General features: G+C 43.3%; 5 protein-coding genes and 1 pseudogene across 11 annotated transcripts; 3 read left to right on the top strand and 3 right to left on the bottom strand.

The window, feature by feature from the left end:
• Positions 1-61,883: 61,883 nt before the first annotated feature.
• GP2 (glycoprotein 2) lies at positions 61,884-78,262 on the bottom strand. 2 transcript variants are annotated; one of them, XM_084773916.1, is made up of 11 exons: positions 77,514-78,262; positions 76,075-76,210; positions 73,379-73,828; positions 72,284-72,394; positions 71,572-71,783; positions 70,834-70,982; positions 69,328-69,573; positions 68,124-68,286; positions 66,470-66,554; positions 64,851-64,895; positions 61,884-62,358 (listed from the first exon to the last, which is right to left on the bottom strand). In XM_084773916.1, the coding sequence occupies exons 1-11, from the start codon at positions 77,601-77,603 to the stop codon at positions 62,300-62,302; spliced, it is 1,746 nt and encodes a 581-aa protein (XP_084630042.1). In that variant the 5' UTR covers positions 77,604-78,262; the 3' UTR covers positions 61,884-62,299. The 2 variants fall into 2 exon arrangements, with proteins under 2 accessions (XP_084630042.1, XP_084630041.1); XM_084773915.1 differs by lacking the exon at positions 77,514-78,262 and adding an exon at positions 77,469-77,489.
• A 2,775-nt stretch (positions 78,263-81,037) lies between these two features.
• Positions 81,038-99,588, bottom strand: UMOD (uromodulin). Its single transcript, XM_084773914.1, has 11 exons — positions 99,434-99,588; positions 97,568-97,700; positions 95,685-96,467; positions 95,490-95,597; positions 93,903-94,111; positions 92,952-93,100; positions 90,931-91,176; positions 87,045-87,207; positions 86,412-86,493; positions 83,087-83,128; positions 81,038-81,534 (listed from the first exon to the last, which is right to left on the bottom strand). Exons 2-11 carry the CDS (start codon positions 97,659-97,661, stop codon positions 81,473-81,475), a joined length of 1,938 nt encoding a protein of 645 aa, XP_084630040.1. The 5' UTR covers positions 97,662-97,700; positions 99,434-99,588; the 3' UTR covers positions 81,038-81,472.
• A 6,886-nt stretch (positions 99,589-106,474) lies between these two features.
• Positions 106,475-139,200, bottom strand: PDILT (protein disulfide isomerase like, testis expressed). Of its 2 annotated transcripts, XM_084771922.1 has the most exons (12): positions 138,974-139,200; positions 134,092-134,291; positions 129,757-129,963; positions 122,885-123,018; positions 121,572-121,709; positions 119,784-119,894; positions 119,577-119,702; positions 116,414-116,611; positions 115,049-115,169; positions 112,664-112,842; positions 111,193-111,282; positions 106,476-110,253 (listed from the first exon to the last, which is right to left on the bottom strand). In XM_084771922.1, the coding sequence occupies exons 2-12, from the start codon at positions 134,282-134,284 to the stop codon at positions 109,978-109,980; spliced, it is 1,773 nt and encodes a 590-aa protein (XP_084628048.1). In that variant the 5' UTR covers positions 134,285-134,291; positions 138,974-139,200; the 3' UTR covers positions 106,476-109,977. The 2 variants fall into 2 exon arrangements, with proteins under 2 accessions (XP_084628049.1, XP_084628048.1); XM_084771923.1 differs by lacking the exon at positions 129,757-129,963 and having other exon boundaries at positions 106,475-110,253.
• Positions 139,201-141,228: 2,028 nt separating this feature from the next.
• Positions 141,229-210,266, top strand: LOC311589052 (acyl-coenzyme A synthetase ACSM5, mitochondrial). Of its 3 annotated transcripts, none has more exons than XM_084767333.1 (14): positions 141,229-141,472; positions 143,477-143,686; positions 145,589-145,799; positions 148,878-149,085; positions 150,933-151,076; positions 151,447-151,600; positions 153,953-154,032; positions 155,433-155,556; positions 156,330-156,410; positions 156,534-156,635; positions 159,046-159,173; positions 159,254-159,353; positions 161,864-161,983; positions 162,351-163,764. In XM_084767333.1, exons 2-14 carry the CDS (start codon positions 143,486-143,488, stop codon positions 162,432-162,434), a joined length of 1,737 nt encoding a protein of 578 aa, XP_084623459.1. In that variant the 5' UTR covers positions 141,229-141,472; positions 143,477-143,485; the 3' UTR covers positions 162,435-163,764. The 3 variants fall into 3 exon arrangements, with proteins under 3 accessions (XP_084623459.1, XP_084623460.1, XP_084623461.1); XM_084767334.1 differs by lacking the exons at positions 141,229-141,472; positions 143,477-143,686; positions 145,589-145,799; ... (9 more) ...; positions 161,864-161,983; positions 162,351-163,764 and adding exons at positions 176,250-176,394; positions 178,121-178,305; positions 186,806-187,016; ... (9 more) ...; positions 205,083-205,202; positions 210,058-210,266; XM_084767335.1 differs by lacking the exons at positions 141,229-141,472; positions 143,477-143,686; positions 145,589-145,799; ... (9 more) ...; positions 161,864-161,983; positions 162,351-163,764 and adding exons at positions 176,251-176,394; positions 178,121-178,305; positions 186,806-187,016; ... (9 more) ...; positions 205,083-205,202; positions 210,058-210,266.
• LOC311589167 (small ribosomal subunit protein uS13-like) lies at positions 175,067-175,545 on the top strand (annotated as a pseudogene). Its single transcript has one exon. The product of its transcript is annotated as a small ribosomal subunit protein uS13-like (transcript).
• Positions 210,267-220,422: 10,156 nt separating the features above from the next.
• On the top strand, positions 220,423-267,607 carry ACSM1 (acyl-CoA synthetase medium chain family member 1). Of its 2 annotated transcripts, none has more exons than XM_084767365.1 (14): positions 220,423-220,445; positions 236,598-236,803; positions 240,432-240,642; positions 243,668-243,875; positions 245,243-245,383; positions 246,631-246,790; positions 257,429-257,508; positions 258,292-258,415; positions 260,707-260,787; positions 261,247-261,348; positions 263,915-264,042; positions 264,935-265,034; positions 266,202-266,321; positions 267,285-267,607. In XM_084767365.1, exons 2-14 carry the CDS (start codon positions 236,612-236,614, stop codon positions 267,369-267,371), a joined length of 1,734 nt encoding a protein of 577 aa, XP_084623491.1. In that variant the 5' UTR covers positions 220,423-220,445; positions 236,598-236,611; the 3' UTR covers positions 267,372-267,607. The 2 variants fall into 2 exon arrangements, with proteins under 2 accessions (XP_084623491.1, XP_084623490.1); XM_084767364.1 differs by lacking the exon at positions 220,423-220,445 and adding an exon at positions 233,437-233,622.
• The last annotated feature ends 910 nt before the right edge of the window (positions 267,608-268,517 follow it).

Genomic DNA, 268,517 nt, shown 5'->3' with positions numbered 1-268,517 from the left:
TTACACTTTTAATTTAAAGGGTACTTTCAAGGTCTGGGGTGAGAGGCTCCTCACAATCTCCCTCCCGCCCCCTGCATGCCTGCAAGCCCCCCCTCCACCCCCTCCAACCCCCACACCCAGCCCTCCACTCTGCCCCCCTGCCCACCACCCTGTGTGAATTGGATTTAAGTCCCTGCCGTCTAGACGATGGTAAACACAGAGAACAGAGAAGATCACTTCAGAAGATTTTTTCCCCCTGTTTGGCGGTGCCTCAGAATTCAAACGAAAGAGAGCATGAAGACAAAGCAAATGGGACTAGAGGCACGGATCGGTGGTGAGGAGCACTGCCGGCTCTTCCAAAGGACCTGGGTTGGATTCCCAACACACACACAGCAGCTCACAACTGTCTGTAACACCACAAGCAAGGGATCTGACACATTCATACCGACCGATGCACAGAAAAAAATTAAAATAAGGCCAGGCGGTGGGGGCTCATGCCAATAATCCCAGCACTCAGGAGGCAGAGGCAGTCGGATTGCTGTAAATGTTGGGACAGCCTGGTCTACAAAAGCAAATAAGTCCAGGACTGTCAAGGCTACACAGAGAAACCCTAATGTGAAAAACGAATCCCTTGCCCTCCCCCCAAAAAAAGAAATTAAAAAAATAATGAAATGAAGTAAAGGTACATAAAATGAAAGGAACCGTCTCAGAGGTCTGGTGTAGCACCTCGGTCTAAATTTTTTTGTTTCTTTTGCTTTTGTTTTCGTTTTATTCTTGAAGACAGCGTTTCTTTATGGAACCTTGGCTGTCCTGGACCCGCTGTGTAGATGAGGCTGGCCTCAAACTCACAACAATCCACCTCTCTCTGACTCCCGAGTGCTGGGATTAAAAAAAGGCATGTGCCACCACAGCCTGGCTACTCCTTTAATCCCAGCACTTGGGAGGCAGAGGCAGGCAGATCGCTGTGAGTTTAAGGCCAGCCTGGTCTACAAACGGAGCCCAGGAATGGACAGCCAACGGTACAACGAGAAACGCTGTCTCAGGGGTTGAGGGTGTGGGGGTGGTGGTAGTGGGAGACAGAAACAAAACAAAACAAAACACCAAAACTTGGCTGTCACACCAGCCCGGTGAAGAGGGAGAGCCCTACCCACCTCCTCCATTTCTGGTGCCAGTACTGGAAGTGCGGGGCCAATATTGCAGTTGCGATGGTATCATCCAGCGAGGACCACAGAGTTCAGATGACGGTGTGTTGTTCTCAAAAATTACACTCTTTTCTGTGTGACAGTGACTCAGCATTTAAACCAAAGAGAGCATTACCCAAAATGAAATGGAGCCGGGCAGTGGTGGCGCATGCATGCCTGTTGTCTCAGAACTTGGGAGGCAGAGGCAGGCATGAGCTCTAGGGCAGTCATAGCTGTTACACAGAGAAACCCTGTCTCGAAAAACCACAAAAAGAAATAAAAAGAAATGAAATAAAAGTAAAATATTGCTCAGGAGAGGTTAAAAGCACTGGATGCTCTTCGAAAGGTCCTGAGAGGCAAGCAGAATACTCCACACTTAATCCAGAAATCAATCTAAAACAGAAAGAGAGAAAAACAAAATGAAAGGCCCCAGCTGAGAGGGAGGTCTGGTGTGGCTCCTGGGTCTCATTTTTAAGGGAGCGAGATAGGCCTCAATGGAAATCTGGCGTGTTCCATGGGTAGATGGGGACCTCAAGGATCTAAACTAGAAATCGTTTGTTAAAGTGTACATATGTGATTCTTCTAAGACTTATATACACACCAGCGTGCATGCGAACACACACACATCTTTAAAGATAAATAACAAAACAACCGATTCTGCCTGTGTAACTGCCCTCATTGGAGCTTTTCTTGTTTCATCGTGTGTGTGTGTGTGTGTGTGTGTGTGTGTGTGTGTGTGTGTGTGCGCAGGCGCCTGCGCACGTGTTTTAAAAATTAATCCCCAACTGAGTGATCAGTCACAGTCTCTAGCTATGACCACCGGCTCTGACGTGCTGAGATTTTTATTGACCCCATTCTTCCTTCTTTCCTTCCTACCTATCTCACTCCCAGCACCCATTTCTTTCCTCTTCATGAAATGGACTTCTTCCTGATGTCATCTTAAGTCACTCAGTTCTAGGTAATGCTAGAGGGGACTAGGAAGGACCCCAAACCATTTCACATAAATAGTACCCTGAACGATAAGAACAGGCATCGGCTGCTCTGTCTTTTGGTCTCGTTGGTCTCCTGTTTATGTTGGAGCCTGTATGTGAACCCACACATTTCTTTCCCCTGCAAATTATATTCTAAAACAAATGACTGCTTGTAGTGGTCTTTTTGTTGTTGTTGTTGTTGTTGTTTGTTTGTTGGTTGGTTATTTATTTTATTTTCTTCTTCTTCTCTTTTTTATTGAAATGGTTGGTATACCTTCTAGATCAGGAGAGAGAGCCTCCTCACATAATTCTCTCTCTCCCCCCCCCTCTCGTGCTGGGTATAGAATCACAATGATTTTCTGGGCTGGTTATAGAGTAACTACTGCATTGCTAATAAATAGATTCAGTACTGACTGATGACTAATAAACATTAGAATGTAGCTGGCACTACCTAGACAAGGCTGGCTGACTCTGCTGTGATCAAATAAGTTAACTATGAGGATTGGTATCCATTTGTCTGTCTGTGTGTCTATTATCTATCTATCTATCTATCTATCTATCTATCTATCTACCTATCTATCTATCTATCTGTCTATCTATGTGTGTATGTATGTATGTATCTAACATCTATGTATTTATGTATTAGTATAGTACGGAGAATACACTAAATAAAGGACTAGTTTATCCTTTTAAATAGTTGAGTAAAGAATTACATATTTAGCCAGGATGGTGGCACACGCCTTAATCCTATCTATCTATCTATCTATCTATCTATCTATCTATCTATCTGTCTATCATCGATGTATTTACTTACTTACTTATCTACTTACACAGTGTTTAAATTATTTTGGAGACAGAGTCTCTCTATGTATTCCTGCCTGTCTTGAAAATCGCTGTGTATACTGACCTAGTTTGGAACTAGAACTTTTCTTGGGTTAAAGAAATTGTAGTTTTTTGTTTGTTTGTTTGTTTGTTTGTTTTCTTGCTTGCTTGCTTGCTTGTTTCCAGACAAGGTTTCTCATGTAGCCTTGCCAGTCCTGGACTTGCAAGTACAAGTGATTCTCTCATCTCTGTCTCCCAAGTGCTGGGATTAAAGGCAAAGGAAAATAAAACCAAAAACAAAGCCTGGCGTGGCATGGTGGTGCACGCCTTTAATCCCAGCACTTGCGAGGCAGAGGTAGGCAGATCGCTGTGAGGTTAAGGCCACCCTGGTCTACAAAGGGAGCCTAGGACTGGACAGCCAACGCTACACCGAGAAACCCTGTCTCGGGGTGGAGGGTGTGGGGGTGGTGGTAGTGGGAGACAGAAACAAAACAAAACAAAACACCAAAACTTGGCTGTCACAACCGCCAGGTGTAGAGGGAATGCACCGCCCACCTCTTCCATGGCCGGTGCCAGTACTGGAGGGGCAGGGCCAATATTGCCCTTGTAATGGTATCATCTATCGAGTACCACAGCGCCCGGATGATGGTGTGTTGTTCTCTTAAATTACACTCTTTTCTGTGTGACAGCGCCTCAGCATTTAAACCAAAGAGAGCATTACGCAAAATGAAATGTAGCCGGGTGGTGGTGGCCCATGCATGCCTGTTGTCTCAGAACTTGGGAGGCAGAGGCAGGCGTTGTCCCATCCAGCAGGACCAGTAATTACGGGGTCGCGAGGGGAGCCATACCTGAAAAGATGGGACGAGAAAGAAGGAGACGAGACCAAGTAGAATTCCTATCAAGGTCTGTTTATTGAATCAAAAGCAAAAGCTTATATGGAGTGGAAGCAGGAGCCAAGCAGTAGGGGGTCTGAGAATGCCTCCAGGTGATCTCAGCAGGAGAACATCCTGTGGTTCATCTTGAAACAATTCCTATCTTACTTTAGCTAACTATCTCTTGGAAAGTCCCGAGCCAACCTGGCTAAATAACATCTGCAGAGGTCGAAAGGAGGAGGTTATGCAGAGGTCGAAAGGAGGAAGTTATGCAGAGGCTGAAATGAGGAAGTTATGCAGAGGCTGAAATGAGGAAGTTTAGCTTTGGAATGGGGCATCAGAATTTTGCCTCAGCCAGTAGATTCTTTTAGCCTTGAATGACCCTGGGCTGGCTCCGGACATCTGCCCCTTCTTTATTAAATAGAAGCAGAGAGAGAGAGAGAGAGAGGGGAGTAGGGGCCTGACCCTCCTGAAGATGGGCGTTGCGTTAAGAGGTCACTGCATGGCCATTTTTTCAGGTCACACATGTCCCCAACCTCCCAGACGCGTTTGCGGAGGACAGGAAAAGGATAGTAACATCCTTTATGCGCGTCAGCCTGTATGCACTCAGGCGTGCTCCTCAGGAACCTACCGAGGTGTCTGGCATGGTTCCCTGCAGTGCTTAGCCTCGCACCCTCTCAAGCGAACAATCGACTCAAGCCCTTAGGTCTCAGCTTGTTGAAGTCAAGGCCACTTTTAGCCGCATTATCAAGGACGGCACAGTCTTCTGCCTCGGGGTCAGGTGGTTCGAGCCTGTGGTAATGAACTTCCACATGGGTGGGTCCCTGTATGGCAGAGTCTATTTGGCATTTGACAAAGTCAGTAATCTTTCTGAAAGCCCACAGTCCAAAAGATATTAGTAACAAGAACCCTATAAGAGGTCCCAGCAACGAAGGGAGGAGGGTAGTCAGAAGAGGGGAAGCAGAAAACCAGTTTTTATACAGGATTCAGCTCTATCTCGCTCCCGCTTGCGATTTTCTAGACTTTCTCTGACCTTCCTCATGCTATCTTCTACGATCCCAGTTTTATCGGTATAGAAACAGCATTCTTCTTTGAGTGCTGCGCATCATCCCCCTTGTTGTAAAAACAGCAAATCTAGCTCTCTCCTATTCTGCAGTACCACTTCTGCAAGGGGGGAAAGCGAATCCTTTAAAGCTGCCATAGCAACCTGTATTTCAGCAATATCCTTATCTATGGCTGCACTAAGCTGGTGATAGTTTTGATTGAGATCACTAAAGATGAAATGCCCGTCCCGGCTCCAACAGCCCCGAGCCCCAGTAAAACCGTGATGGTTGCGGCTGTAATGGGCTCGCGTTTGACTCTGGATGGTGTACCGGAGGAGTCCAGAAGTTGAGAAATTCATCTGTAGAATAAACTGTTAATCGAGGAAGTAGCTGAACAAGCACACAGTAATCATATTGTTGTAGGAAAGGCTGTACCACGATAAACGGGGTTAAGCCAGTGGAACATGCCAAATATGTATCATTTGGGGCTACCAGGTAGGTGGAGCCACCACTGACCTCAAGGGTCTGATTACACAGAGGAGAAATAAAGGAGGGTAAACGCATCCTGGGCCCCCTGATGCAGAGCCCCAGGCCTGAGACTTGGGCCAGGGTCATGCCTTCCCTGGCCTCTGGGTTCCAGCGAACCAGGGAGGAGTCGTTAGTAGCAGTAAGATTGTCAAGGATAGCAACACCCTCATAAAAGGGTGGGGAAGCATGATAACATAACCAACAATCATCTGCAAGGTTGGGACGAACAGCGTGCAGGGCAGACCAGGATTCATTAACCATGGTCAGGATAATATTAACAAAAGGTGAGGGGCCGGGAGGTACGGTGGGTTGAAACAGGGTGGTATGGGGTGTACCAGTGGCTGTTGGGTGGCGTGGATCAGACCGCAGGTTCTGTACGACCTGATTTGGGCCAATGGCCACCGGTTTTGAATTGGGAATGGTCTTGAGTAGTTTAATTTTAAAAGTAAGGCCAGGATCATATCCAATTGTATATAACCTAAGTCCCCACTCTAGGCCTCGATTCTCCCATGTGGCTTTCTTTCCTTTGTCAGTGAAGGTAATCACAAGGGGGTTGCACCAATTACTACAGTCACGTGTGCCAGAGGGGTCAACTGTCTCTGGGAGATCCTTTCTTTTAACAGTTATATAATCCCAAGAAGATGAAGGTTTCCAATAGGTATCTCCCGTAGTCTCACATCCCCAAGCGGCACAGTAAAAGTCACTAGAGAAGCCGCATTTGTGACCAAGGGAGCGATCTCTGTGTCCCCCGGGACACACATAAATGGGTTTTTCTCCCAAAAAGTACCTGGGCACTTGTCCATCACATCCTGCTTGGACACCCTCAGGCCGAAGATCCAGTGGCTTATCTTGGGGCATATAATAGGAGGGGGTTCCCCAGGCCTCGTTGGCTCCCAAGGCCAGCATACATAAGTCCACTTCCAAAGTAGGCCACGGTGTTTGATGAGTGATAGAGGAAGAGGAGTTAACGATGTCCCCTGCCCCAAATAAGGATAGGGTTGGGACCCTGCCACCGGGAGGTGAATGGATCTTTCCATAAGGCTTGAGCATAAGTCTGAGAGGTCGTAGCGTGCCATAAGTGATCCGCTGCTGATCTCTGATTTTTGTCTAGGGTAAGGAAATTTAAGACAAAAAGTGCATGGCACAGAAGGGTTTTGTTATTGCCCAATGTGGGGAAGAGTGTTCCCCCTGTACCTTGTAATTTCAGCAGCATATTTTTAAGCGTTTGGTGAGCTCGCTCGACAATTCCCTGTCCCTGCGGGTTGTAGGGAATGCCAGTAATATGTTTGATGTTTAATTGGGCACAAAATTGTTTAAAATTGGTGCTGGTATATCCAGGTCCATTGTCTGTTTTGATAGTTCTAGGCTGTCCCATGACAGAGAGGCAGGTCAGTACATGGTTGATGACATTTTTAGTGGCCTCTCCTGTTTGAAGGGAGGCGTAAAGAAAGCCACTATACGTATCAATGGTAACATGGACATATTTTTGTTTTCCAAAAGAGGCAACATGGGTAACGTCCATTTGCCACAATTCGCCTGGGACCAGTCCTCGAGGGTTGACCTCGAAGTGGGCTTCGGGGAGAAAAGTCAAACAACTCTTGCAATTATGAACTATCTGTCTAGCCTGTTCTCTGGTAATTTTGAACCGCAACCTAAGGGTGTGGGCATTAAGATGGTGGAGCTCGTGGGCCTGTTGGGTTTGGGAAATTAGATCAGAGGGATAATCTTGAACCTGAATAGACCTGACCATCTGGGTGGCGGCATCGACTAACCGGTTTCCCTCGGCAAGAGGTCCAGGGAGTCCAGAATGAGCCCTAATATGTCCAACAAAAAAGGGTTTGTTGCGCCGATGGATAAGGCTTTGTAATGCCGCAAATAATGGGGCAGCATTAGTGGTAGGTTTTATGTGAGGCACTGTTTCTAGCAAGGGGACCGAGCAGGCAATGTAGGCACTGTCGGTATATAGGTTAAAGGAATGGTCTGGGAGGGCTGTAAATACCTGTATTATAGCATATAACTCAACTAGCTGTGCCGAAAGAAAAGGGGAAGACACACGAGTGGTTACTCCATCAATGGAATAAGCTGCTATACCATTAGAAGATCCATCCGTAAAAACTAAACTAGCCTGGGAGATAGGGGACAATTTCGTCCTTTTAGGGAAAATAATAGGCATTTTGTAAAGGAATTGAAGCAACCTATCGGGGGGATAATGGTTATCGATTTTGCCTTGAAAATCTATGCAATTAATGGCCCAGATATCAGAATTGATAAATAGCCAATTAATCTGAGCTGGGGTATAGGGGAGGATCAAAATGTCGGGGTCTTTTCCAAAGGTTTTTCTCGATTGTAAGCGGCCATCCTTTATGAGCTAGGCCACCAGAGATGGGTAGGTGGCAAGAACCTTAGACGATTCCGAAGGGAGGTGTACCCAGTAAAGGGGGGCGCCCTGCCAAAACACCCCCGTGGGCGTAAAAGGGGTGGGAAGGACAATGAATTGTAAGAGTTTAGTAGGGTCAAAAAAGGAGATAGTTTGGTTGTTAATGGCAGACTCAACGCGAGCTAGGGCAGCCTGTAATTTAGGGGGTGTCAGAGGCCACTGGTCTACCCAGACAGGGGCATCACTTCTCCAAGAGATCTTATCTGCCTGGGGTGCAGGGGATACAGTGAAAAAACAATCCTTAAGTCTAATATAAGTTTAAAAACTTACATCTTTGTAAGAAACTTAGCTTATCAGCAGATCACACTCTGTGGAGATCAGGTTGAAATTTAAGAGTTCTGTCTCTGTTAATCTCCAAGTGTTAGGATTAAAGGTATGCACCACCATGCCCTGTCACAGAGATCTGCTTGTCTCTGTCTCCTGAGTGCTGGGATTAAAGGCATGTGCCACCGTGACTTGTTTAATTGTTTTATTCTAATTTTAGTAAAAAAAAATTTTTAAACATCTCAAACAAAAATTAATCAGGAAAACAAGAAAATTCTAAGTCCTAGGTAGTCAACTACATTCCTTAGCCTAGTTTAGAAATCTATCAGCCTCCTAGTTCCGCCTCTCCAACTAGCCACGTGTCTGTAGCCATCTCTGCTCTGTAGGAGTCAAGCCCACAGATAACTAGGAGCAGTGTCTGTAAAATTATCTGGCCCAAGGAAATAGTACCCCTGGACTTGTTTAGTCAGTTGGATCTAAGCTGGAAACTCTCAGCTGTAAATGTTTGTTTCCAAGGACAAAACTAGTTTATATCTCTTATTTGAGCACCTAAATTTTTTTAGAAATATTTCAAGTAAACATTAAGCAAATAAACAAGAAAATTATAAACACCTTGTAGCTAAGGAATTTGGAATTAACTCTATTTGCTAGACCAATTTGAAAAACTGTTAGTCACTTACAAGCAAAATAATTAAGCAAGAAAATTCTAAGTTTTAGGCAATAAACTCTATTTCTTAGACCGTGCTTTTTCAACTTGTCACATGTTTGCATCCATGCCTGTTCTGTAAGAGGCAAGCCCCACAGGCAGCCACTGTGTCTGGGTTCAGGCCCTGGATAGGGCAGGCCTGCTCCTGCCTCAGAGGCAATACTCTTACTGTCTCATAGGCTGTGTGTGCCATGTTGTGCTGCACTGTTTTAGAAAATTGGCCAGCGAGTAAAGCTTAGCCCTCTTTCAAGACATAGAAAAATGAAACAGTATTTAAAAAATTAAACAAATTTACAGACATAGACATAAAATTTGACATGACGATTATAAAGCAATACCCGAGTTCCCTGTGTCCTGAAGGACTGTTTGAATCTCTGTAAGAAAAGCTAATGCTTACAAGGGCTTTTTTAACTCTAACTCCTCTTTCCCTGAGAAAAATTTTAAGGTGGCGAATAAATTACGCCTCCTTTGAGAGACTTTAACCCATCTTATTGACAGAGATGAACACTTACCTAAGTGTGGAGAGGTCCTGTGAGCGGCAGGCCCGCACCCGAGACGATCGGAGGTACTTTTGACCTCGGCGAGATACTTGACCGCGGTGTTTCTGAATTATTTCCCATGAAGGGTCTCTGTCGTGGTAGAGGGCTCGTACCTCGTGGCCACGTTGGGCGCCACTTGTCCCGTCCAGCAGGACCAGTAATTACGGGGTCGCGAGGGGAGCCATACCTGAAAAGATGGGACGAGAAAGAAGGAGACGAGACCAAGTAGAATTCCTATCAAGGTCTGTTTATTGAATCAAAAGCAAAAGCTTATATGGGGTGGAAGCAGGAGCCAAGCAGTAGGGGGTCTGAGAATGCCTCCAGGTGATCTCAGCAGGGGAACATCCTGTGGTTCATCTTGAAACAATTCCTATCTTACTTTAGCTAACTATCTCTTGGAAAGTCCCGAGCCAACCTGGCTAAACAACATCTGCAGAGGTCAAAAGGAGGAGGTTATGCAGAGGTCGAAAGGAGGAGGTTATGCAGAGGCTGAAATGAGGAAGTTTAGCTTTGGAATGGGGCATCAGAATTTTGCCTCAGCCAGTAGATTCTTTTAGCCTTGAATGACCCTGGGCTGGCTCCGGACAAGGCGTGAGCTCCAGGGCAGTCAGAGCTGTTACAAAGAGAATCCCTGTCTCGAAATACCACAAAAATAAATAAAATGAAACGAAATAAAAGTAAAAATTGCCTCAGGAGGGGTTAAAAGCATGGCGGCTCTTCCATAGGTCGGAACTGAGGCCATGATTAAGAAGGATGGCCAGGGATATTCATATTGCACCGCTAGAGGTGAAATTCTTGGACTGGCGCAAGAAGGACCAGATCGAAAGCATTTGCCAAGAATGTTTTCATTAATCAAGAACAAAAGTCGGAGGTTCGAAGACGATCAGATACCTTTGTAGTTCCGACCATAAAAGATGCCGACTGGCGATGTGGCGGCGGTAGTCCCATGACCTGCCAGGCAGCTTCCGGGAAACCAAAGTCTTTGGGTTCCGGGGGGGAGTATGGTTGCAAAGCTGAAACTAAAAGGAATTGACAGAAGGGCACCACCAGGAGTGGAGCTTGCGGTTTAATTTGACTCAACACGGGAAACCTCACCCGGCCTGGACATGGAAAGGATTGACAGATTGATAGCTCTTTCTTGATTCCGTGGGTGGTGGTGCATGGCTGTTCTTAGTTGGTGGAGCGATTTTTCTGGTTAATTCTGATAACGAACGAGACTCTGGCATGCTAACTAGTTATGCGACCTCCGAGCGGTTGGGGTCCCCCAACTTCTAAGAGGGACAAGTGGTGTTCAGCCACCCGAGAATGAGCAATGACAGGTCTGTGATGCCCTTAGATGTCCGGGGCTGCACGCGCGCTACACTGACTGGCTCAGTGTGTGCCTACCCTAAGCTGGCAGGCGCGGGTAACCCGTTGAACCTTATTCGTGATGGGGATCGGGGATTGCAATTATTCCCCATGAACGAGGAATTCCCAGTAAGTGCGGGCCATAAGCTTGCGTTGATTAAGTCCCTGCCCTTTGTACACATTGCCCATTGCTACTACCGATTGGATGGTTTAGTGAGGCCCTCGGATCGGCCCTGCCGAGGTTGGCCCACGGCCCTGGCGGAGCGCTGAGAAGATGGTCAAACTTGACTATCTAGAGGAAGTAAAAGTCATAACAATGTTTCCGTAGGTGAACCTGCTGAAGAATCATTAACGAGAGGCACAGGTCGCCAGGCCATGTCCGTCTGTCTGTCTGTCTTTGTCACTCCTCGCCGGGAGGCGCCTGTCCCAGGTCGCATCACCTGCTGCTGTGTGCAGTAGGTCGGTTGATCGGTCCTCTGGGTTTTGAAAGAAGGAGGGAAGAGGAAAGAGGATGGTGAGGAGGTGGGGCGCATTGCCATCCATTGTGGGGCGGTAGCCCTTGCCGTTCCCGTCCCTCTCTCGTGCTCCTCTCCTGTCTCTTTGCTCCTTCCGCTTCTTCCCTGGGGTGACCGACACCGCCTGCTCACTGCCTGCCACGACCCATGGGCCGCCCCTCTTTCTCGTCCGGCTCGTCTCCACCCGTGGCGCTGGTGCACGTCTATGTCGTGGTTGTGGTGGGGGGCGCTGTCGCATCTCATCTGGCCGCCTAAGCCTCAACTCTGGCTTTACCATGCCCGGACTGTGTCGCGTGCGGTGGGCGATGGCCGCGATGGGTCCGGCATCCATCCCCTCCCGGACTTTCTGACTTCGCGTGTCCTCCCCGAACCTTTCCGGGTACCTGGCTGTCGCGATCCAGCGCACAGGTTTAAAGACCCCTGGGGAGGTCGCCTCTCCGTCCCCGGGATCGGGAGGGGGTCAGTGGGGCCTGTATGGAGTCGGCCTGTGGGTGTGAGGTCCTTCTCTCCCTCCCATGGCTCTCTCAGACTCTTGCCCTCTTTCCTCCTTCTGTGGGATTAGGACTGAACGCCTCTAAGTTAGAATCTCGCCCAGGCGGAACAATACGACAGCGCTGAAGTAGCCTCGGTTGGCCCCGGATAGCCGGGTCCCCAACCATCCCCGCCGTCTGTCCATTGTGGTCGCTGTCACGCGTGCACCCTTTTCCAGGGGCGTTGCCTCCGCCTACCGGCTGGCGGGATTCCCCGCCATGCGTCGGGACAGGGGTCCGGTGCAGAGAGCCATTCGTCCAGGGAAACGGGGTGGGGCCAGAAAGGGGGCCACCCTCTAGCCCATTATGTCAGCGCACTTTCGTGTGGAACCTGGCGCTAGACCAATCATAGATGACCTGCTTCTGGGTTGGGGTTTCTGAATTGCAGAGCAGCTCCTTCGCTGTATTCTATTGAAAGTCAGCCCTCGACACAAGGGTTTGTTTCGGCGGCCGGTCCACCGCTCTCTCGCTCCCCCCGACCCCCCCACCCCCCGTCTCCCGAATGACGGGTTCCAGTTTTTCCCCTCAGCACCTCCGGGAGAAAGCGCCACCCGGCCGCGTCGCCGCCGCCGCTTTTTCCCGCCTGCCCCTGCTCCGACCCTGGCCAAGCCTGGGTGTGAGGCAAAGGTGGTGGCAGCAGTGTGACCGCTGGCGGGGGGGGGGGGGGGGCAGGGTAGGCTTTTCCCGTTTTGCCTTGCTCGCGTCCTGACCCGCCTGGAGGTTGGGGATCACCCCGCCCTTCTCCCCAGAGACCGGGTAGACCAGTAGTCCCACGCGGGGAGTCGCACGCTCTCATTTGGGACACCTCAGGTCGACTAGATGTCCCTTCTGGACTCTTATTTTTTTATACATACATGTATACACAACTGATGCGAGTCCTATAACAATGAGGGTCGACCAGTTGTTCCTTTCAACGGATGCGAGTCCTAATCTAAAACAATGGAGTTCGACCAGTTGCCCTTCTGCCTAACCATGGAAGTTTGATGAAGTTTGGTTTGTTTGTTTGTTTCCCCATGACACTGGGGGGAGGGGGACCGGAGGGCTATTTATTTATTTATTTACTTACTTGTTTATTTATTTACTTGTATGCTTGTGTGTTTGTTTATTCATTCATTTGCCTATCTTTCTGTCCATTTATTTATTTATCTGTCTATTTGTTTATCTCTTTATCAAGCTAACTATTTGTTTATCTATCTATCTATCTATCTATCTATCTATCTATCTATCCTATGCTTGTCTATCTGCAGATATATATATGGGCAGGCCAGAAGAGGGCACCAGATATCTTTCTCCTCCTCCTCCTCCTCCACCTCCTCCTCCTCCTCCTCCTCCTGGAGCCATTTATTAATAAATATGTGGTTAATTACTCAGTCTGTGAAGATCGAACTTTCTTTCTTTCTTTCTTTCTTTCTTTCTATTTATCTGTCTATCTATCTATCTGCACCTGCAGGCCAGAAGAGGGCACCATAATCTTTCTCTACCTCCTCCAGGAGCTATTTTAATTATTTACTTATTCATTCATTCATTCATTCATTCACTCATTCATTTCTCTATGTTTATCTGCAGGCAAGAAGAAGACACCAGATCGCCTTGAAGAGAAGTCCAGTGTTTGCTCCAGATAGCAGACTACCATATTTTTCTGTTTTGTTCCAGGTCTGATCGCAGATGCGCGCTCCCACCCCTTTCTGTGTGTGCATGTGGGGGGGAAGGTGATGTCATTTGCTGGAGGTGGGGAAGAGAAACAGGGAGGAGACATTGGGAAGCATTGTGTTACCTAAAACTTTGTGTGTTAGATGCAGGTCTCTCACCCCTCCTCCACCTCTCTCTCTCTCTCTCTCTCTCTCTCTCTCTCTCTCTCTCTCTCTCTCTCCCCTTCCTGTCAGCATTTGTGGAATGGACACTTGCTTTATGGGTCCCAACTTGACAGCCGTTTTCTCTGCTTGCTTTCTTGCCTCCATGTAGGAGGGAGAGGCCAGAAGGAAGATTCTTCTTGGAGAAAAAAGCCAGCCCATCTGGAGCAACAGATGAAACTTCATCCTCACAGCATAAGAGGACATCCCTCCCCTCCTGACCCATAGCTGGTAATCTTCCTTCCTCCCAGCCCTCTTTCACTAACACTGACTCAATAAAATGAAGTGAATAAATGGATAAAGAATTAGTTTCCAGGTATTTATTTGTTTCTCAGCTTGTCTGGCTGTGCGTGCATCTATCTCTGGACTACTGGTACTCACGAGGAGTGTGTCAGAATACCTGGGACTCTTAACTGCTGAGACATGATTCTCCTGGTGCATGAGTTCAGTTTGCTTTCAGAGGGAATGTTTTAGAACTCGCCCCCTCAAGAAAAGGAAAACAACAACAACAACAACAACAACAACAACAAATCCCTTGCTCACTCCAGTTGAAGATCTGGTCTTTAATGTTTACTTAGAAAGAACCACCTCTGACTCCTCTAGTCTTCCTCTTGCAATGTAATCACACAATGTGAGGATAAAAATCAAAGGAAGGCTTTGCTTGACTCATTGTTTCTTTAAGAAGTAAAGAGGAACACCCACCCCACCCCCCAAACACACACACACACCTCTTTGCAGACTGGTTAGTGTCCACTTCTTCCCGAAGAAAAGTGATTTTTCCACCCTTTTAAAAGGGGTGGGGGTAGGCGGGTTCAAGACAGAGGTTTCCTCTTTGTGACAGCTCCTGGAAGTCACTCTGTAGACCAGGCTCACGGAGATCTACCTGCCTCTGCCTCCAGACTGAGTGCTGGCTAGACTTTCCACTCCCTTAAGGCACAAGATGTGTGGAGAGAGCTGCCCCATTTATAGCTCACATTTTGAGTGGGAGGGGGGATGGGAGGATCTTTACCAGTGGAGACCAAGATAGATTAAGTCCTCCTGGTGTTGAGAGAGTCCTGTTCCTGTTCCTGTTCCTGTTGGGTCGCATACCTATATTTTTGTTTCAGGCACACCAGCCACATCATCATTTCAGGGCTAGGGTTTGGTTTTTGTATTTTATTTTATTTCATGAATGAGAAACTCTTTGGCTCGGCTGCGCGCAACTGCCAGGCATGCCGAGGGCCATCTTGTTCAAGGAGCTCATTAGCCATGTGGGCTTTCTTGGAGGTGATCCTGTACTGTGATGCACCTCCAAAATTGCTTCCGACTTCTGAGAACAAGGCAGGCATGAAAGTGTCAGATAACCTTAGACCTGGAGTTAAAGACAGACAGGTGGGAGCTGCCATGTGGAAGCTGGGAATTGAGCAGACAGTGCTCTTAACCACTGAGCCATCTCTCTGCAGCCCCCGCCCATCTTTGTTTTTCTTTTTCTTTTTTCAGTTTCTTTTAACCAAGCACACTCCCGATGGAGGAATGTGTACAGTTGGCTTAGACACTCGCTACCTGAGGGTTTCAAGACTGACTGACTGTTTGTTCGATTAGGTTTGCGGAGGGTAGGGCTCTCAATTTAATCGATTTTTAATTTCCTACCATGCCTTCCAATCATAGTTTCCTATCCCCAAACTCATCATGGTCTATATACAACCCAGTGAGACTTCATTGTCCTCCTATGGCCCAGATGCATGGCAGGCCCTGCTTCTTGGTTTCCTTTGGTTTGGTTTGACACAGACAGACAGACAGACAGGCAGGCAGGCATGCTGGCTGGCTGGCCAGCTGGCCTCGAACTCACAGTGATCTGTCTGCCTCTACCTCCGGAGTGCTGGGAATTCAAGGAAGGCAGGCAGGCAGGCCGTGCTTTTTGAAAAGTTTGAAAATAAGGCACCACACATAAGAGCCATTTGGCTATTCTTTGAATACTGACACTTTTCTTAGGAACACAAAGTTTAACCCAAAGTACGCAGAAGGAATGGTATAACAACTTAGAATTGCTTACGTACAGAGAAAATACTTTCCTTTTCCTGGATTTTGGTTCCATTTTTCCCATTTATTTATTTATTTATTTATTTATTTATTTATTTTATTTTTGGATTTTTTTTGAGACAGGGTCTCTTTGTGTAGCCTTGGCTGCCCTGGACTCGTTTTGTAGACCAGGCTGGCCTCGAATTCACAACGATCCGCCTGCTTCTGCCTCCCGAGTGCTAGGATTAAAGGGGTGTGCTACCACACCCGGCCAGTTATTTCTTTTAGTCAAGATCTCTCTCTCTCTCTTCCCATACCCTCTCATGCTGGGTAGAGAATCACATTGATTTTCTGGGCTGGTTATAGAGTCACTGCTGCATTGCTAATAAATAGATTCAGTACTGACTGATGACTAATAAACATTAGAAGGTAGCTGGCACTACCTAGACCAGGCTGCCTGACTCTGCTGTGATCAAATGAGGGGACTATGAGGATTGGTATCCATTTGTCTGTCTGTGTGTCTATTATCTATCTATCTATCTATGTGTGTATGTATGTATGTATCTAACATCTATTTATTTATGTATTTGTATAGTACGGAGAATACACTAAATAAAGGACTAGTTTATCCTCTTTAAATAGTTGAGTAATGAATTAAATATTTAGCCAAGCATGGTGGCACACACCTTTAATCCTATCTATCTATCTATCTATCTATCTATCTATCTATCTATCTATCTATCATCGATGTATTTACTTACTTACTTATCTACTTACACAGTGTTTAAATTATTTTGGAGACAGAGTCTCTCTATGTATTCCTGTCTGTCTTGAAAATCGGTGTGTATACTGACCTAGTTTGGAACTGGAACTTTTCTTGGGTTAAAGAAATTTGGGTTCTTTCTTTCTTGCTTGCTTGCTTGCTTGCTTCTTTGTTTGTTTCCAGACAAGGTCTCTCATGTAGCCTTCCCTGTCCTGGACTTGCAAGTGCAAGTGATTCTCGCGCCCAGGTCTCCCAAGTGCTGGGATTAAAGGCAAAGGAAAACAAAACCAAAAACAAAGCCAGGCATGGCATAGTGGTGCACGCCTTTAATCCCAGCACACGGGAGGCAGAGGCAGGCAGATCGCTGTGAGTTTTAGGCCAGCCTGGTCTACAAAAGGAGCCAAGGAGTGGACAGCCAATGCTACACTGAGAAACCCTTTCTTGGGGTGGAGGGTGTGGGGGAGTTAGTAGTGGGAGACAGACAAAAAACAAAACAAAACACCAAAACTTGGCTTTTACAACCGCCAGGTGGAGAGGGAGAGCACCGCCCACCACCTCCATGGCCGGTGCCAGTACTGGAGGGTCGGGGCCAATATTGCCCTTGTGATGGTATCATCCAGCAAGCACCACAGCACCCGGATGATGCTGTGTTGTTCTCATAAATTACACTCTTTTCTGTGTGACAACGCCTCAGCATTTAAACCAAAGAGAGCATTACGCAAAATGAAATGGAGCTGGGCGGTGGTGGCGCATGCATGCCTGTTGTCTCAGAACTTGGGAGGCAGAGGCAGGTGTGAGCTCCAGGGCAGTCAGAGCTGTTACACAGAGAAACCCTGTCTCAAAAAACCAAAAAAGAAATAAAAAGAAACGAAATAAATATAAAAAATGCCTAAGGAGGTGTGAAAAGCACTGGCTGCTCTTCGAAAGGTCCTGAGAGGCAAGGAGAACACTCCACACTTAATCCAGAAATCAGTCTAAAACAAAAAAAGAGAAAAACAAAATGAAAGGCGCCAGCTGAGAGGGAGGTCTGGTGTGGCTCCTGTGGTCTTATTTTTAAGAGAGCGAGATAGGGCTCAATGGAAATCTGGTGTGTTCCATGGGTAGATGGGGACCTCGCAGATTTAAACTAGAAATGGTTTGTTAAAGTGTACATATGTGATTGTTCTAAGACTTATATACACCCCAGCGTGCATGCGAACACACACACATCTTTAAAGATAAATAACAAAACAAACGATTCTGTCTTTGTAACTGCACTCATTGGAGCTTTTCTTGTTTCATAGTGTGTGTGTGTGTGTGTGTGTGTGTGTGTGTGTGTGTGTGTGTGTGTGTGTGCCCAAGTGAGTGGGTGCGCACAGGTGTTAAAAATTAATCCTCAGCCGGGCGGTGGTGGCGCACACCTTTAATCCACCTTTAATCCCAGCACTTGGGAGATACACGTAGGGGGATCGCTGTGAGTTCGAGGCCAGCCTGGTCTACAAAGTGAGTCCAGGACAGCAAAGGCTACACAGAGAAAGCCTGTGTCAAAAAACCAAAAAAAAAATCCTCAGCTGAGTGATCAGTCACAGTGTCTAGCTATGATCACCACCACTGATGTGCTGAGATTGGTTTTTGACACCCTTCTTCCTTCTTTCATTCCTACCTATCTCACTCCCAGCACCCATTTCTTTATTCTTCCAGAAATGGACTGCTTCCTGATGTCACCTTAATTCATTCACTTCTAGGTCATGCTAGAGGGGAATAGGAAGGACCCCAAACCATTTCACATAAATAGTACCCTGAAGGATAAGAACAGGCATTGGCTGCTCTGTCTTTTGGTCTCGTTGTTCTCCTGTTTATGTTTGAGCCCGGATGTGAACCCACATATTTCTTTCCCCTGTAAATTAAATTCCAAAACAAACGACTGCTTGTAGTGGTTTTTGCTTTTGTTTTTGTTTTCGTTGTTGTTATTTGGTTATTTGTTTGTTTGTTTATTGGTTGGTTGGTTATTTCTTTTATTTTTTTCTTCTTCTTTTTATTGAAAGGGTATACTTTCTAGATCAGGAGAGTGAGCCTCTTCACACAATTCTCTCTCTCTCTCTCTCTCTCTCTCTCTCTCTCTCTCTCTCTCACACACACACACACACACACACACACACACACACACACACACACACGTGTGAATTGGATTTATGTCCCTGCCATCTAGAGGGATGGTAAACACAGAGATCACTTTTGAAGAATTTCTTTTCTGTGTGGCTGGGCCTTAGAATTTCAACAAAAGGAAACATGTCAGAGGTCTGCTGTTGTTCCTTAGTCTAATTTTGTTTGGTTTTGGTTTTGGTTTTGGTTTTTGGAGACAGGGTTACTCTATGTAGCCTTGGCTGTCCTGCACTCACTGTGTAGACCAAGCTGGCCTCAAATTCACAAAGATACATCTGCCTCTGCCTCCCGGTTGCTGGGATTAAAGAAAAGAGTGTGCCATCAATGTCTGGCTACTGAAAGATTCTGAACTATTTTGAACTAGGTTTTTTTTCCTGTCATTATTTTTATTTTAAAAGTTTATTTTCAGTTTAAAAATATGTCTTTATTTATTATTTTGTATACAGTGCTCTCTCTACCTGCTTGTACGCCTGCCTGTCAGAGGAAGACATTAGATCACATTATAGATGTGTGTGAGCCACTGTGTGCTCACTGGGAATGCAACTCAGGACCTCTGGAGGAGCAGTCAGTGCTCTTAACCTCTGAGCCACCTCTCCAGCTCTTATTTATTTATTTATTTATTTATTTATTTATTTATGTTGTTGCTGTTGTTTGTTTTGTTTTAAGACAGTGAGTTACAACCTTTATGTGGTTTGTCAGTTCATGGAGCAAGGGGGACTGTGCAGATCAGCAGAGGCTACCCTATCATTTGGCACATGCAAATTGGGTTAAAGTTCTGAAACCAGAACTTAAAGAAGCCAGCTGTGTGGTCCTGTATGTCTTTAATCCCATAGCTCTGAAGGTAGAGGCAGGTGAAACTCTGTGAGCTGGAGGCAGGCCTCATCTAGTTAGGGATTTCCAAGGTTACATAGGTATGGAGAATAGTTTATCGTTTCTAGGTAGTTGAGTAAAGAATTAAATACTTGTTCAAAAGAATTAAATATTTACCTTATAAGATAAATAAATGAACCGGGCGTGGTGGCGCACGCCTTTAATCCCAGCACTTGGGAGGCAGAGGCAGGCGAATCGCTGTGAGTTCAAGGCCAGCCTGGTCTACAAAGTGGGTCCAGGATGGCCAAGGCTACACAGAGAAAGCCTGTCTCGAAAAACCAATATATATATATATATATGGCCATATATATATGGCTACACAGAGAAACCCTGTCTCACAGAAAGCAAAGCAAACAAGCTTTGAGTTTTGGTTCCACATAGGTTGTTATTTCTTCATTTATCTAGCTAGCTAGCTAGTTACTTAGCTAGTTAGTTAATTTTGTTTTTCAGGCAAGTTTTGCTTGTAATAGCCATGACTGTCATGCAACTTTCTCTGTAGACCAGTATGGGCTGGAAACAGAGATTGTCCTGTATCTGGATTTGCAGTGTTGGAATTTTGTTTTGTTTTGTTTTGTTTCTGTGCAGCAGTCAAGGGTTTCTCTGTCTAGTAGTCCTGGCCATCTTGGAACTCACTCTGTAGAGCAGGCCGAACTCACACTGAGTGAGCGATTCACTGTCTTCTGCCTGCCAAATGTTGGAATTGTTTTGCTTTTTGGGTGGGAGGGGTTCGAGACAGGGTCTCTCTGTGTGGCCTTGGCTGCCCCAGACTCGCTCTGTAGACCAGGCTGGCCTGCCTGGAAGTCACAGCGCTTAGCCAGCCTGCTGCCCGACTCTGCCTCCCGAGTGCTGGGGTGAATGGAGGGCGGGCACGGGTGGGGGCCACCAAGCCCGGCTACATGTTGGATTTCTGTTTTGTTTTCTGTTTTCTGTGAAGTCAAGTGTCCCTCTGTGTAGTCGTGGCTGTCCTGGAAGTCACATGGTAGACCAAACTGGACACAGACTCAGAGGTTGACTTGCCCTCACCTCCCAAGGGCTGCAATTTTGTGTGTAGGTGTTTGCTTGTTTTCAGGGGTAGCGTTTCGATGCAACAGCCCTGGCTGTCGCGTAGCTTGCTCTGCAGACCAGGCTGCCATTTTGCTTTGGTTTGTCTTTTCTGTTCAGTGAAGGGCTTCACGTTTAGAGTCAGATTTGTTGCAGGCACGCAGGGGCATACCTAATATGCCGTGGCTTTCTCAGAACCCTCTCTGTATTGCAAGGCTCACCTCCGATTCGGAGCGACCCACCAGCCTCTGGCCCCCAAGTACCGGGATGGGAGCTGTGGGCCGCCCCAGACGGGCTCGAATTCTATCAATATCTGCTTGGGTTGAGTGAAAAAGGATCTGAAGTCAGTTCAAGGTCATCATCACTCCTCCCTCAGCCTTTGACCTTATGCCAGAAAGGGTGGGTGACTGAATTCTTATCTCTTGATTACCTTCCAGTGACACCTTAGTTTCTCCTTGGAGGTGGATAGGCCCCCATGTCCGATGTGGAAAGTCCGCCGTTTTCAAGTGTCACAGGGAAACGCTCATTTGGTTTTTGGTTCCCCCTCCCCCTTCCCCTTCCCCTTCCCCGACAGGGTTTCTCTGAGTAGTAGCCTTGGCTGTCCTGGAATCACATTGTAGACCAGTCTGGCCTCAAACTCACAGTGATCTGCCTGCCCCTCCCTGCCTCAGCAGTTAGTGCTGGGATTGAAGGTGTGTGCCACCACCACGCCCAGATGGTTTTTGTTTTGTTTTGTTTCATTTTAAGAGATGGTGCCAGTCTCTTTATGTAGCCTTTATTGTCTCAGAATTCACTGTGTTTTTTGTTTTGTTTTGTTTTTTCCTTTTTGAAGATTTCTTGACTCTTATGTATACAGTGCTCTGCCTGCATGTACACACACCGGCAGGCCAGAAGAAGGCATCAGATCACATTATAGATGGTTGTGAGCCACCATGCATGTTGTTGCTAGGCAGAACAGTGTCCTTAACCTCTGAGCCATCTCTCCAGCCCCAGCGTTCACTATTCACAGCATATCTGCCTCTCCCTGTCTCCCATCTGACATCCATAAAGTCCTATTGATAGCTGTTGCTGAGATACTTAATTCTTTCTTTCCTTCTTTCTTTCATCTTGTGTGGCCCCTGTTTTATCACACATGAATTATGTTCATACTTTTATTCATTCATTCATTCTTTCATTTTTTTGTACTCATCTCTATGGTTATTTATTTACTTATTTTTGTTGTTGTTTTTTCTGTTTTTTGAGACAGGGATTCGGCGTAGGCTTGGCTGTCCTGGACTCACTTTGTAAACTAGGCTGGCTTTAAACTCACAGTAATCTGCCTGACACTCCTGGGATAAAAGAAAGCCCTGCGCTGCCACCCCCTGGCTTTCAGTTATTTCTTTGAGTCAAGGTCTCTCCCTCTCCCTCTCCCTCTCTCTCTCCCTCACCCCCCTCTCTCTCTCTCGCTACCCCCGGCACTCCCACCGCACTGTATGCCTGTAGTGCTGAGTATAGTAGAATCATACTGTTTTTGTGGACTGGTTAGAGTCACTGCTGCATTACTAGTAAATAGAATCAGTACTGATGACTAATAAACATTGGTCTCCATTTGTCTGTCTGTGCCTCCACTATCTATCTATCTATCTATCTATCATCTTTGTATTTATGTATTAGTGCAGTATGGAGGCTACACTAAATAAAGGACTAGTTTATCCTTTATAAATAGCTCAGGAACGAATTAAATATTTAGCTTGTGTGGCCTCTGTTTTATCACGCGTGAATTATGTTCATGCTTATATGTATTTAATTTGTATATTTTTTATACAAAGATATTTGTATAAAATATCTTTTATACAAAAGATATTTGTTTGGCTGAGCATCAGTTGCACACGTCTTTAATCCCAGCACTCGGGAGGCAGAGGCAGGCGGATCACTGTGAGCTCCAGGCCAGCCTGGTCTATAAAGCGAGTCCAGCACAGCCAAGGCTACACAGAGAAACCCTGTCTCAAAAAACAAAACAAAACAAAAAAACCAAAAAAAAACAAAAAACAAAAAAAGAAATCAAATTGGCCCTAGTAGTTCATTGCTTTAATCCATGCACTGTGAAGACAGATCTCTGACTTCTAAGTCAGACCATGGTACACATAAGCATACAGGTGAGTGATCTCACACAGAAGAATCTTGAAGAATCAGACAAATCAGAAGGTAGTGACTGGTTGCATCAATGTATAGTCGGGAATTTTTTTCCTTTCCTTTCCTCTTTCTTTTTTCTTTTTCTTTTTGCGATTCTCTGTGTTGTAAGAGATTTCAGTGTTCATGGAACACAGAGGCAGGACAATGAGGGCCCGTCTAATGAGCTGCTTTCTCCCCCCTCCCCACCCACTCAACACTGACCCCCCGCCCCGCACCCCATGTATTTTTGTGCCCACAGTCTGAGATATTTAATTCTTTTTTCACCCTTTCTTCCCTCCCTCCTTCCTTCCTTCCTTCCTTCCTTTTTTCTTTTTTTTTTCCTTCTTTCTTTCTTCTGGGCTTGTGTGGCCCCTGTTTTATCACACACGAATAATGTTTGTAATTTTATTTATTTATTTATTTATTTATTTATTTATTTTTATTTTTTTATTTAATATCTCTTCGGTTGTTTCTTTTTTCTTTTTTCTTTTTTTTTTCTTTTTTGGTTTTGGTTTTTGGAGTCGGGGTTTCTCTGTGTAGCCTTGGCTGTCCTGGAATCACTTTGTAGACCAGCCTGTCCTTGAATTCACAGCAGTCCACATGCCTCTGCTTCCTGAGTGCTGGAATTAAAGAAAGGCATGGGCCACCACCGCTTGGCTTTCAGTAATTTCTTCAAGTCAAGATCTCTCTCTCTCTCTCTCTCTCTCTCTCTCTCTCTCTCTCTCTCTCTCGTGCTGGGTATAGAATCACACTGATTTTGTGGACTGGTTAAAGAGTCACTGTTGCATTACTAATACATAGAAGTCGTACTAATTGTTAATAAACATTCTAGCCTACACTACGTAGAACAGGCTGCCTGACTCTGCCATGATCAAATGAGGGAACTATGAGGATTGGTCTCCATTTGTTTGTCTGTGTGTCTGTAATCATCTATCTATATATCACCTATGTATTTGCTTGCTGGCTTGCTTGCTTGCTTGCTTACTTACTTATCTACTAAGTTATTTTGGAGACAGTGTCTCTCTACGTATTCCTGTCTGTCTTGGAAAATGTTGTGCATACTGACCTAGGTTGGAGCTAGACCTTTTCTTGGGGTTAAAGAAATTGTAGTTTTTTGTTTGCTTGTTTGTTTCCTGACAGGGTTTCTCATGTAGTCTTGGCTGTCCTGGACTTGCTATGGAGACTAGGCTGGCCTCCAACTCACAGCGATCCTCTTGGCTTCGCCTCCCAAGTGCTGGGATTAGAGGTGTGGTAGTCTTATTTCAGGTTTTAATTACAACTAATGTAATGAAAAATAAAGTGATCAGTTCCTTGCTGCTCTGCCTTAGGGTCTCCATGACCCTAAGGTTTTGTCTTTGGTTGTTGTTGTTGTTGTTGTTGTTGTTGCTGTTTTGTTTTTTTACTATTACCTCTCTCTCTCTCTCTCTCTCTCTCTCTCTCTCTCTGTAAATCCATATTTCATGTCTTCCCTTTTAAATGATTTCTTTATCTGTGTGTCTATTGTTGTTGTTGTTTAGTGTTTTTTGTTTCCTTTTGTTTGAGACAGGGCTTCTCTGTTGTAGACAAAGATCTGCTTGCCTCTTTTGCCTCTGCTTCCTGAGTGCTGGGGTTAATTACAACTAATAACATGAAAATTAAAATGATCAATTCATTGCTGCTCTGCCTGTTTTAGGCAAGGTCTCCCTGATCCCTAACCATACGGTTTTTGTAATTTTACTTTTGTTTTTTTTTCCTTTTTCTTTCTCTGTAAATCCATATTTCATTTCTCCTTATGTTCTTCTTATTGTTTTTACGAGCATCGGTTTGTTTTTGTTGTTGTTGCTGTTGTTCTTGTTTTTGGTTTGTTTTTCTGTCATTTCTGTTTTGATTTTGCATGCAAGTATGCCTGTGTGAGGCTGTCTGATTTCTCTGGAACTGCCCTGTTGGGGCAAGCCCCATGGATGGTTGTTCCACTGCCTTTACCTACGTTGGGGGGAGGAGTGGGAAGGGGAAGGGGAAGCCACGGCATTGGGTGCTTCCAAAGCCGTGGACTCCAGCCTCTTAATACTCCATGCACTTAATCCATGCATGCCTGTCATGTCAGCACCCAGCAGCTGGAAAGAGAAGATCATCTCTAGCACCATTGGACTGGTGCTTTAATTTGCTCTAACTCTGTATTTAGTCTGAGACCAGAAGTTGGGGCTGGGTGGGAACAGCGTTGGTGGCAACAGTAGACACAACCAAGAAGGGACCCCAAGTGGTGAAGTGTTTTCAAAAGGAGCCCCCCTCCCTGAAGCTGCCTTCCCTAACTGATTTGCCAATAACTGATTTGTCAGGCAGGTCACATTCGCTCTCCTTCACTTGGGCCTCCCTGTTAGAGAAGAAAAGATTCCCCTGTTTTCACAGCTCTCTGTTTATTCTACTTTCACTTTGTATGGCCTGAGCGGTTGGCCCGGTTAGGGTTTGCCTTAGCTACTCATCAGAGACTAAGGTTCAATCATAGTTTGTATGAACAATCATAAAGGATGAGGGTATCAGACCACATATGGTCATTTACACACACACACACACACACACACACACACACACAGAGAGAGAGAGAGAGAGAGAGAGAGAGAGAGAGAGAGAGAGAGAGAGAGCTACCTTATAAAATCAAATTGAATGGACAATAAAGTAACAGGGAATTTAAAACACACAGGCTTTCAATCCCAGCACTCTGGAAGCAGATGCAGGTAGATCTCTGTTAGTTCGAGCCCAGCCTGGTTTAAAAAGTCAGTCCAAGACAGCCAAGGCTACACAGAGAAAACTTGCCTCAAAATCAAAAACAAAAAAACCCAACCAACAAACTAAACCAGACAGGCTTGTTTGTGATGGGCATGGCTGTCTTTGACCTTTCCCTGTAGGCCAGTCTGGCCTGGAAACAGAGATTGGCCTGCTTTTGCCTTTCCCGTTTGATAATTTGGTTTTGTTTTGGTTTGGTTATGTGTTCAAGAATGGCCACTCACTGACCACTCTCAGACACCAGACTCATATGGATGGAAGTGTATGTGAACACTAGAGTGAAAAAAAAAACAAAACAAAAAACAAAAAAACAAAAACAAAAACAAAGCTGTGTGTGGTTGTGCAGGCCTTTAATCCCAGCATTTAGGAAGCAGAGGCAGGCAGGTGGATCTTTATAAGTTTAAGGTGGGCCCAGTCTACAGAGTGAGTCCAGGACAGGACAGCCAAGGCTACACAGAGAAGCCCTCTTTTGGGAAAACACACACACACACACACACACACACACACACACACACACACACACACACACGTGGAAAAAAAAGAAAGGACTTTGACTTGTAATAACGTGTGTCTGTCCTGGAGATCAGGGTGTAAAGAAGGTGAATATCCATAGGGCCTTATGAATTCTCATTGGAGGTCAGAAGGGAGACAGCCTTATGGACTGGTGAATTCAGGTACTAGTCTGGCCTAATTAGTGAATTCACAGGAACTATAATTGTTGCTAAGTCTGGCATTTTCAGGTTTCACAGGAAAACTCTCATTTGTTTGCTGTTTGTTTGGTTTTTCACAGACAGGGTCAGTCTCTTTATTTAGCCTTTATTGTCTCTGAATTCACTATTTAGGCCAGACTAGCTACCTGAATTCACAGTCTATCTGTCTCCCTCTGACTCCCAATGGACATTCATAAGGCCCTATGGATATCTCACCTTCTTTACACCCTGATCTCCAGACAGACACACGTTATTTTACACAAAGTTTCTCTCTCTCTCTTTCTCTCCTTCCCCCTTCATGCTCCCACCGTGTGTGTGTGTGTGTGTGTGTGTGTGTGTGTGTGTGAGTGTGTGTGTATGTGTGTGTGTGAAGGCTACACAAAGAAATTAGCTCTCAAAAAAGCCAAAACTAACTAAATAAGTCTGCCTGAGACACAGTAAAATTTCCAGACCTGTCAATTCTATTTGTGTTTTCTGTTGTAATTACTGAAAATAAAATGATCAGTTTCTCAATTCATGGCTACTCTGCCTTAGGGTCTCTCTAACCATATGTCTCTTTCTTTATCTTTTTGCCTGTTTGTAAGCCCACGTTTCATTGCTTATTCTTTATTAATGATTCAGTAAATTTTATGTGCATTTTTGGGTTGTTGTTTTATTTGTCCTGTTTTTTCCCATCCATGTCATTATTTTTATCTAAAAGCGAGCGCCACAGCGTCTGGATGATGGTGCATTTTTCTGATAAGTTATACTCCTTTCTGTGTGACAGCACCTCAGCGCTTAAACCAAAGAGAGCATTAAGAAACATAAAATGGCGGCTCAGGTCTTTACCCCCGGCGCTTGGGAGGAAGAGGCCGGTGGATCTCTGTGAGTTTCAGGACACCCAGAGCTGTTGCACAGAGAAACACTGTCTCGAAAAACCACAAACATAAAAAACAAAAATAACAAAAATAAAAATGCGTCAGGGTTGAAGAGCACTGGCTGCTCCTGGGAAGGTATAGCCTTCAGTTCCCATCAGCCACGGGGTGGCTCACAAACATTTATGAGGAGACCTGGCGCCATCTTTTGGCCCGCAGGTGGAGATGCAGGCAGAACACTGCACACTTAATGCAGAACTCAAAGAGAACAGAAAGAGAGAAAAACAAAATGAAACGACCCAGCTGAGGGGAGGTCTGGTGTTGCTCCTGTGGTCTCATTTTTACGACAGCGAGATAGGACTCAGTGGAAATGTGGTGTGTTCCGTGGGTAGATGGGCCCCTGTAGGATGTAAACTAGGTAATGGTTGGTTAGAGTTTAGATGTCAGATTCTTTTTTTTTTCTTTTTTGTCTTTTCGAGACAGGGTCTCTCTGTGTTAGCCTTGGATGTCCTGGACTTGCTTTGTAGACCAGTCTGGCTGACCCTGAAATTTTACATCGATCCACGTGCCTCTGCCTCCCGAGTGCTGGGATTAAACGCGTGCACCACCATACCATACCCGGCAGATGTGCCTGGGATTCTTTTAAGATTTTTTTATGTTTGTTCGTTTGTATTTTTTTGTTTTTCGAGACAGGGTTTCTCTGTGTAGCCTTGCCCATCCTGGACTCATTTTGTAGACCAGGCTGGACCTTGAACTCATAGCACCCCTTTCTTTCCTCTTCCAGAATGGACTGCTTCCTGATTTCAGGACTGCTTCCTGATTTCAGCTTAAGACAGTCACACTGCTAGGTCATGGTAGAGGGGACTAGGAAGGACTCCAACCCATCTCACATAAATAGTACCCTGAACGAAAAGAACAGGCATTGGTTGCTCTGCCTTTTGGTCTCTCCAGTCTCTTGTGTATGTTTGGGCTTGTATGCGAACCCACACATTTCTTTCTACCATAAATTATATTCCAAAACATATGTGTGTTAGTAGTAATGTTTTTTTTTACACTTTTAATTTAAAGGGTACTTTCAAGGTCTGGGTTGATAGGCTCCTCACAATCCCCCTCCCGCCCGCCGCGCGCCTGCATGCGCCCCCCTACCCCCCGCCCCCGGCCCTCCGCTCCACCCCCCTGCCCCGCACCTTATGTGAATTGGATTTAAGTCCCTGCAATCTAGAGGGATGGTAAACAGAGAGAACAGAGAAGATCACTACGGAAGATATTATTCCCCCTGTGTGGCGGTGCCTCAGAATTCAAATGAAAGAGAGCATGAAGACAAAGCAAATGGGACTAGAGAGATGGATCGGTGGTGAGGAGCACTGTCGGCTCCTCCAAAGGACCTGGGTTGGATTCCCAACACCCACACGGCAGCTCACAACTGTCTGTAACGCCACTAGCAAGGGATCTGACACATTCATATCCACTGATGCACAGAAAAAAATTAAAATAAGGCCAGGCGGTGGTGGCGCACGACAATAATCCCAGCACTCGGAAGGCAGAGGCAGTCGGATTGCCGTAAATGTTGGGACAGCCTGATCTACAAAAGCAAGTAAGTCCAGGACAGTCAAGGCTACACAGAGAAATCCTAACGTGAAAAACGAATCCCTTGCCCCCACCCAAAAAAAAGAAATAAAAAAATAATGAAATGAAATAAAGGTAAATAAAATGAAAGGAACCGTCTCAGAGGTCTGGTGTAGCCCCTCGGTCTAAACTTTTATGTTTCTTTTGGATTGGTTTTGGTTTTGGTTCCTGAAGACAGCGTTTCTTTATGGAACCTTGGCTGTCCTGGACCCGCTGTGTAGATGAGGCTGGCCTCAAACTCACAACAATCCACCTGTCTCTGCCTCCCGAGTGCTGGGATTTAAAAAAGGCATGTGCCACCACCGTCTAGCTATGCCTTTAATCCCAGCACTCTGGAGGCAGAGGCAGGCAGATCGCTGTGAGTTTAAGGCCAGCCTGGTCTACAAAGGGAGCCCAGGACTGGACAGCCAACGCGACACCGAGGAACCCTGTCTCGGGGAGGAGGGCGTGGGGGTGGTGGTAGTGGGAGACAGAAACAAAACAAAACAAAACTCTGAAACTTGGCTGTCACAACCGCCAGGTGGAGAGGGAGAGCACCGCCCACCTCCGCCATGGCCGGTGCCAGTACTGGAGGGGCGGGGCCAATATTGCCCTTGCGATGGTATCATCCAGCAAGCACCACAGCGCCCGGATGATGGTGTGTTCTTCTCATAAATTACACTCTTTTCTGTGTAACAGCGCCTCAGCATTTAAAACAAAGAGAGCATTACGCAAAATGAAATGGAGCCGGGCGGTGGTAGCACATGCATGCCTGTTGTCTCAGAACTTGGGAGGCAGAGGCAGGCATGAGCTCCAGGGCAGTCACAGCTGTTACACAGAGAAACCCTGTCTCGAAAAACCACAAAAAGAAGTAAAAAGAAACGAAATAAAAGTAAAAAATGCCTCAGGAGGGGTTAAAAGCACTGGCTGCTCTTCCAAAGGTCCTGAGAGGCAAGCAGAACACTCCACTCTTAATCCAGAAATCAGTCTGAAACAGAAAGAGAAAAAACAGAATGAAAGGCCCCAGCTGAGAGGGAGGTCTGGTGTGGCTCCTGTGGTCTCATTTTTAAGAGAGCGAGATAGGGCTCAATGGAAATCTGGCGTGTTCCATGGGTAGATGGGGACCTCGAGGATCTAAACTAGAAATGGTTTGTTAAAGTGTACATATGTGATTCTTCTAAGATTTATATATACACCCCAGCGTGCATGACAACACACACACATCTTTAAAGATAAATAACAAAACAACCGATTCTGTCTTTGTAACTGCACTCATTGGAGCTTTTCTTGTTTCATCATGTGTGTGTATGTGTGTGTGTTTGTGTGTGTGTGTGTGTGTGTGTGTGTGTGTGTGCGCGCGCGCACAAGTGTGCGAGCCCACGTGCACGGGTGTTAATAATTAATCCTCAGCTGTGTGATTAGTCACAGTCTCTAGCTATGACCGCCGCCTCTGACGTGCTGAGATTGTTTTTTGACCCCCTTCTTCCTTCTTTCCTTCCTAACTATCTCACTCCCAGCACCCATTTCTTTCCTCTTCAAGAAATGGACTGCTTCCTGATGTCACCTTAAGTCAATCACTTCTAGGTCATGCTAGAGGGGACTAGGAAGGACCCCAAACCATTTCACATAAATAGTACACTGAACAATAAGAACGGGCATCAGCTGCTCTGTCTTTTGTTCTCGTTGGTCTCCTGTTTATGATAGAGCCTGTATGTGAACCCACACATTTCTTTCCCCTGTAAATTATATTCCAAAACAAATGACTGCTTGTAGTGGTCTTTGTGGTTGTTGTTGTTATTTGTTTGTTGGTTGCTTGGTTATTTACTTTATGTTTTTCTTCTTCTCTTTTTTATTGAAAGGGTGGGTATACTTTCTATATCAGGAGAGAGAGCCTCCTCACACAGTTCTCTCTCTCTCTCTCTCTCTCTCTCTCTCTCTCTCTCTCTCTCTCTCTCTCTCTCTCCCCTTTCCCGCTGGGTATAGAATCACATTGATTTTCTGGGCTGGTTATAGAGTCACTGCTGCATTGGTAATAAATAGATTCAGTACTGACTGAAGACTAATAAACATTAGAAGGTAGCTGGCACTACCTAGACCAGGCTGCCTGAGTCTGCTGTGATCAAATGAGGGAACTATGAGGATTGGTATCCATTTGTCTGTCTGGGTGTCTATTATCTATCTATCTATCTATCTATCTATCTATCTATCTATCTACCTATCTACCAATCTATGTGTATATGTAGGTATGTATCTAACATCTATGTATTTATGTATTAGTATAGTACGAAGAATACACGAAATAAAGGACAAGTTTATCCTATTTAAATAGTTGAGTAAAGAATTAAATATTTAGCCAGGCATGGTGGCACACATCTTTAATCCTATCTATCTATCTATCTATCTATCTATCTATCTATCTATCGCTCTATCATCGATGTATTTACTTACTTACTTATCTACTTACACAGTGTTTAAATTATTTTGGAGACAGAGTCTTTCTATGTATTCCTGTCTGTCTTGAAAATCGCTGTGTATATTGACCTAGTTTGGAACTAGAACTTTTCTTGGGTTAAAGAAATTGTAGTTTTTTGTTTGTTTGCTTGCTTGCTTGCTTGCTTGCTTGTTTGTTTGTTTCCAGACAAGGTTTCTCATGTAGCCTTGCCTGTCCTGGACTTGCAAGTTCAAGTGATTCTCTGGCCTCTGTCTCCCAAGTGCTGGGAATAAAGGCAAAAAAAAATACAAACAAAAACAAAAACAAAAACAAAGCCAGGCATGGCATGGTGGTGCAGGCCTTGAATCCCAGCACTCTGGAGGCAGAGGCAGGCAGATCGCTGTGAGCTTAAGGCCAGCCTGGTCTACAAAGGGAGCCCAGGACTGGACAGCCAACGCTGCACAGAGAAACCCTGTCTCGGGGCAGAGGGTGTGGGGGTGGTGGTAGTGGGAGACAGAAACAAAACACAACAAAACCCCAAAACTAGGTTGTTACACCCGCCCGGTGGAGAGGGAGAGCACCGCCCACCTCCTCCATGGCTGGTGTCAGTACTGGAGGGATTGGGCCAATATTGCCCTTGCGATGGTATCATCCAGCGAGCACCACAGCGCCCGGATGATGGTGTGTTCTTCTCATAAATTACACTCTTTTCTGCGTGACAGCGCCTCAGCATTTAAACCAAAGAGAGCATTACGCAAAATGAAATGGAGCCGGGCGGTGGTGGCGCATGCATGCCTGTTGTCTCAGAACTTGGGAGGCAGAGGCAGGCGTGAGCTCCAGGGCAGTCAGAGTTGTTACACAGAGAAACCCTGTCTCAATAAACCACGAAAAGAAATAAAAAGAAACGAAATAAAAGTAAAAAATGCCTCAGGAGTGGTTAAAAGCACTGGCTGCTCTTCCAAAGGTCCACACTTAATCCAGAAATCAATCTAAAACAGAAAGAGAGAAAAACAAAATGAAAGGCCCCAGCTGAGCGGGGGGGGGGGGGGGGGGGTGTGTCTGGTGTGGCTCCTGTGGTCTCATTTTTAAGAGAGCGAGATAGGCCTCAATGGAAATCTGGCGTGTTCCATGGGTAGATGGGGACCTCAAGGATCTAAACTAGAAATGGTTTGTTAAAGTGTACATATGTGATTCTTCTAAGACTTATATACACCCCAGCGTGCATGCGAACACACACACATCTTTAAAGATAAATAACAAAACAACCGATTCTGTCTTTGTAACTGCTCTCATTGGAGCTTTTCTTATTTCATCGTGTGTGTGTGTGTGTGTGTGTGTGTGTGTGTGTGTGTGTGTGTGTGGGCGCGAGCGCAGGCGCCCGTCCCCACGGGCACGGGTGTTAAAAATTAATCCTCAGCTGAGTGATAAGTCACAGTCTCTAGCTATGACCGCCGCCTCTGACGTGCTGAAATTGGTTTGAGACCCCCTTCTTCCTTCTTTCCTTCCTACCTATCTCACTCCCAGCACCCATTTCTTTCCTCTTTAAGAAATGGGCTGCTTCCTGATGTCACCTTAAGTCAGTCACTTCTAAGTCATGCTAGAGGGGACTAGGAAGGACCCCAAACTATTTCACATAAATAGTACCCTGAACGATAAGAACAGGCATCGGCTGCTCTGTCTTTTGGTCTCGTTGGTCTCCTGTTTATGATAGAGCCTGTATGTGAACCCACACATTTCTTTCCCCTGTAAATTATATTCCAAAACAAATGACTGCTTGTAGTGGTCTTTTATTATTGTTGTTGTTGTTATTTGTTGGTTGGTTGGTTGGTTATTTATTTTATTTCTTTCTTCTCCTCTTTTTTATTGAAAGGGTGGGTATACATTCTATATCAGGAGAGAGAGCCTCCTCACACAGTTCTCTCTCTCTCTCTCTCTCTCTCTCTCTCTCTCTCTCTCTCTCTCTCTCTCTCTCTCTCTCCCTCTCCCCCTTCGTGTGGGGTATAGAATTACATTGATTTTCTGGGCTGGGTATAGAGTCACTGCTGCATTGCTAATAAATAGATTCAGTACTGACTGATGACTAATAAACATTAGAATGTAGCTGGCACTATCCAGACCAGGCAGCCTGACTCTGCTGTAATCAAATGATGAAACTATGAGGATTGGTTTCCATTTGTCTGTCTGTGTGTCTATTATCTCTCTATCTATATCTATCTATCTATCTATCTATCTATGTGTGTATGTATGTATCTAACATCTATGTATTTATGTATTAGTATAATACGGAGAATACACTAAATAAAGGACTAGTTTAATCTTTTAAAATATTTGAGTAAAGAATTAAATATTTAGCCAGGCATGGTGGCACACACCTTTAATCCTATCTATCTATCTATCTATCTATCTATCTATCTATCTATCTATCTCTCTATCATCGATGTATTTACTTACTTACTTATCTACTTACACAGTGTTTAAATTATTTTGGAGACAGAGTCTCTCTATGTATTCCTGTCTGTCTTGAAAATCGCTGTGTATACTGACCTAGTGTGGAACTAGAACTTTTCTTAGGTTAAAGAAATTGTAGTTTTTTGCTTGCTTGCTTGCTTGCTTGCTTGCTTGCTTGCTTGCTTGTTTGCTTCCAGACGAGGTTTCTCATGTAGCCTTGCCTGTCCTGGACTTGCAAGTGCAAGTGATTCTCTTGTCTCTGTCTCCCAAGTGCTGGGATTAAAGGCAAAGGAAAACAAAACCAAAAGCAAAGCCAGGCATACTCATAGCGATCTGCCTGCCTCTCCTGGGATAAAAGAAAGCCCTGCACCGCCACCCCCTGGCTTTCCTTTATTTCTTTGTGTCAAGGTCTCTCCCTCTCCCTCTCCCTCTCCCCCCCCCTCTCCCTAACCCCGGCACTCCCACCCCACTGTATGCCTGTAGTGCTGAGTATAGTAGAATCATACTGTGTTTGTGGACTGGTTAGAGTCACTGCTGCATTACTAATAAATAGAATCAGTACTGATGACTAATAAACATTGGTCTCCATTTGTCTGTCTGTGCCTCCCCTATCTATCTATCTATCTATCTATCTATCTATCTATCTATCATCTTTGTGTTTATGTATTAATGTAGTATGGAGGCTACACTAAATAAAGGACTAGTTTACCCTTTATAAATAGCTGAGTGATGAGTTAAATATTTAGCTTGTGTGGCCTCTGTTTTATCACGCGTGAATTATGTTCATGCTTATATGTATTTAATTTGTATATTTTTTAAAAAGATATTTGTTTGGCTGAGCATCAGTTGCACACGTCTTTAATCCCAGCACTCGGGAGGCAGAGGCAGGCGGATCGCTGGGCCAGCCTGGCAGGCAGGCGGATCTCTGTGAGTTCCAGGCCAGCCTGGTCACAAAGTGAGTCCAGGACAGCCAAAGCTACACAGAAAAACACCTCTTTTAAGAAACAAAACAAAGCAAAAAGACAGAGGAGGCTTCCATATTGGTGAGGTCAGACACCATGACGGTTGCCATGCACATGGGGCTTCATACTGATAATCTCTACTCATTTTAAACCAGCCCAGTCGCAAGTAAATATGTGAAAGTTACATTCTACTTTCTATTCTCATAGCAACTTAGTGGAGAGCTTTGAACAACACTGAGCTGTCCCTTCCCCCAAACTAAAGCTTTCAGTCGAAGAGGCCATTGTATGGGGCAGAACCCAAGACTCTCAATCCAGCCATGGCCTCCTAGCAATGCCTTATACCCAGAATCTCTTTTCTATGGGTAAGTGCATGGGCCTTGGGATTCAGGAAGACTGTGTTTGCTTTTGCACTCTGTGTTTTTCTTGCCAGGTCTGTGACCACACATGAATTGTGCTGCTGAATGATGGGTTTCCTCATTTACATATCTAGGATTGTCCTCATTTGTACATAGGAGACAGATCATCCCCAAGCCACCATTGGACTGTTGTTATCAGCCCTGCTTTATTTTGGAAGAATGATGTCTTGAGGTGAATTGATCAGCTCCTTGAAGAAGAATATGCATGCTTGATGGAAGATGTGCAAACAGCCACAAAGCAAAATTCTTCATTGATCTGCCCTCTCAGAACCCAGTGGAAAAGGGGTACTGGATTTAGCAGAGAAAATGGTCTCCAGCCTGATTCTGTTGCTAACTTAATATTTGATGCTGATGGTGTCTTTTCCCTTCTTCTACTGGTCCAGCAGATGATGGTCCTTGGTGGCACAACCTGGCCAGGGACCTGAAGCACATCAGCAGAAGCCAAAGGTAACCAGAATCTTGATCTGGAAGAGTTTTGGCTTTTTCCAACATTCTGTAGGTGCAAGCTGAGCTCTCCTCCCATGAGGGGTGCAGTAGGTAGCTTGTACAGAGATGAGAGAACTAGGTCCCCACCCCCAGAGGGTACACATGACTCAGTGATACAACACAAGCAACGGCACATGCAGATGCTCCAATGTCTCTCTTGCTTGTTGTAGTTACTTTACCAGTATAGCCTAATAATGTTTATTATTAGGCATATAATTATTGTTATGGCAGTATTTTCTAACCCGCTAGGAAACAATCAAATAGCTTTATATTTTAAAATAGCCTTAGTTAACATAGAGCAGGGCAGATATTAATCCCCTAAACTACTTCCCCTAGTGGGGCAGGTATGGGATACTTGTCCTAATCCCATGACATCTGGTTCCAATATTTCTATCAAGCTACCTTCCATCCATAATCCCAAATACTGGCTAATGTTCTTCATCCACACTGGCCATGTCTTCTCCTCCACCTAACCTATGTTAGCACAGCCTTCATATCGTCTCCTCTCTCCCATACTCTCTTCCTCTCAAGATCCTCCCTGTCTCCCCAAGCCCTGGAACTTTAGCCATGCCTATCCCATATGTCCTGCCCAGGTGTGATGGCCTTTTATTGGTCAAACAGGTTAGGCTCTTGGGCAAAGTAAAGGTGGGGCTGAGACAGCAAGCAGTAATTAGCATCAAAATACATCAGAACAACCTCCAACATCCATCATTACCCCACCTATGAAGGGACACTCTAGTTGCCCAGAAGCTCTGTGATTCTCATGCTGTGCTTCCCTGCTGGTTCCTATTCTCTACCCTTGAGCCTCTGGGCATGTTCCTTCCTTGTACAAGACCCTCTGCCTCCTTGACATATAGGTTCATTTCTGGTCTGTTAGGTGATTTAGTTCTGAAAATCTCCACCCCCATAAAGACTTCGTCAATGCTCCAGAACTAGGTTGGGGTCTGGTTTGGGTGCCGCATACCCCAGAATATTCTTAGTCCAATCCTTACTTTAAAGAATGGCAGCCTCCTGGTTCCTGTCTCTCTTTGACTCCTGACTCGAGATTTGTCAGAGCTGTGACTGCCCACTGCATGAAGAGTTAGGTTTTGAGAAATGGGCAGGACAACAAAAAAAGAGAATTTCAGACCAATTTCTCTTATGAACATTGATGCAAAAATACTCAACAAAATACTCACAAAGCGAATACAACAGCATATCAAAGACATCATTCACCATGACCAGGTAGGCTTCATTCCAGAAATGCAGGGATGGTTTAACACACGGAAATCCATCAATGTAATCCACCATATAAACAAACTGAAAGAGAAAAACCACATGATCATCTCTTTAGATGCAGAAAAAGCATTTGACAAAATCCAACACCCATTTATGTTTAAAGTTCTGGAGAGATCAGGAATACAAGGCACTTTTCTAAACACAATAAAGGCTATATACAGCAAACCAATAGCCAACATTAAATTAAATGGAGAGATACTCAAGGAAATTCCTCTAAAAATCGGGGACCAGACAAGGCTGCCCACTTTCCCCATATCTCTTCAATATAGTTCTTAAAGTTCTAGCCAAAGCAATAAGACATCAAAAGGAGATCAAGGTGATCCAACTGGGAAAGGAAGAAGTAAAATTATCCCTATTTGCAGATGATATGATAGTGTATATAAGTGACCCCCAAAATTCCACCAGAGAACTCCTACAGCTGATAAACACCTTCAGCAAACTGGCAGGATTCAAAATAAACTCAAAAAAGTCAGCTTTCCTATATACAAAGGACAAACAGGCAGAGGAAGAAATTAGAGAAATTAATCCCTTCACGATAGCCACAAGCAATATAAAATATCTAGGAATAACCCTAACCAAGCAAGTGAAGGATTTATTTGAAAAAAAAAACTTTAAACCTCTGAAGAAAGAGATTGAAAATGACATCAGAAGATGGCGGGATCTACCTTGTTCGTGGATCTGAAGAATCAACATAGCAAAAATGGCCATCTTACCAAAAGCAATTTACAGATTCAATGCAATCCTTATCAAAATACCTACAACATATTTTGAAGATATTGAAAGAACAATTCTCAACTTCATATGGAGAAACAAAAAGCCCAGAATAGCAAAAACAATCCTATACAATAAAAGATCCTCTGGAGGAATCTCCATACCTGATCTCAAGTTGTACTATAGAGCAATAGTAATTAAAACAGCATGGTACTGGCACAGCAATAGGCTAGTGGATCAATGGAATCGAACTGAAGACCCAGAGATGAATCCACACACATTTGTTCACTTGATTTTCGACAAAGAAGCCAAATCCATTCAATGGAAAAATGACAGCAACTTCAACAAATGGTGCTGGTCTAACTGGATGTCTACATGTAGAAAAATGCAATTAGACCCATATTTGTCACCATGCACAAAACTCAAGTCCAAGTGGATTAAAGACCTCAACCTAAAACCACAGACATTAACCCAGTTAGAGGAAAAAGTGGGGAAGAGTCTGAAACTCATAGGCACAGGAGACAACTTCCTGAACAGAACACCAACAGCCCAGGCCTTAACATCAACAATTAATAAATGGGACCTCATGAGGCTGAGAAGCTTCTGTAAGGCAGGTGACACTGTCAAGAGAACAAAGCAACAGCCTACAGACGGGGAAAAGATCTTCACCAACTCTTCATCTGACAAAGGTCTAATATCTAAAATATATAAAGAACTCAAGAAATTAAACACCACCAAACCAAATAACCCAATAGAGAAATGGGGTGCAGAACTAAACAGAGAATTCTCAACAGTGGAATATCAAATGGCTGAGAAACACTTAAAGAAATGCTCAACCTCCTTAGTCATCAGAGAAATGCAAATCAAAACGACACTGAGATTCCATCTTACACCCATCAGAATGACTAAGATCAATAACTCAACTGACACCTCATGCTGGCGAGGGTGTGGAGAAAGAGGAACACTCCTGCATTGCTGGTGGGAATGCAAACTAGTACAACCACTTTGGAAAGCTATCTGGTGCTTTCTCAGAAAAATGGGAATAGGGCTTCCTCAAGACCCAGCTATTCCACTCCTTGGAATATACCCAGAAGATACACTACCACACAACAGGGACATATGCTCAACCATGTTCATAGCTGCCTTATTCATAATAGCCAGTACATGGAAACAGCCTAAGTGTCCCTCAATAGAAGAATGGATAAAGAAACTGTGGTACATTTACACTATGGAATACTACTCAGCTATTAAAAACAAGGAATTTTCAAAATTTGTGGACAAATGGATTGAACTAGAAATTGTCATAATGAGTGAGTTCACACAGAAGCAAAAAGAGCTAAATGGTATATACTCACTTATATCGAGACACTAGTCCAAGGTGTACGTCCCCATGAAAATCTGTACCTACCAGGATAGTGGGTAAGAGGGGAGGACATCCTATTGAGACTTTAGGTGTGAGAAGCCTGGGAGAAAGAGGAAATAGAAGGATCCAGCAGGTCCTGGAAAACTACAGGCGAGTCTGGGCCCTGGGGTCCTCTGTAAACTATGGCAACAGCCAAGGAAAAAATAGGCAGTAAACCTCGAACCCCTACCCGGACTAGCCAATGGACATTCTCCACTGTTGAGTGGAGAAGGAGATCTAACTTTCACACAAACTCTGGTGCCCCATATTTGAACATGTCCCTTGGATGGAGATGCCTGGTGGCAGTCAGAGGAAAGATAATAGGTCACCAAGGAGAGACTGAATACCGTATGAGCATATACAGGGGGAGGAGGTCCTCCTCAGACACAGACATAGGGGAGGGGAGGGGAGTAGCGGGGAAGTGGGAGGAAGGGAGGAATGGGAGGATACATGGGATGGGCTAACAACTGAGATGTAATATGAATAAATTAATTAAAATTTTTTTTAAATTAAAAAAAAGAGAAATGGGCAGGAATAGATGAGAAGGCCAGAAATAGTGAGGGAGAATTCTTTCTGAGGGAGTACACATGTGCTTCAGTGTGTGCAGGCATGTATCAGTAAATATACTAGATTTTCATGGACAGGTGGCTGGTAATAAGCAAGATACAGGATGAAGTTGTCATTTGCCGCACAGACCCTTCAAGCCAATCTCCCTCTTATCTTAGTATTTGAGAGGTTCAGACTCCCCACCCAAAGACCAAGTCACAGAATTCAGAAGACCCCACAGCTACAAGCTTCTACACTCATTTCCCAAGAAGTCTCCTGTGCATCTACCTTCCAAAAGCTTTGTGTCCAGACATCCTTGGGGCTTTTCCTTTAGAGATGACTTGACAAACTCCTCTGCAAAGGACCAGATCATTTCCCACCCCCACCCCAAGTTCTGAAGCCATTACATTTTGGTAGTGACTACATAATGCTGTCTTTGTAATGAGAGTGCTACTAGAAATGAGGTATGGGCAAATGGATGTGGCTGGATCCCAGTAATGGCCTCCATAAGATGGGGAATTCTGCAGGACCGGGTTTGAGGACCAGAAAGCCTGATATGTGTGTGGTAGGGGACTCTCTTGTTCCCAACCAAATTTTCCTCTTTATTAAGCTTGACACCTCAGGTCATGGAATGGTTCTGTCTGTATTCAGGGTGGAAATTCCCAGCTCAGTTGCAGGTGTGTTTTCCAGTGACTCTACCTCTCAGCAAGTTGACAGTGAAGACGAACTGTCGTTTTAGGCTACCTGATCATGAGTCTCTAAAACTGAGCTAATAGAATCACTCTTCCTTTTGCATAAGCAAGCAATACAATGCACAGTGGATACACAGTCTTTTTCCCAGAGCAATATTGCCAAAACCCCTTACCCTTCAGCAACCCTTCCTCAGGGCTCAGAACCCCAGCCATAAGGGCCTAGTTCTCCTCTCTGCTCCCAACTGCCATCAGTCAATTCCCATAAGGGGTCATCAAGGCATCGCATGTCTCCAAGCCCATCACAACTTCAAGGCAGCCTTGGGTACCATTTTCTCAGCCAGAACCTCTATTACACCAAGTACATTCTAAACCATCTGCTCACCCAGCCAATCATTCTCTCTGTGTCTTTTTCCTTTGCAGAGGTGGGACCTCATCACAGGGACTGTTTATTCACTCCAATTGCTGAGACGCTCTGCATGCAGTCCAAATTGTTTGTTTGGTGGTTTGTTTCTTCAAATTGTGTGTTGTTAAGTTAGGACTTCAAGGATTGACTTTTAAAGGCACAGTAATACCCTGCGTCCAATACTGATTTCGTACTGCAAACTATTTCTAAGGACAGAGCTGCAGTGCACAGTTCATTTTCTCATGAAGAAGTGTGGCTGAGAGAGGCCATCCCTCAGGCTCCCACCTGGAGGTCAACCCCTCAGTAAGTGAAGGGTTTATAATCAGAGCTAAGTGGACCATTGGGAGCAATAACAATGTCTTTTTAAAATGATACCCAAGGCCACGCAAAGTCTGAGCTCCTTTGGTATAAACAAGACTTGAAATCAGAAGTCAGGGTTTCTCAAGATAAACTTGCCAAGATCTGAGCTGATGGGTGCAGGGGTCCAGGCTTCAGGACTTCCTCTATTGGAGATGGTGACACAGAGACAGGACTCTTGGCAGAGGCTAGGAAGCCCTCTTCCACCCTATGAATGAGTCCACTGGCTGCCAGCCCTTCACCTTTGGTCAGTGCCTTTCAGTCAACAAAGATGTGTCCCTCCTTCTCACAGTGTGTTGCCACGATCAGTTTTATCAAGCACACCTCACTCAAACCTTTGTTCAAGAAGAAACTTCTTCAGAGCCATTGGGTGAAAGTCAGGCTCAGTTCACAGTTTGAAGGCTGGACATTTTTACTGTCTCCCCATAGACAAGGTATCACAAAGCCGCAAACAGATTTCAAACACAGCCATAGTAAACTGGCCATGCACTTAGGACTTAGAGATGAACTTGGTGCTCAGAGTTTTATCCACGTTTTCCTTTACCAGTTTGGAGCATTTTCTTACCTCACTGGGAAACATCCAACTAAGGATGTAAAATCTCTCATATAGTGCCAGGCAGTGGTGGCATATGACTATAATCCCAGCACTTGGGAGGCCAAGGCAGGTGAATCTCTGAGTTTGAGGCTAGCCTGGTCTACATACTGAGTTCCAGGATAGCCAGACCTGCATAGAAAACCCTTATCTTGAAAAAACAAACAAACAATGACCCAAAAATTCTCTCATATACTTATCATATAACTTAGCAATTTCACTCCAAAGATCTCAGAACCCATATTCTCACCAATCAGTATATATGAAAACATCTAAGTAGCCCCAAATTGGAGATAATACAAATATCTATTAATTTATGAATGGACAGGCAAGTTGTGATATGTCCATATAATGGACTACTATCCAGCAAGGAAAAGGAACAATGGCTGCTAAAGCATGTAATAACGTGGATGTACCTACAAAGAGCATGACAGACCAGACATTGTGGTAGTAACCTCTAGGTAGAAAAGACAATATAATGTATGATCACTTTTTAAACTAAAACATTTAAGTGCAAACGTTACTATCAGGAATCTGATCAGAGGTCACTGAAGACTAGTGCCATGAGCAGGATGCACACCAGCTCAGAGAGAATGTCAGCAGGGAGAAATGTTGGACTTGACAGAATTTTTAAGCTGGACCATGGTGATGTTTGTACTGCTTTAAAAGTTACTAAAACTTGATAAAACTAAAAACATGTTTACATGTTTCACAGCATGATAATTATACTTCAAAAAAGAAATAAGAGAGATGAAACTGATCCTCTTGACTTCCTTCCCATTCCTAGCTGAGGATCTCTGGTAGTTAACAGCTTCAGGGAAAAGATAAGGTAATTTTCTTGAAGAGTACAGGCCCCGGTAGATCTACCACACCTAAAAATATATTAAGCAGCACTAATGGGGCTTTATGGGTTAAAAGATAAATGACACAAAGTCGAATGAGTATAATAAAATGAGGTGGATCTGGGAGAGGATGGGGAAGAGGATGAAAATGTTCAGGATACAATGCATAAGATTCTCAAAAAACTAATAGATATATTTAAGAAAAGACACCCAGGGACAGGAAAATAAAATACTCGCCTTTGCATTCTAGTTCCTTTATTTGGCACAGCTTTGAGAGCTGTTGACCTTGGGAGGCTCAGGTAGTTTTCCACCCCAGTATCCCTTATCTGTAAAAACAGGTTGATGTCATCTCACTCATGGAAAGGACACACTCTGCTCTTGCCTGGTGCCAGACTACCACCACTTCTTTGCAGTCTGTTCTCCCTGGCCTCAGTGGTGTGTGTTAGAATGCCTGAGAGCCAGTTCCCTGCCTGAGAAACATGGAATCTTAGTAGAAACATCATGAACCCTTTCAAATGCCAGGGTTGTCATTAGCCCTTTCTTGTTCACATATCATGTGATTTTCCCTATTGTCATCTGAGAAGGAAGTCCTTTCTGTACACTTTTTAATTTAATTTCACTATTTTATTTTATTTTATTTTATTATTTTATTTTATTTTTTGAGGATGACGCCAATACATGGGGTTTAAACAGCTAGCAAGAGGCTGGATCTGGAGCCAATCTCAGGGTGGCTTCTAATTCAGTTTCAAAGTAAAAACAAACTTCATTACTTTTTAAAAACCTCTATGCTGTATTCAGGACCAAGGAGATGAATGAGTAGGTAAAAGAACTTTCTGTACAAGCATGAGAATATGAGTTCAAATCCCAGCACCCATGTGAAAAGCTGCCATGACTTTGTGTGCATTGAAAGAGAAGTAGAGACAGGAAGGTCACTGGCCAGCCGGCCTAGCTAAACAGCAAGTTTTCATCTGGTTTAGTGAGATTTCCTGCCCTGAGAAAATATGGTAGGTGACAGAGGAAGAAAACAGAAATCTTTCCCTGGCCTCGACATACTCAATTATCTGCACATTCATCAACATGCACAACACACACACACACACACACACACACACACACACACACAAACACACACACACACACACACACACAAACACACACACACACACACACACACACACACACACACACACACCACATGTACACATGCAGCACCCATACTAAATTTATCAGCAAATTAAATCTATATTCATTTTCAAGTAAAAGCAGATAGCAGAGGTCTGATTCCATGGTGCTGTTAGCAGAGCTCATTGGCTTCTTGTTAGCAGCCCTGACCTCCAAGTTTCCTTCTTGCTCTTCTCAGGGCCAGTGCCCACCCACAGCTTCCTACACATTGCTCCAGGCTGGCAGCAGTTTCACCCTTCCTAGGACCTCTGGCACCTGTGTGTCATTCTGGCTGAAGAGCCTTTTCTCTACCCAGTCTACCGGCTTCCGGCTTTGCTGGGGGATTTTCTCCTTACTGACTACAAACTTTGTAGGAAGTTGGAAGCAACTGATGGGCTTTGTCCCTTGTTCCTCAGATGGGACTGTAGGAGGAAGTCTGTGGCCTTGAACTAGAGAATGAAGAAGCTTGCTTAAAACTGATGATGACATGCTCTCCAGGACCTGCTGGGGAACACAAACTGGATAATACTAGTAAAGTACCTAGTACCCAGTGGGACTCAAGTCTTTCTCTCATCTCTTCACGCTTACAAAAACCTTTCCCAGGTAAAGGCAGTTCACTCAGGTGTGACTGGTGACAACTTCCATTACTTACATAATGAGATCTTCTTTTAAATATATTCTTATTTTTAACACATGCAATGCCCATGGTAGCTCCTGTATTAATACTCTTTTAAGACATACTTTGCACAGGAAGAAATTATAAAGATCCATAACATATGCTTGCTATGAAAATTCATGCCTGGAATCCAAGCACTAAGGAGGCAGAGGCAGGGGGATAACCATGAATTTCAGTCCATAACAAGTTCAAGGACAATCAGGGCCACAAACAAAGGGCATATCTCAAAATGTCAAAACCAAAACAAAACAAGGTTCAAACACAAACAAATAAACCAATGAAATGTCTGGGTTAAAGAAAAGAGCACTCACATTCCCTTCCCCAAACCTCCAGCCTGCCGGCCAGTCACCTGTATAAAATATCAACATGCTGTCCTGCCTTACAGTACTTGTGTTTTATTAGCTCAAAGGAATGACCAGTGAGCGGAGGTTTGGTTGTTGAGGCAGGGAGAATCTTCATGGGATCTTTCCTGTGACCCTGTCTCCTAAGGCTGATGGACGACATCCTCGCTATGTCCCAAAGTGTTCCCCTCCAGCCAGAGGAAGCCTTTTTGCTGCACTTCTCCACTTCCACATGGAGGAGTCCTGGAAGCTGGGGGGGGGTTGGCCACACCCCCAATTTCTGTGTCACCTTTACCCCAGCACATCTTGCAGGCAGAACTAATTGTAGGTTGAAGACTTTTTGGTTGGGTTGGTGTTCCAATCCCTCCACTGGAAGTCTTGCCTTGTTACAGGAGATGGCTGGTTCAGGCTCTGTATACCTCATTACTAGAAGACTTAGCTAGGGTCACACTCAGATTCTTGGGAATTTCATTGCCCTAGGTTTCTACCTTGACCCAAAAGGGCCCTGAAATTCTAGTTGTCTCTCCCAGTACTCTCTCCCTTTATCATCCTCCCATGTGGTCCTTCCTGCAGTCCACTCACAAAGTCTCTTCCATTTCCCCTTCACTAGAAAATTCATGCACCCCTGCCCCAATCCCTCCTTGTTACTTGATGGATGGTAGCATGATCATCCTTTACTTTTTAACTAAGGACCTCACCCCTGACACTGCCTGGAGGTCCAGGAACCAGAGGCTGATAGCCCAGAGAACTAGGGTAAAACCAAACACACACAGTGATGTGGGGGTTCCTAATGATATTCTGCTAAATTCATAGACAGGAACCGCATATCATCATCATCAGAGAGGCTCCATCCAGCAACTGATGGAAACAAATACAGAGACCCATAGCCAAACTATGGAGAATGGAGAAGGGTCAAGGATACAACAAGAAAACCCACAGAATCAATTATTCTTGGCTCATAGGGGTCCACAAAACTGACAATCAGAAAGCCTGTATGGGTTTGGCCTAGGTCCTCTGCATTTATGTTATGGCTATGTAGCTTGTTTTTTGTTTGTTTGGGGTTTTGTTTGTTTGTTTGTTTGTTCATTTGTTTTGCAGAACTCTTTACAGTGAGATTTGGGGCTCTCTGATGCTTTTTTGCTTTTCGGAACCTTCTCTCCTACTGGGTTGCCTTACCCAGCCTTAATATGAGGGGAGGTACCCAGTTGTATTGCAACTTGACATGCTATGTTTGGTTGCTGTCCCAAGGAGGACTGCCCTTTTCTGAAGGGAAGGAGGATTGGGTGGAGGGGTGGTGTGGGAGACTGGGAGGGGAGGAAGAAAGAGAAACTGGTAAAGATGTAATATATGAGAAACTAAATTAAAACATTTTAAAAGAGAGAGAAGAGAGGTGATGCTTGGCTCCTATGATAGCAGCCTGGAGGAGGTTCCCAACCCTCAGGGTCTGCAGAACTGTTCTTCATCCCATCTCATTCAAGCCAAAGGGCCAGGAAGCAGAACTATCCAGTCTCAGACTTCTTGACTCTGGAGATAGGGTTGTAGTGCCTTAGGCTACAGATGACCCACACTGTGGCCCCAGAGGGCTCTAGGAATAACAGTTTCCTCTCCTCCATGCTGGCAATCCCCACTTCAGGGAGAGCAGAGGGGAGGGAGTTGTCAATGACTGAGCTCTCCATCCAAAGCATCAATCTACCTCTTGCTGTTGTCATAGCAACAGCTCTTCCACATAGGGAACTATCAGCTGGTCACCATTGGGCTCTCTTTACCTGCTAGCTCCCTACCCCCACAATCCCGGATGCCTGTCTTTCTGCTCCTGACAGATGTCCTATACTATCACTGTCCCCTTCTCCACCACTCCCTCTGATTTTCAGTCTTTTCCTTCTGCTCATTTCTTCCTTCACTCTGCCAGTCACCATTCTTCCAGGCCATGAGGCCCCAGGCCTGTGTGGTATCAGCATACTGGCTGTCTCCAAGACACCTTCAGAGATTCAGGGGATGGGGGAGGATGGGATCTCCATCTGAACTTGGCTACTCAAGTCATGCTGTTTTCCTTCTTTACAGCAAATTCATTTATTTCTTAACCTTAGGCCAAAGGCCCCTTGGAGAGAGGGCACAATGTCACTGAAGCAAGTTGCCAGAAAGAAGCTGGAAAGGGGGCAGCTCAGATCCTAAGGTCACATGGGCCTGGATCCTACTCTCTGAGATGCCACTGACTAGGTCTGTATTACCCTGCAAGCAAAGATTTCTGGGAACAGATTCTTCAGTTAAAATGTAAAATACAAAAATAGTACACACTTTTCTAGGTTGTGATGCGGGCAAAATAAGATGAGCTAGGATCTAGTGTCTCATGTGCATAATTCAGTCTTACGATGTGGCCACATGATTACCGCCAATTACAGACAAGGAAAGAGTAGTGTTCTTCGGGCATTTTTTTTATCACAGGAGGAGAACTATGGGGGGTTCTTGGACTTTAGTTCTATAGTTTCTTATTTTAGGACAATGGTAGTATGTCTGGCATACAGTAGGTCAATAAATATCATACCCTTTACTGATGGTCAGTTAATTAAATTATTACCATATGCCTAATTTTCTTCAGGGATTGGAATCATAATGATAAATCATATATCATTCTTTGCTCTTGAAAACCATAATTTTTTAATTTAAATCTCTCTCTCTCTCTCTCTCTCTCTCTCTCTCTCTCTCTCTCTCTCTCTCTCTCTCTCTCTCTCTCTCTCCCTGCATCCTTCCCCATTTCCCCAAGGTGAAAAGACAATCAGAAAAATCATCAGAGAATGTGGTGGTAGATGGGTAGATGGGCAGGTCACAGGTGACATGTGACACCTAAGGGAGTGGAAATAGATGTACAGGCAGGTAATATTATCTGCTCAGTGACACTTAGTCCCAGAGGAGGCAGTGGTCAGTTCTGTTAAAAAGAATTCACAAAGGACTTTGTGAAGTTATCAAGCCTTCTGCAGAGAAAAAAGGGACAACTGTTGGGAGAGGCATGTTGTGTAAGGGAAAGACAGAAAATATAGACCTAGAAGAGAAATGTTAGACCTGTGTGTGTGTGTGTGTGTGTGTGTGTGTGTGTGTGTGTGTGTGTGTGTACATGTGTCCCTGCTGTGGTTTTAAGTCAAGAGCTGTCTGTCCTGGCTCCACATTACAAAGGTCTCCAGAGATTTCTCTTTGATCTGTTTTGATATGAGTTCAGGGTTGCATCCCTAGAGATTCTTACTTACTTGGTCAAGTGGCTCAGCCATTGGTTTGTTTTATAAAGTCCTCGGTAATGCTCATATGGATCCCACATAATGCTCTGGGTTAGGTGTTTTAGTAGCACTAACTCATTTTATCTCCATGACAACTCAATGCCAAGGCTCAGGCTTACAGGTCACATAACAAGAAGTTATAATGTTGAAGCAAGATCTCTCTCTCTCTCTCTCTCTCTCTCTCTCTCTCTCTCTCTCTCTCTCTCTCTCTCTAAATATATATATATATATATATATATATATATATATATATATATGTCTCTCTGTGCATATGCATATATGTATGGATGTACATATGCATGGATGTCTGCCTGAATGTCTATTCAAACCAAGGTAGCAAAGAAGTAATTAATAGGCTGCTTACAGGTGACATGTACCATCCCAGGAAAAAGGCCAATGAACATGGAGAACTTGTTTTCAAATGCTAGCTGTGCCAATAAAATTATTACTGACTATAGCAGATATGGATCAAGTTGGCTACACATAATAGAAAATCCAAATGACATTGGCTTGTTGAAAATGTTTTTGGGGGTAGTGGCATAAAATGCAGATTTGGGTGGCACAGAAGTGGGTGATGCAGAAGTGATAGTAATTTTCTGATGTCATTGGTATTCCAGACTCTGAATTTGGCATCCTATTCTCTCTAACATCCATCATTGGCTTCTGTCATCCCCATTGCTTCAGGGACATAGAACGGCCACCACAGCTTTGGTCCTCAGGGTTGTAATCCAGAAGCATGAGGGGAAGGGGTGCAAATAGCCTACTCCCAAAGTCAGAGTATTTCTGAAGGAGACAGTCCAGAAGTTGCGTTAGCCAACTCCACTCTAGTCAGAGCTTAGTCATACATCCCTCCCTGCAAAGGACAAGGAAATGAGGTTTTGTTCATTTAATTTTTCTTTATTTTAGTGTTTAAAGTGTTTCATTTTTATGGCAATGCCTTGGGGTGCCCATGGGCATCAGATCCCTTGAATATAGAGTTACACGTGGTTGTGAGCTCTTAAGTCTAGGTGTTGAAAACTGAACTTGGATACTCTAAAAGAACATCAGGTACTTTTAACCACTGAGCCATCTCTCCAGCCCATTAATTTATTTTTTTAAACCTGGATCTATCACCACCAACAACAAAATATGGGTCCTGCTTTTAAGGATAAGGAAGAGAGTGGTAGCCAGGAGGCATTCAGGGGCCAGAGGCAGGCAAATCTTTTGAATCTGCAGAGCAAAGCGAGGGCAGGACAAACAGTGACACATAGAGAAACCCTGTGTCCCTCTCGAGAGGGGGGGAGGTGATTGATCAAGTAATCAGTTGTCTCTTCTACTCTCAAAAGTTATCTCTCCAAATAGAAAATAAATTGAATGCATTGATCCAAGACATCATCTCCAACTCACAGAGTATTGGGCTTCATGATTCTGTACCTGAAGAACATGACGATGTTTGTTCAGTCATTCATCCAACCACTTGGCAAAATGTGAGTACGAAATATCTCCTAAGTATCAAAGATACACTGATGAGCAAGACAGACATGTCCTGCTCTCTTGCCCTCTTGAAGCTTATGGATCAGCCAAGAAGATAACAAATTATGTAACAAATGTTCAACCAAGAGGAATAATGAGTGTGGATGATGTACAGATGGGCTATGAAGAAAATGAGAAGTACTAACTTAGATAGAAGTGGAAGGAAGAGGCATCCCGAAGAATTTACTTCTTTTTAAAATAAAGTACAAAGGAGAAAGGAGCCCACTATTTAAATTCAGAGTAATCACACTCTGGATAGTAAACATAAATTTAGACAGGTACCGAGGCAGGGGAGAGTTGGACTCATTCTAGAAAATGAAAGATGACTATTGTTCTTGAAGACCTTTAGCAAGGAGGAAGCTGACATGGACTAAGACTAAATACTCTAAAGAAGACACACATTGCAGGACTGTAGAAGCTTTGTTTTGAGAAGGAACTTGGATTTTATTATAAAAGTAATGGGAAGCCATTGGCAGGAATGGGGCATAGCTGGCATGGTGAGATATGAATCTTTAGACAGTTAGCTTGCATATTCACTTACCTATCCATTCATCCTCTTGTGTATCCTTACATTGTCCATTCACACACCTATCTATCTTCCTATTCATCCAACCATGTATCCTTTTAGCTACTCACCCATCCATTCCTTACCCACTTACACTATTATCTTTAACCTACTTACCCATGTATTCATCCCTTTTATCCTACCACTACTTCACATATTCATATACCTGTTCATCTGCCCATCAGTTCCCCTATGCATTTTCATAGAGCTGTCCATTTCCCCATCCATGTGTACAACCACCTATCCTTATACCTACCTATTTGTTCATTATCCAGCTAGCTACATAAGATCCACCCATTTCAACCATATATCTATTTAATTATCCACCAACCTATCAAGTTATACTTGTTAAATTTTAATCATCAGCTTAACACAAAATAATTTCACCAGAGAAGAGGGAACCTCAGTTGGAGAATTGCCTTCATGACTTGTGGACATGTCTGTGGTAAATTGTCTTGATTGATGTGGGCCTCAGTACTACGCAGGTGAGTCTGGGCTGCATAAGAAAGCAAGCTAAGACACCCAGAGGCAGCCAGCCAGCAAGCACTATTCTTTCATAGTTTCTGCTTCAGCCTCCTTTCTGGAGTTCCTGACTTGGTGTCCTTCAATGAAGGACTACAAGATGTAAGATGAAATAAACCCTTTCCTACTCCTTCCCATCCATCTATGCACCAATCAATCTACCCATCCTCTCAGAAAGCATTTATATAGTATCTTTAAGTGGCAGCTTCTATATTAGATGCTTGAGGAGAATCAGATAGTTCACTCTCTGTAAGAGTGTGCAAATTTCAGGGGTGAGAAGACATACAGGCATCATCTCAGTTCAGTGCAGAATAAAATAGCCATGAATTTTAAGAGGTATGGAGAATGACTTACCCATGGAGATTTGCTTGCTGGGTGCTGGTGGGAAGTGAAAAGCTAACAAGCCATCCATTTCTTTGTCTGCCAAGGGTGGGATCATGTTTGAGAGGAAGAGAAAAACAAAGGAAGTGACAGCCATGGAGTTTAGCTTGGGGACGGAAAAAGATACCAGGAAGTAGACACACAGACACACCCAGAATAGATGGAGCTCTCCCATGAACCTGTCCTCAAGGGTCACTTTGCATGAGTTTTAAGACTCCTTGGCAGCACATTGGTAACTTTGATCTGTATTCTAAGGACTGTCAGTGAGAGAAAGCTTTGCTGTTCCTGGTATGAAAACAAAAACAACAACAAAATGGTAGAATAGCTAGGGATTTGGAACCAGGCTCTCTCCAAACTCTGTCCAGCTATGAGATAATAATAGCTTGGGTACTTTAGGGCTAACATGGTGTATAATGCTGACCTTGAGTTATCCTAGGATTAAGGTAGCTGAAGCCCAAGTTCAATGACTTTTTTTTATCATATCAGACAAGAGAACTTGAGGGAACAAACTCAATTAAGGTAAAAAAGAAGTAATGGCTAACAGTATGGTACTGGACCTCATCTCCTGGAAGCAAGTCTTCATATTTTCTCCTTTCTTTTGATTCCATTAGTGTCTGGAAAACCATGTGTCCAGTCATGAAATTCACAGGAGAGGCGATGTCAATACATTTTCCTTGAACCCTTCTCAATACTTCAGATTATTTGGCTATAGTGGAAGTTTTGGTTTCTTTTAAAACTCAGTTGTATTATAGAAACAGGTTTCTTATGTAATCCCAAGTTTTGGATATGGAGATGCTTTTAGTTTGTCCATAGCTGATAATTGCTTCATGTGGCTCAGAGAGAGATATTGTTTTTGCCAGCTGAAGATAGTTTAATTCTGAGGACTTAGAGAGGGTATAAATATCAGAGCCCAGAGAGAGAAAAGAGGACACTTCAATGAATGCATCCAAAAATATGAGAGAGAGAGAGAGAGAGAGAGAGAGAGAGAGAGAGAGAGAGAGAGAGAGAGATGTTCCAAGAGAGAAAAAGACATTTTAGGGAGATGGTTGGAGGAGAAAGAAAGGCTCTGGTTCATTTGCTGTCTTCTAGACCACTGGATATCCTGAAGACTGAGCTTGGTATTGCCCCAAAGCACCCAGTGACCCTGTCCAGCCAGAAGTAGCTAAAGAGAACTCTGCTCCCTCTCCCCACTAACCATCTTTATCTCCTACCAAGTGTTGGGAGGTGGTGGAATGGAGGTAGAGGATTAAGAAACACAAATAAAATAGAGTTTTAAAAGCACCCACATTTGGCAGAGAGGTGCTGGGAAATGGACCAGCCACAGAACCCAGTACCTTACTCATGCTAAGTATAGACTGCATCTGAATGCCCCATCTGAAGCTCTTCTTAGAGCATCTTGACTCTTCTTCCAACAAATGAAAGGTATCCTTCTCTCTTGGGTATATTACCCAAAAGCAAAGCAATCAGGAGCTAGGGCTAAGGATAGATCCTTACTTTACAAAGAAAGGGAAGGTGGCTTCTGGGAATGATTGGAGGCAATGCTGCTGGTAAGCACACAGTGAGTTGGGGTTTGAAGTTAGGCCTGTCTAACTCAGATTCTTACCCAATAGAATTTGGAGCGGACTTGAAAGACAGACATTGAAGCAGATCATTTATAGGTAGATGAATAAGTAAGATTATAAAAACAAGTTCAGAGCTGTGGACTATAAAATGAGTGGTGTGGTAGACAGGAAATTATAGAGGTTTGTGAATTTGGAGGCCAGAACATCCTCAGGAGGGAAGTGATCAAGCCACGGATCCATTCTACATAGCATAGTATTGGGACCTAAAATGTTTCCAATAACCAAAAAAATAAAATGATTTCTCAAAGATCATGAAATAAAAAAGCCAGTCCATGCTTTGTCATGCCCCCAGCATTTAATGCCTTTCCCTGCTGGACTAGGAGGAAGAAGGTGAACATTTTGGCATTGGGGGCTTGGAAAAGGATGTATCAGTCTCAAGGTTGCAGCCCCCGGGAAGCTGTCCCACTGGGTGCTTAGCAACTCCTCCTCAGAGTGGAGAAGGGCCTAAGACTCATCACCACTCCCCCACACAGTAGCTGCTATGACCTTGATCAAGTCATGTCTCCTGTCTGGGTATCTGATTGCTCATCTGGAAAAATTAAGGTTTGGAAATAGATAGATTTTTGCAAATTCTTTCTGGCAATAGCTGTTGTAGAACTGGTACCAAGACTGCCCTCCTCTTGCAGTTGTGTTCTTGTAGTGCCCTCTATTGACCATTCAGCAGAGAGCAGGGGCAACTCAGGTCTCACTTCCCTGTTGCCAAGGCTTGGGAAATCAGCTTATTAGTCATCCTCTTCCTGTGGAGAGCTTTAGAGCTCTAGATCAGAGTTGAGGAAAATAGCTTCCTAGATTCACTGGAATACAGGGAAAGAGATTTATGACCATTTCATCAAAACAGTGGAAGCTAACACTTGCTTAGAGATAAAGAATTCCCAAAAGAGTCACAGTGAACAAAGTGGCTTGTATAGAGATCTCAGGGGCTGCTGAGAGAGGCGTCAGAATGAAGACATGTTCATCTGAGGACCCAAGGAAACAAAGGGCATGGAGTGTTCAGCTACTACTGGGTGATGATTAACTTTAGATTATTGAGGTCAGCATGTCTAGCAAACAGTTTGGGAAATGGCTTGGCAATAAATCTAAAGCTGAATATACACACAACATAAATGAGTCTAATGAGTCCCTATAGCTGAAAACTGGAAACAACATACATTCCCATCAACAGTAGATCAGACCAATAAACATCAGTAAAGCGAGTTCTATTCTCCCAATAGAAAGATGTCAGCCATTACAGTGATCAAAGTGTAATTAAACACAGCAAGCAGTGCCAAACTTACAATGGCAACCTTGAACATAAAAAGCTTGTCTCAAAGATCCCTATTGGGTGATTCTTTTTGTATAAATTTCAAAAATAGATAAAAACTATAGCAAGAGAAAGTGGTTAACCTGGGGAGGTGCAAAGATGAGAGGCATAAGGGATGGCTCCTAGGGTGCATCTACAGTTCTATTTTACCTTCTGTGATATGGGGAGTGGGTTGCTGTGTAGCCCAGATTGGCTAGGATTACAAATGTGCATCATCTCATGTGATTTATTCCAGAAAGTAGGTATCCATGACATGGGAGTGCTCAATGTATTAAGATGTATCAATCCATAGAGAGGAATGGACATAAGATGTACAGTATATGCCAATAAAATACAGCAAAGGTTGAGTATCTGTATACTGACCTCACATTGTCCATCACAGTCATACCTACTTCACCAGCAACAGAAATAACACAATGTGTCTATTTTGAAAATAAGATCCTAAGTGCTTATCTTCTACCTGATAAGCCTCAGTTGGACAGGAGAGGATAACAGGGCAAATAGTTCCCCTGTGTACCTAAGAAGTGAGGAACCACTCTCCAATGATCTGCCTCACTGGGTTCCTCAGTTAGGGCCCAAAAGAAACAAGGAAGGTCAAATCTTCTTTCTGTTCATCTCTGACTTTGAAGCCCTTTCTGCCTGAGCTTTTTGGGACTAGAGAGGTATTCCTCCAGATTCTGAACTGGATTGTTCTGATGCCAAGGTTACCAGAGGGACTTTGTCTTGGGTCAACCCTGAACCACATCAAAGAGAGCTGTGCTGAGGTGTAGGGAGGGGCAGTGGTGGTGCACAGTTTGTCAATGGCAGAGTCAGATAATCAAGCATCTTAATTTATAGTCGACTCCAGGGAAGGCAAATGGTGTGATTGAACTTTCACATTGGTGGAAGTCAGACTGAGCATGAATTGTTCTGTTCCAGCCCCATTGCACATAGGATGTCAGTCTCTTTGGGGACAGGAGAGGAAGTTGGATTGGGCCATCAGTGACATTCTTTTGGATCTCTCAGGTTCAATGACCCTTCTGAGTTCCTGCTGATGGTGAAGGGATTTAATGATGCCTCAGGAAGAATGGTTTTTAATATTCTTCATTCTTTCCAGAACTAGTGACTGTCACCACACACATGCACCTACACATAGGCACGCATGTACATACATCCATATATGTATGTTCATGTATCTATACATATGTATATACACAGACAGCATAGCAAAATTCTTAGGCAGAATTTTTATGTCATAGCCCAAGAAGGGCCATGCAAAGAGGTAATGTGTCAAGGAAGTTTAATTGAGCTATGAATTTATAGTTGGTGTCATCTGTATTGTGAAACTTTGAGCAAGTGACATGATATTCTAGAACCTGTGTCTCAACTGCAAAGTGTGACCTTTGATGTTCTGTTCCATTTACAGGTGCCAAATAAGTGGAACCATGTGATATTTGTATGACATTGGGGATGTGCCTTAAGCTTCTCTGTGTCCTAATTTCTTCCTTTATAAAATGGAATAATAGCCCCATGTCAAAAGACTGTTGTGAGGACTAAACTAAAGACCCAGTCAATATATATAAAGTGTCTTACAAGCTTATTTTTACATATTAAACATCACAAAGTATATTGCATGTGTTAAGGGTGACAAATGTAATTTTTAAGACTCGAAATACAATTATCAAATGCAATGCTTTTCTAAGAAGCATTTATCTACTATGAAAAGATTGAAATTCTTTTGGAGGAGAGTGGTAGCAGTAATTACTTTTAGTGAGATGAAAATCATGCTGAGCAGGGTTGCAGTAGGAAGTATAGGATTTGCCCCCTCATTCCCAGAACTTCCTTTGTTGTAGTAATGTCATGTCTTATAAAAGGTAAGATGTACCCACAGGCACCACTTGAAGAGGGTTCTGAACCAGTGCTTAGCCCATTTTTTATCTTCTATACGTAGGTCAAGTGAGTAATCTATAGCTTTCTGGTTTTAATCTAACTTCAGAGGAGAGGGTGGTTAATGGGCACATATAATGGTTAGGGTTGATTGTCAATAAAATCTGGAATCACCAGCAAAGAGAGTTACAATGAAGGATTGTCTGGGTCAGGTTGGCCTGTGGTCATGTCTGGGGGGGGAGGGGACGCCGTCTCAATTATACTAGTTCCTGTGGGAAAACCCAGACCACTTGGGGCACTGTTAGTCTCTAGGCAGGTAGTCCTGAACTATGTAAGTGTAGAGAGTGCTACAGAGTGAACTGAACACTAACAAGTGTGCATACATCCATTTCTTTCTGTGCTTGACTATGAATATGATGCCATCAGTAGCGCCAAGCTCCTTCCTTGACTTCCCCATAATGAACGGCAGTGACCCCGGACCTGCAGCCAAATAAACAACTTCTGCATTAACAATGCTTTTATTGGGGTATTTTATGACAGCAACAGAAATGGAACCCGAACCACAACAGCATGCGTTCAGTGTACGTAATGATCGGCTCATACCGGTTATTCAAAGTATGCAATGATGGGCTCATGCAGCCTTATTCATTTGAGCTCCCCTCTTGCTAGGCCTATCCCTTTAGCCATTTTTATGTCACATATATAAATAATATGCAGGGGGCTGGAGAGATGGCTCAGAGATTAAGAGCACTGACTGCTTTTCCAGAGGCCCTGAGTTCAATTCCCAGCTACCACATGGTAGCTCACAACCATCTATAATATGATCTGATGCCCTCTTCTGGCCTGCAGATCTACATGCAGACAGACCATTGTATACATAATAATAAACAAATCTTTTAAAAAATAAAATAAATTATATGCAGGTCCATTTGTGAGAATAATATGTGATATTTTTCTTTCTGGCCCTGGCTTATTTTGTTTAACATGTTGGTCTCCAGTGACATCCATTTTCATAAAAAAAAAAAAAGCACAACCTTATTCTTTATGACTCAATAAAATTCCATTGTGTATATACACACCACATAGCCTTCATTAGGTCAACTGTTGGTTGACATATAGGCCGATCCTCTTATAGTTTGGCTAGTGTGTGCAGTGCAGTAACATGGGTATACAGACAGTTCTCTGTTGTTCTGACTTAGAGAACAGGAATTTCAAGGATGCCTTTTGGTTATATGTAGGGGATGAGAGGGTAAGTGAATAGTTGTAAGAACATGCTATCAGTCATTCTGATGAGAATAACAATAGTCATAGTGATTGATAGTACCATTCTCCTCCCCATGGAGCATTACAAAGTGACATCACAGCCTTTGTCTCTTTGTCTCTGTCAACTTTCTAGTTGCAGCTATTTCCTTTTACACATAAGGAAGAGAGCATAGGTAGCCTGGAGACCAGGGGACAAGAGTTCAGTCTCTTAAAATTAGTTTTTTTCACTCAACCCAGAGCCAATTTAGAAATTGTTCAGACAAACCTATCTATCCCTTGACAACTCAGTCAACTTACAAGATATTTTATGAAAGCAAAGCTGGTCTTACTTCTAGACAGGAGCTTTAAAAATATGGTATGTCACTTGGTCCCTAACATATTTTTTAGAATCAAATGCATGGCCTCATGCATTCTAGACAAGAGTTCTGCCACTGGGCTGCATCCCAAGCCTGCAAGCATCTTTTCTGGTACTTGGGCACCTAAAAGCATCACTATATGACTTCCAAAATTTGATTGCTCATTGCCTGCTGCCTGCATTAAGTTCCAGACCAAATCTATGTTTTCCACATTCTGTTTTTTAAAACTGTTTGTTGATTCTTTGTGAGTTTCACAGGATGCAGTGCAGTTCAACTCATCTCCTCAACCTTTCATATCTGTCCTCTGCCCTTACAACCTCCCTCCAGAAAAACAAAACAAAAAAAAAACCCAAATCTTCATTGTAGATGCTGTGTGTCACAGTGTGTCCCTCAGTATATCCTTTTGTCCACGCATCTTACTTGCAAATGTTTGTTGCAGTGAGCCATTGGTCTGGTTCAAAGCCTCTGGCTTCTACTACACCATCAACGTTTCTGGCTCCTCACCCAGACTCCTCTAGGTTGTCCTGTTGTTGCCCTGTGTTATGAAGATCCTGCAGTCTTGGATCTGCAAGACTAGCTGCTTCACACACTTTAGCAGTTTATAGATGAGGAAGATTTGGGGATGTGCCAACTGATAGTCTTGGGTCTGGGCCTGGATGGTAGCTGAGTTGGTCAGCCAGCCAGCTCTCCCACACACCATATCACCAAGTCAGACTCTAGCACTGCCATACCTAGCTCACCCACTGCTGCAATCAGCAAAGGGCTGGGATAGCTCTCCCTTTCTCATACCCTCGGGCATCAGGGCCAGCTCTACTGCAGGGCCTGCTCTCCAAAGTGTTGCAACTGGTAGGTGCAGGGCCAGCTTTCCCACTCTTATGACCCCAGGGCTAGCTCTTCTAACAGCTGTAGGTTGTAAGAGACAAAGGAGATGGGGAATCTCACCCTAGGGACTGACTCATCTGTATCCCTTCCACCAGGGCCCACTTTCCCAATTGCTGCTGCTGTTAGTGAGGAGCAGCACCAACTCTGCACAGCCTTGCATATCTACATGGTCCCAGGAGGCAGCCCAGACCAGAGATGCCTGCATAGTCTTTAGTGGTAACATGAGCCATGGATATTGACAAAAGCCCCTGCTGTTGCATGGCTACAGACCGATACACAGCCCTCAGTGGCAGCATAGACTGAGACTTCACCACGGCCTCCAGTGGCAGGACTGGCTACTGACAACAGGCTATTTCTCTCCACCCTCATGTCTCCAGTTCCATCTCTCCTCACAACGCTCAAACTGCTCCACTGCTCCCACTATGGGTGGCCCTCTGTGTGTCTTCCACATGCCTACCCTCTGCTTATAGTGGCAGGTGATTCTCTAGATATCTTTCCCAGCCCACCCCGTGTGGTATGTCAGCAAGTGGGTCTCTGGGTGTCCTCTGTCCTTCTGTGCCTCATGGTGTGGCAGCAGGCTGGCCTCTTTCTAAACTCTTAATAAATTTGTTCCCTTCAAAAAATAAATAAATACATAAACATTTGTTCCCTTCACCTTTTTGCCAATAAGTAACCACCCTTGTGTTTCTCTTGAATGTGCCCAGTACCATCAATAACTATTATGTTGTTCTAATCCCAAGCCTTCTTTAATTCAATTATAAAAAGGAACACAGCCTTCCTCTTTATGTAGTCCGGACATTCTCCTCACCCACTCTTCCCTGATTCACGCTGATGAGTGCAGCTGATGCTCTGAGTGCAACTGAGACCCTGTTTCCACATCGCTTCCAGGACACTAACCATATCACTATCCATACCTCTTTTATGTCCACCTTGTCATGCACATTTTGTAAGGGGTAAAGCCTGGGTACACCATTTCTCTTCTGAACCGTGGTTCCCATCTACAAAATGAAAGGATTGAGTACCCTGAAGCAGAGAACTTCCCTTCTCTCCAAGACACGCAAGTCCACCTCAGTTTTGCTTTGCTTTGGTTGCTTCTAATCTGCATGCCTGTTTTGCTGAGGAGACTCAGAGTCCTTGGAGCGTAAGACCATCCAGTGCCCTGTGCTCCTGGCATCCTCCATGAGCTGCTTGCTAAGCTGAGTCAGCTTTTTTCTCCTTATCCCCAATATCCTTCTATTACAAAGCTTCCAGATGCTTTCCAGAGCACATTAACTCAGAGCACATTATCAACTGTGCCTTCCTGGACTGGACATTTTCTTAATCAGTGCCTTGCTGGGTAGCAGTAGGAGTAGAGGAAGAAGAAAAAATACATGGCTGGAGTCTTGCTTTGTGGGAGCTTGAATTCAGAATTTTGGTCCTGTGTCTTGGAGGTGTGTGTGTGTGTGTGTATGTGTGTGTGTGTGTGTGTGTGTGTGTGTATGTGTGTACATTCATACATGAGGATCACTGAGTCTCCCTATATGATGTAAATGGGGGTCTGTGTATGTGTTTGTTCTTAAAGAGCCATGCATATGACAGTATACATGTTAGTATTAAATATCAACACTGGTGTGCATGCTTCTGTTTGCTGGTTTATATATCTCTTTACATGTGTCAGTGAACACACACATTTTCTACCAGTATATGAAACTGTACTATTGCATGTGTACTGTGTTAATGGAGGCAGAACACAAGGTTTAACTAAGATATTTTCTCTGAAGTTTGCCTACCTAAGCATATGCCCTGACCTCAGTCTTTAAAAACTATAGTACTCTCACCACAAAGATGGTTTACTCATCTTTAAGTTGGGGGGAATAATTGTTCCTACCTTCAATATTTAATGTGAGGGTAACGTCCATAGTGCATGCTAAAAATATTGATAACAAAATTATTCATGCTAATAATAAATATGTAAGTGGCTGATCTAGAGAGTTTAAGTGTGGCTTTTTTTTATTTGAAGATGTGGCCTTGGCACATGACCTTAACAACCTTAGTATGTATATCTATTAATCTTTCAATGTTAGTGTAGACAAAAGCATCAAGGTGCACAGGACTGGAAACGAAGGATATGTATTTGAGTGTGGTATTCTTTTTTTTTTTTCAAGACAAGGTTTCTCTGTGTAGCCTTGACTGTCCTTGACTTCCTTTATAGTCCAGGCTGGCCTCGAACTCACAGAGATCTGCCTGCCTCCACCTCCCGAGTGTTGGGATTAAAGGCATGCGCCACCACCCCTGGGTGAGTGTGGTATTCTTAAGAATGTTCTAACAGGACCATCTGAGGGAAAAGATTCTTTCTCATGTACTATCTTATTTAGAACACAAACTGAGATTTAGCAGTTATTCAATACATTTATACTGACCAAATGAGCAAAGTGGAGGACTAGTTAGAGACTGTTGTTCGAATAGCATGGTCACTTAAAAGAAAGAATAAAAAGCAGGAACAACTAGTTCCCTAGTTAGTTATGCAGCACACAGGTGGACAGATACGTTGATAAGTATATGAGATGGATGACTAATAGCTGATAGCTATAGAGATATCGATAGGCAGATAGGCAGCAGACACTTATACATCCAAGTTTGGCTCTAGTTGGGTGGAATTCTCTCTACTTATTTGAAAGGAGATGCTCAAGTCCATATCTCCCAGGAAGCAACAAAATTTTGCTCCTGGTAGCTGTATGTGTTATCTTGGACTTGCTGTGAGTGGCTGATGAAAAGGGCTCCGCAGATGGAAAAGCTAAGTTGCTCCTACCTAACACCTACAAGAGTCTGTTTCCTTTCACCTCTGACAATTGGGGTTCACATAGCATTATACTTAACAGGAGAATTGTACTATTTAAATAAGAACTTTGTTCTGTTCCCCAAATCTTCCATTCTACAGAATAGAGAAACTGGATCTTAAAGAAAGGAGAAGGTTACCAATGTCCAGACCTCTTGTAGGCCAGTTCCTACCATGCAATCTTCCTACAAATGCAGTACATGTTGACTTTAAAGCTCACAGAGAAACAGCAGCTGCTATCACAGTGGCCTGTGAGATTCTGAAGAAACAGATCCATTGATTTGAGACCCACCCATGAAGTGAGTCTCATATGCTGTTTAGTGTTAGTTGGTCCCATTTAACCAGTTTCAATTGACTGGAGCTGGAAAAATCCTGGCCCAAACAGCAAGTTGGAGTGTGCTAAGCCAGTGTGAGCATGGGACATTAAAACACTAGACATCGCTGCTATTCCATAAACTAGGAAGTGATGTGCAAGGGAAATGCAGGAGACACCCAAAGTTAAGCAGGTGTAACTAGCCATGTAGCTTCAGGAAGTGTGACAGAGGAAAGACAGACAAACTGTGGTGTATCATGGCTTCTCCAATCTGACTCCTAGTGTGTAAGCAACTAGGGTGTACTACTTGCCCTTGGTCTTCTTACTCCACTATCATAATTTCATTTACTAGAATCTCCAGACATCATAATTAGTAAGGCTAGAATATGATATACCTGTATTATTCCCCCTTTGCCTGGGTTAGCTTGAGTGAGTCTCCTGTCTTGAAAGCACATCCTGTCTGAACACAGGCATACACTGCAAACTCTCAGCAGACAGACGTGCTTAGCACCCAGGCCCTGACTCTGGCTTCTCCCATTCCTCCAGAGGCGAGCTTGGAGAAGCCTCATGTGTAGCTGTAAAGAGAGAGAGCGTCCCTCATTGGTCACGTAAAGTGCATTGTCATACTTGATTAAAAGTCTTCAGGGAAGGTCATGCCCTGTCTCATGCCCAGGCTTTGTTGCTAGATTCCCACATGGGGTCTGGTGCTTCACTTTTTCCCTGGATTCTCCTGCTTACTCTTCCAAACCGAGCACATCACAATAACAGCAGCAAGTGCTGTTCCTCAAGGCAATGGCAGCTCCACATCAAAACAAAGCTGTTCTTCCAGTGTGCAGGCCCCAAGTGGAGAGATATGTACATAGTTCTGGGTACCATTGCAGGGTTGGAGGGCACATAGGAGTAGTAGTACAAGTCTCCCCTTTAAGAGTCTTCATCTCCCTCCCCACAGTTCCATGTTCCCATGACAACTGTTTAGACAAGAATGGAAATACATCAGGTAGAATGAAACCAAGGGTCAATTCATTTCATTAGCTGTCAGGACAAGCAACATTGAGAAAGAATCATGCGACTTGCCCTTTCCCACCCACTAACAGGACACCTCTACCCAGGAGTTATCGATATGCATTGCATTTCAACTAATTACTAGTACCAAAGAAGCACCTAGTGGGTTTAGATTCACTTCTAAGTCTCACTAATGAGGGAGGAAGTTGACATAGGACAAGTTGGCAGAGCCTGAGCATGAGGAAAAGAGGAACATAAAAGAGAATATCCTTCCCTATCTCCAAATCCAGCCTAACTTTGAACCAGGGCTGTTCCCATGATACACAGAGGATCCTGCTCTACCCAAGGATGGATAAGAGCCATTGTCAGAGGGAAGAACAAAAGCTCAGATGCTAGGTGTTCATCTCGCGTCTCATAACAGCCAAGTCAGGAAGACAGTAAAGAAGAGCATGGGCCAGGCCAACAGGAACTCTGAAACACAAGAGACATGAGTCAAATGTTGAGCTTTGACACTTAGCAAGTCAATGCCGGCTGGCCACCTTGTCACTTGCTGTAGAACAGGACAGCATCGTAGCCCTAGATTTGGTTGGGACAACAACTGCTTTTTCCATTTTCTTCTGGGCTTATGGGAGGCAGTTTTCTCGGCCTTCTTTGCAGAGAGGTGGTGCCTGTGACTAGATCTTGTCAATGAAATCAGGATGGAAATGATAAATTCCATTTGTAGGATTCATAATAAAAGCCTCCAGCATGTTCTATTATTTGCCAAGTATCCTGGATGTGACTCACAGAACATAGCGATTTTACCATGAATTACCAGGGGGGAGGAGGAGCCTGGGTTTCTAAGTCAAGGATTTAGGGTTATTAGCTATAGCTGCTGACATCACTTACATTGACTAATAATGAAGAGGCAAAAAGACGGGAGTAGAATGCACCACCTCTGAGCCTTGACTATTTAGCTTGGAATCTCAGCTCTGCAACTACCTGGGTAGACCTAGACAAGACATTATGCTTCTCTGTGCCCAAGTTTCTTTTTATGCAAAATATAACCATTAACAACACCTATTGATATATCATATTTTATAAGGTTTAAATGACTCAATTCATATCAAGCATTTGCTATAGCATTTTTGGACTGGGAACTATAACTCTGTGGCAACCTACTTACATGGCGAATGTTCGTAAGTTCAATCCCCAATGCCACAATAAAATTAAAATATGTCCCTAGAACATTGTAAGCACTGCGTAAATGTTGGTAATGGAAATTAGACTTTGATGTCATGTGTGTGTGTGTCCTGCACACTATTATATGTTTAGTGTTAAAGAGAAGAAATATTGAATGGCAGTTGTCTCTAATAAGCATGTCAACCCCCTTTGACACCACTACCTACCAAATTAAAGCATCTCCAGACTCCCAGCAATTCAAAGGGAGGAGAAAGAGTGATTTTCAGAAACACAAATGTATGACAGGGAGTTTTTACGATGAGACGCAGATGGATGATCAGTTAATTCTGAAGCATCGGAAGGGGCTCCAGTTGATGGCAAACTATGAGAACCACAGAGCCCTCTTGTGGCAGCTTGCTCCCTCTCTTCAGATTCATCCTCTTTTCCTCCAGAAGGCGCCAACATCTACAGCACACCTAAGACAGCTCAGCAGGCTGGGAAGGCACGCTTCTGATCACTGCACCAATGTGAATGGGTGATGAAATGAAAGAGACTTGAGGTCTCTGACTTTAAGGCGCTTTTGCTCTGTGCTCTGTGCACTTCACACAATAAGTCTTTTCTGAATACCATCAAAAGTCAGCCCTGAACTGTGCTTATTTGATAACTACTGCAGAGTTGAGAATTTGAACATGAAAAGAACAGTTTCCTGTCTATATTCACTAATATCTGTGAACTAATACCAGGTGCTAAAATATATATATATATGTTTTCCATCTAATCCAAAACACATTCTTCAATGTCTCCGGCCTTAAATTCCAAGTCATTCATCAAAACTCCATTCAGATATCTGTGCATGTGATTGATCTTCTCTGGTGTGGTTAATTAGGCCTCCATGTACACCTGCTTTATCTGTCTGCTTGTCACTTAGCATCTTATTTCTCTGTCTCATTTACTTAGCCTCCATTGCCTCTGCCTATAGGGCTCTGTTTACGTAATACTTTCTGGTCTAGAGAGGTTTTTCTCTCCAGGTCAAATATCATTCCCTCTGACAGTTCTTCTGATTCATGTTCTCTTCCTACTTGGATCATGAAATCATCAAACATTGTTTGGGCATATGGCCATCCAAGGCAGAGATTTCATTTCCCAGGTTGTTTTGCAGCCAAGTGTGGCCATATAGCTAGATAATAAACAATGATATATAGATGGAGGTGTTAGGTGCCAGATGCCAGACTGTTCCATAACACTCATTGACTTTCTTCATGTTCCTCTTCCCTGATGCCTGGTTGTTATCTTGGACCATAAAAATAATGACCTCACCCAAAAGAACAAGCTGGAAGGCACTTGAATCTTTGATTGATTGCTCAATCATGAATTTTCTTATACATCAGATTTCACTTATGTGTTAGAGAAATAAACTCTCTAACTTAAGACTTTGTTACTTATGCCTGTAACTTCCTATCACACCATCCATGTTTTATTGCTAATTAAATTATTTTTTGCTCTTTATTTTCTATTTTGCATACTGGAACATTACCTCTATGAGGGCAGGCACCTATCCTGTATTGATCAGCATCATATTACCAGTTCCTGGAACAGTAACTGGCACACAGTCATGTTTGGTTAATACTTCCTGTTAAGCAAAGGTCTCCTCTGCTAGATTATAAAACCACTCTTGGGTTAGCCCCATTTCACTCCCAGTGTTTCCCAGCACAGGGCCTAGCACACTGAAGGAGATGCATAGATGTTCAAAGGTTTGGAGAGATTTGGCTGTGCTATGAGAAAAGCATAAAAAATCCATGTACCTGCAGTGCTGAGAGTCCCATTTGAGGCATCAAGAGTCTGAGCACCTGTGGGCAAAAGCAGAAGATGAGGGTCATGCTCTGATGGCTGCAGTTCTGGTGCCATAGCTGCTCCCAATCCTCCTAGACCCAGTCACCATGCCAACAAGCAATGCTCACTGCAGAGGCTTCTGTTAGCTAGCAGGCATACATTTAAGCACATCCCATGCACCTTTCACCTAGTTTTCTTAATCGATTTGTGAAGAAAGAACCTTTATCCCCCATTTGTCTGGAGGGAAGACAGAGGCTCAGTGATGCCAAGGAGCTTGCTAAGTTGATGTTTCAGACAGTAGCAGAGCTGGGGTTCCAGCCTCAGGGTGAGGGTTACTTCCCATTGTCAACTAGAAAGGGTTGAGAGGTGCCTAGGAGATGGCCACATACAGCTGGGGGTGTGTCAGTGAGGGATTTTCCAGAGAAGATCAAAGAAAGGAGTAAAAGATCTCCCTGGATGTGTGTAGTGCTATTCTATAGCCTGGGGGCCTTGATGGGTTAAAAGGGAGAACGGTGAAATCTCCATGAGACTCACTCCCCTTCCTTCCCTTCCTCTCCTTGGTTGCAATGAATCAATGAATTAAACAGCCTTGTTCCACTTCAGTCTTCTTCTGTGACATTCTGCCTGACTAGAGGCCCAGGGATATGGAGGCAAGTCACCATACATCCAAACCTCTGAAATCATGAGCCAAAGAAATCTCTCCTCCTTGCGTCATTCCCTCAGCTATCCAGTCACAGCAGCAAGTAGCTAGCATGTCTTGTGTGCTTGTTTCCAGTGTGGATGCCCATATCTCCCTTCCTGAGTTGTCCTGTGACATCACACAAGGCTCTAAGTTGAGAGCTAAGTAAGGGGACAGGACCACTCAAGGCAGAACCTTCTCTCTGAGATAGCTCAGCTTGTTCATCCCAGAGGTAGAGGTGGGAACAATGCTGACCTGAGGTTGCCATGAGCAGCCAAGCTGATGATACACGGAAAGCTGCTCAGTACAGGATGTGGGTGAAATAGTATTTTTTACCGGAATTAAAATTATTGCGTCTTAATTTCTTCAAGGCAGAAAGTTATTTCATTTTGGTAGGAGGGGGTCTTGACTTCCCCATGGAGGTGAACATAAAACATGACAGTGCTATAAACAGTTGGGTAGGATGGATGAAGAGTTATAGAGTGGTTGCATAGATACCCCTCTATCCAATATCCAGAGGACCATAGCTGAATTTCGGGAAGCACATTCACCCTAAGGGACCCTGTGTAAGCTGTGGGGAAAGAGTGAAATCAGACTCCTGCCACTCATAAGCAAGTGATCTTAGATGAACCGTTGAGTCTCTCTGAGCCTTGGACTCTAAACAATGAAATGGACACTGTCATGGGAGGAATGGGTATACTGATGAGCCCAATAATTACGCTTGGTTTCTACCACATAGGCATCTCCATAAATGCCAAGGCACTTCCACTCACAGATAGACACATTCATCAGTGATGGGTGGACTGAGATAGCAGAAAACCCCAGGGTGGCTGACAATGGTGACCCCAAAGCATCTAAAGTTAATTATCTGCACTTGGCCAGCTATCCTTGTACCAGAACTTACCCACTTACCTCTCTTAGTGATGGGTCCTAAGTCTAGAACCCGAGCTAAGTTAATGGCTGGTCCATTACTGCGAAGTCGACTTGTAGAGCAAAGCTGTTGAGATAGGGAACTCTTGTTATATAAAAATTTCAATCTTGGCCGCTATGTGGAGACTGCCACGGACATGTATGTCTGGGAAGCTGTGGCCTAAGCACTTGGATATCCCACCAATTGGGCCTTCTTTTTATGCTGTGATCTCTTTCAACTGTGAGATTCACAGTCATGCCTTAACACACCTGGGTTCGAATCTCATCTTTATTTTCTCTTGTATAATTTGGACAAATGTCTTTATCTATCTATTTTAATCAAATAGTTCATATCTTGTTTTCTTTAGGTAGTTATTCATACATTCATTTATTCATTTATGAATACAAACATGCAAGAAGGCCAAGGATTGACATCAAGTGTCTTTCTCTACTGTTGTCCACCTTACTTTTTGACACAAGGTCTCTCAGTCAACATAGAACTTGTCATTTTGTTTAAGCTGGTGACCCAGTGAGCCTCCAGAATCCTCCTGTCTCTTCACTCCCAGGACACACGCCACCATCCTAATTTTCACATGGGTTCTGAGCACCCAAACTTGCGTCTTTGTGCTTGTATAGCAAGCATCTTACTTCAGAACTTCCAAGATCTGCACACCTGGTTTTAAATATTAAAATGAAATATAACAGCAGTAACATACAAACACACTATGAACACTCAAGGAATACCAGCCATTCAAAAAAGTGCTCATTAGGGGTGAAAGTATGGACATCAAAATCAAAGCTCAGATGGGGAACATCTCAATGTTGGTGCTTTAGCTCTGTGTGGGCCTGTGGGTTAGTGGCTTCTCTAAGCTCCTGTTTCTTTATTTTCATAATGAGGCTTCATTTGATCATTGTGAGAGCTCAATTAAATAAAGATGTGGAAGTTTTATTTAGTGCAAGGGCTGACATAGAGGAAGCATTGAAAAGGCCTTACCACAGGCTCACATACATCCCTCATTTGAAAGTCTGGGATTCAGAAATATTCAGTATTTGGTACTTTCTAAGATTTTTGAAGTATTCACAGTCTCTACAAGTTTCTCATTTATAATCTGATGATCTGCAACCCAAAATATTTCAAAATCTGAAACTTTTTGAACTTCATTTTGGCTCTCAAAAACTTTGGAACATTTGGTATTTGAAATTTTTGAATCAATTGTGCATAATTTGTACTATTATAATCATTCATAATAAATGTTATGTCGAGGAAAGCTAAAATGCCTTGTGAAGAGACAATAATTGCTCATAAATAGGCTTTGAGGACATTCAAAGCCTTTTTTTATTCACCTTCCTCTCTTTCTTATATTCATCTACTCATCCATCATCTGTCTTTCCTTCTCTCAAGCATCCATCCATCCATTCAACTTTTTTCTTCTCTCCTCCTTTCCTCCTTCCCCTTTCTCCTTTTCTTCCTTTCCTCCTTCCCTCCCCTCTTCTCCTCCCTTCCTCCTTCCTTCCTTCCATCCTTCCTTCCTTTCTTTCTCCTTCCCTTCCTTCCTTCCATGTGTTTATCCACCTTCTTTTCACCCATGCCTCCATCTATAAGACCAATAAATGTATGCAGAGAGCCTACTGGGCACCAGTCTAAAGAGACACTCACTGGTGTACACTGCTCATGAGTGGAATCACACAGGTAAACTTCACAATGCAGGAAAACTAGGTCATAATTTCCAGCAAACATAAACATCTGTACAGAGAATCGACTCTCCGAGGACACCCCATTCTCCTCTATGCTGATGGTGGAATCACGTTGATTTGGGCAGCTAGGAGAATGAAAAGGACAAAGGTGTAACTTCTAACCCAACACTAGAGAATATGAAAGATCTCACTGCCCCAACTCTTTCCACCATACTTTGATGAATTTTTCTAGTCTGTCATTCCTCAATTAGTTTGTATGGTTTAAGTTTTTGGGTGCACAGTTTCTGGGGTGAGTCAGACTATCACTCTCCTTATTTTTAGGTAAGTGATCCAGGGCTGGTTAACCATTTTGGTTGTGCTTCCATTGTCTAGTTTATTTGGTTTTTTTTTTTCACTTTTTTGTTTTACAAATTTCCGTATTATTAAGAATTACATACATATATACAATGGAGTGTGATCATACTCTCCAAGTACCCTTAGTTCCCCATATATCTCTTGACAGTGAAGCAAAGACATCACACCTATTTCACACAATCGATAAGAGCCCTTACTGAGGGTGAGGTAGACATTTTCTCACCACAGCTCTTGGCATAGGGCTTATCTCAAAGGCAAATATTGCCAAGTATCATTATTATGATTGAATTGTAACCTCCACGGAGGCATTTGCTTTGTTTTTTATCAGTAAATGACATCCAATGATATCCTTCCTATAATATTGTAATATCATCTTCATTTTAATTGATGTAAGCATGCAGACATACATCTTTAATATATATAACATATATACCACATGTAATCATATATGTATATAAAACAGATCATTATTACTTAATTGAGTAATATTTAACAATAAGCTTAATAAAAAAGTTATCAAGACTACTGAAATGGAAAATGACTGGCATTCCATTACCCAACTCATCCAATTTATTTTAATACTTTAGGCTAAACTATCAAGAATAACATTTCAAGATAAAATGAAATGCTTATTATAATATGTAATGCCAAATTAATTCCAAATGGCATGAACCAATTTACACCTCTGCCAGCAATGGATGAGATGACATTTTACCCAAAACCTAGTTATGACCAAAATAAAATATAATCATCATCATCATCATCATCATCATCATCATCATCATCATCATCATCCCAGAGTCTCCTAATACCTGTTTCTGATGATGAAATACTTCAGGGGGTCATTTCTGTCTTCTGAAGGGGTGGCATAGCAGTTCTTCAACAACAGCTTGAACTTGGAAGTATCTCCTCTCTCCAAGATGGCACCCACATAGAGCATAGACTCCACGGGAAGTACCACTTTGCCCCCTTCATATGGCTGTGTGTAGCTCTGGTCTTGAAAGAGGGCCATCCTGACAGTGAACTCTCCTGCCCCGCCCACATCAATATTCAGAGAACTGAGACAAAGAAAACCACAACAATGGAAACATCAGGCTTTGACCAGATAAGGCAAATAAATCAAGCCCTGTACTAGTATGAAGTTACAGAAAACGATGCTTCTTTGATCTCTAAATGAATAAGCTGATAATTGAAACAGAGCACTTCTTGGCACCTAAGTGCTGAACTTGAAAGGCAGTCAAACCCATCTCCAGGATTTGCACTCATTCCTCCTGTGTGGCAGGTACATCAAGCTCTTACTCAAGGAACAAGACTAGTACACAGCCACCATCTTGTCACTTGAGCAATAGGGCTTGAGATCAGCTCTTACAGGCTCACAGTTTTTAGCCTTATGTCTCCTCCTTCCACCCCACAATTTTCCGCTGAATCCAGTTTGAACTAAATAAATGGCTTTCCTTTTTATATTTAGGAACATGAGCTCCACTGCAATCTAGGCTGAAAAGTTTTGAAGTTTGACATTTTTAACCCTTCTCATCCTGCAATTCTGAGAGCCTAGGAGACCATGGGGGAGGCCAGAGTAGGGGGAGGGAGAGGGACAGGCACACGATTTCTAGCTGACAGTTAAAAGAAATCCCTTAGCCATTCTAGGATTATGTAATACCTGGGGCAATGAGCTTCACTCCAGGCAGAGGTATAGGGAGAAACAGATGCAAACAAAAGCCCTGCCAAGATACTATCCCACCTAAACTGTTGTTTCCTTCTGTATCTGGTGAGGATAGGTGCTGTTTCCTCAAAGGCAGACTTAAATTAACTGGGCTTAAATTCCAAGCCTTCAAGTAATCCTCCCTGCCCCTTGCACTCTCTACCCCACAGGGATTAAGTCTGGGGTCTATGTCCACTGAGCGGAAGCACCTCATGCTTCTCCTACATTGCACTCTCTGACTTGCCGATGGTTATTAGTTAGGCTATTGAAATGATTCATTGCCTGCTGCCTTTTTTCTCAAGGTGAGTGAACTTGTCTGGAGTTTTTGTTTCCTGGGCACATTTTAAACACTGATCCATGGTACAGCATTGCCTCATAGTAAGATTCTTTACTTTTCACAAGTGCCTTGATTATGCTGAATGTTCTTGGCTACAATACAGAAATTAATAATTCAGTGAGTGGAAGCTTTTGCAGCAAGTTGGTAGCACTGTGTGGACATCATAGATTGTGTGTGTGTGTGTGTGTGTGTGTGTGTGTGTGTGTGTGTGTGTGTGTGTGTGTGTGTGTGAGATCAACGTCAGAGGTACAGGTCAAAGACCAAAGGTAAACACCATACCTTACAATGGGCTGGAGTGCAGTTTCAAGGCTTATCTTCATGTCCAGAGGGTAGGCACACTGAAAGTTAACATTGACAAGGAAATCCCTGATGATGAAATCAGTGGCCAAGAAGAGAGTATTTCTGTAGATGGCATAGGTCCTGTTGCCCTTCGGCATAAAAAATAAAACAGCATATGTTTATTATGCAGATGTATATAGGTGTATCTCAAACTCAGATCTGTCTGATTCCACCGTTAGTGTTCCCAACCATGGAGCCACCTTGAATTGTGGCCTCCAGGGCTAGTACTTAGGGCAAGCCCAGAGTAAACTTTCCAAAATGAGTGGTTGACCCTGTGGAAGAGTCAGAGGCTGGCATGTTGCTCTTCTCACAACACCCCCAATTAAGATCATCGTAATCAGAGATGACTTTATGAAGCTCAGGTGTTAAGCTGTCCAAGCCTAAGCTCTTTTTTTTTTTTTTTTTTTTTTTTTTTTTTTTTTTCGAGACAAGGTTTCTCTGTGTAGCCTTGGCTGTCCTGGACTAACTTTGCAGACCAGGCTGGCCTCAAACTCACAGCGATCTGCCTGCCTCTGCCTCAAGCCTAAGCTCTTTAATAAGGACCAGCATGTATAAACTCACATAGCCAAGGAGGCCAAAAGAGGATAAGACATTTGTGTGAGATCTCACAGCTATGAAGATGTTTCCATTAGCACAGATACCAACTACCTTCTAGTAGCAATGCGTAGCAGCACTTACCTCCAGAATGTTCCCACAATGACTAGCCACAACAGGGATAGTCATGGACACCCAGTTGTTGGGCTCGTTTTGCATGATCCTGCTGCAGTTCCTGTCATTCAGGTAGGCAACGATCTCTTCTTTGAAACCCAGACCTCCCAGCAAACACTTGTCTAACTTCACCTTGATCTCATTGGCTCCGCAGTCCAGCTGAGGCTCCAAACTCTGAGTATCTACGAGGCCAAGAATGAGGTCAGTGGAGTGGACAGGGGACCAGACAATGAGGAGCATCTACATTCCCTGCCTTTCGGCAAATCTACCATGCCCATCAAGTTGCTGGATAGACTAGATGAAGTCTGGGCTCCCGGTACAAGTCACACACAGACTGATAAAGAGGCTTCTGGTCCAAGACTTCTAAGAATCTCAAGTACAGGCACGGCTTAGCTGCTCTTGGGAAAAGAAAGTAGTCCTGTATTCCAGACTAAACCAAAGCCAGATGCCCATGCCAGAGCCACTAGTTCATATAGTGCTACAGTAGCCAACCTGGAAGCTTGGTCTGGCTCCCACCCCCTCTCACCATTGAGAACCCACTGGCTTTATAACAAGTAGCCCAAATAATTCTCAAGACCTCCACAACACCAGCTCCATGGCCTCTGACTCTGGTTACCCCCTCATCCTGAACCTCTAAGGCTCTTCCTCTTGCCCTGGCCTCTTAACCCTAGGAGTTTCTCACCAGAAACATTGAGTCCCTGCCTACAGACACAGGCCCAGTGGTCATCTTGGAATACACATTCCTCCTCAGGGCGACAAGGAATCTCACAGTTCTTTAGTGCAGTGGAAGGGTCTAGAGGAAAGGGATGGAGAAAGAGGGTCAGGATGCAGAGCAGGGTGGGTCTGAGTTCTCCTAAGCCAACACTCTCATTCTTTCAGTCTTTATAAACAGATGAGCCATACCCTCCACTCATATTTCCTGACTCCTAAATCCAGCAGAGGGAATAACATCCCTGAAACTGCTAAGCCAAGCAATACTGTAGCTACTTTATTTTGAATCATTTGACCCCTATGGTAGAAACATGTGACAGGACAGAGTGATTTTAAGTCAACAGTTGCCAGGGTTATAGGGCCTGGGTTTAAGTCCCAGCATTTCTACAGTTGTTTTGTGATACAGGGACTGAGTAGGGGGATTTAGTACATCAATGTGCTTAAAGCAGAATGGTAGAGTTCCACTGTGAGCAGTGTGAGCTATTGTTTTTGCTTTTTGTTTCAGAAAAGAAAACAGATTCATTTGAAGAGGAGTAAATCTTGAGAAAAGTAAATTTTTAATGCGCCTGGGTTCTTGAGTGTGTGTGTGTGTGTGTGTGTGTGTGCATGTATGTGTGGGAGTGAGCACTCATGAATACACAGAGGCTAGAGGAGGACATCAGATGTTCTTACTCCCTTAAGACAAGGTCTCTCATTGAATCTGGGTCCAGTCTCCTGTCTCTGGTCCCCGCAGTCTGAGGATAACAGGCATGCTTGGCCATGTTCACCTTTTTATGGGTACTGGGGATTCGAACTCATGCCCTCATGCTTTCACATGAAACACTTTTACTTGCTGAGGCTTCTAACTAGCCCAATATTATGCAATATCATTTATAAGTAAGACTATCTCACACTCAAATGTAAGCTTCTGGCTTGTGCCTGGCAAATCATAAATTACATTTCTGTGAGTATGTTTCTAACAGGATCCCAGCAGTGGTTACTTTGCTTAGTGTCCTCTTGATCATCTCTGTTGGCTCCACTGAGTCCTTGGCAGGACAGGTAATCCTGCCCTGCAGATGCTCCTTACCTGTGCAGTATCTCAGACTGCACCCAGGGGTACCCTGGAACCTGTACACGTGATAGTGTCTCGATTCTTCTGAGCAGGCCTTCACCTGAACCTCAGAACTCCAGAAGCAACAATTTTCATTCCAGTGGGCACAGGCTGTGCGGCTGACAATGCCATCGCCAAGAATGGGGTGAGATCCATTCAGCCACATGGGAGAAAAGGTGTGACACCTGTATATATCTACACAGGTCTCTGGCATCTTCACCCCTCCTTCACCCACAAAGCGGTACCAGCCGTGCAGCTGATCATCACACTCTTCTGATTCCACCTTGTTCTCTGTGCTTCTGGAGGGATCATCCAGGATGGTGTAATTCTGGCAGGGGTCAAAGCAGACGCCAGCATCTGGAGTGTCAGGAGCTCCACAGTCAAAGTCCAGCCTGTCAGAGCTGCTGTCTCTGAGGCTTCCATAATCTGGGCAGAACAGATAACATGAGGGTTTATTGAGCAACTCCACAGCCTTCAGGGTTTTATTCCTTCCCCATTTTGCTTTGAATATCCTAATGATCCCAATGAGACCAATAGGTACACATTGCAGTAACTAACATCAAACATTGTCATTTGGGAAGCAGAATGACCAGCAGAAGAAAAAAAAAGCCAGGCCACCACCTTGCACAACCCCACTGCCCCACCCAGGATTAGAAAAGAGTTTCTCTATGGGGCACTCACAGGACACTATGTGTTTCCTGCTAAACCTGGTGTTTGCTTTGCTCACAAATATAATACAGGATCCCTGAGAAGATCCTCAGACATTAGTAAGCAGAAATAAGTATTGGTATGTTGCTTGACTTGGCAAAATATGTCTTAAAATAAAAGTGGTCCTAAGTTAGACCCATCTCTAGAAGTAATTACAAATTTGTTGTATAGACATTGGAGTTTTCTCATGGATGTGCAAACAACACACACACACACACACACACACACACACACACACACTGTTGTTTTAAACACTGGTTGCAATTTTTAACCTATTATAAGATGGACATTGGTCCCTGTCAATCGGTAACCACAGAGGTCAGCATCCATACATCTATCATATCAGGCATCCCCAAGCTTAGTGTTACTGCACATTATTTCCTGAGTTATTCACTATTGTGCAACTGTCTTCAAAACAGAACCAGATAACATCAGAAGGGATTGGAGTACACCTCTGACCTGCTGGCTGCTGACCTGGAAAGGTGATTACACTCTCCTAAGACTTGTACACAACCACCCCTGAGAGTGTTAGGTTTCCATACTCCCCACACCTCAGGGCCTGCCATTTGAAGACCTGTTTGTGTTCCTGTAATTGACTTGTAGAGATATCTTCCAGTGAATCTCTTTAAAAATTAGTTTCATGTTGGGGGCTGAAGACAGTTCAGTTAGGAAGCACCTTGTAAGCAGAAGCATACGAGCTCGATCACAGAGAACTCATTTTTAAAAGCTGAACACGGTGGCATGAGCTTTTAATCCCACTGCTTGGAAAGTGGGAATAGGCAGGCCATGGGGGAGGTGTGACTCCCCAATCAGCTAACCTAGCTTATGGAGAAAGTGAGAAACCTTGCCTTAAAAAGCAAGGTGAATGGCACTGGAGTAACGGTATCTGAGGTTGTCTCTAGGCTCCATATGTGCATGTGCACACACAGACACACAGACAGAGACAGACAGACACACTTATAAACATATAAACAAATTTCATCTAAAGGAATAATATCTATGATAACGTAGGATGTACGGGTGGTTGTATTATCATATTATTTACTATTCATAAAATAAGTAGTCAACCATTAAAGGTTTTAAAGAGCTTCCCCAGCTGCCAGGGTCATTTTGAGTAGGTGTGTTTCATTTCGAAGATAAAGCCTTAAAGAGTAAACAATGCCATGTACACACAACTAGGTGCAACCAGTTACCTCTAGAATGGTGAACTAAGCTCATCTTTGGGCTCACAATTGTATACTTATCAGTGAGACTTTTTAAAAAGGAAGGAAAAGCTATTTTTCCAGCCTTGCTCACATGTGTTTGCTCTAAGGACAGAAATTGCAGTCCTTGTTATTCTTGGATCATTTCCCACACACCTTGTACTTTCCCATGGGTGGAAGAGCTCAGTTCTCATCCCAGCCTCCCACTACAGGACTCACACTTGCACCCTTAGCTGGAAACTTTTTCAAAAACTGTCAGGGTTGCTCCCATTTACAGATTTTGGGAGCTGGGTGTAGTGATTTTAATCCCAGAATTCTGGAGGCCAAGGCAGGAGGATTAAGAGTCAGTAAAACACACACACACACACACACACACACACACACACAGAGAGAGAGAGAGAGAGAGAGAGAGAGAGAGAGAGAGAGAGAGAGAGAGAGAGGAGGGGAGATTTTTGGAAGATAGAGATATTGCTAAATCTAGCACCTTCATTTGAGCAACTTGATAGAGGAGAAACTAGGTGACCGGATGCTTTCCCTTATCTTCCAGGCTGTGCTCTCTAATAACCTCCTGAAAGGGGCTGCAGAAGCTAAGGCTTCTGGCTTTGAGAGACTGATGATTCCCTTGCTTTCTGTCCCTGAGGTTTTGCTTCCAATTCTGTGCTCCTGGAACAGACCTGAGCAGCCTTTTCTCCTCCTACCTGCTACTCACTCCCCGGGTCTTGCTGAGCCTCTGAGATCCCTGGAGAGCAGACATTCACTCACCTTGCTGTGTTGTAGATGGAGATACCAGTGTTAGAATGCAGAAGGCCACAGCCAGCCACAGCAAGTCACAGCCCACCATCCTTTTCATAGAATGAGACTTGCAGGTCATTCTGCAGCCTGGAGCCTCTCCGTGCAACTATGGAAAAGGAAAGGCTCACATCAGGTCAAGGCAACAGACCTCTGTGTCCAGGAGTAAGGTTGAAACTCATATCAGTTCTGCACCTATCCTGTTACTCTATTTGCGTGAAGCCCCTTGCACAGTTTGACTCACTTATTAGGTCTCTGAACCACTCCACAGGAACATACTGTTATGTTTCCCATTTGGGGAGTGAAGTTTAGTTCCAAGAGTATATTAATCTAGCCAGGCATGATGGCACAGATCCATAATCCCAGTGCTCAGGGAGATAGAGGCAGGTGGATGGCTGTGAGTTCGAGGCCAGCCTGTTCTACAAAGGGAATCCAGGACAGCCACTGCTACACAGAGAAACCCTGTCTCAAAAAACATAGCAAACAAACAAAAAGGAATACATTATTAATCCAAGCAGTATTTATACAGCTGCTTCTCTGCATTTATGGATATTACACAGAAGCCAAACTGCTGGCATGATGTGCAGAAATGGAGTGGGATAGGAGTAGGGGCTTTCCAAGATGAAGTCCATAGAAAGCAAGCCAAAGGCGGGTCAGTGCTGCAGAATGTCCTTGAGCAGTACTTGGAAAGTCCCTGCATAGATGGAAACACACACTCTCTGGAAATTGAAGGCAAGAATTCTAGTGATTATGGGCACCTATGGACAAAACTGCTGCCTAGCTTGGTTCTGTGCATCAGGTCCCCCACTAAGACCCTCTAGGATTTCATAAGAATAGCACTATGTCAGACTGAATCCTAAGCCCCTTTCTCTCAGCACAGAATATGGCGTAAACCAGCTTCCCAGTAAAAAAAAAAATTACATGGTAAAATAATTAATACATGAATAAGCAAGGAAAGAAGTAAATAATAGACAAAATGTCTGCCACCTTTGGGTAACATTTGCCCTTCTTTGCCCTGAAAGAAGGACCTCTGGGTGATTTCTTGCAGCCCCTAAAAGATGTAAATTGGGTCCAGAAACCTGTTTCTGATGGGCTGCCCTGTGTATATCATGAGTGAACAGAACAGAGACAGAGTGGCACCCAGGACTATGATTTTAGAGATACCAACCCAAGTGGACACCTGTGACTTCTTAGTGGGAAGGGAAAGGATGTCATATATAAGATGGCCACACCCAGGAGGTGACTGAAACCATGAATTGAGTGATTTCGGAACATTTGACAGTGCTTAAAGTCCAGAGTCACTTCTGGCTTCAGAAAGGTTACAGATAGCCCTAGCAAGTCCTGTAGGTGGAGAGGGTGAAACTCACCTGCAGATGAGAAGAAATCTCACTGGGCCTTGGAGCAGAACTTACCTTAAGAGAAGAACCGAGAGCCTCCTTCCTCCTCTGCCCAGTGTGGGAACATAACCTGCTGCCTACCTTCTTTATACTGACACTCCCCATCCATGTGGCCCTTCATGATTGGTGCTGAGCTAGGACCAGTGCTAAATTCCCAGGCAATAGGACTTATTGAACGTAAGTAAGATAAGCTATTTGCCATACAGGGTAGCAAAAGGAAGGCTTTTGTGGCACCCGCATGGGAACTCTTCCAGAAGGTCCTGTTTCACACAAATGTTTCTCCATGTACTTAAGGTTGGCTACACCAGGTGCTGCCAATACCTTGCAATCATTATTTCTCACATCTAATCCTCCAATAAACCCACAAAGCAAAGCCAATGTCATGATTATTCTCACAGAGCAAATTCTAATGAGAAGGAAGCAAAAATGTCCAAAGGAAAGTAGATAGAAACCAAATAGGCTTGTTTGCTCAGTGGATGTACAGTGTGATTCCAGTTCCTAGATAATTGCATTAAAACACTTCTGCCAGATTCACCTGGAGCTAGAGAGTGTAATGGAATAAAGGATAGGTCTGAGAGCTTCCCATTTTTAACCCACAAAGTTTACCCAATTTCCAATTAAATATTTGGAAATGGTGAATTGTGGGAATGGAAAGAGATGCCCATGGCTTTTGGACAAAATCAGCATCAGTACAGCCTCTCCTCCAAGTCCTTAAAATAAGTGGGCTAGCCTAGACCACAGAACTGTGAAAAAAGACTTTAAGAGTTTGGTCATAGTCGGTCCCTTTCTCAAGTCACCCAATATCTAACCCCATTGCCCCCTACCCACCCAACTTTGTGTCTCTTTTTTCCTCTGGGGCCAATTTGTATTGCCTATATATTACTGGGTGTGTGGCCTTCCTCTGAGGTGTAATTGAATCATTAAACCTAATGGACTCTCCTTCTCCCAGTCAATATTATAGAGGCATATCTTCAGTTGAGGTTCTTCTTCCTCATAACTAGCTTGTATCAAGTTGGGAGAAAAACCAATGAGAAGAAAGGGCTTCAATCTGTCATGGCGGAGAGCATAATGCAGGTTTTAGTCCAAGGCAGTGGGAGCCTGTGGCAGAGGCTGTTCACATCACGAGAGACCAGGAAGTAGAAAGCAAGAGAGGAAGTGAGCTCAGGCCTAACAAATGGTCTGCCCCAAGTGCTCTGCTTCTGCCAACTGTACCCCACCTCTTAGAGGTTCCACAGCACCCCAAATAGCACCACCAACTGGGGAACAAATGTTGGAAAGAGGGGCCTGAGAAGACCATTTCAGACCCAAATTACAGTACAGAATTTCAAATTCACTCATAGGCTGACCCAGCTTGGATGACTCTCCCAAGCTTTATAGGCAGTCCCCAGGTCCTGCTTGGCTTCTCCTCTTGCATTCAGACTCTTGAGATCCCTCAAACTCAACAGCTCCCAGTCTGAACTCATCAGCTCTTAGACTCCCCTCCTCTCCCTATGTCTACCATCACCTTTATTGATGGCAGCATTGTTCCTAGTCTTCCAGCCTGGAGGCTTGACTCTTTCCTTTCTTTTTTTTTTCTTTCCTTTCTTTCTTGAGCCTTTATTCCAGGAAGTCTCATACCTTGACTTTCTACATTTTGAATGCTTCGACTCTATCTTCTCTTCTTCATTTGTTTCTACTTCAATCCAAATATAGGCTGCCATCTTGTGAGAGGGTGGTTTTAGTGTTGGCTATGGGTCTGTGTGCTCTCATTCGTGTCTCCTTTGTTCCTTCTGTTTTTCCTGTAGCCTTTTTTATCCTCTGACCCCAACACTCTATGCCCCAGGGATCTGACCCTGTCTATACTTCCTTCTTTTACTCTTACTTCATTGGGCCAGCTCTGCTTCAGCCAATGCTGGATTCTCTAAGCTCATTTTTGTCCTCAAACACTTGCATAACCTTCCTCATGCCTAGATCACTCCATGTTTACCATCTCTGCCAAGAAGCCTTTCCTAACACCACATTTTGTCTGGCCCTCTGTTCTGTCCCCATCCCTCTCTATCTGCCCACTGAGTCTGTAGGCACTTTGTGATCACGGCTTTTGATCTTCACCAAGGAAGCATTCATTTAATAAACAAATGGACAAATCAACTGTATATTCTAGGCCTTCTCTGGTTGAGTCATGCTTTTAATGTTCACGTGTTGATCAGCCTTAGTGGAAAGACACAAGTTTCAGGACTCTTGCACTTGCTGTTCTAGCTGTCCCCAGTAGGCTGCATCACTCCTTTACTCTCTCAGCTTTACTCTCTCAGAGAGACTATACTCTGCCTCTCTATGTGAAGAAGCACTCCTGTTGCACTATTATGCACTCTTTGCCTTTTCCTTGCCTCCTCAATATCACATTTCATGGTTATCATTTCAAAGTATCTTCCTTACCAAAATGGCTCTAATTTGTTAATTTGCTATTCCCACATTACCAGAAAGGTGTCTGGCATTTCATTTGCATCCAGCTTATCTAGCAGATACACCAACCTGTGTAACTAGCAGATAGAAATAAGGAAAGGAAAGGAAAGGAAAGAGGCAAAGGCATCATTTTGGTACTTCTCCTCTGCCCCTCACTCAGCCTTTGTCTTTAGCTCCTGCTTTTGATTCCCTTGGCCCAGAACTTCTCTTCCAGTTCTGCTGCTCCTGCATCCCAACACAGATCATTCTGCAAGGAGTCACTTCATCCAAGCTGACCACAGCCCAACTGTGCATGGGAGAGTGCTGGACCAGCCTGTGGGCCATCTGCACAACTCTTGGGTAACAGCAAGAGGCCTGCACATTCTGTGTATGTCTGTGTCTGATAGGAGCTCTTAACAAGACACACTGTCTCAGCAGCCCTTGTTGCAGACACACAAGCCTGACCTCTCCTGAGATCTGATGTGAGGCCTTGGCCTCCCCAGGAAAGTCCCAGCAGGAGGCCAGGGAAGCAGCTGGGCCAGGGAAAAGAGTTCTCATCAGCATTGGTGACCTTTCATCTAGAGATCTCTGGGATCTCTGAGTATCTGAGCATAGAAAGTATCTGGTTTCTGTCCATACATGAAACTCACGATAACTCCCTACCTACGGGAGGGTGTGCCTATGCTCTCTGCTACTGCTGAGGCCTGAGAAGAGATCTACAACTTTAGGATTGGCAAGCAGAAGCCAGTGAACATGAGTCCTACAGAGGCACAAGACACCTGTCATTGCTTCTGCATCTCTTCTCTAAGACCTGAGACTCCCACAGCAGGGGCTGGCTCTGCCTCATCTGCCAGTGTTTCTTAGCACCCAGTATAAGCCTACAAAATCTGGAAAATCAAAGTTGCCTTGTGAGCGCATCATGGCTGCCCCCATGGCAAAGAATCAGCCACCTCCTGTTGTCTGTTTTAAATTCTCCATTTCTGGCGTCCCTGGCAGCCTTTGGAACTGTTCACTGACTATGTTCAATGTTAGATCTCCAGTATACCTCTGTAACTAGTATAGGAGCAGCTTGATAAATACCTACTGAATGAAAGGATAGATGTATATATGGACAGGTGAAATTCAGACACGTGTAGCAGAGCATTTATTGAGCCCCATTTCTTGGAGCAACTGTGAAGTCCATATAGAGAAAAGGTCTGGTTTTTTTTCCCCCATCACATGATGCTCAGCACAACAGACAGTGCCCACACCAACAGTGTACTCAGTAAAGATTTGAATCAATGATTCCAAAAGCTGATGCTTTAACCTTATTATTTTGCCACATTCTTTAAGGAGACATAGGCTTCATATGCCCACATATCACAAATCCCATTCTGAGAAAGAGCAGCACTGAGAGATATCAACTTGTTTTTGATAGTGAGGATTAAAGGGCAAAAGAGTAAGTGCAAGCTGGAGGCAACTTCATCTCCCTCTCCTGTGGCTGAAAACCAGCCTGCATCTCCCCTCCTGGCCAGCAGGAAGAAAGCTGCGACCCACACCAGATTTCCTGTGGTCCATCACTGAAAGGTCAGGGTCAAAGTGGCTGAGAGAGACAGGGGCAGCCAGATGCTCAGGAGCCCTAAAAGGAAAACAAATATAGAGATATGGCAAATGCTGGTGTACTTTTGTGCAAAATAACATGACACTTTCCTACAGAAGAGTCAAGAAGAGTGCCATCTCTGGAGTAGGCAGTTAGAAGACGGTTTCTACTCTGGGTGGGAAAGTAGATAAAGGCTCCATTCCGTGTGGACTGGTTTGAAGAAGGCAGTAGTGTTTCCTGGAGGACGTGGTGTGCACTCTCATCTAGTGTCTAACACATTTAACCATCCTAGAGACCCCAGAGCCTAGTCACAAAGGATGAGCCTTTGTCATAGAAGCAATGTGACTTTCCAGCTCTGAGCTCGGTGGTACAGAACTTACGACAAACACCAGGTTGCTGTAGCAGCCCTCTCAGACCCAGGTTTCATAAGCCAAGAAAGACAATGCCTATGTGGATTCAGTTTTCATCTGAAGTGTCAAATAAGGCAGAATGCAGAAGAAAAAGGCCAAAAATGTCACCAGTTCCTGTTTTGTTGTTGTTGTTGTTGTTGTTTTTGGTTTTTTTTTTGTTGTTGTTGTTGTTTTTTGTGGTCTGAGGCTTGAAGAAGGCAAAAGAGAAAAGGGAGGTTGTATGTCTGATGTGCTCAGTGCACTACTAAGCTTGGTTCTCGGCAAACAGTGGCCCTCAACAAATATTTACTAGCTGTGAAGCAGCCCCAGCAGGTGTTACAGATGAGCCTCAGCTTCAGGAAGTGCCAAGAACAGGGCAGGGGGACTTTATCTGTCCTTGGGGAACACGTTTTAATAAATATATGTGGGTGTCTAAGCAGCAAATAAACATGCATGCAACTGCAGCTGTGTGTATGTCTGTGTAAAAAGACACAAACATGTGTGATCTGTGTGTGCATATATGAATGTGTGTGATCAAAATTGCATACATATATGAACATTTAGGATCTGTATGTGCATATATGAGTATTGTGATATGTATACAATTACGAATTCGTATGGTCTGTGCATAGATATGAGTATGTACAGTCTTGTGAGGACATGAGTGTGTATGGTCTGTGTGTTCAGGTGTGAATGTGTGTGATCCATGTGCAGATGTGAGTATATGTGGTTGTATGCCCATGAATGTGTGTGCAGAGGTGAGTGTGTGTGATCTGTGTGTATGAGTATCAATGGTTTGTGTGCTGATATGAGAGTGTGTTGTTTGTGTGTGCATATATGAATATGTGTGAGCAGAGAGGAATTGTGTGATCTGTGTGTATGCAAATATATGTATAAGTATGCATACAGATATAAATGTATGCAATATCTGTTCACAGATATGAGAGTTTGTGCAAACATACCTAGATACTGCATTCTCTTGGTCTGTTGGGTTATGCCTGTGTTCCCACACACTACGGTGAGACAGCACGAGTGTGTGCGTGCATATGGACCAACGTCCAGACATTTTCAAGTCAAATCACCCCTTAGCAGCTCAGGCTCTGAAGGCTATATATGCCCTCCAGCCCACTCAGATCCTCAGATAGAAACCACAGAGGCATTGTCATGAAGCAGGTAACTGTAGAGAAAAGGCCTAGACTTACTCAAGTTGCTGGAAGCAGCCTTGGACTCTGAGGCCTGGACACCTTTGGGAGAAACAGAAGATCCATGAAAAGTGAGGCATGGGGATTGCAAGGAGGCTGAGACATATTCTCTCCTCTTGCACAGTCAGTGTCACTTTCTGAAACCCAAATCCAACCATACCACTCTCCTACACTGGAGTTTTCCAGACTCATGTACCTTGTGCTTCCAGAAGAAAACCTGTCAAAATCTACAGAGCCCCACAGTGGCTACGTCTACACTAGTTTATCTCCCATCGCTGCCCTAGCTTCCCTCAGTTCTCCTAACAAGCCGGCTTCTCTTTAGTCTTCCCCCATCACCAACACTGGGTCTGGTTTTGTCAGAACAGCTCCAGATTCGGTGTACACTTTCTTCCCGCACTAAGTCAACTGCAGTTCTACACATCAAAATCATGCTGTTTCCCCAACTTATGCATCCAAGTGGCTCTGCTCTGCTTATCACAAGACATTAAACCACAGTGAGCACCAAAGCCTGTCTCTGCAATGGGTAAATTGTTGGGGGATGGTCTAATGTATTTTTATGTTAATTACTGTTTGTTGTCTCTGTGATCCACCTTTTGAATAACAAAAAGCCATCCCAACTGGGCAGGGCAGAGGACACAGGTGGGGTTTAGAGAGAGAGAAATAATGCTGAGAAGAAGAACAGAGACCACCACAAGGAAGAAGGAGAGAAACTTAAAAACGAGAGAAAGGCTTACAGGGGTTAGATGGAGGAGAAACCCATGGCTGGCGTATATGAAAAATTCAGCCCAGATAAAAAACATTTACAAGTATTTGAGAATACAGATGGGCGGTAGCTTGATAAAAGTTATTGAAAACAGATGACATGGGATTGAGACAAGGATCCTATGCCTGTCCCACTATGGGAAGTAGTTTAGAGGATTAATGTCTGCCCTGCCCCAGGTTAACTAAAGCTATTTTAAAATATAACCAGTGTCTGTGTCTTAATTGATTGCTAGCTGGTAATAATAATAATACAGATAATTTAAAAACAATAAGTTGTGCCCAACGTGGGGCACGCATCCACACTCTTAAAAATCATATTTTGTCATAGTCTAAAAAGAGTTGATAGCTCCAAGAGAGCATCCATTGAGCCAAAACAAATGTGGCTACATACACGTGGCCGGTTAAAGAGACAAAACTAAGAGGCTGACAGTCTTCTAAACTGGCCTAAAAAACAGAGTTAAATGTCTAAAAATAATAATAAAATAAAAACTACTGTGGTCCCTTTCCAAAACACCATGACAAAAGGCTCCTAGATCATTTTTGGCTTTGTTTTGGTGTTTATAAATTTGTTTACAATGGGCTTAGTCATAGTCACACTTCTCCTTACCCTCTCTAAAAAGGTTAAAAAAAAAAAAGACGGGGGGGGGGGCGCGGGAATGTGAGATTAAGTTACTAACAACCAAAAAATGGAAAAAAAAACCTGGACTTTTCTCCATAGAGTTTAAATTCCAAGGAATGGTGGACAGGATTTCACTAACTAAAGCCTAATTTGACACAAAGGACCCAAGGCTTAGACTTTTCTGGTTTGGTTGATTGATTTATGTTTGATATTTCTAAAGATTTTGACTAAATTGAGATAAAATAGTTAAATAGGGAAGTGGCACCAGCCCTTAATCCCAACACAATAGAGACAAAAACCAAGCAGAACTCCTGAGTTCCAACCTGGCCTCCACAGGCTTGACCCCCTGCTGATAAGATAAATTACTTACAAGAAACTGCTTAAGATTTAAACTAACAAATTTTTGGATACATTCCTTTTTCCTAATAATAAATTATATGTGCTTACTGATCTAAAAAATAAATCCACATCAACCTGAGGTTTATGTAAAAATTTTTTTAAAATGATAAAAATGCTTTTTTAAAAGGCCAGCCCATCTCCTTAAAAGTAAAATGTTAAACAGATATAGACATGAAGCTTCATAGCTCCCATGTAGAAAAGGAGTGAGACAAAAACACCCACAACAAAAATAAAAAGCCAGGTACAAGATACCTATGGCCTAAGAGATATATTTTGCTGGTCAAGATAAAGACCAAGGTAAAAAAAAAAACCATAGAAACTGGCTACCTAGGTACAAAATACCGACAACATACATAAACCCTAAAATAAAATAAAAATCTATCTGATGTCTATTTAAAACTTAATGCCTTTTTTCTTCTGCTCAGAACAACCGGCTTGTTTCTAAAACAAAAGACATTTTCTCAAAAAACAGGATGTGGCCTAACTTACATATCAAGCACCATAAAGCCTAAAAAGAGACATTTAAAAACTATACAATCTTGTTTTAATTCCAATATGATGATAATTGTATGCTCATTGTTAATGGTGATGTTATATTTTGTCTTTAAAAGAGGTCAAATTAAAACAGACCTAAATAAAAAAAAAGACTACTAACTTAAAAAGGTCTATGTTTACATAAATTTACATAAATTCAAACTACAAATCAGTTAACTTATATTACAAATTCCACTACATGAAAATAACTCTAAGACTGACTGAGACATGTGCATCCTGCACACCTAATACGTTCATAATTTTAAGACTATATAATGCTTGTGAAAAATTATATGTTTTCAAAATAAAAAAACCAAGCACTGTTCTTCCAACATACTAAGACGCTTACATCCTACATCCTACATGTTCCAGCTCCAAGTGTTTCGGTTGTGGTTCCTCATCAGAAAAGGACAGCTTCAAAGAAGTCTCCTGATCCAAATTGGTCCAACATTTCAGACTGTCCCACACAAGACTAATATTAAACCTAATATTTCTGAACATTTAGAGACTAAACCACAAATACTATTCCCATCTTGTTTACCCATGTTTTTTATTTGGGGCCCCCTACAGGTATTCTCTGCCCCAAATCAACTTAAAAAAAAAAAAACTAAAAAAAAAACAAACAAAAAAACATTTCCCTTAAGGGGGGTTGGGTGGTTTTTGGTTACTTTCTTAGACTAAGATATATATTGTCATTAAAAGATATAAAGATAGGGGTTGTAAAAAAAAAAGAAAGGAGAGTATAGATATATGTAGGGATGATAGGACTAAAAGTGGATTATTGAATCTACTCCTCAACTTAGGTCCTTAATTGTTACTCACAAATAAGGTTAATTTTAACTCATTGATAGAGAAATGTGTATATTGATACAAAATAAGTTTAAGTAAGGCAGCAGCTCTTACCGCAGAGAATCTACTGCTCCTCACTCTTATGTTCCTGGTAAGACCTAAGAAGGCAGCCATATTGCCCCTTCCCCATTCAGAGCCATGATAGAAGAGTATATCTCTCACCTTGTCGTGTGATGGGACCCAAGTTCAGGACACGAGTCTGATCTATAAAGTTCCCACTTCGAAATCTAGTACCAGAGCAGGTCTGCAGGGGAAGAGTGACACAGAAAATCACTAGTGTGTGGAGAGGAAGGCAGAACGTGCTCCTTGCGTGAGAAGTAGGCAGCCATGTCAGAAGATCATCCTCCTGCCTCATGCAGGATATAGGAACTCACATCCCACCTCAACCCCTAATCTTGATTGTGGAAACTTCACTTAAGTTCTCTGAGCTAGTACCTCCCTTGCTGATTTCTGTGATGCCTGAGTACATTAAACACCTGAGCTGAACATGATGCTGAAGGCTTACCTCCTGTTATTGGGAGATAAGCTTGCATCTTGCAAATAAAGCCAATTTACCAGATACATTCCCTGAGATCACTGCTACCGCTTCCTAACTGCCACGTAGACCAGGCATCCTGACCAGCCCTTCCCACTCTGTCGTGCAGTTCTGTACCCCTATAGATAGGTAAATACCAGATATTTATCTATAGATAGATAAATGCCATAAATACATGTCTTCCTTTATGCCTGTGACCAAGTGTCTTGATGACAGAAATGAGCATTGGAGCAAGCTGCTATGGTGTGTTCATGACTCACAGGCTTGCACTGTTCATTCACAGCATCACACAGGTACACCTCGCAGTGCAGGTAGACAAGGTCATAATTTCCTGCAAACCGGAACATCTGAACAGAAAATCGTCCCTGAGGGGACTCGCCATTCTCCATCACCTGAATGGTTGTATCCTCTGTCTGTGGACATCTGAATGGGGAACATTAAGACATATGATGGGGTTGGTCAAGCCAAGATGCTGGAGCTCCACTTCCAGGCCTTAACTATCATATCACCACCCGTTAGCTGTGTGGTTTTGGCCAGGCAATTAAACCTCTCTGTGTCTCGATTTCTTCCTATGCATGCAGGAGTAATAATTACAGCTTATGTCAAAAGATAATTGTGAGGATTAACAGTTATTTTTTTCAAAGTGCTTAGAACAGAATATTGTACACACTACGGACCACCTGTGTCTAGGGCTAAAGAAGAATAATAAAAGTCTTCAACCACAGAGTTGGAACAAACCAGAAGTCAGGCATTTCTCACTGCCAAGGAAAGATAGTGAAGAATCATTAGCTGTTTTATGCTGTTGAATATGTGCCTGTTATAATCGCAGAAACGAGCAAGTCTTGCCAGCCACTGAGCCAACAGAAATACATGTACCCATTTGCAATGCATGCAGTGGCATCCAAATACAGCTGCCAAAAGAAATAAATCAGCATGCATAAGCTCATATGTGTGCTGGGCATTCTGGGCATTGAAGCAGGTAACCCTATTTCATTTCACATTTGCTCAAAGATAATTTAAAAACTGAGACAGGATCATTCAGATTCACGAGAAGTCGCCGCCGCCCCGAGTCCTGGTAACATGCATTTCACAGTGGCCTTCTGGAAACAACGCCTTAACCCAAAGAAGTGACTCAACCAGTGAGAACTTCAGGTTTGCTGTCTTGTTGATGGTATGTCTGCTAGTGAATCACAGCTTGATTCAATGGGTAGCCTGACCATGAAGTCACAACTTCAGATCACTGTCATCTCAGCCAAACTTAAAGAAAATAAAAAGAATTGGTTTGGACCAAGTCCTTATGTAGAGGTCACAGTAGATGGACAGTCAAAGAAGACAAAAAAATGCAACAATACAAACAGTCCCAAGTGGAAGCAGCCCCTCACGGTTATCGTTACCCCTACAAGTAAATTATATTTTCGTGTGTGGAGTCACCAGACCCTCAGATTTCCTGCTTCAAAAAGCAGTTCGTTAGATGTTTTGGGCCGATAAGGTTAAAGACTGATTGCCCCAATTAAAAAAAAAATTCGGTGACTATCCAGACAGTCTGCTCTCTCTGTACTCTGCAACTTGGAAGTTGCCTGCCAGCACTTCCTTTATTAGATAGATTTTCCTTCTTGGGTCTCTGATGAGATTAAAGACTAGATAGCCACAGTGTTACTAAAAGCTTTAGTAGATTAATAATTACAATTTCTCATAAAAGAAAAGAACTCTCTTTGGTAGGATGGTGGTATACTTTCCCTTAAGTTAACAAGTATAAAAGGACTTTGTTATGTCTTTTTTTATGCCCTAATGAGTATGAATATACGTATATATGTGTATATAGTTCTTAATTTTTTAAAAGAAAAAGGAGATGGGTGGGAAAGATTAAGCTTTGTCACAGGAGGAAGCAGTCTTAGCAGGCTTTACCCTTGGGGCAAGCCACGAATACCTTGTGACAGACTGTTTGGAGCCTTCCTGGGCTTGGAATTCAGGAAGCCGACTTGGGAACCCCACCGTGGCTATTGTTTTCCTAATTGACCCTCGAAGGGAAAAGGAGACCGCCCTTTGCTTGTAACTGGGAATGTGGGAAAAAGGAAAAAACAACAGGTGAAGGCGAGCAGGGCTCGCGGAGAGAGGAAGGGACTGGACCAGCTCAAGGGACAGAGACACCTAAGGACCTGTCCTGCGGAACGGATTCCAGAAGGTTTACTATTCTGTCCCTTTAACCCTTTTTTCCTTCTTGTATATGATAGTTGGGTTGTTTAATAAAGTTTACTTGTTAATAAACAGAGCCAACAACTTTCTGCTAGATATCCACTATAAGGCAGATCCAATCCTAGCACCCAAAACTCTATATGACAAAAAGAAAAGGAGGAGGAAGAAGACAAAGAAGGAAGGAAGGTAAGAAGGAGGAGGAAGGAAAAGGGGAGGAGAGAGGAGAAGGAGGAAGAGGAGGTGGAAAAGACTTGAAATTAAGCAGTAACCCATTCCAAAGGGAAATCCATATTCAACATAGCCCATCACAGCCCCAATACTCAGCACAAGCAGGCATCCTAGTGTCCCCTCTGGTCACCCTCAGTGTCCTCAACTTGCCTCCTGTCTTGTGATGTAGTAACACTTTCCTATGACTCATAATGCTCAGGCCAGCTTCCTTATACACACTCACACAGAGACTCAAATACACACCACATTTCTCCCTGCTTTCTCCAGAACATATGTGTCTCAATTTTATACTCAGGAAAAATGACTGTAGGGGCTCCTGCAGAGCACTGTTCTCTATCTCTATGTGGCATGTGAGAACATGAACATCCAAGAGCATGAACCGGCTTGCACCTCAGAGCAAGGAAATGGAGAAGCCAAGGGTGACGTTCATATCATCCTAATGTCCTGTCAAGATCATGTCAGCGTAGTCCAAATCCCAGCCTCTTCGCTGTATTTAGATACCACCTTTCCGAATGCTTGCCTGTGTGTCCCAACATCTTTGTTTTTGTTTAATTTTTTTCTTTCTTATGATACATTTGTGCAGACATTTAGAGCATGGCAATCATTTTGTATCCCCTGTCACGTAAACAGAAGAAATCTTACACATGGAAGACATGAGAGCTATCAGACATTACTTGGTCACTGTTAATTCCAGAACAGACTTCTATTTTATTGCAAAGGGATATTCTAAACAGAGGATGAAAACTGGGTGAGAACTCAACTGAACATCCATCTTGTAAGTAGTCAGGCTGACTCTAAAGACCACCCTTTAGTGCCTTTCCTGCCTGGACCATGGGCACCAAAGCCTCTACCTCCCCGACTTCGTTCATCCAAGGGGCTTTTTATCGCTAACACTCTGCTTATTTCACTTTCATGTAACTGTCTGTCTTGCCTTCAGAATTTACACTGTATGAGGGTAGAGGGCTTCACCACAGTATCCACAAAGCCTCTGTTTAAGAAAAGCCTCTTAAGGAGGAGACAGCACACCTGTGCCTCACAGTTCCCACTGATCCTTAGCTGGCCATGCCCACTCCCAGCCTTTTCCTCCCTATTGGCTACTCTGAGCCTGCCTTTCCATCGGATTTCTTACATTTTCTCATTCAGGAATAGCCACTTGGACCTTTAGTGAACATATGCAGACCTCTTCAAATATAATGTTTTATTGAATAAAATAAGTTATTTCTTTTTTTTAATGTATACAGTGCTCTGTCTGCATGTACACTTGCATGCCAGAAGAGAGCATCAGATCTCATTATAGATGGTTATGAGCCAAAATGTGATTGCTGGGAATTGAACTCAGGACCTCTGGAAGAAGACAGTGTTCTTAACCACCGAGCCATCTCTCCAGTCCTAAAATAAGGTATTTCAAGAACACAGAGAAAACCAGCTAAATCTAAGCACATGTCTTAAAATGTTAAAAACATTTGATTTCTGCTTTTCATACTTGCAAAACTATATTTGACAATGCATTACATAATAAGATCCTAATGAAATAGTACCAAAAACTGATAGCATAGGTAGATCCTTGCATTCTCAAATCCTTCCATGACTTTTTGCCTGTATCCCAAGTGGGTCAGAATGCTACATTGAAGGTACAACGTCATGAAGATGTATTTCCCCCATTAATTCTAAAGACATCTCCCAAAATCCCACCCATGAACCCTCAAACAAGACTCAGTGCTTTACCTGTCCTGGATAATGAAGTATTTCACAGGGTCTGTGGAGTTGCTGCTGGGCGTGGCATAGCAGTTGGTCATTAGCAGTACAAACCGGGACAAATCGCCTCCATCCAGCATGGTGCCCACGTACAGAAAAGCTTCAGTGGAAAGCATCACAGAGGGGCCTTGGTAGGGCTGCATATAGGTAGAGCTCTGAAACAGTGCCATCCGCACAGTAAACATGCCTGTCCCACCCAAGCTGATGTTCAGGGCACTGCAGAGGAAGAAGAGCTGGTAAGAGGACCAGGTTGAGAACTCTCACAAATTGCTACCCATTCTGGTCAGCATTCTTGGGCAGTTCCTTGCAGTTATCTGACACTTTCATTCAGTAGCAGGACTGGACCCCTCACCACTGCTTGCAAACTGCAGTGAACACACAGGGGCAAGGGATGTTTGGGAAGAAGGATGCTCTTCCTTGGCAGATCTGAGGTGGTACTCAGGGTTCTATATCTCTAACAAGCTCCGGATGTTACAGACCCATAGACCATATATTGAGTCACATGTTCCATGCACTGCTGGTGGCCCCTTGCTACCATCTTTTTAAAAAACACAAACTCTTGAGGGACCTGCCTGGACTTCTTGAATCTCAACCTTCAATAGGCAAAAAGAGACGAGCAGTCAGGAGCCCTGCAGATGTGAGTTCTGAGAATCCATTGTAATGTTCCTTTTAATACCTACATCAGATTGGGTCTTGTAAAGTGCATGGATTTTCATCTAAACACTCACACTCATGAGAATTTCACTGCATAATCTCTCAAAGGATGTGGAGAGGATGGTGTCGTACAAAATACAGCATAGGAGAAATGCTTAGTAATATAGAGGTTCACTTCACAACAGTGAACAGGCTGAGGCTTCCTCAAGTCCCAGAGAGGTTTGCTTTCTGGCAGGTTGAAGGCAGGCCTAGGACACAGCCACATTATGCCAGGTCACTGACTAGCCTAGTAGTACTCCTTCCAATAGCACAGAAAAAACAAGTCAGACACATAGCCCAGTACTCTTCTCTGAGTCTATGTCTTCTAGGGCAGCGGTTCTCAATCTGTGGATTGTGACCCCTTAGGCAAACCTCTGTCTCCAAAAATATTTACATTATTATTGATAACAGTATCAAAATTACAGTTATGAAGTAGCAATTAAATAATTTTATGGTTGGTGGGATCACCACAACATGAGGGACTGTATTAAAGGGAAATGCTGCTTTAGGCCTACTGTAAGACTCTGATGAGATGTTTCATATAAAGCATTTAACATGAGGTCCAGCATAGAGCAGCTGTCATTTTTCCCAGCATGAGCATTAGTGGGCTGTGACTCATCATACTCAAAGACTTTCTATTTTACTTAGCAAAGGGATTCAATTTTTTTCACAGAAATGGATGGAGCTTTCCTGATTCACCTCTCCAGCTTCCTTTCCACGGAGGGAGGGGAGGGGGAAGACACCTCTGAAAAACATGGTTTGTAAATGCCTCTTTAATCAGATAAAAACTGAGATCTAAATGTGAGCTATTATCACCTGGAGTCCCCTTCAAAAGCAGGGCCCCCAATCCTTCTGAAAAGACAGGGGCTAGTATTTTGCTCACCTTTGCAGAACATCGTTGTCCTGAGAAAGGCAGTGAAAGCATTGTAAAAGGCCCCTTGGCAGATGGCAACAACAGTTAGAGGGTGGATATGGGTTCCCCACAGCTATTCAGTTAATATTTGGCAGGGCCTGGGTTGGGACCTGAGTTCTACTCCTTACTAAGTGTCCCCACTAAACAATCCTGCCTCTCAGACTCCAAAGCCAGTGCCCATTTGGCAAGGCAGCTGAAGATCTCATGACTGAGAGGCTGAGAGTCTGAGGGGCTGAGGGGCTGAGGGCATGAGGAGTTGAGGAGCTAAGGGGGTAAAGGGGTGAGAGGCTGAGAGGTTGAGGAGCCAGGGAGGCTGAGGGGATGAGGGGATGAAGGATTGTTGCGTGGAGCCCCTAGGAGCACTGTAGCCCCTTGATGGCCGCACCTGACCATGGGCTGTAGGGAGGTCTTCAGGCTGACTTTCATGTCTAGTGGGTAAGAGCACTCAAAGTTGATTCTGATGTTGACGTCACGGATGATGCTGTCTTTTGCCAGGTAGAGGGTATTGCTGTAGGTGGCATGGGTTTCATTCCTCTGTGTTGGCAGAAGGGGAGTAAGAGAAAGGCTCATGAAACAAACCCTGGACAGGGTTTTACAGCCAATTGAGTTTGTCTGTGGACACCTGAAAGCTGCCCTCCCAGTCTGTGTGCCACAACAGCAGTGACTCTAGGAACAGATGTCATATTCCAGACCCTGAGCTACATTCTCCGCTGCATCACTCCATTAATGACTCCAGTGGCCTAAAGTGACGGGGATGCTGAATCCCTGCATCATGGATGAAGGGGTGGAGGCTCAGGGTGTGCTGAGAAATAAATATGTCCCTTCAGAGCATGGGATCTACAACGCCTAGGCTAGTTTCAAAACTGCAGGTTTTCTCTTCAAAACTGAAAGCCATAGGCAGGCTATCGCTAATTTCATTTCCCACTACCCATGACCAATGGCAACTTCTTCCTTTCCTCCTTTCCTTTTGTTCGTTCCCATTTACTTTCCAGGGATGAAGGAAGCAGGAGGAAGCTAGGTGCCTGCCACACAAACTTTTATGAGCTAATCTCTGCAGAGGTCTCTGGGAATGAGGCCTCAGTGGCTGGAGGCCATCACTGCCAGCTTAGCACTACCTTCCCCATCTGTACAATGGGGAGCCATCCTTACAGAGCAAGCTCACATCCAATGCACGGCTTAATTTAATCTTCTCAACACAGAGAAGTGACAATCCTTTCATGTTGAAGTTATCCAGTCAGGTCAAACAACTCAGCCAAAACTCTTACAATGGGTGGACTTGGGACTTAAATAGGCACCAAGCACTACAAAATGGCTGTCACCACTGGCAAGGACTTACCCTCAACACTGTCCCACAGGGACCATCCCGGGCAGGGGTCACCACCGACATCCAGTCTCGTTCACCCCTCTCACTGAAGCCTGAGCACTGGTTGTCACTCAGGTACATGAAGATCTTCAGAAATCCCAGATTCTTCAGCTGGCACTTGCTAAGGGACATCTTGATGTCATTGACCCCACACTCCAGCCTGTGCTCCAGGAGGGAGACATCTGAAATGGCCACGAACAACAGGATTAGGAGCCTGCACCTCTAGGGCCAGGCATGTCTCCAGGTATCCAGCATGTTTGCTTGGGCTGGCCACCAGATTGTGGCACTTAATATGCCTTGGGATAATCACTGTCCCCTCTCAGACAAAACTGAGTTATGAGCATCCATGGGTGGGTGCAACTGCCAGTCATCTAGCTCCATGTTCCCTTAAGAGTAGATTATATACACAATTTAGGGTAGTTTGAGGGTCTTTCACAGGCCCATCGTTAAACAACATCAAATTCAGATAAAAGGAGAAAAGAGAAATAAGAAAAAGTTAACTGTCATTTTTTTTTTAGTACCCTTGCTACACGCAAGTGCCAGTCCCCTAGTGGCAGTGACTCTGATACCAAATACTGGTTAATTAATTTCCCTCTTAAACAAAGAGCAGGCTCAGAGTTTGGAGTAGGAAGCAATGAATAGCTAGAATTCTTTGCTATTAGTCAGTTTTGAGGGACTAGTGGCTAAAGATATTTGTTGCCAAGCCTTACTACCTCAGTTCAGTCCCCAGGACTTGTATGGTAGAAAGCCAGAACCAGCTTCCACAAGTTGTTCTCTGATCTCCACTTGTGTGCCACAACACTTGAGTCCCTTCTCACACGTACATATCACACACACACACACATACACACACACACTTAATGCACACAAATAAGCCTAAGATTTTTGAAGTATTTTTTTTTAACTTTTTCACTTTTAGTCCTTTTAAAGTATTTTACCAAAGCACTACACAACCGCAGAAGTATAATGACATCTTTTCCATTGTGTTCTTTTTTACAGATAGCTTTGTGAGGTGTTACTTATAAATGCAGTATGACCACCCCAGCCTAAATTAACCTTAGGGGAGCAAGCACTTCCGCATTTGGAGAGGAGTGTGTTCATCATAAAACTCACCGTGCAGCTAGTACTTGGATACCACTGAATCAGACCATCAAGCCCCACTCATGACGCAAGTCTAGGACAGACAGACTGAGACATCCTCTATGGCACCATGAGGAAACAGGGTCAGAGAGGACCACTTCCTTGCCCAGCATGCCACACCAGCCATGGGCCACAGAATTACTGTAGTCAATTTCTGGCTCCTAAGTTCTGGCTACCTGTTGTGCCTGCCATGTTTTGGAGTCCTCCAAAAGAGAATACTGGTTAGGAAGAGGTTCCCAGTCCCAAGCCTCTAGAAACTTTGGAGCCAACTGAGGAGGAGCCCGAAACCACCCAGGCTATAGTGACCTTTCCTTCTCACTGACTGGATGTGTCCGCTGGGTCACAGGCCCACACCAGCACGAGCCTCAGCCCTAAACGCTGATGATTTAGTTTCTCAGTTAATTTCCCCCTGGGTCTCACCTGTGATGTTGAAGTCCTGTTTACATTGGCAGCGCCATCTGCCGTTATCTGATATGCAATCCTCATCTACTCCGCACTCTTCGCAAGTCCCCTCCACGGAGCTAGGATCTGCAATACAGCCAACATACACATACAGTCAACACCTGTGCCTCAAGACCCCTGCCGAGTAAGGATGAAGGGCGTTGCCAGGCTCACCTGTGCAGTAAGCCAGATTGCACTCTGGAGGCTCCGTCAGGTTGTAAACATAGTAGCCACCTGGGCAAGCCTTCACCTGGACCTGTGTGGACCACAGGCAGCAGTGGCCGCTCCAGTGCGCGCAGGCCGTGCGGCTCACAATGCCCTCGCTGCTTGAAGGATGAGAGCCGTTGAGCCACATGGGCGCAGCCGTGTTGCATCGCAGGACCGGAACGCAGGTCTCAGCCATGCGCACACCACCCTGGCCTGTGAACCGGTACCAGCCTTGCAGACCTGAGTCACAGGAGTATCCAGCACCATACTCTGTGCTGCGCCAGTACTCGGTCAGGGTCTCATACACATTGCAGGGATCCTCGCACACCAGTGCTCCATCCTGCCCCTGGGGCAGGCAGTCCAGTCCTGGCTCACAGGATCCCTGGGAACACTCACAGTGCCAACCATCCCCTCCGTAGCCTTCGGGACACAAGCACGAGTAGTTGCCCTCTGTGTTGACACAGGTGGCCAGGGAATGACAATTATTGAGTCCCTGCTCTGTGCACTCATCCACATCAATGCAGCCCAGCCCAGGCATCAGACGGAAGCCATCCAGACAGGAGCACTCATAGGAGCCTAGCGTGTTCACACAGCTACTGTTGGCATAGCAGTTGTGAGTCTGCAGGGTGGCGCACTCATCCATGTCTTCACAGACCAGCCCATCGCCAGTGAAGCCCTTCTGGCAGGAGCATGTCGTCACCACCCCATCCACCGTACAGGTAGCATTGCTGTGGCATTCAGAACACTTTCCTGCAGACAGAAGAGCCCAGCCTCAGAACCTGGCCTCTGACAGATGGCCGAGTGCAGACTTCCTTGCTTCTCAGGCCTTGTTACTTTGCTGACACCTTAGAAATCCAACCACCCAACTTCCCCTGAGTAGATTTCTCTATTCATCTAGTTAAACATTATGCCCTCTTTTAAAATGACCATACTGTCATATCCAAGGGCATAACGCAACATTCCTGATACTTGTGGAAGATTGGAAGATGCATGACTAACTTGCCACCTCTTCCCAGCCTTTCCACAGTCCGTGCCTTCTGCACAGGTCCTTTTCTCTGCCTATCCAGCCTTCACCAAGACCCTGGTGTCCCCTCCCTCTGAACCACCCCCCAGACCATTTGACAAGACACACACTTTGCTTTTAACAGTAAGAAGAAAAGAGCTATTGTATAGTGTCACTTACTGCATGTCTGACAAAAAAAATGTGCGCTTTTCATTCTGACGCTTATTGACTCCTTCCAATGGCCCCCTGGCACCCAGTTTTAGTTTCTTTACAGAAAAGAACGCTGAGATTTGGAAGGAGCAAGCCCCTTGGAAATTGCCAAGCACATGGCATGAGCACAGAACCCATGTTTTTAATCTATAACCCCACAATTATACCTAGTGTGGCCCCAGAGTACTACATGTTGGAAGGCAATGCTACCTCCACGGAATGACGTCACACTTAAAGGAGAGGTGCTGTAAGCCACCTGGGGAGGGTGTGCGTATTTCAAATCTCCTGTGTATCTGGGCATGTTTGTGACTTTCCATTGAAATGTAGGAAGGAGTCAGAGGTGTTCTAGGCCCTGGCCCCAACATCAATATCACCCACACGTTGTTATTAATCAGAGTCTCGGGCCTCTTGCTAGACCTACTGAAGTAGAATTTGCATCTTTACAAAACTTCCAAGTGAGTCCTGTGCAGTCCTCAAAAAGGGCTTAGAATAAGGATCATGCCAAGTGTGCTAAAAGATAAAGATTGTTTCTGCAAAGGGAATATTGCCACACTCCCCCCCTTACACATGTACACACACACACACACACACACACACACACACACACACACACACACACACGGAAACACACACTCACTTGCTTCTGATGAGTCATTGGCTCCAGCTACAGTGAGCCAAGGGGTTACCACCATTACCACCAGCATCCAGGTCAAAGAAAGCAGCCGTGCCATCCTTTATGCTCTGCTCTCTGCTGCTGGTCCTGGAAACACCTGCCAAAGCAAGGACAGGTTACATACTTGAGATTTCCCTTGTGTTTCTGATGCCTGAAATTCTGAGAACAGAGATGGGTGAGGCACATGTATGATCTACCTTCCCTCCCTACAGACAGAAGGAATACTTTGGCTGGACACCCTTTATATGGATCAGAAGCCAGCATTTATATAGACCAAGAGGCACAACTTATATGAATAAGGAAAACTGAAACGCTGCAGCTCTAGCTTTGTTGGGCTTCTGAAGCCTCTGTGGACACATCCCTACACCCTGTTTCCCATGCCTGGCCACCCAATCGCCATGCACTGCACATTTTGAAGAACTAAGCCTTTCATTTGGAGCAAAAAAAAAAAATGCCAAATGAGATGGTCTTATGCACTCATCCCTTATTAGAAGCAGCTTTGGGTTTTCACAGGCAGTTCTCGATTACCTGACCTTACAATTTGTTCACACCTACTTATTCATTCAACAAGCATTTATTAAGTGGCTACTATGTACCAAACAGGGAGCTTAATACCAAGAAAAAAATGAATATCAGCTACATCCTCACACTATTCATGTAAAGAAGTGACAAGCAATGAGGAACTCTAGAGGTGATTAACCTCATATACATTATGTGTAACTATAATGCATATTACTATTTTTAAATGGTTATTTGTGATTGTGACAGGTGGAATAACTCTAGATGGATTCAGGTGTTACCCTAAGTTTTACAGCCAAAAACTAGGATGGCATGATGGTTAGACACAGGAGCTGAGCTGAAACTCAGTCCCCATGTTACCCATCACGACATGTTCTAGTTTTCTCATCTCTGCAATGAGAACCACCTCTTCCATCAGCCAGAGTCTGGGAAGTGTCAGGCCTAGTTCTATGATGTGCCTGTGCTCAAAGAACTTTTGTGCAAGAACAAATGTTCTCAGGGCTGGGGAGATAGCTCTGTCAAGAGTGCTCACTGCTCTTGTCAGGTGCCAGCACCACATCAGAAGCTCACAGCTCCTGTAACTCCAATTCTAAGAGATCATATATTTTCTGGCCTCTGGGGGCCATAATATTGCATATAAATTCATGCACAGTACATATACACAAACATAAATACAAATATAAATAGTTTTGAAAAGACCACATGTTTTCCAGACCCCTGAGTCTGAGATATGATATAAAACACACACACACATACACACACACGAGAGAGAGGGAGAGAGAGAGAGAGAGAGAGAGAGAGAGAGAGAGAGAGGGAGGGAGGGAGAGAGAGAGAGAGGGGGAGGGAGGGAGGGAGAGAGATGAAATAAAGGCTTTACAAAACATCTCTTATGCTTATGTCATACGTTGCTTACTGACAAGGTCTATTTAATGAAATTAAAAACTCTAATAGAAGCTATGTGACCTCACAACCCACTGGTGTGGTGCAAAAAATACTATGGCATTCCTATGGTTAATTAAATGGCATATACAAAGAACCACCACATAGCAAATATTTTTCCTAACTGCCACAACCCCAGTACGTAGCACATAGCATATGCTTCAGGGGTAGCTCTGAATGAAGAAAAATAGCTAGCCTAAAAGAGAAAAAGACTGCCATGTCACCAATCACAAAGCTGATAATCAGTGATGAATCAGGAGACTCTGTCCCCTGTGGCCAGACACTAAACTTTCTCTCCCAACTCCCTGAAAGAGAACGGGATTCGCTAGAGGAGAAGTAGATAGGGGAGATGATGGCTCCAGATAGCCTTACCTGAACCCAGGAGGACAGGGCTGGTCCGTTCACAAGTGCCTATGAGTAATATATACACATCAGCCCTTGGCTGGCAATCTCTCCTCCAATTATTCTGTGCTTCTTCTCCTTAAGATTGTTTCTGTGGGGGTAGAATTTTTCTTTCCTTTTGGCATAGAGCTCACTTTTTTCCTTAATAGTTAGAGACACAAAATGATTGACATTGGGGTCACACCTGTGCCTGGAAACACAAGGTCTCTGTTTTGCACCTTTTGGCAGCAAGACATTCTTCAGTTAGACATTAACTGGCAAAGCAGTGCCAAGGTGCTAGGCTTTTTTTTTCTTGCTCCTGGGCAAGGACAAGGTGGACCCAAGCCCAGGGTCCCAGGCAGAAGATAGGATCTGAAGTTAGGATAAAAGGAGTGTTTGCCTAGACGTCTGGAACATACACATGCTCTCAAGAACAGCCTCACCAGATTAGCCTCCCCACTAGAGTCCACACAGGAGGGGAGTGTCTCTGAGAAGGGAGTCAGGCCATAGGATCATCCAGATATCCGTCAACTGGAGTCCAAACAGTGGGGGTTCTCTGGGCTGATGAACAATCTTATATTTGAACAGGCTGAGTTGTCCTGAGTCCACCATGCCTCGGGAAATTTAACTCTTCTCTCTCATGAAACCATTTCCTTCACCTGTGAAATGAGATGCCCCACCCCATGAGCAGTGATGGTGGTTAATGGAGATGATGCAAGTGGAAATACTTGGTGACATTTGATTCAAGCAAAATCTGTGACGATGCTTTGCTGACATGGAGTCACAAATAGAGTTCACTAGAGGCTGAGCCACGAGTCACACCTCCAGACACAGCCCCATGAAGATGGCAACCCAAAATTTGATAGAATATATGTCATTGTGTTGGGGAAAATACATGTACACTTTGACTGAGAAGGAAGCATAACCATGACAGTCACATCTTGGGATGTCTCCTCTTTTTAAATTTTTAAATGTTTTATTTACTTATTAATTTTATATTCCTATATAGCCCCCTTCCATAATCTCCTCAGAGTCCCTCTCCCTCTCCCTCTCCCTCTCCCTCTCTCCCTCTCTCTCTCTCTCTCTCTCTCTCTCCCCATAATCCCCACCCCTAGTCCTCAAAGAAGAGGAGCCCTCCTCTTCTTCCAACTGATCCCAGCCTATGGAGTCTCATCAGGACTGAGTACATCCTCTTCCCCTGTGGCCTGGCAAAGCAGCCTCACTAAAAGGAGGTGGATGAAGTGGGCAACTAGTCCATGTCAGAGAAAATTCGCTACTCCCCTTACTAGGGGATCCACATGAAGGCTGAGCTGTCCATCTGCTACATCTGTGTAGGGGGCCTAGGTCCAGTCTATGAATGGTCCTTGTTTGGTGCTTCAGTCTCCACAAGCCCCTCTGAGCCCTTGTTAGTTGGCTTTGTTGGTCCTCTTGTGGAGCTCCTGTCACTTCCAGGTCCTTCTATCTGCCCCTCTCCTACTTTTCCATAAGACTCGTTACACTTTGCACAATGTGTGGCCATGAGTCTTCGTATCTTTTTGAATCTGCTGCTGGGTGTAGCCTCTCAGAGGACAGCTATGCAAGGCTCCTGTCTGAGAGCATAGCAGAATATTGTTAATAGTGAAGTGGGTCTCAGGGTGGACCAGGCATTGGTTGGATGTTCCCTCAATATCTGCTCTATCTTTATTCCTACACATCTTGTAGGCAGGGTGTATTTTAAGTCAAAGTTTTTTTGTAGATGGGCTGGTGTTCTCCTCCCCCTCCACTAGGAGTCCTGTCTAGTTAGAGGGTGTTTTCTTCAAGCTCCATGACCCTTGCTACTAGGAGTCACAGAGAGAGGTACCCCCCCATACCCTCCCAGAAGCCTACTCTGTCTTAAGTCTCCAGCTTGTCACGCAAATGTCTATGCCCACAGTTTTTCTTCTCTCTGCAGCCTTCTGTCCTCTCACCCACGCTCTCTCCAGGTCTGATCTAAGCTGTCATTTCTCTCTCTCTGCATTCCTTCCCTCTCTTCAGCCACTTCTGATGTCTATTCTATTTCCCCTTCTGAGTAAGATTTCATCATCCTCCCTTGGGTTCTTCTTGTTACTTATCTTCTTTGGGTCTGTAAATGTTTAATCCTGGACTATATGAGCTAAAATCCACTTGTGAGTACATACCATGTGTGTCTTTCTGGGTCTGGGTTACCCCACTCAGGATGATCTTTTCTGGTTTCACCCATTTGCCTGCAAATTTCATGATTTCCTTGTTTTTAATAGCTGAGCAGCACTCCATTGTGTAAATATACTACAGTTTCTATATCCATTCTTTGGCTGAGGGGCATCTAGATCGTTTTCATATTCTGGCTATTACAAATAAAGCTGCTGTGAAAATAGTTGAGCAAGTGTCCTTGTTGTATGGTAGAGCATCTTTTGGGTATTTTCCCAGGAGTGGTATGACTGGGTCTTGAGGCAGAGCTATTCCCAATTTTCTGAGAATGCACCAAATTGATTTCCAAAGTAGTTGTGTAAGTTTTCACTCCCACTAGCAATGGAACAGTGTTACCCTTTCTCCACATCCACTCCAGCTTGTGCTGTCACTTGAGTTTTTTATCTTAGACACTCTGACAAGTATAAGAGAGAAATTCAGAGTCAATTTGATTTGCATTTTCCCTGATAAGTAAGGACACTGAGCATTTTTTAAATGCTTCTCGGACATTAGAGATTCCTCTGTTGAGAATTCTCTGTTTAGCTCTGTACCTTACAATGTCTCTCCCTTCATAACTTCCTAGAAGTGAAATTTTTGGACCAAAGCAGTGTGTACTTTTAAGAATATTGATATCTTTTCAAGAAGAATCTCACTGATATTTTTAAAATAAGCTTATAGGGACTGAGGATGTAGCCAGTTGTTAGAGTGCTTGCTTGTCTAACATGCACAAAACCTTAGGCTCAGTCCTTATCAGAGCATGAGTGTGTTGGTGCACACCTGTGATCTTGCACTTGCAAGGACAGACAAGATCAGAAGTTCAAGGCCATTGTCAGCTACATAATGAGTTTGAGGCCAACTTGGACTGCATAAGACCCTGCCACAAACAGTAAACTAAAGTATAATAATAACAATAATTTATAGGCTCCTACTAGTACAAAATAGTTCTGAGTATAACTTCTTTCATTTTGGCCAACTTTTCATCCTCTTTGCCAAAAATCAATAAAAATATCTTTTTGTTCACTTTTGCAATTTGTTTGTTTATGCATGAATGCATGTGTGTCCATGTGTGTGTATTTCATGAAAAAGACTATCACCACCTCATTTATTTACCATTTATTCTTCTCTTCGTAACTCTAGTTATTGATATCCTGTCCCTTTCTTACAAGACTCCATGGAAGCTCTACTCTTGTATCCATCCTAGAATTAAAGAAAGTAATTTTCTGAGGTTTGCAGACTTGTCTGGCAAAGTTTTAGGTGGTAGAAAGGAGACTTTGGTCTAGTGTCTACTCCTAAAGTCTATCAACATGATTTCTGGTTTCTAGATTTCCTGCATTCCAGTCTCAGTGCCTGGCTGATCCTGAAAAAACACACTTTCCTGGGTAGGCTAGTCTCCGGAGAGGGCAAACATCTTGCTACAAGGAGCCTTTCTTATGTCATTCACCCACTCTAGAGCCATACGCCTTCTCCTGTCTCCTTGGTGGGGTTGTCACCCAGGACTAATATTCCATGCTCTGATCACCCCATGAAACCAGCTAGGATAAAACTGAATATGGCTGCTGTTTCCTGGAGCCCACTGATATTGAAGAAACCAACATAAACTTGCTTACCCCACCCCTTCCTTTCCCACCTGAAAAAGCCTCAGTAAAGTACTGGGAAAATAACTCAAACTAAAGTGTCTACTGCAAAATGCTAAGAATCCATGTTCAATCCCCAGATCCCACATAATAGACTGAGTGTGATAGAGTGCTCTTGTAATCCTAGCTCCAGGAGGCATAGACACTCAGATTCCTGGGGTTTGCTGACCAGCCAGTATAACCTGCTTGATGAGTTCCAGGCCAGTGAGAGGTCCTGTCCCAAACTCAAGGTATATAGGTCCTTAAGACACCTAAGGTTGACATCTGGACTTCACATGCACATGTGTACACATATGTACACTAGCATACTACATGTACATGCATGTGCACATGTGCACACACATACAGAAAGAAAGGAAAAGAGAGAAAGAAATAGAAAGAAAAGACAAAGACTTGCTCTTTTTCTAGAAAAAAAAGAACAAAAATTTGTGCACACATGTTGCTCCTACACCTTTCCTTCCTGACTCCTCTGGTACTTCTGCATATACATTCCTCCTCTATCCCCCTGGCCTCTGTGGCATGCCACGTTCCCTTACCTCCTTACTAAGGATCTATGAACATAGCAAGCTATCTTGTTGATGGTAGTGTCACCTTCTCACTAGCCTTGCCATATCATCATAATACTAAAACCAACATTTTAAGGCAAGAACCATTACATTTTACTCAACATAGCTGAGCCATTCTCAGTCTATCTCTACTGGTCATTTTCTTGCTCACCCTGATTTCCTCAGTCCTTGCCCCATCTCACCACTGATGACTTCCTGGCATCCTTCATAGAAGCTGTTGATCTCTCATCTTCTCAGTCAACCTCTGTTTCTTCTCCTTGGAATGAAGACCACATCACTGCCTTTTTTTGGAAGATCTCTCTCTTCTCAGGTGCTCCAATATCTTCCCTTCTCTCCTCCATTTATTCCCTCCTCCTATACAGACTAACCTACAGAGACACTCTTTTGCACCCACGCTCACCAAGCTATTTTATACCTTATTTGTTCAGGGGCATTTTTTCTCAAATGTTGTATCTACTCTCTTACCTCACACCAGTATACTTTCTAAAGTGCTAACTCCACTGAAATTACTCCACACCATCAAATCAATCCATATTGCCAAATGCAAGCTTAGTCCTTGGGCAGTGTTCAATATATACTTGGTTTTAAAGGAGACTTAGATCGCTTGTAATACTCTTCTCTCTTAACTTGCCAACACAGGCAGAGCATTTGATGTGAGCGGTTATGACAATTGTACCTTCAGGCAGAGCATTTGATGTGAGTGGTTATGACAAAACTGTGCTTACCAAGTTCTTCTCTTGGGTCTGCCTGTTTTGGGGCTTTTTGTTTGTTTATTTTTTGTTTGTTTAACAAATGGGCTGAGAAAGAAATTAGGAAAGTAAAACCCTTCACAATAGGCACAAATAATATAAAATATCTTGGTGTAACTCTAACTAAGCAAGTGAAAGACCTGTATAATAATGAAAATAACCCAAAGAAGCCAAGTAATAAGGGGCACCCAAGGTTGGGTTGACTTGAATCTCACTGAAAAGGGAAGTAGATTAGACATGGAGAGTAGATGGATGAAGAGGACTGGGGAGTGGAGGAAGTGGGGATAGGAGCAGGAGGGATGGGATGGGGGAGGGAGAGACGGAGAGAATACTGGGAGTGGGAGAGACAGCAGAATTTGGGGAAGCATCTCTGGGATGAGCTAGAAACCTAGGACAATGGAAACTCCCAGGAATCTCTGAGGGTGACTCTAGCTAAGACTCCTAGGTGATATAGAGCCTGGACTGGCCATCTCCTGTAACAAGATTTCCAGTGGAGGGATTGAGACACCAACTCAGCCACAATTTGCCCTGCTTACAAGATGTGCAGGGAGCCAGGCGTGGTGGCACACGCCTTTAATCACAGCACTCGGGAAGCAGAAGCAGGCAGATCACTGTGAGTTCGAGGCCAGCCTCATCTATAAAAGTGAGTCCAGGATAGCCAAGGACTGTTATACAGAGAAACCCTGTCTCAAAAAAACAAGAAACAAAAAACAAAAACAAACAAACAAAAAACTAGGATGTGCAGGGGTAAAAATGATGGAACATAATTTGAGGGAATGGCCAACTAACTACTGGCCCAGCTTGAGACCGATGCCATGAGAAGGAGTCCACCCCTGACACTTGTAGTGATACTACTCTGCCACACTTGTAGACACACTTGTAGTAACCCAGTATAACTGTCATCTGAGAGGCTTCACCCAGAAACTGATAGAAACAGATGCAGAGACCAACAGCCAAATATTAAGTGGAGCTGGGAAATCATGTGGAAGAGTGGGAGGAAGAATTGAAGGAGCCAGAAAGATCAAGGACCACAAGAAGATCTACAGACTCAACTAATCTGGGCCCGTAAGGGCTAATAAAAACTGAACTGCCAACCAGAGAGCATGCATGCTCTAGGCCCTTTGCTCATATGTAACAGCTGTGCAGCTGAATCTTCAAGTGGGAGGCCTAAAGTGGGAGCAGGGGTTGTCTCTGTCTACACTGCCTGCCTTTGCACCTTTTTTTCCCTAGCTGGGCAACCTCGTCTAGCCTCAAAAGAAGAAGATGTGCCTAGTCTCATTGCAACTTGAAATGCCAAAGCTAGTTGATATCCATATCTCTAATATCAGAAAAGGGGAGGAGGGGTGAATAGGGGAAGGAGGGAAGAAAGGGGAGAAGGAGGGACCAAAAAGAGAAAAGGGAGGGAAATCTGCCATTGGGATGTAAAATAAATAAATAACTTAATTATTAAAAATGAAAATAGATTTTTTTCATACAATATACTATGATTTTCTTTCCCTATTCCTCCTAGTTCCTTCCACCTCCCCTCCCATGCAGAGCCACACTGTTTCTGTCTCATCTAAGGAATAATAATAAATAAATAAACAAATCAGAATGACAAAACCATTAAAAAACAAAGAAAGAAAAGGCTCAAGAAACACATATGTATGCAGAGACACCACATTCGCACATTCAGGAATCCCATAAAAACCTGAAGCCAGAAACAATAATAAATATACAAAAGACCTATAAAGTAGGGGGGAAACTTCTCGACAACATCATAAGACAAAGAACCTCCAAAGATGACACAGTTCATTTTCTGTTGGTCACCTACTGCTGAATATGAGGCCTACCACTTAGAGTGATTTATTTTCTGAGTGAGACTCCCTTTGAGAAAACTAATTTTTATTTGCAAGTGGTTATCAGTTGGGGGTGGTCAATTCTGGGTTAGGGATAAGGGTGTTCATCCACTTCTCCTTTCAACTCCAGAACCCCATATGGTACCAATCCATGCAGGTTCTGTGCATACTGGCACAGTCTCTGAAAGTTCCTCTGTGTTCCCTCCCTGTTTGTCCAGAAGCTTTGATTCTTGGTTGTCCTCCATCCCTTCTGGCTTTGTACTCTCTGCCTTCTAGTGTGCATGGTTTCCTGAGTCTTGAGGAGAGGGATTTGATGAAGACATCCCTTTTAGAGCTGAGTGTTTCAAGGTCTCTCATTCTCTGCAAATTGTCAGGATGAGGGTCTGTATTTGTTCCTATCTGCTGCAGCAGGAAGTTTCCCTGATGATGGCTGAGCAAGGCAGTGATCTATGGGTATGGCAGAATGTCATTAGGAGTTATTCTGTTGCTGTGTTCTCTTAGCAGAAGAGAAGTACTTAGTTTCCCCTTAGGTGCCCAGCCGATCTGGTCTCAGGTTCTCACTCACACAAGCTCACTGGGTATAGGTTCCATTTCAAAGTCAGCCTTAACTCACCAGATATTGCTCGGTTACTCCCATAAGCTCCGTGCCACTGTTGCAACAGTATATCTTGCAGGCAGGTCTCTCTCATAGATCAGAGGATTTGTGGCTGGCTTGGGGTTTATCTTTCTCTTTTGCTGGAATACAGAGTATCTTCTAGGACCATGAATACTTTGTGGACATCCATGCAGGTGAAGACTCTGTAGGCACCAACTAGCTGAACTTCTCTGTGTGCAGTGAGTTGTACAGATGTTGTCTTGAGCAGTGGGGCCTTACTGTCAGTTTGTGGGGAGACACTAAAACCCTTGGCAATAGCCGGGGTTGTTTGAGGGTTCTGATGGGGTCCCTTTGGCCAACAACTTGATTATCCTGGTTCTGGGAACTTCATTTGGTGACAAGAGATGCCCAGAACATTGTCTCAGTAAAATAGAAGACTGAAGTTCAGAGAAATTGAGCATCTTCTCCAAGGTTGCACAGCTAGTGCTAACTGCAAACTGAAACCCAAATTTTACTCACATTGACCACTTCAATCAACTTCATTTCTTGAGGGGAAAGAGTATTCCATGCTTTGCCACTGAAAAGTCTTACATTGACGAGTGGTTCCATCTTTTTCAGTAAGGTCGAATTAGGGGGATGAGGGCTTTGAGAAACTGATCAGACAGAACAGAAAGTGTTCACATGACAACCGGATATACTGGAAAAGAGCTGAGAGCAGCCCTTTCTAACAGAGCAGTATCTGTGCCCCATCTCTCCACTGTTTTTGCTCTCCCTGTGACTGAGGAACCAGGCACCTCTCTGGAATATACACATTGTAGCCTTGTTCTCCATTTCACTGCCTATCATGGGCTCTGTTCCACATGACTTAGTCTCCCCAGCCCCCACCGACCCCTCCTTTGACCAGCAGCCACATGGCTGTGAGGTGGAGGTGAGTGAGTCTTGCATCGTGTCCTGAATACTAAAACCTACCCCAATAGGGTCACCTGGCTCCAGTGAGTTCCATGGCTGCAGGCTGTTCTCTGCTTCACCCTGATGTGAGCAAGTCAGGTTTGGGGGGTTGGGAATAGGAACTGCTTCTGGGAGTCTAAAACACAAATAGCCTTTGCCTTGTGTGATCGGTGCAAAGTATGGAGCTCCAGGGGGATTTTAGGGAGCACAGTCCCTATAGTAATATCCTACCCTTCTCAGAAATTTCTCTAACCCCGATGAAATGACTTAGAAAAACAGTATAAACATGAAGCGCTAAATAATGACCCCAAATATACCCACATCCTAATCCCTGAGACACATGAATATTGCCTTGCAGAGTAAAAAGGACTGTACAGGTGTGAATAAGTCAGGGAGGAGTGGAGTACTAAGGGTTAGATACAACCATAACAGTGCTTAGAAGATGAATGGAGAGGAAATGAAAGGATGAAGCATAAAGTCTCAGTGATCCCAGGACAAAACCCAAGCCAAGGAATGCAGGCAGCCCCCAGGAAACTGAAAAGCAAAGGTTTCTTTCAGAGGGCATCCACCCTAACAAACCTTGACTTTCATCCCAATGTAAAAAAAAAAAACAATTTTGAGACTCAATCCCCTGCATCTGCTTCCTGAGCACTGGAATTATAGGTGCACACCAAGCCTACTCCATGCAGAACACACAGTGCACTAGGAAAATACTACCACTCTCTGTATCCATGAGGATGGTCATGGTGGGGGGCAGGACAGGCATTGTGCAGTCACATCATGAAATAGCAGAATGCTTACCAATAGTGTCTTGAAGTGCCTCTTGGAAACAGCAACATTTGAGATGGAAATGATGAAAGCACAGCTGGATGAAGATGGTGGGGGAGTAAGTTTTATGAAGGCATGCATTTGGATAGAGGGGACAACCCCACAGAGACAACTTGTGTTCAAGGAATACAAGAAGTGTGACTGATGCATAGAAACTTGGAGAGCTGAGGAGAAACGAGATCCAAAGGGCTACAGCTGTCAAGACTCTGCAGGAATAAAGAGGTTGGAAACATTCTAAATGTCATAAAGATGCCAGCTACAGGGCGGAGACAAAGCAGATACAGTGAGCACTGAGAGCTATGATGTTTAGAATTATCTCTGCAGCTTTAGGAATATGGAGCATGAGGAGGAAGTTCGGGGAGTTCAGGGCCAGATTCTGAGACTTCTGCTTTCAAGAAACAGTGGGTGACTCTGAGCAATGCAGAGAAGTAGGCAGAGTCACCTGGGAGGAAGTGAGCAGACAGAGTCAGTTGGAAATAACAGGATGGATCACATGAAAGGAAGCAGCTGGAGTCACATAGGAAGTAGATGGAGTCCAGGGAAAGAGGCGACTTACTGAAAGTAGGTAAAGTCAAGTGGAGGTTATAGTGTAATAGAACAGAGCACAGGGGATTGTTCTGACATAACTACTAGCTGGTGGGTTACTTGCTGGCATATAGACATCTAAAGACAAGCTGGGAGTTCGATCTCTATAGTGCCAAATTGCACCATAAGCCTGTTGTTACACCTCATTTGCAAGATTTAGCCGAACTCCTGAGGGGGCAGCTAGTGGGAGGTTGGGTAAAGAGAAGCTAAATAGATGAGGTCTAGAGAGATCTCAAACTGAGTGACTCTGACTGGTCACTCAGCTCTTTGTGCCTCTACTTCTTCATCTGCAAATGGGGATAATGAAACTGGCCTCTAGGGATGTTCTAGAAGTACATGAAGGCCTAGGAAGTTGCAAACACTCATTCAGTATTGGCATCTTGGGTCCCTTCACAACCCTAGCTGAATTCCAGGCCAAGTGCTTCTTCCAACTAGCACCAATCAGAAAAAAGAAGAAATGAGCAAGCAAGATCAAAGTCACTCATGGGCTTTATTGTCTAGCCCCCACCCACCCTACCACTTAATATGTGTCACTGTCAGAGTAGATTCTCTCAGAAACTGATGTCAGGACCTGGGATCAGGCTCCTTCCCTCCTGCCTTTGGAGAAGCTAAAGTTCTTCTTTAGCTTCCAGTTTCTTCTCTGGTTGTGGTAGTTGATTCAGCTGAGTTGCCACCTCCTCTTTCTCAGCTGTCTCCTTCCTGCTCCCTGGCTCTTCTGGCTTGCTGATGTCCCTTGGCACAGGTGACTCTTTCGCTGGCCTGTCTTGTTTAGTTGTGTCTGCCAGCTTGAGCGACTGCTGCTCAGGCGATTTCTCTATGAGATCCGTCTCTAGCTCAGCAAACACTTCCTCCTCTATCACTTCGGTTTGTTCAATGGACAATAGCTGGTAAAGAAAATGTGGGAATAAGAGAGAGAAGAGGGGGAATAAAGAAAAATATAGGTACGAACATTGTAGTGACAATCAGTAAAGCTGCTGGAGATGAGCCCAGAGTAAATCGTCTTTGGCTTAAGTGTCCTCATAGAAACAGTGAGATGATAAAGTGCCCAACTGTGGTTTTGGCCCCTTTAGCAGGGGACACACTCTGCAGGTATTGCTGCCCAACTCCTAACTCTAGGACAGAGCAGGTGACTTTTGCTTAGTTAATGACGTCTCTCTCTAGCATACATGTTGTGACTACTAAGAAGTGGACATTTTTTCTCTCAAGAGGAGGTAAGTTTGGAGTCATGGGGTAATATTTGCCAACTATGGGGAAGTGAATGCTTGTGAAAACTGCGAAGACAGAGAAGACAGATGGGGAAACAGAGGACAGGCATGAGCCTCTGGATCCAGCTATGCAGAATGCCCTACCAGGTAAATGAGATAAACACCCATTTTTGCTGAAGCAAGCAAGAGGGATTGTTTTTGATATTAGCAACAGGAGGTGCCCTAACTGATTTAGATGGCACCTTCTAGAAGCTGTCTACCTGTGGCATGGTTAGGAGAAAGGGGCAACTATGATCACATCCAGCAGCAGCAATGCCAGAGGACAGACTCCCATTTGGTCGTCATCTCCAACAAGAGACCAGCAGGCTGTTTTGAAGCCTGCATGTCACTTCAAAGTCTGTTTTCTAATGACTGCCATTTCTGCGACACTGTCACAAGTTCCCTTAAAGTAACGAGTGAGCTCGCTCACAGTGGAAGGTTGTCCATGCAGCTTCAAAACCATCTCCAGTGAGAATAATCATGGATGGAACTCTTCGAGGCATACTGTTTATATGGGCCATTGGCATCCTGGTAATTGTGTGTGGGAGAGGAAAACCAGCCTGTAGCTGTGCCACTTACCTCATCTTCCTCCTCAACCCTAATCTTGACATGGCTTTCCAGGAAGTCACAAAAGCCCTTCATGGTGTATTCTCCTTTATACATGACAGCCTAGGAAGACACAGAGCAGGATTAAGATAGGAGCCTCTTCCTGTAAGGTGAACATACAGGATTACAAAACTAAACTCGGGATCAAATTCCTAGCAATCTGGACCTACCAAAATATGCCTTAACCTCTGTGGGCTTCCTTTTCCACGGCTCTGAACTAAGGATACAAACTCTCCCATCAGAGCACATGAGGAATGGGTCATATGTGACCTACAAAGCCATGCTTTATCACTATAACTCCTGACTGCATTGCTTACCTATGTGGTCTGCTTACTGAACTTCTATGACTCAGTCTCCTCATATGAGATGAATTCCAGGTGCTTCCATGTAGTATTCTTGGATTAAATGAGCCTATATAGGAAATATGCTTGAAGCATTGCTTGGTTTATTTTAAGTACTGTGAGCTGTTGCCCTTACAAGTAACCAGTATTAGCAGCATTGTAACAATAATGAGAAAAATGGCTGTTACTTTATAAAACACCTACCAAGTGGTCAGAATGCATTCATAATATTTCCCTTTCCTTTGTGAATCTCTAAGAGGGTTAGAAAGCTACTTACTGCCCACTGGTTAGTTCAGCTGTTTTACCACATTACTTAAGACTAGTGACTCTTGGCCTCATCCTGTTTATCTAACCTCATTTTCTACAGCTTCTCTATACACCTCTTCTTACTGGAATGATATCACACTCAGAGTGCTCTGGTCATCCTGCCCACTTCATTGCTCATGTGACACATTCTACCTATAGAGTTCATGACCCCTCCTTTAATCAATTTAAATTTCCACCATTCTCCAGACTTCCATGTCTGCATGAAAAATTTAGCCATATTGCCCTCCCATTGCATACACAGATGGACCCATGTCATTATGACTTTTTCTCCACTCTTCTTTGGAACAAGGACCTTGACTTATGCCTCTTTGATTGATAGACTTCCCCGTCTACCAAAGTCCCGTACAGAGTACATTTCACCAGCCTTGGTGATGACTGGATAAGAATTAGAATTCCCAGATGTAAAGAGTATTGTTGACGTCTAGCACACATTCTTTTATCTGGCAGTATTCCACACCAATATTCCCACAGAGAGGTCCTTTATTCTCTACAGAGAGCTCAGCCTCAATACTTGAGGAGCCTGTATCACTTGATGCAATAAAGACATCCACACCCATTTGACACAGTGATTGGGCAACAATAAGCAATGGACTCAAGTGTGTGCAATTACAAGTCTTAGAACTTATGTGGAATATACTGGAAAACACTAACCTTGAATATGAGCACATACTGGGGACTGGATCTGAGAATGTTCAAAAGAATGCTAAGCTGGAGAGGAGCTGAGTTCCAGACATTGACATAACATTTTTAATTATGTGGCCTCAAGAGCCCCTCACCTCTTCTGAGTCAGTAGGGAAAAGCCTGAAGAATGGGTACTGTTCTGGCTTCGACAGCTGGATATCATTTGCTGTTATATCAATCTTGGCAATGATGACTGTGGAGTGGTTTTGATACTTCATGCCCAACTCTTCCATCAGTGGTAATAATGCCTGGCACTTCACAGACCAGGGTGCATCTGTAAAAGAAAGGTCTTTCTCATCTCCTGCCGCACAGCACCACTGTCATCTTCTTACCATGCCTCTGCTCAGTAAGCCACACACTCTTTCACACATGCCACATCTTCTTCTTATATCCCAGTATATGATGACTATTAAGTAAATCAGAATAAAAGCTAAGCCTAGCCCTATTTCTCTGAACACTAACATTTTCCATGTATTAATATGTACTTTAATAACAACAAAACAAACAAAAACTTTGCTTCTAACATAGTGTTCCACTATAGTTGAAGAGAAAAACCAAGGCAAATATTTACACTGTTGTTATGTCTAAGAGATAACAGTGTTATTTATAGTTAAGCTACTTGCCCAGTGTCATCCATAAAACTGAGCGAAGGGAAAACAATTTGAAGTCAGGCTGCTTGGACTAGACTACATTGCACATATGGCATAGTATAAAGTTACATAATATATTACATAACAGTGTAACACACCTTTCAGACCCTTGGAAGAGAACATGCCCAAGAAGCCGAATAAGTATGCCTTAAAACTGTGACAACTGCCCTTGGCAGGGGACACTGCCCTTTCTTGTGAAAGTTCCTTGAGCTTTGAGTGGCTCAGGCAGCTGACCTTTTGGAAAGAGACCAGAGTGGAGATCCAGGACAGAAAAGCCAGACCTCACTGGTTTGCTGCCTCTGAAGCTCAGAGCTCAGAGTTTTGCTCTGTGGGAGAAATGGCCTCAGAGGCTCTGACATGACACGTTTGCTGGCTCATCTATCCATTTAGCAGCCAAGTGCCCCCTGTGATGAAACCTCCTGCCTGCAGAACCCAGAGACCCCCCTGGGGCCTGATGGGCTCTAGCTGGGAACATGGAGGACTGTAATGGCCAAAGATCCAGGGTGCAATCCAATAGCCCTGCTTCTAAGAAAATTAAGCTTGTCTTGCCTTTCATCAGCAATATGAAGCAACAGACTCTCAGCAAAGGAAGATTCCCAGTATCACTTAGTAAGCACTGGACAGTGCACTTGAACATTTTCAGCCTGACTCCATCACCGAAATTCATACTCTCATTTAGAACTCCCCTGATTTGGGCCTTTTATGGTTCATCCAATAGCCCCTGTGAGGTAGCGGTGCAAATGTTCCATCACAAGAAGCAAATAAGTGTTCTCAGGACTCGGTATGGTGAGTTAGTAGAGAAAGGCTGCCGCTGATGAAAGGGAACAGATTGCCATGACTCTGCTGTACAGCTCTCAGAAGCACTGTCAGCAGGCAAGTGTCTGCTCCATTGAAGATGTGGAAAGGTATATCGTGGAGTCAGTGCAGGGATGGCTTCACTTTGGGTCTTAGTATTTACTATATGACCTTGACCTGTGTCATGGAGAAGGCCATTGTGCCTTCCTCAAGGCTTTGCTGTAATGCACCATATAGCAGATTCAAGCTTAGCTCAAAGCACAAGCTCACTAAATGGTACCTTTGTCTGTCTGAGGTAGCTTTGGGGTCATCTTCTGCAGTGTCTCATGGAGAGAAGGCTCTTGTTTCGGGGGCTGACACATAAACCAGAGAAAAGGGCCATACTCCTTAGACAGCAGTGGAAGTACTTATGATAGAAGTAACAGCATTTGTGGAGTGCTTGCAACATGCCATTTGCTACAGAAAGTCCTTGTGATGGAACATTTGCACCGCTACCTCACAGGGGCTATTGGATGAACCATAAAAGGCCCAAATCAGGGGAGTTCTAAATGAGAGTATGAATTTCGGTGATGGAGTCAGACTGAAAATGTTCAAGTGCACTGTCCAGTGCTTACTAAGTGATACTGGGAATCTTCCTTTGCTGAGAGTCTGTTGAGTGATCCATACATGGGATGTGCAACAGTAGCTGCTTCCAAGAGGTCATGGTGGGGAACTAAATGACATAGATATACAAGGCCTCAAGCCTGAGTCTTAACATACTGTTGCATCCATAGCCACCCATGTTGCAGTTACAAATTGTCATAGGCCTGCATTATGTGGAAAGCACTCACATATGTGAAGAATAAATTGGGGGTACCAAGTTGCATGTGGCCTCTAGCATCTTGAACTAACCTTTCTGAGAGTCGGCAGACAATCCTCAGCGTGGTTTTAGAGGTTATCAGTTTAGAGAGTCGCACTGCCCATGAATTCAGAATCAATACTTGCAAAGTAATACTGGGGCCCTTAACCTCTCATTGTTTCCACAGAGCTACTTACAGAACATCACAAACACATCCTTCTCCTTGTCAAAGACAACCACGTTGAAGTTCTTCCCCACAAGCTTCTTAACTGGCTCTTGGTCCCAATACTCTGGAATTTCTTCACTGGATTTATGTTTCTAGGAAGCAAATTCAAGAGGTCTAACACTCTCCACTCCAGAAGAGAACAAGCAGCTGGAGTTCCCCCACAAAGTCTTGAAAGGATTTGCAATGCAGAGATAATCACAAACTCAGTGTCAGCTCTGCGTTGTCCAGAGCAGACGGGGGGGTCAGGGCGCTGAAGGGCAATCAGAGCTCTGGGCTGCAGTGTATCCATACATGACTCTTGGGGTTCTCAACTAGACTGCTTGAAAACAATGTCTGTCCTAAATTACTGTGAGGGTCAAGACCAAGGCATTTCTGTACCAGGGCCCTCTAAGTTCATCACTATTTTCCTTCAGCTAACCCCACGCCAGGCTGGTGTGTTCTTTCCACTGACTGGAAAGCTTTCTCCAAGCTCTATTCTCTTTATTCTATCCAATTAACTTAAATTTGCCCTCCGAGATTACCTTTAGGAAGATTTTTTTAGTTCCCAAATTATATGATGTTCTACTACAGTAAGTTCTTTGAAATGTTCCCTTGTGTTACTTTAATAAAATGTTACCACGTATTCTTCTGTTTTTCTGCCATAAAAGACTTTTTCTTTTCTTTTCTCATCAAGTGTCTGTACATAGAAAGACCTCAATAAAGAATTTTCAAGTGAACGACAGAAAGAGTGAATTCAGCAACTGTTTTTTGCTGAAAGAAGGTTTTAGAACTCTTAGGATATGTTTTTCTATACAACCACTGACTCCTGGGTGTCTACACCTTTTTTCACTCTCCCTGTGACTACCCTAGTCTAGCCAGCCCATGCTTCCCACATATATCCCCCTGCATCTCCTCCAAACCATCTCTGTGCCTTTATTTTCTATAACTAAGGCTCTATTTTTATCATGGAGATACATTTTTTCCTTTGTTATATGGGATGCCAGATCTTTAAAATGTTTATGAAGTCCTTGCTGTCTGGCTTCTGTCAAACTCTTTAGCCTTTTCTTCAGTGGTACTATCCCTCCTCTGCCTCTTGGTCTCTGAAAATGACTTAAAGGCTCTGGAATTTCTTCACTGGATTTATGGTTCTAGGAAGCAAATTCAAGAGGTCTAACACTCTCCACTCCAGAAGAGAACAAGCATCTGGAGCTCCCCACAAGCACTTGGAAGGATTTGAAGAGATGGCGTAACAGTGAACCTTGTGATGGTCTTTGTTTTGTCTCTCCCTATAGATGAACGAAACCAGCAAAACTATAGGGTGGTTCTGAGGTCACAACTTACCTGAGAGCAAGCTTACCTTGGCAGTATTGCTGAGAAAGCTGCGGCAGAATTTCTTGAGGCTTTCAAAGTTTATGTCATCTGTGGGCATTTTATACCTGGCATCGGAGCTTAAGTTCAGGATTTGAACAGATGGCACGTTGACTCTTGAGATCCGGAAGTACTCGAAGACGCGCTTGTTTTTTGGTTCATCCGAATTTACAAGGACAAAAAGGATCTGTCAAGTCAAGCAAAACTTCTTGGGCTCTGGACCCCTCAGACTAAGGGAAGGGACCCACTGAAATGCTAGGAAGTAAGAAAACGCAAATGACAAGGTCTAGGGGGCAGCCTCAGGTAGGCTCACTCCTGCACCTATGAACAGACAGGCAGCCTGCTCAGCCTACACAGCTTCAGGAAGTGAGCGAGTCCTAGGCATTCATCCTTGTTTTATGCCTTGGTTTCCTCATCTGTAAAATGGTGATTTTAATCATACTTGCCTTAGAGGATTGTGTGCAAAGGCCTGGTTTGGTGAATGGCAGGTGGAAAAATGATTTCCACGTGTCCATTCAAAATTACTCTGTAAAGGAAATCCACAATCCACTTACTCACTCATTCACACAACAAATATTCATTTCACTGGACACTGGAGGCATACTGCTATAACAGGGAAGATGGAATCACTGTCCCGTGGAACTTACATTCCTGTGGAGGAGATGGATAAGAAGTGCCTGTAGATAATGGCAAGTGAGGGTTAGAAAGTACAACAGAGTGATGAGGTAGAGTAACCATGCAGATGAGGTAAGTCATGGGCTTGGCAAAATTAGAGTGCCAGTAGAAAAATCTGTTTTAGCAAGCAGAACAGGAAATCGTGGTCCATCAAGTAGAAACACAATGCAAATGAAAGCACTAGTAGCAAAAGAGCATAGAGATTAGAATGTTCTGGAAAGAAAGGCCAGTGAGACATTGGCATCATGACGGAGAGTATCATGGGGGATGAAATCAGACACTATGAAAATGAGATGTGAGATCAGAAGGCCAGTAAGAAGCTTGGGTCTGGTTTGACCAGAATAAAGACAGTATCAATCCAGAGAGTGTCATGGTAGAAATATGCAAATAAAAACTCTGGTTGCAGAGAAGAAAGAAGAGTGGGTGCAAGGAGATGAGTTAGAGGCTTCTGCAGACACCTGCTGTCATTTAATTTCAGATCATTCATCTATCCAAAGGTTTTTCCATAAAAGACAATGTGCCTTCTGGGTGCTATGGAAACTACAAAACAAAACAGAAGAGAGACTGTTAAACTACCTTGAACACACCCAATAAGTACCAATTATTTCTATAACCCAGGTGCTATAGTAGGCAGTAAGATGGACATGAGGTAAGTGTTAGTGGGACAATACAAGCTTAACATTATCTGTAGCTCAGTAATGACATCTGAGATGTTCTCTGATTATTGCAACAAGAATTTAGATCATTATCTCCCGATCTATTCCAAAATAAATTCAAGCTACATTGAAGGGTTAAGGAAAAACAAAAAAGAGGCAATAGCATTGGGGGTCAGCAAGCTAGCTCAGCAGGTAAAGATGCCTGTGGCCAAACCTGACCATTGGAGTTCAGTTTCCAGGACCCAGATGATAGAGAGAACAGACTCAGTAGAGCTGTCCTCTGACCTCCACACACAGGATACATATGCCCATGTACATACATATACTACACACATGCTAATAATATTTTTAAAAATTAAACATGGTTAGGTACTGACTATTATAGCTTGTGATAAGTCAAAAGAGCAACCAGGTCAAGTTGGTCACATTAAGTATATGAAAGCGTGACACTGAGAAACAACTATAGATTAATATTTGCAAGATGTGTCTGCAATTGGAAACATCTGAAAACTAGTGTGTTGTGTCATAATATACTTGTTAAGTGTATTTCTACTGCAGGGTCTTTGCTACATGCTTATGTTTCAACATTATCATTTCATTTCATTTCAGAATAACTTTAAATGAAAAAAATGTACTAGTCTAGATGCCAACAAGTGCATTACACATAGACATAGGGTATAGGAAGTGATTTCTTTTTTACTGCTGATGATAATAACAGTTATAAGCACCAGGAGATGTACTTTAGCTCATTGTTTTGAGTATGAGTTTCTACATTGAAGTCAGAGTCTATGTAGAACATAGACTTTAAAAGAACACCTTTAGCGTATTTATTAAGATGAGAGAAAGACCATAGGCTTGGCTTTCCCCAAAGAAGAATGGAACAGACTACCTCAACAAAAGAATGGATACGGAAATGGTGGTACGTTTACATAATGTACTACTCAGCTATTAAAAACAAGGAAATCTTGAGATTTGGAGGCACATGAATGGAACAAGAAAAGATCATCCAGAGTGAGGTAACCCAGAAAGACACACATGGTATACACTTACTTATAAGCAGATATTAGCACAACATAGATGTCCTCTGAGACTCTCCACCCAGCAGAGGTCTAAGAGTTATATGGAAGACTGGGGGGATGGAAGGACCTAGAGGGTCAGGAGATCCACAGGGAGACCCTTAAGGCTCGGATCTGGACCCAGGGTGGCTGCACAAACTGATGCACCAACCAAGAACATTGCAAGCAGAGAACCTAGACCCCCTGTTCAGATGTAGCTCATTCTCCACACGGCAGGGGGATGGGGAGCGGGGACACTGCCTCTGACATGAACTCTGGTGCTGGCGATTTGACAACTTATCCTGGAAGGAGAGGGAGCTAGTGGGCACTCAGAGGAAGGGGATGCAGGTTGTCCTGATGAAACCTGATAGGCTGTGGTCAGATGGTGGGGTAGGGGGGAGGTGGTGGGGAAAGAGCCATTCCCCCCCCCCCCCCGCCAAAACCAGTCTGAAGAGGGGAATAGGGCAGAAGAGGGAGAGAGGGTGGGAGCAGAAAGACAGACACGATGAGATAACAATCAGATGTAATGTGAATAAATTATAATAAATAAAAAATTAAGAAGAAAAAAGAACAGAACAGATTCATCTAAAATGAAATAGTAAACATTATACAACAATGGTATGTAAATAGTAAAATATATATGCAAATTTTGTGCAAATAATTCCCAAATTAATTTATTATGAATAGAAAATAGAACTATGTTCAAAGTGTGCTATTCTTGAGTACCACTGAAGACCCTCCAGCAACAATGGGTTGGTCTACAAACCTTGTTCTGGAATTCCTTTGAGACCAGTCTGTAATCCCGGATTATGGTGCTGTATGGCTCTGAGTTTTTGGAGATAAAGAGCAACATGTGATTCAAGATGTTCAGTTCATAAATCAGTTCCTTACTCTGAAATTGCAAGGAAAGCATGTTACTCAAAGTACACACAAGGGTACCCGCTGCCTTCCCAGGACCCCTTTGCCCACTGACCTCAGGGTTGAATTCAATCACAAGATCTGTGAGGTGCTGTTTTATGATCTGATTAAGATAATTTTTGTTTGTGTTGTCATCAATAAGCTCTTGACGTTTCATGATTTTTCCCTTGAGCCAAAGAAAAAGCATGTTAGGGAGTGGTAGCTTTCATTATATATACACCTAGCAAATGTAAAGCTCACGCACATGCACACACACACACACACACACACACACACACACACACACACCACCCATGAAAGTAAAACACTCAGGATACTGACAAGTAAAGTATATATCCCAAGTACTTAATAAATTTGAACACTAAGCACATCGGTCTGTGTGTGCAATGTGCGTGCATGATAGGGAACGTGACTGACTGACAGCCCCAGCTGCTGGGCTCTGAAATCCACCAAAATACTTGTGCTAAGCTGAACATCATGCCACTCTGCCACTAAACAGTAGCTGAAGGCATCAGGGATACAAAGGCGAACCTAGATCATGGAGATCCAGGACTTTCCAGAAAGGAACCTCTGATCAGCTTTCTGTGGCTAAAGCCCTGTCTATCAGCCTTCCTAACTCCAAAGGGTCACACTTTCACTGTGGTCTGAGAGTGCTCTGAGGTCCTCACCTCTGGCCTGTTTTCCTAATGAAGCTGGCTTATCTAATCCTGCTGTGTAGAGGCTTCCCAGAAGGATTTGGATAAATAGAGGGGTAATGTGATTATTTACAGTGTGCGAGTAGTTCATACTCTCTCCATCTCCACCAGTCCTAACTTGGTACAAATGTCCCACATCAGACTCTTGAAATGCTCTTCCCACTGACTGCTCCACCTCTCCCCTGCTTTCTTCCAGCCTCCCACTGTCGCCCTCCCGACAATGCCAGCCTGATGTTGTTAGAACACAAATTTGATTCTTGTCCTTGTTTTCTTGCTTTGATGTGTTATATTCCCAAGGGGTCCTCTGAATAAGGTTCTTTACTGGCCATCTCAGCAGCCCCGTAATACAAATTAGAAAGCTTGAGCTGTGCCAGCCACAGTTCCAGGCATGGCACATTTAATCCTTATAGTATCTCCAAACAGTTGGAGATATTGGAGGATACTAGTATTGCCCTCCCACTTTTTTCCCTTTCTTTTTCTTTGTTATATTCACAACCCTCCCATTTTCCACATGAGACAATTATGGCACAGAGAAGTGAAATAAGCTACACAAGTTACTAAGTTAGCAACAGAACCAAGAGTTAGTTATCTAGTTACTGCTAGGATTGAGTCCTGGCCTTCACATGTACTAAGCATGAACTCTACCATTGAATCATACCCCAAACTCATAGCTGGGATTCAAAACTAGGCAGTCTAACCATAGTGTTCGTCTTCCTAGCTGTTTACAATATACCTTCCTATAACAATATATGAGCTGAGAAGGTTGTATCTATGTATTTAGTTATATATAGATATGTATATGCAACAACAAAAATACCTGGAATGTATTTTCCATAATTGCCATTTGGTTTTTTATTTTGTTATTGATTTATTCTGCAGAACTTTAGATATGTGAACAGTATACGTTTAGGAGAAGTTTGATACAGTTCATCAATGCTTTGTGAAGGGACTTGCCAAATGCTGTAAATGGCAGATACTGGCAAAGGTAGAAAAGCGGGAAAGGCAGGGAGCCCAGGAAACAGATCTTTCACTAGTCAACTGGTCCAGTGACACTTTACTCACAGATAATGGAGCCAGATCATGTCCCCAAATGCCATCAATTAGTGTGAAGTGAAAGATGCCTCATGATAAACAGGACCAAGACCTACCTTTTTAAACACCAGGACACTGTCAAGGACCACATGAAAACGCCCAATGGCATTTTTTATTTGTATTGCTCCAAACGTTATTTCTGGAAAGTCCTTGATTGTGTCATAAAACAATTCTGCCACTTCTTCCTCTAAGTCCTGTTTGGGAAAACATGCTCTGTAATTATCTGGAGGAAGCAACAGTGCCTGGCTTATTTGAGGGAAAGGTTGAAATAAGAGCTCATCTGTACCTTTGTTTTTCTAAATTCTGGAGTATTTCTGGGTGGTCTAAGTACCCTTTTATGGATGTTTCCCACCTAGAGTTTTCACTCCTCTAGCTATGACTGAGCACCACATAGGAAAATCCTCAGAGATCAATGGAGATAACTGGGCATCTTTATTTCTTCCTAGTATTAAAATAAAGGTTTTTCTGACCAATGAATTGAGAATATTTCTACAATTAACTCCTGGATCACTTTCAGAAGAAGCCATTGATTTGTCTGCATATAACATCAAACTTGAACTGGTGTCAACACAGCTATAGTCCTGGCGTTTGAGAGTCAGCATTCAGAATGCAAGAATATTTGGGCCAAAAATAGTCTTGAGGAAGCACAAAGGAAAGAACTATTCACTCTCCTCATGTGTAAATATGATAGTAAAAGCTGATGTCTATTGAGAGGTGAAGCATTATCAACCTAAAGTAAATCAACTAAGGCAGATGAAAAACTCATTTTTCTATAAGCCAACATACTTGGTATCATAACTGTAAAGAATAAAATCAATAGAAAGTGATCATAAGACACTTCATAGTCACATTTAAATAATTTATGTGTTTTCTCAAGTATCTCCCCTACTAGAGCTGAATGCAGATTGATCTGTCCTCAAATGTGTACATGTGCACAGTGTTGATAGTTTAGCTCATATGAAGGCTTGGAAAGAGTTTATGGGTAGAGACTGGCTTAGCCTAAGCAGACTAACAGACACCTGCTAGAATCATAATTAAAATTGTTCTCAAGCCAGAAAACAATATCTCCTCTTAGTATCTGATATTCTAAATAGATCCCCCAAAGATCAGTTACAGTCTTAAAACCAACTAAAAATTGATGTCAGTCTCCTCTTACTCTCTCCATTTCTTCCTACCCATTAACGTCTAACATTTCAATCCACATGTTCTCTCTCTTCCTTTGAACCCAGGAGCTCCCCAGGGCACCAGCACAGAGGATGGGAAAATTGAACAAGGACCCTATCCAAATTAGAAATGCCCCTTACCCCAAACCCTCCCCACAATGGTACTCATCATCTGAAAAGAACCTCCCACCCCTTCACCCCAGTACCTGGAAGAAGCCAACAATGACCAAGGGCCTGGACATCACAAAAGCTGCCACTTCCTCACTGCTGTTGAACAAAAGTGCTTTCTTGCTAATTTGTCTTCTCAACCAAACCACCAAAGCGGTAGATTCATCCACATCTGAGGAGACGAGGAGAATTCCATCAGAACTTCCCTGAATTCAATGAACAGAAGTAGTGTGGTCTTGAGTTCCACCCTTTGCAGGCCAAAGGGAGTCTCTCCACTTCTTTTTCTCCTGAAATCCAAGGCACGACTATATGAACAGCAACCAAAATGTCACTAGCTTTACTCCACAGCCAATACCCTGTTCTGAATACTGTGCTGATAGGAAACCTTCACAGCAACTCAAACGAACGGATGAGTTTGTTCTTACTCTTCCCATTTTGGAGATGAAAAAGGTTCAGCTTGACAGCAGCCAGTTTGCCAGACCACCTGGGACTCTACTCTGAGAGGAAGCATCCCCAGCCTCCTCTAAGGTGATAAGAAAGTAAATTGGTTTTCTGAAAATATAAGTCAAAAGCCACATATTTCTGTAAACTTGGGGGACACCCCATTTCTGCATCTATGATTCTAATGCTCTCACAGGGACCCAAATATCCTTTTAGGTTCTAGAATCTCAGCTTTCATTCCTCAGCTGCTACATGGGAAAAGCCAAGTGTAGAATTCCTAGCCTCTAAAATGAGGACACATATTGGTGTGGCAGAATGGACACAGGGCTGTGTATAAACAGAAGTGCCCTTCCGAGGAACATCAATTTCACAAGACAGAAAATGAAGTAAGCTCTTGTTTATGTCATTGTCTGGTAAAAGGTGGAAGAGAAAATTTTTTTCTTTTCTTTTGTACTTCTGTTTTTAAATATTTATTATTTATACAGTACTCTGCCTGCATGCCAGAAGAGGGCCCAGATCGCACTATAGGTGATTGGGAGGCACCATCTGGTTTCTGGGAATTGAACTCAGGATCTTTGGAAGAACAGTGCTCTTAACCTCTGAGCCATTGTATTTCTTTTTTAAAAAAAATACTATAATTTATTCACCTTACATCCTGATTGTTATCCCCTTGCTTTATCTTCATGTTCCAACCCTCCCTTTCTTCCTCTTTCTTTTTGTTTTGTTTTGTTTTTGTGTTTGTTTATTTGAGACATGGTTTCTCTGTGTAATAGCCCTGTCTGTTCTGGACTCACTTCATAGACCAGGCCTTGAACTCACAGAGATCTGCCTACCTCTGCCTCATCAGTGCTGGAAATAAAGCCATGCACCACCACACCCAACATGGGAGAAATTTTTTAAATAAATGAAGATTTGTTTTGAAGAGCTTTGGGATGTAGCCAGACCATCCACTGTGACTCACTAATTCCTTTAACTGTTCATTTACTGGGGACATAGGTGTATTGACTTCCCCTCATTGTATTACAGTGTCATACCTTGCCTTGTCAATATCACTGTGAATATAAAAGACCACATCACCAATGCTTTTGAAGATTCTAAATGTTGAGGAAGATAATAATCAACTAATTGCACAAACAAGTATATAATCACACCCAAAGAAAGTGTTTGAAGGAAAATTATATGAGCCTATAGCAAAAATCTAGACGCCAAGGTCAAGAAAGATTTCCTAGTAACAGTGACATATGAGTAGAAATATAAAAGACATCCAGGAGGTAAACAGGAGGCAGCAATGAAAGGCCTCCAAGACAGAGAAAAAAGCCATGTAATGATTGACCTGGCCACCCAGAATTGCGGAGGCAACTGAAAAAGACTACATATGTTTGTTTATATTTTTGTCTTAGTTACTCTTTCGCTGCTATGAGAAAACACTCTGGCAAAAAGCAATGTAAGGGGAAAGTGTTTATGTGGGCTCACAGTTCAAAACACAGTCCATCACAGCATGGAAGTCAAGATAGCATGCAGGAGCTGTAAGCAGCAGATCAGATGGCATCAAAAATCAAAAACAGGCAACAGTGAACATCAGTGCCTAGCTCACTTTCTCCAGTTCTCAGACTCTGGTCACTGCCTAGGGAAGGGTCCTGCCCATGGTTAACATGGGTCTTCCCAAATCAATTAGACCAATGAAGATAACCCCCATCTGCCAGGTGACTCTAGATCTGTCAAGATGACGGCCCTAGCCATCACAATTCCTGAGACAGTGGCTCTCAGCCTTCCTAATGCTGCAACCTTTTAATACAGTTCTGCATATTGTGGTGACCTCCAACCAATAAATTATTCTTATTGATACTTCACAATGGTAATTTTGCTAAAGGGGTCAGGGCCCATATGTTGAGAACCACTGTCATAAGAGCATTGGAACTGTGTGTACTGGGGGGACATAATTAACTATGTTCCATGCAGAAGTAAATAATGTACATTTGATGACTTTTGGTAAAATAAACATGTGCATGTAACTGTGACTCAGATAAAGAATTGGGATGTTTCCTGGCCAGCACTTCAGAGTCATAGTATACTGAGAAAGACAGGCACACAAATAAGGCTGACTGCTGAATGCTCCACTGAAGCCTCCCACTCTAGGGATAATTGTGTTCTTAGCCTCTAACAGCATGCATCTGTTCACCTGTTCCTTACTTCCTACAGCTGGAATCCTAGGGTAGTTTACCTGGAGCACAATGGCTGCCTTCCATCAGCATTTCTGGGCACAGAAGATGCCATACTCAGCTTTGGTAGGTGCAATTAGGATTGATAGAGGGATACAGCTGCATGCCTCCAACCCTCAGGACTAAAGCAGGAGCAGCCAGGCCAGCCTGGACTACATAGGGACCCATCTCACACAAAGCACAGAAACAGATGCAATCAAAAAAGCCTCTAAATGAACTTAACCTTTAGGTCATTGGACCCATGGCCACAGCTTCAATTGTTCCCTGCGACAGCCTTTTTCTCATCCATCTCCTCCCTGCCCCCAGTTTCTGCCTTACCAGACCTTCCCCTGACCTCAACATTATCTTATGATTTCTGTTTTCCTCTGTAAGTCTACCACTTTCTGAAACTGTTGTTAAGATTACAAGTAAAGTTGCTCATTGTGAGCTTCCGGAACATACTGGGTGCTCAAAAAAAAATCCACTATAGAATGAGGAATTGAAGGAGATGGACCACCAAGAAAGCCAGCATGAGAAGTTGTTCCCAGGCCTCCTCTTCTGCTTGCCCCTTTGGGCACTGTGGATTTCAGGTGGTCCTGAACTTGTCTGAAATCTTATTCCCGTATGCCTGGAGCTTGAGCACTGCCCTTGCCAAGCACTGTATCTCTCCCGACTCTTGACTCTGTGCCAGAGAACACAGTGACAAGTCAAGTGTGAACTCTGTGTCAATGATTGACCAGGCCTGAGCTTGGCTGCATATTTCCAAGCACGACCTGTGAATTCTTCACTAATAGAGGCCCCAGAGGCCATTTGAGTCTCCTTCCTCTAGGGAGGTAAGACACAGCCACGTCTCCCACCATCAGCCCTTGGATATCAGAGGAGAACAGGACTGGGCTTTGACCCAGCAAGGACTAAATGTCACCTCTGTTCTGAGCAGGGCTTCATAATAGTCGTGTTGCAGGTGACGTGCAGGCAGTGTCTCCTCTTGGAACTGCAAAAAGCCCTGTCAAGCATGCATGGTTCATTCTCTCTAGAGAAAGCAAATATAATGTGAGGTCTACAGCTTTGCTCAAGTACTCACAGCCAGAGCACATCTTATTCTAGAGCCGTGAGTCCTAGACTCCATCCTGGCATCCTATTTCCCATTTTCTCTTCTTAGGAAGTAAAAATTAAGAAGAGGGAGATGAGTAATCTCAGAAATATGTAGCGTCTTCTTGTGTGTGCCTTCTTGAACTAAGCTCTTGTAATTTCATTTAATTCTAATTTAACAAATATTAAGAACAACTGTTCCAGGCACTAGACTATGCCTAAAAATGAATAGTTAATAATAAATATTTCTATTTATTTAATATACAAGACAATGTAGAGCAGATAACAACTAACTATAGCCCATGAACCAACTCCAGTCCACTGTTTGATTTTATAATAAAACTTTATTAGAACACAGCCATCCTTGTTCACATAGTGCAGAGCACAGTGGGTAGCTGTAACAGATTTTCTGCCTCATAAGGCTAAAACACCTATTCCACATCCCTTTCTAGAAAAATCTTCTGTGACTTTACTGCTTACTAGTTGGAGTATTGTTTTGTTTTTGCTTTTGTTTTTTTAAGTTCAATATTTCAATTTATTTATGTCTGGGGGTGTGCAGTTACCATGGAACATTTGTGGAGGTCAGACAATAGCTTGTTAGAGTCCAATGTGTGGGTTCTAAGGATCAAACTCAGGTTGCCAGGTTTGGCATCAAGCACCTTTACCAGCTGAGTTATTTTACCAGCCCCAGCAGGGATGCTATGTAGGAGCTGTTCTACTTTGCCGTGCTCTAGCTGTATAAGTGATTGCCATGCTGGGCTGTTGAGAAGCCTAAGTAGTCCCTGGAAGCCAGTGTTGGATGCATGGATATGTTAAGTGCCATGCCTTGTAAGTGTTGCCTCGTCTTCCCAGCAGCCCTGGGTGGTAGAGTTTTCACATGCTTCATTTTGAGATTAGGAAAATGAGGCTGGATGAAAGGGATTGGCTGCTCCTGGGCAGGAGGTGAGGACTTGGGTGCAGAGACTGAAACCCAAAGAAGGGGGCTAGATCAGCCCATGCAGTGGTATGCTTCAAAGACACTAAATAGCATATAGCATCTGTGAGGCAACGTCTTGATAAGGACATGGTGATGCTGTGGGAACACAGCTGAGGAGCAGGCTGCATGCCCTTGGCAGACAGGGCAGACTTTCTGGGAGAGGAGACCCAAGTCTCCTGCATGGCAAAGGTTGTCTCTGCCACTTGTTGCCACCACCAAGACTCAGGAGTCCATGAGTATCTTCTCTGCTAACCTCATGCAAAGTGCAGAAGCTGCCACACAATCGTCTTGCCATCTCTTGATGGAATCAGGTCTCAGTCATCCTTCAGTGGAGATGGGCAAACTATGAGTAGGTGTAGCCTTGCACAAAGTACCACAGGCCTGTTTCTTCCTTCATCATCCTTCCTGAAGCCAATACATCATCAAGGTCCCTTTGCTTGGGTTAGAAGGATCCCTATTGTTATCTCCTCTGGCTTGCACACACTGCCCCCTCCATTTGCACTGTTGGACACCGAAACCCTGCCTGGTCTGTTCTGGAAAGTTCTTCCTCTGAAGTGCTTCCCCAGCCAGCCTGCCCAGTGTCTCCCCCATGCCTTCTTGTGAGCATTCTGATACTTAAATTATGTACTTGCATCCCTCACTCAGAGGCTCCTACAGCTATGTTCTATCAGGTGTGTTCAAAGCTAAAATTTCTACTTGCTCTCCATCTCCTGAGGTGGGCTGGTTCACTCATTTGTCTCACTTAGCTCCCAGGCTTTTCTTGTGCTCATTTTTTAGAAGAAAGCTTCCGAAATGGCAACATCTATAAAAGGCAGTGCCTGTTTTCTGATTCTGCCACTCAACACATACACCGTGATTATATTGGCACAGTAGAGTATAGGCTGGGTTCTTTTGTTACATTTATTTATGAATTAATTATCAAGGGTGTGAGCCACCATTTGCCTGTGGAGGCCAGAGAACAAGCCCAGGCATGAGCTGCCCCCTTCCACCATGTGGGCTGCAGGAATTGAACTCAGGTTCAGTCTTGGCAACAAATGCTTTCAACCATGGAGCCATCTCAGTGCCCTCCCCTTGCTGAGCCCCTTTACAGTTCAGCAACTTTGTAACATCCATCCTTTCTTCTATCCAGCAGGGAGTCAGTCCATCGGTCCACCTGCCAGTCCCATAGACTTGGTAGCCCCTGTCTATTCCATGTGTTTACACATCCCACGTCTATTTACACTTTCAAATTAGGATCAGCCATGTCACATTCTAAAGCAATTCTCCAGACATCTTAAACATCATGGTAAGCTGTCAGTAAGCAGGTGTGTGAATAGATTTGTCAGCAAGTAAACCAATGAATGACTGTGTGAATGAAAGTACTGGTTAGACACACCACCACAACCTTTTGCTCCAACACTCCCAATCCCTCTTGTTTGTTTCTTTGTACGTACGTACATGCTTCTGTGTGTGTCTGTGTGTGAGGGGGGTAGGGAGAGAGAGAATGCTCACATTTAGAGGCCCCAAGATCAAACAAATACGTTCTGCAGACACCAGTTTTTTTTTCCACATAGGGCCTCTCATTGGCCTAGAACTTACCAAATAAGCTAGCCTCACTAACTTGCTACCCTTGGTTATCTGCCCAATTCCACTTCCCCAGCTCTGGGACTGCAAGAAGGCACCACCAAGCCTGTCTTTTTTCACAGGAGATCTGGGGATCAAACCCATCCTTTGCAAGCACTTTACTATCTACACTATGTCCCCAGCCCCTGGCAACCTCCCCTTTGGCCCAGCAGTGTCTTCCTGTCAAAACCCCCTACAGTCGAAGAATGGAGTTAGAAAGAACCTCTGGTCTGGCAGTCTAAAACTCGTGTGCCCCTTAGCTGGGAAGTTGTGGTAGGGAAATTGCAAGCAAATGTTCACCAAGTCCCAATTTCCTTCTAGACACAGAGCCAAGCCACATTTCTCAGCCTTCTTGCATCTGAGTGGGGTCATGGATCAGAATTCCAGTCTGTGGACTGCAAACATGAGTGATTTTGCCACTTTCCAGCCAGGCCCACTACGTATGGTAAGTTCCTGCATCCAGATACTGAGGAAAAAGCAGGCAGCTCCAGTACTCAAAAGCGAGATGGAGCCACAAGTGCTAAGAACCTGGGTCATGGAAAGGTCATGTGGATCAGAGTCTCCCCAAGAGTGTGGAATAAGCCTAAACCCCAGTCATGATTACCTTTGCAGCTGATAGGCTCTGATCGGTTGCCTTCATAAAACAGCTTCAACTCTGGGGCCTGCTTGATGCCAAACTCCTGCTTAAGCTCTGTCTCCACAGTGATGTCCACTTTGCCAAAGCCCAAGCCATTCTTGCCCTTGCCGAAGATTTCTGCAGCTTTGCCGAGCTCCTGAGCCAGCCTCCTGGATTGCTTCAAGGATGCATTGTCTGAAAGAACCAGGATGAAGACAGATACAGCCTCCCCTCCCCGCCCCGCTTTCTGGAGTTGTTTGTTCTGGGAGCCCTTGGCTTTTCTTGTGTTCACAGCGAAGGAGTGAGTTTCAGATATGTGACAGGAGTTGACTCAAATGGCTTATAAAATGGAATGATTTGGGAGAATTTCAGAGTAAAATGAAATTAGTAGTCAGTTGCTTGGTGCTTAGTGTTTTTGGAAGAGTTGTGCAGGTATTAAGACTACTGCCACTTCAATAATCTTATGAAGTTTATTATTACTATTACTATTGCTATTATTAGTGTTATTAGTAGTAGTACTAGTATTGAGCTCAGTTTTATAGATGAGGAAACTGAGGCACAACAAAGCCAAATAGTTGCCCAAGGCCCTGATACCAGGACATATTCAAGCTGGCTGCAGAAATCCTGCTTTTGTTTTTGTTTTTTGTTTTTTGTTTTTTACTTTCACTAAGCATATAAAGACACTTACATTGACACTTGGCACATAATAAGGACATAATGCATTTTAATTACTACCATTTTAACGGTCTACATTTTCCTTTTGTCAAGAATTAAGGGCAAGTGATGTAACTCATTTGCGCCATCTGGTGAAATTTCTTGGAACTAAGCAATCTTTGTGCCTCTCAGGCCCTAACTGGGAACACTCAGACAAACACAAGTGAGGTGTGAGGAACAGGGGTTAGGGTACACCAGATGTTCACTCCCCTCTCTGATCCCACCACCTTGAGAAGGGGTAGTCAAAGGGACCAGGTACTCTGTTAAAGTATCTGATATTCTGGAATCCTTCGTTGTTCACACAACTGGGCAGTGAGGTGAGGGGAACTGCCCTTGGTCATAGGATAGGCTGTCCTAGCTGGAGTAGGAGGAGATGAAATGGCATATCTCCTGATGATGTGAGAGACTTCAGGTCCCTACTGCCATATGTCTGACACTGGCATGAATCAGGACTCAGGGAATTGGGTTCCCTTTCAAGCCAGATTATTCTATCTCTTCCAAACCTTTTGTCCATCTGGAGCACATGGAGAGAATTCAGATCACCTCCCAGCTGTGAGCAAGGCCACATCTGACAGCTATTCTATTTCATAAAGCAAGGCCTGGGAAGCTGGGCCTTAGAACAGCTGCCTCTGGCCTAGCTGCCAGTCACTGGCTCAGCAATGGAACCTGAGCGTGAGCGATCATTCTCACTAAACTCCCCACATGTGACTGGGAAGTAAAGCCTCTGCCTCCCTCCCAGATGGATGCTTCTCCTATCTGCTTCATCACCACCGCTACCTTCGTTACACGCATCTATCATCAGGGACAAGCTATGGCCTCTTTGCTGATGTCTCTGCTCTGAAGCCTCTCCAAGCTTCCCTGTGGACCTGGCCATGCTGGGCTCATGGTTGCTGAGCTTATGAGTGCAAATGCTCATGCAAGAAAAGCATTAGAAGTGGTGGAGCAAGTGGAGCATGTGCATTCCATGCACAGCCAAGAGCCCTGGGGTGTCTAAAATGGAGGTAAAGATGAGCATGTTGCCACAGCCATACGCCTCTCACACCTCTTTTGCACCCCACCTCTTCTTCTCTCCATAGAACTTTTAGCTGCAAGACACACCTCATACTCCCGCTTCTGCCGCTGCTTAGTACTTATCTCTCTTCTCCTGCCATGAGTTCCAGGAAGGCAGTGTAGCTCACCACTTATTCCTAGGGCTAAAAATGCACTTGGGAATGCCAAGCATTCAATAAATACTTATAGTAAAAAGGACATGTTCTGAAGATCAACGCAGTGGTATGGGATGGATTGAGCAGCAATTCGGGTGGGAGACAAGGTTTTAAATTTAGACAAGTCGTGCAGCTCTAACTCTTTTGAGACTTGTTTCATGGGTAAGATGGGGACCATGGAACTGAGTATAGTACTTGCAATGTAGGTGCTTGATAGATGTCCATTAAAATCATCACTGCCATAGTTATAACCATGACAGCTATTACCATCAACAACTTTTCACCATCACAGTCATCATCACCATCACTACCACCACCACCACCATCATCTCATCATAATCTCTACCATCATCATCTTCTTCATAAACATCACTATCTCTATAATTATCTCTATTCTGTATTAATGACTCTCTTTCCTTTCTCTCCTCTCTCTCTTCTCTCTCTCTCTCTCTCTCTCTCTCTCTCTCTCTCTCTCTCTCTCTCTCTCCCTCCACCCTCTCACCTAAGAACACTCTAACCAAAAGCAACTCAGGGAGTAAAACAGTTTATTTGCCTTATACTTCTGGCCCATAATCCATCATTGAGGGAAGACAGAACAGGAATTCAAACAGGAACCAGATCATAAAGCATGGAGAAACACTGCTTGCAAGATTGATAAGGGCCTCCTGCCCATAGAATGCTCATACATTCCACTGTAGTTGGAGCCCTCCTGTGTCAATTACTAATTAATGCAGTACCTCATAGGCATGCCCACAGACCAACATAATCCAAGCAATTTCTCAACTGAGGCCTCTTCTCTCAGATGGCTCTGTGTCAAGTTGGCAATCAAAGCAAACCTGGACGGTTATCACCATTTCCATTATTTTGTCTATCACTATCAACCATTGTTATTACCACCAGCATCACCAACTACCACCACCATCCCAGTCCAATTACCTTCTTCATCATGATCACCGTCACTATCCCCTGTGACCCCGAGACAGATTCTTGCCACCTTTGTCTCAGGGACAAGTGGTAAGTGGCCCCAATGACAACTACTTCTAAATCTTTCTTGGTCACTTTCCACCAAAAGACAGGCTTTTCCTTCTCTCTTTAACTCACTGAGTTATTTGTCACAGAGAAAATGAGGATCTAAGGAAAATGGTGTTCTTTAATGAATTCTTTCATTTGACAAGTGTGGAAACTAACTATGTTCCAATAGTGGAAGATCTAGGGATCAAGACATGGGTAAGGTCGGTTCACCTACCCCATGGTACACGCAGCTTAGAAATGCTTTTAATATTATGTGACAAACCCTACCAGAAGGAAGGCTGAGGAGAATAGGAACAATTCTTCCCCAGTATAAATAAGAAGGAAAACAGATTCCTCGCAGGAAACTTAAATCTCATAGTCCAAGTGCAAAACCAAAGGGAGGATGCTACAGAGCAAAAGCACACGACAAAGGTCCCAGAGACTCCAGCCAGAATATTCCATTCCGCCAAGCAGAGCTGTGTTCTAGAGATGAGACTTTCTGAGTGCTTTACAGAGAACGCATTGGAAGGAGTATAAATCCATAGATGAGCTCACTTCAGATCTCGGGTGGGGAATGGTGAGAATGAAGCAGGCAGTGACAGAGGGTATGGGGAGGGCAGGGGACCACAGAGCTTTGGATGCAGACTTCATAGGGTACGGAGATAGAATCTAGACATAGCAAATTTAGGAATGACCTTAAGGTTTCTGACTTTGACCCTGGGTGCATCCATGCACATAGGATGTTTGAGACCCGAGCATCAAGGTCTGTTGAGTGTGGCCCTTGAGTTCTGGAATCTTCAGAAAGATGAGAGACTGGTCAAGGATTCAAGAGCCACTGAGATGTCCCCAAACCTCTCCTGTATAAAAATCTCACTTACCTTTGAGAAAGACGTTTATAATCCTTCCCCAAAATGGTGTTCCAAAGGTCACTTTAGAAGGCCTATCAGTTTTCAAAAACTCATTTTGAATTCAATTGTGTATTGACAGAACCAATGATGGAAACTGAATGAGTTTAATTGAATGTATCTTTTAGACAACAACAACAACAAAAAAAAAGCTCTGCTAGTGTTAAGGGAAGTATTCCAATCCTCTGAAGTGCTCATATTGGTTGCTATTGGAGTAATTTTAAAATGTAATGCCAGGAGCTGAGAGTGCATATCAGTAATAGACAGTTCAAGAAAAGAGATTACTTTAGCCTTCCCCTGGGATAAAACAGTTAACAGTGAGCAGAAGTCTGCTTTCTTACACAGACAGGCCTTTCCCAGCTATGAGCACCTGCAGTATTTTTGTGTTTTCTATGCATTTGGTAGTATATGGAACTCCTGTACTCCAGCCGCCCAAATCAACAAGACAGGCACTGCCCTTCAATGCCTAGAGCCTGATGGATACTCACGGAAAATCACCATTAGGAAGCGGGTCTCATTCAGTGTCTGCGCGAAGCCTGCTGGAGTCAGCACCATCAAGTTACGATCCTCCAGTATGTGCACAGGCCGGGAAAATTTGGCGCCGTCTTCTCTCCTTGGGGAGCCAATGACCTCAGGGAGGCAAGTAGATAGCAGCAGCAATGGCGTCCAGAGCAGTTCCATGACTGGCCTGCAGGGGACAGCAAAGGAAACCGATCTCTTTTCAAACCTTCTGAATCTACTCCCTTATACCTGAGGGTGAGTGCAGAGCTAACAGGGCTTGCAGCACTGCAGCAAAGCACACAGCTAGGCAACAGCCCTACAAAAAAAGACAAGGTTGTCTGGCCTACCTCAACCTCTGGGCACCGACTACATAAGGGAAGCTAGTGCAGCTCCCATTCATCAGGGCCTGGAATCCGGCCTTTAAAGCCCACTGGTTTTCCAGCCACTTAGAATTTTGTAGAGACGAATCGCACTCTGGAATCCCAAAGTGAGCCTCTGGTCCCTTCCACAACTCCACTTTACCAATACTGATGCTGCTTCCTGCTCCTCCAACTCTGGTCAGCCCACTTCCTTGCAATACAATTTGGTCTTTGAAATGTCCTCAGGGTAAATGTTCTAAAAGTCATAGCCACAACACACTTGTAAACAATAAAACGAAAATATATCAGTCTGCATACAAGGATCCAAGTGAGTAAAGCAAAATTAAGGTCAACCTGTATACTACATAGTGAGTTCTAGGCCAGCCTGGGCTACATGGTGCAGTACTTTCTCAAATAGGCAAATAGAAACAGCACAACCTGTCAAGTAAAAAATAAAGTTCTCTCCCATGATCTCACTGTGGAAAATGCTGCTCATTTATAAGGAATCCCTACTAGTGCTGAAAATGCTTATATGCATATTTTTAAACATGAACACAATTAGATTATTATTGAGTGTTCTATTCTTTTTTTCTTAAGCCTGGGTCTTCTGGAGAATTAAAAGGACATGACTGATACCCTACCTCAGCCAAATTCAGATTAATCCAGAATTTTTAGGACAGGACCAGTTAGTTATTTCTATGATGAAACACTATGACCAAAAGCAAGTTAGGAAGAAAAGGTTTTATTCGGGTTACACTCCCATATCATTGTTCACGATCTAAGGAAGTCAGGACAGGAACTCACACAGGGCAGGACCTGGAGGCAGGAGCAGATGCAGAGGCTATGGAGGAGTGCTGCTTACCACTTCGCCCACCACGGCTTGCTCAGTTTTTCTTGTAGAACCCAGGACCACCGGCCTATGGATGGCACCAGGGGCTGAGTTCTCCCCCATCAATCATTAATTAAGAAAATGTCCTACAGGCCTGACTATAGCCCAGTCTTATGAAGGCATTTTCTCAATCAAGACTCCTTCCTCTCCAGTGACTCTAGCTTGTGTCAAGCTGACATAAAACTAGCTAATACAGGACCCAAATATCTATGCACTTCAAAGGTTCCCAGATAATTCTTCACCTGTTGTTGTTGTTGTTGTTGCTTTAACTCTTTACTTGGGACATTTTGAACACATACAAACAAGAGAAAATGGTGCTATGTGTCCTCAAGACACCCATTCCAAAAGTCCATAGAACCACAAATTATTCCACTTGTAGTCTAATTAACTGCTGAGTTATTGTGAAGTTCATTGCTCAGGCATTCTAAATGTCACCTATAAATATTTCAATATTGATCTCTAAATGATAGGGAATTTTTGTTTGTTTGTTTGTTTGGTTGGTTGGTTGGTTTTTGAGACAGGCTCTCTCTGTGTTAGCTGTCCTAGACTCACTTTGTAGACAGGCTGGCCTTGAACTCACAGCGATCCACCTGCCTTTGCCTCCTGAGTTCTGGGATTAAAGGCGTGCACCACACCTACCTGGGAATTTTTAAGAGTATAGAAACCACAGTACCATTATAATATTTAATGAAATATTAATAACATCTTTGCATCATCAACTATATAGGCAGTGTATAAATTGTTATGATAATCTCATGAATTTTTATGTGTATAGTGTGTATATATGGTATGTGTGCAAATGTGTGTGTTTGTGTGTGTGTGAAAACTACAATACGTATGTGAACGTCAGAGGCACAACCTTGGGTGTCATTCCTAATTGTCTACTTTGCTTAAAGTATGTCTGATTCTGGAGCCCCAGGTCTACATCATGGAAAAAACACCCTACCAGCTGGGAAGACAAACTGTCTTAAGTTTCTATTGCTGTGAAGAGATACCATGACCACTGAAACTCTTAGGAAGGAAAGCATTTAATTAAGGGTGGCTTACAGTTTCAGGGATCTAGTCCATTATCATCATGGTGGGAGCATGGCAGCTTCCAGGCAGATATGGTGCTGGAGAAATTTAGAGTTCTATATCCAGATCCACAGGCAGCAGGGAGAGAGTAAGTCTAGGCCTGGTTTGGGCTTCTGAAATCTCAGAACCCACCGCCAGTGACACACTTCCCCCAACACGGCTACACTTTCTAATCCTTTCAAATAGTGTCACTTCCTGGTGACCAAGCATTCAAATCTATGAGCCTATAGGGGTCATTCTTCTCCAAACCACCACACCCACCATCAGATTTCACCTTACCAACCTTGCTCTCTCATTCATTCATTCATTCATTCATTCACTCACTCACTCACTCACTCACTGTCTTAGGGTTTCTATTACTGTAAAGAGACACCATGACCATGACAACTCTTATAAAGGAAAGCATTTAATTGCAGCTGGCTTGCAGTTTTAGAGATTTTGTCTATTATCATCACGGCAGGAAGCATGGCAGCATTTGGGCAGACATGGTCCCGGAGAGGTAATAGAGTTTTACATCTAGATCCACAGGCAGCATGACTTCACGCTGAGCCCCTGGGCCTGGCTTGAGCATCTAAAACCCCAAAGCCCACCCTAGTGACACACTTCCTCCAACAAGGCCACACCCACTGCAACAAGGCCACACCTCCGGAGTAGTGCTATTCCCTGGGAGCCTATGGGGACCATTTTTATTCAAATTGCCACATTCACTCATTCATTTGTGTACTCACTAAGTACTTTTGAGGTCACATGCTGTCTTCCCTTCTAGGCAAGGAAGACACAGAAATGAACAAAACAGACTAGAGTCTTTGTGTTCTGCTGGGAAACAAGTAGATGAGAAAAAAAGAAGATGCTGGTAAGGGGTGAGGGACAAGAACAGATAGGAAATGTTGAAAAAGGATGGAGGAAGAGAACAGCTTAGCATTTAAAACAAGGGTGGTGGATTATAAAAAGTTTTGCTCAAGGAACATGTGACTAAAGCAAGCAAATAAATGAACTGTTTGCATTCCCTGTAAGCAGAGAGGAAGTAATCTCTCCTCTCAGACATCACCCCTGCCCTTCCTGTTCTCCTTTTACTGAAAGTTAAACCACTGAAACTTAGGTTTGCCTCTACATCATCTCTGAGAGACCCTCAAACTCTACACCCACACTGGCACTGTGCCCCAGGTATCCTTTGCCTGTGCCTTGTCTACTTGTTACCTTGATGTGGACCTCATTCTTCATATACCTGCCTGGTCCTATGGCCAGCATCTTTCTGGAGCCCTTTCACCAGGACAGTGCTCAGCCCTAAAAGTTCCAAGCTCAGATTCAATGTCAGTCCCCAAGTCAGGAGAAAGTGACTGAAATGGGACACTTCCTTGGTAAGAACAGTAGGCACTAAAGGTGTGTTCCCAAGCAGCCCTTTTGAGGGATTATATTCCAATCACCATTGGCTCTTATCCAGACTGTGTGATGCTCACTCCATGGTCTTCTACTCTTTGTGTTCCTCAATGCCCTGACATACACACAGAAGTCAAAGATCACGATTTTTAATATGAGCTAGAGCAAGTTGCTTCTCTTTCTGGGAAGGTTCCTGTGATCTGTCAGCATGAATCATCCAAAACATGTGTTAGTCTGTCAGGTCCAATGTCTCTCGACTTTGTCCTTAATGCCCTGTGACCGTGGTCCCTCTCCAACTCCACCCTAGGACTTTGCCTCTGCCTACAGCTTGTTTATTTTACCTCCTAGGACTCTTCTGATTGGTCCCTGCTTAGAAGCCCCTGCTGAGGATGTTTACCCTTGGACACCAGAGGCCACCCCAACTCAAGACACCATCGATGAGGTGGGGAGGCTTCCCAAGCCCCACAGCCTCACCTCCACTTGTAACACCCAGGCCTCCCAGGCACTGGTGTTTATTTGGTATTTCAGTTTGTTTTGTTTGTTTTGTTTGTTTGAGTACTTTATGTTTTATTTTTGAACTTTCTCTTTAAAGTCATTGCCACACTAAGTAACTGAGGCCAGTCTGGAACTCACTCTGTAGCCTGAGCTTTGTAATGTAATGTAATGTAATGTAATTAAATCATGAATATGATTACATATTCATGACCCTCCCACCACAACCTTCCAGGTGCTGAGACTTCAGATAATGTACCACAACATCTGGACCCTTAAAGTTGTAAAATATAAATGAAAAGCAGTGCTCATAGGTGCTTCCCCACCCCCTAGAGCTGTGTCTGGGCCTGTTTTAATGCTCAGTGAAGAGTGCGTAAATGGGTGGCCTCATTACTTCTTACAATAAACCCCATGGTCTATTTTAGTGCATTTTCAATTACAGCTACACAGGAAAGTTTCCTGAAGAAGTTTTTGTTTTCTTTAATTCTTTCTTTTCTTTCTCTTTCTTTCTTTCTTTCTTTCAACAAATACTAATGCTTGAGTCCAAACCCTCAGCCTATGAAACCATTATACTGACCCTAATGTGTTCTTATTTTAAATGTACAATACATTCAGCAGAAGGAAGGTCAGCAGGGCAGGACCTGTCCATCAGTGCGGTCTTATTTGGCAAGCTCATACCTGCAAGTGTCTGGATTATTTCGGGGGCTGTCAGGCCACGTTGAGCTGGGATGGTCAGCTCTGTGACACTCAGATGGGATGCAGGCACCTGAGCAGCAGGTTTGAAGTTTCCTCTTGTGATGAGAGCAGTACCTGTCTGCTAATGGGCGTCCCCAAGAAATCTAGGGACAGAAATAAAATTCCTGCTTGAGCTCATGAAGGCCCAGCTGCCTCTGAAACAATGTTCTGAGTTCCAGGATTCTAGAGGGCCAGGCTGGGGGCTGGAGTAGAATGGGCCATTGTTGAGTAAGAGGGGCCAAGCCTAGCAGCTCTGCTGAAAGCATGTACCCATGGACACTAGTGACCAGGGTTTCTGTGGGGCCAGGACCAAACTGAGTGCAGGGGTGCCAGGTGTCTATGGATTGGAGTTTGAGTCTCAGCACTGTCTTAATCTGTGTGACCTTTAACATGTTGTTTACTTCTTCTGAGTCTTTCTGGTTTCCTCTACTGTTCAATGATGTGTAATTCACTAGGCCTGGAAGGGAGCAAAATGAGCCACAGCCCAGGCCTTCTTAGTGTTTTCCCTTGACTGTCTTCCAGCCATGTCAGCCTCTTCCTTCTTCCTCAAATGCAGTGCCCATGCTCCTCCTACCTTAGGGCCTGTGCACTTGCAGTCTCCTTGGCCAGAAAGCTCTTTACCCAAGAAACTCATTCTTCGAGTCAAGTGAACTGTCACTTTCCCACTTAACCCTTTCCCAATCACTCTGAATAAAATGATAAGAGCCTCACACCCATCTTGGGCCCTAATCACCTCCTAAATTACATGTCATTTCCTTTGCTCAGCATATACTAGGCACCCAGTAAAGATTTGTCAAATAAAGCTTGCTTGGATTATTAGTGTGTCATTGTTATGGCCAGAGTTTAAAGCTTATCAAATACTGACAGACATGGGGAGAGTGAGATTATATCACCTGAGGATAGCTCATTTGTCCATATACCTGAATATGAAGATCATAGCTCCAGAAGTTGCTGCAAGTTCAGGCACAAGTTTCTTGCCTAGGACCCAGTAAAGACTCTATGGGCCAAGCTGTATAGGGAGAAAGAGCCACTGCCCATGTAGGAACAGGCCAGGTTGACCTGACTAGAAGATGAAACTATGCACACAGCACCACGAGTGTTAGACAGCCTGTGTGAGGTTGAGCACTTTCTCTATGAGAACCCCTTCATCCTCTCCTTGTGTGAAGGAAGATGCTCTAAGGTCCTGTGCTGGGGTTGGGAGCTTAACCAGGTTAGATTTTATCCAAAAAACAAAAACTAAAACTAAAACAACAAACAAAAGCAAAACCCACCTTTTCAAACCTATGGTGTCAGAAATCAGTTGTAAAGACCCAGCTCAAGTTCTGGGAGTGAAAACTGACTGAACGAATCTTTGCTTTTGTTACTCAAGGACTCAACAAATAACCGTGAACATTCTCAAATGCAGGACTGTTCTAAGTGCAGGGATATGAGAGTGCAGAGGGTCCCAAATCTACATCCACATGGAGTTCATGTTCATGTGTGTGTGTGTGTGTGTGTGTGTGTGTGTGTGTGTGTGTGTGTGTGTGAAGGGAAGGAGCAATGTGAATTAAGTAAACATATACAGCCTTAGAAAGTGGTCTGTCTGAGTGAAGGCCATATGGCACTCCAAGTGATATCTTGAAGGCAGGAAAGGGGCAGCTGGGCAGGAGGACAGGGTCATGCAAGAGTATGGTGCCAGAACCAACAGCAAGGGAAGGCGGGGACACAAATTAACCCTCAGGGAGCATCAGGCACAGGTTCTGGTGATAGCCACACTAGCTGCTTCCCAACGGCTATGGAACAGGACATTTTTTTTCCTGCTGTTCTCAAAGAAGCAGCCCGATGTACAACAGTGTAACAATTTGGGAGCATTGGAAACCTTTTGTCTAATTTCAACAACTTTACTTAGACAACATCCAAGCTTCTTTTTTCAGTAAATTTATGTAATTGTGCTCCCTTGGCCTCCATCCAAGCGCCATTTCATTAACTCAAAGAATCCTGCACTCATCCTTAGCCCAGCTGCACCTGAACATTCACTTACTATCTTTAAGCCCAGGTGAGGGGCAAAGGGTGGGCTTCACATGGGAAACAGACAGGGTCTGTTAAAGCAGAGTAAAGCTCTCGTTCCAATTTCAAGTTGTTGACCTGAATCCCAGGGCACACATGTGCCAGTCCTGAGCAGGCTGACTCCAGGCCAGGGTTTAATCTTGCAGGCACTGTGTCCCTGGAAAGCCCCAGGAGGGAGCAACTTTCACTAGCTCAGGGTGCCCTGACCTTTTGAAAGTTGAAGCTGCTGAACCTCTGCTGACTTCTAAGCCTGCTCTCTCCAGGCTGGGCTAAAGCTCCTGGTCAGAATCTCGCCTCCGTCAGCCTCTGGAAAACCTTCCCCAGGAGCTTTTAGGTCTGCCCTGCTGCTGAAGCGGAACATAGATGTCTTTTGTGTGCCTCAGATTTTAAAACAAGGTAACTGAGCAAGAAATCCTTCATTGGCAGGTGTCACTGACCCAGAGATCTTTGAGGATTAAATCAAGGATAGGCACTGCATAGTGTGACCTTAGGAAAGTGTAGAGAAGGGCCTGACAGCAGAGGACAGCCATCAAAGAGCAAAGAGTCAAAGGAAAATGTGTAGGACAGAATACAGGAGTGATGTCCATATGTCTGGGGCCCCAAGCCCAGGGTTAGTGCCCATGACAGAGGCTGGACATAGACTTCTCTGGAAAGTGAGACTTAGTCATAACTTTTCCCTTCTAAGTGTCCTGCTTTAAGGAAGAAAGTAGCATTTGCAACTGAGTTCTCATAGGACCTAATGAAAAGCTTTTTTATAATGTTTATGGTTGGTTAGGCATATGGTATTATACATAATATTGGGTTTCAGTGTGGCTCTTTCAGATATGTATAAAATGCTTTTTCAACACATTCATCCCCACTGCCACCTTCTGTCCCTTTCCACTCCCACTGACCCACCACTCTTTTTCGCAACTATTCCCTCTTTGGCAGTTTTGTTCTTTTAAGTTATTATTTCTGGAACTCAGTGAGTTTAATTAGGGTTGCTTACAGGAACATAAATGGTTAGTCCCAGGAGCATGCACAATGTATTGGTGTGGAATGATATTTATAAAGATTTTTTTCTTAATATGTTCTGTGCACAGTCAACCTTGGATAGCTGTGGGAACAGGCTGCCCTCTGCACAGTCAGCCTTGGGTGGCTGTGGAAACAAGCTGCTCGGTGGCTGTAGGAACAGGCTTTCCTGTTGTGGGAACACACTATTATTGTTTTCCTGTTGCCCTGTCCAGTTAGCACTAAAGGAATTTAGTCCAGAGGACTGAAAGTGGGAGTGTGCACAGGCCACAGACATGTCTGGGCTCCTATAAACGTGCAGAGTCACACTCACAGGTGGGACCTGAGGCTCTATATCTGTCACAGCTCTGGGAACCACTCATGCTCCAAGGCCCATACCCTGAGCAACAAGGCTCAAAAACAGCCCTTCCCTGTTTATGCTGCCCACCAGCAGTTCCTGGCAGTTGCCAAACTTGCTTGCATGTTAGTGTGAAGAGCACATTGCATTTGCACTCTTGGTACAAAAACACAAATATCTCCTAAATGATTTCTTCTCACAGGGGTACTATGCTGAAGTGATGATGTCATTCCCATGTCTGGTTAAAATTAAGATATTTTATTTTAATTAATGCTATGTGTTTCCTTTTACTTTTCTGCATCTCGGTGCTCTAAAGCTGTGAGTTACATGTGTGGTTAGTCTTTTGTCTGTACTGGGCAGAGATACGTTGTTTGAGGTACCTGCTATGTTAATTACACTGACCTGACCATCACACATTGCACAAATTAGATGAAATGTCAGTGTGCCCTCTAAATCTATGCAATTATGCATCACTAAAAACAGTTAAGATGTGTCTCGAGGGGCTGGGGAGATAAATCAGTCAATAAAATCCTGTCCTGCAAGGATCAGGGGCTCTGTCTATCCCCAGAACCTACATGGAAAAGGTGGAGAGAGGAGGATTCCTGGGGTGCACTGGCCAGCCAGTGAGTTATAAGCCCAATGGAGAGACCTTGTCTCAAAAAAAAAAAAAAAAAAAAAAAAAAAAAAAAAAAAGAATGCAGTTTCTAAAGAACAACAGCCAAAGTTTTCCTCTGGCTTCCACATGCACGTGACCACATACACATAAACACACAAAATGCATGTTAAAGGTTTTCTTTAGTATAGTAGAAAAATTATTGTTATTGGGGGATCCCTTTAAAGGCCTCCAATACATGCAGACCCCCATAGAGGGAGAGGCAAGAGAGAACTTCCAATTCAGAAAAGAGTCCCCAGCAATATCACAGCGAAATGAAGCCAAAGATGTGTCCTGCAGTCAGTAGGAAGGAGCTATGCCACTCTTAGGTCTGGTCACAGACTCCTCCTCAACCCAAGTCCCAGAATTTAAAATTACAGTCTCTCCTCTTTGATGACAGGCAGAAGGGATGAGGTTATGGCTGAGAGGTCTGGTCTGCCAGGCTCTGAAGAGTTCCTGGGGAGTCTGCAGGATTCACACACAGCCACCGCTGCCTCCTGTGCCTGAGGTTGTGGCCGCCTGGGAGGCCATCAACCTGGGGAGGCAGCCAGTGCCTGAATATTTCAACTTTGCTCATGATGTGCTGGATGTGTGGAGTCAGCTGGAAAAGGTGAGGCTCACCCTGCCGTGGTGTCCCACGGGAGCATCTGAAGTCTCTCAGATACTTCAAGGAGACTCAAGACTATAAGACAAGTTCATTTCAACACTGTGACCTGGTGAGGATTCTGTTTACCACTTGTGAGGCACTCTCAGAGTTCTTCTAATGATGAAAAACAAAACTGAAGGAGTAAGTCATACAAATGGTGAACCGGGGATGTTCAAAAGTTCCCAGCTTCATAAAAGCCACAGTGACAAGTACAACAGTGAAAAAGACCAAGAGTGCACATTTTCAGGACTAAGCAGAGACCTTGGTGGCTGGAGTGTTTATCACAGCAGTCCACTGAACACTCAGTCTGGAGGCATTTTAAGTTCCCTGGTCACTCAGAGACCCTGGGAAACAGCAGCCCTTGCCCGCAGCGGAGCCTGGCAGCCTCAGAAGGTGAAGAATGTCACCAGAGCTTTTTCAAAGTTTCATTCCCAAAGAATTATCATTATTTGGTGTTGCTTTTTGTCATCTTTTTCTTTCATTTTTGAGATTATGATATAATTATCATATAGTTACACACTCTCTCCCTTCCCTCTCCTCCCTCCAAACCCTCCCATTTTCCCTCCTCGTTCTCTTTTATCATTATTGTTACATGTATATATGTATGTACACATATATTCCTAAAGGTAACCTGCTCTGTCTGTGTGATGTGGTTTTCAGGGATGACCACTCAGTAGTAGACAGTCGATTGACTTGCTGTTCCTTTTGCAAGGCTATCTGTCTTTGACCCAACTCAGAACTTAACCAGTAAGAAAAAAAATCTACTCCCAGGAAGCCATTTGTCAAAACGACTGTAGGCAAGTAGTTTAACTTTGTGATTTCGTGAAGCAGATGAAGTGTTAGATGCAGGTGGCCAATGAAAGATAAACCAAAGGCTAAGAGAGTAACTGAAAAGCTAAAGAAAGCAAAGGCTGAAGACTGAGACATGTGTATGGGCTTTGAAAGCCTCAGCTGCACTCCTGTGCATCTCAGAATCAGTGTGTGATTAGAGCCTCGAGCATCACAGGGGTCTCACATGTCTCTGAAAAAGCTCTGACAAGGCCCTGGGAAGGCTCTCAGGGTTAATGGCCTCATCCACATCCAGTTTGTTTTCTCTGTGTGGCTTTCCACTCCTGGCACCATGCCTTCCCCACCATCATGGACACCTAGCTCTCTAAAGGTTTAAACCAAAATAAACTCTTTCTTCAGTTGCCTTTGGTCATCTAGGGGGAAGGGATCCAAAGCAGGCAACATCTTATCAAATCAACAAAAAGTGAAACAGTTGTATAACCTTGAGGAACTAGACTAAAAGCCAACTGGTTGGACCCTTTCATGTGGTGATTTGTAAATGATGTGAGTACTGTTTTAATTAAACAGGGAAAAACATGGGACAGTGTAGATCATCTTACCTTTTACATTAAAAAATTGGTATGAAAATTGTGCTCATGTTTGCCTAACTGAACACTGAGAGAATATGTAAGTAACAAATTAAACTGATTACTCTCTGAAATATGAAGAAGGAGCAAACCTCTTGTTTTGTGTTTAGCTGGTTGGCTTTTAGTTTTATGAAGGAGGATCTCTGTAGACAAGGCTAGCCCTAAACTCACTATGTAGTCAAAGATGATCCTCTTGCTTCTATCTTCTAAGTCCTAGGGTTACGGACATGCTACATAGCATCTGGTTTATTCAGTGCTGGGACTGGACCCAGGACTATGTGTACGTTAAACAAACATACTACCAAATGACTCATACCCTCAGGCCATCATTTTGAGTTTGAACTCTGTGAACACATAACTACTATTTTTAAAAAAAGTTTCTCCTTTTAAAAATGAGCAAAACCACTCAGCAATGGCTTCTATTTTTTTCCTGGCTGTACCCACTGTCTAGGCAGGGCACCGGCCCCCAAATCCTGCATTCTGGTGGGTGAATGGCTCAGGAACAGAAGTCAAGTGGACGTTTGAGGAGCTGGGCATGCAGTCCAGGAAGGCAGCCAATGTCTTAGAGGGTGTGTGTGGCCTGCAACCTGGAGACAGAATGATGCTGGTGCTTCCACGACTCCCAGATTGGTGGCTGATCAGTGTGGCTTGTATACGAACAGGTCAGTGCAAGGTTAGGGCTCCTTGGCAGGACTGACACTGCCCACCAGAGCTTTGCAGGTCCCACAAGATTTGATAGACAGAACCAAGAAAACACTACTTGGGGTTCACTTTTCCTTTGCGCAGCAGTCACAAACCTGAGTGCATGCAGAGGTCAGACAAATACTATGATAATTAAAAATCAACTGCTTGGTAAGGGTGGAAATGTTAGGAGTTCCTGCAGTTTTTAAAGCACCTACTATGTGCCGGGAACTGTGTTAAGAGATTTTTCATGATAAAACTTTGGTCAGAGTATTATTTATTTTTGCTACCGAATATTTCACCTTCACCTACTCTTCAGCTTTTATTGATACTCAGATAAGAATAATTCACAACCACATTTCATGTTATCATGAGAGGTAGAGCCTCCACCACTGCAGAAGATAGGGAAGCTGAGGCCAATACAGCTCCACATCCCCACATTGTTGTCATACGTACCTGTCAGTTTGTAGTGCTTGACTTTCTCTTATTGACAGTTCTGGCTGTCAAACTTCTTCCTGAGCCCCAAATTTGAACACTGTCCCTAAAGCATAATAAACAAAGGACTTCTATGGGATAACAGAGAGGCGGAATGAAGAGGCAGAGGGCTGAGGCATAGCTTACAAAGACCTGAGTTTGAGCCCCAGAACCCATACTAAAAAGAAAAAAGCGAGCCAAGTATGGCACATATTTATAATTGCAGACTTGGGGAGGCAGAGACAGGTGGATCCCTGGGGCTCAACAGTTAGCCAGATTGGCCCATATGGCAAGCTCCAGGCCAGTGAGAGACTGTCTCAAAAACAAGATAGATGGTGATTGAGGAGGGATACCTGAGTTTGGCCCCCAACCTTCTCACAGCCACATACATATGCATACATAGCATCTCCCCCAACACATACGCACGTGCATATGTAACATCTCCTCACACCCATATACACACGCATATATAGCACCTCCCCCCACACATATACACATGCATACATAGCACCTCCCTACACACATATACACATGCATACATAACACCTTCCCACACACATATACACACATGCATACATAGCACTTCCCCACACACATACACACATGCATACATAGCACCTCCCCACACATACATACACACATGCATACATAGCACTTCCCCACACACATACACACATGCATACATAGCACCTCCCCACACATACATACACACATGCATACATAACACCTTCCCACACATACATACACACATGCATACATAGCACCTCCCCACACATACATACACACATGCATACATAACACCTCCCCACACATACATACACACATGCATACATAGCACCTCCCCACACATACATACACACATGCATACATAACACCTTCCCACACACATATACACACATGCATACATAGCACTTCCCCACACACATACACACATGCATACATAGCACCTCCCCACACATACATACACACATGCATACATAGCACCTCCCCACACATAATACACACATGCATACATAACACCTCCTACACACATATACACACATGCATACATAGCACCTCCCCACACATATACACACATGCATACATAGCACCTCCCCACACATACATACACACATGCATACATAGCACCTCCCCACACACATACACACATGCATACATAGCACCTCCCCACACACATACACACATGCATACATAGCACTTCCACACACCTACATACACACATGCATACACAGCACCCCCACACACATGCATACATAACACCTCCCCCCGCCCACACATACACAAAAGCATACATAGCACCCTCTACACATGCATATCCATAAAAGAAGAATATCATTCAACTCATAGTGTTCACACTGAGCATTAAATTGTGCAAGAGTTTGGGAGTCAGAGTAGTGATAGCATGAGCTTGACTCTCATGTTGTGCTGAACTGATCTTTCCCTCTGCCTCTTGTTCTCACTAGATGTTTCTCTCTGTAAATGAGTGTGTCAAAATTGAGGGGAAATACTAATAATCTGTACTCTGATATATAATATAATATAATATAATATAATATAATATAATATAATATAATATTCTGGAATATCTAGGGTTTTCAAATGTCTAGTTCTCCCCCTAGTAATTATTCCACCTCCTTGGAGGTGGATGAAATATGCCACCCTTGGCACAGCTTTGCTTGAAGCAATATGGGTGATCTGGAATCTCTGCCTGCTAAACCTCACCTAGCAGAATGTGATCCACATAAAACACAAAGATTTATTGTAACATTTTATTTTAAAAGTATGAAAGAAAAACCATTGAACTAAGGAGTTGCTAAGGCAATACAGTACAATATATTCAAGATCATGGACTAAAGTGTCTTAGTCAGGGTTTCTACAGCTGTGATGGAACACTATGACCAAAAGCAACTTGAGGAGAAAAGGGTTTATTTGTGTTACACTTCTATATTATAGTCCATCAATGAAGAAAGTCAGGACAGGAACACAAGCAGGAGTGGAACTGGGAGGCAGGAGCTGATGCAGAGGCCACAAAAGAGTGCTGCTTGTTCATCATAGCTTACTCACCCTGCTTTATTATAGAAACCAGGACCACCGACCCAGGTATGGCATCACCCATAGTGGGCTGGACCCTCCCACATCAATCACTAATGAAGAAAATGCCCTACAGATGGAGGACTTTTTCAGTTGAGGCTCCCACTCTTCAGATGACTCTAGTTTGTGTCAAGTTGACATAAAACTAGCCAGGACATGCAGTTGAATACTGCTTTAGTCCCACAATTCCAGCAGAACTATTAGCTTTGTAATCTTGGCCAAGCCATTTGACTTAGTTAAGGCACAGAGGTCTAAAGACCTAGACTCTTGAAAAATGTATGGCATGTTTAGCACAAGCATGCATTTCTGAGCTTTGTGAGAACCAAGATGCCTGGGAAGTCCTTTGCGCAGGCAAGCACCCCACGTCTTTTGGATGTCACTGTTACCATATTGTTCCCTGAGGTGCTCCAACCCTTTTCAGCTATTGTTTCTCTGACCTCTACGGCAGGATCTTCTTTCTCCCCTAACAATCTCCCTTCTCTGTGTGTCCCAAGGAGTGGTCATGATGCCAGGTGTCTCCCAGCTGACATCGAAGGATCTCAAGTACCGGCTACAGGCAGGCAGGGCCAAGTCCATCATTACCAGTGATGCCCTAGCTCCACATGTGGATGCCATCAGTGCTGACTGCCCTTCCCTCCAAACCAAGCTTCTGGTGTCTGACACCAATCGTCCAGGCTGGATCAACTTCCGAGAAGTCCTGAGGTAAATTGGGACTTTTCAGGCAAGCAGCAATGAGATAGGCTTTGAGCAATTTTCTTTTCAGCAGCAGAGTTGAACACAAAGAGATTGAACCAAATAGATACTGGCCAGAGATATCATTCTGTGACCCCCTCATTGTTTCAGGTCACCAGTTACTAGGTGTGTTATTGCATCCCACTGTCCTCTAAAACAGTGCCTAAGGTGATTGGAATCCTTAGCCAGAGCAGATGAGCTAGACTTTGTGATACACTTGGCTCACAGAAAGTCGTCAATAATGAAATAACTGCCTTGTATCAGTGCTTGCTGTATGCCAGGCTCTGTGCTACACAAGCATTCATCTGCATTCATTTATGCAGGAAGGATTTGGTGATGCCTGTTCTGTGGCTGACAAGGTCTTGAGTGCTCAGATCACTTTGGAGCCCCATAAGGTGTAACTTTATTTTCACAGGAGAGAAAACAGTCTTAGAAAAGTGAAGTGATTCACCTAAAGTACCAAAAAGAAATAAAGTCAGAATCAGAATTGCCTTGTAACAAGGATGTGGCAGGCATTTGTCTGAGAATTTGAGAATTTGTCCTCAACAGAGACCAGAATGCCTGACCTGGTGGCTCACACCTGTCACCCTAGCTCCCAGGATTGTGAGTTTGAGGCCAGGCTTGAACTACAGAACTGAAAGCCAGGCCTTGTCACAAAACAAAATAAAAATAAAAAATAAAAAACAAACAAAGAAGATTCTAAAACAGGCCACTGAGTGCTGGACTCTTTGACCTGGTGTGTCACTTGGGTGAGCAGATGTGCCTGAATAAATACCAACTGTGTAGTTCAGCATTGACCTACTTAGCCAGACATCCCTGAACCAGGGGCCTCTGGATCCTCATTCCTAAAGCTCGGCCTATGACATTTTGGTTAGTTGTCAGGTTAACCTAGATGTATCCTTTCTAATTTCAGTTGTCATTTAGATTACCTGAACTTTAAAAAAACACTCAAGTTCTGATTTCATTTTGTACAAGTAATGGAATTTCTTTTAAAAATTAACCCAGGGATCACAAGACTCAGCCAGGACTAAGAACCATGAGCTAGCTGAGTCTTCAAATCCCAGAGCTTGGGAAATTGCCTAATCTCAAACCCCTAACTTTTTAGAAAACATTTAGAAATATGTCTCTACATTGAGAATTGAGCGATGGAAGGGACTAGTCACAGATGAACAGAATTACACACATGAGAATGTATGTGTCCTACCACAAAGTGTTGAGCTCCATTCAAAGAAGTAGGTAGGGATCTTCCTCTCTATGTGTGTGTGTGTGTGTGCATGAGTGTTATATGTATATGGTACATGTGTGTGTGCTTGTTCATGTAGGTGAGTGAGATTGCATGTATGTGCAAGCCAGATGTTAACATCAGGCATTTTCCTTAAGCATTTCCCACCACATTACTTTTTGGGGGCTCACTGAACCTGGAGCTTATCAACTAGGCAGAATGGCTGCTCAGTGACCTCCAGAGATCTGCCTGTCTCTGCATCTCCAAGCCTGACATTATTGGTGCAAGCAGCGTTTATGCAGGTGCTAAGGATCTAGACTCATGTCCTCTCCCTTGCACTATACTGTCTGAGCTATCTATCCAGCCTTTGCAGATCTCTCAAATGAGTCATTTGGGCATTTTGAGCCTTATTTTCCTTGGCTACAAACTGGTTCTATCAATAGTATCTATCTATTAAGGTGTTTGCAGCTATCACAGCCCTCCACGCAGCATCCCACACACGACATGTTGAAACAATGGTCCTACCACTGTTAATCTTTTGTGCTGATTGGTGCTTTTTTTCCCTTAGTGTCACTAGTATTCTTGCATTTTCTAGAGAGGCATCTACAGAGCACAGCTGCATGAGAACCAGGAGTCGAGATTCAGTGGCCATCTACTTCACCAGTGGAACCACAGGGGCCCCCAAGATGGTGGAACATTCCCAGTGCAGCTATGGATTGGGTTTTGTGGCCAGTGGAAGGTATTGGGACAGCTTGTCTAGAAAATCCAGAAACAAGGTGGGTGAGTAAACAGAGTGGAGAGAGTGAAGGAGGAAGAAGTAGAAATGGAGGTCGAAGACCAAGCAGAGGGTAAGTCAGGCAGGGCCTTGAAGGCTTTACTTTAGTGAAGCACAGGACATGTGTCTTCTTGTCCTATGATTCAATACAGAGAAAGTGCTGAGTATGTGTTTTTGAGACAGTAGTTGAGTTGAAGGATCTTGTCTGCATTTGACAATCTTAAATGGTACCTCCTGTGAAGTGAGTTCCAAATAATGTGAAATGAATAATGTAATCCATTCTAAAGGTGAAGGCACTGATGAGAGTGCTCTGACTTTCTCTCACTTTTGACAGGAGGTGGATGGCCTTAACTGAATCTGACATATTCTGGAACACAACTGACACAGGTTGGGTGAAGGCAGCATGGACTCTCTTCTCTGCCTGGTCCAATGGAGCTTGCATTTTTGTGCATGAGTTGCCCCGAGTTGATGCCAAAACTATTCTAAATGTAAGAAAAAGTCCAGTGCTGGGAATCTGAGCTTTGCACATATTGGGCAAATGCCCTTTAATTGAGCTACTTCTCCAGTCCTTTTTTTGAAACAGAGTCAAGCTATGTAATCCAGGATAACCTTGAACCAGAGGTCTTCTGCATTTGAGTCGCAAGAGTTGAGGTTACAAGTATAGGCCACCATGCCAAGGATGAAACACCTCTTGTGTCCTGAGTATAAATGAGATAAGCCTTCCTTAACCTGGTTCCTATCCACCTGGCCATCTTTAATCATTACTAGTGTTCAAAATAGATCCCTAGGCACAAAAGCATTTCATCCCTCCAAACTTTAGCAAAGCCTTTTACTGCATGCTGTGCCTCTCTTTCCACCATCTTCTTCCTCATGTACTTGCCAAAACACATGCTATTTGTCAAGACCTTAGGTAAAATTCAAAGTCTAGTCCTCAAAGCATGTGCCACTGTCCCCATACCTTATTGTGAGTCTTTCACCCAACTATAGACCTGGTCCCTCCTGTCTTGTTTCCCTGGGGTCTTATTAAGAGAGAGGAGGATTGACAGACCCAGTGAAGAAGACACTGAGTACCTTTGTTCTGTCCTCTAAATAGCATTTCTTGAGACATCAATGAGCCCATCTCCCCATACCCATCTCTTTGAGACATGTTATGTGGCTAGAAGTATGGGATTCATCGTTGGTCAAATGTGGACTCTCATCCTAGTCTCCTGACCTCTTTGAGTCTCACTTTCTAAGTTGTCATGAGAGCAAAAAGCTGCCAGGTTCCCAATACATTATTTGTTATTCACTTCCCATCATCATTGTCATGTAAGACCTGCCAGCCACCTGTGCAGCTTTTCTCTTCGCTGTCCCCAGCCACGCACTATATTCATGCTCTATCGCTATACTGTATATTAAAATCAGCAGCTTCAACTCAAGCATTAATTATCTCATAACTTCCCATGGTAAGAAATCTGAGGGCAATCTTACCAGGTGGTTTTGGAGAAAAGAAGCCTTGTAAGGTTGCTGTCAAAAATTCACCAAAGTCCACCCATACTAACAGCAGCATTGCTGCTATTCACAGAACTCTAAGGCAGGAGCAACCCAAGCATTCACCAGATAGGACTACGTAAACCGAATACAACATGCGCGCGCGCACACACACACACACACACACACACACACACACACACACACACACACACCAGCCTTTAAAAGAAAGCAAATTCTGATACTCTGCAATATGAATCTGGAGGACCTCATGCTAAGTGAAAGAAGCAGGCATCAAAGGATACACACTACGTGACTCCATTTATATTTTACCTAGGATAGTCATGTTCATGAAGACACAGCGGAATAAATGGGGGTTGCTATGAGTTTGGGAGAAGGAGCAGGAATGTATTACATAATGGCTACACAGACCTAGTTTAGAAAGATGAAATAACTCTGAAGATGGATGGTACCACAGTGTAAAAATACCTTAAAAATGAGTGCAGTAGGTAAATGTATGACATATCTATGTAAGGATAATTTATATTTCTGTGTGTTCGCATTAACGCAGGTAAATGAATGTGTGTGTAAGTGTGGCTGTACCTGTACATTTGTGTGTGGAGTTCAGGGGTTATCTTCAAATGTTGTTCCTCAGGTGGTACCACCTGCTTTTGGCCTGGAGCTTGTTTATTGGGTTAGACTGCTAGCCAGAAAGCCTCAAGGATCTACCTGTCTCTGCCACCTTACTGCTAAGTTTATAAACATTTACTACCACACCTTGATCTTTTTCTCATGGATTGGGTTCTGGGGACCAAACTCAGGCTCTTATACTTGCACTATGGGGCATCTCCCACAAGCTCCAATAATAATTTTTACAAAGCTATCACCTAGGAATGTAGTCATCTCAGGGCGTGGTTAAGCCTGGGTAATCTGTGTAAACTCTGGATTGCACTTTTATCAGTTGTGCACTGAATGCTGGCCAGAGGCATCATTTCCTCACCATGTGTCCTCATCCTGAGGACAGCTAGAATTTACTAACAACCTGACACCTTGGCTTCTCCATGGTGAGTCACTCAAGAGAGTAAGAGAGGCAAGAGCATCTAAGACAGAAGCTGTCCTCTCCCTATAGTCTAAGCTCAGATGACTCCCACCAGGTCAACTGGATGCTATCAGCCCCAGAGACCAACCCTGGTGTAGTGTAAGAGGAGACCCCATAAGGGTACAAATGCCAGGAGGTCATCTTGACAGAGGGATGCCGTGTTTAGGTTTCTACTCCTCTGCTTTGTCAATAAGACTATGAAGTTCCATTTTATCCATCCCATCACACCTGAGTGTCTCTAAGAAAACTGTACACCTCTTGTTTCCTTTAGACTCTCTGCAGGTTCCCAATAACTACTATTTGCTGTGTCCCAACCCTTTTCCGGATGCTTGTACAAGAGGATCTGACAAGGTACAGCCTCTGCGTGGCAATTATGGGGTTCTCCTACGAGGACCTACATGGACATCCACCTTTCAGTCCAACTCTTGTTGCCCTCGTTTCTCTGTCTTTTTCTTCCTGACTTTCTTGCTTCACCTCTGTCTCTTTCTATGTCTTCATGATTCTCTATGTAACTGTCTGCCGTGTTTCTCACAAGCACACTCCTATATAGCTTATGTTAAGCTTTTGAAGATGATTTTATGGCCCCTCAGAATTCATACTGAGAGAAAACCAAAAGGATTTAAGACTGCCTTAAATCCTTGATGTAAACTGTATCACCACAACATACTATACCCACAGGCCAGTTCCACCTATAGAATGGGGTTGGTAGCCAAGGATCTTTCATTTGCTTAGACCAGCAAGCTCACCACACTATATATGCCGTCTCCCTGCCCAAATTAACCTAAGCCAGCCATTCCTGGATATCTGTCTTGGGACATCCAAATGAAGGTGGCAACACCCTGTGGATGGCTCTTATCCTGAGAAAATCCGAAGCAATGTCCTCTAATGTGCGCTATGTCCAGGGGTATTGGGTGATTACATCATTCAGTAGCTTACTGATCCCAAGCCATGTCTCCCTGTTCTATCCTGCCCTAAAACACTGTCTTCCCATGCTCTCATCTTCCTTAATCACACTCCCTGGCCATGAAATACTCCAAAGAAGGGAGCACATACATGATTTTGAATGTATTCCTTTAAATATAAGAATCCATCCCATTAAAAAAAAAGAATCCATCCCATTTATTCCTTTCTTGTGAATATCTTCACATTATAATTTTGCCTGGAAGCAGTCCCTGGATAATTTTTCAGGACTAATCAGGTGCTGTTTAGCAATATGAAGTAATTCAATTGAATCAGTGGAATACAAGTGGGAAATGAAAAATGATTGCAAATATACTTATACTTAGGGTAATTTTTAACTGGGAGACAGGTTCACTATTTATTTCACATCTCTGGAAGTTTTATATTCACTTTTAGGAATTGAGGAGTTTTTAGAAAGCTGTATTTAATCTATTAAAAACTTTATTGATTTATTGATTTATTACTTTCAAGCAGATCATTGCCTCAACTGATTTATTATCAATCAGGGTTTTTTTTTTTTTTTGTAAGTAAACTAATTTTGGCAATCCGCTGTCATGCCCAAACCTATCATACAAACCTGATTTTATCCCAAATTCAGACAGGACTGATTCGCTTTACTGATTTGCCTCTGTGGACCATAGCTGCAGAGAGAGGCTGGGCCACATGAAGGTGACAGTGAATAGAAGGGAATTAATCTTCTAGCAACTTCGGGGCTCTGGACCTCTAGCAATGCTAGAGGGTAGGTAGAAATGTCTATGACATAGATGACCTTGTCTTCCTTCTTGAGAAAGGTACAAATTTCAATGCCTGAGGCACTGTTTGACTGGCGGAGAAGCCCTCAACCCTGATGTGAGGGACAAGTGGAAGAGCCAGACAGGCCTGGAGCTCCATGAAGGCTATGGACAATCTGAAACGGTGCGTTGGTATCCCAGGCCACCTCATCTGAGCCCTCATCCCATCAGAGAGGATCACTGACCTGCACCCGTTACTTACTTCTCCCTGATACCTGCCAGAAACCGCCCTGGCTCTAGGAACCAGAGATGAAACTCCATTAGTCATGCTTCTTCTTAGTTTAAAGGCAATCTTGGGTAATTTCACATCCACCATGGTCTGCAAAATAGTTTTCCAGATATCATAATTATTTTTTGTAGCTAAAATATCTGACAGAAACCTGAGAAGGAAGACTTACTTTGGTTTACATGTGGCCCCTTGAGCTTGAAGAGCAACATGGCAGTGGGAGCTAATGATGGGAGAGGGTCCATCACGCCACCCATCCCAGAGACACACTGCCTGTTCTGTGAAGCTCAAGCCTGTTGACAATGAAGGTTAACACTCACAACTGCTCAAGAAAGTTGCCGCTCAAGAATAGCCTACAATGAGTATTTAGTAAAATTGTAAGTAAGCAGGGAACCCTGTAGGCATCTTAGCAATGGGTGTGGGGGACTGAGTCTTTGATCTTAGTGATACAATTAAGTTCTCCACCCATGAACACTAATTAGAATGCTCCATGGAGGTTTGCTGCCTATGGAAAAAGGAGATAAAGAAAATTTAAGGGAAGGGAAGAGTATGAAAGTGAGGGAGAGAAAGGTGACAGAAGAAAAGGGAGGAAGAAGAATCAGATATCAGGTAAGCACCAGCATGAAACAAGAGGATGAGGCTTTTCCTCCTCAACACTGGTTTCTCTCCAGGTTGTCATCTGTGGCAATTCAAGAGACTCACCGATCAAGTCTGGGTCTATGGGGAAAGCAAGCCCACCTTACGATGTGCAGGTAGGCAACCTCTAGAAGCTGCCATTGTGTGGGGTGATCTGTGTGCTGGGGTGTACAGGCTGGGCTGATGAGTACCCTGGCTATGAAAGTGATGCTCACATGCCATGCTGTGATCTCTATCAGATTGTAGATGAGGAGGGCAATGTCCTGCCTCCAGGAAAAGAAGGAAATATTGCTATCCGCATCAAACCTACCAGACCTTTCTGTTTCTTCAACTGCTATCTGGTAAGAGGTGGGGAGCACTCATGAGGAGTCATGGCAATCACTACATGCCAAACATTTTATGAATCTCTGTAATGTGACCCTTGTGCTAGCAACATTGAGTTGGTTTTTACTGTGATTGATCAGGAATACTGTTGTTGATAAGGAAGCTAAAAAAGCAGAATGGCTTATCCAGTGTCACATAACTAAAATGCAATGCCATAGGCTTAACCAAGAGTGTGTTGAGAGCACAAACACACTACAATTTTATCATGATTAAAGAGGCTAGAAAAAGTTAGGTTCATGGAAGCGGAGATTCTTACCAAAGAGCCAACTGCAAGTTTGTGTAAGAGCCAAGTTTTCTCTGGTTTGCTGGATGGATTTGTATCCTGGGATTTAACTCCAAGGTTCCAAAATAAGACAGCAATTACCTATCTTCTTCACATACTTTAGCTAGAGTCCCTTCAGACTATTCTCTGTAAAACTCTCAAACATAGCCAGGTGTGGTGACACACATATGTAATCCCAGCACACGGGGAGGCAGAGGCAGGGGGATCTCTGTGAGTTCAAGGCCATCCTAGTCTACAAAGTGGGCCCAGGACAGCAAAAGCTATGTAGAGTAGCCCTATCTTGAAAAGAAGAAAGAAAGAAAGAAAGAAAGAAAGAAAGAAAGAAAGAAAGAAAGAAAAGAAAGCTCTCAGACTTGGATTACATCAGAAACACCCCAGAAACTACAGGTATTACTGATACATGCACACCACTTAAACCAAATCAACAAAATTTTGGAATTATGAAGGTCAGGCCCCTACATAATTCAAAAGTGCAGCCAAGGATTGAAAACCACTTGACACAGAGACACCATGTCATTCATGTACTAAGCTGACTGAATGTGCATTTTAGAATCAGCTTATCAAGACCCATGAAAACATTGGTTAGCAATTTAATTGGATTTTGCATTAAGCCTATAAATGAGCCCAGAAAAAGCTGACATTCCACCTGTTCTTTCTAATTATCTTACACTAAGTAATTGTAGAGGGTGTGGGGTTGGGGAAGGGGTGGGTGTATGCATATGCTAAGTCATATGTGTGGCAGTCAAAGGACAGTTCTGTCCTTTTGTCAGCTCTCTCCTTTTACTCTGTGGGTTTGTGAACTGAACGCAGATCATCAGGTATAGTAGAAAGCACATTTACCCCAGTAATCCATCTCACCAGCTTCTACTGGCTCTTCCTATCTTTCCATTTGTTTCTATCTCTTTAATGTTTTGTAGACTAGTAAGAGTTCTTTGCCTCTACCTCTACCTGATAGACTTTTGTTAAGATATACATTTTAGATATTAATTAATAGTTTAGCTTTTCACAAATGTATTTTTGAATGTAGATAAATTTACTTGTTAAAAAGAATGCACCCATGGCAAGTGTACAGTCCAGCGACTTCTGTCAAATGTGTACATCTGTGTGGTCACCACTGCAGTTAAGGCATGAACACTGTTACACATCTAAGTGGTCCATGAGTGTTTTTACACTCAATATTCTTTGCCTCAGACCCTAGGAAATTGGAAAATTGCTGTTACTATATAGTAGTTTGTTCTCTTTTAGTAGTTATACATAGAATCATAAAAGATTCATTTTTTTATATCTTAGGCTCAGGATAATTTGTTTACCAGTAACCTATATTTTTGATGCACCAGTAATTTTTCTCTCTATTAAATAGTGACATTTTCTTTAGAATTTTTGGAACTGGGCTGGAGAGTCAGCTTTGGGAATAAAGAATTTGCCATGCAAGTGTGAGGACCTGAGCCTGAATCCTCAGAATACTCCGGAAGCTCCACACAGCAGCGTGAACACCTGAAATCCCAGCTCCTAAGAGGAGATGGAGACAGGAGAGTCCCTAGAAGCCCACACACCAGCTAGCCTGCTGCATAAAGTGCAAATAAACAATAAAATACCCATCCACACAATGTAGAAGGAAAGGGCTGGTACCTGAAGCTGTTTCTGACCTCTACTAATGGCATGCATGTGTCTACATTCACACACACACACACACAGAGTAATTTTTAGAATCATAGCTTGAGTTTTTCTTTACCATATCAATGGGGTTTCAAGCCAGGCCTTTACTTTCCATCTTCTACTCTTAATGTATTCACTTATCCAGAGCCAATTGCCCTGTGTCCCCTCCTGAGTTCAATTCTTCTAAGGATGCTCTGGGGACACTTGCTCTAAATCCCACTTGGCAGCCCTCATCCAGTTAAAAGAGGGGAAGTCACAAATCTGCAGGATTGCAGCCTCTGCCCTGTAGAGTTCTGAACAGCTTGAGCCTTGAGAGCCAATAGACTACGTGTTGAAGCATGGATGGCCTCCAGGGAGGCTCCCCAGGCAGGGGCTGGACTAAGTAGTTGTACCCAAATGATCCTTGATGGTCTTCCCTTGTCTGCCAGGACAATCCTGAGAAGACAGCTGCATCAGAGCAAGGAGACTTTTACATCACTGGGGACCGAGCCCATATGGACGAGGATGGCTACTTTTGGTTCTTGGGGAGAAATGACGATGTAATCAACTCTTCAAGGTCAGGTGGTTTGTGCTTCCTGTCTTGAGGGTCTGTAAGGGAAAGGAAGCCATGTAGAAAAGTTGACTTTTCTCTTCCAGCTACCGGATTGGGCCTGTTGAAGTAGAGAGTGTACTTGCTGAGCATCCCGCTGTCCTCGAGTGTGCTGTGGTCAGCAGCCCAGACCCCATCCGGGGAGAGGTAAGCAGTCCCCCAAGAACACAACCTCACTGTTTTCTATTTATTAGCACCCAAAGGAACAAGCAGGAATGGCAGGTCCCTCTTTTGGTATCGGCCCCACCCCTGGTACCACAAAGCCAAAAGTACACCCTTCCGTCACACATTCCTTCTGATTACCCTCCTTCAGAATCGTAAGTACACTCTACAAAGACAAAATGGAATAATATAAAGTTTAGTTATACTTGGACAGCAGACAACACAAGCAATCCAAATGAGGCTGCTGACTGGGCAGGAGATCTCAGTGGAGAACGCAGGCCATAATTAATCCTCTCTAGTTTAAAAACAAACAACAACAACAACAACAAAACCCTTTTCTGTTTTCAGGTGAGAATCTAGCAGGCTCACCAGACATGGTCAATGGGGACTGTAGCCGGAAGGGATAACCAACTTGAGGGATGACAATGTTTCTAAATAGCCTTAATATAGCAGAAAAATTAGTCAGATTTAATGTGATTTCAGAGGACAAAGGTGAACCCCTCTTTTGTGGGTCCCAAGAGAGAGGAAAGAACAGCTCCAAGGCTCTGCTGTGCCTACGACGTCTGGCAGAACCAACCCACGGAGAGACACTTCTCCGGGTCACAGTGTCAGGGGGTTATTCCTTTGTTCTGAGATACGGGCTGTTCACATCATGGCAAGCCAGGAAGTAAACAGCAGGCAGTAACCAAGGGCCCTATATCAAGCGACTACTACCACCAACAAGGCCCCACTTCCTAAAGTAGTGCCAGGAGCTGGGAAAAACCACTCAAACTGTGTGTGGCAGGCATTTCAGTTTCAAATGTGAGCCATAGCCACAGCGTGATCCTAAAGTGAAAAGCAGCTAGTCTATAAAAGTCGGAGTGATAGCAGTCTGTGTTCTCAGAACCATTAGGGCCAAAGGATGATTCATAGCTGCCTCACAAATTTCTTGTTTAAAATGCAGATTTAAAGACTTCAAGTAAGATTTGCTGAGTCAGATTGGTTTTGGAGGGGTCCCAGAGCGTGAGTTTTGGCCTGAAGCCCTTTGCCAAGGGACTCCCTGCTAAAATCTGAGTTTGATAGAGGAAGAAGAAAGTGTGGTGCTAGTGTATGTTCTGGAGAATACTTGGAACACAGTCTGGCACATGATAGGTGCTCAGTAGATGTTTAATAGTAATCGTGGGGAGAGATAGCTCTTTCTAAAAGCCAAGTTTGCCTGGACACAAAATGAAAGTGAGCTCACACCTTTAGGAAGTGTGTAAGGACAACCACCCCTTAACAAGAGGGAGTTAGCAGAGTTTAATGTTGGTATAGACCTGCAACCAAGTGGCCCTTTAAGCTCTTCCGTTGCTATCAGAAATTATTTTTTATTTTATTTTTGAGATAATAATATAATTACAACATTTCTCCCTTACCTCCCTCTAAGCCCTCCCATATACCCCTTCTTGCCCACTTTCAAATTTATGACCTCTTTTATTATTACTTGTTATTATACATATATATGTGAATATACACATATATGTTGCTAAATATAACCTGCTCAGTCAATATAATGTTACTTGTCTATATGTGTTCAGAACTGACCATTTGGTATAATGTTCCCTGGGGAAGACTTTCTCTCCCATTCACTGTATTCCCCAGTTGCCTGTAGTTCTTTTGTAGAGCTGACGGCTGTCTATGGCTGTCTATGAGGCAGCCATAGTGCTAAGACTTTATGGATATAGTTTCTCACATTACTAGGAGACACAATTTGAAGGTATTTTTAAATTTATTTGTGTGTGTGTCTGTGTGTGTGCACATGAATAAATGTGCACATGTCACAGCACATGTGTGGAGGTCAGAGGACAGTTTACAAGAGTCAAACCACGTAAGTTCCATGGAATGAGCTCAGTCATCAGGCTCAGTATCAAACGCACTTACTCTCTGAACTACTCACCAGCCTAGGAATTGTGTTTTGAACAACTGTTCCCTCTTTATAAGGAGGCAAATTGTAGGAGACACCTGAGCAGACAAAGCCAAGGTGCATAACATCTCTTGAAATGACTGAAACAGAAACAGTGGTGTAGCTCCATGCTTACTGATGAGATACTTAAATGCAGCATTCTCCAAAGACCCAGAGGCCCCTGAAACAGAGCTGTGTTTTCCTCAGCCCTGCCTGGACAACCCCTCCCCCTCTATCCTCCTGCAGGAAAACTTGGAAGTAAATGGCCATTGACATTAGGAAGCTACTTCCTCCTGTGCCTTTGCATCTATATTAAAGGAATCAGTGCTGGCTCCTAATGGAGTCATTACAAGTATGGGGAGTGCCATGGAGAATGAGGCTCTAAAATGACTCCATAAAAGCCGATGCTTCAGTAGTTTATTATGAACAGGCAGACAATACAGGAGTGTTGTCATGTCACTATCTGTGCTCAAGGAACCCCCATGTTTAAGTAGCCACATACCCATAAGGCTAGCCTGAGGAGAGAAGCAACATTCCTGACCCTTGATCCTTTCTGGGGGTCTCTTCTCTGCAGGTGGTGAAGGCATTTGTAGTCCTTTCTCCAGCCTATGTGTCTCATGACCCAGAAGCACTGACCACGGAACTGCAGGAGCATGTGAAGACAGTGACTGCCCCATACAAGTACCCCAGAAAGGTAAACATTCAGGGCCCTAAGACATAAGCTGGGAAAGCAGGTGGGTCCCTGCTCCCTGGCCTGGCCTTCTACGAATATGCATGCCCCAGTTTCTGCTTCAGCCTTATTTGTCTTTCTTAACTGGATCCTCCCCAAAGCACATTGTTCTTACTCTAAGAACTGACCAGTAGATGAGAAGAAAATGGCCTGGTGAGAGGTGAAGGCCCATGTGTTCCAAGCACTAGCGGTTTTAACTGTTGTCACATGGGGAAAATCCTGATCTGTGGGTGGTTTCCAAAGAAGTAATAAAAGTAATGACTCAAGACAACAGTCATTGTGGGAAATGGTGGTTTCCAAGCATGATTGTATCTGTTTGTTTCGTCACTAGGTGGCTTTCATTTCGGAACTGCCAAAGACAGTTTCTGGAAAGATCCTAAGGAGTAAATTGAGAAACCAAGAGTGGGGGAGATGAGGTACAACCCAAGGAAAATGCTATGATGCTCTGAAGGTTTGGAAAGGAGAAAGAAGTGTGGTTGTCCAGCTCCTCCTTGGAACATTATCCCTGCAAAGAATAGGCATCAAAGATGGTCAGCTTCCAAACGGGCATTGTGGGTTGATGCTGGGAAATTCAAGAGCATCCCTGGTCCACAGCTCACAGCCACTGCCCGGTTTAGCAAGTGTTCATGGTTTAACTTCCTTCTCTAAAGACGTCCTCAACATCTGTCCATTGGTTTTACTAAGAGAATTCTGCTGTTCCTGGGACATACAAATCACCACAGCCTTAGGGTATCTGTGGTCTCATTATGCCAAATGTGACCCTTTGGACGAAGCCACTTGATAACAGTATCTGGGCCATAACATTGGTCATACCGTCCATTTAGAAATCATACCCTTGGGACTCACTCTAAAAGTAAAAATTCAAAAATGCATAGATATTTGGTATACAAAGATACTCTGGGAAGCATTCTTTAAAACTGAAAACACACACAAATGCCAAAACAATAGAAGTACAATTAAACCATTTAACACTAGCTCAAGCTAGTCCTGGGTAGGGAGACATAAATTGTATTAAAATTTAAATGGAAAACTTCCACTGGGAAGCAACTGTGAAGAAACACACTGGAGACATTACCGGTCCTTTTCCTTAGGGATATCTCCCAAGTTTTCCTAAGAAATAGAAACAACTCTATCAATGGGCAAGTTATTTTAGAGGACAACCTTCCCTTCTAGACATGGGAGATAGTGTTAGTCAAAAAGGGCCTCCTATGTAAGCAGAAGCATCAGATTTTCAGACCTCTCATAGTCCAGTAAAAGCCAGTTGGGGTTATGCACATCAATAACCTTAAATTTAGGGGGAGGGGAAGACAACAGGATCCCCATGTCTTCCTGACCAGTCAGTCTTGCCAATCAGGGAACTATGAGTTCACTGAGAGGTCCTATCTCAAAAGGGTAAGATGGAGAGTGATAGTAGAAGGGAGTAACATTGACTGCTGGCCCAACATGCACTTGCACACCCATGAACATGTGTAAATATAAATATTACACTATACACATATATGCAGGTTCCCCCCACAAAGAAACAATCTTCTAAAACCAAGCTCACGCTTTATGTCTAGCTCTATTCACAAATCGATGCTCAATCATAGAGTAGTAAATATCTCAGGGCATGGTGTGAGAAGCCATGCTCTTCTAGGCCCTGAATATAGAAGCCAAGGCCCTCAATGGCAGAGACTAACCACAAAGGGGAAAAGTTAGTGAAAAAAAAAAAACCTCAAAGCAATGCCTGTGACTTCTACCCCAACTCCTAGAAATTCTCCTCACTGGTTAATATGTATTTCTTGAGCACCTACTTAGTGTTGGGGCATGTGAAGAGGATAACAAGCAAAGTCAATATAAATGAGTTTGCAAAAGCTGCTCAATGCAAGTCTCAGGATGGGGTGGCTTCAAGAACAAAGTTCTGTTTCTTCAGTTCCCTGGCAACTCTAGCATTGTTGGTAAGTTGGCTCCATCCTAAGGCTTCTTTTATTATTGCAAGCATTGTGTAGGCCCTATGCCTCTAATGTTCTTCTCCCACACATGCAAAAGATGTGTATATATTTACATCTTAACCTCCTCGTCTTTTAAAGACTCTTCTCACTTCCCACTGCATGAGGGCATTTGGATGCTCATGACCTACTTTAATTTTATTACTTCTTTAAAAACTTTGACTTTGAGAAGTCTTCGTTGGTAAAATTGAATAACTTGGGAATTTCTTTCATTATAACAACATTTTGGCACCCAAGAGGGGGCCCAAACCCATAACCCTTAAGTCCCATGCTTTACCAACTGAGCTAGTCATGAGAAAAATAGTCTTTATGTGGCCAAAATTCAATTAAAAATTAAAGATGGCCTCTTACACTTATCTGAATAGCTAGGATCAAAAACTCAGGTGACAGTACATGCTAGTTAGGATGTGGAGAAAGGGGAACACTCCTCCATTGCTGGTGAGACTGCAAACTTGTACAACCACTTTGAAAATCAAGCTGGTGCATTCTCAGGAAACTGGGAATAACTCTACCTCAAGACCCAGCCATATCACTCTTGAGAATATACCCAAATGATGCTCCACCATATGACAAGGACATTTGCTCAACAAATAGCCAGAATCTGGAAACAACCTAGATGTCCCTCAACCAAATTAATGGATAAAGAAACTGTGGTACATCTATACAATGGAATACTGTTCAACTATTAAAAACAATGAAATCTTGAAATTTGCAAACAAGTGAATGGAACTGGAAAAGATCATCCTGAGTGAGGTAACCCAGAACCAGAAAGACACACATGATATATACTCACTCATAATCGTACATTAGTCACATACTTCAGGATAACTACAGTACAAAACAGAGTCAGAAACATCAACCAAGGATGGTGTATGATCACCTAGACCCAATGCTCAGATATAGTAGCACAGTCTCCTTATGGATCCCACATGTGGCTAGTAGGGACTGCTTCAGACATGCACTCTAGCCAAGATGGCCTTGCCAGGCTACAGAGGAAGAGGTTACAGCTAATACAGATGAGACTTGATAGGCTGAGGTCAGATATTAGAGGAAGAAGGCTCCCCTGTCTGAGTACTAAGGGAGGGAGGGAGAGGGAAAAAGGGAGGGAGGGGGATTGGGAGGGAATGAAGGAAGGGGCTACAATCAGGATGTGAAGAATTTAAACTGCAGAGCAAGCAGATAACTTATGTTGCTAATGCCATCCTATGGGACTAGCTCTGACACTGGCTGAAACTTGAATGTCTAGGCATAGACAATGATTCTTGTTGACTAAAGAACCCCTATGAATTACTACTAGATGCCATTCTTCATATGGCATGGATCAGACCTGACAGGATACATTCCTCACAGCATACTGGACATTGACATCCTGTTTGGAGAAAGGGGTAGAAAAGAAAGAAGGAGGAATATAGAAATATATAGGGAAGATAGAACAAAAAGTGGATTAGTCAATCTACTCTTCACTTTAATGCCTCAATTGTCACTCACAAGATATTTTTAATTCACTGGTATAGAATCTTGTATATAGATGTAAAATAAGTTTTGGATACAATGGTACAGAATTCAAATGTAAGATTATTCTTCACACACACACACTCTAATATGAGGTATTGTAGCCATATAACTCAATTATAATACAAGGTTTACTTCCAATGCTTTGAAAGTGCTATAGCAAGCTGTTTAGGAAAAATAAGTTATACAAATTAAATGTTAGTAGATTAAATCATGTCAATTGCTAGTCTACTTTTATCACAAGAATATACACCTTAGGTGTAGCAGATATATATGACTCAATAGAAAGATAAGGTCTTCAAAAATCCCAGAGACATGCGGAATATGCCATTTAAAAATATTTTTATTACTTTAAAGATTCATTGACAATGAGACAGGTTAACTCCTGGCAATACCCAGCCTACCTCAAAGAGGATGATGAGCATCAAAGATTCTCCTTATGGAGATGGCTTCAAATATGGCAAACTAGTCCCTGAGCAAAAGGTCCCCATTTCTACCACAGACAGAATTCTACATTAAAAAAAAAAAAGGGCAAGCTTGGATGCAGGCAGAGTCGATGGCCAAACTCTGCCAAGACAGAGTAAGCAAGTCCTCAATAGTTACTGCCTCACAAATATGTCTGTCAGATATGTTGGGCCAGAAGGCCGAAGATTATGTTCCAACATTATAGAGAGTTTTTGGTACTATTCAGGTAGAAAACTGTGTCTGTCATCTTCTCATTTGGAAAGCTACTAATCTGCACTCCCGTCATACTCTGATAATCAAGTTTATTCCTTCTCAAGTGTCTGATGGAGTTGAAGGCTAGGTAGCTTCCTTTCACAATGAAGTGTAGTTGTTTAGGGGTTAAGATGCTTTTAGGTCTAGATAGGTATTCTAAGTTGAAAATGACAATATGTGATGGAGATTGATTTACATTCAGAAATTTAGATGCACCAAAATAGGAAAGATGTCTTCTTCAAGGCTGTCAAATACAAATAGCCAAAACACTAAGAATGTAACATTTACATAATTCCTGATTGTGCCATGGTTCTTCTTGCTATGGGTAATCTATTGTATATATGTGTAATAATATAAATGTATATGTAAAGAATAAAATATGAAAAAATTAAAGATGGCCTTATGCTTTTGGATTTTGGCCTTTTGGCTTTTTGGCCTTTGAGCTTTGAGCTTTTGGTTTGAGGCTTTTTCCTTTGGGACATGAGCTGAATAGGAGGGTCAGCTGGATGCTAGTTTCTGAGCTAGCAAGTTTTCACATCAGCATCTGGATCCTGAGTCTTCATTGGAAAATTGAAGGATTTGAGATTTTCTTTCATTATGACATTTTGGCACTCAAACGAATGGCACAACTCCATAAACAGAGAGATTATTCCAGTATCTAGAAACAAAGTTTGTGTACCTTGGAAGTTCTTAATAGATCTCATAGTCCTCAAACCTTTTGCGATCTTCTGAATATGACATTTAAAATGTTTAGGTTTTGTACCACTCCTAACCATAAACTTTGAAGTTTCCCGGGAGATGACAAGGCTACTAATGACAACACCATGTGGATTGTTTAACACCAACCACAGGGAAAAACTGCTCCATGCTTCTGATGCCTGGTTCTTAGCACACAGTGTATACCTTTGAGTTGACTGCTATGTTTTACCCAGTCAAGATCACCACTAAGCTGGCTAACACCACCCAAAGATCAGCTTTGGACTATAGACTGCTTAGGGCATTCAAATTGCTGAGTTCATATGAAACTAACATTAACATTTTACAGAACTTTGAACTTAAAAATACTTAGTCCCAAGACTGCCAAGTGCAATCAAGCTGGACATTGTGGAAAGCTTGGCAAAAATTGCTACTTTTCTTAAAGTAGTTTTACTGTGTTAGAGTTAAAATATTTCCTTTCTATTTAGACAAAATTAGGGGAATATAGAAATGATATAAGAATGATAGGAAAAAGGGTAGATTATTGAATCTACTCTTACAGATATTTGTATATTGATTCAAAGTTAATGTCATGTTTGGTTACATTAGAATAGATATTTTGTATATTGATACAAAATTAAGGTTGTATTTTTGCATATTATGTACCAACTCATTTTAAGGTATTGTACATCTGTCATTCATTAAAATGCAAAGTGATGTTCTAGTTCATTTGAAAGCTATTATCAGAAGCTGTTTAGGACAATTAATATGCAAACTAATAGCCAATCAAACTTGTGGGTTTTGTTAAGTACTACTTTAGTTAATCGCAGGTCTTTTCTAAGTTAGTAAGTCAGAATATAGCCAAAAACAAACAATTCGGATAAACTAGGAATATATATATATATGATCTTTTAAACCCCCAAAATCTGCAGAATATGGCATATAAAGATGTTTTATTAATTTGGAAATTTTTTGACAATGAGACATGTCACCTCCTGGAAGCACACCCTTTCAACTTTGAAGAAGATGATGAACATCAAAAACTTCTCCTTTAGGAAATGGCTTCATGTGTGGCAAGCTAGCCAATGGGAAAGAAAACACCCTTGCTCCTACCATAGACAGAATACTGGATAATCAGGACCCAGAAAAGTCAACTGATAAGCTTTGCAAGGACAAAGTAGGCAATTCCTTCATAATATCTGCTTCACAGAAAAGTCTGTGAGAAATCTTGGGTAACTGTCCAGGAAGCCAGCAATCTTTGTCATTTTTATAGTTTAGAAGCTGCTTACTCTGAACTTCTTGTTTATTCAGATAATATTTATCTTTCTTGGGTCTCTGATGGGGTTAAATACTAAATAGTTACAATATTACAATTAAGCTAAAGTTGTTTAGGATTCAAGAATATGTTTTAGGTCTTAAAAAGATGTTTTTTGATTGATAATGCAAGTTATGATACAAAGTTATTTAGGTACAGAACTTGGACTCAGTACTATATTTCTTTAGGAGACTAATAGTAGTAGATTATCACGTAGGGCATATGCCATATCTAGCCACATGTTATCAGCTCCATAATGGTGCCACTTATGTGTTCCATCTTGTATATAAGGTCTTAAGTACAATCAGAAAATGGATAGTTACTCCCATGACACTATTGTTACTGTTATACCAGTAGGCTGGTCTTACAAAGCCAATCATTATTGTAGCTTACAGGGTCAACAGATTAATGATTACTTTTCTCCTTAAAAAGACTTCTATAGCACCTTCCAGCACTATGAAGGTAGCCAGTAGGGATGAAGCTTCCAGGCCAGTATCAGCTGGATTTCTCCATGCTCTATGACTCAACCATGTGGTATCTTCAGGATAAGGTCTTACCATCAAGTTCTGTAGGGTAACAGAAAACAATGACAGTAGCCTATAATGTTGGGGCATCTATGAGACAACACTGGCCAACAACTTCAAAACTCATTCCTGGCACTGAGCATTTTATTTGATAGGCAGTGGTTCCCCATATGGTCACTATCAACCTGTTATACAGCAACTGCACTTAAACATTTTTATATGTATGTACCTTAGAAAGTATCTATAGTACTAGATTTCAATTTGAGGGTTTTTATAAGGCCTTTAGTTATCCTGACCTTTAGTCCTTTCTCTACCTCACCCTCACATTCCCTACCAATTTAACCCTTCCTCTTCTATTATTCTCCTTTCCCTTTTATCACTGTAGTCTATCTCTCTTACTGTGAAAATCACCCACCATGATCCCTTACTAGTTTCCTGACCTATATGGGTTTTTCCAATAAATACATACATCTGAAGATTCAAAACTGCTGTAGAAATGAAAGAAAGTATGGCATTTGTCATCTTGGGTCTGGGTTACTTCACCCAGAATGATTGTTTCTTGATCATTGTAAAATGATTTATTTACATGCAAATTTTGTAATTTCATTTTTTCTTTCTTTTTCTGTTTCTTTTCTTTTCTTTTCACTTTTTATTGGTTCTTTGTGAATTTTACATCATGTACCCAAATCCCAATCACCTCCTACTCTCTCCATACCCTCCTTCCACCCTTACAACTTCCACGACAACATAAACAAATATCTCATTGTGGAAGGTACACTGTGGCACAGTGTGTCCTACAGTACATGTACCCTTCTGTCCACATTTCTTTGCTTCCAAATGTTCAGTACAATGATTTGTTGGTCAGGGACAAGGCCTCTGGCTTCTACTACTCTATTAATACTGGAACCTCACTGGGACTCCTTTCAGATATCCTGTTATGTCATAGAGATGCTATAGTTTTGTATCTGTAGGACTAACCCCTTTATGCACTCCAGCAGATCATTGATGGGGTAGGTGTTAGGATGGGCCAATTCAAAGCCCTAGATCTAGGCCTGAGAGATATCTGACCTGGTCAGCATGTCAGCTCTCCTGCTATCATGTCTTTTGGGGCTGCTAGCTCACCAGTTATCCCACCACCAGAGCCAGCTCTACCTTGCTGCACAGGAAAGGTACAAGGCCCAATCACCTGAGTGTTGCAACTCAGGTAACGGACAGGGCAAGTTCACCCCACTCTCATGACCCCAGGACCAGCTCTCCCTCCTTCCAGAGGTGATGAGGGACAAGGGAGGGGAGAAGGACACCTTTCCCTTACTCACGCAGCCACATGATAGACAAATGGGCCAGCTCTCCCATGTTCACACTCACAGGGCTGGCTTACCTGAGCCCCTCAACACCAGGGTCAGCTCTACTGTGAAGCCTAGGCACGATGCAGGGCCTGCTTTCCCAAGTGCTACAGCTGGTGAGGGACAGCAGAAGCTCACCTACTCTGAGGACACCAGGGCCAGGTGTCCTGCCTCCCACAGGTGGCAAGGTGGTAGAAAGGAGGAGAGTATCTCTCTGTTGTCCATTCCATTACACGGGAAATGATCATCAGCCTAGCTTTCCCATGCTTATCCCCTCTGGGCCAGATCACGTACAACTCCCACAATGTACTAAGCCAACCCTCTCAAGTACTGTAGCTGGCTAGTGGAGGGGTCAACTCTCCTATTCTCACACACCCCAGGGCCATCTCTCCCAGGATGACCAGGTGAGGGGTGGGGCCAATTCTGCATGGCTCTCAGACATCAACATGTCCCTGGGTGGCAGCCCAGATCACAGACATCTGCCTGGCCTGTGGTGATAACTGACTCCTGCTGCTGAAGGGACATGGACTCAAATGTGGTCTCTGGTGACAGCAAAGGTCAGAAGCCCATCATGATCCCAGATGGAGTCATAGACTACTCATATCCAGCTGTTCCCACTACCCTAGGTCCTCCAGTTCTGCCTCTCTTCATTGTGCCCACACTGTTTCTCTTTCTCTTCCATGTCTCTACCACTGACTTGCTCCCCTTAGTGGTGCCAAGAATCCCTGAGTGTCTAAGTTCATCTCAGGAGTGGTCTCAGCAGTGCTATGGCCTGCTCATGCATTATGGCACCAGGCAAGGGTCATCTCAGGCATGGTCTGGTCCCCTAGGCACTGGACTGGTACATGCTTGCTTTTTTTTTTCCGGCAGCATTAGGCTACTGATCATTCAGATATTCACAGACCAGAACACAGAGCCTCTCTCTTCTCTGCCACCTACTGACACACATGTGAGTAATTTCATTTTTCTTAACCTCTGACTGATTGTCGTTGTGTGAATGTAACATATTTTCATCATGCACTCACAAGTTGATGGATATCTAGGATGTTTATTTTTCTTAGCTACTATGAATAGAGCAACAATAAACATGGTTAAGCAATAGTTAAGCATCTCTGCAGTAGGATATAGAGTCTTTTGGGTATATGCCTGTGATGGCTGTTCTTGGTTGTCAACTTGACCACATCTGGAATTAAGTAAAACCAAATGACTGGGCTTATCAGTAAGGGATATTCCTTAATTGTTTGAAGTGCGAAGACTCACCTATAATATGGATCTTTGTGGTGGAAAGATAAACCTTTAATCCTGATCTTTAGAGGCGGAAGATAAACCTTTAGTTTGGACCACACCTTCTGCTGTGGGAGGATTGTAGGCATTATGCCAGATGAAGGCAGTCTTGGCCGATTTTGTAAACACCACAGATACCACACTGAGATGGACATTGTTATAGACTGGGGGGAACCATCCTGGGCCAGAATTCAGGGATCAGACAAGGGGACTCCTGGCAGGCTATTGTGTTTCTAATCCAGCATCGCCAGGAGGACAGATCCCAAGGAGGGTAGGGGTGGGGGATGAGAGATTGCAGTGAGAAAGGGAGAGGTGCTGGCAGAAAGAAGAAAGCTGCAGGTTCAGACGACTAGTGCATGCATGGATGAGGAGAGGACCAGCCTACAAGTGGCATGAAGGCCAGAGACACCTGGAGATCCTTCCTGAGGAACAGATACCAGAAGGTTTGTTCTTGTTTCCCTTTAACCTTTTTTCCCTCTTGTATAGGATAGTTGGGTTGTATCATAACGTATAATTGTTAAGAAACAGAGCCAACATTCTGCTGGTAGCCTATATAAAGAATGTGGAAGAAGAAAGCTCTTCCTCGTCACCTGCTTTTTCTTTCCCTTTTTAGAAAGTCCATTCCTTCATTGACATTAGATCCTACTTCTTCAGGATTCCAGCATATACTGAAGACCAGCTGAGATGTCCAGCCTCATGGACCTAACAACTCCTGGATTCTTATACCTTCCATTCATAGGCAGACATTAGCTGAACTACAGCATGCATTCTAGTAAATCTCCTTTCTCTCTATATATAAGAAAGAGCTCTTGGCCTGCTATTGTGTCTTAGTGGAAACTGAAAATTTTGACAATGGGCTACCAATTTACCGTGTGGCGTGAGTTGCCCATCATGAGTTGTATGTTATCTGACCCACCAAGTCATAAAGTAGGACCATACACAGCAGCAGTCTATCATCAAAGAAAAATGGTATGTATGTGATTAGACCCGAGCAGGTCCTAAAGGCATACACTAGTTACATGAAGAAGCTGTCTAATTGCCTATGGTTTCTACTTCTGTTTCAATGTCACCTGCTGCCAAGCATGCACTTATAGCCTCCTGAGGTGTGCCCTATGGTTGGTTGACTGAGGAAGAGAAGACTAGGGGCTGGTTCTCTTCTCTTATGGTTCTGTACATTATGCAGGTACCACCAAGAAGTGGACAGCTGGAACATTCTAACTCCTTTATGGGACAACCTTGAAAGACACCAGCAAAAGGAAATCTCACAATGTACAAGACTTCAAGCAGTACATATAGTCATTCATTTTATCTGAAAGGAGAAACGGCCAAATATATGATTGCTTACTGATATAAAGGCTGTAGCAATGGATTGGCTGAATGGTCAAGGACTTGGAATGAGCATGATTGGACAATTGGTGAAAAAGACATCTGGGGAGGAAGTGTGTAGATAGATCTCTGCAAGTCGGTGAAGGATGTGAATATGCTTGTATGCAATATAAATGCTCAAGTAGATAGGCTGACCCATTCTGTGGACACTCATCCTCTTTCCTCACCACCTTGTCACCTCCCAGCGGGCCTATGAACAAAGCGGCCATGGTGGCAGATATGGGGTTATGTATGGGCTCAACAACATGGGCTTCCACTCACCCAGGCTTACCTGGCTAAAGCTGCACTGAGTACCAGCTCTGCTAACAGCAGAGACCAACAGTGAGCCCCAGAGAGGGCACCATTCCCTGGGCTGATTAACCGGCAACCTAGTGGCAAGTTTGCTGCATCAGACCACTTTCTCCATGGAATGGACAATACTTTGTCCTTACTGGAGCAGATACTTATTCTAGTTATGAATTTGCCTTTCCTGCACATAATACTTCTACCAAAACCACCACACATGGACTTACAGAATGCCTTATCCACCATCATGGTATTCCACACAGTATTGCTTCTAATCAAGGAATCATTTGATAGCTAGAGAAATGTGACTGGGCCCATGATTACAGCATCTACTGGCCTTACTCCCTCATCCTGAAGCATCTGTCCTAACAGAAGGATGGAATGGTCATTTGAAAACAGAGACACAATCACAGTTAGGTGGCATCAGTGTAGAAGGTTGGGTCCGGGTCTCCAAAAGGCAGTGTATGCAGTAATGTTTCTCCCATAACAAGGATCCACAGGTCCAAGAACCAAGGAGTAGGAAAGGGAAGAGTTCCACTCACTATCATCCCTAGAGACCCACTAGGAAGACTTTTGTTTCCTGTTCTCACAGCCTTAAGTGCTGCTGGCCTGGAAGTTTTGGTTTCGGAGTGGAGAGTGCTCGTGCCAGAAATTGCAAAAACCATTCCATTGAATTGGACACTCAGAATCCTCCCTGGCCTCTTTTGGCTTCTGATGCCCCTAAGCCAACAGGCTAAGAAAGGAATAACATTGTTAGAATGAGTGACTGATCCAGGCTACTTAGAAAAAACTGTATTGCTTCTGCACAGTACACAAAAAAGATTACGTCTGGACTGCATCTCTCAGTCCTGTGATTGAAGTCAATGGGAAACTACAACAACCTCAACTAGACATGATGACAAAGGGTGCAGACCTTTCAGGGATGAAGGTATGGGTCACTCCTCCAGGAAAAGAGCTTGCTGAGGGTGGAGAAAATAAATACAGAATGGGAAATAGAGGAAGGTAATATAAATACCCGCTAAGGCCACATCGTGAACAGTTGCAGAATTATAATTGACATGTGTGTTTCTGTTGTATTTCGTTAAGACTGTTCATACAGGTATCTGTGTTTTCTTTCCTTGATTTCTTTATCATGTGATGTAATATCAATTAAAGGAATATCAGTTGGTATATTTAAGTTTTAGAGATTAAAAGAATGTCTGTCAAGTGACACTGCCACCCATTCTAAATGTATAATGTGTTTGTGGTTGTAGGAGGGACAGTTATATCATATTAGGAATAATTATGACCTGGTTAAATGTATAATGCATTTGTGACTGTACCTTGAATAGTTATATCATGTTTGGACATAATTATATTGTGATTATTGTTTTTACTTGGAAATTAAGAGTGTGTGCACTCTAGTTTTATGTCAACTTATCACAAGCTAAAGTTATCTGAGGTGAGGGAACCTCAATTGAAAAATGCCTCTATAGGGCATCTTCTTAATTAGTGATTGATGGTGAGGGCCCAGCCTATTGTGAGTAGTGCCCCCTCTGGGCTGGTGGTCCTGGGTTCTGTAAGAAAGCAGGCTGAGCAAGCCACAAAGAACAAGCCATTAAGCAGACATGAGGACAAGCCCTAGAGGCTTTGCTTGACAAAGTTCCAGAGACCTTTAACTAGATACTCTTAGCTATATAAAAGTTTCTTTAGAATCTGCTTTGAAAAAAATAGAAGGAGGGCTTGAACATCATGCTTTACAGATATTTTACAATAAAAGACCCCTTGGCAGTTAGTCTAGGCTTAGATAGCACACCTGTTGGTTTGGGACTGGGAGTAAGTCAACTTTTTTCTTTACTAAAAAACATTTATCTCAAGCTATGTTGCTATGACAATCATGTAAACACAATGACTTTAGGCCAGGGAAATTTATGATTAAACTTTCCCTAGTATTGTTTAAGAAATAATAATAAGGCTCTTCCACAGAAGGCCTACAAGCCGCCGCTTGTGCCACTGCCATGTCTCTAGTGATCCCCCCAGAAGTTCCAGCACATTCTGTGAGTACTCAACAGCAACATCGATGGGCAGTGGAAAATAGCCTTTGCCGTCACTGGGTGTTGGATGGAGATATGCTCATGTGGTGCTGAGGAAAGCAGACATTGACCTCACCAAGAAGGCTGGAGAACTCGCGGAGGATAAGGTGGAGCGTGTGATCACCGTCATGCAGAATGCACGACAAGATCCCAGACTGGTTCTTGAACAGACAGAAGAACATGAAGGACAGTAAGTAGAGCCAGGTTCTGGCCAACGGTCTGAACAACAAGCTTCATGAGGACCTGGAGCAACTGAAGAAGATCAGAGCCCACAGGGGTCTGCACCACTTTGGGGCCTTCGTGTCCGGGGTCAGCACACCAAGACCGTTGGCCGCTGTAGCCGTCCTGTGGGTGTGTCCAAGAAGAAATAAGTCTCTGTACTTTCGCTGTTAATAAATAGTTTATATACCTGGAAAAAAGAAATAATAATAAGGTTATGCTGACCATTGCTTGGATATTGGTTGATTTTTGCTGTATGCTTTACTGTAGGTTATACAGAACTATTTGTATTTCTTTGTTAGACTGTATTCTTGCTTTGTTGATTTTTGAATCTCTATTGATTGTAAAAGATATGAAAAAACCATGATGTAATCTGTAATGAAAAATTTTGAACTTCACTTTAAATAAAGTACTGGGGCTGGCCCAAGAGGTAACAGACACAGAAAAATAAGAGCAACAGCAAGCAAGACAGAGATGGCTTCGAGCTTGAATGCTTGGCACTATGTGAATCTACTTTTAAAACCCTGTTGTATAACCAACTGGAAACATCAAGTAGATGAACAACCAAGAAAAAGATCCAGCCAAGAGACACACTTGTAGGGTCACTGGCAAGAGGCCTGGATTCAAGCTGTGTCACTGGATGGGTGAGTGACACAAACAAAGCAGGAAAACAGGACCCTTGGTAGAAGTCAAACAAATGAGATTCTGAAGCGCCATTCTCTTCCCCTGGTTGGAGCAAAAGCTTGCCTGTCAATCATGGGAATGAACCCTTGGGTTAATGAGGAGTTCAGTTGTCATCCCACACAGACTCAAAGACTGTGCTGCACATAAAATTGACTAGGAGGAGGAACATCGCCCTAGACTTGTACACCATTAATGATTAGCTGAGCTCTTGGAGCCTGCTGGATTTGATCAGGGAACTGTCTGCTTCAATTCTGTTCTCTCCTCCAGGTCTGCGGGAACTTTAGAACTACTTTCCAAGAGAGAAGTAGACCAAGCTACCTCCAGAGAGAGTTCCAGAAGAGACCTGTCCGGTGAGTGTTCATGCAAGAGACAAAAAGGTGGGGCCCATGCATCATGATGGCACCAGTCATGAGGAGTAATAGGTAGCAAGGTGATGAAAATCCCTAAAGAAGACAGTTTAAAACTCCTAGGAGCCACAAAGGGAGTGTCTTGAGATCTTAATGAGGGGACAACATTGGATAGAGAAAAAGGAGCCTCCAGCAAAACAAAAATGGAGGACTGGAGACCTGGACAGAAGTGTAGACAGAAGAAGTTGAGAGTTAGTGAAGGGGTGTGTGCCTTTTTGGAGCAGTAAGGCCAGAAGATGAGGAAGAGTCAGCCACTGAAAGAGAGAGAGACCAGAAACCGCGAGAGTGCTAGATACTACTGGCCAGGCTCTGGGAAGGAAGGTCTCTTCTCTTCTTCTTTGAGAAATCAGGATAAAACATGTAAGTGCCACAGACAAGCATTCTAATGGTTTCTGTCTGGATGAAGGGGGCTGGGAATCCAGCCACGGGAATAGATTGCTGGCTGGATTCCCTGACTCAAAGGTCATTAAGCTTAAAAATTCTGCTGTCTCATCCAAGAGCATGTGACAGAATTCAAAGACCAGTATAAATGGCCTTGGAACATCTTTTCCTGGAGCCAGTGAAGCAAAAAACAATAATTATAGCAGGTATAATTCTATAAGTGATTGCTTGTGTTAGATCCTGCACTGTACATGTATAGTTTTTAAGATGTCAATCAAAACTGACTCCAAAGAATCAGTATACTAGTCAGCAGTTGGTACATTAACAAGCCTCCCAGGCATTTCATAGCTCTCAAATGTATATATGGTTCCTTCTAAACACAGATCTGAGATGGGCTTATAAAACTTAGTTGAAAAATAACTGTAGATTGGAAGTGGCCAGGTTGGGCTTAGCTGAGCTCCTCATGTCATCATTCTGGGTCTCAGTGCTCATCTGAGATATGTGATTCTCACAGAAAACCCCCAAAATGGTGCTAGGGATATGACACAATGTATAAGAGCGCTTGCTTCAATAGCATGAGACTCTGAGTTCAGAAGCCTAATACCTGTGTAAAAACCTGTTTGTGTGTGTGTGTGAGCCTGGTGCTAGGGGAGCAGAGACAAAAGTATCACTGGGACTCTCTGGCCAGCAAGCCTAGCTGAGAAATGGCATGTTCTAGATCCAGTTAGAGACCCTGTCACAGGGGAATACAACACTGTTCAGGTTCATCAGCGTCTTCCTGGCCTACACACATACTCACAGACATGCTCATATACACAGCTGTGTATTCACATGCACTGTGGAAGGGGAAAATGCAAACCTGACCAACCCATACTCAGTCTACTAACCAGAGCATATCTTACCAGCAATCCAAAGTCATTAAGAGGGGAATATAGGCTCTCCCTCTACACTGCACTGAGAAGCCATGGCAATGAGTCAGGTGATATAATCCTACTACAGGAAGAAAACAAAAGTAATTATAGTGACAAAATAATTCAGCACTCATAGTTTAAGCTAAAATGGTACATCACCTGGCTTTGGACATCCATAGAACTGTTGCAGGAGCTGGTGGGGAATGCTTAGGGGAACAGCTCACAGGAGACTGAGTCAGGCACTCAGTGTCAATTCAGATCACTCACAAATACAACCAATCAACCCCGGAGGATGGAGACAACTCTCCCTGCAGCTGATGGTGAGTGTCACAATCTAGTAAAGAGGAATTGACCCATATCTCCTCCTTCCTTCCCAGCTCTGACCATGCATTGGCTGTGGAAAGTTACTAGACCTTGCACCCTCTGGGGTACTGAGATGTCCAACCGTACTTTCCATATTAATATCAAGAAACTAATGCCCATACAGTGGGGCCACCAGGAAGTTCCAGCCAAGTTCAACTTTGCTAGAGACGTGATAGACCACTGGGCCAACATGGAGAAGGTAATGGGAGACGGAATGGCACAATCTGAGTGACTTCACTGATTTCTCAGTTCATTCGGTAGAAACTTACAGGATGCTTACTAAGTCTCACACACCATAAGAAGCAGCACAGGGTGACCTGGAGACAAAAAATGTAGAAGAGCGATGGGGTTCTGCCAGAGAAGCATCTTCTTGCAGTGTCATTGGAGACTCATAGCCAGTCAATGTACTGAGAATAAGTGATTGCTGAATGTTCATTTCTAACAACCCCTCAGAGATTCAGGGAATATAATGGAAAAAGGGACAAAAAGAATGTAAGAGGTGGGTGATGGAGTGTAATCTCTTCGCATGAGAAAGCTGTTGCACTCTTGAATCCACAGAAACTGTCACTACATGCTGGATTACATAAAGTAGGGAGAAGTTCATGGAGCCCCACCTCGCCCAGAAGATTTTTATCCAGTTAAAGGTTAATGAGGGATGGAGAGACATTTTGTTCAGTAGGGTAGCCACCAGTAACATGCCTGTGTCCTATAAACAAACCTTTCCCTGTGATCCCATAAGTAATCCTCATAAAACTTACTAGGACATACACACATGCACACACACACTCCACACATATGCACACACACACACACACACACACACGCACACACTCACAAACATATACTCACACATGCATGCACACACATTCACATATACACTCACCATAAAAGTAGAAGAAGAAGCAGTTAGGAGGAAGAAGGGCATCAAGAGAAGTGGGAAATGGTGGAGGGAGACAAGAGAGGGTGATCTAAACATGTGTGTGATTGAAGTTCGTGTGTACATGTAAGAAAATGTTGCAGTAAAACCTGTGATTGCGTTTGATTATTACATGCTACTACAACTATTTTTAAAAAGAAGGTCAGGAGCACATAACACATGGTGGAGAACCAAGCAATCCCAAACACATGCTCTGTTTTGACCTCACAGCATGAAAAAAAGAGCAGTGTGCTGGGGCATAGATGGGATGGGTATTGTATTGGACTGACTGTGGTGTAGGGCTGTGGGGTATTCATCAGGAAAGACCGCTCAGACATGGGTTTAAGCCAATAGGAAGTCTTTATTAGCCAGCCCACCACTACACTGGGTATTTAGGCTCCCGGTGTAGCACAGAGCCTTTCTCAAGGGGAGCTTTTAAGAACACAAACTATGTTCTGGGTTGACATACTTTATTCGGTCTCAGAAACAGATTGAGAGGGGCAGGGAGTGGAACAAGCCAAGGGCCCAGTGAAGTCAGGAGACAATCTATTTGGCAGTAGCATCCTTGGCTTCCACCTTTTACCTGAGTGAGGTGATTCCATAGTGTAATGTGAACTATTTTCACAGACACAGGAGTGTAGGGTCCTTTCCAAAGTGTTTCAGTCCCCTTTGGCTACCTGCTTGACCTAGACAGTATCACTGGACTCGAACAAGGGGAAACTGGTGATGGCCTCAGAGGTGGGCCAGGAGAAGGACCTGCTGCTGGGTCATACAGTCACTAGACAGCCAGAACATGTTCCTCAGAAGAGAGCCTCAACCATGCCGTAGGGGAGTATAAGAATAAACTCTTGATCCAGAGTTACCTTGTGGGACATCCTGTGGCTGCAGGGTCCAGTCATCACAGGGCATTTCCATAGCCCAGAAGTTTGGATTAAAACCCTTATCTGGAAATGGTAGGACTGAAGCTGAACTCAGGGCTGTTTCTAAAGCCTCAAGTAAGTGTCTTTTGTTTAGTTTCAGTCCAGATTAGAGGTTTTGGTGCCCCCCACCCCCACCCCCACCGCTTTGTGCAGGTGTATAGAGGCCTTACTCTTCCCACAAACTCTGGTACCTAAAGGCAACAACATCCACCTGCATCTAGCAACTGTTGAGTCTCTTAGTCTTCTGAGTTGGGATCTGAAGGATGGCAGCAGTGCTGAACTAAGACAGGCTCCCCGCCCCCCACCTCCACCCCACGAAGTCAGCTGGTGGCAAAGATAGGTAGTCTCTGGTGTCCAAAGTTGGGCTTTTTTAGCTGATATTCTGTAGCCCAAGGTCTGTAACTCTGGCAGCCGTTCCTCAATGGCCCTTTATAGTCTATTTCCCAGAAAATGCCTGACAAAATGGCAGGAAGTCTACATTTAGTGTCTTTAAATCCTGGAGCAACCTGGTCCAACAAGTATGTTACTCATTGTAACCTCCCACTGGCTCTGTCCATTTAAAAGCATAGATGGGTCATCTCACCTCTGCCAATGGGAGGCTGAAGAATGCATCTTTCAAAGCCAAGGCATTGTACACCTAATTCTCTGGAAGAATCAGACCCAAAAGAATCAGAGGTCCCAGATGTGTTCACAGACAGGGAAGGCATAGTCCAAGGTGACTGCAGGCCTCCAGGAAGCCTGACACTTCAAGCCAGGCAATATGGACTGCATTTTCCCCTCTGCTTCCTGAGTCCTTGGGTATTGTTTAATATGGACAGATGCAGCTAAGCAACTCTAGGAGCTTGGTGTTGGGCCAGTTCTGAAGGATTGGTTTCTTTAATCCTGAGAGTGAGAATGAGACATCAAAATTTTGCTTGACATCTGTAAGTCTATCTGCATCTCATCCACAGAGAAGGTGAAGGTAGCTTTCAGCTTAGGCAAAAGATCTTGTCCCAATCAGTTCTCTATTGTTAAACACCCTCTAAGCTACCTCTAACAACTGGGACCTACTTATGAAATGTCCAAGTCACAAAACCTCCACAGACTACCAGAGACCAGCCAGATGCAATGTACAAAGGGTCTTTTTTATTGACCTTGCTCCAGAGCAAAGACCATCCATTCCCCCCAGAGGCTGAGGAAGGTGAGCAGCCTCAGTTCCTTGGGAAACAAGGTTTATAAAGGCAGAAATCACACTTACACCTTTAAATTTTTAAAATTTTGTTTGTTTGTTTCCTGAGACAGGGTTTCTTTGTGTAGTCCTTGCTATCCTGGACTCACTTTGTAAATCAGGCTGGCCTCAAACTCACAAAGATTCACCTGCCTCTGCCTCCCAAGTGTTGGTATTAAAGGTGTGCACCACCACTGCCAGGCTTAACTTTTTTTTAACATCTAGGGATAAGTAGGTGACAAAGGAAATCTTTTTAGTAGCTGTCTTTAATCCACAAAGAAAAAAAAGAAAAGAAAAACGACCTAGCAAAAGTTATTTTAAAGTCTCCTTTGTCAGTGTTAGAAGAGAAAATCCGTTTTGTCCAGGCTGTGTTAGCTGGCAGAGATCCCCTTGCCCCTGGGGCAGTTTTGCTGATGGTGGATTATTGTTGTTGTTTGTTTGTTTGTTTTCTTTTGTTTTGTTTTAAGCTTTTTTACTTTTTTTGGGAGAATAATGGGTTTAACAGATCATTGGTTTAAAAAGAGACAATAAATCATAAGAGAAAGGAGTGCAACTTTTTTACTTTTTGCTCAGGCCAGGGGAACTTTCTGCCTTCCCTGGAGCTGCCTAGAGAGACAGAGAGCAAAGGGAATCCTCACCTGAAGAAACTATTTCCCCTTGGTGGTGTATTTTGCTTACACAGTAGGGGGCCCTGGATGAAAAGCCCGGCTCCTCCACACCTCCATACAGGGACCAATCCTGATTGTGAGCAGGGGTCCAGCAACAAAAAAAGGGCAAGCACTCCTGCTCCCAGAGTCGGACAGGTGGAGGGTGTTTTGGGTTTCTCTGGGTGAAGATCTGGCAGAGCTGCCCCTGCCCCCTGGGGTTCGACTAACGCTCGGGAGGAAATTTTTCTGTATAGAGACAGAACACTAGACACAAAGAAAGGGGGGCAAGTCTGCATTCTGATCAAACCCCGTTTATTGAAAATTTTCACAGAGTTTATATAGGCACAGAGGCATGGGTATTTGCATAAGCAAGGGTTGCTATGGATACCTAACTCTGGAATGCTCCAGCAGCTTTACAGCTGCTAATTGCAGGAAAGAAATTCCAGGAAAGTCGTGAAGGATCTGGTTCGTCAGGAAAAACCTGCCTAAACTGCTGCTAGCAGGCAGCTGGCCTTTAATCTGATCTTATCAGTAGTCCCACCAGAAAAGGAGTAGCTTGGGGGTCTGGAATGACCAGCCCCCACAATAAACCACAACAGGTGTCTAACTGCCCACCTACAACAAGGTCAGCTAGTTTCTGGTGAATGGCAGACTTCTGGAGAAATAGAAACCTAGGCTCTGAATAGATGGAAGAACATTGGCCATGTAGCCCATCCCCTACACAGTGCCTAAAGGATTCAGGTCCCCCAAAAGGACAGGGAATAGTTCTTAAGCCAGGGGGTTCTCACACCAGAGAAAGCCACTTGCCAATACAGGGGGAACAAAACTGACAGAAACACATAGAAAGGCGCCAGGACACACACACACACACACACACACACACACACACACACACACACACACACACTAAAGACAACCAGGAGTGGCTTGCACATATTCATATACCTGAGCAGACAGAACAATCCAATGACTTATCACATGAATCCCAGAACTCTCCTATGTGTCCAAAAAGAGGGAGCCTTAACCAGACTTACCTCTGGAGGTGACAGACCAGGTGACTTTCCAATTTGTTTCTTTTGGGGGGGGTGGAGGTGTCAGACCCCTCTGAAGCAATAGGCAGTGTTTGAACAAAAGGAGTCCTGGGGACCTGGAACACCTCAGGTTGAGCACCCCAAGGAGTCCCCTGAAAAAAGCATTCTTCCTTGCTCTAAGGGATTCTGAGATACCTGAAGTCTGGTCTGGGATCTCCATGGGGCGCTCATAAATGTTGTAGGGTATTCACCAGAGACAACTTCTCAGACATGGGTTTAAGCCGATAGAAAGTATTAGCCAGCAGAAACTACACTGTGTGTTTGGGATCCCAATGTAGCCCTGAGCCTTTCTCGAGGTGAGCTTTTAAGCACAAAAACCATGTTTTAGGTTGACACATTTCAGTTACCGATAACTGTTAGCCAGAAGCAGAACTACAGAAGCTAAAAAGTAAAGTTAGTACATTCTGAGACTTTCCCAGAACCATGTGGACCTTTGATGAACTTGTCCTTTGTTTTAGTTTTGGCAGGTAGTTCTGTCTATGCTGAGTTTTACAGCCTGAATGGCACTTTCATCATGCAGTCAGTTATGCTAAGGTCTGGGGCGATGATATGGTAGTGCCTCCATAGGCTCAGTTTAAACCCTTGGTCTCCAGCTAGTGACAATGTTTTAGGAGATGGTAGAGGCTTTAAGTAGTGGGACTAGAGGAAATAGGTCACTGGGACATAACTCTGTGGTCCCTGCTTCTCTCTTTGCTTCCTATCTGTCACAAAGTGGGTGGCCTCTGTCACATACTCCCACTGCCGTGACACTCTGCCTCACCACATTCTCAGAGTCAGTGCAGCTGAGGGATAGTGACTGAAGCCACAAGCTAAGAGAAATATTAAGGTGTTTGTCACACTGGTGGCCAATCTGATTAACATGATTACAGAAGGAAATCAACAACACTCAAGATTGAGCCAGTCATCTCAGAAAGCTAGGCCACACTTACTGAGGTGTGTGAGTAAGGTGGCCATTCAGAAGAATACAAAAGGCCTTCGGCATAGGAGATGTGTTTGGGGAGTGGGATGTGGAAAGCTCCAAGTTTCTTGTCCACTTATAGGTTTCCTTTGCTACCAGCCCACCCCTGCCTTCATCTGAAATATATTCTTAGAGAATGGACTAGACTTATTTGGGCTAAGGCAGGAGGAAGGCTGGACTTAGCCAGCAAGGGCACCAAGCAGGGATATCCAAAGAGAACTGTGACAATAATGTTGTTCTGAGGTCCTGGTCTTGGACCCTCATGCCCAACTCGGGAAGGGGGTCACCACAAGAGACCACTCGAAACACTGAGCACTGATGCAAAAGCAAAAGTTTATTTCTGACATGTCAGCATCCCTCAGCACTTGAGAGGTGAAGGACTTCGAGTGGCTGTTACAGGCTAGTTTTAAAGGCAAAAACTGCAAAGCAGGTGGGGTTGCTTATCAAGTTAAACCATATGGACATTAGGACACCTGGTGTTGGGAGACCTCTTGTGGGGACTTGGGTGTGGGTCCCGAGGGTGGTTACTGGAAACGGTATGGGGACGTCTGATATTTGGAAGCTTGCATGTAACTATTCTAGGAACTAGGGTGAAACTCTTGAGGTTAGCAATAACAAGGACTGGGAGAAGCCTCTGGGCAAGGCTGGACAAGCAAACAAGTGTCTTACATTTTATAATTTTACAGTTTCTCACTGGCACTGTGACACAACCTCAGCATGGAGATTCCATCATTCTCTATGTTGAAGATGGAAAACAGGTGCAAGGTTATTCTGTGACTTTCCTGGGAGACCACTACCTTTCATCCCAGACAAGGAGTGTAATGACAGACCGAAGAATTGATATGATCTAATCAAGACTGGTGAATCAATGAGCCTATTATGGTTAGTTACTGGGGTGTGGGTAAGGAGTTATAGGAGCATGAGTAATCCAAAGGTATGCGTGTCACTGAGAAGCCGTCCTCAGCATGTATCATGAGTGTTCCTTTGAAACTTGCAGGCAACTGCAGCACCAGCTATTTACTACACAGATAGTAACTATAACAACATGGACTGGCTGCTTGAAGATTCTCATGCCTTGTGCATCTTGCAGGCTTGTGCTTCATTGTCTGTTTTGTTAGTTTCAGGAGTCCTTGAGTCTCTCCTGTCCATCAACAAGGGATTGTTTCAATCGAGAGGGAGGAACTGTGTGACAAGGATGAGAATTAACAACAACAAAAGTCTCTTTGTCTTTTTGTGCATATATGTACTTGCAGGCAATAATGCACACACATGTGCACATGTATTGTGTGTGTTAGTGCAAGTGGACACCAGATGTCAACCTCAGGTGCCCTCCCTCTGCTCCATCACTTTGGTTTTTGAGACAGGGTCTCTCACTGACCACAGGCTCATCAAGTACACTAGACTGACTGGGCAGCAAGCCTAGGGATCTGCCTGTCTCCATCTCTCCAGTGCCTGAATTACAAGTGTGTGTCACCACAACTGGCTGTTTGTTAATGTGTGTTCTTTGGAGTGGAACTCAGGCCCTACAGTTTGCACGACAAGCACTTTACTGAGTGAGTGGTCTCCTCAGCTGTTTGCTTGTTTTTTTTTTTTAGTTATTTCTCCTTGTAATATAGAGGAAAGGTCTTACTACTACAGTTCTCAATTTGGAATCCATGAAAGAAATAGTTAAATAAATAAGCAAGATAGAAACTAATAATAATTTTAAATGATTATTAACATTTAATATTGATTTATACTTTTAATAAATCAGCAGTTACTCCTATTTTTCTTTTTTTTATTTAAATAATTTATTCAGATTACATCTTGATTGTTGTCCTCTCAATTGTATCTTCCCTTTCCTCTCTCCCTCCTTCTTTCATCCTATTCCCCTCCCCTAGGCCTGTGACAGAAGGGGAGCTCCTCCCCCACCATATGTTCACCACCTATCAGGTCTCATAGCAGTTACTCCTTAACCAGCCAGATGTCCAAATAACCACACAGAGTGACTAGGATATATTTAATTAGCCTAGAGCACAATACTGAGCAACAATTACTCCATCCTTAACCTCCAAGCTTATACAGCTTCCTCCCATTCAGATTTCTCATATGATACTTGCTTTTTACTCATATCCTAGGTCTGACTCATTCCTCCTAGTGCTTCCTGGCCTTCCTCATGTGTATCCCTCCTATCATTCCTGTTCTTTCTCTTCCCCTCACTCACCAGGATGCCCCACCCTATTCTCTGTTACTGCTCTGCATTGGCTAGTTGGTTTTTATTAACAATACAGAGAACAAATGGTGACATGTTTACACAAAGTTGAGACAGGAGATATTTAGAATAAACATCACAATGCAATGTCTAAATTGAAACCAAATAGTGGGGTGGATAAATCACCATTTGAATGAATAAGGGTAAATGTACACAGTCCAGAGCAACATTGTGTCAACAGTAATGAAGGAGGAAATACTGAAACTCATGACAATGAAGAAAAGTCTGGGGCAATATTCAATCTTTAGGGCATCTCTGTACTAACTTCCTCCACCCAAGAGCCACTTGTTGCTTTTTACCATTTCCCAGGACCACATTATGAAGCCACCAAGCTTCATTGATTATATCAGAGCCCACACCATCCACACATCTCTGGAAACTACAGGCATGCCTGAGAGGTGCACTTTACTCATATCATAGGTATCCTCAAGCTAATCCAGCTGCCAATCAAAATTAGCTCTCACAGTAATATATAATGTTTTAGCTGTTTTTAATGCATTTTTAAAGTCTCTGTTTAATATAGTATTAATAGCTCTAACCCACATTAAAATAAACTTGAGAGTTTTCAACATTTTTCAATAGTGTGTGGATGTTCTCCAATCAACAAGCCTTCCCCTAGACTTACAGTTTGTTTTATTTGCTGTGTCCCTGGGTCCTACATGCTATATCACCATAGGTCTTCTGATCACTAGGCCTTCTCTTTCTTCAGGCTGGCAAGAGACCTCCAGGTCCAGCCCTATGGTGGGTGAGTGGCAGTGGGGAAGAAGTAAAGTGGAACTTCAGAGAACTGAGTGAAATCAGCCAACAGGCAGCCAATGTTCTCTCGGGGGCCTGTGGCCTACAGCGTGGTGACCGTGTGGCAGTGGTGCTTCCCCGAGTCCCAGAGTGGTGGCTGGTGACCCTGGGCTGCATGCGAACTGGTTAGTAACTGCCTACACAGGCTGGGTACTGTCTCTTGTAAAGAAAATGGAGGGCAGAAGAACTGGAGCTTCTTTTCCCCAAAGAAACCACATGTTGTCCTTTCTCCCTAGTGGTCCTCACACCCAAGGTACCCTGCCTCATAACTGTGCACTCCCACCTGCCCTTCCTGTTGGCCCTCATAGTTATGCACTCCCACCTGCCCTTCCTGTTGGCCCTCATAGTTATGCACTCCCACCTGCCCTTCCTGTTGGCTCTCACCTGCCCTTCCTGTTGGCCCCTGTGGCTGTTCACACCCTATATGTCATTCTTATTAGCCACTATAGTTATGCACATTTCATTTCCTCTTCCCTGTTGGCCCCCATGGCTATGCACATCCTACTTGTCATTCCTGTTGGCCCCCAAGGCTATGCACGTCCTACTTTTACTTCCTGTTGGCCCCCAAGGCTATGCACGTCCTACTTGTCATTCCTGTTGGCCCCCATGGCTATGCACATCCTACTTGTCCTTCCTGTTGGCCCCATGGCTGTTTACAGCCCTTCTCTGGGAAAAGAAACAATTCCCCTCTTAGCTCTCTTTAAACCGCTTTTCTTCACAAGGCCTTGTTTTCATGCCTGGAACCATCCAGATGAAATCCACAGATATACTCTATAGACTCCAGTCATCCAAGGCCAGGGCCATTGTTGCTGGAGATGAAGTGGCCCAGGAAGTAGATGCCATGGCTGCTGATTGCTCTTCTCTGAAAATCAAGTTGCTGGTGTCTGGAAAAAGGCGAGAAGGATGGCTAAACTTCAAGGCATTGCTTAAGTGAGCATCTCCTTTCTATTTTTCATCCAAATTGGAAATGCAACCAAGTAATTGTACAGTGTTATATATACACAGTGTAAGAATAAGAAGACAGATACAGTGAAAAGAAAAGCAACCGCAGATGTTTAGGACAGACTCATTCCAAAGGTGGATGGGGCCAACAGAAACTTTCTCAGAGCACACAGAATGCCCCAGGGTTTTCTAACAAAGGATTGACAAATACTTTCATCTTCATTTGTTGATGATTTTAAGAGGCACTATCTGCCTCTGGGCTTTTACACTTGCAGGTCCAGAGTCCCATGTCCTGGTAGCATTAAAAACAAAACCAAACAAACACCCAAAAAACAGACAAACAAACAAAACTGGGAGGCTGAGGCTCTGAGGATGTGGCTCAGTGGGTAAGAGCAATTACTGTGCAAGCATAAAACCTAAGTTCATATCCCCAGCACCCATGTAAAAATCCAGAATGGCTGCACATGCCTGTAACTCTAGCACCGGGAGGTAAGGACAGGCAGAACCCAAAAGTTGACAGGCTAGCCTAGTCTAGCCTAAAAGCTAAGATTCCAGTTTGCTGAAAGAGTCTGGCTGAAGACTATATTGCAGAGAGCAGAAGAGGGAGACACACACGTACACACACACACACTACACAGGCAAAAATGCATACATACATACATACATACATACACACACACTACATAGGCACATATAAATGTATGTTACATACACATAGTACACAGGTACATACAAATGCACACACACCCTCTGGGGTTAAGGTGAATCCCTTGCACATGCTAGAAACAACAACTAGCTATTGATATGAATGGGGTTGAAAGGCATCCAGAGTTATTCACCACGTCCATAAATGAAATGTAAGGTGAGTCCAAACTGACTAGGACAACCCCTGAAGATGCCTGGCCACCGACGTCCAGGCTCTTCTTCCCATATTCTATACTCCTAGGAGATGTTTTCCAGGATAGTGGTCCTTCCAGGATTTCATAGCAAGACTGGCTGAATAAATGGGACTCTTGCTTCGTGTCTGAACTCCTTCCATTTCTACTGTCACGATCTTTAAAATAATTTCCATAAAAATAAACAATACAATACCAGGTTTTAGAGATTCAAATTCAAGACACTAGAGGGATTGCCTAAGAGACTTGTGGATTCTTCCAGAGAATAAAGGTGGGTGTCAAGAAATCATATGGGGTGCTGGAAAGATTGGCTCTGTTCTTGCAGAGGACCTGGGTTTGGCTCACAGCTCCTACACAATAGCTTAGAATTGTCTATAACTCTAGGTCAAGGGGATCTGATGCCCTCTTCTCTCCTCCACCAAAAAAATATGCACATTGTGCATATACATACAAGCAGACAGAACAGCCATACACATAAAGTAAAAATAAGTAAATCTTTCCTTAATCACTTGGAAAACTAACTGCTCACCTTCTGTGCTCCTGATATCATGCTGGGTCCCAACAACCATTGAATTAGCATTAAGTCCCTGCTAAGCATGGTCTCCCCTTTTTTGTTGTAAGATTACTTTTCTCGCTAAACTCTCTGAGATAGATTTCCTTGACCCCATTTCACAGATATGGAAAGTAAGACTCACAGAAGCCAAGCAACTTGTACAAATTCATGTAGTTAACAATGTGCTGACCCTGGACTCCCTCAGGAATCCATGAATTTCACCACTCAGGAGCTATCCCTTCAGAGACGGGTCATCTGACTTGCGCTTGTAGGCTCAAGGACTAGTGAAGAAGAGTGGATGGTCACAGGATCATCAGGATGCAGGCTAGATCTGAGATGTTGACCTTCTGGTTCCCCTAGGGACATGTCCAGCACTCATCACTGTGTGGAGACTGGAAGCCATGAGTCAGCTGCCATCTACTTCACTAGTGGGACCAGTGGCCCTCCCAAGATGGCAGAACACTCCCATTCCAGCCTGGGTATCAAGGCCAAGATGGACTCTGGGTAAGCTGAGCCATTTCCTTCTATGGATTCATGACAACTGTCCTGGAGTCAGGCTTGATTTTCCCTGGAGACTTCCCTGGAGAAGAGAGGCTAAGAAGGCAAGGCTTCACATGCTGGGAACTTTTCCATGTGACATCTCTGTTTAACACAGCACAAGGTCTTAAATCCTCTTCCTTGTTTCAAGCCACACTTCTAGGAAGGGAGAATAGCCATGGGGCACAGATGTCCTCTTCCCAGATGCTCTCTGCCTTGTCTTTGGGGTTCTGACAATTTGCTTTGGTGACCCCCAGGTTCCAGGAAGACATCTTCTTTTTTTCAGCAACACATTATATGAACTGAGTCTCTAGAACACTGGAGCCATGACAGCGCTGAGTTCATTACTAGGTCACTAGGATCTGTGGAACCAGAAGGTCCAGCACCAAGGGCTTAATGAACTAATAGCTGGAGATCTTTGTGTTGCTTCTCTGTAGATCCTTCCTGCAATGGTTGCTTTATTATTAGAATGGGAAATAGTTTAATGGTTTTTAAAAAAACAACTTTTTAAAAGCATAAATGCCCCACCTTTGAGTCAATTGTATCAGAAAACTAAATTAGTCTAAATTCGGAGTGAGAAGTATAGCTTCAGAGAGTCCTTGTCACATAAGCAAGAGGACTTGAGTGTGATCTCCAAGTTTGGAGGCCCACATTTCTAATGCTAAATCCTGGAGCTGGCAATTGGTGTGGATGCCTGAGACGCACAGGTTGGCGAGCTTAGTCTAGTTGGAAAACCCCAGGGCAGGTGGAAAGAGACTTTACCTCAAAATTCAAAGCAGGTGGGACCTGAGAACCACTGATGCTCACCTCTGGCCTCAACAAACACACAGGTGTGTGTGCCCTCCTCCTGTGAACACACATGCACACACATGTACATAATCACACACAAAATACATAATGTAATAGATGATCTGGAGTAAAGTATAAATTTTAAGGGATGTAATAAAGCTGATATTACTTTTCACTATCACCATCCTAAATCAGTCCCAATAAGCTTAATTTCCTAAAGAGATCAATCATCTTCAGTATATAAGTATGTGTGCATGTATGTGTGTGCACACATGTGTGTTCTTCCTGACTATCCTACAGTATTTTTGCTTAAGCATAGGGTGGATGCCTCTTATTCTACCCTGGAGACAGAAAAGAAACAAGTTTTTCCTGTATAGGAACAGGCAGTTTGCAATGCTTGGAGCAAAGAGAACCAAAGGCCTCTTTGTTCAGCCAAGCTCGAATCTGGCAAGATTGACAACATATCGACTTAGAGGCTAAGAAGACAGCTTAGCTGGCAAAAAGTGCTGGTACAAGTGTGAAGACCTGGGCCAGATCGCCATCACCCACATAGAAGCCAAGTGTGGTGCATAATCATAATGCCAGCACTGGAGGAGCAAAGCCATCAGGGTCTCTCTGAAGCTCATTGGCCAGCCAGTCTAGCCAATCAGTAAGTCCCAGGTTCAGTGAGAGACCCTGTCTCAAAGAATAAGGTAGAGAGTGATAAATAAGGACACTTGCACATTCCATACATGTGCCATGAACATGCATACACACACACGCACACACACACACACACACACACACACACACACACACACACACGAATGTTTGCTTTGAAGCCTTTTGTTAATAAGCTTTTGCCAACTACTGTCCTAGTATTGAGAATAAGGTGAGAGTGGCACTTAGCTGTCTGGTCTCTTATGTCTTCTAGGGTCACACTTTCTAAAGCTCTGCCACTTCTTCACACATGCCTATACCTAACCCTTCCCCCAACAAAGCCCCTCCAGCACTAAAGCTGTCAGTGTGCACAGCTCTGTGTGCCTATGTTCTGTGTCCTCAGCACCTGGACAGGCCTGGATGCCTCTGACACAGTATGGACCATCTCAGACACAGGTTGGATAGTGAACATTTTAGCCTCATTTCTGGAGCCCTGGACTTTGGGAGCATGTGTATTTGTCCATCTTTTGCCAAAGTTTGATCCACAAACTGTTCTAAAGGTAAGAGAGGACCACTCGCATTCGTTGGTCAGAGTAAGCTCTGGGTTTGCACACTCCGGGTTATTGCAGTTAGTTTCATTTAGTAAGCCTTCTGCTAAATCCAAGCCACGTGGATGCACAATGGAGATCAGGAAGGAAGATGGAAGCTTGAACCCAACTAACAAAGTTCATGGTCTGGGGAGACAAGTGGATTCACACACTGATGAATGACATGGGTTCAGGGGGTGGGACAGGGGAGTTGTTCTCTCAACTAAGAGGCACTTCTTTTGCTGTTAGATCTCAGATAAAGGGGTGAGAGGTAATATCATCTCCCTCACACATGCATGGATGCATGTGTTTCTATGCATGTGTGTATGTGTGTGCACATGAATGTGTATGCCATAATTCCTTATTTACTTGCAGTATAACACACGATGATGGTTAAAATGTATGGAATGCCACTACTCTAATGTACAGTGGGAAAATAATTCCCTTGGGTCAGACACTGCCTTGGTCAGTTTAGGTGACAACACAGAAATACCACAGCCTGGGAGGCTCACACAGCAGATGCTTCCCACACTTCTGAAGGATGGAAGCAAAACTGATCACTGTGCCAGAAGGTTGCCTGCTTAGCAAGGAACCTAATGCTGACTTGTAGGCATCACCTTCTTGCTATAGCTTTAGGGGAAGGGAAGGGTAAGAAGGAAGGGAAGGAGGAAGAGGGAGGGCAAGGGAGGAGGTCAGGTGGATACAGAGTCTAGTCCTTTTCTTATGGCAATAACTACGGTGTCTTCAGCACACCTTGGCATCATTATCTCTAAATCCAACCGCATGAGGGTTAGGGATCCATCCAGCATATGAAATGTATGGTTTATATCAGACACACATGCAACCATCACCAGATGAAGCCTCAAATGTTTCCATAGCTGTAGTAGGTGCCCATACCTCCCATGGCTGTATCCTTGCTTCATAAGTTAATAACTCCTTTGATTTCCACCAGCTTAAATTTCACCTCTGCTCTTTCTTCATAAACTTGGGTGTAGGATGCAGTATCTTTTGTGTCTTGTTTCTTTCAGTCATCAAATTTCCCTGATCCATAGTTTTGCATGTGTATAAAGCTTGTTTTTAAAATACTCTCTAGTATCTCATTCTAAGAATGTGTCATTATTTCTTTCCCATCATATTAACAGGCAGGTGTTTGGTTTATGTCCAGTTTGGGGAATTTACCCAGGAGTTATTCTAAGGAGCAAAGAGGATTTCTTCTCCTGTAGAGTCTGAGGTAGTCATTAAGAAAATCTACATGCTGTAGCTGTTTATTACCACATAGTAACATGGAACAAATGTGCTTTCATTTTTATTGCTAGAGTTGTCAGTTACACAGGCAAGACTATTGTGTGATAGTTGGATCTTCTTTTTTTCCTAGACTTTTGCTTAGATCGCTGCTCAGTTCTGCAAAAAGCAAGCACAGTGAAGGAAACAGTATTGCCTACCACATGGCAAGCACTGCCTCCTTCAGTTGCTTGCAATCCACTTAACCCTATGGTACAGGCTAGCATTAGGACCCAGGCCTTTCTGGAACACTGCTTGGGAAATATTGAGAGATGCTTGTAGCTACTTTTGACTGCTATAGTCCCTCACATTTATTTTCATGGAAATAGCCTATAATAAACCTGGTTCCAGAAAGTTTAAGGCACTGTGTCAAAATCACATAACTCATTTGCTGAAGCACCTGGTCTATTCCCCTGACAGTTGAGGTGAACCCTTTTTGGAGGAGGGGATGAAGGATGAGTATTAAACTGAGTGGGAGGAACCAGCCAGGCTGGCTCCAAGTGTTCCAAATTAATCTTGGACCTTCTTCTGTCTGCATCCATTCCTCTTTTGTATCTTGAGGATGTCTTGAGGATCAGGTGTTTTAAGTCTGGATCACTAAAGCTTGAGAAGCTGTGACTGCCATGGTGATGTGTGCCTGATGAGTTTGCAGTCTGGGCTAATATAGTGTCTCAAGAAGGCTCTCTTTCCACAGGTGCTCTCCAGCTACCCCATCAACAGCATGGTGGGTGCCCCTCTCATATACCGGATGTTGCTACAGCAGGATCTTTCCAGGTGACGGACCTTTAGGGGGCTGACAGGAGCCTCTAGACCCAACCCTATGCTTATTTGCTGGGCATACTTAGCCTATATAAAGGCAGAGACATCGTCACAGCACCCTGAACTCAGCCCTAGACTGGATAGACTTCAGTTCCAATGAAGCTAAAGGAAAATAAATTCTCTTCTTTAGTTACAAGTTCCCACATCTGCATAGCTGCTTCAGCGGAGGGGAAAGCCTTCTCCCAGAGACTCTGGAGAAGTGGAAATCTATGACGGGACTGGACATCCGAGAATTCTATGGCCAGACAGAAACGGTATTTATTCACTGGGGGGGCCACTGGCTGAGTGCACCTGCCAGACTTCAAATTCTGTTTGATAACCGGGTTACTGTAAAATATTGTATTACTGTTTTAGCTCAGAAATACTTACTGGGAATCTACTAAAGGAACAAATTGGCAGTGTGTCCCTGACTTCATAGGGATTGAATACTAGTTGGGGTGGAAGACAGAAAATCAAGAGATCCATGCCATGGTAGGTGACGAAAAGAGCTATGAAGAAAGGTGAATGGCAGTCAAGAGCTAGAGTCTTAGTCTGTTCTGTGTTACTATAACATAATGCCTGAGGCTAGGTGATTTATGGATAAAAGCAGATACTTTGTCTTATAGTTTAGAAGGCTGGGAAAGCTAAGGTTGAATGTCAGCATCTGCTCACCCCTTGGGTATCCCCGTGCTGCTTAACTCATGGTGAAAAGCAGATGGGGAAACAGACATGGGCAAAACAAAGTAACACAAGGGATTGTCTTGCTTTGTAGAAAACTACTCTTGTGTGGCTGACAGTCTTAAGAGAGCCACCACTCAGTCCCACCAGAAAGACATCAATCAATCCCTTACTTACCCAATGGCTCCTAAGAGGCTCCACCTTCTCATCACTACATGGAAACCAAAACACAGCCACTGTTCATTCTGATAAGACAGTCGTGAAAGTTCTCTGTGGTGGAGTCATACATTAGCAGAAAGCTGCAGGCCTCAGAAGTGTCAGACAGCACCCGGCTGCTCAGACAGAAGCAAGAGACAGAGAGAAGCCTGTAAAATCTTGCCATCCTTGACGATAGATCTTGGAGCAGGCAGCATGTGCCCAACCTGCATCTGCAGTGTTCCCTGCTACTCATCAAAACAGCCTGGAGATTCTGTCCCCCAAATCAACTTGCTCCTTTTCAGGGTGTCTGTCTCTTGTGAGTCTCCTCTCCTCCTCTCATCTCCTCTCGTCTCCTCTCCTCTCCTCTCCTTTCCTTTTCTCTTTTCTTCTTTCCTCTCCTCTTTTCTCCTCTCCTCTCCTCTCCTCCTTCCCCCCCCTCTCCTTTCTGCTCTCTCACCTACCTTCTTTCTGTGGATAATGGACCCCATTGTCAGTGTTTTCCCAGCAGGCTGAAGGCAGTGCTGTGCTATGAAGCAGTCAGGAAGAGCTTGCCAACACATACTAGAACAGAGCAAACCTAGCAAGGACTGCCATCCATCCAGAGGAGGACACATGCAGAGGGGGCTTCTCACTACCACGGCCTGTCCAAGGGCCAGGTTCATTTTAGGACTTAAGAAAACTGTCCCTACCACTAGAGATACTTTAAAATCTTGTAGGCTTCTCAGATTGCAGATGGGTACTCAAATATTTAAAAATTACTTTACACATAAGAACTAAATGTAAGGTTCCTCCTCCTTTCCCTCCCCTTCTCCTCTTCCTTCTTGTCTTCCTTTCTCACCTTCTTCCTCTTCCTCTTGTTCTTCTTATTGTTATGAAACTGAGAATCAAGCTCAGGGCTTGCACATAGTAGGCAGTTGTTCTACCACCAAGCTATACCCCACCCCTACAGTGTAATATTTATGTATCTGCATGTCACATGTCATGATTCCTCCCACGTGGCTGCATTTGTGGAGAGTAATTGTTCATTTCTCTTCCCTTGGGAGTAGGCAGATTGTCTCCTGAACAAACAGTCTGGTAAACACCACTAGGATTGGGGTTCTGGGAAGAGGGAGAAAAGCAGGGTATGGGAGTGGAGGACACAGGAGTGACTCTCACAGAACAGTGGGGGGAGGGGGGAACCTGCTTCTGAGCCCTTCCTTCCCATGACTGTGCAGTTCCTCCTGAGGTTTGCTGTTCTGTCTGTGCCTCTCCACAGGGACTCACCTGCAGAGTTTCCAGGACGATGACAGTCAAACCTGGCTACCTGGGGACAGCCATTCCTCATTATGATGTACAGGTTTGCTAAGGGTGATAAGAAGGGAGGGCATTAATGTGTGTAATTACATCTATTTCTTACATTTTCATTAGGTTGAACTAATCTCACTTATGCCAACTCAGCTAGGTGAGTGCTCTAGAGCCCCACCTTTCAACAACAACAACAAAAAAACCCAGAACAAGACCTTCCCAGAGCTAGATGGATTCACAGCAGAAGAGCCAGTCTTCCAAACAAGAACTACATCCAAGACTTTTAAAAATTACTGTTAAGAACACAAACAGAAGGAGTATCTTCACATGCCTGTGAAGCCATAATAACTTAAATACCAAAACCAGGTAAATATATTACAATAAAACCCATAAAACTACAGACTGATAGACCTGATTAACATAAGATGCAAAGTTCTCAATAAAATATTTATAAACTGAATGCAGGCATGTATGAGAAAAGTCATCCACAATGATCAAGTTGTCTTTATTTTAGACATTCAAATTCAGCAAACATAAATCAATAAATATAATAAATCATAGCACTTGACCTGAAGACAAAAATCCCATGTTTATCTCAATAATGCATAAAAAGCCTTTGACAAAATCCAAACCAACTTCAGGATAAAAGTTCTGTAAAGAACATGACTGGAGGGGAGGGAACAAGCCTCAATATAATAAAACTTGTGTATGATAAACCCACAGCCAAAATCATCCTAAATAAAGAAAATTCTGAAGAAACCAGATTATAATCAGGAATGAGCCAAGGCTGTCCACGCTCCCTGTTCCTTTTCTGTAGATGACTAGAAGCATCGCCTGCAGTAATACAGCAGGAGAGGAAAATTATATAGGGAAAGAAGTAATAGTGCCCCGATTTGCAGGTGACGTGATATTATACATAAGAGATCCCCAAAATCTCACCAGCAAACCCCTACACTTTCAGTGAAGTGTAAGGATACACAAATCAACTTACAAAATTTAGTAATTTTGTTGTACACCAACAAGAACCTCCCCCCCAAAAAAGTAAAAGATCATGGGTACATTCCTATTCACAGTAGCCTCAAAGACATACTTAGGAAGAGACTTAACCAAGGAGGTGAAAGTGATCCAAAGTGAAAACTTGAAATTTCTGAAGAAAGAGATTAAAGAAGGCACTAGAAGATTGGAAGACCTCCTACATTTATGGATTGGTAGAATTAATATTATAAAAATGACCATTTTACTAAAATCAACTTATAGATGCAATGCAGTCCAAGTAAAACTTCTATTACATTCTTCACAAAAATAGAAAGAAAAATTTGTAAAACTCATATGGAAACACAAAAGACCACAGATAGTCAAAGCTATCCCAAGTGAAGACACAGTGTTGAGGGAATAACCATGCTATACTCTAGACTATATTACAGAGCTACAGCAATAAAGAGCATCATGCCAGCATGAAAACAGACATGTAGACAAATGGAATGAAATAGAAGACCCAAACATAGGTGCATATAAGTGTAGCCATCTTCTCTTTGACAAAGATGTTGAAAAGACACACAAGAGTAAAGACAGCAGTCATCAGCAAATAGTGCTGGAAAACTGAATACCCACAAGTAAAAGAATTAAATTAGACCTAAAAATCAAATGGATAAAAGGACTAGACGTGAAACCGAAAATGCTGAAACTGCTAGAAGAAAACATAGGCAGTGGTCCATGATACACCAATGCAGGAAAGGACTTTCTGAGTAAGACTTTATTTTCTCAGTAAATAAGGTCAACAATTGACAAAATGGGACCTCATGAAACCAAAAGGCTTCTGTGTGACAAAAGAAACAATCAACCAAGCGAGGAGTATGCCCATAGAGTGGCAGAGACTCTGCCAGCCATATACACGACCAAGGAGTAATACTCAGAATGTTCAAAGAACTCAAAACACACAAAAAAAATCAAGAAAGCAAATAACCCAATTAAGAAATGGGCTATGGGTATGAACAGAGAGCTCTCAAAAGAAAAAAGAAAAAAGGCTGAGAAATACTTAAAGGTATTCATTATTCTTTAGCAATTAGAGAAATGCAAAACTGAAACTACTTTGAGATGTTATCCTGCCTCAGTCAGAATGGCCAAGACCAAGAAAAGAACTTACAACAGACACTGTCAAGGACACAAGGAAAGGGGGACTCTCATTAATTAATAGTGTGGTTGCAAAATGGCAATCCACTCTAGAAATCAATATGGAGAATTCACAGAAAGCTAGAGGTAGATCAGCCGTGTGGCCCAGCTCTATCACTCCTTGGCATATGCCAAAGGATTCAACATCCACCAATTCTTGCTCAACCACATTCATTACTGCTTGATTCACAATAGTCAAAAATGGAAACAACCTAAATGCCCTTCAACTGATAAATAGATAATGAAATTAATATGTATACATTCAGTTGTAAATAAAAGTGAAGTCATGAGCTTTGCAGGTAATATTATACTGAGTGAGATAACCCAGACATGGAAAGACAAGAGCTGTGTGTTCTCTCTTACTTCAGGATCTAGCTCCAGATCTTTAGGTGTAACCACAGAAACCAGGAAGGTAGAAAGAGATCACAGGAGAATGGGGCAGAAGGAATTCTAGAAAGGGTGATACTAAGACATGGGTGATATGAAAGGGGAAGAGTAAACTGGGGAGACTTTAACTGGGGAAAATAGGGAGAGTGAAGGGTCATACACAGAGAGGGGTAAGAAAAGAGGGACAAATAACACTGAGGATGTTTTAGAAAGCCAAAGGGAAACACCTTATTTTATAAGTTTATTTAAAAACACATACAATGTGTGTATAAGTGTGTGCATGGATGTCTGTTTGTGTGTTTGTGTGTACATATATAGTTTAAGTGAAGTTACACTACATGGATGTTAATGCTTCCCCTAAGAGCCATAGACTAACAAAACTCAAAATCCTAATGCCAGGCATGGGAAATCTCCCTTGTAGTGCTCTAAGAGACTCCCAAAACAGCATAGCCTGTTGCCATCATCCTTGCCATTGCCTTCTGAGACAACACATGCTTTGGGCCCAGGACTTAAGAAAATTTGAGCTGGAACTGACCTGAAAATCTCCTTACTCTCATGGTATTGGAAGGCGCTACACAAGCTGAGCAGGGAGAAAAAGCAATCAATAGTTCTTCTCAGCTATAAAGCCAAAAACAAGTACTGACCCAGCAAGATATCCCCACTGGTGCAATAATGGCAGGTTTATCTAATTGGACGTACAGCCTGCTCAATAGGAGGAAATTCACACATGGTATTATGTGTGGTTTATATGAGAGAACATGTATCCTTGAGGAGAACCTACTACTGTCATTTTCCTAAACCAATATAAGTTCTAACTACATTTAAGTATTTATTCTTAGACCCATAGATAAATATCTCTCTATCTCTCCCTCCATCCCTCTCCATTTTTCCCTCTCCATTCCTCTCTTCATCCCTCTCTCTCTATGTCTCCCTCCCTGTCCTTCTCCTTTTCTCTCTCCCCCTTCCTCTTCCTCTGCAATAGACAGAGCCCACTACAGAGATCCACAAGTTATCCAAATGAAGAGAGCAAGTGACAGTGGGGTAGCCAACCCCAGTTGATACATCTTTAATGAAACCCCCACACCTAAGGCTCAGGAAACATCATGGAAGAAGGGCCAGGAAAACCATAAAAGCCAGGGGGCCAGGGTTCATGCTGTGATCTTCTAGAAGTGACAATAGAAGCTGTATCCATGAAATCTCAGCAGTACAGTTGCTGAAACAAAACCTGCAGAATGAGCTCACTCAACATGATGGGGATGATTTCACAAGGCTCCACACCTACGTGAAGAAGTAGAAGCAATCAGTGGCTACCAACAGTGAGAGAAATAGCTTTCTCAGGCTGGAGAGATGGCTCAGAGATTAAGAGCACTGGCTGGTCTTCCAAAGATTCTGAGTACAATTCCCAGCAAGTCATAGTGGCTCATATCAATCTATGATGAGATCTGGTGCCCTCTTCTGGCCTGCAGGCATACATGTGGACAGAACATTGTGTACATAAATAAATAGAGATAGAGAGAAAGGAAGGAAGGAAGGAAGAAAGGAAGAAAGAAAGAAAGAAAGAAAGACAGAAAGAAAGAAACTGGTTTTCTCCAGGGACAAGCCTCCTACCTGGCTATTCAATCCCAAATGCTCAACCATAAGCACAAGGATATTTGAGCAACACTAAATGGGCTCAATATGGTGTGTGTGTGTGTGTGTGTGTGTGTGTGTGTGTGTGTGTGTGTGTTTATTATGTATGTATATATGTATGTATGTATGTATATATGTATGTATGTTTGCATGTGTGTATGTATGTAACAGCAGTTGAAGAAAAGGTCATGAGTTAGAGAGAAATGAAGAGGAACATGTAAGGAGTTGAAGGGAACAAATGATGGAAATAAAATATTAGTGTATTAGAGTCTCAAAAATGACAAATATAAACTTAAAATATCAATACTTATTATTTATATAGTAAAATAAAATTTTTAAATGAGGGGAGTCAGTGTGATGGCTCAGTGTGCAAGAGTTGATTCCCTGAGACTCACATGGTGAAAAGAAAGAACAAACTCTAACCTACACATACACATACACACAAATGAACAAATGTAATATTTTTAGTTTTGAAAAAGGAGAGAAATGAAAGGGGCAAAGAGAGCGAAAAGAAAAAAGGGAGGGAGAAGAACAGGAAGAACTTTGCTTATTTAGCAAGTTGTCTGGATAGTTACAAAATTAAATGTGATTTTGAAAAAAAGGAACATAGAAGTGACTAGGCATAACGCTTTGTACCTTGGGATATAATTTAACAACTAGGCACCCTTCCTTCTAGGTCAGGAGGTGCTCATTGCAGCATGGATCGCAGTGACCTATGAAAAGACAGTGCAGCTTCACCTCTCTCTCTCTATGAGGCTCAGTAGGTGATGCTCAATTTCTATTAGTGTGCTAGTGACTGTATTGTAACTAAAGGTTTTTCTCTTTTTATTAATTTGGGCTGGGATTCTAAGATCTAGAATTCATGTTTATGTGTCTTCCGTTACATGTAGATTTCTGTTTATCAGAAGTATGACATCTTATGTCTAATCAGAATCATGTGCGATGACGAGCTGCAGTGATGTCATAGTCATTCAATATGGTAACTATACAGAAATGGTTTTTCGTATCCTGCTTTGTTCACCATAAGCATTTCTGTTTTACAGAAGCCAGTGTCCAAGCATAGTATATGATAGCTGAAGGTCAGTGGGCAAGGCAGCAGAACAAGTTTTGATTTTCAGTCTCGAATTTGACAAGTGAGGAGGCTCACAATGCTAACAGGAGGCACACATTTCTCCTGAGCTCTTAAAACCAGAAGAACCTGCCCAGGTTCCTCTGGCCCAGCATACTGAGAGGCTTTACTGGCACAAAGCCAGGCAGGTAGACCAGGAATCCGAGCTTGGCCTCCCTTGACTTCTGCTTCCTGTCAAAAGCAAATTGACCTCCACTTGACCAACTCTGGTGTCACACCAGTGTTCATGCTAGCTCCTCCTCTGTGGGTCACCCATTCAATCTTCCTCTTTCTTCAGGTCATAGATGAGCATGGCAATGTCTTGCCCCCTGGCAAGGAAGGAGACATAGCCATCAGGGTGAAGCCCATCCGGCCTGTAGGCATCTTCTCTGGATATGTGGTGAGGACCTATGCTTTCCTTCTGTGCCTTATAAAGATAAGATAGACCACATAGGATGAGGAATGCCTAATGTTATGAATACCCCCAAAAGGTATTGGTGATATTCACAGAGTTATCAGGCTTCAGGAATGGGCATTTTTACATAATGACACCTAATTCTGTGTAAGCTAACAATAGTATTAAATTACAAAAAAATGGGCTCTTTGTAAAGAGAGAAGCCAGATTATAGACTATTAACTCTTGCCATCCTTAGCCAAGTACTAAGAAATCAGTAGAAAACTCACTTTTCCCCCAGGAGCCTTTGCAAAAACAAACTCTTCTATATAGCACCAGTATTCTCACTGCTCTGAGCTACACACAGCAGCATCTCCCTGTGCTCTCCCCAAAGCACAGACACAGGCTTTATGGCATTGTGGAACTTTGAGCAATGCAGGGTACTGCATGGAGAGAATCACAATAGTGCCAACAGCATGTAGGATGCAGGGCTCTGGAAGGCACTCACAGATAATACCTGAGTAGGGCCAGCTCTCTCACCAGGTAGTGATGGTCAAGCTAGAGATGATGAGCTCAGTCAAATCCACAGCTGTTGGGAAATAATAAGAGACAACCTCAAGTACACACCTTCTAGATATGTGGTGAAGGCTGTGTCCAAGATAATAAATGAGTGAGCCCAATGACAATGCTCTTCTTATTGTTTATTGCAGTGGTTCTCAACCTGTGGGTTGCAAAATTATAGTTGTGAAGTAGCAACAAAAGTAAATTTATGGTTAGGGGGTTATCACAACATGAGGAACTGTATTAAAGGGCTATAGCATCAAGAAGGTTGACAACCACTGGCTTCTTGAGCAAGCACTGGCTTAAAACTCCTGATATACCTTAAACACATTTGATGGTCCTAGACACCATGTAAAAATTTTAGAGCCAGCTATCTTAAGTTCAAACGCTACTCCAGTATTTGCTGGATGCTTGGGAGCAAGCTATTCATGCCCCTGTTTCACTTCCTCATTGGTGAGTTGGGAATCATGTTGTACAACATTAGGAATGTTAAGACAATGGTATTTATGAAGTACTTGGAATTTCACTATATACAGGTATACTAAAAGGCCCAAATTCTCTCTTCCACTGTACAGGGAAATCTGAGGCTCTGTGACCAGGACACAGATACATTGCACTCTTCTCTAAACATTGCCTGCACACTTTCCCCTCATGTGTTTTCACATGCTAGCAAGGGAGTTAAGACATGGGTATCCACAACACCATGGGTGCAGTGGTGTTGGTAGATCCATTTAAGGCCATGGTGGTAATGCCAGCACAGGTTTCATGACAACTACAGAAATCGGAGCCACTGTTTACAAAATCTGGCTTCTGGTCTCAGTTCTACAGCCGAGAATATCAGTTTGGCTTCAGTCAAGGCCCTTGACCTTCCCTGGACATCCCCAATGATGGCGCTAAGTGAAGAATTCTAGTCACATAACTGGGCATCAACTCAAAACCTGTGACCCCATACCTGAGTAAGATACAGAAACGTGCAGACGATGGGAAACCCTCAAGCCTCCTTACTACTTAAAGTCTAGTAGTAGAGGGCCCGAGCCATGGCAGAAATATGAAGACTGGTTGAGGCTTTGGAGTCATGCTGGCCAGTCTCTAGACTTTCGAGTATAATGGAAGAGCAGGGGCCAAGTATCAAACAGACTCAATAACCTTGGGTGGTAGTGGTGAGTAAACAGAGGTTAAACTGCCTGTAGGAGGGAAAATGGGATATAGAGGAGGAAACATCGTAGAATATAGTTGAGCAATTGATATGTCAATATTATCTAAAAGATTTTCATTTATAGGAGTAAGGGAGAGACCATCAGTGGAATGACCGAAATAAATGGAAAAGATCCAGGTTGGCTAGGGAATCTAAAGTTGGTAGATTCGTGACTGGTACAAGTAGAGAACTGAAGTAACTGTTCATAGAAGTCCTGGGGCAGGAGACGTAACTCTGTGTCTGTGCTCACTAGGACAATCCCAAGAAGACACAGGCCAATATTAGAGGAGACTTTTGGCTTCTGGGAGACCGGGGGATCAAGGATCCAGAAGGGTATTTCCACTTCATGGGACGGACAGATGACATCATTAATTCCAGTGGGTGAGCATAGTTTCTGGACTAGGAAAGGTGTGAAGGGTCCCTGTTCTACCTGGTTCGTGATGCTCGAGTTTGGGTGTCCCATCTTCCCTGAAGGACGTACTTTTGCAGGTACCGAATTGGACCATCAGAGGTGGAAAATGCATTGATGGAGCACCCTGCTGTGGTCGAAACAGCTGTGATCAGCAGCCCAGACCATATCCGAGGAGAGGTGACAGTGCAGTTGTAAAACACTGGGACAGTGTTGTAAGGTTGTTAAGAACACAGACCCATAGGCTGGACCACTTGGGTCCAAATATTGGGCTTACAGCCAATTGGCTATATGACATTTACCAAACTGCTTAACCACTTTGTGGAACATCAGTTTCCCCATTTGTGCTATGAGGGATTGTCATGAACATAAAATATGCTACACATTTGCAAAGAGCTTGGGGCAAGGCTTAGCACTGTCTTTAAGAATCTGTTTCTTGACATGAGTAAAGGTCTAGAAGATGAAGCCCTTGAACCATGGAGTAAATAGGGAGACCCCTGTAATGCCAGGGTTGCAAGATTGTGTGGAGCATGTGTGTGTGTGTGTGTGTGTGTGTGTGTGTGTGTGTGTGTGTGCATGTGTGTGAGTAGAGGGCTTAAGGTGGGTAGGTGGATCAATATCCCAGTGCACTTCTACATGACACAAGCTTGGCGATGTCATTTGCCTGGCAGATATCAAGCACAATGCATGTAATATAATGAGAGAGCAAAAGAGGACCCTCCACTGAGCTCTGAGTCATAGATGGTTTTATTTTCTTTCCCATATATTAAATATGAAAATATTATCCCATCTTACAGATGGGTAAACTCAAGTTTGAAGAGATTAAACAAACCATTTAAAGTTAGAGTCCCCAGTCTTTGCTTTCCTCTCTTTGCTCTCTGCATCTACTTTCTTCCTAGTGGTCTTTGCTGCCCCTGGGGTATGAGGTGAACTTGGGGTCTCTTATTCTCACTTCTCATTTAAAAAAAATAAATCACTTGAGAACAAGTTAGAGTTCTCACCCACTTCCCATGTTTTTCTTTCCTTTGGCCCACACATTTGGATAAATACAGGCATTTTGTTGTGGGGGCCATGGTGGGTATCTTGAAAGTGATTTTGTTTTATCCCAAGAGATGAGTAAGCACTCTGGTGCCTCTTGGCTTCTATCCTTGCTGTAGGTGGTGAAGGCATTTGTGGTCCTAGCTCCTGAGTTCCTGTCCCATGACCGAGACCAGCTCACCAAGTTGCTTCAGCAGCATGTGAAGTCTGTGACAGCACCCTACAAGTACCCCAGGAAGGTAAAGCCATCACTGACCCATGTCCCCTGTGCTTGTAGAACAGCTGTTATATTTTTTTCTTTCTTTCTTTCTTTTTTCTTTTCTTTTCTTTTTTTTTTTTTTTTTTTGCATGAGGACAAGGCATCAAATTTAAGAGTCTTCACTGCAGTGATCAAAAACTCCCCAAAGACAATCCAACAGCTATCTCTGTACATAAAGAATGGCCACAGCCTTTGGCTCATTCTGAATTAAAAGCCAAATGCTTTCATGGGAGTTCCAGTAATTTATGACCTCTACTCGCACTCTGTGCAGTGGCACTTTGAAAAAATATTCAGAACTATACAGTGTTCAGTTGCAATGACAGAAATATAACTTAAAATTTGCTGATTGCAAAATTAACAAGAGCATGAGTTGGCACAACTTCCTTTATGATTAGTTCCAGGCTTGTGTATGATGTGGTCAGGTATTTCTATTTCATTTCTTCACTCTCATTTCTTCTTCCATGTTGGCTTCATTTGTTGAGACACTCTCCCTCTGAGGTGCCATCCACTCCATGTATGTATTCTTAGAAGCTTGACAAACTGCAGTAAAGAAATAGCATGCATGTCCTCCAAAGACCAATGAAGAACTTGAAGTTTCTTCTGGCTAGACTAATTTAGGCATCCATTATTAAAACATCCTATGCAATCAGGACAATGGGATATGTTGGTTGGTCAGTCTGAGTCATGTGACCATCCATACAGAAAGTAGAAGGATGGGAGAGAGTTCTTCCCCACATCCAAAATGTGGTCTCAGTGAGGAATGGGGCCTTATTCTAGGAGAATGGAAATGCTCTTAGCAGAAATGACCAAGGGCAAGGACTGCAGATGGCTCCCAGTGGCTTTCACTTTGGGACCAAGGCAAGTACACTGCCATGTCAGGAAGACCATGTCTGCTCAGCTTCTCAACCCAGTGACAAAGTATCTGAGTAACACTTGAAAGAAGAAGCAAATTTTTTGGTCCATAGTTTCAGAAGTCATGACCCCTGTTCAGCTAGCTCCATTAGTTTTAGATGTGTGCCAAGGTAGAAATGTCATTGTGAAAGGGCATGGTAGGGAGAAGCTGTTTACCTCAGTGGTCAAGAAACAAAGCAACAGAGAAAGGGACTAGGGACAAGCGTACCCTTGAGAGAATACCCACCTCCAAAGAGCCATTGCCTCCTAACCATGCCACCAGGCTCTGAACTCACCAATGGATTACTGCATTGATGAAACCAATGATCCAATCACACCTTCAAAGCCCCTCCTCTGAACATTGTATTGGACTTCAACACATGAGCAGACCCAGTTGTTGGTTTTTTTCTCAAAATAAGAGTTTGTCCCAGAGAATGGGGGGAAATGTTTTAAGGTTGGGTTGCAGAGTGAGAGCTACCATTTTGGGCTTAGAGTCAATTAAGGTCTTCGGTATCCTGGGTGCCCAGTGTCTTAGTACAGACTAATTGTCGTAGGTAGGGACTCCAGAGTAGTAGACCCCAGGGAGGGACATTCACATCCAAGTGTTTTAACAAAGTTCTGACAGGCACCTCTAGGAAAAGAAAGAATGAGAAGAGAGGGCAGGGGAAGGGAAGGTTTTGCAGAGTGGAAGTACACTGTGTTTTGGTCTAAGCAGGAACCTGGACCATCTGTCCAATGAATCAGAAGACAGTTCAGAACTGTCCTGAGTTGGAGTGAGGAGAGGGAAAGAGTCATTATAGCCCACGTAGAACAGGCCGGAATGCAAGTTGCTATGGGAAGGCAGATGACCCCAGCAAGACAGCAATCCATAGGTAAGGCAATCTGGAGAGGGCTGGTAGGGGTGCTACAGCCTCCATTCCTGCAGAGGAATACAGCTGAATATCAAAATCCACAACCAGACTTTCATCCTCAAACTGAAAGGGGAGACACACAACACTGCCTGGTGGGTCAGAATCCACTTCTGCTACCTACCCAATATTTTTCTGGAGTTTCTTTGTCTGTAAAACGGGGATGGAGGATATTGATTTTCCCTTCTGTGTGTGAGGGGTGCAGTAAAGAAACCACTGACAAGACCGCTCCATGATTAACCGGGTTGTTTTTTATTGTTGATAACAGAGAGCAAATAGGCAGAGGCATCTGGGGTAGACTGCTATAACTACCTCTCTGGGATGAGACAGGACCATAGAGAAAAGATCAGGAGAGGGACAGGCTGGCAATTGCCAGGGCTATGGAAGTAGAGATGACAGCAAAATTGGCGAGAGAGCCTGGCCAGTTATATTATGCTGCTGCGGCACAAGGAGAGTAAGTTAGCTGGAACAGCCTGGGAAGGAGCAAGGGGCTTGGATCTGCCGGGAGTCTTGTTAGAGTTAATAGAAAACCAGCTGCACTCTCCAGAGGAGGGGAGATTGGGAATCTTCATTGGATTCCCAAAAATCCACATGGCAGTTTACAACCACCTGTAACTCCAGTTCCAGGGAGATCACATGCCCTCTTCTGGCCTCTATAGGTAATGCATGCACATGGTACATAGACTTATATGTAGGCAAAACACCCATATGCATATAATAAAAACAAATGCCTTTTAAAATTATTTTTAAATTTTATTTATCTTTATTTTATGTGCATTGGTGTTTTGCCTGTATGTCTGTGTGAAAGTGTCAGATCTTTGAGTTACAGACAGTTGTAAGCTGCCATGTGGTTACTGTGATTTGAACCTGGGTTCTCTGGAAGAGCAGTTGGTGTCCCCAACCACTGAGCCATCTCTCCAGCCCCTTAAAATTATTTTTTAAAGAAGCAAGACGCCTAGTCATACCAGACATGAGGGATTTTGAATTGCAACTGGACATTTGTAAGTTCAAGTGAGGGGGCCCCAAGACTTTGCACAATTGAATAGTAGCAAACTTTTTATAAACTATGGTTTTTCCCTTGGGTATACTGTTTCAGTTCCTTTCCTCATAACTCTTACCAAAATACCTCAGAGAACATCTCGTAAAAGGAAGAATTTATGTTGGCTCATGGTTTCAGAGATCTCAACCTTTCGTCCCTGGCTCGGGTATGACTGGGACTGATCAGGTGTGTTTGCTCTCTGCTTGCTTTCTGCGTGAGAGGTAGTCTTTTCCTGCACATGTTCCCACCACCTTGTGTTCTGCCTAGAGCCCACAAAGCTGAGGACTAAAGGCTGAAATCTCTAAAACCACAAACCAACAGAAGTCCTTCCTTGTATAAGGTGTTCTCTAAGGCATTTTGGTCATATTTATACTGTTACAGAACACATACTGCCCAAAATGGGTTCATTTCATCCTGGTCCAGCTAGTTCTCCTGGACTGCTCCCCAGCCCTTGCTGACCACAGAACATTGCTGCTCAGCAGAACATTCCACCCTCAACCCCGTCCCTGCTTTGCACTGGGAGTCTCACTGTTTTATAAGCTAAAACAAATTATTTTAATTAACTGACCTGAAACTTTTGAACTCCTGCTTGCCCTTGGCATGATGTAATTGTGGGTTTTGGCTTCATACACCTGCTCTTGGTCTCCGGCCTAAATAAAGGACTCTCATTTGTTTTTATAATCATGATAGTCTGTAACTTTCTCTTGTTGTAACACTGTTTGTGGGTTTCCCCTACTGGGGGGCTTGTATTAGAAGGGACAATGGTATTGTCTCCAAGTGCCAAAAGGAGCAAAATGGAGCAATTGCATCAAAGGTCAACTGTTCTAATGATATCAACCATCATACTTGAATACTTCTAACAAATAGAGCTCACAGTTCAGAAACAACAAGGAATTAACAGCAACAGTACTAAAATAAAGCAATTATAAGAGTCTCATGTCGAAACTTCACTTAAACTTATAAATTACTTATTTCTAGAATTCTGTTTTCTAAAATACTGTTTTAGCCTGCAGTGGACCGTAGATAACAAAAGCCCACTGAAGTAAAGCCATGGATAAAGGGGGACTATTTAACTAAATGAGGGAGACTTTGCTTATGTATTTTGTCCACAGGCCATAATTTTTCAACCTCTTCTTCATTTCTATGTGGCTTGAACAAAGTCCTTTCTTACAATTCGTATGAAAGCATTCTGATGTTAGCGACCAAGAATACAGTCTTTCTTTACCAGAATCTCAGGTTTTACCTTTTAATGAATCTACAGATACCTGATTCCTAGATTAATGCCATAGACAGCTGAGTCACTTAAGTATAAAACTCAGTGAATTTTCCTCATCTATACCTTAATATTCAAAAACATTAGGGACAGAAGGTCTTCCACCTTAAGTGAGAGAACACTGACATTAGTGAGATTTTGTAGTTTGGCCAAACACATATCATAAGAATTGAGACGAAATCCAAAGCTTTTCCCCCAGCTTTCATACATCTACTTAAGCTGTCTCCTCTAGTCCAGGTGAACAGTCACAACTGATATCCATGGCTGTCCATTCCATGCACAATCTCATGTTATCTCCATAACAACCTAGAGGCATTGTGACTATCCGTTAATGCACTTAATGGTTAAGTCTTGAGAAAGCCAAGCAGCTTTCCTATGTTGACAAGAGTAGGATCCGAGCATACAGAGTTTTATGTAAGAGCTCAGGTGTCTGCCTCTGGGCCATGCCGTGTTCATTTTGCTGCTTTTCTCTTCGTGACTACATGTAAAAGCCAGTGCTCTGAACATCTCTGCCCTGTTCTAGACATCTTATTCCTGCCCTGGTTTCAAGAGATCTTGTAAGGGTGCTTACTGCAAACAGAGCTGACCTAGAACACCCCATCCTCCAGCATCATTTACCTGGGCCCCCTGCCCCACCGCCTTACGAGCTCACAACAGATCTTCTAAAATCTCTGATGCCACTGTGGTCACCAATGACCTATGATGATCTGATTTTTCACAACAGGTGGAGTTTGTTTTAGACCTGCCCAAGACCATCACAGGAAAAATCGAGCGAGCAAAGCTTCGAGCCAAGGAATGGAAAACATCAGGACAAGCCCAGGCCCAGTGAGACCCCCCTCAGGCTCTCACTGGGCAGTCTGTCTTCCCCATTCCTTTCCTGGGACTTCTTGGCCTTCCTATAAAGACATAAAGTCATTCCTGCAGAGGCGTGTATATGATTTCTGTCTTTGCTTGGTTATTGCCACAAAACAATGACCTCTCCAATGCTAAGAGAAGGAAGAAAGAGAGAACGAGAGAATTACAAGAAAAAAAAAGTCAAGTTAGAAAAAGTTAAAATAGCAAGGGAAAGCAATTACAAATGAAAGAGGGTGGGAATGGAGGAAGGGAGAGGTGGGAAGCAGAATAAGGAGAGGGATAAAAGAAAAGAGAAGGGACCAGAAAGAAACTAAAAAGGAGGAGTGTGTGGGCAGGACCCTAGTATCTTCCCCAAGTTGCTTCACTCCTTGGGGGCATCAAGTCCATAAGCAGAGGAGACCATTTGTACATTTGTCATGTACAAGGCACCATCCTACATATGTCATGGGCCATCCTGCCTCATCTGGGTGACATCTGTCGACTCAACTTTTGTACCTCAAAACATGCCACTCACTTTGGTTCACATTCCTTGTTGTATCTATGCCTCCTAGAATTAATATTAAAAGCATTTCAAAATCAAAATTCTGAGGGAATTCTTGGGCAAGACAGAGGGGAGGGGTGGCTGAAGAAATGTATGAACTGAGGAACCCTTAGAGGACTGATTTATGATGTTGTTGATGAAACAGCCAGGGTTACCTGATGAGCAGATCTATGGGTCCAGAAGCGATGTTGAGATGGCAGAGCCTCACCTGTAACCTAGAGACCAAGGGTTAGTGAGTTCTCAGTAGAACTGAGCAATTAGGAAATGAAATCAGGAGCCAGCAAGTCTTCTTGAGAACACTCAGTGACAATAACAGAACACTACTTGCCAGGTGCTGGTCACTGTCACTCTGATTTGAGCCATTATCTTAAGTTTTTCAGAGGAGAAAAACAACGATTAGTGAGATCAAATGATAAAGCTCAGTCATATAACAGACAAGTAATGGAGTCAGGGACTGTCTGTAGAACACCTGTGCTTTGAGCATCTCCCTTTTCCCCATCAGAGTGTTTGCTGTGGCTTCTACAGTCTGAATCAGTCAGAATTTGCCATGTAAAATGGTCTCTACCTAATACCTCCCCAACACACACTAAACCCCCAGTTGTTTGTGTTAAAGAAGAGTTGTTAAGTTTTAGAGAGTTCATCCACAAGGCACATGAAGACTGTGCATGTATTAGGCAGCATGGGCTCATGCATTTACTTGGGTCACACACTGGTTGGCATATCCTGAAAGTTTGTGGAGATGGCATTAGCAACAATAATAACCTATGAATTAGTCAGTGAGATCTGAAAATGAATCCTGTTATTTTAATCAAGCCTCATTGGGTTTCAAGGTTTATAAGCAAATTAGACTTTAAAAGGTGTTCTATTTCAAGATCTGAGACATTTCATGGTCTGCCAGGCAGGACTTGTGGGAGTACAGCCAGCAACAGAGAGGTGCAGGAAGCAGGCAGCCACTCCGCTCAGCTCCATAGGAGCAAATGACCACATCTGCTCTTCCTCCACATATGAGCATCTGCATCCATCCTGCTCAGTGTGAAAATTTAGGGTAGTATCATAACATGAGCTCTCCTCATTTCCTACCATCTGACTTTGATACCTCCTAGCTTCAATGTCCACAAACTTGCTTCTAAAATGATCAAATCTGATTGGCTGATGGGAGTTGTACATGGAGGCTGATCATCATCTAACACAAACATAGCTTCAGATCCCCAATTTGCTGCACTAGAAGAAAACGGAAAGAAAAAAGGGGTACCATAAGATTGATCAGCAGGTGAAGGAACCTGCCACCATGTCTGATGACCTGAGTACAATCCCCAAGACTTGCACGGTTGAAAGAGAACATGCTAACTAGCATGTTGTCCTCTGACAGCCATAAGTACCCACACTCAGAAACAAAGAGAGAGAGAGAGAGAGAGAGAGAGAGAGACAGACAGACAGACAGACAGACAGACAGACAGACAGACAGACAGAGAATAAATAAAGTACAATAAAATAATAAAATAGAATAAAGGATGGCTTAAGACAACCCCTAAGGTTAAGTTGCTATTTAGTCACAAATTACCCAGCTCCTGTAAAGCTTGCAGGTGCATTTGGACATTCCTCAATGCCTCTTTTCTCTCTAAAGTCTTTTCTCTGCATTTTCTTTCTGCTTATTTTTCACATTAAGTTGTGGCTGAAGGCTTACCTCTTAAACAGTCATGCTGAGGACTTCATCTAATGAAAGCTCTTGGACTGAAAAAAATCTCTGTGCAGCCGAAGCTCTCTCATTGTGGAGGGCACTGGGCAGTTTCAGCTAAGTGACACTATCTGACCTAAATACTAGTTATCTCTGTGATGTACTCCTTTTCTGTTGATCCTGACTGGCTGTTCTTAGCCTGTGGCCTGCTATCATTATCTTGTAGTGGGAACAATTGTGTGTATAGATGTATGCTCATCCATACTCATGTACGTGTGTGTGTGTGTGTGTGTGTGTGTGTGTGTGTGTGTGTGTGTGTGTGAAAGTTTGCAAGCACATGAATGTTCATGTATGTGACCACCAAAGGAAAATCTTGAGTGTCACCCTCAAGAACACCATCCATCTCTTTTACGAAAGAATTTCTTCCTAACCTGGAGATCCCTCGTTATGCTAGACTGGGTGGTCATTGAGGCCCAGGGATCCTCCTGTCTCCACCTCCCTAGATCTGGGCTTATAAGCACATGTCACCACTCTGCCTTCTGAGCTATCTCTCCCACCTGAGATTGATTTTTACTACATCCCATTACACTGGGTCCTGCCCATGAGCCTTGCCTTGGGTGCGGTGAATAGTGGAAGCCCTTTGCCTTTAAGAGAAATCTGTTCTGCCCCTCAGTCTAGACTCTGACTCCCTCCACTCCACTGTATGCTTCCTGCGTATGGTTTAGAGGAAGTACTCGTTCCAGCCTGTACTTTTAACAGAGGCCAGTCTACTATGACTGTGAAGAAGTCTGAGCTCTTGTCCTTTTCACCACATGATGGAACTTGACCCCTTCGTCTTTCTGTGCTTTTTTTGTTCCTCTTTCATGTACCCACTTTTGGAAAGTTGTCTCACAACCCCACAACATGCACAATCACACAACCTGTCACTATAGCACACTGTGACATAATAAATTAACCTCAAATGATGGTATTTAAAACAACCATTTCATTATGCTTACAAATTCTGTGGGCTGGGAGTTTGAAAGAGGAATAGGGATAACGATTTTTTTATGTCCGTGTTCCAATACATCTAGGACCTTTGATTTAATGACTTGAGAGTTGAAAGAGTTTGATGGATGAGATTATGTTGCCCCCACATTCGTATGTTGACTGTATTTAGAAGGGGTCTTTTTATCCAGGCTAAGAGGAGGTCATGATGGCAGATCCCTCGTGGTGGGTTTAGAGAGTGAGAAAAAGATCAATCTCTCCCCATCACATGAGAACACAATAAGAAAAGAGCTGTCTGCATAGTACGAGCACCTTCACAGGAAACCAACCAATCATCACTGTGGTCTTGAACTAGTCAGACTTCCCAACTATGAAAAATAAGTGTTTGGTATTTAAATTGTGCGATGCTGTGTACAGTCACCTGATCTGATTGATACAATCAGGAGTTTCTAGAGGAATTTCACTCACATGGACCCTGTGTGGGATGGAATAACAAAGGAAGGCCTTCTTACAAGGCTGGATTGCCTCACAGTAGTCTCAGACTTTATACCTAGGTGCACTGGCTGGGTTTGTGTCAATTTGACACAACTAGAGTCATAAAAGAGGAAGGAGCCTCCTCCGTAGAGGAAATGTCTCCATGAGATCCAGCTATAAGACATTTTCTTCATTAGTAATTGATGGAGGAGGCCCCAGGGCCACTGTGGGTGGTGCCATCCCCCGGCTGGTGGTCCTGGGTTCTATAAGAAAGCAGCTTGAGCAAGCCATGGGCAACAAGGCAGTAAGCAGAATACTTCCACAGCCTATGCATCCTCTCCTGACTCGATGAACCTATACTTTTTGTGTTCCTGTCTCAACTCCCTTCAATACTAAACAGCAATATGTAAGTGTAAGCTGAATAAAACCTTTTCTCACCAACTTGCGTTTTGGTCATGTTTCATCACAGCAATAGTAACTCTAAGACAATAGCTAATTAAGACTAAGTCATGGTAGGATTGTTGCTTAACTGACAAAGTATCTGCATTGCAAGTATGAGGGCCTAAGGTCAATCCTGAGATGCCACATAAAAGAAAAACTCAACATGTTAATTAGCCTATCACTAGAAGAGTCAAAGACAGACAGACCCTCATGACTGATTGGCAGCCAGTTAACATACTGGACAGGTTCCTGGGCAGTGAGATGCCTCATCTCCCTGTAAAATGGTGTCCAGCACATGAGAGGCATCACTCGAAGTTCTCTTCTGACATCCCCATGTGTATAGGCAAGATTAAGTCAGCTTTTAAGACCTACCCTAAAAGCCATGTAAGCAGCAAGTCACTAAGATTGTCCAAAATTCTAGAAGAAGCAACAGAAATTCTACCCCATCGGGGGAAGTGGATCAAAGAAGTTAAAAGCACATTATAAAACCAGTAACCCTTCCCCAGAACAGTTGTGCTCTGAGGCAGTGATTTCTAATTCTGTGTTTAGGGGAGCCTTACTTCACTGATCAACAACACGGTATCATGGGATACAGTCAGCTTACACCACTGAGGTAGTGATGTCATTGAAGGAAAAATTTGCAAGATCAGAGAGCTAGAGTGGACAAAAGGGAATGTCAAGGAAGAGGGTGGAAATGAGAAGGATGGCCTTTATGTCTTAACTTATTAGGGTTTATTATGACTTTGTGTTACAGTCTCTTAATTATGATGTTCTTTCCTAATTTATATAAGGAACAGGCCTGGTTTTTGTCAAATGATTGCTTTACCCAAATTTTTCTGAGGTATGCCATTATTCAGTCTACTATTAGGCACACTATTATGGCAGCACAGGTGAAGGTGATAATTTAATGATCTATTTATCAAAGTAAGATTGGAGGCCTACAATCAGTCTGCGAGAGCAACAGCACAAACAACGATGAAGAGAGGTAACAGAGTCTATGGGAAATAGGGCCAGGAGCCAGCTCCCTCCCCCCACTGAATTTCTAGGTTTTGGAGTATGTTAATTTAGCAACCATCCATATCTCTCTCCTAGATGTTACTGAAAGGGACAATACAGCCAACAGGCAGATAACTGAACCACCTTTGAAAGCTTTCCTGACACTCAGGGTGATAATATGCTCTCATACACACACACACACACACACACACACACACACACACACACACTGGGGCTGCATCCTCTGGGTAGAAGATGCAATAAACTCTACTGTGGTGGAGGACATTCTAACACCTCCCTCAAGATGCTGGAAAATTTCACATCAGCAAAACCTTGGTGTTGGGGCTGGAGAGATAACATAGCAGTTAAGCACATTTTAGCCAGCTCAAATGATCTGGGTTTGGTCCTCAGCATTCACATGGTGGCTGACAACCAATCCTAACTCAGATTCCTTCATTTGATGCCTTCTTCTGGCCTTCTGAAGTATCAGCTATGTATGGGGTGCCAGCAAAACATTAAACATTCTTACACATAAAATAGAATAAATAAATATTTTAAAATATATTTTATTAATTTATTCATGTTACATCTCAATTGTTATCCCATCCCTTGTATCCTCCCATTCCTCCCTCCCTCCTATTTTCCCCTTATTCCCCTCCCCTATGACTGTGAATGAGAGGGATTTCCTCCCCCTATATATGCTCATAGGGTATCAAGTCTCTTCTTGGTAGCCTGCTATCCTTCCTCTGAGTGCCACCAGGCCTCCCCATCCAGGGAACATGGTCAAATATGGTGCACCAGAGTTCATGTAAAAGTCAGTACCCACTCTCCACTCAACTGTGGAGAATGTCCTGTCCATTGCCTAGATCTGGGTAGGGGTTCAAAGTTTACTGCACTTATTGTCCTTGGCTGGTGCCATAGTTTGAGCAAGACCCCTAGGCCCAGATCTGCCTGTCAGAATGTTCTTCTTATAGGTTTCTAGGACCCTCTGGATCCTTCTGTTTCCCCATTCTTCCATGCTTCTCTCACTTAGAGTCCCAATAGGATGTCCTCCCCTCTGTCCTACTTTCCTGATCTCAAGCTGTACTATAAAGCAACAGTAATTAAAACAGCATGGTACTGGCACAGCAATAGGCTGGTTGATCAGTGGAATAGAATTGAAGACCCAGAAATGAACCCACACACATATGGTCACTTGATTTTTGACAAAGAAGCCAAATCTATTCAATGGAAAAAGGATAGCATCTTCAACAAATGATGCTGGCCTAACTGAATGCCTACATGTAGAAAAATGCAATTGGACCCATATTTGTTACCATGCACAAAACTTAAGTCCAAGTGGATCAAAGACCTCAGCATAAAACCAGAGACACTAAACTGGTTAGAAGAAAAAGTGGGGAAGAGCTTGGAACACATTGGTACAGGAGACAACTTCCTGAACATACACCAACAGCCCAGGCCTTAAGGTCAGCAATTAATAAATGAGACCTCATGAGGCTGAGAAGCTTCTGTAAGGCAGAAGACACTGTCAACAGAACAAAATGACAGCCTACGGACTGTGAAAAGATCATCACCAACTCTACATCTGACAAAGGTCTAATATCCAAAATATATAAAGAACTCAAGGAATTAAACACCACCAAACCAAATAACCCAATTGAGAAATGGGGCTCAGAACTAAACAGAATTCTCAACAGAGGAATATCAAATGGCTGAGAAACACATAAAGAAATTCTCAACGTCCTTAGTCATCAGAGAAATGCAAATCAAAATGACTCTGAGATTCCATCTTATACCCATCAGAATGGCTAAGATCAAATCTTTTTAAAATAAGCAAAAAAAAAAACAAAACCAAAAAACTTGTTTCCCAGTAATGTCCAGAGTCAACAAGTAATGACTGACAATCTCTGTCTTTGATCCTAGAGAAGCTTCAAGTGTTAAATAAGAACATTTATTTGCATGGACAGGACATTCTCCACAGTTGAGTGGAGAGTGGGGACTGACTTTCACACATACTCTAGTGCCTCATATTTGACCACGTTCCCTGAATGGAGAGACCTGGTGGCACTCAGAGGAAGGATAGCAGGCTACCAAGAAGAGACTTGATACCCTATGAGCATAGACAGGGGGAGGAAGTCCCCCTCAGTCATAGTCATAGGAGAGGGGAGTAAGGGGAAAATGGGAGGGAGGGAGGAATGGAAGGATATAAGGAAGGGGATAACCATTGAGATGTAATATGAATAAATTAATAAAATAAAATTTAAAAAATAAACTATCCACATTGTCACATGACAATCCCAGTACTTGGGAAGCAAGACAAGTGGATCTCTATGAAAAAAAAAACAAAAAACAAAAAACAAAAATTCATTTGCATATGTCTTGATGGTGTCTAGTTGCCTAGACCCACTACTGAGATTGAAGGTTCATTCAGTTTCTTTACTGCACCAAAGACATTGAATTAATTAACTCATCAAGAGAAAAGGTTGGTTTGAACTCACAGTTTGAGAGTTTTCAGCCTGTATTGGCCTGGACTCACTGTTTTAGTACTGTGGTGAGGCAGCACTTCCACCTCACGGCAAATGCATATAATGGCAAGTGTATATAATAGAGCAAAATGTCACCTTACAAGCCATGGAGAAGAAAGGGAATGAAGAAGGTCAGCATCTCACTCCCCTGCTGTGAGTATGTCCCCAATGACCAAACATGCCCCACTAGGCCACCTTTGTGGTCCACCTCCTCTCAAAAGCTCTAGCTCTAGCTCTAGTTCTAGCTTCCAATGTGAAGGGCACATAGGACTGCCAGTACCCAAGCTGCAGCATTTTGTCACAGACTTGCTCCCAGCGCGTGCTGAGAGGAGAACTGGATAAGAACTGGAAAAGATGAATCTCTTTATTAGAGACTATGGCGTCCAAGAACCACAGTCAACTTTGCACAGTACCAGAGGAGGTCATTTTATCACGTGTTAGGAAATTTGGACTTAGTCTAAAGAGTTAAAGAAGTTAATGCAGAGCAAAAACTCAGTCAACTGTGGATTCTTAAATCATCTGCTGGCTGAGGGGAAAATGTGTTCAAGGGGAAACTGGGAAGTGCTTAGAGAAACCTTTTCATGGAAGCTAACGGGGATGGGGTTGGAAGGGAGGGGGTGCTGAAGGATGACTCTTGGGATTTTAGCCCAGCAAACTGGGGTCTATGGTTTCAGTACTTACTGAGAAGGGTGGAGCTGGATGTGGGAATATGGAGTTTCACTCGGTGGCCATGCTCATTCAGGTTAACAGTGCTAGTTGCTAAATATTAATATCTAGTGTATTTAATATTAGTCTGCAACAACTGAATAATTAGTCAGATATGTAAGTCTGAGCTTAGAGAGATTAAGACTTTGAATGTAGTTTAGGTAATAATCAACCAAGCAGATTGTTGAGATGGGCGAAGAGTACATGTAGTTTAGGTAATTATCAACCCAGGAGATTGTTGAGATGGGCAAGGAGTACACATGGTGAGAGGAACAGCAGATTACTGAGGACAGGGTCTTGAAGAGACATAATACTTAAAGGTTACAAAAGGAAGGGAGGTGGCATGAACACTAAGGAGAAAGGCCAATGTAGCATCAGAAGGAAGCAAGGAAGGAAACTCTCCTGAAAGAACTGTACAGCAGTGTTGAGACCAGCCACAGAAAGAACCAAAGAGAGCCCATTACATCTAGTGGTAGAACATTTGGGTGCCTGTCTCCCTCACCTCACCAACACCCAGTTGAGCATGTGGGTCAGAGCACTGTTTGTAACTGTTGGCTGAGCCATGGTGCATGAAAGGATAGAAGCCGCTAATGCCATCTATGCTTTCGATGTATATGAGTGGGAAAAGGAGTGAGAGAGAAGTTAAAGATTCAAGGCTGTAGCCTATGAAGGAGGGAGGGGCTTGAGTGATATGGCAAACTCTTATATATTCTACCCAACAATTAGTTCCCTCTCCCGATAGCTACCCCACACATTGCTAGACAAGTCTGTTTAGAATCACTGTGAGCTCAGTACTAGGGCAGGAATTATGGCTGTACCAAAATCATCTTCCCCCAGCCAGTTAGGAAGTTTCACTACTACTAAGTGCTGGCTTCCTGACCTTCTATGATAGAGTCGACTGTTATTTAGAACTATCACTGCCCCCTCTGTCCCAAGGAAAGAGCACAGATTTCTGCTTCTCTGAAGTCGAGCCCAGTCTCTATCACTCATCTCAATTGTAAGCAGGAATGGTGCCAGCAGGTCTCAGAATTCTTAACCTGGTTTGACTTCATCTGTAGCCATCTGCCACACTGATAAAGAGGGAACACACTAGGGACTCACTGTCATCCAAACCAAAGGCTCCAGGAAGCAGAAGTAAGCCCAGAGAGGCCCCCTGTCCAGAAGCTGCAGACCCAAGGGAGGAAAATATATGTGGTGTAAGTCCCTGAGATTGGAAAGCTGTACTTTTATGCAATATTACCATAGCAATCAACAACTAGTGAAAAGATAACCCCTCCCTTAGCAAAACTAGTCTCAAATACTTGGCAGTAAACTATGACCTAATAGAGTTTACAAATGCCAACAACTTGTGTTTTCATAGTATTTAGTTTTGTTTGTCCATGCACTTAACTCATTTTTAAAGTTAGAGTAAACATAAGCGATTTCATGCTGAATTAATATTGATTTCCTTTAAAAAAAACATGTTGGGGGTTTTGGAAAATAGTTGATGCTAGAGCACCACCCCCCACAAAGCTGTGGCCCAAATCCCGCTTCCCCTCTGTAGCACTGAAAAAGAAAGGAAACAGTGTAAAGCAAGAAGCAAGAGCACCAAGCACCAAGCACCAAGCACCAAGAAGTAACTCAAAGGTGAGCCATCTGAGCCAAAGTTTGAGAAATATTTCAGTCAAAATAGGTCAAGGTAATTGACATGGGAAAGAGGAAGAGCCAAAAGAGCTCATAGGGCAGGGCATGTGGTGTCACCTTACCTAAAAGGAAACAAGTGGGGGCCCTCTGGGAAAGGGACTCAACTTTCAGAGCTGAAGGTAAACGTGTCTTACCTAGGTCTCTTATGCCAGGAAGGGTACGCTGCCCGCTTGGACCCTCAATTTGTTCGTCTGTGGAAAGCAAGTGACACGGTCCCTGTACAGGTTCAGGTAAGCAAGCAGGAGGAAGTAAAATGTGGGAGAGATGCACGTGCAGGAAAAAGGTGAGCGTGAAGTTTCCTCACCATCCAGGCAAGGCTGTGTGCACTAAAATAACTGCTTGCATCATTTTGGCTTTCTTTGCTCTGCCACTACAAGAGCCTGTCTGCTGCAAAGGGGGAACTGGAGGGGAGTTATGAGCAGGAGAGAAGGAAGCTCTGTCAGCCCCTATGATCCAGTCTTTCTGTCGACATCCTACCAACCCTTCCCAGTTTCTAGCTCCATACTAGAACTAGGATGCTGACAAAGCGGAAGGTCCTAAAAATAAGGCAGGTGGGGCCCTCTGAGGCTGTAAGCTAGGTGAAGAAGTGCCCAACCCATTGCCACCTTGACTGGTCCAGCTCTTCCAGCAAGCTAAGCAGTGGAAGCAATATGAGAGAGTGATACCTAAAATCTGTACTATGGAAGAATTCCCAGAGGACAGTGCACTACTCAGGGCAGTCTGATTGTTTTATCATTTATTTACTTTTGCAAATATATTATAATGCATATTGTTCCAGAAGCTAGAGTAATACTTTAAGCCATAACTCACTATGAGCTCTCCCTACCTAAACTTGGTATGTCAGTGTTTGGTGCCTCTTGCCAACAGTATCAGCAGGGAGATCAATCTGGAGGGGTCCAGTTGATGGGAGGCAGTTTGGGTCTCCCTCCTCCTTAGCGGACACACTACCCATGAGCTCCTACTGGAGCTCCCTCTAGCCTCCAAGAGAGTTCATTATTTCTTCATTCCCTGGCAACTGGGTGGAAGAGTGTGCCAGGAAACCTCGTGCACTGACAAGCTAGTTTTGTGCTCCAGGGCCAACCGATGGATGGTGACAATAAATAGTACGAAGGCAGAATTTTCTAGAAATCAGTCTTCCCTTCAATGCTCCTGTCTACTTTGTGTAGCCTGTCTATTTTACGTGCACCATTTCTTCCTGCATCAGAAAAATATTTCAGTTTTCCAGGGCAGGAGTGTGTCCAGATTTGGATTAGCAGTCTCAACCTTGCAAGGTTCTCAGGCTGAGCCCAGTCTATTAACCCAGAAGGAAAGGAAACAAAGCTCAAGGACACTGCTTAACAGCTGGTCTGACCACAAACCAGGCAGTGTTCAGGCCTTCTCCTTTATTTATTCAGCTGCCAATACGTGATTTTTAGTGCTGGATACACTTGAAGGAAGTGTTTAACAAATACAGTTGGCAATATGGCTCAGCCATTGAAAGTACTTTCTGAGTAAGCCTGGTGACAATCCTCAGAACCCACATAAAGTCTGGCTAGGGTGCACATTCGTAATTCCAGCACTCCTGTTACAATATGGAAAAGAGAGTCAGGAGGATAAGCCCAAAGCTCACCAGCTAGCTAGCTTGGAGTCCCGACCAGCGGGAAAAATCGAATCAGGGTTTACCTGAAAGAAGGAGTGCGGATTGAAAGTAGGGTACAGAGATGTGAGAAATAACAAGTCAAGTCCGGAAATTTCTGAACAAGATTCTCTTTAATGCGGACTAGTTAGACTTTATATAGTAAGGTCAATAGGATCTATTCTGATCCCTCTCTCCCTCGCTCCCAAGGCAAGAACACAATAGCTGAATAGATCCCTGTAAAAACTTCCTATTTTTGAGTAGCTCTCTAAAAGGATTTCCTTAAGCCTCTAGGTGTTTCTCAGTAGGGACTTCTCTACTTCTTTCAAAGGTAAATAGTCCAAAGACAGCCTGGAACACAAAGACCTCCTCAGGCAAAGCTCAGCAACTGGAAGGTCACAGCGTGCAGCCTAAGCTCAGGATTTCTGACTTGGCACGGCTTTCCACAGAGGAGAGTGCTTGCCAGAAACAAGATAGTCTCTGCTTGAATGAGGTGGAAAGCAAGATCCAAGCCTGCCATCCACATCCACAAGCACATGGTGACATGTACCTACCTGAACATGAGGGGTGGGGGCACTAATAATAAATTCAAAGTTTTATATAATAAAGTCTCTAACTCTCCCACCCCCCGCCATGGAATTTCAACTGTAGGCATTAGAGGCGCCAAAAGAAACTGACAATAGAAGATTAAGGAAGAATTAGTAGCACTGCCAACTTACTGTGTTCTAGGCAATTTATTTATGATTGTGTAGTATTTATGATAGTGACTTTAGTTTCTCATCTTAACTGGTTTCATGCATTTGGGGAGGTTCCTTGTTTCTGACACTCAAAACCAACTCTATTAGCATTTCTACCCTTTGGGGGGATGCTGAGGAGGCCATTGATGATAGATGGGTCACTAAAAAAGACAGAAATAGGCTCCATTCCCTGATGTGTTTATAGTGGCCTACAGAAAAGAGGATTTCTAAACCAAGAAAAAAAAATCTGAATGTAGATATAGGCAGATATAAGAAAATATCATGTGGACATGAATATGGTCATCCATCAGCTGAGAGGGGCTTAGGATGAAGCCTGGCCTCACAGCCTCAGAAGGAGCCACCCATGCCAACACCTGCTAGCTGTGGCTAGCCTTCAGAACTGTGACAGCATGCATCCTGTGGTTTAAGCCTCTTAGCCTGTGTCTTTTTGGTATAGTGCACTTAAAGCAGCATGTGAGGGCTGCAGGAGCAAGGAAGGACAGAGAAAGTGTAACATAAAACCCAGAATTTGCAACAATGCCCTCCCCCTACATTTGTAAACCACTGAGAGGCTTGGGTTTCATTACATTTGTATTAAATATTGGTTTTACTTTGAAGCTTTTCAGTGTTATTGAAGTATAACTGAGAAGCTGATATATTGTAAATATGTAAGGTATATACAATATTTTAATAGAGATATACATTGTGGACTACAATTGAGCTAACTAACATATATATAATTTTACATAGTTTTTCTCTCTCACTTCCCACCTCCGTGTATGTGTGTGTGTGTGTGTGTGTGTGTGTGTGTGTGTGTGTGTGTGTGAGAGAGAGAGAGAGAGAGAGAGAGAGAGAGAGAGAGAGAGAGAGAGAGAGATTTTAGATATCTTCTCTTTCCTTGGGTGTGTCAGTTAAGCTAAACTGACTACAAATACGTGACTTTATTTCTAAGCTCTCCACTCTCTTCCACTCATGGACACATCTGTTATCAAGTCTGGATCACATTGTTTAATCACTAAAGTCCTGAAGTATATTTTGAAATTCGGTACTGCAATGCTTCTGGCTTTGTTCTTTTTGCTCAGAGTCACTTTAGGTAGTCAGGATCACATGGCTACTCCATGTGAATTTTGGAATTCTGGAATTTTGGAATTTTGCCAAGTACTGTATTGAATCTGCAAGTCACTGTATATACCATGAAATTTTTAAAAATAATAATTTTCAGACCCATGAACCCAGAATATATTTTTATTTAATTATGGCTTCTGTTTTTCCCATCAATATTTTATTGTGCATAGAAAGTACACAGGTCTGCTACCTCTGTAATTAAATTGATTTTCAAGTATTTTATTTTATTCTTAAACTACTATGAAAGGAGTTACTTTCTTGCTTCCCTTCTCTTTCTTCTTTTGTTTTATTTAGGTAATTTTGTTGGCAGTGCATAGAAATGCCACTCATTTTTTTATGCCATTGATTTTTATATTTTATCTTTGTACCCTATAAATTTAGTAGTTCTAGAAGTGTGGTGGGTGAGTCTTCATGGCTTTCTATAGCAATCCCGTCATCTTCGGTGCTCATTTACCAATCGCTTCTATTTGAGGGCATCTGTGTTCCCCTGGCTAGTTTTGGCTAGGACTTCATCACTATATTGAATAGAGATATGAAAGCATTCACATATTCTTTTTTCATTACTCTCATGTATTTTTTATTTTTGCTATACCTTCCAGTTATCAGAATTATGGACTGTAAATTTACTGTGAATACAGTAAAATCCACAGCACAAAGACAGCTTATTGGCAGAAACTATGTACATTATTTTTAAATTATATATAATTCTAACTCAGTTCATAAATTAGCTTCTGCACAAATAATTAAATTAGTTTACAATTTCTGCCTATAAGGTTATATTTCATGTAATGATAGTTATGTTTACTTTCCCCTCAATCTCACTCTTCCTTCTTAAATGTGTTCTCTTCCACCTCACTGAGCTTCTGTGCATTTTGAATTCTCCTGGCAACTCACAGGCCTCTAAGTCCTGTGGTAGGCTGCTATAGCTTTATTATTTTTCTTTAATGGTATTCAGTTTGGCTGATTCCTTTTTATGTAATTCATCATTTACATCGACCTGTACCTTTGAAGAAACAAAAACTTCCTTCAGTCCTTAGGTCTTAGATCTTTGATATGGCATGGTTGCCTTAAGGATCACAATCAAATATTCTTAGAACCAGCGCCATGACTGCTTGCTGACATCTCTTTTTGGCGATTCAGACATGGGTTCTCAAAGACGCCACTCTAACTTTTCCTCCCTGCTTAATAAAGGATCTCTCTGTGAAAACAGGTGTTTGGGTGTGGTTTTGCCTAAACCACGGCCCAGGAAGGAATCCCCCTGGAATAGAAAAGGGGATCCTCTTACATGTGTGGTCCATGGTTGGACTAGACTAACGCAAGGGGACTGGGGCTTGCTCCAGGGTGCAGAACAGATATTTTACTTGGCTTGCAAATGACTGTCACTCCCTCTAAAGTCTCAAGCAGGACTGTTGCTGAAAACCGAGAGGGTTCTGGGTCAGAAAGTATCAAAGCAATCTGAGGCTATGAGGCCCTGTAACCAAGCTGTAGGGTTGCTTCAGGATCGAAGACAGAGTCAAAGTTTTAAGCCCACTTCCAATGCTTACATCCCGGAGTTCAGCCCGCTGTCAACCTGCGTGAGAGAAAGTGAAGTCAAGATTTAAGGCTATTCCAGGGCCCTCCGAGGAACTGAGGCTGGCACGCCTACCCTAAAGAATACGCTGGAAATGACTGCTGCTCAGGCCTAGTATGGCAGAATTGCTCTCAGACCACCGCTGAGGGGTTGAGATCTGGGTCCTTCGGGTTTGCTTTATGCCTGGAGTTTGTAAAAGTGCCCCTAGAGATCTATCCAGACAGGTCTTAGCTGTTCTGTGCAGGAGGGGTTACTATTGGCGTAGAACAACCTTCGGCGCCTTTTCGGGAGCTACTGCAGTGCCAGGGTTGATAGGCATGTCCTAGAGACCAACGTGGGCACACTTCCCTCTGCATCTATGTGCAAGGATGACCATGTCACCCTATACCTGAGAAGAGCCGCGGGTAGTGTTAGAGTGTCATTTCAGGATCTGCAGTTGAGACTAGGTGAAGCAGACCTGTCTCCGAATTGGCTGGATGCATGTGAACTCACTGCTGGTCCCTTGACAACGCTTGTGGCATTAGACTAAAGCCACAGAAGGCTTCTGCCAAGGTTACAGGGGTCATGGGGCCATTTCTAGGTCTGGAACTTGAACCACACTGTGACACTGGAGCAAAGTGTGTTCACTGAAATCACCCTTCTAGATCTCAGAGCTTCTGGCTGTCACAAACTCTTACTCAAGCCCCTAGGCTTCCACTGAAGTGCTTTTGTCTACAAATTACCTACAGGCACATGAAAGAGGACCACCACCTAATGAACCTCCTGCAGAGGTCTAGCCTTCTGTGTCTGGTGACAGTCACTGGTGATTAGAGCCATAGTCTCTTTGTGTTGTTTTCCTCTGTCTGCTTTCACACCATTTTCTCTATTTTCAAAATATTTATTTTATGTCTTTTCTCTCCCTCTCTCTTCTTCCCTCTCCCACCTCCTCCCTTCACTTGCCCTCTCCCAGTCTCTCTCCACAGGCATTTTGTTGTTGTTGTTGGTTTTTTGTTGTTGTTGTTGTTTTTTTTTTTTTGTGGATGTCCTTGAAAGCCAGAAGAGGGCATCAAATGCCTTGGAACTGAAGATAGGGGTAGTGTGAGACTCCTGACATTCCAACTAGGAACCCAAATCTCATCTTTGCAAAGGTAGTGCACACTGATAACAGCTGCACCATCTCTCCAGCACTGTCTATACTTTTTATTAAGAAGAATATGGTTATATGCCTATGTGGTTTTCTTCTTATATTTCCTCTGTTTATACTTCTTTCTTTTATTCTAAGAGTCGATAAACTTGTTTTTCACCAAAATCTGAGATTTTGGGTTATTTGTTTTCTTCTGGCACTTAACTGATTCCAAGGTCGGCCAATGTTCCAATTACAGTTTCAAAGTTCTCTCTATTATAATGAGAAGTTGTTTCTTTTTATCTAATTGACTCTACTAGAAAATCCAATTAATTAATTTTTAACTTAAAACAAGTTTTTCAGTAAATGATTCCCAAATACAAGTTCTATTTCTCTGCTAAAGATTCTTTTTGCTTCTCTTTAGCCTACTTCTCTTCAGTCCTTAAACAGCTCTCTAACATTTATTAAAATTGTTATCTACTAATCACAATCTTGCTCATCAATTTTGCCCACTGATGACCTGTTTTTCTTGAGAGTAGTCATATTTTCCTTTTTTTAAAACCTAATTTGTTTTAATTTATATCATTTCCACTCTTCCTTCTTCCCCCTTCCAACTCATTCCTCCTTTAATCATTGCTTCACACACAGTCCAATATATGTATTTAGTGTGGCCTGTGTTTAAGTGTTTAGGGATGACCACTGGAGATCGGGTAAGCTATAAGGAGACTCATTTATGATGCTCTCCCATAAGCCACTACTTTCTTATAGCAGTGGTTCTCAGCCTTCTTAGTGCTGTAGCCCTTCAGTACAGTCCCTTATGTTGTGGTGATACTGAACTATAAAGTTACTTTTATTACTACTTCATAACTGTAATTTTACTACTGTTATGAGTTGTAATGTATGTGTTTTCCAATAGTCTTAGGTGTCAAAGGCTAGCTTTGACACACAGGATAAACTGAGGTGGGAGGTAGAGTCGGTGAAAGAAACCAAAAGCTTGTAGCTTTTTTGATGAAAAGTAAGAACTACCTATCTTTGGGCACAAAGATAAGTATTTAGCACGCAATTAGAAGTTCTACTAGTTTAGGATAGTAGCATAAGTAGGTTCTCCTCTAAGGTCTATGCGATTATCACACACAAGTAGTTGGCCACGTTTATAGTCCTAGGCAAAATTCACCCCTTAAGTATTCCTTACATCCAACTAGGCAGCTAGTGTTTGCCCACAAGATGTAAGTGCCACTATTGTACCTTGGGAGCATCTTGCTATGCTAGTTATTGTTGTGGCTTGCAAGATTTACAGCTGGGTAGGACTACTGAATGCTTTCCTTCCTTGGAAGTTTACTTAGATTCAAATATTATGAGATCTAGTCCTCAAGGAAGAGTCTTTCAGGTCAATTCCAGCTCAATTCCTCTAAATTTTGTGTCTGAAACCTGTGGTATCTTCAGAAATAGGGTCTGACTATGAAGTCCTGGTGGAGTGGGGCCAACTGAGGGCAATGGCAGTATCCTACCTTATTTACAGAGTCTCTTTTATTCCCCTGAACAACAACTCTGGAATATCTGTAGCATCTAAGTGTCTATACGTCTGTGTTTCTATAGCGTCTGTGTGTCTGTGGTGTGGAAGATGGAATCCAGGACCTTACATATTCTGGAAAGACACTCCAGTACACACTCGGCTGTAGTAATTCAGGTTTTGTGCTGAAAGGTTTTATGTTTCAATTTGGACTTCTGATTTACTTTCTCTCTCCCTCTTCCTGTCTTTCTCTGTCTTTCTCTCTCTCTCTCTCTGTGTGTGTGTGTGTGTGTGTGTGTGTGTGTGTGTGTCTCCTTCTCTGTCTCTTTCTGTGTCTCTGTCTCTCTCTGTCTGTGTCTGTGTCTGTGTCTGTGTCTGTGTCTCTCTGTCTCTCTGTCTCTGTCTCTCTCTCTCTCTCTCTCTCTCTCTCTCTCTCTCTCTCTCTCTCTCTCTCTTGTCTCTCTCTCTCATTAGCAGGCAGTAAACTTATTGACAGGTTCTCTTTTATCTCCCTTTTTGAGCTTTCTCCATACAAGGAGACATCCATTTAATCTTCCTCCCTTCCATGTGAAAATGTCTCCAATTTCTGTTTGCTTTAGTACCTCACTAGTACCTTCAGAATTAATAAAGAAAAAGTTTATAGATGATTAATCATTGATATGTGCTGGAATGTTGATTTGCTTGTTTGTCTCTTTGTTTTTGAGATAGGATGTACCAGTTTGAATGAAAAGGGCCTGCATAGACTCATAGGGAGTGGCTCTATTAGGAGGTGTGGCCTTGCTGGAGTAGGTGTGGCATTGTTGGAGGACATGTATCACTGGGGTAATCTTTGAAGTTTCAGATGTTCAAGCCAGGCCCAGTGTTTCACTCTCTTCATGCTGCCTGTCCATCTGGATGTAGAGCTCTCTCACTTACCTCTCCAGCATCATGTCTGTCAGTGTGCCTCCATGCTTCCCACCATGATGACAATGGAGAAACCTCTGAATTGTAAGCCAGTCTCAATTAAATGCTTTCTATTATGAGAGTTGCTGGGCTCATGATATCTCTTCACAGTAATAAAACCCTAACTAAAACACAAGGACTCACTATGTAGTTCTTGGTGGCCCAGAACTCACTATGTAGAATAGGCTGGCCTTTAACTCATGAAGCTATTCCTGGCTCTGCCTCTTGAATGCTGGAATTGAAGGCATGAACCAATACATGTGGCCTCTGAATGCTAATATTACAGAAACAACTCTACTGCTATCATTCTGTTCATTGCTATGAATTATTTGATGAATCTCTTCTAACCTTCGGCATGTATTGTCTGTGTGTAAATTGTAACTAAGTCCCATATGCTATTATATAATAAAATGTCTTAGGGGTCCTCAGAGTAATATGAGCAGGTATTTGGAGTTGAGCCAGACCACCAGCTCATGTCTGAGCTTTGTTCTCCCTCAGACCTTTGTTGCTGGCTGGAGCAAGACATGTTGACTGTAGAAATAGAGACAGGATTTGCAAAAGAGCTGGAGCTATTCCCAGGATAAACATGTGGTAGTGAGCATAGTGACTAACAGCCAAGAACTTACACTCAGGTAAAACTAGTCTCAAATGCCCTTTCTGTCTATAGTGAGCTTGGTCAACTGGCTGGATTCTTAGTGTTAACATTCACATTGGTAAAATGGTCATGATAATAGTAACATCTACATAGTCTTTTATGATGTGACTTGACTCATGCAGAAGAATTAGAATACATTTAAGTTATATTGTTTGGTCAGTGTGGTGGTTTGGGTGAGAACGGCCCTTGTAGGTGTGTATTTGAATGTTTGGTTCCCAGTTGGTAGAACTAGAACTGTTTAAGAAGGATTAAGGAGCTGTGGCCTTGTTAGAAGAGTCAGGTCACTGGGAGTGGGCTTGGAGACTCCAAAAGCTCACATCAGGCCCAGAATCTCCCCTAACTCTGCTCTCTGTCTCTTCCTGCCTGCCAGCGTGCCTGCATGCCTGCTGCCATGCTCACTACCATGGTGGTCAAAGACTCTATTGTTGCCTGGAATCATGAGCTCCAAATTAAACACTTTCTTTTATAAGTTGCCTAGGTAATGATGTCTTATATACATACACATATACATATATACAAGACAGTCAGTGAAAAGAAAAAAAATGTCCTGAGGCTTTACTATATGTTTAAATAAGTCTGTGTTTACAATTTCTTTGCAGTAAGAGGCAAAAATAATCAGACTAGGGATGTAGCTCAGTAGTAAAGTGATGGTCCACTAATTGCAAGACCTTGAGCAGTCTCCATAACTGAGATAGAGAGAGAAAGAGACAGAGACAGACAGAGAGACAGAGACAGAGAAAGACAGAGAGAAAGAGAGACAGACAGGAAGGAAGGAAGGAAGGAAGGAAGAAAGAAAGAAAGAAAGAAAGAAAGAAAGAAAGGAAAAGAAAATATTAAACAGCCATGCAGAGCCATCAAGATGGCTAGTGGGTAAGTGTGCTTGCTATGCAAATTTGATTACCTTAGTTTGATCCCTGGAACCCATATAAAAATTTAAGATCTGATGCCACATATCTGTAATTCCAATACTTAAGACCAGATGGTGCCGGGTGTGGTGCCATACACCTTTAATCCCAGCATGTGGGAGGCAGAGGCAGGCAGATCTCTGTGAGTTCAAGGCCAGCCTGGTCTACAAAGTGAGTCCAGGGCAGCCAAGGCTACACAGAGAAACCCTGTCTCGGAAAAAAAGAAAAAAGAAAAAAAAAAGACCAGATGGACTGCAAAGACAAGGGAATTGCCTGGAAATTTAGAGGCCACTTATCCTGAAGGATTCAGCCCAACAAAAACAAGAGACTGACTAACACAATAGGAAAGAACTGACTCCTGATGTCATCTGGCATGCACACACACGTGCATATTCACATATTTCATACAGGCGCTCATGCACACACAGGGGGCAGGAGATAAGCTTTAAATAATGAACATTTTAAATCTCTAATATGAAGGGTATTGATGTGATTACTACTTGCTGGCTCTTAGGTCAACTATCTGTCTGTGTTGATGAATACACCTAAACAAGTAAACAAACAAGCAGAAATACTATTTCTTCTCTCTTGCTATTCATCTCTCCTTATAATTAGCAATAGCAGCACTCTTAACCCATGCCAGGCCCTCCTCTAAGTAGTGTACATATAACTTATAATTATCACAACTATCATAGGAGTCAATACTATTGTTCTCATCTTCAAATGGGGAACTAGAAACAGTTGTATAGCAACTACAGAGGATCTATACAGAACCCAGACTCTACTCTCTGCATCTGGGTCGAAGTCTCTTTGTAAACTGAGAGCTGCTGTCTGAAAAATGCTTTCTGTGTGCTGGGTGTTGGGAATTGTCTTCCAAGCTGTAGTCCACACCAAATCTGAGGTGAATGAGGAAGCCATTGGTGCCTTCTTATGGGAACAACAAAGATTCAACTACAGGATAATTTTGTAGAGTTTCAAAGACAACACAGATCTGGTTGATAAGAATAACCAGGCAACAGAAAGACAATGAAAAAATTTTTAATCCAAACCATACTCATTTCCTCAGAGAAGAATAGCTTCGGTAAGCCAACTCATATGTATTTCCTTGGGTGAAAAAACTAAAGCCAGAAACAGGCACATCAGAAACCATAGAACCAGAATATTTTGAGAGAACTCAGTGGAAAAATTAACTTCAGAAAAAATATCATTAAAGTCCTGTCCTGCCTTGTATAATGTCCTCTGTGACTCTGAGAATGTTCTAGAACAGCTTCAGCATGTTTCTTTGTGTATAAATCATGACCTGCTGTGCATCTCATTGCAGAACACAGAGCTCCCAGGTTTTTGTCTGTTGTCTTTTGTCTGTCTATCACTGGGCATCGAAAGTTCTGGAGTGCAATAGCCTTGTTTGGCCCATTCATAGCCACATCTGTTCCTCAAAGATGCTCAGTAAGTGTGTGTAATGAGTGAATGAATCACAGGTCTTTTGTAGGATTACAGAAAGTAGTCTGTATGAAGGACCAGGATGGAGATGCCACTATGCAAGGTCACCTAGAAAAGATGCCCGAGAATGTCTCTGCCACTTTATGATGTCCTGTTTCTGTGCAGTTTCCAGAAGAACTGAATCATAAGAGGGTAAAGATTAGTGAATATTCCATTATGTACCCAAGACGGTAAGTGATCTGTGATCCCCCTGGAGTTCTCTGTCTAGAACTTCAGGTCAGTGACTTTAGGCTAACAAACAGCAGGCATGTTAATGTGGAGGAGGAGCCTTCAGATCATCCTTTCTTAACTGCAGACCTTCTTGTAATGGAGCCATAGAGGGACAGAAACTTTCACAGTGCAACTAAGCTGTTCAAGTGTATTCAGACAGTCAGGCCCTCAGGCCTGTCCTCTTGGCCTTGTATTACTGTGGAAGCTCAGCAGACACCTGCTAGGTCCAGAATGCCCCTCTCAGGTTCTACTGCCTGATCCGGCTTCACTTTCCAGAAGGAACCACCCCTTCCACTTCTCTTTCAGTGACTTTTGCACTGTGGTACTTTGGATATTTAATTTGTACTTTGCGGTGGCCAGTCACCTCACCTAGCCATCTTCTGGAAGCACAGCCTACCCTGAGCTTAAAATTTCACCATAAATCAATCATTCAGAAAGGATGAGATCCACCAGGTTTGCCCCCCACTTTGTCTTCTTTGGTGGTAACTTTAAGCCAAGGCATTTCTATCCGAGGTTCAACAGAGGCTAAAAGGGTAAGAGTGTTGGGAAATCCAGGCCAGAACCCTGGAGGCCCTCTATTCTCCAACAGTACCCCCAAAATCAGAGCAATAGAAAAGGACTGCTCCAGGCACTGTGTATGGTCGCCTTCGTTAAACAATCAGTGCAATGTCAATATTGAGCCTCTGTCTAAATTCCTGGGTTGAGTTCTCTACTGACTAACATAATCCTTTCAATGATCTCATAGAGATAAGCTTACAATAATCTCGCCAACATCATTTATTGATGAGCTGCCCCAGATCAAAGATGTTATGATTTACCCAGGGTTTCTTCTTACAAGTGGGAGGTCAGTGATTTAAGCCTTAACCTTTGGAACTACAAAGTCCCTGACTTCTGCACATACACAGAATTGTTTGTCTTAATTAGAATTAAACAGCCAACAGAATCTATCACAGTGTGTTATGAGCCTCTCAAGAGTTACGTATTCCAACACTAACAAGCAAACAAAATCCTTAGTAGTTATCATTTTTATTGTACAAATGACATGAAGAATGGAACAAGGGGCTCAATCAGGAAGAGACAGGTGCTTCACGAGAGCTGAGGCTCACAATAAGATCTCTATGCCTCTGGGACATGGGTCTCAGCTTTGAAGGTGTGTGACCCTTCAGCTTCAGAATAGATGAAAATGATGGGGAGCAACTTAGCTGCAGAGAACTTATGAAGACTCCACTTTTCTTACCCTGCCCCACCTTAAGTAGCACGTGAGAACTGGGAAGGTTCTGCACAGTCTTTTTCCCTAGTTGACTGCCCCTGCTGGAAGCCTGCACTGTTTTCTGATCTCTTGGCTAAACATCTCCACCCCATCCCCCACTCCTCAGAGCATCATCCAATTCCCGAAGTATCTGTTTAACAGTCTCCTCGGCCAGGGGACAAGTTCCACAGCTCTGTTTACAGTCCTGGGAAGGACTGCACACAGAGAACAGACCCTACACGTTTCCTCTCCTAGTCATAGCCTACCTGCATTCTGCACAGTACCAGGTAAGACAAAGCCACCCCCATCCCAGGGTGTGTGTGTGTGTGTGTGTGTGTGTGTGTGTGCGTGCCTGCACATGAGTGTCTGTGTGTCTATGTGTATTTACCTCTTTCTCAACAGCCTTAAACCTGAGAATCCAGTCTTAAGTTCTGGGAACACCATTTACAAATTATGCATCCTTGGCCAAAGCACTTAACTTCTCTGACATTTCCTTTCTTTAACTGTAATATAATGATGAGAATGTTGGTTAGACGGATATCTGGACACATACATGAGCTGTGTTTAGCATTGTGGCTGGCTCACAGACAGGGACTGGTGTGCTTGGGAGTGAATAGAGAAGACAGGAGAATCACTGAAAGAAATGTTTCTGTGCAGAGTGTTCACTTTCTTTAAAGTGAATTCCTCTAACCTGGTAAAGCTCTTGCTGAGCAAGCATGAGGATGTGAATTTGATCTCTAGTACCCATACAAAAGTTCAGGCATTGTGCTCTGTGGCATGAGCCTTATGTTTGTTAGCTTTTTGCTGTCTTGACACAAGCTAGGTCATCTGGGAAGAGAGAACCTCACCTGAGAAAGCACCTCTATCAGGTTGGCCAATAGGCAAATCTGTGGGGGACTTTTCATGATTAATGATTCATGATTCATGTGGGAGGACCCCCTGTGTGAGTTGCACTGTGGGTAGTGCCACTCCTAGATACCTTGCTCATTACTAAAAATAAGCCAAAAAAGCAGCATTCCTCAAAGTCCCTTCCTCTGTTTCTGTTTGTGCTCCTGCTTTGACTTCCCTCAATGATTGAGCATGATCTAGACATATGAGCCAAATAGGCCATGTCTTCTTCAAGCCGCTTTTGGTCATGGTGCTTATTACAGCAATAAAAAGCAAACTATGTCATCCCTATAATCCCAGTGCCAGGAGTCAGAGGCATAAGGATCCTGGGGGCTCAACAACCCTCAAATCAGCCAGCACCAGATCCAATGAGAGACCTAGTCCCAAAAACTAAAGCAGAGACATACTGAGGAAAATACTTGATGTTGCCTTCTGACCTCCACATGTATGTGCATGCACATACACAAACACATACACACACACACACACATACATACATATATATATATATATATATGGTGTGGGAAGAGAAGATTCAGAACTGTTGGCAGTTGAAAGGTACCTCAACATTTTTAAAGTCTTAGAATGTTCTAGGCTCAATGCTGGCCAAGTGATTATGCCACTAAGTATTATCAGAATCAGGGTGGTAAATATCAGTGCCCCAAACCACAGAACTGGTAGGTGGTAAAGCCAAAGCCAAAAATCAAATCCTGACTCTGCAACTCTAGGTTCCACAAGAACAAATTAAACGTGTCAATCTATTAAGTAACATTTTGTGTCCAATGCCTTATTGAATGCATTTGATTCTCAAGGCACTGTACATGTCATTCTAGAGTCCTAGGCCTAGAACACCTCAAATACACTTGGCCAAATTGCTTGCAGAATATACTTTAAAACACTTCAAAACACCAGGCTTTCAAACCATTTCATAATGTCTTCAGAGTAGAGTCCAAGAGAGTAGACCTTCCTCCAGTGAATAGGATCTAAAAACACATGTGGAATAATAAGTGTTTCATAAATAAAAGAGAACTTGTTCTATGATTCTGACATTCTTTAGACACAATAGATTTTTCTCTTTCAAGCTTTCACCTCCCATTTGTTGAAATATGACAAAGGAAGAATCTAACATTGTGTTGACTACTTAGTGCCCAACAACAAACACTTTGATGGATAGCTATATATTGATGTATATAGATAATAGCATTGGTGTAATTGTTGCTATGTAGATATATAACTGCAGAGAGTGATAGAGATGAAATTTTAGGTATTGATACATAGTTCCAGAATAGATGCAGCTACAGAGAAAGATCTGCACCTCAGGAAGACAGACAGAAATACATAGACCCAGGTGTCTCTGAACATTGTAATATGCATTAAAGTCTGCTCTGCACCATCTAACCCAAACACCAATCCCTGCTTCTTCCTTCTAACCCTGTTGCAGAAGTTAAGACACCATTTCTTTAGGTCAGGCTTAATTACTCCATCTCTCTGCATCTCCATTTGCTATGTTGACTCTAGTAGGCTGGAAACTATTGTCCAGAGGGGCAGAGGGGCAGAGGGGTAGAGAGGCAGAAAGGCAGAGGGGCAGAGAGAAAGAAAGGCAGAGGCACAGAGAGACAGAAAGGCAGAGGGGCAGAGGGGCCTTGGCAACACTGAGAGCCACAGACTGAATAGCGCCAGGACCCTTGCTGCCCTCATCTCCATGTCTCTGGGCATCAGTGTCATCTATTTCACATGATAGAAATCATAACCTCAGTGATCTCCCCCAAATTTTCACTCTATCTCTGTCCCAATGGGAGACAGTCTGACCTATTCTTTGGTACCAAACACACATGTGTGCATGCATACACACACACACACACACACACACACACACACACACACACACACACTTCTGAAAGGGATGGTGATTGCTCTAGCTTGTGTTTAAAGATCACAGAGATGATTATTCAGTTTTGGGGGCATAGGATTTAGAGGAAGATATGACAACTTCCATGGACACATCAAGACTGCAGTTGACAGCAAGAAAGGTTTCCAGAGTAAAGATAACTTGTAGTATGGGACAGGATTTTCAAAAGGGATGGCCTGGCCACATGGCTACCACCCTGGAATCAAATCAGAGGAAGTTTCATGAGTCCCTCATGATTATGCTTCAGTCTAATGTAGCAGCCACAGCCGTTCCCTGGCATTTTATACCTTGTGGTTCCTCAGCTGGGTAGAGAAATCCCCATCTGAAGCAAGAGGTAATAGTTCTAGCGATGGGTCAGGATCATACATCAGTGCTGTACAGAGAAGGCTCCTGCAGGTTGATTGGCATGTAAACCATCTCTTCTCTAGACATGCAATGACTTGAAGGTTCTGTGTCTCTTGCCAGAGGACTGCCTCAATATGCAGTGGCAGAAGATGTTCCAGATTCCACGAAGCATCTGCAAATTCTTCCACAGTTTCTTCCTGAGCCCTCCCCAGCTGCATGCCCGGTCTTTTTCAGAAGTTAGAGCTCAAAGATGGAATGACTATGATTCACCTGAGGAATTTAACTTTGCAGGCGATGTGCTGGACTACTGGGCTCAAATGGAGGAGGTACGAGGGCGTGGTGATGAAGCTACGGGAACTGGGGTGGCCTAGTGGCTTTATCTTACTCTAAATAGGTAAACAGACACAGAGGGGCTCGTGGATTCTCTCGAGATACAGAGGGACCTCCAGCTTCTTCAAGGCTTCTGTGTAGTGGGAAAGGCTTACACCTGAGAGCTAGATTCCTAGTTTGGATATTGTCTCATTTTTCTAAGCCTTGGTGGGTTTTTTTCTTCCTATGAAATGAGGGTAAATTTGTTTTTAAAACTCACTCATACAGTGGGTAAAAGTATTTGATGCATGTTTGTTCTGCAAGCAAAGTTCTAACTGTCAGGTTCGTGGAAGCCTGTGTTCTCACCGTCAGTTAGTAGGAGTGTCTAACCAGAATTCAGCTCACCACATTGACTGTAGGCCATGCCAAGATAAGGGAAAGACTTTCAGGATATGCACAGAAGCGTTTACCGCACTGATCTAAATCAAGTAACCTGTTACCCTATGACGGTGGCAAGTCTCCCTGTGTCCTCCATGTCAGGTACAAACGTTAGAGTAGCTTCAAGAAGACTCTTCGGGAGAAGTAGTCTCTGTGGCCTGCACAGACACTATGCATCTCTGCAGAAAGTCCACCTTGGTAGTCTTTTCCCAAAACATAGATTAATAGAAAAGTAGCAGTGACGCTGGGGGCTTTGCTATATAGGTATGACATTTTGAGGCACTCAGCCCTAGCTGACAAGCCCTGCAAAGTGAAAACTCACCCAGAACCCATCTTTGTATGGAGACAAGAGCAGCTGTAAATATTACGTTCCCCATGAGGCCAATATGATCTCCTTCACCATCGTCCTTTCTCCACTATCCTGTTCCCTCAGAACTTTCATGACAATGCAAAACAAACATAAATAAGCAAACAAAAACAGCCCTGCCATGGAGAACATGTTTCTGTTCCATGTCAGCCATTTTGCATTTGATCTTCTGCTTTTCCCATTTTCCAGATGAGGAAAGTGAAGATCTGAGAGCTTAAGTGGCCTGCTGGAACCTCCTATCTATCTAATAAACAGGGGAACAGGATTTGGAGCCAGGCTGACTGATTCCACAGTCCAATATTTAGCCTAGTCTCACCACATGAGAGGCCAAAGCACCTCTGCATCACAGATAATAAGTGGGGTTTCTTCTTTGCCCAGATCACAGGTCTAGTTAAGAGCATTGGAATCATAAGATGGGGAAGGAGAAGGCAGTGATAATAAGGCATTGGTATTATTTTGTTCCATGTTTTCTCCACGAAGTTCTGTTTAGTAAGTTCACACACCAGCTTCTGGGATTAACAACCAAGTACATCATCCTGTAGGAAAGTCCAAGGTGGCTGGATTTCATAACATCATAGTCAGCCATTGTCATTTCAAGTGTAACTCCAAACCACCTCTACCTCCCATCCCATTAATATCCAAGTATCTTGGCTCTATCTGCTTCAGTGTTTCTAATTCCCTCACTCATGGTTAGTAACTCAGACCCATTCACATTAGCCCATGGTGACATTTTGTGTCTTGCACCTAGTAGTCCTTCTGTAAACACTTTTGGGATGACTTAGCATAGGGTCCTTCTTTGTTAGCACTCCTGGGGAAGCTGCAGCTTTCCATGCCACCTCTTGTGAATTACTAGCAAGCATCACTCAGAAACTGATCTGCAGCGCAATCAACAGCACTGCCCAAACTGCCAATGTTTATTCCACTCGCTTTTCAACACATTTAATTTGTAAGATAGAAGATGGAAATGTAATGTATTTGTGTAAAATCATCTTGGGTTTGGGGAAATCACTCATTAGAAAACAAAGAACAAAATTAAGCCGTAAGCCAGGCAGCACAGTCCATGGGTGGGATGCAATTGCTCACTAAGGCTACAAATTTACAAGCCCGGCTGTTCTTGGAAATTAAAGCCTATATTACTATCATATCCTAAGTCATGGCCATTCTATTTATATCTTTAAACCCTTTCAATGGAAAGTAGATAGATAATAGATAGATAGATGGATAGATAGATAGATAGATAGATAGATAGATAGATACATACATACATACATACATACATACATACATACATTGATAGATACATAGATAGATACAAAGATGATAGATAGCTGCTATTGAGTCCTGAAGCAGTCCACAAATGTATTCATGAGAGTTCACATTCACATCAACTTGTTTCCATTCTGTCTCTTACACACTTCACTCATTCATTCAAAGAAATAAAGACTTGATAAGTACCTAGTATGGGAATAAGACAGTAAATGAAATAGACAGTGCTCCATTTTGCCTACCATTTTCTGTTACTTTTTTCATGCTGTCCTTTGTCACTTTGTGTTAATTGAGTTTCTGTGGGAACACTTGTAACTTTTTTCTCCGTCTTTTATGTGTATTCTATAGATATTTTTCTTGTGCTTCTGTAGCAACAAGAATCTATTTTTACTTTCAACAGCTTGGTCTCAGTCACATAAGAAACCCTACTCCACAGCTCTGTCCCATTCAACACCAACTGTATGTTCCTTATACTGCACATTCCATCTTTTTTTTTTTTTGTACACACTTTAACGTGGGCTTGTCGCTGTCTTTTAAAGACAACTAAAGAATGAAAGCAGAGGCCAGTGAGAGGACTCAACAGGGAAAGGCACTAGCTGCTGCCAAACCTGGTTCAGCTGCCAGGATCCACATGGTAGAAGAAGAACATGGAATCCTGACAGTAGTCCTCGGACATCCAAGTGCATGCTGTGGTGTGCACACCCATAAACACACATGCACATGTGCACAGATACACACTTACAAATAAGTAAATAAATAATCATATTAGGTTAGTTTAAATGATAGTAGAGTTACAAGCCGCAAGTATGACAATAATGGTTTCATGTTCTTACGTGTCACCATGTTTAGAAGAAAACACTGTGTTTTTGTGCTTGTTAATTTCCAGTTCCTTTCATTTCAAGGTCAGGACTCCTGGCATCTCTTGTAAGGCAAGTCTGGAGGTGATGAATTCCCTCCTCTTTGAATTATCTGTGAATATCTTAATTTTCCCTCACATTTGAAAAAAAAAGTTAAATAATTGGTAATTGGTTGTTCTTTTTCGGCCATTCAGATCAATCCTGTGCCTCAGGCCTTTGCATTTTAACTACAATTCACAGGGGTTGCTTTGGGCTTCTCCAGGAATTGAGCTGTTCCTATTAGATTATGCAGGTCTTTCCTCAAATCCAGCAGTTTGGGGGCCATTGTTTCTTCAGATAAGTTGAATGGCTCTGTCTTCTGCTGAGACAACTACTTTGTGCCAAACACCAATGTGGTTTATTTATCTAAAATTCATTGTCATTTAGGCAATGTTGTTGTCACCATTTCATGGATATGAAAACTGAGGTGAAGAGAGAGACTTGTTGTTTATGTGAACCTAGAATGGACAAAAGAAGAAACAGAATTGTCTGTCTTCCATGGGAAGCTTGAAGGGTGTCTGTGGTCATGTGGGTGTGACTCGGGGGCAGTCCCCAATCCATTCCCAACTTCTCAGATGGGATCTCAGTGTGCTAGGCTCACACTGGAAAGTGACTATGGAAGTCACTTGACCTTTTCCTTGAAAGCAGGAGTAACGCTTGGTATTTTATCTTAACTAGGAGGGCAAGAGAGGCCCAGGTCCAGCCCTGTGGTGGGTGAGTGGCCAGGGAGATGAAGTAAAGTGGAACTTCAGAGAGCTGAAGGCCTTGACCTGCCGCGCTGCCAATGTCCTGGAGCAGACTTGCGGCCTGCAGCAGGGAGATCGTCTTGCCTTGATTCTGCCTCGAGTGCCCGAGTGGTGGCTGGTGACAGTGGGCTGCCTTCGAACAGGTCAGTGATTGACACGGGACCCATCAGATCTCAGTGCTGGGACAGTAGGTGTCATGGCTGCAGCTTGGTACAGACGAAGCTCTGGGGCTCCAGCCTTGGCTTCTGTGCTGGAAGCAGAGAGGAAGCCCCTACCGCCACCTCTGAGGACAGATTGCTCATCTGGAAGCAAAGCGTTGTCTCTTCCCCATCCTTCCTTATTCCTCAAGGGTGCCTCTCCCGCTCACATATCTTCACATGCCTTCCTCCCTTTCCCCAAACATTCCACTGTTAATATCATGCCTCCTGAACAGAATACTTCCTGTGTTCTCTCAGAATCTGTGTGGATATTACAAAATCTACAAATACTAGGTAAGCCCCTCCAAGCAAAGGAACATAAAAATCTGCTAAAACCCAAGATGCTTGCTTTGCAAACTCACAGCAAAGCTATGACACAAGGATGGTATTGGTGCACTATAGTTACCCATACACGAGTAACAAACATTACCCAAGTGATATCCTTTAGAGCCCGTTCCTCCTTAAATCCAAATGAGAATCGTGCATTGTATGTAGTTGTCAGCTTTCTTCCATCTGTAGTGTTTTCAACTTTCCTGCATGGCAACAACATTTTTAAAACATCAAAGCCAGTTGTTTTGCAGAATACAGCTCAATTTTTGGACCTACAATTCTTTATTTGTAGCACTTCTCAGCCTAATTGCACTTGGCTATAGACCTACAAAGCAAGGTTATGTCTTCCTAAGTGCGTGTGAAGGGGTCTTCTTCCCAGGAGGTGTCCCCAAGCACTGGACGTAAATATTCCTGATTTCTCCTGCATGATGCTGTGAATCTTTTTCCCCAGGAGATGTTTATATGGTTTGGCTCTGCAGAGGTAGCTTCCCTCCCCACACAACACAATATTTTTATACACTATTTGGAAATTTCCTATAATGCACCCCAATAACATTCACTTCCGAGTCCTTCCCCCTCCCCCGTCACACACACACCCTTGGGAGCTACCCAAAAAGAGATGGAAAAATACCAAGTCCAATTTGTGTTGCCCATACACTTACTGGAGCAAGGCCAAACTCCTAGTGGCAAGCCCCTTAAAGAAAATTGAGTCCTTCTCCACTCCCACTCCCACCCTGACCCCCACCTCACCTCCACCAGAAGCCATCAGCTCTGAAGAGATACACTTCAGGATCCCTATCACAGTCTCTAAGAGTTCTCGTCAATGGCTTCCTGTCCAGACTGTTTTTTCTTCCCAGGAAGTGGAAGGGCAGGGGGAGTTGTCACAGCAGCCTTCTACAATAGTGGGCCTATAGGGAGGTTTTTCATTTGTATCAATATATCTATGTGTTAATAATTAAAAATCTCATGCAGAGATTTACCTTCCTTTTAAAATTTCTTATCCATGTTTATGTATAATTTAGAACCCACGTGGGGCTTTGTATTTCAGACTTTCATTGCTGTAGCCAGTAGTTGAGAAAACATCAAGTTAAAGGCAAAAAGGTTTGTCTTGTCTCATGATTTCAGCCCATGGCCACCTGCCTCCATTGCAGCCTGAGGTGAGGCGAATCATTACGGGCACATGTGGTAGGTCAGAGTCTTGCACCCACCTCATGGGACCAGGAAACAAGACCCAGGAGGCAGGAAGAGGCCAGGAACAAGACAACCTCTAATGACTAACTCCAATAAAGACCCACTTCCCACCACCTCCCAAAAGCTAATCCTATTATAAGTCCATCTACAGACTAATCCAATGGTTAGCCCACATCCCTTGTCATCCAAACACCCTTCACCATCCCTGCTCTACCAGCTGTGGATCAAGCCTTCAACATCTGAGCCTTTGAAGGGATATTTCATGCAAACTGTGCAGGACTCATGGATTCTCATCTTGCAATCACTTTCCTCTTCTCATCATGCATATTCCTGCCACATGCCTTCTCCTCCCTCCTTCCTGCTTCTTCCCTTCCTCTCTTCTTCCCTACTCTTCATTACCTAACAGAACACAATGTGGAACCAAGAGCTACGACTTTGCAAAGGCAAAGAGAACATAGAGAAGAAAAACTATGTATCTGAACTAAGAAATGGCTAGTTGAAGCCCGAGGCTACATAGCTGAGTCAGTCCTCTGAGGTGAGCAGAATTAAAGAAGGCTAGAAGCAAGGAGAGGTGACACAATAATGGGTTCCCCACATGTAAAGACTCCAGTCAGGACTAGCATGCACACACACACAAACACAGAGGTGCACATGAACATACACAACATACACACACATATGTGCACACATGTGCACACACATACATGAATACACATAGCCATTTTTAAAAAGAAAAAATAAAGAAGGATATAGGAAGATGAAGAGTAGAAGGTGCATTCAGTGTCAGAACAGGGAGTGGGGTATCTTCCTAGAGACAGGGTGCATAGGTGTTTGGGCTGAGAAGAAGGGTAGATAGAAATGGCCTGTGCTTTGTGGTCTTGGGGTGGTAGGGAGATTTGGATCAGGGCATCCAAAAAGGATGTGATTTCAGTGAGGCAGCCAGGCTTGAACCCACTGCTGGTAGTTGTGCTGGTATTAATAAAGAGAACATACAGGAATGTTCATAGTACAATGTGGCTAAACTTGAGGTAAAAGGAACAGAGGACATTCAAGATGGCTTCAAGGAACTGAAGAGGAAATGGGGCAGGTAGTGTTGTGATGCTGCCAGCCCTAAATACCAGCAATGTTGTCTTCACAGGCACAGTTACTTTATCTGGCTTAAATGTGTGCAATCCAAGGTCCATCTACCCTCTGTTTGGACTCATCTAGACTAGAAAGGATTAAGGAAGAGCCTACAATTTTTGTGTTCCTAGGAATCAGTTGGAGATCCTATTAAGATTCAGATTATGTCTGAGCAAATTTAGCACAGAGTATGAGATTCTCTATCCTCCATGGTGTAGATGTTGGTGGTCTATGGACCATACTTTGCACAGTATTGTGGGAGTTCTTGAGAGATGAGCCAGCCCTAAGTCCATGGATGTGAAAGCAAGCCATCCTTTCTCATCCCCAGGGGTCGTCTTCATGCCTGGGACTACCCAACTGAAAGCCAAAGACATCCTCTACCGACTACAAGTGTCTCAAGCCAGAGCCATCGTAACCACAGGCAGCCTTGTGTCAGAAGTGGACTCTGTGACTTCCGAGTGTCCTGCTCTGAAAACTAAGCTGGTGGTGTCTGATCAGAAACATGAAGGATGGCTTAACTTCCAGTCATTGATGAAGTGAGTTTTGGTCTCATACAGTTTCTGAATATAGAATTGGGGAAGAGACCCCCTACCCCCAAGCACTACAAGACAAGTAACTAGCACAAGAAGCCTTCCAGACTGGATGCTAGAAGCCCCCTTCCAAACCATGCCATACCTCTTCTGTGAATCCCTGGGCTTCTTGCACATCCTCCTTGGTTTCGTTGGCCCTTATTTAGTTCCTTGTCTGAAAAATCAGGAAGTTGGATTTCCATGTTTTGTCATTGAAGTACACCCTCCCTGAGGCCAAGCGAAGGGACATTGTAATTAATGTCAGAGGATGAGTGCATTGCATATCCTATGTTGATAAGAAACCCTTTTACATATAAAAATGCAGATATGAAGAGGTTTAATGAAAGTGAATTTTTAGGGTGAAAACAGCATAAGGACTGTGTGGTGGTGTATGGATTCAATTTGAGCACGCAGAAGGAAGGAGAGATGGATCTCTGTGAGTTCAAAATCTTACTGGTCTACATAGCAAGTTCCAGGACAGCCAAGGTTACATGATGAGATCATTTCTAAAAACCAAGCAAGAATAAGAAATTGAATTTTTAATTGCAGTGGGACAGTAACTTTAGGGGTTGCTATGTCCTATATCCTGAGTACCTTTGGAGACACCTTCCCCAGCAAGCTTAAGATAGGACTGAACAAAGACTCCTTCTCCTCCAGGAAAAGCCTCAGTGAGCATTCAGACACATCCCACAATACTCACAGCATGGGCAGGAACCATGCAAGGTTTGCTTCCTTGGAGTAACACCTCCATTTCTAAAGCCATTTGTTTCAACAATAAAGAGAAGTGACCTCCCATAAAATCAGAGACTTTACTGAAAACAGTTCAAAATTAAGAAAATGTTTGGGAAACCATCCAATTACCCAGTCAGTGTGGTGCCAGGTCTTACTTAGGAAGGCCAGAAGTACTGGTGCGTCCTCAGTGTTAAGATTATATTCAGGACAGCTTGCCTCTGCAATCAGAGATGGATAACAAGCTTCCTTGGGGAAGATGCCCCTGAAAACAAGCAGACCAAAGGAACACAGCTTCCCCTGCTTTTCACCCAGAGCTGTTGGGAGCATCAAATGAGTTCCCACATTCAGTTAGTTAAAGTGGTGCTGCTGTACAGACAGTGCTAAGTGGTCTGTAATGTCTCAGCCCATAGATTTCCCCATTTTCAGTTAAAGACACAGCAGCCCCACCTCATCCAAACCACTCCAGCCAGTGGGAACACCAGTTGTCCTCCAGCCTTACAGATTCCCAGGTTGCTCACTCAATGCTTCATGTTCCCTTGTTGGAAGGTGGGAAAACAACAGCATGATTTTGTTTTCTTCTTTTGCCTTGACTCTCTTTTCAGATCAGTATCCCCAGGCCACACCTGTATTAAGTCAAAGATGAAGGATCCCATGGCCATCTTCTTTACCAGTGGGACCACAGGTTTTCCCAAGATGGCAAAGCACAACCAGGGACTTGCCTTTCGGTCCAGTATGCCTTCATGGTAGGGAAAGAGCATCTATTTAAAGGCTGGGTCCCAGCTTTGAGGCGAGGGGTGTCTTCACATGTGCATTTTGAAGGGATGTCACTCAGAATGGAAGTGTCTCCATCTTGTCCCCTGCTTCTGTTCTCTGCATCAGTCTCTGAAGGTCTGAGAGATGGAAGTCTGGGACCTGAATGCTAGCTGATATAGACCCAGGGTGATACAAGAGGCTCCTCTGGATTCTGTTGAACACTCTCATAGGAGGGCATTCTGCAAGCCACCTGAGTAAAAAGTCACTGTGTCTCTGAAAGTCGGTAAAAGACAGAATGTTCTTTAACTGTCGTAAGAGCCCCCCACCTTTCTCTTTTATTGGAAAAACAAACTTGGCATTTCTTACTAATGGAGTGCCCGGAACTGAACTACGACAGGTCTTGAACAAAACTGTGTGAAGGCAGCCGGGCTCGGTGTCACTTGCCTTTAATACCAGCACTCAGGGGACTGAGGCAGGCAGATCTCTGTAAGTTTGAGGCCAGCCTGCTGTACAGAGTGAATTCTAAGACATCCAAACCTACACAGAAAGACGATCTTGAAAAATTATATATGAAGGCTAAAGCTAAGCTTTGGTGAATTATTTCAACAATTTTAAGCCAATCATCTCCACCCCTTACCCTCTCCCTCTCCAACTGGTAACATTCAGAACAGACTGAGCACCATTTGCTAACTTTTAAACCAACATTGGAGCAAGAGAAAGCAGACAAGCAAGATCCCCTACTTTTCATCTTCAGGTTATTATGTTTTGACTAATCACCTCCTCATTGCAAAGGACAGAAAGCCAAAACCAAACCCTGTAAGCCAAAGGGTGAATAGGAGATTTACTAGCCCAGGGCCAAGAGCAGTTCAGGGTTAGCCTTCAAACATTTCTGGTTAGATTAGGTTTTCATCCTTCCATATCACCACTGTTTCTGCTATAGGGATGTTTCAAGAATCACCAAGTCTTACATCAGTGACTGATTCAGACCCAGCAAGACAGCAGAAGGCTCTGCCCCCAGGTTTTTTAGCAAAGTCTGAGGAGTCATCAGCAGGGAATTAATTTCAGTGACTTGTGTCTAAGAAGTATGACATGGTGGGGCATTTTGGGTGCTCTAGAGCCCCCACACAAATCACATGAAATGAGTGGGAGGGTTGATTCCTTGGCTGAAAATGACTCCCAGTCCTTGCTGACGTGTTGCCATGGTGGAATAGCTGAGGCCACTGTTTTTTGGAGTTAGCAGAAAACTTCTGAGCCTGAAGACATCTGACGTCTTGTGGTGCATGTCAGACCCAGGGTGGATTCTGGCCACCGTGGGGTGCCTGGTCGAACCATGGACATCAGGAGCTACACTCTTCATCCACCACCTCCCTCAGTTTGACCCCAAGGTCATGATAGAGGTAAGAAGGCCAGCTTCCTGGACTCAAAACCCTCTGAGAGGAAATGAGTGTTTCCTGAAGCTGGACTCAGCTGAGAAAGGCTCAGGTAAAGCCAAGAAGACTGGTTCTGAACTTCTCACTATGTGGGACACTGAGCCGGAGGCGTGGTATCAGGATCAGATCATAGTGTGAGCTGGGATAAATGCATCTTTCTGGACTAGTCCTCAGATCGATGGATCAGACTTTGTGGGGAGAAAATTCATAATACATACGTGGAGGAGCTAAAGCAATGAGGATAAGGCCAAATCTCTGGGTCCTGGCTCTGCTAGGGCCAAGTAGAAAGTGTGGGGATATGGGGTGCCAAGGTGGGATGTTACTCATTGTAATAAAGTGTAAACTCTTAGGATATGACAAGCCTAGCCTTTTAATTCATTTTTTATATTAATTAACATGTTAGCCACCAATTATAGCCTTAGCTTCCTTATGTGTTAAGTAAGCTTTTGAAATATACTTTTATTTATTATTTGATAGTATCACACATGTGTACAAGGTATTTTGGTCAAATCCATGCCCCACTAACTCCCTTCCAGTTCCTCCCATGCCCTTCACCACTTTTCTTTCCCAACCATGTGTATTTTTTTGTTTTTAAACCACTGAGTCCAATTAATGCTACCAGTGTATGGGTGGATGTATGGCCATTGATACAGATACTCACAGCTAGTCAGAATGCAGTGAATAAAATACTATGAAGTGTTTAGTTCTAAAAGGAACATCTATATCACACACACACACACACACACACACACACACACACACACACACACACACACGTGCGCAGTGCATGCATGCACAGACTATTCATTGTGGAGAGAAAATAAAATAGCTAGGTTTTAATTTGCCTTCTATTGCAAGCCAAATTACTCCTTTACTATACCATATGTATCCCAGGTTTTCATTTGTTGTAACCATGAATAATTTAAAAGTATGTCCATACATCTACCCAAAAACTCTGGGAGCTTGTTTTGATTTATTTTCCACTTAGTACTTTTATGAATTGTTCATTCTTTTCCTTCTTCTTCTTCTTTTATTATTATTACAATAATTATTATTATCCTTCTTATTCTTATTCTTTTTATTTTTCTTCTCTCATATATTACACCCCAACTGAAGTTTTCTCTTCCTCCCTCCTCCACTACCCTCTCTTCCAGACTCACCCCCTTCTTCCTCCTTTCAGAAAAGAGTAGGCCTCCCAGGGTCATCAACTAAACACTCTATAACAAGCTAGAAGATCAGGCACATATCATCACATCAATGCTGGACAAGGCAGCCCAGTAGGAAGAAAATGGTATCACATGTAGGCGAAAGAGTCAGGGACAGCCTCTGCTTGTTAGGATCCCCACAATAACACCAAGCTACTCAGACATAACATGCACGTAGAGGACCTGGGTCAGACCCTACAGGTTCCCTGATCTCTGCAGGTTCATATGAGTCCTAGTCAATGGGCTCTGTTCTAATGGTGTGTCCCTGGTCCCTCTGGTTCCTCCAATTCTTCCTCCCATTCCTCCTCAGGACTCCCCAAGCTCTGCCTAATTTTTGTCTGTGTTACTCTGCATCTGCTCCCATCAATTCCTGGATGAAGTCTCTCTGTCTCTTTGATGACAATTCTGCTAGGCCCAGGTCCCAGCACACTCTTTATACAGGACAATCTGCAGGTTGAAGGCTTTGTGGCTGGGTTGGTGTCTCAATTCCCCCACTTGAAGTATTGCCTGATGAGAGAAGATGTCTGGTTCAGGCTTCATGGACCCAATTAGTATCAGTCTTTGCTAGGGTTACTCTCATTGATTCCATGGAATTTCCATTGCACTAGGGTTCTATCTTGCTCTGGAAGTACCCCCAAATCTAGTCATTTCTCCCACTATTTTTTCGTGTCTCCTCCCTCACCTAATCAATTCTATTCCCAGCCCCACCCACACCAAGTCCACCCAAGAAGCCTATTCTATTTCCCCCATCCCAGGGAAATCCTTGCTTCCTCCCCTGCCCCTTACATCCTTGTTACTTAACCTCTCTGGGTGTGAGGACTGTAGCATGGTTGTTTTTATTTTATACCTAATATCCACTTCTAAGTGAATACATATCATGCTTGTCTTTCTGGGTCTGGGTTACCTCACTAAGGAAGATTTTTTTCTAGTTTCATCCACTTGCCTGAAAATTTCATGATATCATTGTTTTTAACAGCTGCGTAGTACTCTATTGTGTAGATGCACCACATTTTCTTTATCCATTTTTCAGTTGAGGGACATCTAGGTTGTTTTCAGTTTCTGGCTATTATTTTTTTTAAAAATCTGCTTTGAACATGATGTCCTTGTAATATGGTGAAGCATTCTTTTGGTGTATGCCCAAGAGTGGCATCTTGGGTCTTAAGGTAGATTGATTCCCAGTTTTCTGAAAAACTGTCATGTTGATTTCCAAAGTGGTTGTACAAGTTTGCACTCCCACCAGCAATGGAAAAGTGTTCCCCTTTCTCCACATCCTCGCCAGTATGTGCTGTCACTTGAGTTTTTTATCTTAGCCATTCTGATGGTGTAAAATTGAATCTCAGTCATTTTGATTTACATTTCCCTGATGACTAAAGATGCTGAACATTTCTTTAAGTATTGATCAGGCATTTGAGATTCTTATGTTAAGAAATCTGTTTAGGTCTGTACCCCATTTTTAATTGAATTGTTTAGTTTGTTGATGTCTAGGTTTTGTTTGTTGTTGTTTTGTTTTGTTTTGTTTTAGCTCTTTATATATTCTGTATTAGCCCTCTGTTAGGTTGGATGTAGGGTTGGTGAAAATCTTATGCCACTTTGTGGGCTGACGTTTTGTCCATTTGACAATGTCCTTTGCCTTACGGAAGCTTTTCAGTTTAATGAGGTCCCTCTTATTAATTGTTGCTCTTAGTGCCTGCACAATTGGTGTTCTGTTCAGGAAGTTATCTCATATGTCAATGAGTCCAAGTCTCTTCCCCCATTCTGTCTTCTATTAGACTTAGTGTATCTAGTTTTATGCTGAGGTCTTTGGACTTGAGTTTGTGCAGAGTGATATATATAGATCTATTTGCATTCTTCTACATGCAGAAATCCTGTTAGACCATCACAATTTGTTGAAGATACTTTTTTTCCCATGGCTTCTTTATAAAAAATCAGGTGTCCATAGGTGCGTGAATTTATGTCTGAGTCTTTGATTTTATTCCATTGATCAACCTGTCTGTTTTTAATGTAAGGACCATGCTTATTCTTATTACTACAGCTTGGTATCAGGGATGGTCATACCTCTAGATTTTCTTTTATTCTATAGGATTATTTTAGCTATCCTGGATTCTTTGTTTTTCCATATGAGGTTGAGTATTGTTCTTTCATGGTCTGTAAATAAGTATGTTGGAATTTTTATAGGGATTGCACTGAATCTGTAGATTGCTTTAGGTAGGATGGCCATTTTTGTTATGTTAATCCTACCAATCCATAGGCATGAGAGATCTTTCCATCTTCTAATATCCTCTTCAATTTCCTTATTCAAAGACTTGAAGTTTTTTGGAGGTTCTAGCAGGATAGCGCAGCTACTCACATACCCTTGACCGAAGACCGGTCCTCCTCTATTCAGGGAAGGTCGTCCTCTTCGACCGAGTGTGCAGCTTCGGGAGGGATGCACATGGAGCGGTGAGGGAGGAAGGGGATACCTACCTAGCCAGCCAGATCAGCTGAATCAACCCTGGCGATCAATGGGGTGACAGATGTCGCAGCCAGATCACCCTCACATCCAAAGACTTGAAGGTTTTTTTTTTTTTATTACACAAGTCTTTCACTTGCTTGGTTAGAGTTACCCACAAGATATTTTATGTTATTTGTGGCTATTGTGAATGAGGTTGTTTCACTGATTTCTTTCTCAGCCTGTTTATTGTTTGTATACAGGAAAACTAATGATTTTTTAAGTTAATTTTGTATCCAACAACTTTGCCGGAGGTGTTATCAGCTGCAAGAGTTCCCTGGTAAAATTTTTGCAATTCCTTATGTATGCTTATGTATACTATCTGCAAATAGCAATTCTGCTTTTCCAATTTGTATCTCCTTGATATCCTTTAGTTGAAGAATTGCTCTAGCTAGTACTTCAAGTACTATATTAAATACATAGAGAGAGAGTTGAAAGTCATGTCTTGTCCCTGATTTTAGTGGAATTGCTTTAAGTTTCTCTCCGTTTAATTTTATATTGGCTATTGGCTTGCTGTATATTGCCTTTATTGTGTTTAGGTATGGGTCTTGTGTTGGGATTCTTCTTCAGTCTGCCTACTTGTGATGTCATTGCCTACTTGCCATGGGGGCGTGGCCCTGACCAGCATATAAAAGACAGATCCACCTCATGGCACCCTCTCTCTTGCCCTCTCTTACCCCCTTTTCTCTCTACTCTTGCTACCCTCTCTTCTTACCCTCCATTACCACCTTTCTCTCCTCCTCTGTCTCTGTCTCTGTCTTTCTTTCTGGGGTATCCTTTCCCCCTTTCATTCTCTCTCCATGCACATTTAATAAACCTCATATAATATAATATCTGTTGCCTGGCATCTTATTATCTTATTGCCTTATTTCTTATTTTAAATCATTACATCTTGTATCCCTGATATCTCCAAGACTCTTATCATGAAAGGGGATTTGATTTTGTCAAAGGCTTGTTCAGCATCTAACAATATGACCATGTGGGGTTTTTCTTTCAGTTTTTTTATATGATGGACTGCATAGACAGATTTTTATATTTTGAACCATCCCTGAATCACCTGGCTGAAGCCTACTTGATTATAGTGGATGGTCTTTTTGATGTGATTTTAGATTTGGGGTGTGAATATTTTATTGAATATTTTTACGTGAAATTTCATGATGAAAATTAGTCTGTAATTCTATTTGTTGTGTCTTTGTATGAGTTGAGTATCAGGCTGACTGTAGCCTCATAAAATGAATTTGGCAATGTTTTTTGTTTGTTTGTTTCTATTTTGTGGAATAGTTTGAGGAGTACTGATGTTTTCTCTTCTTTGAAAATCTGATAAAATCCTCCACTAAAACCATCTGTCCATGTCCTTTTTTTTGATTGGGAGACTTTTAATGACTATTTCTACTTCCTTAGAGATTATAGGTCTATTTAAATTGCTTATCTGCTCTTAAATTAACCTTGGCAAGTGGTATCTATCAAAATATTGTTCATTTCTTTTAGATTTTCCCATTTTGTGGAGTTCAGGTTTCTGAAATATAACCTAATTATTCTTTGGATTTCCTCTGTCTGTTGTTATGGCCCTTTTCCTTTTCTGGTTTTGTTAATTTGGGTATTCTCTGTCCTCCTTTTAGTTAGGTTAGATAAGGGTTTGTCTATCTTGCTGATTTTCAAAAGAACCAGCTCTTTCTTTCATTGATTCTTTGTATTGGTTTCTTTGTTTCTATTTTATTGGTTTCAGCCTTCAGTTTGATTATTTCCTGCCATCTACTCCTCTTGTGTGTGTTTGCTCTTTTTGTTGTAGAGTTTTCAGGTGTGCTGTTAAGTTACTCATATGAGATCTCTCCAATTTTGTTATGAAGATACTAATGCTATGAACTTCCCTCTTAGCACCACTTTCATTGTGTCCCATAAATCTGTATATGTGGTGCCTTAATTTTCACTGAACTCTAGGAAGTCTTTAATTTCTTTAGTTCTGCCTTGACCTTGTAGCCATCCCGTGAGGAGCTGTTCCGTTTCCATGAGTTTGTAGGTTTCTGTTGTTTCTGTTGTTGATTATAACCAGCTTTAATCTGTGGTGGTCTGATAGGATACAAGGAATTATCTTAATTTTCTTGTATCTGTTGAGACTTGTTTTGTGACTAAGTATGCAGTCAAATTTTGAGAATGGTCTGTGAGGTGCTGAGAAGAAGGCATATTCTTTTGTGTTTGGGTGAAATTTTCTGCAGAAGTCTGTTAGATACATTTTAATAAGAACATACATTAGCTCCATTATTTCTCTTTAGCTTTTGTCTGGATGACCTGTCCATTTGTTAGAATGTGGAATTAAAGTCTCCTACTATTAATATGTGAAGTTCAAAGTATGATCTAAGCTTTAGTAATGTTTCTTTTACAAATGTGAATGTTCTTGTATTTGGGGCATAGATATTCAGAATCAAAACATCATCTTGGTGGACTTTTCCTTGAATGAGTATAAAATGTCCTTCTCCATAGCTTTTGATTACAATTACTTTTGGTTTGAAGTCTATTGCTTCTTGGGTCCATTTGCTTGGAAAATCATTTTCCAGCCCTTTATTCTGAGGTAATATCTGTCTTCGATGCTGAGGTCTGTTTCTTGTATACAACAGAAGGATGGTTCCTGTGTTCATATCCATTTTGTTAGCCTGTGTCTTTTTATTTAGAAATTGAATCAATTGATATTGAGAGATATTAATGATATTAACAATGATTGTTAACTCCTGTTATTTTGTGGTGGTAGTAGTGGTGTGTGTGTGTGTGTGTGTGTGTGTGTGTGTGTGTGTGTGTGTGTCCCTTCTTTGGGTTTTGCTGGTGTGAGATTATTGATTTCCTATGTTCTCTTAGGTGTAGTTAACTCCCTTGGGTTGGAGTTTTCCTTATAGTACTTTTGTAGGGCTGGATTTGTGGATAGATATTGTTTAAATTTGACTTTTTTCATAGGAAATCTTATTTTCTAGATCTATGGTTATTGAAAGATTTTGCTAGGTAGAGTGGTCTGGGCTGGTATCCGTGGTCTCTTAAAATCTACAAAACATCTTTACAGGCCCTTCTGGCTTTTAGAGTTTCCATTGTGAAGTCAGATATAATTCTAATAGTTCTTCCTTTATATGTTACTTGGCCTTTTCCCCCTGTAGCTTTTAATATTTTTTCTTTGTTCTTAGCTGAATAAATTGAACAATGTTTACTGTTTTGATTATTTATGTGACATGGGGACTTCTGTTTCTCTTTCAGTCTATTTGCTGTTCTGTAAGTTTCTTGAGCCTTTATAGGCATGCACTTCTTTTTTTTTTTTAAAGACTTATATACTTATTATGCATACAGTGCTCTACCTGCATGTACACCTGCACACCAGAAGAGGACATCAGATCACATTATATATGGTTGCGAGCCACCATGTGGTTGCTGAAAATTAAACTCGGGACCTCTGGGAGAGTAAACAATACTCTTAACCTCTGAGCCATCTCTCCAGACCAGCATGTACTTCTTTAGGTTAGGAAATTTTTCTTCTATGATTTTATCAAATATATTTTCTGGATTTTTGATCTGAGATTCTTTTCCTATTCTTCTTCTATTATTAGTCTTCTTAGGTTTGGGTTTTTTTTATAGTGTTGCAGATTTCCTAGATTTATTGTGTCTAGAATGTTTCATATTTAATATTTTCTTTGACCTGTGAATCTATTTCTTCTATCATATCTTAAATATATGAGATCCTTGCTTTCATTTCTTGTATTCTTTTGGTGATGCTTGTGTCTGTAGTTTCTGTTAACTCCCCTAGATTTTCCATTTCCATAATTTTCTCAGTTTGTTTTCTTTATTGCTTCTATTTCTATGTTCAGGTCTTGAACAGTTTTCTTCACCTGTTTGGTTGGTTGTGTTGTTGTTGTTGTTGTTGTTGTTGTTGTTGTTTTAAGGGCATGTACTTTTAAGGGATTTATTGATTTCCTCCAATTTTTGTTTTTCTTTCTTTCAATGTTCTTTAGTGATTTTTTCACTTCTTCTTTAAAGACCTCTATCATCTTCATAAAGTTGGTTTTGTGCTTTAGCTGTATTGGAATATTTAAGGGTTGATACAGTAGAATAGTTGGTCTCTGGTGGTGACATATTGCCCTGACTTATGTTGACTGTATTTTTATGCTGGTGTCTGGGCATCTGGGTTTGATGTGATTATAGATCTAGGTGCTGATTTTTTAGTTTGTCTCTGTTAGATTGGTGTTTGGGCAAAGCACTGTATGTTGGATGGATGTTTCTGGTTCCTCCTTGGTTTTCTGGTCTTTGTGGCCCAGATTTCTAGCAATCAGCATGATCTCTGACCCAGTAGGGAGTCTCTGAACAGGTTGGGGGCTGGACATCTGGTGGCTAGCTTGGCCTTTGGGACAGCAGGGGTATCTCTGTTTTTCTGAGGATGTGTCCTGTACTTGTTCTTCTAACTGGTGTGGCCAGCACCTGAGCAGCTGAAGACTCTCAGATTTGAGGGTAGAGGGCTTGCCACAGGGAGTGCAGTCGGGGAATCAGTCTTTGAAAACGAAATAAGGAGTAGGGCAGTTTATCGAGCAAGCAGGTCACTTACCTCTTCTTCTGACTGGTATGGCTAGCACTTGAGCAAGGGAAGTCTGCTGGTCTTTTATTAATTTTTAATAAAACCTTATATTTATTTTTAGTCTTTAGTGTTGAAAATGAGATATAAGGTTTAATGTAAATCCATTTACTCCACATATTCAAGAACTAAAATGTTTCCTCTCTGCCAACCCCACTCAACTAAACTCCCTCTTGCTAAGTCTGTTGGAAGACATGCCAACTCCTCACTAAGTAGAGCCACAAACCACCACAACTCTCAGCCTATTCCTGAGCCCCACAGTCCTTCAAGGGTCTACCCTGGCATTCATGTCTCTTCTAAGGCAATCTTCTTCACCTCCATTTCTCCAGTAAACAAAGTAGTACACTTGGCCAGAATAAATAAATAGAGCACACATTCAACTGCATACACAATTTTGAACTTGGATCTTCCCCTAAGCTACCAATATACAGAATAATATTCTCTCATGATGCTGGACAAATGCAGTAAGTCCAACTCCTAGTCACCTGGTGAATAAAAAGGGTTTAATGAAACATGACATACTGGGTATAACATTATCATGCCATCTCAAAATCAGAGCAGCTGTGGCTTCCTGCACTTACGATACCCTTGCATGACTAGGCTATTAGCATTACTTTGTTGAAGGAGTTGGGGAAAGGTCACCAGAGCCCTGCCTTAAGTAACAGCCACTTGTTCTCTCCTGATTCTCCAAAGTTGCACATAATCCTGTCCAGCTACAGACAGTGTCAGGGAGTACCAGAGTACATACATAGGAGGTAGAAGGCTAATTGAAAGGGCATACCTTCTATGTAGCTTCAAGATGTCACTATTCATGTGAGCATAGGACTTTCCAGTTGATGAACCTCCTTAGGGGTCACCCACACTCCTGTAGGTAACCCCTCAACCATACCCCTGTAAGTAAGCTTAATAATTCATCAGTGTGCAAGCTAGACTTACATCATTTTTGTCTGTGTCACTGACACACAATTTTTTCACATCTACCCAGGAAAAAGTAACCCAACAAGGGGAAACAAATGAAGGTCTAAGAGATACTGTGTTGCTAAACTAGGATATTGAGTAGTTAGGAGAATTAATTCTCATAGTTAAGTATATGATAGACTTATAAAGCTGTAATGTCATCCTACGTTAAGGGCACCTGTATTCTACTTTCCACTAAGGTACTTTGAAGTGGCTCTCTGTTGCCAAGAGCCAGGGAAGAGAAGCTCAGAAGACAAGGACTTGAGATGACCATATTGGGATCTTTTTTGGAGAGCGCCTACTAGTGGGTGCTTACTAGATGTCACCTCTGGTTCTAAGTTACCTATGTCTTGTCTCAGTACTTTGTCTCATCTGCCTGGAGTAGGATTAGACACACAGATGGCTGCCATCGGGGTGGGGAGGTTATTAGGATGCAGAATGATACTGCTTGGAATGAGGGCAGTGAGCATGGATGTGATTCAAACTCAGATTTACAGGAAGGATTTAAACATGAGACCCTGCTGAAATAGAAGCCAAAAGTTCAAAGCTGATTGTTCCAGAGAGGTACTGAGTGGAGGCCAACCCTTCAGCAGGAATGCCCATGGAATATAATATGTGAATAATCTCACCTTCGGGTAAAGAAACCATGGCAGACGAACTAAGCAACAGCATTTAAAGTCAAAGAGGGTGGATCCCATGACATGCATCCTCTCTGATGTGCCTTTCTCTTTCAGATTACCTCCAGTCCCAATCTGAAACTCTGATGACCTCATCTCTAATAAATAATGATGAAAATTGAGTACTTTAGAGCCTTAGGCTCCAACCTCATTCTTCCTACATTTATCTCTAGTTCTTTGGCCTTGCATCTAAAGTGACATTATTCTACTTTGCCAAATGTTTGTTCAGCTCCTGGAACTTTTATCCTATGAAACCTTCTGTCTTCATGAGTGTCCCCACCTCTCTGTTTGTGGACACCTTGTGCATGTCACAGTGCCTTCTTCCATAAGTTCCTTGGAACACCCAACCAACCTATTGCCCTCTGTTGTGTTCTTGGTAGAGCTCTACATCTGTCTCATGACATCTACCAACTTCCACCTTATCAAACGCATCTTTGTTTATCTCTTCTGTTAGAATCTATCCTCTATACTGTATAGAACAATAATAAGCTATCTTTGCATTTGCCACCACAGTACCTGACACATGCCATGTGTGAAATCCATGCCTAGTGTTCATGTATTAAAGTAATTAACACAAAAATAGGCCTTCCTGGAAGAGAAATCACAACCTAAGTGCTAATAATTGGCTGGTATTTTTAACCTTAGCTACAAAAATAAAATTCCTTATCTCTTCATTTCCAGGTACTGTTCAAATATCCCATCACTCAGTGCCTTGCTGCACCAGCCGTATATCGGATGGTTCTTCAGCAGAAAACGAGCAAGTATGTAGGATTGACTAGTAACAGCAATCTCTAAGTGTCATGGTTTGTGTTTCCTCAGGTTTTCTGATGGTAGGGGTGTGGAGGGTGTAGTAATAGTTATCAGTCTAGTTAATTAGCTCAAGGCCTGGGCCTGCAGCCTCAGACCTTTATAGATTTATTCATTTGTGGGGAGGTTTATTATTTGTGACATAACAAAAAATACAAAATTGCTTATGATAAAACTTTACCAACTAATGAACTATTAAAAATGCCTGTGCAAGCACTCACCTGAGCTAAGCCAGAAAAATGGAACTTTGTCAATGCCTCAGAGACTTCTATTTGTCTCCTAAATAAAACCACTGTTTATTTTCTTGGAACACAGCACATCCCTCACAGCAAGCAGTAAAATTCTGTTATGGCCTAGTGTCCCTGGGAGTCTTGTCCCTCACCACTTACAGTTTATAGAGTTGTCCTTTTTGCACACATAGGAAGGTTTTTCTAGGGTGAGTTCTTATAAGTACTCATCTCCCTCTTGTTACATCAACATCCAAACTTAACCAAAACATCAGTGATATGACCCAACATCTTCACCATCACCCACTCACACCCTGCTAGAAACAATGGCAGGGATTTACAGAGAGTGAGTGGCATCCCTCTGGCTGTGGCCATCAGGAAAACAACAGAAGGTAGATTTAAAAATGAGAAAGCAAATGGATAAATAATCTGAATGACCAAGCTGCATGCTCTTGATGCATTGTATTTCCAGCAGAGCATCCATGCCTGACATATTTGCCTTCCCCTAAGTCTCAGGTTCCCCACCTTGGAGCATTGCACCTGTGGTGGGGAGAGCCTGCTGCCTGAGGAGTTCGAGCAGTGGAAGCAAAGGACAGGCATTCATATTCATGAGGTCTATGGACAGTCAGAAACGGTAGGTGAACAGGCTCCTTCTGCACCATTTGAATGAGCTCAGCTACAGAGCACAGCCAGTGGGCTACTCATGAACCATTGTGTGACTCAAAGCCAATGGAGGGCCTTTGGGGTTCAAGGATAATTTATCCCCACTTTGCAGAAAGAACATATATATCAACTCATTGAGAGACCACTAAACTGAAAGCTATTAGACAAAACTTAAAAAACACTTTGACATTGCCTGGGTTTGTTAGCCCAGGGGAGCTCCCTGGGGTACTGGGATAGAATGATCTCTCCTGTAGTGCAGAGACCAGTCAGCAGATCCTGCCAATTCTACCCTCATCCTAGAGCAGCTACACAAAGAAGTGGTTGGGAGCTGGCTTTCAAAGTTCATGTCTGGGTATTGAGGAGGACAACACAGGCTAAATTATGAGATTGTAGCATAGTAGATGAAGAAGAAAAGACTATCTGTATGTTACAAAAGCACACATGCATGCACTCACACACACACACACACACACACACACACACACACACACACACACACACATACACACACACTGAATGATATCCCAGAGACTCACAGAGCTAGCAGATGGTCAGGGCATTTACAGTATCACGCACCTTATAAAACTCAAGGACTTCATTAGTGGCCATCTTTTCTAGACATGTGCCATTAATGTCTAGTGGCTGGATAAAGGCATGTCCCAGTATCTCTCTAGCTAATAAATGAATGTCTGCTATTTCAGGCCCTATAATACCTTGAATATTTTAGGTATTGGTCACATACTTATGTGATATTTTTACCAAAACAAACAAGCAAACCAGTGACTTGATTTGCTTCCAAACTGAAAAAAATGTTATGACTCTGGACCTGTTCTTGAATGATTCATAGTTTATACACAGACGAGGAAAGAGTAGGTGAGACCCAGCCGCACTGGTGACTTTTGCATGGATGGTGCTTTTTTCCTTCATGCATTCCACATTCTTCATTCAATCATGCTTTCCTCACTGACCTACAATGAGAGCAATGGCCTCCCTCTCCTACAGAGAACTCAATGGTCTCACTGCCCTACAGTACAAGCAATGGCCTCCGTCTCTCACCTACAGTAACAGAAATAGTCTCATTGACCTACAGTGATAGTATTGGCAAAGCAGATGAGAACTTCTTCACCCAGGAGCTCAGCCCTGACCATTATAAACCTCAAGATCATAGGCCCATTGGTCAATCTTTCTGAGTATTAGCATTCTCCTTTCTAGTATGGATACTATTATAATGCCACTATTTGTGAATCATCATATGTTAAGTGCTGGCCACACTGCTAAGCCCATAGCTCACACTAAAGTCACTATGGTCATTGTGTAGTTTAGGTAGGCATTGTGCCAGATGCTAGGTGTACACAAGTGAGTGGGACAGTCTATAGCTTAGTGATTCTTGCTGTCCATTCAGGAAAACAGACAGCCAAATAATAGTTATATGCCTGTGAACTTGAACTGCACAAAAGTACTGAGTGGAGAAAATACCACAAGAAATGAATGTTCTATAAACTCTTCTCAGCATTTGAATAATTCTTAGGATAGTCCTCAACAGAGTGTTTAGTATTCACTTCACACTGTGTAAAAAGATCCCTCATAGAGAGATGTGTGCTGTGTGTGCTGGTAGCTTGTCATTTAAGAGGCTAAGAAGAGGATCACAAGTTCAAGTCCAGCTTGCTACATAATGAATGCTAAGCTCACCTGGCCACAATAGAGAGGACTTATCTCAAAACACCAAGAAAAGAGGAGGTGGTAGCTGTTCCCAAACATTTTCAAGAACAATGAAAAGCAAGTGTCCATTGCCTCCCAGAAATGGCTGAGGAGAAGATAAGTGTTTTTACTGTAAAGCACTCAAAACAAAGAGAATGACAACTACATGGAGGAGTCAAAAACATGAGGAAGACAGACAGGGTTAAGAAATACTGGCAGAGGGAGAGGCATAAGAGCCTAAACCATCTCAGTCTATCCCCAAGGAGCTGAGGCACGATTCCCTTCACTACGCAATAGCCAGGTGGATATGTATGTCCACCCTCCACCTGATGTGCCACAGCCTCGGGCTTACCTGCTTTGTTTCAATCTTTCCTTAGAGTCTCTCAACCCTATCTGTTGTACAGATCCAGCCCATGTTTGGAATAACAAGTGTCCTTTGAATAGAGTTGGGTCAGTGCCTTGAACCTAAAGCCTATTTACAACAAATGGCCTCTAATTGGACGTCATATGTGTGACTCTGCTTTAGCCAAACTCTGTCTTTTTTTTTTTTTTTTGTATAAACAGGGAATTAGCTGTGCTATCCTCCGGGAAATGAAGCTCAAGCGAGGCTCCATAGGAAAGGCTGTTCGTCCCTTTGACATCCAGGTCTGGTCTGAGGGTGTTGATGGGGAGCACTTTATGGGAGCTATGTGTGAGAGCAGGTGGTAGAACCAGCCATACCCTCACACCAGTCACCCCGCTCCCTGATTTCCTGTGGAAGCCTGCAGTCAGAAATGCCTTACTGTGGATACTGATGCAGCTCACCTGGCAGAGAGATGCATCACACACAGCGTGTGGGGAAGATGAATAAATCGTATCCGCTGGTGACATTGTTTTCTGGTTTGGAGACACAGCAGGAATAGCTACATTCCCATGAAACAAAGCACCCCTCCTCTTGGCCTCCATATTTGCTGATTCAAATAATTTGTCAGTTTTATTCTAGTTCCTGACAGTTTCTCCATGAGTGGTTCCCATTATCTTATGAATGTCTCCTGGTGAGCCAAGTAGTGACACAGAGGGCTGGGCGGGTCCCTCGTTGTGGGATTCACAGGCTCCTTGTTCCAGATCATCGATGAGAAGGGCAGCATCCTCCCGCCCAACACCGAAGGATACATTGGCATCAGGATCAAGCCCACCCGACCTCTAGGCCTCTTCATGGGATATGAGGTAACCGCATCCCACCCCACTCAGCCCAAGACTGCGTGCCAGTTGCTCTGCACCCTGAGATGACTGCAAGTCATCTTCTCTCCACTCCAACCTGAGGAAGCCCATTTTAACTACACTCTAAGCTCTTGGCACATCGTCACAGCCCTTTCAGTCCTAGCCCACTTGAGATTTAAGAGCTACACGATGGAGCAGAGACAAGACTGACCTCAGAATCACCAGATTGGGCCTCCAATAAGCCCAGTTGTGCCTTTGCAATTAAAAGCATTGCACGTCTTACCCATGCCAAATGACCAAAGCAGGTCTAGTGCCCCCATACCCTAAATGAGAAATTGGGGGACTGCAGAAAATGGGTTGAGCTACAAGAAGGCCTCCTGAGGTTCGTGATAATACAAACACCGACCTTCCTGCTTAGTAGTGATCCCAAAGAGGGAATTCTTGGGCTTCAAGATGGACCATGGAAGGGTTACTAATCTCAGTCTCCTTTCTCCAACCATTCTGATGTTATCTGCTGACCCCTCACCCCAACATCTTCTGACCCATCACGCCAGCAGCTGCTTCTTGGGGGATGGTCTGATGTATTTTGATGCTAATTACTGCTTGCTGTCTCTGTGATTCACCTTTTTTGATTAATAAAGGCCATCCCACCTGGGCAGGGCAGAGGAGATAGAGGTGTGGCTAAGATCCCCCAGGCAGATGAGAGAGGAGGGAGAGGGGAATTTTGGGAAGAAGAAAAAAGACTGCCATGAGGAGGAAGGAGAAAGACCCAGGGGAAAAAAAGAGAGGAAGGCTGCCATGGGTTAGATAGAAGAGAAACACATGGCTGGCATGGATGGAGGATTTGGCCCAGAAGAAGAACATTAGCAAGTATTTGGGATTATGGATGGGAGGTAGCTTGATACACATTATTAGAAGCAGATGGCATGGGATTGGGGCAGGTATCCTATAAGTATAGGTATAGGTATAGGATACCTGCCCCACTATGGGAAGTAGTTTAGGGGATTAACGTCTGCCCTGCCCCAGGTTAACTAGAGCTATTTTAAAATATAACAAGTGTCAGTGTCTTGATAGATGGCTAGCTGGGCATACAGATAATACTGGTAACTTAAAAACAATATCTGCTGACCCCTCACCCCCATCTGCTTGCCCCACATTCCCGTCATCTGCTGGCCCCTCACGCCCAGCATCTGCTTACTCTTCACCCTCAGCATCTGTTTGCCCCTCACACCCAGCATCTGCTGACCCCTAACCCCTAACTCCTAACCCCTAACCCCTAACCGCAGCATGTGCTGAATCTTTCTTCAGTGCCCACTGGCCCCTAACCCCCATCATCTGCTTGCCCTTCACTCCCAGCATCTGTTGACCTTTCACCCCAGAATCTGCTGACCTCTCATCTCCTTTCTGACTTTGTGAAACTGTCTATTTCACATATTTCCTTTCTGTAAGATCATATGACACAGCTTTTTTAGTTTACCTCAAATTTGGAAGCTTTTCCTGCCATTATGTATACAAATGCCCCTTCTGCCTTCCCCTTCTTCTGAGGCTCTGGTAGTGCATCTTTTGTGGCCTTGGGATGTCCTACAAGTCCCTTAGACTCTGTTCACTTTGTTACTACCTCCCCCCCTTTCCTTTCTCTCCCTCTCTCCAGCTCTCCCTCTCTTCTTTTCTCCCTCCCCTTCTCTCCACCCCCGCGCCCACCTCTCAACTGTATTTTCAGTTCCCTGGTTCTTTCTGCCTATTTTAATATGTTTTTAAATGTTCTGGTGAATTTTTAAATTCAGTCATTCTTCCGTATTTGATCTTTACCCATTATATGTGTGTTATCACATTGTAACCCTCACATACGCTCAATTATCATGTTGTGTCAAGGAAAAAAATCCTAGAGATTAAATGTTGTTGGAGGATTAGAGCTGGTGAGAGGAGAATGATGGAGCGGAGGGATGACGCTGCTGTGTTGGTTGGCTGCTATGGTAGGATGAAGAATCCTGGTCTGTGAGCAAATTGTGTGACACACACACATGCACACACAGACATACACACACACACACACACACACACACACACACACACACACACACACGTGAAATCTGAGAGAAATCGGAGAATGGATCAGTATCCATATCATGATTGGAATATTGAGCATTGGAAGAACCTAGATAAAGGGCATATGGGGATGCGGTATTGTTTCTTATTGTTATTCTTACTTTATATTGTTCTGTATTGTCACCAGAAAACTTACATTATGAAGCACCTATCTCATGGAATTCCTGTGAGAGTCATACTAGGTTGTACTTGGCAAAGGGAACTCCCTTGCAGCTCCTGGGTCTTCTCAGTTGTCCCCTTGGTGCACATGCTGAGCTTATAGCTCAGAATGGAAACTATTCTTGAAGAGAGTTGCACAAAAGTCAGATGTTATTTTTAAATACAAGCTGAATGGTGCTCAAAGATGGAGCCCACATTGTGTGGACTTGTCCAGGTGCCAGGTGCAGAGTTCAAACCCAGCCATCACCCTAAGTTCATCAACTCTAAGCTCACTACCTTCAACAAAGGTACTTTGTTCTCTTTGCAGAATGATCCAGAGAAAACATCTGAAGTAGAATCTGGGGACTTTTACAATAGTGGGGATAGAGCAACTGTTGACAACGAAGGCTACTTCTGGTTCTTGGGAAGGGATGATGATGTCATCAATGCTTCTGGGTAGGTGTGGCTAGTCCTGGGCTGGCTCTTGGCACCTTCAAATGCCTTATGAAACTTTGCCTGCCTGACATTCTTCCATGGCTTGGAGATGGGAGCCTCAGTCTGACTCTAAAAGGAGCCATGTCTAGAATATTCTACTACCTGGGTACCTGGACACCTCCACCACCTCTGCAGCCAAAAGAAATAATTAAAATAAAGTTCAAGGCAGGGTAAGACATCACAGTTATGAAGAGGAGCCCACATAGAAGTGACATAGGCCTATAATCCCATGTATTCAGAAGACTGAGGCAGAAAGAGCCTAAATCCAAGGCTGCCTGGGCAATACAGTGATTCCAAGGCCAGTGTGGGCAACTTTCTAAAACCCTTTCTATCTCAAAATTTTTAAGTGGGTGGAATATTCCTCAGTAATAAAGGACTTGCCTTCCATTGTGAGGGCCTAGGTTCAATCCCTAGTGCCACAAAGGAAGGAAGGAAGAAAGGAAGAAAAGGAAAGGAAAGGATGAGAGAAAATCTATAAAACAAAAAGATAAAATGACATGATGAGATGAGGAAGGGACACAGCATTTCTAGGGTACGATTTGAGGATCCCGAGGCCTCTGATGCTGAGAGAAGCCATTTTAGCCAAATGCACAGAGATTCATAAGGAGCCATCACTCTGCCACCTCTCTTGCCAGGGGCACAAGTGAAGCATCCCTAGGAGCATCTGAGCCACATAGTTTTAATATTAAATGCTCCAGTCTTCATAGTTTGGGTTGAAAATACTAGTCTCAAGTGTCTGGCTGTTTATGACCTCCCCCCTCTGTGTCAAGTGGCTATGAGACTCTCAAAGTACCAGGTGTAAGAGTTGGTTCTCTACAGCCCTGGCATCCATTTAGAACAGTTGCTTCTCCAGGTACCGCATTGGACCTGCAGAGGTGGAGAATGCTTTGGCAGAACACCCAGCGGTGCTAGAGTCCGCTGTCGTGAGCAGCCCGGACAAGACTCGAGGAGAGGTAAGGAGGACACAGATGCCTCTTCTTGCATGCAGAAACTGGAGAGGCTGGGGTGGGGAGACTTCTAAGGTCTTAGCATAACCTAAGAACCTAAGGTGGACTCAGGGTGGAACTGGCATATGTACGCACTTAACATGGTATGGTCTGAAAAAGGTTGACACTGAGTGAGCTGCCATGTGCTAAATCATGTCACCCTCCAGAAACCTATTAGCCTGTGCCTGGAGTTAGGGCAAAAAGTTAAAAAGTAAATCAAAACCCAGTGCCCCGAGAACTTGTCTCACATTCCTGTTATAGAAAAGAAAGGTGTGGGGCATTTAAGTAGCTTGCCTAAATCCCGAAGAAAATAAAGTACAACAGAAAGCATTGCAGTCCTTTTAAAATGAAATCTCTAGGCCTCAGGGATAATTCAGTGGACATCTTAGCTTCCTTTCTGTTACTGTGGTAAAAGATCCTGACAAAAGCAAATGGGGGCAGCGTGAGGGTTTATTTGGCTTCCTGGATATAGTCCATCTTTATTGAGAAGTCACAGTAGTGGGGCACACACACGTGTGCAAATAGACACACAAACATGTGCGCACGCACACATATGCACACAGAGGAATGCGAGTTTCAGAACAAGCATGCATTGGCTTAACAATGTCTATTGGACACTTCTGTGTACCAGGACTTGTGCAAGTGAGGTAAATGGGGATGGAACTAATAGTATAAAATAAAATAAATCATCACAATATTGTTAATAACAGCCACTGCTGTTTTAATTTATTATTATAATTATTATTGCCCATTGAGTTCCAGATACAGAACAGTGTACACAGTAAATACATATTGACATCAATAATGGTGATGGTAGTAATAATACATTTAAGCAGGCCACTTGCTTCATATATATTCTGTGTCCTCATGGACTCTCTATAAAAGCCCTGTGAGGAATGAAATTCTATTGTACCCATTTTACAGAGAAGAAAGGTAAGGTTAAGAGAGACCAGATGTTTTTCCATCGCATGCAGTGGAAATGGGGAGAACATAAAGTTGAACCTGGTTCTCCCACTTTTCCAAAGCGCTCCCAGGCTCAGATAGCAACCCCAGCCTCCAGTGGGCTTTGTCCATTGACTCGGTGAGCTCTGAATAGGAGTTGGCTAGCATCTGACCTCTGCTCCCAATCGGCAGGTGGTGAAGGCCTTTATTGTCCTGGCCCCAGAGTTTCTGTCACATGATCAAGAACAGCTTACCAAAGAGCTACAGGAGCACGTGAAGTCAGTGACGGCACCATATAAGTACCCCAGGAAGGTGAGCCAGGCTGGATTGGCTCTCACTGGCTGCCACTGTGGGCAGCAATGGGGCGGGGGGGGGGGGGGGAGAATGGGCGGTGGGGGATCTGTGGGGAGGGGGGTGGAGGAGCATTTCTTAGGGAATCCCTACCCTGTACCAGAAATCCAAGTTGGACACACTGATGCACATTAACCAAAAGAGAAATATCAGGAAAGTACTCAAAAATTATATACATTATTTATTATCCTGTAAAATTTATGAAGACAAAAATCAATACTTTAAATGTGATTTGCTGTGAGAAATAAACTGTATTTTCAACCCGAATAACATGTATACATGAAGCTAACAAAAGGAAATATTTATTCTTAGAACATGCAATATATTTTGAAATACTTATTGTGTTACATTTGTTTTAAGTGCCATGTGTAAACCTGCAAATATGTCCAATAATAGTGAGATGATCTAGTCACAGGACAATTGAAAACTGTCCTGCAATTTAAGCTGGTGGCAAAATTTGTGTTGTGGCTTATGGTATGCAATATTGTTTTTCCTTTGTTTTATTTTTTGAGACAGTGTCTCTTTGTGTAACATAGGGTAGTCTAGAACTTATTACATAGCTAGGCTGGCCTCAAACTTTCAGTCCTCCTGCCTCAGCCTTCCAAGTGTCAGGATCTTGGGATGGGCATGCCACAGAGGCACCTGCCTTGTCCTGCAAGAGGCAGAGAAGACAGTGGCCAATATTAGTGGCTCCAAGCTCTTCCACATGGTGAGGACACATTCCACTTCCACCCAGTATTCATGGGGTAAAGTGAGCCACACAACCACACCCTCCTCCAGGGTCAGGAGAGACCTCCAACACTCAGCGGAGCCCATGGAGGTCACCACAGGTGTCAGCCAGGACAGGGTGGAGGTAAAGCAAGGAGTACAGGACCGAAGGAAACCACAGAAGACCTAAATTAGGACGACTTTCTTCCCTCCTAGGTCGAGTTTGTTCCAGAATTGCCCAAAACTGTCACAGGCAAAATCAAAAGGAAAGAACTTCGACAAAAGGAGTTTGGTCAGATATGAGCAGCATCAACCCAGAGCATCTTTGTGACCTGACATTAGTCCTTGCCTGGTGGGGTGGGGCGGGGTGGGCATGGGGTGAGGATGGAATGAAGGAAGGGTAAGTATGAAAGAGAAAACAAAGACCCCAACATTTTTATTTTTCCAAAATCTACCCTTCCTGGAAGTACTTTGTTCTTTAGATGGCCACAGTGAGCTCTCAGACTGGATTATGGGAATAAAACACTGACCTGAGAGCACACTGTGGGGTCTGTCATTTTGTGCATGAACGCTTGCCCTCCATAATCTTCCCTAACTGTCAATTTGAGGTACTCCATGGTCAGACTCTCCCTTTTCACAGCCAGGACACAGGGGTACCGAAAGGGGGCTCTGCCCAAAGCCTACAAGAGCTCAGGCTAGAGAGGAAGTCCACTGAGCTCAACTTTGGCTTGGTGGCAACATTTACTTGCCAAACCATTTTGTCAGTCCTGATTTAGATGAGTCCACTTCCCTCTCCCACCCCTCCCCAACTGCCCTCTCCCACCCCTCCCCAACTGCCCTCTCCCACCCCTCCCCAACTGCCCTCTCCCACCCCTCCCCAACTCCCCTCTCCCACCCCTCCCCAACTCCCCTCTCCCACCCCTCCCCAACTGCCCTCTGACAATAATGTTGCTGCTGCTGCTGCTGCTGCTGCTGCTGCTGCTGCTGCTGCTGCTGTATCCTACCTTAAATTTACCATGATAGACTTAGAGGTCTCCAGGAACCCAGGAGGTATCCTCCACCCCTGCCCAGGGACCTTAAAGCTTTAATCCCAGGCTTTCCTCCATAGGGGACTGTAGTTTTTTTGTTTTGTTTTGTTTTTAAAGGAAAGCACAAACGTTTAAGACTCAGGAGTCAGATGCAGGGGTGAAAGCCTACTAGCTCAGAGATGGGAAAAAAAGCACCCAGCTTACTTTCCTAGAAGAAAAAAGCCCTTTCTCTTTCTCTATGCTGTCAGTAACAACCCCTCAAACTGAAAAATCTCTCCTTTCTATTTCCTGTGCATCTCTCTATCCGTCCTCCTGATGTCCTCTTCACTCTTTATGGTTTTCCCCCATGTTCACTTCTTATCAGCTGGTTGCTTGCTCTCCTTCTTAACCTAGAGTTGACTTTATTTAATCCTGTTTACAG

The sequence above is a fragment of the Acomys minous genome (assembly GCF_964271855.1).
Source record: "Acomys minous genome assembly, chromosome: 2".
In the NCBI taxonomy this organism is placed as follows: Eukaryota; Metazoa; Chordata; class Mammalia; order Rodentia; family Muridae; genus Acomys; species Acomys minous.
The sequence above is the reverse complement of the archived record's forward strand: the minus strand, read 5'-3'. Positions and strand labels throughout refer to the sequence as shown.

Excerpts from the sequence above, each read along its gene's own strand:
- PDILT (XM_084771922.1), bottom strand. The coding sequence starts at position 134,284 with ATGGAACTGCTCTGGACGCCATTGCTGCTGCTATCTACTTGCCTCCCT. Across the intron at positions 123,019-129,756 it reads AGAGCCTATCAGCTGCAAAG|ATGTGGATGAATCTACCGCT; the intron begins GTAATCATGACT and ends TCGTCTCCTCAG. Across the intron at positions 110,254-111,192 it reads GGGTTGAGGAGGAAGATGAG|CTATTGTCCATTGAACAAAC; the intron begins GTAAGTGGCACA and ends TTTCTTTACCAG.
- GP2 (XM_084773916.1), bottom strand. The coding sequence starts at position 77,603 with ATGGGGAGTGTCAGTATAAAGAAGGTAGGCAGCAGGTTATGTTCCCAC. Across the intron at positions 72,395-73,378 it reads CAGTCTGAGATACTGCACAG|ACCCTTCCACTGCACTAAAG; the intron begins GTAAGGAGCATC and ends CCTTTCCTCTAG. Across the intron at positions 68,287-69,327 it reads TATTTCATCATCAGAAACAG|CTGCCCAAATCAACGTGATT; the intron begins GTATTAGGAGAC and ends TCATTCTCCTAG.
- UMOD (XM_084773914.1), bottom strand. The coding sequence starts at position 97,661 with ATGGCACGGCTGCTTTCTTTGACCTGGATGCTGGTGGTAATGGTGGTA. Across the intron at positions 95,598-95,684 it reads CAATCTGGCTTACTGCACAG|ATCCTAGCTCCGTGGAGGGG; the intron begins GTGAGCCTGGCA and ends GCTGTATTGCAG. Across the intron at positions 93,101-93,902 it reads CCTGTGGGACAGTGTTGAGG|AGGAATGAAACCCATGCCAC; the intron begins GTAAGTCCTTGC and ends CTGCCAACACAG.
- LOC311589052 (XM_084767334.1), top strand. The coding sequence starts at position 178,129 with ATGCATTGGCTGTGGAAAGTTACTAGACCTTGCACCCTCTGGGGTACT. Across the intron at positions 203,898-203,990 it reads GACATCATTAATTCCAGTGG|GACGTACTTTTGCAGGTACC; the intron begins GTGAGCATAGTT and ends TCTTCCCTGAAG. Across the intron at positions 204,106-205,082 it reads CAGACCATATCCGAGGAGAG|GTGGTGAAGGCATTTGTGGT; the intron begins GTGACAGTGCAG and ends TCCTTGCTGTAG.
- ACSM1 (XM_084767365.1), top strand. The coding sequence starts at position 236,612 with ATGCAGTGGCAGAAGATGTTCCAGATTCCACGAAGCATCTGCAAATTC. Across the intron at positions 240,643-243,667 it reads AGTGGGCTGCCTTCGAACAG|GGGTCGTCTTCATGCCTGGG; the intron begins GTCAGTGATTGA and ends TCTCATCCCCAG. Across the intron at positions 261,349-263,914 it reads GCCTCTTCATGGGATATGAG|AATGATCCAGAGAAAACATC; the intron begins GTAACCGCATCC and ends TTCTCTTTGCAG.